At 46.0% G+C, this 218,593-nt stretch overlaps 5 protein-coding genes and 2 pseudogenes across 7 annotated transcripts; 5 read left to right on the forward strand and 2 right to left on the reverse strand.

Annotated features, from left to right (window-relative positions):
- Window positions 1-27,457: 27,457 nt before the first annotated feature.
- On the reverse strand, window positions 27,458-34,440 carry LOC141582173 (uncharacterized). The gene is made up of 6 exons (XM_074389752.1): window positions 34,371-34,440; window positions 33,432-33,518; window positions 30,684-30,980; window positions 28,967-29,113; window positions 28,680-28,771; window positions 27,458-28,397 (listed from the first exon to the last, which is right to left on the reverse strand). Exons 1-6 carry the CDS (start codon window positions 34,438-34,440, stop codon window positions 28,305-28,307), a joined length of 786 nt encoding a protein of 261 aa, XP_074245853.1. The 3' UTR covers window positions 27,458-28,304.
- A 228-nt stretch (window positions 34,441-34,668) lies between these two features.
- On the reverse strand, window positions 34,669-169,534 carry LOC104652870 (SLAM family member 9-like). 2 transcript variants are annotated; one of them, XM_074389745.1, is made up of 14 exons: window positions 169,394-169,534; window positions 143,893-160,432; window positions 72,104-72,492; window positions 70,084-70,419; window positions 69,613-69,790; window positions 69,326-69,417; window positions 68,633-69,042; window positions 48,677-57,177; window positions 48,261-48,358; window positions 40,696-41,088; window positions 37,954-38,250; window positions 36,207-36,353; window positions 35,919-36,010; window positions 34,669-35,636 (listed from the first exon to the last, which is right to left on the reverse strand). In XM_074389745.1, exons 9-14 carry the CDS (start codon window positions 48,331-48,333, stop codon window positions 35,544-35,546), a joined length of 1,095 nt encoding a protein of 364 aa, XP_074245846.1. In that variant the 5' UTR covers window positions 48,334-48,358; window positions 48,677-57,177; window positions 68,633-69,042; window positions 69,326-69,417; window positions 69,613-69,790; window positions 70,084-70,419; window positions 72,104-72,492; window positions 143,893-160,432; window positions 169,394-169,534; the 3' UTR covers window positions 34,669-35,543. The 2 variants fall into 2 exon arrangements, with proteins under 2 accessions (XP_074245846.1, XP_010346804.3); XM_010348502.3 differs by lacking the exons at window positions 68,633-69,042; window positions 69,326-69,417; window positions 69,613-69,790; ... (2 more) ...; window positions 143,893-160,432; window positions 169,394-169,534 and having other exon boundaries at window positions 48,261-64,963.
- Window positions 88,000-88,675, forward strand: LOC141582167 (large ribosomal subunit protein eL21-like; annotated as a pseudogene).
- LOC141582166 (SLAM family member 8-like) lies at window positions 105,516-110,082 on the forward strand. The gene is made up of 4 exons (XM_074389746.1): window positions 105,516-105,888; window positions 106,424-106,720; window positions 108,651-108,742; window positions 109,000-110,082. Exons 1-4 carry the CDS (start codon window positions 105,729-105,731, stop codon window positions 109,144-109,146), a joined length of 696 nt encoding a protein of 231 aa, XP_074245847.1. The 5' UTR covers window positions 105,516-105,728; the 3' UTR covers window positions 109,147-110,082.
- On the forward strand, window positions 135,651-138,026 carry LOC141582174 (large ribosomal subunit protein eL15-like; annotated as a pseudogene).
- Window positions 169,535-169,629: 95 nt separating the features above from the next.
- On the forward strand, window positions 169,630-186,524 carry LOC101040934 (ETS translocation variant 3). Of its 2 annotated transcripts, none has more exons than XM_010348501.2 (5): window positions 169,630-169,857; window positions 172,006-172,061; window positions 172,663-172,900; window positions 174,161-174,276; window positions 181,646-186,524. In XM_010348501.2, the coding sequence occupies exons 2-5, from the start codon at window positions 172,016-172,018 to the stop codon at window positions 182,782-182,784; spliced, it is 1,539 nt and encodes a 512-aa protein (XP_010346803.1). In that variant the 5' UTR covers window positions 169,630-169,857; window positions 172,006-172,015; the 3' UTR covers window positions 182,785-186,524. The 2 variants fall into 2 exon arrangements, with proteins under 2 accessions (XP_010346803.1, XP_003937922.1); XM_003937873.3 differs by having other exon boundaries at window positions 169,809-169,857; window positions 172,003-172,061.
- A 21,543-nt stretch (window positions 186,525-208,067) lies between these two features.
- Window positions 208,068-214,721, forward strand: ETV3L (ETS variant transcription factor 3 like). The gene is made up of 5 exons (XM_003937870.4): window positions 208,068-208,154; window positions 208,242-208,479; window positions 208,716-208,905; window positions 209,628-209,748; window positions 213,929-214,721. The coding sequence occupies exons 1-5, from the start codon at window positions 208,097-208,099 to the stop codon at window positions 214,405-214,407; spliced, it is 1,086 nt and encodes a 361-aa protein (XP_003937919.1). The 5' UTR covers window positions 208,068-208,096; the 3' UTR covers window positions 214,408-214,721.
- Window positions 214,722-218,593: the final 3,872 nt, after the last annotated feature.

Raw genomic sequence — 218,593 nt, forward strand, 5'->3', positions numbered from 1 at the left:
AAGGTTGAGGCTAGACAGCAGAGAGCCACGTGGAGACAGTGGGGAGGGGACCAGTTAGGAGACCATTACATGATCCAGGTGAGGATTATGACAGTTGAGATGAGGGTGAAGGTGGTGGGGTCAGAAGTGGTGGAATACTGGGCATATCTTGAAGCTAGAGTACCCAGAGTTTTCTGATGGATGAACTGAAGATTCAAGAGAAAGAAAAGAATCAACGTGACACCAAAATATTTGGCCTGAGAGTCTAGAAGCATGGCAACTCCATCCTGAGGTGGAGAATGCTGTGAGTGGAACGAGTTGGCAGAGAAGATCAGGAGTTTGGGTTTGAGTAAGTTGCACTTGAGATGTGCATTGCACATGCACGTGGAGATGTCAAGGAGATAGTCAGCGATGGAAGACTGGATTCAGGAGGGAGCTCTGGAGACATACATGTCAGTCATTGGCATGGAGGATGGCACGAGGGCATCAAGGGTGTGCATAGTGACAAGGTGGGCCTTCTTGACTACTTCAGAAACATGTTTTGTCTGCCAATTCAGGATGGCCAAATGGGCACAGCCTTTTTACTTCTTCCCCTTGCAAAATCCACCAAAATGTTAGGCTTATCATTTATTGGTTATTGTCCTAACAGTACTACATGCATTGTGTCACCCCATCTCAAATTAACTTATGAGAGGGCTGTACTGTGCCCATTTTACAGATGAAGATCCCACAGTGCCGAGATCCAGTTATCCAAGACCACAGGATTAATATGAAGCAAGGTTTCAAGCTCAGGAGGTCAACTCTTAACCACTGTGTTATACGGATATAGCATGTGTTCCAGCAAATCTAAACGTTAGCAATAAAAATAAAATCCAAAAGAGAAAAATGTCACAGGATCCATGAGAATGTGGGAGTCCGGTGTGTAACAAAAAAAAAAAAAAAAATCCAAGCTGACAGCTACACAGCAGCCCTAGAAAGCAATGCATCCAAAGAAACTCAGAAGACTTGGTGAAGATTGTGCTATTCCCACCGGAGCAAGTCTCATTCACTACAGAAATTATACAAATAAGAACACAAAATAAAGATTCTAAGCAGGTCCTGGTCGGCTCTAAACAATCAAATGAGCTATGTTATTCTTCAGTAACAATTACAGCAAATAGAATGACAATTAGAAATCCAGGGAAAACAAGACAGTCTAAAAAAGTCGTGATTCAAATTTGATGCAACTGAAGTGTGTGTGGGTAACTGTGGATAATAAATGGAGTGGAAAAAGAGACCTTCATTCATAGAACATTCTCCTTTGAGTGCCCAAGGTTTAATTACATAGTATTTTATTTCTTTTTATGTGAGCCTAATCACAGTACTTGGTTTTACAGTAAATCGTGTTTATATAATCATAATGCCTTAACTACTGTTTAAGGGTTTTCAATTTTTAGAATCAACTCCAAAAACAGAACACTTAATTATGGCTACTTCAGCATTTAAATTCTATAAACATAATCAACAAAAGTGATATTATGGCTCACAGAAATCTGGAGGTGGAGAGCAAAGGAAAGTCTACATGCACTAATTTCCTTTTTTCATGTAGTGGAGAATCAATATAGAATCTTTCTAATATTAATACATCAAAAGGCTGGGCATGGTGGCTCATGGCTGTAATCCCAGCACTTTGGAAGGCCAAGGCAGGTGTATCACCTGAGGTCAGGAGTTTGAGACCAGCCTGGCCAAATGGTGAAACCCTGTCTCTACTAAATTACAAAATTAGCTGGGTGTGGTGGTGTGCCTGTAATCCCAGCTGCTTGGGAGGCTGAGGCACGAGAATTGCTTGAGCGCGGAAGGCAGAGGTTGCAGTAAGCCGAGATTGTGCCATTGCACTCCAGCCTGGGTGACAAAGCAAAACTCCATCTCAAAAAAAAAAACAAAAAAAAAAAAAATCAAGAAATTCAGATTTACATACTTCTTTTTTAGCACAAATCAAACTACTAAAAAACTAGTAATATTATAGATTAAAAAGATGAAGTAAAGGAGACAGCAGAAAGAAAAGCCATATAATGCCCTAAATTCTTGATCTTTTGTACAATGTAGTTAATAGATACCATCTCATATAATTTGGATGTGTGTTTCTGCCCAAATCGCATTTTAAAATGTAACCCCCAGTGTTGCAGTCAGGGCCCAGTGGGGAGGTGATTGGATCTCTGGGGCAGATTTCTCATGAATGGTTTAGCACCATCCCCCTTGGTGCTGTCCTCACAATAGTGAGTTATTGTGAGATCTGGTTGTTTACAAGTGTGTGGTACCTCCCCCTCGCACTCTCCCTCTCTACCTTGCTCTTGCTGTGGCCATGTGATGTGCCTGCTCCCACTTTGCCATAGGTCATGATGGTAAGTTTCCGGAGGCCTCCCCAGAAGCTGAGCAGATGCCAGCATCATGCCTCCTGTGCAGCCTGCGGAACCGTAAGCCAATTAAACCTCTTTTCTTTATAAATTACCCAGTCTCAGGTACGTCACTGTAGCAAGAGAAAATGGACTAATACACTATCTAAAGTGGATAAATCAAGAATTTACATGTATCATCAAGTTACTTACATTCATGTGCTGACCAGATAACTAAAAGCAGACAATGTTAATCACAGGAGTAAATGCAAGCTATTGGGAGGAGAAACTTTACCTTGTATTGCATGTCTGTGCCAGCTGTCTGAATTTTTATACATGGGTAAAGAATAGGTGCTCACGTTTTTAATACGGAGCTGCATCAGAGCCTTCTTGCTGTACACTCAAGTGCAGCTGCAGTTCTAACTGATGGCCAGTAGGTGTCACTAGGTCCCCTGGCTGTGCCAGGCAGGGAGCAGAGCAGGCAGGAGAGCTAAATGCTCTGTCTCTTTGGGGCCCTGACAGGGAACGGGGCAACGGTAGGCAGCAGCTGGAGGCCGGTGGCTTGCCAGCAGCAGAGCTGACATTCTGCACACAGCTGCTGTTCTTAGTGCAAGGGAGGCCCCAGATGGCACCACCATGGGGAAAATGTCCTGATGGAGGAGGTGCACAGAGAGGCTGGGCAGCACCAACCTGCATTAGGAGGGCAGAGACTATGCAAAAGCAAAGGAAGCCAGTGATGAGAAAACAGAACCTGAAGCAGAGAGCAGTGCTTGCATCAAGCGAGAGTGCCTGAGCCCACATTCCCTAGATCCACCATGTGCCAACTTTGTTCCTGCTGCAAGCTGCTTAGCCCAGGTGAGCTGACATCCTCACCTGAGAATGGGAGGATAGCAGTACCCACCCCAAGCAGCTGTGAGGACTGAAATATCCATAAGCATTTTAGAAACTGCTTTGCAGTTGGTCAGTTTCTTACAAAGTTAAGCATACGCTTACTGTACAACCCAGAAATTCCCCACTAGGTTTTACCCAAATGAAATGTGATCTGAGATTTACAGAAAAACCTATACATGTATATTTTTAGCAGTTTTGTTTACAGTCACCCAGAACCAGAGACACACAAAATATCCCTTAATAGGGAAATGGATAAACAAATTAGAAAATTCTATGCAATGGTATCCTATTCAGCAATTTTAAAAAGGAGCACACTCCAGAAACACACAACAACATAGATAACTCTCAAATGCACTATGCCAAGCCAAAGAAGCTCCTCTCAAAAGACTGCAAACTGCGTGATTCCATTTTGATGACACTCTCCCAAGGCAAAACTATGGGGACAGCAAACACATCAGTGGCTGCCAGAGACTGGGATAGGGTAAGAGGTTCACAACCAAGGGACACAGAAGAAGGAGATGTTGTCAGAAATCACTCTGACTTCCTGGTTGTCACTCCTGCCTCCCACACAGGGCGTACCTCTTCTCAGCTCCCCAGGGCTGAAGGTGCCATCCTGGGAAGCAGTGAGTTTCTCTTTCCCTGGAAGTAACCAAGCAGAGGCTGGAGGAACTCTTAGCGGAGAAGTGACACAAGTCCTGAAAGATTTTACCGCGGACAGACAATAAATACATATTTCACTCCTGACCCTATGACATGTGATAACTCCAGCCATTTCTTTTCTCTTCGCTTCTCCCTTCTCATCCTATCCGCTCCTCCCCTCCTCTCTGTTATCTTCTTTTCTATGGTTGGGGCCCAGGAATCTGGTTTTTCAACAGGTCTTCCAGGTGATTCTGATGCAGCCTAGAGTTTGAGAGTCATTGCCCTAGAGAAAAGAGCAGATATGCTCTAAATTGCAAACAGGGAAAGAATTGCATCTTTGTGACAATGAAGGACAAAAGGTGGCCTTGTACTTAACATATGTGTACTTAGCAATATGTGCAGTTGGAGGCTCGGGAGTTCAAGCCATAGATTTACAGAGCAAACTCAATGAGAACACAGGTGCGACACCCAAAACGCCCTCACAAGGGCGAAGCCCTTCAACTATGATGCCTTCAGGAAACAGCCACAGAGTCCAGGAAGAAGTGTGATGGCGACATAAAGTTGTTTCAAACAGTGTGATAAAATTAGCAAGGTCATGGGCAACATGCAGCTGCAGGTTATGAGATACTCATCACAAGTGGGACTATGACTAAGGTCCTGTTTACAAAGCGGAGATTTATGGGGATCCTGAGATAAGAACCTGTGTTCAAAAGAGACATTTAAAAACGACCGTCATGGTTCTACAGACCTGAGAATGGGGTTAACAAAACAGATCTCATTCAATGAAGGAGGCAGCCTAATAAATTAAGAGAACCATGAGGCTTCCAGGTTTCAGGTTTTCCAGAATTGGAAAAGATCAGATGCAAATGGTTTCTACATTAGGCTTTTCAGCCATAATTTGAGGCCTTTCCTCAGAATCAGGTACCTGGCCTCATGGTCTCCACGCTGCAAGCCCTGGACCTGAGCTGTCTGTGGCAGGTGCTGTCCGCCTGGACATGTTGTGCTGGGGGACCTGACCATCCTCTTCATGTTTGATTTCCTGCCTGTGTGTGACCTGCTAACCTTGACAAGAGCCTTCCTTGGAATCAAGCGACACTGTATTCTTTTTCCCGTGAGCATGCTCACGTTTGGGTCCATTCGAGGAGCCTCTGGCAACATGGCAGCACAACTGAATGAAATCCCAGGCATTCCGTTTGGAGGCAGGGATGGTCCCTCTGGATACACAGGTGGGTCCGATGGCCTGCAAGGACTGGGTAGGGTTTTGTGTGGCCTGGGGATAATGACAGGTTTGTGGGTCCCAACTGTGACCACCACCTAGAGACACACTCTAAGAACAGAAGTTGAGTGTGCAGGCTGTGCAGACAGATACCCAGCTCTGTCACTTTCTAGCTGGGTGAGTCTGGACAAGTTATGAAACCTAGTTTCACATCTTCCTAAAATGGGAATATGAATATGTGAATGGTACCTACTCTTGTAGGACCAGTAGGTTCCTATGCCTGCTGTGCAGTAACAGACCAATTATAGTAGGTCAGCAGGGTTTGCAGCCCAGAAAGAGTTTCATGACCACAGCGGCACTAAGTGAGGAGATAGAAGACCCTGAAATCCGTCTCCCAGAAACTTTCTGGGCTGAGGTTTCAAGGGGATTGTGGAGGGTGAGGGGATGGAAAATTGGGGATGTTGATTGGTCAGGGGAAGGTGGAAAATCATCAACATTTGGAAAATGCATATTTTGGTGAGTCCGCTATTCATAAAGTCCTTCAGGCCTGCCAAGTCAGTAGCTTTAACAATATGCAGGACCTTAGGGATTATCTCAAAGGGAGAACTTAAAGTTTTAAGTTGTTATTTATAGAACAGTTCAGGGGAACTATAATCTGATAAGAGGGTCTACATGATTCTGAGGCAACGGTCACCAAACAGCTGTGGGGAAGCGGTCAGAGAGCAAGCTGATCGCATGGTTAGTGCCATAGGTGCTGCAAGCTCAGTCTTTGGCCTCTTTCCCTCCCTTTTTCCTTCTTCCCTGATCACTTTCATAAAATTAATAGAGAAGTTTTCACTACCCCATTGAACTGAATGGAATAATGGAGTGATGTCTCTGGTTCAGGTCCAGGCGCGTGTTGGGACCTCCGCACCGGTGAGCTACGGTGACTGTGACTCCTGTGGGTGAGACAGACAAGGGTGAGTGGACCACTTGACTGTACAGGGATTTCGTGGGAGGGGCTTACGCTGTAAACGTTGATAAATGGTTTGGGTTATAAAAATTGCTCAGATTTGTAAAATACAGGAAGGCAATGGAGACCACTCCTTGCTTTTCCCTGTCCCCAATCCCAGGCTGCAGAAAGACAATTATGATAATCTAGAGGTGTTGGTGCCTTTGTGATGCTATAAGCAACTTTTTCAGGATGGCCTTGAACTTGGGTGGGAAAGCTGGCATGGTAATGGGAAGGGGTCGGGCACTGGCTGCTGAGGAGAGAGCATTGTAAAGACCGTGATGATCTTTAGAATTCTGTAATCAGTGGATTTGACCATTCATGGATGGCCTGAAGTTCTCTAGCATGTAGCAATTCATAAATTTACAAATACAAAATATTGAATCGTTCCCTGAGGTAGGTGTCTTGTAAATGACTTAGCTAGTGAGTGAGACTAGCAGACTGCCAAGTGACCCTAAAACCATGGCTTAGTGGCTCTCGAGTGGGGCACAGTGTTGAACCACTCTAATTGTTAGAAATGTCTTTCTGAAAACTTTCTCACTCTAAAAGTCATCATTTATGTCTGTATTCTGTTCCTGGTATGGGAAATCTTATTCCCTCCTCCAAACAGTTGTTTCAAATAGCTGAAGAGCCACAGTGTGGAATCAGGCCAATATGGGAGACACCAGGGACTGGTAGTCCCTCGTTTCAACACCTCATTAGAGGAATCCAGAGGCTTACCTAAGGGAGAATCTGTTTTTCATTGAAATCGGCCACCACTCAATGAAGTTGCAGTTCTGCCTTGAACCACTAGGTGGCACTGACACTATGCGTGGCAGACTCTAGTGTGCGGGCTGACAATGAGACCCCTTTTAAAAGTGAAACATGCACACTTTGAACCCCAATTTCGACTTAAATTGTTTTACTACCACATTACTCAAAGGCATACAAACACAAAATCTATACGCTGTATGCTTATCTCAAAACAACAAAATTAAAAGTACAGAAATAGAAACAAAGCAATAAAATTCAAGTTAATGTGGGAGGTAATATTACTCTACTGGAACTAAATGGGTGATGTGGAGTTTTTAAGGTCACGAACGAGCATTCACTTTTTTTGCTGAATTGGACTTACACCTATTTACTGTACACATGATGGACTTAATGCCTATTTACTGTACATATAATGGACCATCATTTAAGTCATTTTTTTAAACTCCTACTTAAAAATTCACTAATTTTTTTAACTATCAACCCATCCTTTGCATGGGCCAATAAACTGAAGAATACAATTCCAATCATTCAATTCACTTACCCCATTTTACACCATCCCTTGCTGTATTGATTCATAATAATGCTAATTATCTTTGAATTATTTCCCTAAAAGAGTTATATATAAATACAAACTATTACTGTAGCTATTAATATTTTCTTTGTGTCCTTCAGTGAATGAGAGCTAGCCAGACCTTGTGGAACAGAAACTACCAGGTTTACTTCATCCTTCCTGACACCACCACCAGACGCAACTTGGGTCAAAAGGTGCAGCTGCTTCACCCCTATCCTGGAGGTCCTTGTGGGAAGGCCCCAGCACACCTGCCTCCACCAGCTTTGTCATTAGAGGCAACATACCCCAGAACTATGAGCTACTGACACTGGGTCTCCACTATGAGGCCACATACGTGGGTTACCCTCCCTTCCCTGCTCAGCTCAGCTCAGCTCAGCTCAGCTCAGCCATCACAGTTCTGGGCCTTTGGGTGCAAGCTCTGAATGGAGTCTCTTTTTTTTATTGCATTTTAGGTTTTGGGGTACATGTGAAGAACATGCAAGATTGTTGCATAGGTACACACATAGCGGTGTGATTTGCTGCCTTCCTCCCCTTCACCTATATCTGGCATTTCTCCCCATGCTATCTCTCCCCAACTCCCCATCCCTCGCTGTCCCTCCCCTATTTCCCCCCAACAGACCCCAGTGTGTAGTGCTCCCCTCCCTGTGTCCATGTGTTCTCATTGTTCAACACCTGCCTATGAGTGAGAACATGCGGTGTTTGATTTTCTGTTCTTGTGTCAGTTTGCTGAGAATGATGGTTTCCAGATTCATCCATGTCCCTGCAAAGGACACCAACTCATTGTTTTTGATAGCTGCATAATTTCCATGATGTATATGTGCCCCATTTTCCCTGTCCAGTCTATCATCGATGGGCATTTGGGTTGGTTCCAGGTCTTTGCCATTGTAAACAGTGCTGCAATGAACATTGTGCACATGTCCTTATAGTAGAACAATTTATAATCCTTTGGATATATACCCAGTAATAGTATTGCTGGGTCATGGAGTCCTAAGCAGAGCAGCATTATATCCTGGGAGCACAACCAGGAAGCTGGGAATCCATGAGGATTCCATCCATCCCTGGCCTCTGCAAATTAACATATAAGGAGAAGAGTCCCATTAATTCACCCAAGCTACCAGCTCTTTCCCACAGGGTGCTGCACACAAAAAGAAATGTGAAGATACTGAAATCATTTTTAAAAGGAAGTGGAAAGATAACCCACAAATGGGAGGAAATATTTGCATTTGTATGTATGATGAGGTATTTTTACATCACACTGAACAATAAAATGAGAAATAACCTAATTTACAAGTGGGCAAATGATCTAATAGACATTTCTCCAAAGAAGATATACAAATGGCCAATAAACACATGAAAAGATGCTCAAGATCATTAGTCATCAGGAAAATGCAAACCCAAACCATAAGAAACACTTCATATCCATCAGGCTAGCTATAATCAAAAAGTACATAACAACAAGTGTTAGCAAAGGTGGGGAAATTGAAACCCTCATGCACTGATGGTGAGATGCGAAATGGTGCAGCTGTGTTAGAAGGCAGTCCGTCAGTTCCCCAAATGACTGAACATAGAGTTTTACCGCATAATCCAGCAATTCCACTTCTAGGTATATACCCAAGAGAAATGAAAACACATATTCACACAGCAACTCGCACATGGGTGTGGATAACGGCATTGTTCATAATAGCCAAATGGTGGAAACAACCCAGAAATCAGTGGATGAATGAATAGATAAATGAAATATCCATTCAATGGGATGTTAGTACTGATAATATGCCACAACACTGATGAACCTTGAAATGTACTGAATTAAAGAAGCCAGTCACAAAAGACAACATCCATTTGATTTCACTTCTATGAAGGTCCAGAATAGGGAACTCTATAGAGACAGAAATTAGATTCGTGGTTACTTCAGACTGGGGAAAGACGGGGAAAAGGAGAAAAAGGGTTGATGGCTGAAGGGGTCCACCTCCCCGGCTCTAATCATCCGTCCACCTCAGCCTCCCAAGCAACTAGGAACACAGGTGTGCACCACTACGCCCAGGTAATTTTTAGGTTTTTTGTAAAGACAAGGTCGCATTGTGTTGCCTGTGCTGGTTTCAGACTCGTAGGTTCAAGCCATCCTCCCGCCTCTGCCTCTCAAAGTTCTGGGATTACAGGTATGAACCATCGAGCTGGCCCAACAGTTTCATTTTAAGAGAAAAACTGGAAAATGCAGAGCCACAAGGGGGCTCCCTGGACTCTGGTCTGGTAGTAAGGCCAGCACCTTCATAATGGAGGAGAATCTCCTAGATGTGGGGTTCAGAATGAAACAGGAGCACTGGCTGAGCATCTGCAGGGGAGCTCACTGGGCACGCACAGTCCCAGTGACTTTGGACCGTAACCCAGGAAGCCAAACCATTGTGAGCATCACAACATTTTGGTTGCTTTAATATCAATATTGAAGCATTTTGATAATCAACTGGGCTGAACACTCCAATTAAAGACTTTATACTTTAAACATTGGTTCTTGTATTAAGAACAAAATACTGTTTGAGGTTTTTAAGCCTTAAAGGAAGGTTGTGGTATGAACTAAACTTTCACACCCCAGATGATGTCCTAAAACCTACACATATTTGTTTGCTTAGGTGATCTCATTTAATCCTGTCAACCACCCTTCAGATCACTGTTATTTATAACGGTCCAGGTTAGCCATTAGGTGGAGCCATGGGTGTCAGACATGCAAAAAAAAAAAAAAAAAAAAAACCTGGAAAGATATCTCGAAAGGTCAATTTACCATAGTGGTGTTATTTGCAGGAGTAATTGGGAAAGCTGCATATCTTATAACCTCTGGAATCATTTATGTCTGCACCTTACCAGGGCTCAGGGTCCTCTCCTTCCCTCAGCCTCATGGCCTCCCGTTAGCTTTACAAAAGCAGTTGAGTTTTGGATAAGGCCTATTATTCCAAGCTTGTCCAACCCTTGGCCCCCAAGATGTATTGAATGCAGCCCAACACAATTTTGTAAACTTTCTTAAAACATTATCAGTATGTATTTTTAGCTCATCAGCTATTGTTACTGTTATTTTGTGTGGGGCCCAAGATGATTCTTCCAATGTGGCCCAGGGAAGCCAAAAGATTAGAAACCCCTGACTATAGCCAAAACATCTCAAAAGTTATCTCAGCCTAATAGTTGAGAAATAGTTATGGGAAAGGCAAGTTTTGCAAGGGAGTAGAGGGGATAGTTAGTTCACCTTACTGTTATGATTTTCCTGGTGATACGATTTTTCCAAAGGCGGTTTCATGTTTTGATGAGTATAGGGAGAAGGGTGGGAGAATGTGAGAGGGAGTCGGCAGAATGATGAAAATGTGGACTCTGGATTCAAACTGCCTGGATTTAAATCCTGGTTTTGATAGTTCCCAGCTGTGTGAACTTGAACAACTGACTTACTGTTCTTATGTCTCTTGTTTCTATTTTCTAAATGGGGATAATGATACCTATTTCATAAAGTATTTATGAGGATTAAATGAGTTAAAACCTGCAGAATGATTAGAAGAGTCAAGGCACGTAGGAAGCATTCAATAAGCACATTATTAATTTATATTATCTTTCAATAGCTGTCATGCACATAACATTGCAGAGTAGTGCTAAAGTTTGATGGAGACTAGACTGTGTGACTGTGTAATGGTGTCACCTGAGAGGTTGATGACTGTGGCAGGCAGCATGGGGCTGTGCAGAGATGGACAGTTGGATCAACCCGAGATTTATAATTTGCCAAGGAGCTTCCAAACCCTTTAGAATGTCCTGAGGAACAGGAATGTCTTTAGTATTCACTCGAGCCCCTTTTGACCATAGCTGAGTGTATACTAATGCGTTGACTCTTGGCAGGTCCCTGCAGAGCTTCAGGATAGTGACTGGTTGCTTGAGGAACCGTGCGTGTGATTAGAGGGTTGGCAGTTTTAACTCTAACCCTCTGGGTGGAGTAGAGTTTAACTCTCCTCTTGGGGGAGAAAGGCACTAGAGATTGAGTTCTCCTTCTTAGCAGTGGCAAATCCAAACAGGTCTGCAACAACCTAAATTTCTGCCTCCTCAGAAGAAAGAATCTCACTGCGGCACGTAAAGCAGAGTGAGTGACCAAGGCAAGTTTTAGAGCAGGAGGTTACGTTTGTTAAAAACTTTAGAGCAGAATGAAAGGAAGTAAAGCACATTTGGAAGGGGCCAAGCAGGTGTTTTGAGAGGTCCAAGCACCCAGTTTGACCACTGACTTGGAGGGTTTCGGTTTTTGTTTGTTTGTTTGTTTGTTTGAGACCAAGTCTCGCTCTGTCACCCAGGCTGGAGTGCAATGGTGCTATCTCGGCTCCCTGCAATCTCCGCCTCCCAGGTTCAAGCGATTCTCCTGCCTCAGTCTCCCAAGTAGCTGGGACTACAGGCACATACCACTACGCCCAGCTAATTTTTTTTATTTTTAGTAGAGACAGGTTTTCACCATGTTAGCCAGGATGGTCTCAATCTCCTGACCTCGTGATCCACCTGCCTCAGCCTCCCAAAGGGATTACAGGCGTGAGCCACCGCATCCAGACTGACTTGGAGTTTTATACGTGGGCATGCTTCTGGGGTCTTGCCTTCCTTCTCCCCTGATTCTTCTTTTTTGCGGCAGTGGGGGAGGGCTCTCTACATGCCCAGTAGCCTGCCAGCAGTTGGGAGGGGCCGCATGTGCAGTGTGTTTATTGGAGCCTTACACATGCTCACTTGAGCTGTTCTTCCCTTCCAGTCTGAATGTTCCAATAAGGTCATATACCAGCTGAAATCATTTTGCCTTTTACTGCACAGGCTTGAGCCCACTCACCCAACCCCCGTGAACTTATTGGGCAGCTGCTTATCACCAATTATAGTTTTTTTCTAGCTATTGGGAGACTGCCTTTCTCTGGTGCCAGCTGTGACCAATTATTATTTTAGTGAGTCAATGTAACAGTGACCTCACCATCACCTGATGGTCACCTAACATTCCTGGTGTCCTATCCTGCTCTCTCCTGTCTGCCTGACTACCTACTGTAACACCATGCATGCTCATGTGCAGGTAGGTTCTTTTCCATAGAAGCCGCATTTAGAAACACATGAGGAGCTGCTGGAACCTATGACCACTCAGATCACATGGAAAAATGACATATGAACTCCTCTATCATTCAATAAAGAGCTGATTAAAATCCAGGCATGGTGGCTCACACCTCTAATGTCAGCACCTTGGGAGGCTAAGGAGAGCAGATTGTTTGAGCCCAAGAGTTCAAGACTAGCCTGGGAAATTTGGTAAAATCCCATCTCTACACAAAAATACAAAAGTTAGCTGAACATAATAGTTGATACCTATTAGTCCCAGCTACTCAGGAGGCTGAGACTGAAGGACCGTTTGAGTCCAGGAGGGAGAGGTTGCAGTGAGCTGAGACCGAAACACTTTACTCCAGCCTGAGTGACAGTGAGATACTGTCTCAAGGAAAGAAAAACAATCTGCTTGCTTAATAAATGGCCTGTTTAATGGTTCCAAGACGAGAAGGTGCCTCCCCTTTGGGAGGGTGCCGCTTTTATTGGAAGAAGGTAAAAACAAATCAGCTCAGTGGTGTCTGTAGTGTGTGGCATGTTGGATGGCATACGTGCCATTTGCCACTGTAAATCAGAAATGGTATTCTATGCTCCCCAATGGACTGAATGGACCCTTCCCACCCCCACTTGACCAAGAGGATTCCAAAGAAACTTGAAAAACAAAGTCAGGCCCTGAGGGGAAGGGAGGTTGGACATGCCTCACTATACATTCTCCCTATAGTGTTTTGACGCAACTGACCAGTAGTCACGTTAAAACTGACAAACCGACTTTTGAAGCAACAAGATACCAAATTCCAACCTGACTCTGGTATAGCCTCACATGACAGCAGGCCCTGAAGAAAATCAAAGTCTTTTCCCTCAATATATATTTCTTTGACATATTTTGAAGATGGCCCTGCAAATTCCTCTTTTAGGGGGATGATTTGCATTCGGTAGAGAATGCCCTTTTCTTTCTAGGTCTTTTCCTGATCCAGGAGATGCTAACCTAAAAGTCTGACACCATTTAAGGTGTCATTTCCCATTTACTTTCTCTGAAGCCTGATGTTCAGAGGCTTCATCTATATAACAAGAACCTCAGCTTCCACAACCCTCCCTTATCTTAACTCAAGCATTTCTTTCTGCTGATTTTAATTCTTTAGTCAAGGCTTAAGTTTTCTAATTGCCAATCAGAAAATCCACCTATGACCTGTAAGCTTCCCTGCTTCTAGATGTCCCATCTTTCTGGGCTGAACCAATATATACCTTACATGTATTGACTTATGTCTTTGTGACTTTTGTCTCCCTAAAATATATAGAGCAAAGCCGTAGCCCAACCCCCTCAGACACATGTTCTCAGGATCTCTTGAGGCTGAGCCCTGGGCCATGATCACTCACATTTGCTTCAGAATAAGCCATTTTAAATATTTTACAGAGTCTGGCTTTTTGCATCAACACCAACCTGAATCTCCCTGATCAGAGTTACTGTTTGGGCCCCATCATGCTGGCATAAGTAATTGCCTATATGGTTAAGCTCAGTCTCCAACCATTCTGGAGCTCACCTAATACCATGTGAACCAAAACTCCCACCCGAAATATCATTGTTGGTATTTTTGGCATGGCCAGCTTCCCTAAGACTGTCTGGTGTGGCTGGTATCCAACCCATATCATATGGTTAAGCGGTCCAGTGATCCAAAACCTCTAGTGAATCAAAAAAACTCATACCAGGCATGACATTCCAAGGAATGAAAGGTTATGTCCCAGCCACGTGCAAAGCCAGACCTCACTTTAGGCAAGGTTAAACCCTTTACTACACACACCTGCAACCAATTATTATCCCAGTGTAAACCAAAAATAAAATTCGAAACTCCTGATCCCAAACCGTCTGAATGGACTTCCTCCTCTAGGCCAGAGCACTCCAAAGTTGACCTCAAAGACGGGTTCAGGCCACAACAGAAAGTAGTAGGGGTCAGACATGCCTAATTAGGCTATCCTGTTTTGAAATTCAGGAAAATGTCACCAGCATTTAATATCAACACAGACCTTAAGTCTGATAAGAAATATTTACAGGCCGGGCGCGGTGGCTCACACCTGCAATCCCAGCACTTTGGGAGGCCAAGACAGGTGGATCACGAGGTCAAGAGATCGAGACCATCCTGGCTAACATGGTGAAACCCCGTCTCTACTAAAAATACAAAAATTACCTGGACAAGGTGGCGCGTGCCTGTAATCCCAGCTACTCAGGAGGCTGAGGCAGGAGAATTTCCTGAACCGAGGAGGTGGAGGTTGCGGTGAGCCGAGATTGCACCATTGCACTCCAGCCTGGGTAACAAGAGTGAAACTCCATCTCAAAAAAAAAAAGAAAAAAGAAAGAAATATTTACAATCTATTCCTTCTGAAGCCTGTTTCCTGGAAGCTTCATCTGCATGATAAAACTTTGGCCTCCACAACCTCTTATCATAACCCAGACATTCCCTTCTATTGACAATAACTCTTTCAACCAACTGCCAATTAGAAAATTGTTAAATCTATCTACAACCTGGAAGCCCCAGCTTTAATTTGTGCCACCTTTCTGGACGCAACCAATGTATATCTTAAGAGTATTTGATTGATGTCTCATGTCTCCCTAAAATGTATAAAACCAAGCTGCTCCCTGACCACGTTGGGCAAAGGTTCTCAGGGGCTCCTGAGGGCTGTCACAGGCCATGGTCGCTCCTATTTGGCTCAGAATAAATCTCCTATTTTACAGAGTTTGACTCTTTTCATTGACACCAGTCATTGCTGAGAGACACCAAGTGCATGTTGGGGCAGATTTTCAATACTCAGCTGAGTAGTTGACAGATCTTCCTTACTCTGCATCCCCTGCCTGCACAGAGCCCCAGGGTCAGCCCGGGTGAGAGTGTAGGGCTTTCTCAAGCCTTTATTAAGCATCAGCACAGTGCCTGCAATGCACACAGCCCAGGAATGTGTGTGGTCCTGCAGATTCTGAGAAATATGTCAGAGCTTTCAAAGCCCCAGTGAACATCTCATTCAAAGCTTTTCCTATTAAACTTTTTGGCTGCTCTGTTGTTTGCATTTACTGTTATCCACTGCTGTACACAGCCACAAAGTTAAACAATTACTAATAGTTGTTTTCAACGAATGTCTTCTAATTAAAGGGCTTTTTGCACTGGGAGAGCTTCAAGATACATCAAATACTGACATTTCAAGTAGGGTCTTCCTGGGAATAACTGAGAGGTCAAATAATGATGTTTCTTTGACAATGAACATTTAAATAAGCTTCAACTCTTTTCTGCTCCCAAGTGGCTACTAGACTGCTGTTTTTCAACATGAATGCACACTGATATATTTCAAGGCTAAAATGGAACTGGAGAGTGGCAGGTGGGATGGAAGAAAGTTATAAAACACAAAGCTTTTGGTTCTTATTAGAGAACTGAAAAAGATTAGATGTTTTTCTTGAATTGCTGCAAGTTGTTGAATACTTTTCAGAATTCTGAAAAGGTTCTCTACAAAGTTCTCTACAAAGTTAGCAAGTTTCCTTATTGTTTTATGGAAGAGGGGATTTTTTTTTTTTTTTTTAGTGGGAGCCAACTTTATTGGAAAACAGTCAAAGGTCTCAGGCAGCTAAAAGTGATGGCCCAATCAAGAAAAAGCCACATTCAAAGTAGTAGATTGCACTAGAATTCCATTGCATTCCTGTTTGACCTCACTCCAGCCTTTCCCTGATATGGTATGCTCTTGGTCTTGGGAAAGAGGCATCCAAATTCTCAATTCTCTCTCCCAAACTGAACTCAAGGGATCAGAGCACAGCTTATTTACACTGTCATGACCTGTCCAGGTGCTGCCTAGTGGAGAAATCTCAGGTAGGCAGAAGGGAGACGTACCTGCAGATTTCTGGAGCAACAGATTACAGGTGGAGAAAACCACAGAATTTCTAAAGCAGCATCCCGGTTCCCAGCTCATTTCTTCCGGGAGACCTTATTCACAAGATTCTAACTGGACAGAGGCTGCCTGAAGGAGTAGTTTTTGTTTTGACTAAGATCTTAGGTAGGAAAACCCCTCAGAAGATAAATTTTTGGAGCTGTTTACTCCATCATTTCTATATACATGTTGAATGATAAACTTTTTATATTAAAGCTAAAGTTAGTATTTGTATACTCTTCCCTTAATAATCCATTGCAACCAATTATTCTGTTATTATTTTCTGAAATTTTGCTCTAACATATTTCAATTTAAACATCAGTATTAGTATTAGTATTTATTTACCAGCATACAGGCAGTTGGGTCTAGAGGCGGAGAGAGAGAAGAACAGATATTCAGAAACCGTCCTGTTATCTATCCGTCTGCTCCTACGGCTGCAGCTCCTGTTCCCAGCACAGCCTGGGGCTCCCAGCTCTCTACTACAAACCCCACAAGGCTAGGCAGGTGGCTCTTTTCCACCTACGGCACTTTGGTCATGGAAAGGACCCTAACTCCGGGCTTCTACTCCAGACTTTATCCACCCACAGAAGCAGCAGTTATCTTCTTAGGCTGCAATTCCCTCCTCACATCAAGAAAGCCATTCTTTCTTTTCTTAAGGTATCTTCCAATTCTGTCGTAAGTTCCTCCTTTCCTCCTGGGGCCTGTCCATGGCTGTGCTGATGCTGATGTGACTGTAATAGTTCTGTTGCCCCAGGTGCAGCAAGTCACTACAGGACACTGAAGGTACAGCCAGAAAGTTTTAATTGTAAGGCTGCCAAATGAGGAGATAGGAGCAAACCTCCAATACACCTCCCTGAGGAATTTGGGGGTAGAAATGTTAAGGGGATTGGAAAGGACCGAAGCAAGGGGATCACTGATCGCTCTAAGAATGCAAGATGAAGTCATGGTATGGGAAGATGAAGAAACCGCATTCTCATGCTGATTTACTGTCTATGAGGGACTCATAAAACTGGTTTGTGTCGGCTGGAATTCAGGATCTGGAAAACATCTGAAGCAATTTTCAAAGGAAAGCCCCTTATGAGTCTCACAACAGTGATTCTATCTGTAGGGATGAGGATACAAATGTTCATTATCTAGGGCTATGTGACTTCCAGTTACAAGGAAGTGGGATAGAGTACACCTGATTAATGTCATTCTTATTAACGCTGTGAGAATGCTTTTATTGACAGCTGTGCACCCTGCCACTTACCATAGGTGTGTACTTGAGTGCGTTATTTAATCTCTCTGGATAGCTAGGATGCCGTATCACCTAGAAGGTGCAAGTAATGCTTAGACAACAGGGTTATTGTGCAAAATGATTTAACGCACGTTGTGGATTAATCTAAGTATGCACATGCATTAAATAATTACATTCTTCATGCAACCCAGCACTCTTCTGGCATTTGTCTCGGTTTTGGTTTCAAAAAGAAAAGACATGACCACCCATCCCATATCACAGAGACATCCAGAGCCTTTCCCAGCCATTTCTGTGAATTCCAGGGATTTAGGTTCTCAGGGTCACTAAGTCCTGCAGACTTCCTGTTCTTCCCAGACTCTATCGCATCTGGATCAACACTTCTCTCCTACGTGGCACTCCCCGCTGCTGCACACAGTCTGCTGCTGCAGATCCAGACCTGTCTGCCTTTAATTCCCCAAAACATCACCAGCAAGCACTGCTCGTGGTGGCAGAGATCCCAGTTACCCAGAGTTAGCAGTGGTAGCAACTTCAGTCCCTGCCTCCTCGGAAGAAAGAATTGGACTGCGGGGCATAAAGCAGGAAAAGGGACTGAGGCAAGTTTCAGAGTCTGAGCGGAAGTTTATTGAAAAAGGCTCTAGAACAGGAAAGAAAGGAAAATTCACTCGGAAGAGACCCGGGTGGGCACCTGAAGGTCCGAGAGAGAGAAAGGGAGCGCAAAAGGGGCCTTTCACTTCGATGCTGGGACTTTATAGGCTCGGCTCTTTCCCATGACTGCTCCCCTAAGGTGGGCTTGCTGTAGAAGCGGGGCTCTCCTTACCCGTTGGAACTGAGCTCACGCAGTGTGTTTAGGGAGTTATATGCATGCACGTCTGAGGCTTTCTTCCCTTTTCTGGTGCAGTGGACCTGGAATATTATTTATCCTTCCCTCATTTTTGTCTCTTAACAAGCATGCCCAGAAAGTTGCTTCTCCCTGGGGCCTGCATTCAATGAACACTTTTAATGTTAACAGGTATGGACCATCAGGAGATTTTCTCTCCCTGGCTGCTGAAATATTGTTTTTAGAAAGGCAGTGTGATAATTGTGGAACCGTCACCTGACACTCCTAGCTGGTGGAGCAAGAGCCCTCTCCTGCCCTGCTCATGTCTCTCTAACCACCTGTTAACAGCACCAGGAAGTTATGGAAGTAAACTCTTACACAGGCCATGTGGTGGGTGTGTGTGAAAGTGCATTTGATATGCCTGAGAAAGGAAAAAACCTGTTATCTGAGGAATGCAAGTCCTCTTACCTTATCAGGCTCGGAGAAACATTAAAATAAGATGCCATTCACATCCCACTCCCCACCTTAAGCTATGTATTCATCTTTGAAAGTGCTTGTTATTGGCACAAGTAGCTATAAATTAACCTAACAATGCCACACCAGACACTGTAACTCATACCTTATAGGTAAACGGTGCATAAGCAATCACTGAACAACGTTACTTCTGTAAACCAAGGAGAATTCAAGTAACTTTGGACCAGCCCATCCCTGTCGACCCTTTTGCCTTTAAAGAGCTGCTTGTGACAAAGGCTGAACAGAGCACACGTCCAGGGTTACTTGGGTCTGAGTCTCTCAGGCCGCTGTCCTCACTTTGTCTTAGGTAAAGGCTTCCGATGACAGGTTGTGCCTCAGCCTCCTCCCTTTAGGTTGACGTGCCGCAGCACAGAATGGAAGGGGTGCTGGAAAACAGATCAGTCTTCTGGATGTTTTCTGTCAGTTCCTGGTGTTTTGCCAGCTTGGAGTGTATATTGTCTGACTCTCTCTTCCTGTCTCCAGACTCTGCTACGTGGCCAGTTCCCTCTCTTCATGCTTTTCCTCCCTACTCTCACGAAATGATTTCCATTGCAAAGAGTTCCCCATAAAAGAGACCTCTCAGGAGAGGTGCAGTGGCATGTGTTGCAATGGGTCACATAACACTTGAAGGTGACCAACGGATGAGCTACTCACTGTTTGCTCCAGTAGAAAGAGTTTGTGGCCATGAGGCACATAATAGCCTTTGGAAGATCTTTACCTATCAGTAGGTAGGACAGAAGGGAAATGAATCCAATAAGAAGTGTTGCCTTGTCTGACATATTGCAGAGCAGTTTGGGGGAGAGCACAGTCTGGACTCCAGGTGACCTACATGAAGCCACACAGTGAGACAAGCTAGCAGCTGTGAGACGTGGAGTTGGGTGGAGGGGGGGTGAGTCTTGAGCTTGTTGTTCCAAGCCAGATCCTGCCCCTTAATTAGCTGGGTGACCTTTTACACATTTCATAATCCATCTGTATCTCAAGCCTCATATCCCTAAAATGGGTTCATAAGTAGTACCCTGAGTACCTTGAGTGTGTGGGAGTGGAGCTAAACCTGCAGGCTATAGGACTTTGGTTACTGGTTCCCTGCAAAAGTTAAACACCAATATTTGCCCTGGGTATATGGGGAGTTAACACTTCCCACAAAAAGCTTTGTTCCTTGGCCCACAGCTTATGACGTAGACAACTGACTGTTGAAGTTTATGGAAAACCAGAAAAGAAATTCAACTCATTAGTTGGGGCAGGTGTCAGAAGCATCTGAACAAGAGCAACTCCCTCTTGAATAGGGGCTGGGTAAAATACGGCTGAGACCTGCTGGGCTGCATTCCCAGTAGGTTAGGCATTCTAAATCACAGGATGACACTGGAGGTCAGCACCAGATACAAGTCATAAAGACCTTGCTGACAAAACAGACTGCAGTAAAGAAGCCAGATAAAACACACCAAAACCAAGATGGTGATAAGAGTGGGCTCTGTTCTTCCTCACTGCTACACTCCCACAAGTGCCATGACAGTTTACAAATGCCATGGCAACATCGGGAGGTTATCTTATATCGTCTAAAAATGGGAGGCATCAGTAATCTACCCTTGCTTAGCGTATAATAAATAAATAATTATAAAAATGGGCAACCATCAGCACTTGTGGCTGCTCTGCTATTCTTATGCCTCTACTTTAATGAACATGCTTTCATTTTACTCTATGGATTTGCCTCAAACTCTTTCTCATGCGATGTCCAAGAACCCTCTCTTGGGGTCCGGATATGGAATCCCTTATGGTAACATAGAGACAAAGGAAAACAATAAATAAATAAATAGGCCTAGCCCAGCCTTGCCGTAAGAATGTAACTTTTGTGCCTGACCACAGGCTGACATTGGTGACCAGGGCTGCTTTGGGCAGAGTTGTGAACCCAGGTATATTAGTCCATTTTCACACTGCTATAAAGAACTTCCTGTGACCGGATAATTTATAAAGGAAAAAGGTTTAATTGACTCACAGTTCCACATGGCTAGGGAAGCCTTAGGAAACTTAAAACTATGGCAGAAGACAAAGGGGAAGTGAGGCACCTTCTTCGCAAGGTGGAGAAGGATTAAAGGTAGAACTTGTCAAACAGTTATAAGAGCATCAGATCTCGTGAGAACTCATTCCATATCAAGAGAACAGCAAAGAGGAAACCACCCCACCCCAATGATTCAATCACCTCCACCTGGTTTCTCCCTTGATACATAAATAGTATAGGATTTATGGGGATTAGAGTTCTAGATTATATTTTGGGTGGGGAAACAGCTGGACTATATCACTGGGAAAGCTGGCAAATGGGGGGAGTGTGCTGGAGAATACCACCTGGCTGCCCAGAAAGAGGGGGCTGTTCACTGCAGTGCCCGGAACATCATAGAGTGAGATTATTTCCACATTTATTCTATAGTTACCTACTGAGTGTGTATGTAGGTGCTGGGATAAGCAGAAAGAGCTTTCTTTAAAGCGGTGGGCTGTCACCACAGAACTAACTTACTAAGTAGAGGTCAAACAAGAATTAACCTGTGTAAGCCAAATTAAAATTCTAAGCCCCCAAAGGAGCGAGTAGACACCCCCCTTTCAGCCAAGAGGATTCAAAAAAAAAAAAAAAACCCTAAAAATGTAGGTTAGGCCATGATGGGAAGCAGGGGTTAGATACGCTGTTATACTTCTTTCCCTTGGGAATTCAGGCACAACCAACAGGGATCAGCATTAAAACAGAGGTCTTAAGCATGACAAAGCAAACTCGTCGCAGCAATAAAAAACATCAAAAAATGACAGATGGCAGGGCTTGAAAGAAATAAAAATATTTTACCCCAAAATACATTTTCATTTCTTTTATATATTTTGAAATGGCCCTACAAAGCTGTCCCTTGTGAGGAAAAGTTAAATTATGTAGAGAATCCCCTTCCTTTTCTGGGTGTTTTGCTGGTCCTGATGAGATTAGCTGAGAGTCTATCACCTTTTAAAGGTCTGAATGGGAATATTTGCCATCTCTTGCCCCTAAGCATAGCCACCTATGAGACTTGCTCAACATAATAAGAACCTTGGTCTCCACAACGTCTTTTCTTAAAAAGCATCTACTCCCTTATTGTTTTCAGGTTTTCAGATAATAATTCTTTCAACCAATTGTCAATCAGAAAATCTTTGAACCCACCTATGACCTGTAAGCTCCTGCTTTGAGTTGTCCCATCGTTCTGGACCAAACCAATGTCTACCTCACATGTATTGATTGATGTCTGCCTGTAACGTCTGTTCCCCCTACAAGGTATAAAATCAAGCTATAATCCAAACACCTTGGACATTGTTTCCAGGACTGCCTGAGGCCATGCCATGGGTCATGATCTTCACATTTGGCTTAAAGTTTTTCAAATATTCTACAGAGTCTGGCTTTTTTGGTCAACAACTGCTGGTTTCACCCTGGAAGAACGTGTAAGGACTCCGACGTTCAAGGTTTTCTTTTTTTCTTACCTGTCCCCCTCTGCTGTTTCCTCTGCAGGTGAGCAGGTGGCAGGCAGCCTGCCTTGGGGCCTTGCTTTGAGGACTGACCCCTCTGCTGGACCTCCCAGTGCTAGAGATTTATCCGTCTCCTCTTCGGTGAGTGGTGGGGTTTCTGGGAAGGGAGGTCAACTGGGTGGGGCTGGGCTAGTTGGGTCCTGACTACCAGGTGTGGAGTAGGCCAGGTGTCACTAATGCAGGCCTCCCTAACAACCGTTTCAGCACTGACTGAGTGGTTAAGTTAAATATTTAAAGCTGAAAGAATCAATGCCCTTACGCAAAGGCTGAAATAGAACAGAAGCCCATGAAGCGTTTTGCCTAGGCCTTTCCTGGGCCTTGAAGCATGACAAAATAATAAAATAATTCTTAACAGGACCTGTTTAGAATTAAACAAGTTTCACTGAGGGTCTGAAGAAACTTCCAGGTCTCCACAAACAAGTTTATTGCGGGTCTGAAGACTCGAAATAGTTTGGTCTGAAAACTCCCCAAACTTCCTTGATTTAGCAGAAGACAAAGTAAGAGTAATCACTCCAGCACCTGGACCCATTTTGATTAAGTAAATTTACTGAATCACCAGAGAAAGGTCTTTAGGACTCAGATCTTAGTAACAGATTAGAAGAAGTTAATCACTTATGTCTTTAGATAACTGCAATTTTCATATGGACATATAGCTGAGAAGGTATATAACCTTTAGAAAACGTAATTTTGAGCTGGTCTGGGGATAATTTCCAGGCCTTCTCCTTGTACCCAGTTACAGAAACAAACACCATCCTTTCCCAATTTATCTTCATCTCATTACTAAGCCTCAAGATTAAGCAGATGGACCGTTTGTTTGGTCTGGGAACAAATTTGGTGAGGCAGCCAGTAGCGACTGAGATGGTCCTATATTCAGGGCTAAGCAGCTTGTGATGAGACAGTCTTCAGAAGCATCCCAGCAGCTGCCAGGTACGATTTTTCCGGGGACTCTCCTGAGGGCTCCTTTGTGCATGAAATTGCACGTCCCTTTCGCTACTAGAGAACGGAGATCAGGAGTGCTCAAAGGTTGACTTAACTGGATTGTATGCTGGGAACCTATTGTTTTTCTAGCCGGACTTGTTAAGCCATTTGTCTGGTACCACTAGGGAAGAAATAGGGCTCACTCATACACCCATAACTTGCATTTTGGTTAAAATCAGGTTTTAAGTTTGTTTTGAGTCTGCTGTGCCTGAGCACATCCAACCTTGTGTTTGTTCGAAATCTGTCTTCACTCGTTTGTGCATGTCTCTTGTCCTTTTTGGTATCAGGTAAGCTTAAAAATGGAAGATATTGGGTCTATTCCCGCTGGGAGCCCTCTGGGAAGAAAAAAGATGTTTCCAGGAGCTCAATGGTTAAGAGTCAGCTTAATTAAAAGCTGTCACCCAAAACGTGTGCGCGTATGTGTGCTTATATTTTAAAAACCTTTATGCTTTTTTTCCTCCTCTCCTAGGACCTTGTCTTTTTTTGAGCAAAAGTTTTTTTCATCTCAGTTGACTCAATTCTGTTTTCTTCATTAATAGCTATCGCAACACAGCGTCCTCCTGGATCTTTAAGAAAAGGTGTAGTTTAGACGCTTAGAAGTGTCTTTGGGAATTTTTTTAAGTGGACTGTAGAAGTATCACATGTTCTAGCCTCATAATAATTCTCCCTTTTTTGAAAACCCAGAATTTTGCTTTGATTTTTCACCTAAGAGGTGGTTTTTTTTCCTTCAATATGCCGATTTAGGGCTACTTAGCTGACAACTGCCAGGGTAATAAACCAGGTTATCAAGTCTAAGATAGAAATAAAGGAGATTTTATGAATCTTTAAGTTGTTCTATTATTGACATGCTTAATACATCTATGTATTTATGTCTTGTGTACACAATGTTTTACTACAGAAAATATATTTAAAAAGCTCTAATTAATGGCTTAAGAAAAATTAAAAGTTCTTAAATGTTTTAACAGAAAAAAGGAGACTGTTCAAATGCTTTTTTCATGTTTATGTGACTTAAACAAAAACTTTAATAAATAAGCAAGCCTTCAAATTATTGGTAAAGTATCATTAGAAATGTCTGAAGAATTGCCAGGATTAATTTTTCTTTGCATTTATTGATCAAGCAATTTCATACTTATCCCTGACAGATACTATAAGGTGTCAAAATTCAGCATAGAGGATACAAAGCTATAAACTCGGTTCAAAAAGGAATGATCTTTGCTTGTGTAATTTTTAATAAATAAAACATCAATAGTAGTTTACTGAAGATAGCTATGTCTTGAATTATTTAGTAAAATACCATAACTTCTAATCTTGTGGCTTTAGGCAGCCTAGTTCACAGATGTGAAGGAGGTTTGTTTTGTTATCATCTTTGTTTCAAAGTTAAACTATAAACTACATTAATGAACAAGAATAGCTTGGAGGTCAGAAGCAAGATGAAACCTTTTTCACTGTCTCAGTGATAGTTTTGCAATGGCAGTTTTATAACATTAAGTAACAACTATCACAGTTCTCCTGAATAGTCTAGGTAAACAATTACAATAAATAATTAGGTAAATGTAATGGGATATTTATAGACAAAGTTGTCATAATCTAAAATCTAAAGTTGTATGAAATTAAACAATAGATATTTTATTATTTATTTTCCAATAAAAACATATCGTAGGAAAACATTCTTTCTAAAAATTGTGTCCTTATAGAGGGTAAATACTTTTTTGTTGAATTCAAAGCTTATTTAAAGGTTATATATAAAACAAGGTAAAAGGAACCAGAAAATAAAAGAAAGTTATAAAAAAGGAGGTATTTTTAATAAAAAGCTTAAAGAAAAATGGTTTTACATAAAAGAGAATCTTGTATGAAAAATTTAGTCCTAGAATAAAATGACTGGTTGTTTTAGAAAGAGGGATGTTTAGAAGAAGGCCGAAAGTCCTGAAAGAATTTATGAAAGGGAATTTATACAAAACATTGTACAATTTAAAGGTAATTAGGCTTCCTAAATGCTTCATAAAATGTAACTATGACTCTTAACTGTACAATTTGTCTGCTTTAAAGCTAAGTGAGGCCTGGGACACATAATGTTAGATGCTAGAAAAAGTCAAACCTTATCTGCACTTCTGTCTAGGTCCCAGGGCCCACACCTGTGACATAATTAAAATCCCAAACTTACCAAGGTTTTCACTAAAAGTAAAATTTGCTGAGAGTTAACAATGTAGCATGTATTTGAGAATACAACCAATTGAAATTTTCCACTCCAATGCTGCTCTCAGCAGAGAGCAGCCAGAAAGATTATGATGCCCTATCTCCCTATGATTCTTATGATAAGTAAATATACAAGAATGATAGAAATCATGCACAAATTGACAGAGGGGAGTGTGGCAGGCCAGGTCTCACTAATGCAGGCCTTCATGACAGCTGTTTCAGTACCGGCTGGTTAAGTTAATTATTAAAAGCTGAAAGAGCCAGTGCCCTTAGACAAAGGCTGGAATATAACAAAAGGCCACCAAGAGTTTTGCTTGGTCCTTTCCTGGTCTTTGAAGCATGGCAAGATAATGAAGGAATTCTTAACAGGACTCGCTTAGGATTAAACAAGTTTCACTGGTATCTGAAGAAACTCCCCAGACCTCTACAAACAAGCTTGTTGGGGGTATGAAGAAATTCCTCAAAACTCCATATTTTAGCAGGAGACAAGATAAGGGTAATCACTCGAGCACCTGCTAGAGTTTTATAGTTGATTATAAAACCGCCTTTTAAGGAGGACCAAAACAAGACAATTGTTTCTGGATGACAAAATGTTTTAGGGTAGCCAGAGTTACAGACACAATTGACAAGGGTATTTGTTACTTCTGTGGCACACAATAATTTTAACATAATAATTATTACTGATAATGTACACTAAGATACAGTTGAATTATAGGAGTTTTCCATAACTTTGGAACACATACCAATAACATATTTATGCAAATATAGCTCAAAGAAAGCCAAAAACATTTTATATTTGACAATGCTTCCTGTTTGATTTTATACCAAATAAGCCAAATTTTACCTTTATATTAGTGTGCTATTAATGTTAAACCTAATTTTTAATAAAACCTTGTAGTCACACTTACTCAATTTTAATGTTTGACCATAAGGTAAGATTTTTACAGACCCTTTTTAAACCTTCATAATTTTTGTTAAAGAGCAGGTTAGTGCTTTAAGAGAAATCCATTGTGATTTTATTTTAATGCTTATTTTACAGAAAAACTGGACGATACCCCTTCAACTTTAGCCAATATGTTTATACACAGAATTTATTTTACAATTAAATTGTACAACATTTCTTGCATAAATTTTCTTTTACAAAATTTTTATGACTTTTGCAGACAATTTTTGACATGCTTCAACTTTCTAACTTATAAACCTTCTTTTTTAAAAAATCAGTTAATTAGTTTTAGGATAAAAATTTACCATATACAACTCTTTTTACTATAAATTATTCTTTAATATTTTTTTTCCAAAACAAACTTCCTTCATGTGGGTAGACTAGACTGCCTAAGGCCATAAGATTAGAGGTTATTTTGTTTGTGTCCATGTTCAACTGAGTTTAAATTTAATATTTAACTTTTCCTCCACATTTGGCTTCAATTTGATACTCAATTATAAGGAAAACACCTTACAGATATACAGGGAAGATATAGTTGATATAAGTTACACATACAGGATAAGCACAGGAAAATTAAAAGCATAATTAATAAAATCCACACCTACCTTGGCCAGTGCCAATGCCAGTTGGAGAGTCAGTCCACGATGAGGTGCTGATGGTTAGATTCTGACTGTTTTACTTGTTTTTGCATGTCTTGGGCAAGGAGAGCAATATTGTGAGAATTGTCAAGGATATACACACAATATTCAGTATACAGTAAGGTGCAAAGCCCTCCTTGGGCTGCAGTAAGCATATATAATTCCATTCAATTTTGCAGTGCAACAGTATGCAGCTAAGCAAATTCATCCAATGACAACACAAGTTTAGTGCTACTATCATTAAGAGCCTTTATTACATATAAGCTTAATATTTTAATTTGTTGCTGAAACAGGATTGTACCAGTGGCAGGGAAAGAATACGGCGATAGGGTCCCACCGCAAGAGAGTCTGGCACATTCATAACCAGCGAGGTTTGCAAGCATCTAGATTACTGGGGAGGGGAATATTATCCTGGACCATGAATAAAATTAATGGCCACCCTAAGTACATGTCCCTTTCCAATGTGGGGGCAGGTATCACCACCCATAGGATCTGTATACCCAGAGGGCCCTCAGGGGACAGCAATTATTTTACTATAATTATAGTGTATACGGTGTTATTAAAGTAGAAAAGAGATTGTGTTTCATTGGGGGTAGTGTTACTGATTTGGAGTGCATGTTGACAATTGCCTGGTGGGAGAAACCCCAGAGTGGCATCAGAGGAGCCATTTAAAGCCTCCAAACAAATGGGAGCTATATAGAGACCAGCTACCAGCACAGTAGTCTCCCAGTATATGCCGTTTCAGGCATACTGGGCAGGATGCCAAGGCTTTTGATGCAAGGCAAGGTTGGAGTTGACATTTCATCTGATTTTGGCAAAGACAGATTGGTTGGTTTGGTCAAAGGAAGTCCAGGCTGGATTGCAAGTATTGTTGTTGTGGCCCCACTGGTAGTGTCATAGCCTTTCAGAAATGTTGGCAGTGATGCCTCTCCAAGGGAGTACATTTACTGCAGCCTCTGGCAATTCAACACATGCAAGGCGAAGCTGGAACTGAACCAGAGCTGGGAAAGGCAGGGGTCTGCAGGATTTAGGCTCAGAATGCAGGTGTTCTGGGAGTGCCAGATCCTCCTGCTTCCTCCAATCAAATGATCTCCATGGTCTGGTCTGGATAACAGACCTTACTGTAAGTAGTAGTGAGAGATTCCTTTTTTCCCAGATATTGTTCACCGATGCTCTGAAATACAACACAGAGGGTTGTTGGATCAGCTGAGGGATAGAATGAATCTGCAGGGACCCCCAGAGCCAGTACCCACTGCCATGCACTGCTTATGAATTCCTCTAAAGTGCCCAGCACTACATCCCACCCAGATATACATTTTCTTAGTCAATACTGTTGATTGTCCAGATATAGATAAATAGGCAGTTGGACCAGAAATGGCAGGTCCTGGAATTGGAAGCCCAAGGCTGGGCAGAGACACCTGGGAGTTCCCAGGGTGGCCAGTGCCCCGGCACTCACCTTGTCCTTGCCCTTCTGAGACACTTGCTGGCTGAGCGTCTCAAAGGGGATGCCACCATCATTAACCCCATGGTTCTTCTGCAATCCTCCACCTGACAAAATCAAAGCTAGAATCTGTGTCTTAGAAACATGTAGCCCTTCCCACTACCATGGACCCCAAGGCTAAGACCATGCCCATCATTCCCTCTGCAAAGTCCACTCCCTGGGAACAAAATTCAGAAAAAGGAAGCTGAAGTTCTAGTGAGGGAAGGGAGGTGTCTGGGCATGTCAGGAGAAATGCAACTTACCCCTTTTTATTTCCATCTTCATCATCTTCTTCTTCTGACATGTCTTCAAAACATACAGCCCAGTTCCCAGGACCAACAGCACACCCACAACAGCCCCTAGGATGCCTGGCAGCAGTGTAGTTACATCCTGTTTGTGTGAACCTGTTCCTGTCACATGGGGAGAGTGGAAAATGTTAAGACAGGAGATAATTTGAGACACCAATTGCCAAAGGAAAGACAAGCGGGGAGAGCAGTGGACAAGTGGGAAGGAGCCTGGTGCAGAAGCTGCAGAGGGAGGAGCATGGCAGGTCCATTCATTCAACCGGTTAGGAGCTGCTGCTTCATGCCAGGGATGCTGAGATGCACAAGACGATGTCCTCAGCAGCCCAGGACACAGGAGGGAAGACAGAAAATACCAACTGCCAGACAGAGGGATTCCAGCTGCAATAGAGGTTTCCACCTTGTGCAAGATCTTCAGAGCAGGCCTTCAGAGGCGATGGTGGCTAAACTGAGGCTTGAAGGGGGACTATGAGATTTTCAGATATTAAGGATGGGGCATTCCAGGAAATAGGAGCACCCAGGTTGGGAAATGGCTGTGTCAAGACACCAGCTCTGGGAGTTGCCAGCACCCCACTGCGGCATTAGAGGGACAGGGCAGGGAGGAACCATGACAAGGAGAATCAGAGGGAGGAAGGAGTCTGTGCCCAGAGGGCCCTGTGGTCACACTAAGTGCTTAACATTTCTGGATGGGGGTCACGGTGATTTAAAGACATGTTGATACATCAGGTATCACAGCAGCACCTGGAAGAAGAATTGGAGAGGACGAGGCTGTACACAGGGTATCAGGACATTCATTCATTCAGTGAACACTGATTGTGAGCAAGTGTTACCAGGAGCTGTGCTTGGCACAGGGATTCAGAGGGAAACATCAAGGTGTTGCAGTCTACAGGGCAGACAGTGACATAAACACATCATTACTGCTCAGAGTTGGGGGCCATGGACAGCTCCCTCAGGAGGTGGGCCTGACTGCAGAAACAGATACATCATTTTCAGGGTGCTGTGTAATGCAAATTTAAATTCCTTTGATTAAAAATTTCCAAGCAGCAATGGCAGTAATTTAACCAACTATAGAATACTGCTAGTTGAGGGACCCTGTGTGGCCGCATCTGTCTCATGCCTATAAAATGGCCATGGCCGAAAGGAATGCTTGGAAAAAAAAATAAAAAGGGAAGTCTTGGCCACGAGGTGTGGGAGGGCTGATGGAGTAAAATATCATCTTCAGAAGCTGAGAAGCTTACAAGAAGCAGGATATATTTTGGGAAATATAAGCAAGCAGTTTGATGTGAAGTGCAGAGGTGAGGCCAGAAATGTGGGCAGAGGAGCATCTGAGCCCTGAATAACATGGGGGAGTAACGGGAGGCCAGATCCCACATATAACACAGAAACACCTAACCTGGCTCCCTTTTCTCAAAGCCTACTCTGGATGTTTGGTGGAATATGGATGGGGTGGGAGAGCTCCTGGAAGGCTGCCATGGGAGTGTGGCAAGGAGGGTATAAATGGGAGGGATGATTACAGGCAAAGTAAGGTGGAGGTGACTCCCACAGTGCTGTCCGTGGTGAGCAGGTAGAAGGTGGTGCTAATGCTCATGGTGGGGAAGAGATCCCAGAACTGTCAGACCCCGGTGCCACATGAGCTTGGGCAGCCCCTCCTATCTTGCAGGCTACACTCACCACTCACCTTGGGCACAGACTTTCCCAAGGTCTAAGGTTGCAGCTTTCTGATCCACCTGGTTGCTGACCACACAGGTGAGATTGCCGATCTGCTGGTTCAGCGGCGGGCTGACAGCCAGGGTCCACGGATTGGGGGCTGGTCCTGGTGTGTCTCTCTGCTCCAGCTCTCTGAAGAGGCCCTTGCTCTCCCAAGTCACATTCGGGTCCTGGGTGGCCCCTGGAGCCCTGCATTCCAGAGTGATGTTACACAGGCCTGGTGTGATAGACAGTGACTTGGCCAGGATCTCAGGGTGAGGCACAGGATCTGTGGCAGAAGCAGACAAAAGAGGGGACTCTCACATGCGTGGAGAACATCGCACGTCTCGCTTCCTCATTATTTTCTCATTGCAGCCACGGCATGCAAGTGTGTGTATTCTACAGATAAAACACTATTTGCCCAAAGCTAAATACAGAGCAAATGAAACAAGGAGGGAAACCACAGAGTTCAGCTCCATGTTGGTCTCTAGATTCAACAGGTCTTAAAACTGTCCTAAAGAAAGCAAAGAAGAAAGTCCCCCTTCCCAAAGCACAGTATTTTCAGAAAACTGAGGTCTTTTCAGGAAGGGGAAGAAGTCTCGGGAAGACGGGCTTATGCCGGCCCAGTGTTCTTCTCCCGCATCTCCAGCTGAGGCCATGCCTGGGACTGCACAGCCTTTATGGGCCAGGACATTAGGCCAGCTCTGGAAGGACAGGGAAAGGCCCCAGATCAGAAAAGTAGACACGTCTGTGAGAGATGCAGTGATAGGACCTGGGAACAACGATTCTGAGCGTGCTTAGAGAGTACACTGAACCTGTGCTACAGACAGAAGAGTCGAACTCATAGGCCAGCCTGAGAAATCACGTGGGACCTAAAACTGCAAAAGGCACTCTCTCCGTGGCAGGACATTTCCCTGTACAGAGAGGAACTTTAGGGAAAGAACGAGATGGTAAACGAGTTTCCCAAGATGTGTTCTGCTGTAAACTTTCCCCTACATCTATAAAGCCTGTGAGATGTGGATTTGTGGTGGCTTATGTGACAGGCTGGCCTCAGGCTGGGGCTGAGTGAGAGGAGAGCGAACTGGGAGGACTCCATTCACAGGGATTCCCAACTGTGCTAGGCAGAACAGTGGCCTCCAACATGTCTAGGACCCAGTCCTGGGAACCCGGGAATAGGCGAGGCTGCGAGCCAAGGGGAATTAAGGTCACAGATAGAATTAAGGTTGCTAATCAGCTGACCTAAAAGAGGGAGATTATCCCGACACTCCTAGTAGAACGCTAGCATCAGTGTTCTGTTAGATGATACAGGATGATGGCCACAAGCCATGGGATGCCGGCAGCCACTAGCAGGTGAAGAAGGCAAAAAAACAGGCTCTTCCCTGGAGCCCCCGGAAAGAACACAGCCCTGCCACCATCTTCATTTTAGTTCACAGAGACTGTGTCAGACCTCTGGCCTACAGCACAGTGAGACAATAAATTTGTCTTGCTTTCAGCCAGTAGTTTTTGGAAATGTGTTACATTGGAAATAAAATACTGCTGTACAAATCATCCTACATATGATTAATGTTACTGGAAAAATGGCTATTTAGCTGAATTTCCATTTCCTCTCCCAAAACACTGAAAGAGCTTCATTCTCTGGTGTGAATCTCAGCTCTCCTGTCTATTCTGGGGACCTCGTGTGCCTTACTTTTGGTGGAGAAAATCGAGTCTGAAGGCTAGTGTTTGAATGGGGCCTAAGTGACCCTCTAGAGACAAAAAAGGCAGGGAAGCCAGAAGACAGGGAGAAGGGTGTCACTCAGCACTCACACCCTGACACCTCCCGTTAGGCTCCTCCCACTGTTACAGTGGGAATTAAGTTTCTAACACATGAACTTTGAGGGACACATTCAAACCATAGTGTATATTACCTATAAGGTTAATGTAATGATTAGTCAATAGGGTTATTTTGGGGCTTCAATTTAACATACTTTGGGGATTCACTGAAACAATGCATGTAAACCCATGAGGTAGTAAATATTCAGTAAATACATTCCTTTTGTAACCCAACTCGCACCTTGAGTGTCCTGTAATTTGGGATTCAAATAAGGCAGATGTCATGATGCATCCCGTGTTTTATAGAGGTCCGGAGCCTTTCCTACAAATGCATGAATTCCTAAGAGCTTACATTCTCACCATCACGTCTCAGATCTCTGCTCTCTCTCGACTCTCCACCACACAGAACTCTACACTGCTTTCTTATCTGGTACATACACACACACACACACACACACACACACACACACACACACGCATACACACATGCATACACGCAAACACATACACTTATTCTATGCTGCTTCCCATCAGATCAAGATCTGCTTTCCAATATGTCCCCAACACATTACTAGGACCAGGATCCTGAGTATAATAAACTCTAACAAAAGGCTTGGCAGTTGATGTGTGAGTATATATATATATATATATATGTCTTAGGACAGGATAAATGAACATGGTGAGACTTTTTCAATGTTTCTGTCATTTCGTCAGTACGGAAGGTCTACTGGCTGACTGCCCAGTGTCACTGGCCTCCAGTCACATGGCTTATTCTCTCTCCACGTTCCTCCCAAAACCTCTTACTTACATGGTTTTCCTAATCAAACAGTTCCCAAACAAGAACTGCCTCCTGGACTGGACAAGAAGAAGGAATGGCATAAAGGCAGAAAGGGATTCAGAGGGAATTTGAATTTGAGAGAACTCTGACTTGCATGGCCAAAGGTAGAAATAGGCACTGCACTGACCACAGTGATGTGGGTTCTTAAGATGACTCCTTCAGTTACCTCTAAGACAGCTGAAGGAACAAAGATGCTTAAGCATGAAGAAGGAGCCCATATGACACCTCCTCCATGAAGCCTTTCCTTATTCCACCTGTGAGAAGTAGCCTCTCCCTCCTTTTAACTGCTTTGCATCATTTATTCTATGTATAGCTTTTGTGAGATTCAACCTTGTGGTGGAGGATGCTCCTATTGAGTCTTTCCTGACCAATGTGAATGTGATTCCCCATGGTATGGATCACATCTGACTCCCGGACATGTCCCAGGGCCTTGCTCCCAGTAGAGTCTTGGTTGAGTGCATTAATTAATAAGAAGAACCTATTTGACAGGGTGCTGCCCTTAAAGTCATGCTATTCTCTGTCCCAGTGAGGATAAGGCATTGTTCAATTTAAATTAAGCAGGAAGGAGACAGGTCAGGTACAAAAAAGAACTTCGTGACTCAGTAAGTGGGTTACTTTAACAGGCAGTGGTAAACCAAGCAAATCTCACACCTCTGAATGGAGAGAGGAGGTACCCTCTGTGGTGCCTTCCCCTGGTCCAGCACTGATCTGAGAGATGAACAGAATGAGGATGGAGACATCACCAAGCTCCCTGGGGCTGATCAGAGGCTTAGGGTAGTGGCCATGGAGCAGATCAGAGATGAGACGAGGCCCTGAGGCAGTTCGTTTCAAGGTAGAGCCACACCAGAGAGTCCGTCAGCAGCTCCTGGGCTGCATCTCCGTCTGCTCAGCAGAGGGATAGGAGATCGAAGAAAGGTGGCCCAGGCCCTTGGCATCAAGAGGTGCCTGTCTTCTTGATCCTTTCCCCCCTCAGCCCCACGCCCTCTTGAGAGAGCCCAGGTTAGTACCATAGGAGGACCCATGACCAACCCAAGGCAAACTGTAGCAGGGACCATACCTCGTGTCCAAGGTATTCAGAAAAGTCAGATATGGGAGACATCATTCTTAAACTTTTAAGACTCATAAAGCTCAGAGAACAAGCATCTTGGAAGAGCTTTGAGCAGCACACTAGGGTTGCAACAGGCAGGGGTGAGGGCGAGGAACACACAGAGGAAACTTTCATTTCAGGCAGAGGGCTGCAGGTGAGCCAAGCAGTGGCTGACCAAAGGTTTGGGGCCAGCATGGCTGTGGGGCACTGAGGGTCAGAATCAGAAGCAGCTCCAGAGGGCTGAGTCAGATCTTCTCAATAGCTTCACCCATCAGAGCCCAGATAGCCCTCATCAAGGGGCTGTGGAACAATACCACACATCTATTCTTAAAACCAAGTGTGTTATACTTAGAAGACGAGAAGAGCTGAGGCTGTTTGCCTAAGACATCCCCAAACTGTGGCCCCTTAATGTCATTCCTTGAGACACCGGGGTGGAGGAGGTTTTGAGATGACACACATTTCTATTTCCACTGTACAAAAAGTTGACTTTGAATCCACAGGCTGAGGCTGAAAATTAGGGTCAGAATAGCACAGGTGATAAGAAAGGGGGCTTTGGTTCAGTTGGATAATGTGCACTAGACAATCCCCCCAACATGCATGCACACACAAACTGCCTGATATCCCCAAGACACCCCTACACAAATTTGCCTTGGCCTTTTCCTTTATTGGTTTCTATCCATCCACGCTGTCCTCCAACTCAGCATCCAGAAGCCAGGTCCCACCACCCTCCTCTGCAGCACAGTCAGCACCTCTGCACAGTCCCTGTGTCTGGGCTTGTGTCGTCAGAAGTACACACACCAGTGACGGCAGAGGTGGTGGGGACTTGACACCTGCTCAATCAGACAGGCTCCTCTTGGGAAGGCTTATGAAGAACAGGGGTCAGGAGCCATCTCAATGATGGAGAATAGTCCTTGCCCGAGTGTAAGGGCAGCTTGGGAAGTGTCACAGAGTACAACCAGGCCATGTGTACCCTCTAGAAATGTAGCTATGAGGTCAGAGTAACACACACAAGGGGAAGCTGGAACTGAACCAGAGCTGGGAAAGGCAGGGGTCTGCAGGACTTAGGCTCAGAATGCAGGTGTCCTGGGAGTGCCAGATCCTCCTGCTTCCTCCAATCAAATGATCTCCATGGTCTGGTCTGGATAACAGACCTCACTGTAGATAGTAGTGAGAGATTCCTTTTTTCCAAGATATTGTTCACCGATGCTCTGAAATACAACACAGAGGGTTGTTGGATCAGCTGAGGGATAGAATGAATCTGCAGGGACCCCCAGAGCCAGTACCCACTGCCATGCACTGCTTATGAATTCCTCTAAAGTGCCCAGCACTACATCCCACCCAGATGTGCATTTTCTTAGTCAATACTGTTGATTGTCCAGATATAGATAAATAGGCAGTTGGACCAGAAATGGCAGGCCCTGGAATTGGAAGCCCAATGCTGGGCAGAGAGACCTGGGAGTTCCCAGGGTGGCCAGTGCCCCGGCACTCACCTTGTCCTTGCCCTTCTGAGACACTTGCTGGCTGAGCGTCTCAAAGGGGATGCCACCATCATCAACCCCATGGTTCTTCTGCAATCCTCCACCTGAGACAAAATCAAAGCTTGAATCTATGTCTTAGAAACCTGTAGCCCTCCCCATTGCCATGAACCCCAAGGCCAAGACTATGCCCATCACCCCTCAGCAGAGTCCACTCCCTGGGAGCAAAATTCAGAAAAAGGAAGCTGAGGTTCTAGGGAGGGAGGGGAGGTGTCGGGGCACATCAGGAGATAAGGAACTTGCCATTTTTTATTTCCATCGTTGTCTTCTTCTTCTTCTGACATGTCTTCAAAAGCAACAACCCAGTTCCCAGGACCAACAGGACACCCACAGCAGCTGCTAGGATGCCTGGCAGCAGTATAACCATGTACTGTTTCTGTGTACCTGTTCCTGTCACATGGGGAGAATGGAAAATGTTAAGACAGGAGATAATATGAAACGCCAATTGCCAAAGGAGAGACAGCGGGAGAAAGCAGGGGGAGCAGCAGAAAGGGGCCTGGTGCTGAAGCTGCAGAGGGAGGAGCATGGCAGGTCCATTCATTCAACCAGTTAGGAGCTGCTGCTTGGTGCCAGGGATGCTGAGATGCACAAGACGATGTCCTCAGCAGCCCAGGACATAGGAGGGAAAATGGAAAATACCAACTGCCAGACAGAGGGATCAGAGCTACAACAGAGGTTTCCACCTTGTACAAGGTCTTCAGGGAGGGCCTCCCAGAGGAGGTGATGGCTAAACTGAGGCTTGAGGCTAGAGCAGGAATTTCTCAGATATTCAGGGTAGGGCATTCCTGGAAGGAAGAGCTCCAAGGTCCCGAAATGGCTGTGTCAAGACACCAGCTCTGGGAGTTGCCGGCACCCCACTGCAGCATGAGATAGACAGTGCAGGAAGGAGCTGTGGAAAGGAGAGTCAGCGGGAGTCAGGAGTCTGTCCCCAGAGGGCCTGTAGTCAAGATAATGCTTAACACTTTCGGATGGGGGTCAGAGTGGTTTGAAGTGATGCTGACGCATCAGATGCACCCAGCAGCTCTTGGAGGAAGATTTGGAGAGAACCAGGCTGCACAGAGCATATCGGGTCATTCATTCATTTAGTGGACACTGATCGTGGGCATATGCTGCCAGGAGCTGTGCTTGGCACAGGGATTCAGAGGAAAACATCAAGGTGTTGCAGTCTACAGGGCAGACAGTGACATAAACACATCATTACTGCTCAGTGTTGGGGGCCATGGACAGCTCCCTCAGGAGGTGGACCTGACTGCAGAAACAGATACATCATTTTCAGGGCACTGTGTAATGCAAATTTAAATTCCCTCAATTAAAAACTAAAAAATTCCAGCCAGCAATGGCAGTATTTTAACCAATTGTAGAATGCTGCTACATGACAGACCCTGTGTGGCTGCATCTGTCTTGTGCCCGTGAAATGGCCATGGACGAAAGGAATGCTTAGAAAAAAAATAAAAAGGGAAGAGCTGGACACTAGGAGTGGGAGGACTTATGGAGTAAGAAATATCATGTTCCGAAGCTGAGAAGCTTGCAAGGAACGGGACATATGTTGGAAAATATAAGCAAGCAGTTTGGTGTGAAGTGCAGAGGTGAGGCCAGACACCTGGGCAGAGGAGCATCTGAGCTCTGAATTCCATGGGGAAGTAACTGGAGGCCAGATCCCACAGATGACACACAAAACCACCCAACCCGATCTGCTTTTCCCAAAGCCACTCTGGATGTTCAGTGGAGGATGGATGGGGTGGGAGAGCTCCTGGAAGGCTGCTGTCTGCATCGGCAGGAACATGGTGGGGGTGTGGCAAGGAGGGTATAAATGGAAGAGATGATTCCAGCAAAGTAAGGTGGAGGTGACTCCCACAGTGCTGTCCGTGGTGAGCAGGTAGAAGGTGGTGCTAATGCTCATGGTGGGGAAGGGATCCCAGAACTGTCAGATCCCGGTGCCACCTGAGCTCGGGCAACCCCTCCTATCTTGCAGGCTACACTCACCACTCACCTTGGGCACAGACTTTCCCAAGGTCTAAGGTTGCAGCTTTCTGATCCACCTGGTTGCTGACCACACAGGTGAGATTGCCGATCCGCTGGTTCAGGGGCAGGCTCACAGCCAGGGTCCAAAGCTTGGCGGTTGGTCCTGATGTGTCTCTCTGCTCCAGCTCTCTGAAGAGGCCCTTGCTCTCCCAAGTCACATTCAGGTCCTGGGTGGCCCCTGGAGCCCTGCATTCCAGAGTGATGTTACACAGGCCTGGTATGATAGACAGTGACTTGGCCAGGATCTCAGGGTGAGGCACAGGATCTGTGGCAGAAGGAGACAAAAGAGGGGACTCTCACATGCGTGGAGAACATCGCACGTCTCGCTTCCTCATTATTTTCTCATTGCAGCCACGGCATGCAAGTGTGTGTATTCTACAGATAAAACACTGTTTGCCCAAAGCTAAATACAGAGCAAATGAAACAAGGAGGGAAACCACAAAGTTCAGCTCCATGTTGGTCTCTAGATTCAACGGGTTTTTAAACTGTCCTAAAGAAAACAAAGAAGAAAGTCCCCCTTCCCAAAGCACAGTATTTTCAGAAAACTGAGGTCTTTTCAGGAAGGGGAAGAAGTCTCGGGAAGACGGGCTTGTGCCGGCCCAGTGTTCTTCTCCCACATCTCCAGCTGAGGCCATGCCTGGGACTGCACAGCCTTTATGGGCCAGGACATTAGGCCAGCTCTGGAAGGACAGAGAAAGGCCCCTGATCGGAAAAGTAGACACGTCTGTGAGAGATGCAGTGATAGGGCCTGGGAACAACGACTCTGAACGTGCTTAGAGAGTACACTGAACCTGTGCTACAGACAGAAGAGTCGAACTCATAGGCCGCCTGAGAAATCACGTGGGACCTAAAGCTGCAAAAGGCACTCTCTCCATGGCAGGATATTTGCCTGTGCAGGGAGGAACTTTTTTTTAATTGCATTTTAGGTTTTGGGGTACATGTGAAGAACATGCAAGATTGTCGCATAGGTACACACATGGCAGTGTGATTTGCTGCCTTCCACCCTGTCACCTATATCCAGCATTTCTCCCCATGCTATCTCTCCCCAACTCCCCACCACCCGCTGTTGCTCCCCTATTTCCCCCCGACAGACCCCAGTGTGTGATGCTCCCCTCCCTGTGTCCACATGTTCTCATTGTTCAACACCCACCTATGAGTGAGAACATGCAGTGTTTGGTTTTCTGTTCTTGTGTCAGTTTGCTGAAAATGATGGTTTCCAGGTTCATCCATGTCCCTACAAAGGACACGAACTCATCGTTTTTTATGGCTGCATAGTATTCTGTGGTTTATATGTGCCACATTTTCCCTCTCCAGTCTATCATCGATGGGCATTTGGGTTGGTTCCAAGTCTTTGCTATTGTAAACAGTGCTGCAATGAACATTCGTGTGCATGTGTCCTTATAGTAGAATGATGTATAATTCTTTGGATGTATACCCAGTAATGGGATTGCTGGGTCAAATGGAATTTCTATTTCTAGATCCTTGAGGAATCGCCACACTGTCTTCCACAATGGTTGAACTAAATTACACTCGCACCAACAGTGTAAAAGTGTTCCTATTTCTCCACATCCTCTCCAACATCTGTTGTCTACAGATTTGTTAATGATCACCATTCTAACTGGCGTGAGATGGTATCTCAATGTAGTTTTGATTTGCATTTCTCTAATGACGAGTGATGATGAGTATTTTTTCATATGTTTCTTGACCTCATGTATATCTTCTTTTGTAAAGTGTCTGTTCATACCCTTCACCCACTTTGAATGGGCTCATCTGTTTTTTTCTTGTAAATCTATTTTAGTTCTTTGTAGATTCTGGATATTAGCCCCTTGTCAGAGAGGAACTTTAGGGAAAGAACGAGCTGGTAAATGACTTTCCTAAGATGTGCCAAGGTGTAAACTTTCCCCTACACCTATAAAGCCTGTGAGATGTGGATTTGTGGTGGCCTATGTGACAGGCTGGCCTCAGGCTGGGGCTGAGTGAGAGGAGAGCGAACTGGGAGGACTCCATTCACAGGGATTCCCAACTGTGCTAGGCAGAACAGTGGCCTCCAACATGTCTAGGACCCAGTCCTGGGAACCCGGGAATAGGCGAGGCTGCGAGCCAAGGGGAATTAAGGTCACAGATAGAATTAAGGTTGCTAATCAGCTGACCTAAAAGAGGGAGATTATCCCGACACTCCTAGTAGAACACTAGCATCAGTGTTCTGTTAGATGATACAGGATGATGGCCACAAGCCGTGGGATGCCGGCAGCCACTAGCGGGTGAAGAAGGCGAAAGAACGGGCTCTTCCCTGGAGCCCCCGGAAAGAACACAGCCCTGCCACCATCTTCATTTTAGCTCACAGAGACTGTGTCAGACCTCTGGCCTACAGCACAGTGAGACAATAAATTTGTCTTGCTTTCCACCAATAATTTTTGGAAATTTGTTATATCAGAAATAAAATACTGCTGTACAAATCATCCTACATATGATTAACGTTACTGGAAAAATGGCTATTTAGCTGAATTTCCATTTCCTCTCCCAAAACACTGAAAGAACTTCATTCTCTGGTGTGAATCTCAGCTCTCCTGTCTATTCTGGGGACCTCGTGTGTCTTATTTTTGGTGGAGAAAATCGAGTCTGAAGGCTAGTGTTTGAATGGGGCCTAAGTGACCCTCTAGAGACAAAAAAGGCAGGGAAGCCAGAAGACAGGGAGAAGAGTGTCACTCACCATAGACAGTCAGGTAGAAAACCTGGCCAAGCATTTTTCCCTGAGTTAAGCGGATCATGGCCACGTACTGCCCACTGTCTTCAGGGGCCAGGTTCTCAATCCTCAGAGACCACATGCTGGGCACATGGACCCTCTGCTTGAACTTGTCCTGGAGGCTCAACCAGATGGGAGAGTCGGCTCCCCTACGGACTTGCAGCACCTGTGTGTGATTTAACGGAGTGCCCAAACCCCATGCAACCTCCTGCACTTCGGCTCCTGCATCTGCCCTGTGCTTCTCGGTCACATTAAACAAGACAAAACCTCCTCGGATGCACTTCAGATGAATGTGGTTCCCAGAATCCTTCACTGCAGAGCCATGTGCTCCAGAAGTGTTGGCTGCAGAGCTGCAGACACCTAGGGCATGGAGACAAAAACCAGCAGTATCTTCTCATCAAGAACAAATGAGAAAAACACAGACCTTTGGTTCAGAGTCATAGAAATGCATCCCAAATCCTTTCTTGATTCTGGGAGGGCTTCGAAGTGTAATAAATTTGAAGCAATTCTGGCTCAAGTTCTGGTTCTGGTGGAGTGTGATCTTGAACAGGTTCCCGAATCCCCCTGATCTTCAGTTTTCTTACCTGCTCCATAGTGACAGTAAGGATCAAATGAGATTCTAGATCAAAAGCACGTAGCACATTTTCTGACATATGCTAAGTGCATAACTGCACGTGGCTCCCAAGGATGCCTCCCCACTGTGTGCACAGCCCTGTGTGATGCCCTCCCCTGGAGTATGGGCTGCACTGATGACTTGCAAATGCAGCAAAAGTGATGGAGTGTCCCTTCTGTCTGGCTCACACCCTTTGTCTCCATCATTCTCTCCTGATGAAGCCAGCTACCACGTTGTGAGCTGCTCTGTGGAGAGGCTCACATGGCAGGGAGCTGGGGGCAGCCTCAGCCAACACCTCCATTCCAGTCTCTGCGAACCTGAGTGACAGGACCCCGCTGAACCACACCTGGATGCTCATCTCCGTAAACTGTGAGACCAGATCCCGTGTTGCGTTAGCACACTAAGTTCTAGAGTAACAGCTCGCACAACAATACATAACTAAAGCAAAGAGGAAGATTGTCTTTCTTTGCCTTGCCTTCTCAGAAGGGAACGAATTAGGATAGAATAGGACAGGATAGGACGGGAAGTGAATTAGACAGGTCATCCTGTGGCAACAACCAACCAAACTGAGGGACTTAGAATAAAGGGAGTTTGGAACCCACCGCCTCCTCACAGCCTCCTCAGCCCGCATGGTAGTGAAGGGAGGAGTCAAGAGAAGCACCCGTGGGGCTTTCACTGCACAGCCTGGAAGTGATGTAATCTCTGCCCATATTTTCTAGACAGAACTAGTCAGGAGACCCTGCTCACCAGGAGGGACTGAAAGTGTGGGGGACTTTGACACTTGCCACAGACCAGATGGACTGTGTGTTGGCCCTGTGTTTCTGCCACCGGGAGAGCACTTCCCTCCGCAGTGCCCCGGGGCCCTGGTCAGTCTCCCTCAGTCACTGTCTCCCACAGAACCCTCACCAGTGGGCACAGCCACCTCAGCTCCGCCTCCTCCTGAGCCCTTCCTTGTTCAACAGGCACAGCCCCAGTGAACTCAGAGATCTCTCTCTTTCTGGGGACCGGAGTGGGACCAGTGTGGACTGGGGGAAACTGCCACAGGAGACCCTTGTCCTTTGAAGAAAGAACTGTCTCCTCTCTTCGGCTCAGGTCCATCTGGGTTTGCCGCTGGGTGGCAGGACACCCAGGGCTCTCCCTAGTGAATCAAGTTCTCCTGATTTCCAGCCTGCACCCTCCTGCTGCCCTTATCCCTAACGCTGGCTCTCAGCGGGACACTACCCTGCTTCTTCAGCACCTGTTTTTAACAGGATATCAGGTGTCCCCTTCTAAGGCCCAAATTTCTTCCACGTCTGTCACCTATCTGGGCATCCTCCTCACCCGCGCTCTCCCTAGCGATGGGGTCCAGCTAAGCTCTGACAACCCAACCCCCTCTACCAGACAACAGCTTCTCTCCTTCCTGGGTGTAGTCGGCTACTTTCGCCTCTGGATACCAAGTTTTGCTATTCTAACTAAGCCGTTATATGAACTCACTAGAGGAAACAAATCCTTTCCTCACTCCTCCTTTTGCTCCTTAAAGGCAGCTCTAAAAACTGCTCCCATCCTAGCTCTCCCCAGCTTGTCTCTACCCTTTTCTTTACATACTGCTAAAATCCAGGGCTGTGTGGTTGGATTTCTTACACAAGAGCCAGGTCCGTGTCCTGTTGCTTTTCTCTCCAGAGAACTGGACCTCACTGTCCTAGGCTGGCCCCAGTGTTTGCGGGCCACCGCGGCGGCCGCTCTAGTTCTTCTGGAAGCTTTCAAAATCACAGGCTACGCTTCACCTACTTTATCCACTTCTCACCATCTCCAGGCTTTAATATCCTCTTCTCGTCTTCCACATCTGTTATCTGCTCCACGTCTGATTCAACTCTATTTGCTCTTTATTGAAACTCCCACTGTGACTTTGCACATGGCCCCAGTTTTAATCCAGCCTCTCTCCTAATACCAAACGTGAACACTACTCCTGGCCCGCATAGCTGCATCTCCCTAATAGATACTGCTGTTTCCCCTTCTCCCCACATCTCTCTTTCCCCTCTTCCAGACTCTGATCACACACGGTTTATTGATGGCAGCTCTTCCAAACCTATCCAGTCCTCTTCAGGAAAGGCTGGCTATGCTGTTGTTTCCCATACTTCTATCATTAAAGCTGCCACTCCCCCTTCATCTACTGCTTCTCAACCGGCTGAATTAATAGCACTCCCATGCGCTCTTACCCTGGCCAAAGGGCTCAGAATAAATATCTATACTGATTCCAAATATGCTTTCCACATCCTCCATCACCACACTGTCATTTGGGCAGAAAGAGGTTTTTTCACTACACAAGGATCTTCCATTATCAATGCTGCTTTAATAATGGCCCTCCTTAAAGCTGCCCTTCTCCCAGCTAAGGCTGGGGTCGTCCATCCTAAAGGGCACCGAAATACTTTAGATACCATTGCTCAAGGAAACACATTAGCAGATGAGACAGCCAGGAAAGCAGCCAACGCACTGCTATCCCCACCTAGTGGACAGTATTTTTCTTTTTCATCAACCAATCTTTATTCAACCTCAGAGTCATTGAAGTATCAGTCACTTCCCACTCAAGGTAATTGGTTTTTAGATCATGGAAAATCCCTTCTTCCTGCCTCACAAGCTCGTTCTATCCTCTCTTCCTTTCATTACCACTTTCACGTAGGATATAAGCCTTCAGCCCGTCTCTGAGAGCCTCTCATGTCTTTCCCCTCATGGAAGTCCATCCTTAAAACAATCAGTCTCAGTGCTCTATCTGTCACTCTGCCAACCCCCAAGGATTTTTAAGACCTTCTTTTCCTACCAATCAAATTCGAGGATTTACTCCCATGCAAGACTGGCAAATTGACTTTACTCATATGCCCTGTGTCAAAAAATTTAAATACCTTCTTGTATGGGTGGGAATCTTCACAGGGTGGATTGAAGCCATCCCTACTGGAACAGAAAAGGCTACTGCTGTTACTTCCTGTCTATTAAATGGTATCATCCCCCGGTTTGGCCTGCCTACTTCCATACAACCAGATAATGACCCTGCTTTCATTAGCCAAATCACCCAAGCAGTCTTGCAGGCAAGCCCTCAGCATTCAACGGAATCTCCATGCCCCTTGCCACCCTGTCATCAGGGAAGGTAGAAAAAGCTAATGGTCTTCTAAAAACATGTCTTACTAAACCCACGCTTCAACTAGAAAAGGACTGGGGATCTCTTCTGCCTATCGCTCTTCTCTGAATTCATGCCACTCCCCTGGAACCCACCGAGTATAGCCCCTTTGAACTTTTGCATGGCTGTGCCTTTCTACTCGGGCCCAACCTTCTTCCACACCCCAGCCCTCTTGGAGACTATCTTTCAGTTCTCCAACAAATGAGGCAGGAAGTTCGCCAAGCTGCTAATCTCCTCTTAGCCACTCCAGACACCCAGTTGTACAAGGACATCTTAGCTGGACAATCAATTAGTACTGATCAAGGACTTAACCCATCCAGCTCTACAGCCTCAGTGGAGAGGTCCTTACCTGGTTGTCTACAGTACCCCAACTGCTATCCGCCTGCAAGACCCTCCCCACTGAGTTCACCACTCCAGGATTAAACTGTGCCCACCAGACGATCAGCCTAGCCCATCCACCTCCTCTTAGAAGTCGCAAGTACTCTCCCCTACTTCCCTTAAGCTCACTGTAATCCCTGAAGGCCAATCCTAGACCCTAAATGCCCCACACGTGTTTGCACTGTGGGTTCTCCCTCTTCCTGCAAGCCCTCCTAGCTTGCACTCTGTCTGATTTCTCTGCCAGCATTACAGATGTAGATAATACCTTGTCTGCCCCTCAGGCTCAGATTGACTCTCTGGCTCAGTGGTCCTTCAAAACCGTCATGGCATCGACTTACTGCAGAAAAAAGAGGATCCTGTATATTTCTAAATGAATAATGTTTTTTACTTAAACCAATCTGGCCTAGTGTATAATAATATCAAAACACTCAGACAGGGCCCAGAAGTTTGCTAACCAGGCAAGTACCTATGCCGAACCTGCCTTGCCATTTTCTAACTGGATGTCATGGCTCCTCCAATCCTTACTCCTTTAAAACCCATCTTTCTTCTTCTCCTATTCGGACTCTGTATTTTCCGCTTAGTCTCCCAGTTCACACAACACCGCACCCAGGCTATCACAAATCCACAAATGTGGACAACCCCACAATATTGCATTGCCTTAAAGTCCCCCAGCAGCTTAAACATGTGTAAGGCAAAACATTGTCCAGACCTTCCTTATTTGCCTGCCTGTCCTATTTCCACTTCTACCCTGTCTCCTCTGCTCAAAAAAATTTTTAAGTGTCCATGCAGTCCCCTGTCACATACAAAGTAGCCTTGAGAGACTTCGCCCCCACCCTCCGAAAGCTGTCATCGCCCCCTCTTCTCTAATTTTTTCTCTCTATATATAAAAAAGACAGGAATGTGAGGTCTGCATGTGCCAGCCTGAACCCAGAAAGTCTAAAGTCCTGCCTGCCTGGGCTGATTGTCCCCTATCTCCCTAGAGGAGGAGGCTAGAGGAGGAGGCGACTAGGGGAAGCCGAGTGACCCAGCCTCCCTCCCCCACCCTCGCCCCATTCATCTCGGCGACCATCTAGCGCCGGGAGCGGGATCCTGGGACGCCGAAGCCTGGACGGGATTCTCGGCGCCGGGGTGGGCTGCGAAGAAAATGGTGCAATCTGAGAGCAGCTGAGCAGATTCTCCCCACTGCAGGACGCTGCCCATGTGCTCTTCCAGCCTCACCTGCTCTTCCATCCCCACCTGCTTTCCCCGGAGCTCACCTGCACTATTGTGTAAGCCCACCAGGACCTGAGCAGCTGCCAGGATCTCCACCTCAACTATCTTCTCCTGAGCAGATACTTTCAGTGGCTGAGCAAAGCAGGGACTTGTGGCTAGCGGAGGGTTAAACAGGCAGCCCAAACAGACCTCATTTCCTGGATCAGAGGAGGCTCAGCCCTCAGGCCTCCAGGGAGGATCTGCCCCAGAAGGTGAATGGTGAGCACAGAAGGAAGAAGAAGGAAGACTGAGAGCAAGAAGAAAGACAGCAGGAGCTCTCTGACCTATAGAGATGCTAATCCTGAAGAAAGAAAAGCAAGTCAGGTAGTGGCTGTTCATTTACAAGATGGAGCTAAACATTCATTTAAATTGTATAAAATTTCAAGCTCTGTAAACAACATAAAATATTGCACATTTGTTTTATAGCCCCGTCCCCACACTCACAAACCAGCAACCCATATGTCTGCCCGAACTGCACTTCTTGGTGCCATCTCCATTGTCTCGTGTCTCTGGATCTCCACTGTCTCGTGTCTCTGGAGTCCCGAATGCAGAGACCCTTTCTCCTCCAGATCCATGCTTGCAACATGGGTTCAGCACTTAGTAAATCTTGTTATTGTAATGTCTGGGGGGACCCCAAAAGTCGAAGACCACCCTCATCTGCAGCTGCCTGTGTCCCTGGGGAAATTAGATGTGAACTGAGCCCCCCTCAGGCTCCCTATTTCCCTTCCACATTTTCCCATTGAAACACATGTTTAGGAAGGGGCAAGAGTTTAAGAATGATGAAGACAAATTCCTCATCCCCATTTTCATTATCACCGCTGCACCACACATTCCTTTCCCTGAATCAAGGATCAACTGGAAGACAGAGAATCCAGAGACCAGAGAAAAAAAAAATCCCTTCACTCCGTGTGGAGCTTCCACGTTCCTAAATACAGCCTAGATTAAAGCCTGGCAGACAGCCTAGATTAGGATCATCCTTTTTTCAGCTTCTTTTTTTGCTTAACATTCTGTATTCTGTACTTTTTCCTCTTTCGTATTTTTCTCCACAATTTTATGCCCTCCTGTAGCCCATGTTGACAATCTACTGATTCTTCCACATTTTTGGCATAGTCTTAGAAACAGGTGGGTGTAAAAACACTTAAATTTTGGTGGCTGCGTTTCCTTTTATAAAATAAAGATTCTATTGGGTTTAGTTTCCTGAATCTTGCTAATGGGAATCTAGGCACCTTACTTCATGGAAGTTGAACATTCCTTCCAGATAACTAGAACATTTGTTTTTGAAAGTTTCCATAACGTGCCATGGTACAGATACTCTTCAGCTTGTCCAATTGTTCCTGAACTAATGGACACCTCGTGTTTGTTTCCGAGATTTTTCCTAGAACGGTACCGTGATAAAAATTTCATCTGAGGGTCGGAGCAGCATTTCCGAGTGGAGGAAAAGGAAACTCACAGGGATGTGAAGGGCGCCTGGTATAGACACATGTTACCCAAAGAAAAATTCTTTTTAACTTTTAAAGTGAACATGAATGCAAATTACAAACAATATTTTAAGATTGAGACTCCTAAGGGCTTTCTCCTTTGTGATGATTTGCGTGGAGATCCACCCTAGGCCCAGGGTGCAATGTCACAATCTTGGCTCACCACAACCTCCGCCTCCCAGGTTCAAGCAATTCTCCTGCCTCAGCCTCCCTAGTAGCTAGGATTACAGGTACCTGTGACCATGCCCAGCTAATTTTGTATTTTTAGTAGAGATGGGGCTTTCTCCATGTTGGTCGGGTTGGTCTTGAACTCCAGACCTCAGGTGATCTGCCCGCCTCAGCCTCCCAAAGTGCTGGGATTACAGTCATGAGCCACCTCTTCTGGCTGGGATGAATGGTCTTAAGGGAAGGGGTGTGATGGTTCTTTCAGTGCAGCCAAGACAGCCCTGGCTCAGGTTTCCCAGCCTCCTCACCACCAAAAGGACTTTCCATTCCTTCCAGCTCATGACTCCAACCAAATCCGCTGCATTTGTAATCACAGCAGAGTGTTTTTCTCTTTTTGTTGCCCAAAGACATTTGAACCTAAACAGGTCACTTAGTGGTCATGGCACAGCTAGCCCAGATGACCCCATTGGCCTCCATTCCCATAGACCCCATCACTCACTGAGGAGCAGGCTGATGAATACCAGGAGCCCGTGGGTCCAGCAGAACGACCGGTTCTTGGAGCACGATCTCATGGCAGGCTGCCTGGGGCCTGTTCAGCTGCAGAGGAAACCACAGAGGGGGAAGAGGTAAGAAAAGAGAACAAGCTTGAGCAAGTAGCCCTTCACACTCTTTTTCACTTCAGGGGCAGGGTCAGCAAGTTACTACCGGGGAGACAGGCCACCATTCTAGAGAAAGCCATTCAGCTCTTTTATCCCCTCCCAGCCCCTACAGTACCGTGCACACTCAATAAGTAATTGCAAAAGAAATAAAGGTACAACCTCACTCTGCGATGTTCCTAACAATGTATTAGAAAGTCCCCTCCCTGTGGGCACAGCCAGCTTGGTGTTCTCACACGCACCCTTCCCTGACACTTACCTGCTTCCCTGGGTATACAGCTCAGCCCCAGGTGTCCTTGGTCATCAGCGTCAGCCTATGGTCTGGTGCATAAATCACCCTCTTACAGCAAGTCTGGGCTACGCCCTTTCTAGTACAGTGGCTTTCTTCTGTCATTACTCAATATAATAAGTATTTAAAGCAGCCCTCTTCGTTCTTGGGCTCTTCTAAGGTTACCTACCTCTGACCTGAATTCCAGCGCACTCACAACTGTACTTTTTTTCTGTGAAAGGCTGCCAAATGCTTGTTTCTTTGGAAGGAGATGAGTGGGATATCCCCAACTCCATATTCTTGCTCTCAAATTTCATTTTAAAGAGAAATACTAAATCACACAATCAAAAAGTTCAATGAACTCCAAGTACAATTATCTGAAAAACATCCAAATGTAGGCTAATCAAAATCGGATGACCAAAGCCAGAGTCAAACAGAGAATCTTCAAAGCTTAAATAGAAAGGTGATACTGCATGTTCAAGTGATCCCCAGTGAGATCAACAGTGGATTCTATGAATGCCAGCAGGCTCTGCAATGACATGTGCAAAGTATTCAGAAAAAAAATCTTGCAACTACGAATTTGTTGCCCTGCAAAACTGTTCTTCACACATAGCAGACCTGCAGTGTTACAAATACAAAAGGAGTCATTTAGTCTGAAGCGAAAGGCACTAGAGAGTCAGCGAAATCGATATGAACAAATAAAGAGCACAAGGAAGGCTAATTAACCAGATAAATATAAGCAATAATATTAATGTTTTTATTTATTAAAATTTTTCCCCTTAGATTACCTAAAACAAGCTTACCTGACACAAAAATTGTGTTAATGATACACATGGTAAAAGATGTAATTTATATGACATTAACAGTACAAGGAGAAACACAACTGTGTAGAATCAATGTTTTGTATTAATTGAAATTAAATGGATATTAAACCAATAAGGAATGTATAAATAAAGGTATTAATTATCTTCCCCCAAAATAAATCATATTATGAAGGGGTACTAAAAACAATGGCATGATAAAAATTAGATAACTAGTTAGTAGAAAAATTTCTAAGCTGGGTACAATGGCTCACACCTGTAATTCCAGCACTTTGGGAGGCCGAGGAAGGTGGATAACCTGAGATCAGGTGTTTGAGAGCAGCCTGGCCAATAAGGCAAAATCCTGTCTCTACTAAAGATACAAAAATTAGCCAGGGATGCTGGCACACACCTGTAATCCTAGCTACTCAGGAAGCTGAGGCAGGAGAATCACTTGAACCTGGGAGGCAGACTGCAGTGAGCCGGGATTGAGCCACTGCACTCCAGCCTGGGCCACAGAGCAAGACTGTATCTCAAAAAAAAAAAAAAAAAAAAAAAAAAAAGATTAAATAAATAAATAGAAAAATTTCTAGAAAGACACAAACTATAAAAACTGACTCAAGAAGAAATAAAAAAATTTAGATAAACCTGTAACAATTAAGAGAATGAATTAGTAATCAAAACACTCCAAAGAAGTAAAAACAGAATGGCTTCTCTGTGGTACTAAACCAAATGTCTAATTAAAAACTCAGACAGATCCTTCACAAATTCTTCTAGAAAATAAAATAAAAGTTGATATTGGCAACTCATTCTATAAGGCTAAAATTACACTGACGCCAAAATCAGACAAAGATATCAAAAGTAAACTACAGGTCAATATCCCTTATGACTATACACGCAAAAATCCTCAACAAAATACTGCCAAACTACATCCACCATCACATAAAAAAATTGTACAACACAACCAAGTGGGATTTATCCCAAGAACACAGGATGGTTCAATATAGAAAAATCACTTAATATAATAAAAGGTATTAACAGATATAAAGGGGGGTTGAAATAGATAATCACTTCAGTAGAGCAAAGTAGTATTTGACAAAATCCAACACTTTTTCATGAAGAAAAACCACTGAATATGCAGGAACTGAGGAGAATTTCCTCGACTTGATAAAGGACATTTATAAAAAATAGGCAACTAACATATGTAATCGTGAATAGTAGAAAGCTTTCCCCCTAAATTTAGTAACAAGACAAGGGTGTCTGCTTGCAGCATTTGCATTTCACATTGTACTGTGGTTTCTAGCCAGAACAATTAAGTAAAAAAAAAAAAAAAAAAAAAAATTGCCCAGATTTAAAAGGAAAATTAAGACTATTTCTATTTAAAATGACATTATCTCACACACAGAAAATTCAAAGGAATTCACAAGAAACTATTAGAGCTAACAAACACGTTCAGCATGGTTGCAAAATGAAAGATCAATATGCAAAAAATACTTACAGTTTTATATGCTACCAATGAGCAATCAAAAAATAAGAAACAATTTTATTACGATAGGATTAAAAAGAAAAAGTGCTTAAGAATAAAGTAATAAGAGAAGTGCAAGACAAGTACACCAAAAAATGCAAAACATTGTTGAAATAAGTGAAAGAGGACTGAAATAAATGGAAAAATATACCATACTTAAGAATGAGAAGATTTCATATTGCTAAGATGGCAATATTTTCCAAATTATTCTACCAACTCCATGCAATTCCTACCAAAGTCTAGCTGGATTTTTTGCAGGAATTGACAAACTAGTCCTGAAATTACTATGGAAATGCCACAGGACAGCAACAAAACATAAAATAAATCTACGGGCTCACACTCCTTCCAGTACTGTCTTGTAGCAAATATTTTTCAAAATAATTATATTTTCTGGTTCCAACCCCCTCCTCTCCTCTATCTCTTTTATAAATTGAAATCTAATTCACATACCATAAAATTCATGATGATAAAGGGTACAATTCAGTCCTTTTCAGTATATTTGCAAGGTTGTGCAATCATTGCCGCTTTTTAATTTCAGAACATTTTCGTCTCCCCAAAAAGAATCCCGTACCCATTAGTGGTCACTTCCATTTTCTTCTCCTAAACCACCTGGCAACCATTAATCTGCTCTTTGTGTCTATGGATTTGCCTTTTGTAGACACTTCACAAAAACAGAATCATACAATATGTGACCTTTTGTGTCTGGCTTCTCTCACTTATCCTAATATTCTTGAGATTTATTCATGTTGTAGCATGTATCAGTATGTCATTCTTTTTGTGGCTTAATAATATTCCATTGTATAAATGTACCACAACTTGTTTGCTAAGTTTTATTTTATTTTTATTATAGAGATGAGGTCTCACTAGGTTACCCAGTCTGGTGTCAAACTCCTGGGCTCCACTGAAATTCTCACATTGGCCTTCCAAAATGATGGGATTACAGGCATGAGCCACCGCATCCAGCCAACAACTTGTTTATTAATTGATTAGTTGGTGGAATTTGTGTTGTATCTGATTTTAGGCTATTATAGATGACTCTGCTATGAACATTCATGTACACATATATTTTGCATAGATATATGTTTGATTCGTTTTCATCTCTCTTATATATACCTGGGAATAGAACTGCTGGGTCATATAGTCATCATCACTCTCTTGCATGATTGGAGTAACCTCACAGTCTTGCTTCTGATTTTAGCACCTTAAGTTTGTTCTTAAAATAGCAATCAGAGTAATTCTTTGAAATATGTAGATTATATTGTATTACTTACTCCTTAGCCCGTGGCTATAACCTCCATGTAGATTATATCCTATTACTTACTCCTTAGCCCATAGCTGTAACCTACATGACTCCTACCGCGGGTCCCTTTACCTGCAAGGCCCTGCATTATCTAACCAGATCCCCCACATTCTCCTCTGCCCTTATTCTACTCTGCTATTCTTTCAACAGACAAGGTAGGTTCCTGCCTCAAGGCCATTGCTTTTACCTGGAATTCTCTTCCTCCAGGTATCTGCTTGTCTTATTTCCTGACTTTCAGGGTTTTGCGCAAATGTTATCTTTCATAGAGTCTACCCTGACCACTCTATTTAAAACTGCAACCTCCTCCTGGTGCCCTTTCCCTCCTGCTTGATCTACGTTCATTCACAGCACTTACTATAGGAACGTAAAGCAGGGTGCATCTAGTCTGGGTTGCAGGGACATGGATGAAGCTGGAAACCATCATTCTCAGCAAACTAACACAAGAACAGAAAACCAAACACCGCATGTTCTCGCTTGTAAGTGGGAGTTGAACAATGAGAACATGTGGACATAGGGAGGGGAACATCACACACTAGGGCCTGTTAGCAGGTGGAGGGATAGGGAAGGAATAGCATTAGGAGAAATACCTAATGTAAATGATGAGTTGATGGATGCAACCAGCCACCATGGCACGTGTATACCTATGTAACAAACCTGCACATTCTGCACATGGATCCCAGACCTTAAAGTATAATCATAAACAAACAAAGGAACAACAAAAAAAAAATAGGCCAATGAGGACTGAAAGAGTAAGTACATGCTAGCACATAGATGCCTTTGGTATTCTCAGGAAACTGCAGCCGTGATGAGTCAATTAATTCATCCAAGACTCATAGCTAATTAAGAGACAGAACTGGGATACAAACTAAAACTTTGGCCCTTCACCACTACATTTTACTGGTTAGATCAATTATACTCTCTCCACATGATGGAGTACTGTTTAATCATAAGGATAAATTACATCTTTACATATGTAAATGGGAAGCTGTCTGTGAAATATTCCATACTATACATGGAACAGCATGTATAGTATTATCCAGATATTATAAATATATATTCACATCTGTTTTTGTTGGCGTAAAGGAAATCTGAACGTTGTAAAACAGTTCAAACTGGTTATCTTCTGAGATCTCTCACTTTCTCCGTATTGTTGTATTCTCTGTAACACTTAGAAAAAAAGATCATTGTTAAAACTTTTGGGCAAGGCAAATGACAGGATCAGAGCTGTGCTTCAAAAAGATTAAGTCACAGGTAAGACGACAGGAATATTATCATCTTGGAAACCACTGAAAGCATTTATTCTGGCTTTCACTTTCTATTGTGTTGAAATGACCTGTTCAAAGTCTTTACTGAAATCACCCCTAAACATCTCTGGATCTTTCTAAACAGTATCAGCCAAGTGGAAAATGTGGTTTATCTAATCCAAGTGTGAAATTTTTGTGAATTTCTCACAACCTTGGCTGTTTATCAGACCATGTGCAGAGCTCTTAAAAACAAATGCCTGGACCCTATCCCAAAAGTAGGTATCACCTGTAATTTTTTTAAATGTTAAAAGGTAATTCTGACACACGGTCAGGATTGAAAAGTAAAAACTTCAGTGTGTTGGAGTATTTGTAAAATTCAAATGGTCACCTTCATGGCAAGGAGAGGCTGTGAAGTTCGTCTTCTGAGGTGGTCCTTAGAGAGTTCTCCGTGCATAGCATAGCAAATATTGGTTGAGTGAAGGGCAGAATGAATGAGGAGAGCCCACAGGTTGGCATTTCTGTGATGTACTCACCAGGATTGAGAGTCTGAGCCTGATCCCCAAAAGCTGTATCTCCTCTATTTTCCAGAACTGACATAACTTGGGAAACAAAGTCTTGCTAACAAGTGCCATGAGACGCTAATAGAGAAAACCACATTGCTTATTTATTAATTGACAGTAAGAAGTACACTTGTCAACTGGACAGAAGGGTATTCTTTTTACCCTGACCAGTCATCTTTCCAAAGACAGGCCAGATGGGAAACTAAGGCATCCTCCAGTTACTTGCAGAGCTACAAGTCAGGGCAGGTGAGAAAGTGCAGGTGGTGTTGATTCCATCAGCTTTCTAGAGTGTGAGTTCTTCATCCCATAGGAGGATTTACCTGCCTGGAGCCTGGAATTCTCCTTCCTCTCTCTCTATCACTTATATTTCTTTATGCTCTATTTCTTACTAACACCACCCATACCCCCAAGTTGACATATTGTTTCTTTGGTCATGTTCATCTATGAGACTAAGTCTTGTCTTGGTATGTGAGCTGCAATCTCTATACCTATCCTGTGATCTAAGTAGGTGGCTTTACATTTACTTTCCAGAAACAAAAAAACACAGTCACTTCATCTCCCTCATTTTTAAGTTCTAGCTGAGGGTGTACAGGGAGAGAACATCCCTTAATACAGCGCATACTGCCAGCTGAAACACCAAACTACACTGGTAAACAGACCCAACAAGAAAAACTGGACTGGTGAATGGAATTCTGTAGCTCACAAGGTTAGAATCTTCACCTAGTTTAACATTTAGCCTTTCAGCAAGATTCTTTCATATTTAAGACAGAAAAACAAAACAAAAACTCTAAGAGAATGTAATATATAAGATCTATTAAAGTTAAGAGTCATTATGAAATAACAAATTTATGGAAAAATATACATCAGTAAAGTTAATTTACTTCAAAAAACAACACAGAAAATGTATTACATTAAAAAAAAAGCTTACATAAGTATCATTATTGGTGGACTGCATCAAACTTTTAAATAATTGCTAGTTCCTGTGCTAACAAATATGTTTCAAAGATTAGCAGAAGTTAGAAAGGTTTATTTGTGACTTGGAACACCTGACAAATCACAGAAAGATGAAATAAAGTCCTATCAAATTTTCTGGATCATTGTGCCCAGATTTACGGTCAAACATTACTCTGGATGTTTCTGGGTGGATGTCTGGGGACGAGATTATCATTTAAATCTGTGGATTTTTGAATAGAGCAGACTGTTATGTTTGGAGGCTTCATTCAGTCAACTGAAGCCTTTGATAGAACAAAAGGCTGACCATCCTTAGCAATAAAACTTATCTAGGAAATTGCCTTCAGACTTCATCTGCAACATCCTGGTTTTCTAGCAGACTGAATTTAGACTCAAACTACAAGTATTTCCTGATTCTCCAGCCTCATGGACTCTTGTAACATATTTTGAACTCACTGAGCCTCCACAATCACATGAGCCAATATGTAAAATGTGTGTGTGTGTGTGTGTGTGTGTGTGTGTGTGTGTGTGTACTATTGGTTTTGTTTCTCTAGAGAACCAGTCAAATACAACGATTTCTTAAAATCTAAGACTGTGTCGTTGGAAGGAAATTCACCAGGAGTCCTGCGCTCTCCTATACTTCTAGCACCCTACCAGTGTCAGGGCCTATACACGCTTCACCAGTGACAGAAACCTCACTGTGTCCCAAAGCTTCTAACCTTTTTCAGGGATGACCTGAGCTATGGAAAACTCTTTTAATATAACGAGTCAAGACCTGCCCCACTCTATCTTCTTCCTCTAATACTAGTTTCCATCTGGAGGTCAGTTCTTATGAATATGACTCCTCGTTCACTCAGTGATTCTTTAAGTGCTGTTCAGAGAAAGCAGAGCTAAGTGCCTGGTATAGCTGTTCTTTTCTTTCCTAAAAATCCTGATTTATCTTCTTCAGCATAGTTTCCTAGAATATGCACCAACAGTGGTGTCTATGGATTTTTTCCCCTGGTATGGTCCTAGGGGTTGAGAAGGTTGACTATTTCCTGGACATGATAAGCAACAACACACTGCACCCTCGAACTCCTGGGAAAGAAGCATCCCCAGAGCTGAGCACACTCACATTTCTTGCACTTTGTAAAGACCAGCAGACTCCTTCAAGATCTAAGGTGACAGTTTTCTTATCCCTGAAGTTTCTGACCACACACAGAAGGCTGGCATTGCACTGGCTCAGGCTCAGACAAGCTCATAGCCAAGGTCCAGGGGTTGGTGCCTGATCCTGGTATTCCACCCTGTTCCAGCTTCTTCCAGAGGCCATTGCTCTCCCAGGTCACATTCAGATCCTCTGTGGTCCCTAGAGAATTGGCCTCCACTGCTATGTTGCACCAGCCAGCTGTGAGGGACAGTGACTCAGCCAGGTTCTAAGAAGGAAGGGAACATCAGATTTATTATTGCATTTGAAGAGCGTATTCTTTGTCTATGATTTCAATACTTTCAAAGCATCCTTCTAGCCAGACAGGGTATTTTGCAGCCAATGAAGCTGAGGCTTGAAAAACTAAAATAGTTTACTCCAAATCATATACTGAGAAGACCCAAGATTTAGGGAAGAAAACCTAGCTGAGCCTTTCAGCTCTCTCCCTCATCTATACACCTGCCCACACCACACAGATGAATTCATATTTGTTTTTTCTCTACGCATATCCTCAGATCCTTCACAAACCCTAAAGCACTTGGAAGGTACAATGAAGCCTCTTAGGAAATAAATTCTCTTTGCAAAATCTGCAAAGCAGTTTCTGGAAATGAGTTGTAACACTCTTAAGCTCTCATTTATACTGGTAACATAAAAAGTTAAGATTTGAAAATAAGAGGAAGAGAATTCATCTGGAGAAAGCCATGCCATGAATCCCCTCCCACCACCAGTGTCTGCCCCTCACCTCAAGCCTGGTGACAGGAGCATCAATGAGACCATTCAGAGAGTTTGGTGCATGTGCATTTGGCTCCTCAATGGGGCCACACTTTCCCCACTGGCAGTGGTGACTCTGCGGCCATAGGCTGTTTCAGCAGCATCTCCCTCTGAGTTTCTCAGGTGTGGGTCAGGCACCTGTGCAGTGCATCTCCACGCTGCATCAAAGAACCAGGGGCCAAAGAGAAAGAACAAATGTCCACCCTGAGAGTGCATTATCTGTGAGAAGGTAAGTGACAGATCCTCAGCATAGGGAAGGAGGGAGCTCCAGGAAACCTCTGAAAATGCTACATGACAGAAAGGGTAAACCTAAACATTATCAAGCCTAGCGCACCAACTACGTAGTGACCACAATAGGAGTAGTCAAGGAAAGGCTTTCCCGTTATCTCCTCCAAGAGTTGCAACCACTTCACATGAGGTCTTATTAAACATGCTGATTTTCATTGACAGTGATGCATCCCGTGTTTTATAGAGGTCCGGAGCCTTTCCTACAAATGCATGAATTCCTAAGAGCTTACATTCTCACCATCATCTCTCAGATCTCTGCTCTCTCTGGACTCTCCACCACACAGAACTCTACACTGCTTTCTTATCTGGTACATACACACACACACAAACACACACACACACGCATACACACATGCATACACACAAACATATTCTATGCTGCTTCCCATCAGATCAAGATCTGCTTTCCAATGTGTCCCCAAAACATTACTGGCACCAGGATCCTGAGTATAATAAACTCTTTTTTTTTTTTTTTTTTTTGAGACGGAGTTTCACTCTTGTTACCCAAGCTGGAGTGCAATGGTGTGATTCCAGCTCACCGCAACCTCCACATCCTGGGTTCAAGCAATTCTCCTGCCTCAGCCTCCCAAGTAGCTGGGACTACAGGTGTGCACCACCATGCCCAGCTCATTTTTTTGTATTTTTAGTAGAGATGGGGTTTCACCATGTTGACCAGGATGGTCTCGATCTCTTGATCTCATGATTCACCTGCCTCAGCCTCCCAAAGTGCTGGGATTATATGCATGAGCCACTCCACCTGGACAATGTATAATAAACTCTTACAAAAGGCTTGGCAGTTGGTGTGTGTGTTTGTTTATTTATTTATTTATTTATTTATTTATTTATTTATGTCTTGGGACAGGATAAATGAACATGGAGACCATTGAGACTTTTTCAATGTTTCTGTCATTTTGTCAGTATGGAAGGTCTACCGGCTGACTGCCCAGTGTCACTGGCCTCCAGTCACATGGCTTATTCTCTCTCCACGTTCCTCCCAAAACCTCTTACTTACATAATTTTCCTAATCAGTTCCCAAACAAGAACTGCCTCCTGGACTGGACAAGAAGAAGGAATGGCATAAAGGCAGAAAGGGATTCAGAGGGAATTTGAATTTGAGAGAACTCTGACTTGCATGGCCAAAGGTAGAAATAGGCACTGCACTGACCACAGTGATGTGGGTTCTTAAGATGACTCCTTCAGTTACCTCTAAGACAGCTGAAGGAACAAAGATGCTTAAGCATGAAGAAGGAGCCCATATGACACCTCCTCCATGAAGCCTTTCCTTATTCCACCAGTGAGAAGTAGCCTCTCCCTCCTTTGAACTGCTTTGCATCATTTATTCTATGTATAGCTTTTGTAAGATTCAACCTTGTGATGAGAATGCTCCAACTGACTCTTTCCTGACCAATGTGAACGTGATTCTCCATGGTATAGATCACATCTGACTCCCGGACATGTCCCAGGGCCTTGCTCCCAGTAGAGTCTTGGTTGAGTGCATTAATTATTAAGAAGAACCTATTTGACAGGGTGCTGCCCTTGAAGCCATGGCATAAGCTATTCTCTGTCCCCAGTAAGGATAAGGCATTATTCAATTTAAATTAAGCAGGAAGGAGGCAGGTCAGGTACAAAAAAGAACTTCGTGACTCAGTAAGTGGATTACTTTAACAGGCAGTGGTAAACCAAGCAAACCTCACACCTTTGAATGGAGAGAGGAGGTACCCTCTGTGGTGCCTTCCCCTGGTCCAGCACTGATCTGACAGATGAACAGAATGAGGATGGAGACATCACCAAGCTCCCTGGGGCTGACCAGAGGCTTAGGGTAATGGCCGTGGAGCAGGTCAGAGCTGAGACGAGGCCCTGATGCAGTTCGTGGTCACAACCCTGCAGCAGGAGCAAGGGAGGGAGCCTGGATGGTACCCTGGGGCAGGGATTGTTTAGGACCCTACTCCCAAGAAAGAGAAACCATGGATCCAACATGTCCCTTCTTTTTTTTTTTTTTTTTGAGATCGAGCCTTACTCTGTTGTCCAGGCTAGAGTCCAGTGGTGCAATTTGGGCTCACTGCAACCTCTGCCTCTCGGGTTCAAGTCGTTCTCCTGACCCCAAGTAGCTGGGATTACAGGTGCCTTCAAGTGATTCTTCTGCCTCAGTCTCTTGAGTAGCTGAGATTACGGGCACCTGCCACCACACCCGGCTAATTTTTGGTATTTTGAGTAGAGACAGGTTTCACGATGCTGGCAGGCTGGTCCCAAACTCCTGACCTCGTGATCCAACTGCCTCAGCCTCCCAAAGTGCTGGGATTACAGGGGTGAGCCACAGAGCCCTGCCAGAGCCAGCACTTTCTATGTTCCAGACACGGCACTAGGTACTTGGGATCTTAGCACGTTTCACCAGTGCAGCAACACAGTGAGGGAAGTCTTGCCGGATGCATTTTGTAGAAGTGTAAACTGGGGCTTAAATTGGAAATTTGAACACAGGTCTACCTCAATTTTATTACACCAGTTACCTTCCTAAAATCAGTGGGATACAAGTGGTGGATTCCATTTCAATTGGAAAGTTTTGTGGTTCTCTCATTTGTTCTCAATGAACAAGCATTCCTGTTTACTGTTTCCATTGCCCTGGAACTGGAGCTCTGCTGCAGTGAAGGATTCTGAATCCCAGGTTCATCTGAAGGGAATCCAAGGAGGTTCTGTCTTGTTTCATGTGATCGAAAAGCCAGGCGTAGCTCCAGGATCCGAGCCGGAGGTCTTGTGTGGCGTTGGACCTGAGTCAGACTACAGAGTCATGCTGCAAGTCCCCAGGGGGACCAACTGTCCAACGTGGTTCAGCCTTCAGGATAATTTCAGGCAGAGGGTCCATGTGCCCAGCATGTCATCCATGAGGACTGAGAACCTGACCACTGAAGACAGTGGGCAGTACCAGGTTCAAGTCAACTTACCTGAGAGAGAGCACTTACCCATGCTTCCCACCTCATCTGCGGAAAGTGGCAGCCCACACTACTGTCAATTTCACAAACCTCTCACCCTGCCCTCCCCAGGCCAGACACAGGCTGCGTGCACCTCAGCTGGCTTCTACGACTGCTGCTGCCTCTTCCTTAGCTTCCTCATCGCACCAGGATGCGCTCAGCTCAACACAGATGTCTCTCTCTCTGTCTCTCTCTCTCTCTCTCTCTCTTTCTCTCTCTTTCTTTCTCTCTTCTTTCTCTCTTTCTTTCTCTCTCTCTCTCCTCTCTCTCCTTTCTCTCTTCTTTCTCTCTCTCTTTCTTTCTCTCTCTCTCTCTTCTCTCTCTCCTTTCTCTCTCTTTCTTTCCTCTTTCTCTCTGTCCTTTCTTTCTTTCCTCTTTCTTTCTTCATTCTTCCTTGTTCTTCTTCTTTCTCTGTTCTGGAAAATTTTACCTGGCAAGAAACCCAAGTGGGGGGATCGGAGGAACACACTTTATTACGCCGACAGGCCCAGGAGGGCTCACACCCAAAATTCTGGACCCCGGATAAGAAAAGTACACAGTTTTTATAGGTGAAGGGGAAGGGGAAGTAACTCAGGACTTTAGACAACGCAGCAGGTTTTAGACAACGAGGCAGTTTCTCTTAAGGTTTTCCAGTTAGTAAGCAATAAGTCGAGGCACAGAAGCAGAAAGAGGCAGTTACTAACAAAAATAGGGACAGTTTCAAAAATAGGGACGGTTGCTGACAACGTGCTGACAGAATCCTGGGCGAAATTTCCACTTCGTCTTACTCCCCATCTCACATTTTGGCTTGCTGCAACATCCTGTTTTTCTATTTTTCCTGACAGAAGCTGAACATTTCTGTTCTTCCTTCCATTTCTTCTGTGTCAAATCCTAGTCTCCCCAAGGCACATGTCTGACTCAAGCCTACTAGGGAAAGACCGTGGATTTTCAATAAATTGAGAAGAGCCAAAAAGAAAAATAGCTACCAATACTTTTTAAAATATTACTCCTCTTATGTTAAAAAAATTTACTTCCACCTTGAAAATAAATAGACTTTTACAAATTATATTAGAACTGGCTTTGGGGACATCGGCATTTATTGGTCCATTGAAGAAATAATCATAATAAACATTTTTAAATGCCCACTATAAACACTATATAAGGTATGTTATATTATTCCTAACTTTCAAAACAGAGAGGGAGAGACTCCACAATTCGAGTTAATTTTATAACTGAGGATACAGTCAACCTCAAGCAGCTTTTTTGTTAACTTTGACTTTAAAGAAGCAAAAAGGACACTGAATAGCTAACACAATCCTAAACAAAAAGAAGTAAGCTGGAGGCATCATGCTACCCTACTTCAAAATATACTACGACGTAGTATATTGGGGCTACAGTAACCAAAATAGCATGGTACTGGTACAAGAACAGGCAAATAGACCAGTGGAAGAGAATGGAGAACTCAGAAATAAGACTGCACACCTACGGCTATCTGATCTTCAACAACCCTGACAAAAACAAGCAATGGAGAAAGGACTCCATATTCAGTAAATGGTGCTGGGAAAACAGGCTAGCTCAAATGCAGAATATCAAAACAGGACCCCCTCCTTTTACCATATACAAAAATTAATTCAAGATCGATCAAAGACTTAAATGTAAAACCCAAAACTACAAAAACCCTAGAAGACAACCTAAACAATACCATCCAGGACATAGGCACGGACAAAGATTTTATGACAAAGACACCAAAAGCAATTGAAACAAAACAAAAATTGACAAATGGGATCTAATTATACTAAAGAGCTTCTGCACAGCAAAAGAAACTACTAACGGAATAAACAGACAACCTACAGAATGGGAGAAAAATTTTGCAAACGATGCACCTGACAAAGGTCTAATATCCAGCATCTATAAGGAACTTAAGCAAATTTACAAAGAAAGAAAGAAACAACCCTATTGAAAAGTGGGCAAAGAATGTGGGCATCATCCCATCTCAGGGACGTTTAACATGGGCCTCTAAGGCAGACATCCGGTTCCCTGGCCCACCAGAACTTCAAATTCTGTTCACCTCTTTAGCACAGAGTTCCCTCTTGTTTCTGTTATTAGAGCAGGCGTCCCCAAACTTTTTACACAGGGGGCCAGTTCACTGTCCCTCAGACCGTTGGAGAGCCGCCACATACTGTGCTCCTCTCACTGACCACCAATGAAAGATGTGCCCCTTCCTGAAGTGCGGCGGGGGGCTGGAAATTATGGAGAAGGGCTAGAAGGCAGAAATCAGGACTTTTAAGAAAGAAACAGAATCGGTATGTCAGGATTAATGTTTATTCCTGCTCTACTCTGAATCCCTCTTAAAGTACCTTTGAGTGGACATAAAATCCTGTTTGTAATGAGTGACCTCAAAAGGGAAGCCAGTATCAGCAGAGGAAGGCAGAGGGCTGAGCACTTTACTCATGACATTAGAGGACAGCTCTCTATAGTCAAGAGTCCTATAAACATGAAATGGAAGCTTTGTTACACAGAGACAGCCACTTGGTGGAGGTGTAGTAAGTGCAGGAGTTGGCAGGACTGCAGTGTGAATTCACTTCTGACACACATTCTTAGAGTCTAGGACACTCTTTGGCAAAATCACATAGGCTTATTCTCAGCCCCAAACTGTATCAGGTGGAGCAGAGTGCCTGGCACTGAGCCAGCCCCCTGCAGGGAGTGTGGCAGTGCCAGGACCCAGTCATTCAGCAGCCTCTCTCTCTGCTCCTTGTCTGACCTAACAGGGACTGGAACTCTGCTCTTATTCCCATTACTGTGGATGATGCAGGCAGAAGGCCTTCTGCTCCTTGGGATCCTGGGGAATCTGGGAGTTGAGCTCATCTGGAAAAATTTTCCAGCAGTGTTGGTATGCACTTAGGGTGGCTGGCAACATATTAGGGAAATATTAGGGAAAGTTAGAAGATTATAGTCTTAAACCATTTGGAAAGCCAAAAGGTTTTAATGGAATGGGCTGAAGGCAGCCAGTTCATTACGTTAGAACTTTAAGTCATAGGGTAAAAGATGGGGACAATAGAAGCTTCCCCAGTTAAGTCTGTTTACCTGCCATCCCTTTGTCTCTACTCTGTTTATTCATGTAAACTTTGGTCTGGACTGTCCTCTCAGGGGAAGGTCAAAGGGGAATTACCCATTAATGGTGTTTACTCTGGGCCCCCCCCCGCCCCCAATCAAGATCTTTTATCATTCATAAAACCATTCTTTAACCATGTTAATTATCCACAAACATGTTGACTTAAAACTTCTGTTAATAAATCTATACTGAATAAATGTGAGGACAGGGAGTTGTGTTAGCTGCAATCACAAAAAAAGCAGCTGACAACCATCCCTAGCCCAGTCAGATTCACTGTATTCTAGTGTGTGTGGGTGCATTTTATTCATCTGTCATTAAGTCACAGTCTGCAGGACCAACCTCCAAAGGTGGTGATCAGTGTCTCAGCTGGTGATCCTGACGTGATCAAGGTCTCAGGTGGTGACCCCAATGTGATCGAGGTCTCACAGCAGAAGAGAAGTGAGAACTGCTCACGCAGCCTTGACCATGGGATGGGACTTTATTCAACTTTTCATGCTCTGTCAAGATTCCTAAATCACAAATAGAAGTTTTCTATCTTCTGCCAAGTTTTAAAATATATTTGTTAGCACAAAAACTCTCTACTCATGAATAGTTTGAAGGAATCCACTGCAATAAGACTTGGTCCTTAAGCCCTTGAGGGAGAAAATACATCCATTTCACAGTATCTTCTGGATGTTTTTTGAGGTTTGTACACATACATAAATCAATTTTGTAATGTATGTTTTTTTCAGAAATTGTTTCATGATGATTTTTCACTTGAATAGACATTAACTATATATTACATCCCCTTAGAGATTTGTTGTTTTTGTTGTTTTGCACCCGGTTTGTATGGTATAGCCTATTGCTCCTGGGCTACCAACCTGTAGGGCACGCTACTGTACTGAATGCAATAGGCAACTGTAACACTATCGCAAACATTTGTGTATCTAAACGTGTCTACATATGGAACAGGTCCAATAAAAATACGGTATAAAAATGAAATATGGTACACCTGTGTAAAGCACTTACGATGAACGGAGCTTGCAGGACTGGAAGTTGTTCTGGGAAGTGGGCGAGTGATGAGCGCATGTGAAGTCCTACCTAGAGCATTACTGTACACTATTGTAGGCTTTATAAACATTGTATACTAAGGCTGCACTCAATTTATTTTAAAGTACTTTTCTTTCTTCAGTAATAAATTAGCATTAGCTTACTGTAAGTTTTTTATTTATAAACTTTTAATTGCTTATTCTTCTATAATAACACAGCTTAAAATGAAAAAATCATGCAGTTATATAAAACGTTTTTCTGGGCCGGGCACGGTGGCTCAAGCCTGTAATCCCAGCACTTTGGGAGGCCGAGGCGGGTGGATAACAAGGTCAAGAGATCGAGACCGACCTGATCAACATGGTGAAACCCCGTCTCTACTAAAAATACAAAAAATTGGCTGGGCATGGTGGCACGCGCCTGTAATCCCAGCTACTCAGGAGGCTGAGGCAGGAGAATTGCCTGAACCCAGGAGGCAGAGGTTGCGGTGAGCCGAGATCGTGCCATTGCACTCCAGCCTGGGTAACAAGAGCGAAACTCGGTCTCACAAAAAAAAAAAAAAAAAAAAAAAAAAAAAAAAAAAAGTTTTTCCTTCTTTATATCCTTTTCTATAAGCTATTTTCTATTTTTAACTTTTTTGTTAAAAAACTAAGATGCGAGAGAGATCCAAGATGGCTGATCACTAGCAGCTCGGGATTGTAGCTCCCACTGAAAACGCAAAGAACGAGAGGACGCCACACCTTCACATGAATTCTTGTTGCTCACGCACCAGGAGATTCCCAGCGGAGGAGCCCCACGGGTCGTCAGCCCGACTCTTGTGACCGGCGAGGCAGTTTTGCCGGCGCCTCGGAGCGTCGGTTCTTGGTGCAGAGTCAGAAAGGCACCATCAATCTTAACACCACTGATTAGGTCGGCGCAGTGGGTTGCTCAGATTTCGGCGCTGAGAATCAATAAGTTGGACGTCCACTCAGAAACCCAATTACAAAGACGGTAATTACAAAGACCACAGATGGATAAATCTACAACGAAGGGAAGAAAACAGCCAAAAAAGGCTGAGAATACCCAAGATCAGAACGCCTCTCCCTCAGCAGGGGATCCCAGTTCCTCATCAGCAACGAAACAAGGCTTGATGGAGAACGAGTGTGTTCCAATTACAGAAGCAGGCTTCAAAACGTGGATAATAAGAAACTCCTGTGAATTAAAAGAACTTATGCTAACACAATCTAAAGAAACTAAGAACTTTGAAAAAAGGATTGACGAAATGTCAACAAGAATACAAAATTTAGAGAGGAAAATAAGTGAATTGATGGAACTGAAAAACACAATACGAGAACTACGTGAAGTATGCACAAGCTTTAACAGCCGAATTGATCAAGCAGAAGAAAGGATATCAGAGGTCGAAGACCAACTCAATGAAATAAAACAAGAAGACAAGAATAGAGAAAAAAGGATAAAAAGGAATGAGCAAAGTCTCCAAGAAATATGGGACTATGTGAAAGACCTAATCTACGCTTGATAGGTGTACCTGAATGTGACGAAGAGAATGAATCCAAGCTGGAAAATATGTTTCAGGACATTATTCAGGAAAATTTTCCCAACTTAGTAAGGCAGGATAATATTCAGCTCCAGGTAATACAGAGAACACCACAAAGATATTCCTCAAGAAGAGCAACTCCAAGGCACATAATCGTCAGATTCACCAGGGTTGAAATGAAGGAGAAAATACTAAGGGCAGCCAGAGAGAAAGGTCAGGTTACCCACAAAGGGAAGCCTATCAGACTCACAGCAGATCTCTCAGCAGAAACCCTACAAGCCAGAAGAGAGTGGGGACCAATATTCAACATCCTTAAAGAAAAGAACTTTCAACCAAGAATTTTACATCCAGCCAAACTAAGCTTCATAAGTGAAGGAAAAATAAAGTTTTTTGTGAACAAGCAAGCACTCAGAGAATTCATCACCACCAGGCCTGCTTTACAAGAGCTTCTGAAAGAACCACTACACATAGAAAGGAACAAACAGTATCAGCCTTTCTAAAAAATACCAAAAAGTAAAAAACATCAATATAATGAAGAATTTACATCAACTAATGGGCAAAATAGCCAGCTAATATTAAATGATAGTATTAAACTCACATATATCATTATTAATTCTAAATTTAAATTGACTAAATTCCTCAATTCAAAGACAGGCAATTTGGACAAAAAACTAAAACTGTATGCTGCATCCAGACCCATCTCACATTCAAGGATACACAAAGACTCAAAACAAAGGATGGAGAGAGACTTACCAACCAACCAGAGAGCAAAAATAAATAAATAAAAAGCAGAAGTTACAATTTTTGCCTCTGATAAAATAGTATTTAAAGCAACAAAGATCAAAAGAAGCAAAGAAGGACATTATATAATGATAAAAGAATCAATGCAACAACAAGAAGAGTTAAAGGTCCTAAATATACATGCACCCAATACAGGAATACCCAGACATACAAGACTTATAAAGAGACTTAGACTCCCACACAATAATAGTGGGAGACTTCAACATTAATATTAGACAGATCAATGAGACAGAAAATTAACAACGATATCCAGGACTTGAACTCAGATCTGGAACAAGTAAACGTAATTAACATTTATAGAACTCTCCACTTTACACAAAATATACACTCTTATCAGTACCACATCATATCAACTTAGAAGTTTAAACGAAATGTTGGTTGGCTCCTTGTTTGTTACTCTCTTCCCTCATTTTCTTTCATGTCTCCATTATTAAGGACAGTTATAGGCATGCCCATATTTAGACTGCATTCTAGCCTGGGCAGCAAAGCAATACCCCCATTCTCTCTCCCTCTTCTTCTTTCTCTTTCTTCCTCTTCTTTATTCTTTTTCTTATTATTCTTTTTCTAAAAAAAAAAAAAAAAAAAAAAAAACTAAGATGCAAACACCACATGACACAGAGACAGGATCATCAATAAAACTCACTAAGGCTGAAAATTAGGTTCAGATTAGCACAGGTGTTAAGAAAGGGGGCTTTGGTTCAGTTGTATAATGTGCACTAGACAATCCCCCCAACCTGCATGCACACACACACTGCCTGATACCCCCGAAGGAGCCCTACACAAAACCTGCACAGGAAGCCTCAACCTTTTCCTTTGTGGGTTTCTATCCACCAATGATATATGGGCCCAGATGACAAGGGGCAGACATATGCTGTCTCTACTATTGCTGATTAAACAAATATAAGTTTGATTTGCATATTAGCTTATAGAGTTCGTGGTACACTGAAGTTTATACCCTGAAATAAACAACAGTGAATGAAAAGCCCAGCACAAGAAGAGAACAGCTTGTAGCTTGTCAAAGCACGAGCAAAAGTGGTAATGGGAGGGCCTAAAGTTAGACCATCTGAGAGCGCCCCATTAACCGTGGCACATCCATGCTGTGGTTGCAAGGCAGGAAAACACTGCCTTGGTCCCGTGAACTCCTTTTCAAGATGGGGTCTGCACAGGGGTCTGCTCTGGTGTAAGCACCCGGGAAAGGTTGGCAATCTCTGCTCACAAGATCCGGGAGGGGCTGTGAAGATGGCAGCTGACAAGGCAGGAAGGCCTTGCAGACAGAGATGGTGGAACGCCTCCTGCTCTGCCTATATTCTTAGAATATGAGGTAATCTCACTTGCCCTATGTCCACAGTGATCGAAAGATAAAAGCCCCCTGATGCACTGTGTGTGGTCAGAGCTGGTGGCTCCCTACCTGCTGTGTTCTGGTGCAGCTGCATATCGATAATGATCAGCGGTAAAACTGGTGTACTAGATTAGCTTCTCTTAGAAGAATCACCTGTTTCATTGTATTCTAATGATGCATGCTTCTCCCCATGGCTATCTTGTCCCCACAATAGTTTCAAGGCCTCACCCGATAACACCCCTCTGCTTTCCACTCCTCAAATAATGAGTGCGGGCACCTAATAAAAACCTGTGGAAACCAGAACTTGGGGCCAACATGGTCCTTGCACCTTACATAGGTCCCCTGGGCCCACTCTTTGAACTCTTTCTGTGTCTTGTCTTTATTTCCTTTCTCAATCCCTCATCACCTCCAGGGCTCGGGGCACCCACAAACGGGGTTGGAGCTGGTACCCAACAATGATATCCTCCAACTCAGCATCCAGAAGCCAGATCCTACCACCCTCTTCTGCAGCATAGTGAACAGCTCTGCACAGTCCCCGTGTCTGGGCTTGTGTCCTCAGAAGTACACACACCAGTGACAGCAGACGTGGTGGGAACTTGACACCTGCTCAATCAGACAGGCTCCTCTTGGGAAGGCTTATGAAGAACAGGGGTCAGCAGCCATCTCAGTGATGGAGAACAGCCCTTGGCCAAGTGTAAGGGCAGCTTGGGAAGTGTCACGGAGTACAACCAGGCCATGTGTACCCTCTAGAAATGTAGCTACGAGGTCAGAGTAACACACACAAGGGGAAGCTGGAACTGAACCAGAGCTGGGAAAGGCAGGGGTCTGCAGGACTTAGGCTCAGAATGCAGGTGTCCTGGGAGTGCCAGATCCTCCTGCTTCCTCCAATCAAATGATCTCCATGGTCTGGTCTGGATAACAGACCTCACTGTAGATAGTAGTGAGAGATTCCTTTTCTCCCAGATATTGTTCACCGATGCTCTGAAATACAACACAGAGGGTTGTTGGATCAGCTGAGGGATAGAATGAATCTGCAGGGACCCCCCAGAGCCAGTACCCACTGCCATGCACTGCTTACGAATTCCTCTAAAGTGCCCAGCACTACATCACACCCAGATGTGCATTTTCTTAGTCAATACTGTTGATTGTCCAGATATAGATAAATAGGCAGTTGGACCAGAAATGGCAGGTCCTGGAATTGGAAGCCCAAGGCTGGGCAGAGAGGCCTGGGAGTTCCCAGGGTGGCCAGTGCCCCGGTACTCACCTTGTCCTTGCCCTTCTGAGACACTTGCTGGCTGAGCATCTCAAAGGGGATGCCACCATCATTAACCCCATGGTTCTTCTGCAATCCTCCACCTGACAAAATCAAAGCTTGAATCTATGTCTTAGAAACCTGTAGTCCTCCCCACTGCCATGAACCCCAAGGCCAAGACCATGCCCATCATCCCCTCAGCAGAGTCCACTCCCTGGGAGCAAAATTCAGAAAAAAGAAGCTGAGGTTCTAGGGAGGGAGGGGAGGTGTCTGGGCATGTCAGGAGAAATGCAACTTACCCCTTTTTATTTCCTCCTTCTTTTCCTCCTCCTCCTCCTCTTCTTCCTCCTCCTCCTTCTTCTTCCTCTTCCTCTTCCTCTTCTTCTAGCATGTCTTCAAAACATACAGCTCAGTTCCCAGGACCAGCTAGGATGCCTGGCAGCAGGCTAGCCATGTCCTGTTTGTGTGAACTTGTTCCTGTCACATGGGGAGAGTGGAAAGTGTTTAGTCAGGAGATAATTTGAGACACCAATTGCCAAAGGAGAGACAGAGGGAGAAAACAGGAGGATAAGTGGGAAGGAGCCTGGCGTAAAAGCTGGAGAGGGAGGAGCATGGCAGGTCCATTCATTCAACTGGTGAGGAGCTGCTGCTTGGTGCCAGGGGTGCTGAGATGAACAAGACAATATCCACAGAAGCCCAGTACACAGAAAGGAAGACAGAAAATACCAACTGCCAGACAGAGTGATCAGAGTTGCAATAGAGGTTTCCACCTTGTACAAGGTCTTCAGGGAGGGTGTCCCAGAGGAGGTGCTGGCTAAAGTGAGGCTTGAGAGTGGAGCAGGTATTTCTCAGATCTTCAGGGTGGGGCATTCCAGGAACGAAATGGCTGTGTCAAGACATCAGCGCTGGGAGTTGCCAGCACCCCACTGCAGCAGAAGTGGGACAAGGCAGGCAGAAGTTGTGGCAAAGGGAGTCAGACTGAGGCAGGTGTCTGTGCCCAGAGGGCCTTGTGGTCACACTAAGTGCTTAACACTCCAGGATCAGGTTCACAGGAGGAAGTGACAGGTGGGTTAAAGTGATGCTGACACCAGATCCCCCCGCAGCTCCTGGAGGAAGAGTTAGAGAGGACAAGGCTGTACACAGGGTATCAGGTCATTCATTCATTCAGTGAACACTGATTGTGAGCAAGTGTTGCCAGGAGCTGTGCTTGGCACAGGGATCAAAGGAAAACATCAAGGTGTTGCAGTCTACAGGGCAGACAGTGACATAAACACATCATTACTGTTCAGTGTTGGGTGCCATGGACAGCTCCCTAAGGAGGTGGGGCCTGAGGGCAGAACCAGATACATCATTTGCAGGGCACTTTGCAATGCAAATTTAAATTCCCTTGATTAAAAACTTCCAGGCAGCAATGGCGGTGTTTTAACCAATTTTGGAACGCTAGTAAGTGAGGGACCCTGTATGGCTGCATCCGTCCTGTGCCCATAAAGCGGCCATGAACGAATGAAATAAGTAGGAAATTCACTGTGTTCGGCTTCATTTGGGTTTCCTAGATTCAACAAGCCTTAAAACCTTCCCAAAGAAAATAAAGGCTAGACTCCCCATTCCTAGGTCACAGTATATTCAGGAAATTGAGGTATTTTCCAGAAGAAGAAGAAGTCTTGGGAAGATGGACTTGTACTGGCCCAATGTCCTTCCCCCACATCTTCAGCTGAGGCCATGCCTGGGACTGCACTGGAAACAATGACTGAGCGTGCTCAGAAAGTGCCACTGAACCTGTGGTGCAGACAGAAAAAAAGAGTCGGACTCATAGGCCAGCCTGAGAAATCACGTGGACCTAAAGCTGCATAAGCCACTCTCTCCGTGGCAGGACATTTCCCTGTGCAGAGAGGAACTTTAGGGAAAGAACGAGCTGGTAAATGACTTTCCTAAGATGTACCGAGGTGTAAACTTTCCCCTACGCCTATAAAGCCTGTGAGATGTGGATTTGTGGTGGCTTATGTGACAGGCTGGCCTCAGGCTGGGGCTGAGTGAGAGGAGAGCGAACTGGGAGGACTCCATTCACAGGGATTCCCAACTGTGCTAGGCAGAACAGTGGCCTCCAACATGTCTAGGACCCAGTCCTGGGAACCCGGGAATAGGCGAGGCTGCGAGCCAAGGGGAATTAAGGTCACAGATAGAATTAAGGTTGCTAATCAGCTGACCTAAAAGAGGGAGATTATCCCGACACTCCTAGTAGAACGCTAGCATCAGTGTTCTGTTAGATGATACAGGATGATGGCCACAAGCCGTGGGATGCCGGCAGCCACTAGCGGGTGAAGAAGGCAAAAGAACGGGCTCTTCCCTGGAGCCCCCGGAAAGAACACAGCCCTGCCACCATCTTCATTTTAGCTCACAGAGACCGTGTCAGACCTCTGGCCTACAGCACAGTGAGATAAAAAAAAAATCTGTCTTGCTTTCAGTCAATAATTTTTCGGAATTTACATCAGTGATTTAAAAAACTACTATACAAATAAAGTAACATTAATCATATATATAGTCAATGTTATTGAAAAAACTGTTGTTTTGTCAAATTTCCATTTCCTCTCCCAAAACAGTGAAAGAGCTTCATTCTCTGGTGTGACTCTCAGCTCTGCTGTCTATCTCTGGGGACTTCATGTGCCTTATTTTTGGTGAAGAAATTTGACTCTGAAGGCTGGTGTCTGAATGGAATCCTGCATGAGGCCTATGTGACGCTCCAGGGACAAAAAAATCAGGGAAGCCAGAGGATGGGGGAGGGGTGTCACTCACCACAGTCAGGTAGAAAACCTGGCCAGATAGCTGTCCCTCAGTTAAGTAGATCATGGCCACATACTGCCCACTGTCTTCAGGGGTCAGGTTCTCGATCCTCAGAGACAACATGCTGGGCACACGGACCCTCTGCTTGAACTTGTCCTGGAGGCTCAACCAGGTTGGAGAGTCGGCCCTTCTGTGGACTTCCAGCATCAGTGCATGAGTTGACGGAGTGCCCAAACCCCATGCAACCTCCATGGGCTTGGCTCCTACATCTACTCTGAGTTTCTCAGTCACACTAAACAAGACAGAACCTCCTTGGGTCCCCTTCAGATGAATGTAGTTCCCAGAATCCTTCAAGGCAGAGCCATGTGCTCCAGAAGCACTGGCTGCAGAGCTGCAGGCACCTAGGGCATGGAGACAGGAAACGTGAGCATTTTCTCATCGGGAACAAATGAGAGAAACACAGAACTTTGGTTCAGAGTGACAGAAATCCATCCAAATCCTCCCTTGATTCTGGGAGGGCTGCCTAGTATAGTGGATTTGAAGCAATTCTGGAATCAAGTTCTGGTTCTGGTGGAGTGTGAGCTTGAACAGGTTCCTGAACTCCCCTGATCTTCAGTTTTCTCACCTGCCCCATAGTGACAGTAAGGATCAAATAAGATCCTAGATCAAAAGCACCTAGCACATTTTCTGACATATGCTAAGTTCATGACTGCAGGAGGCAGCTTCTAACGTGGCTCCCAAGGATGCCTCCCCACTGTGTGCACAGCCCTGTGTGATGCCCTCCCCTGGAGTATGGGCTGCACTGATGACTTGCAAATGCAGCAAAAGTGATGGAGTGTCCCTTCAGTCTGGCTCACACCCTCTGCCTCCATCAATCTCTCCTGCTCAGGCTGATGAAGCCAGCTACCACGTTGTGAGCTGCTCTGTGGAGAGGGCCACATGGCAGGGAGCTGGGGGCAGCCTCAGCCAACACCTTCATTCCAGTCTCTGCGAACCTGAGTGACAGGACCCCGCTGAAGCTTACGTGGATCCTGAACTTTATAAACTGTGAGACAATGCCCCATGTTGTGTTAAGGAACTGAGTTCTAGGTTCACAGCTCACACAACAATACATTACTAAGGCAAAGATAAAGGTTGCTTTCCTTCGCCTTTCCTTCTAGGAAGGAAACTATTCAGTATAGTATAGGGCAGGATAGGATGGGAAGTGAATTAGACAGGTCGTCCTGTGGCAACAATTACAAAAATCAGGGACTTAGAACAAGTGGAGTTAGTGTATTACTTACACTACATGTCCCCCTATCTCTTGCCACACACTTTTAAACAATCAGCTCTCCCTTGAACTAACTGAGCAAGAATCCACCTAGCACCAAGGGAATGATGCTGAACCATTTGTGAGGGACCTGTCCCCATGATCCAATCACCTTTCACCAGTTCCTCCATCAGCAATGGGAATCACATTTCCACATGAAATTTGGAGGGGACAAACATCCAAACCATGTCAGTGGGCCAGTGCCCTGTCCAGTTCTGCCTAGGGTCATACAGGAGAGGCAGCAAGTGTGCAGCCACCAGCCTCCTCCTATCACCTCCAGCTCCTCCACATTTCCTCCTCCCACATCTCACACTCTTCCGACACCCAGTTAAAGAGGAGGCCTATGCTCTCCCACAGAGCATCCTGGGCACAGCACAGACACCTGAACCAGTCCACAAAAGGTTGCTGAGGAGAGCCAGATGAGGCTGTGCTGCCAGAGCCCTCTAAACAAGCCAGGGCACAAAGGCCACATCCCAGCAGGTCCCCAGACATGGTGACCACTTGTCAGTAGCAGAAAGGGTAGAAGTACACTCTCTCCTTTTCCTAGCTCCACCCCCTTCCTTTATGTACCCACGGGATGCTGATGTTTCAGGGTTATTTGAGTCTCAACCAGGAAGAGTCCAGTCTAGCCTGTCCTGGAGTAATGTACTGGCTGGGGAATGGAGACCAGTGATACCCACTAAGTAGAGGCTGCTCCTGGTGGATCTTGCCACTTGGACAGAAACCAGACAAATTTCCACCTTCCTAATTGCAGTGAGTGCTAGGACACTGCTGTGATTGGCAGTTGCAGCTTCTCTGAGCCAGGCTCCCTGTTCACAAATCCACACTAAGTGAGGGTGATTGTCAACCAAAGTGGCCTACCCTATCTAAGTTAAAGCCATTCACAGGGCTCAAGACTGCCCCTAGGAGGAAGGGATGAGAGAGAGAGTGGGGTGAGACAGTCAAGGTTTGGGGCAGTCATTGCCACTAGATACAGAACCCCCATTATGGGGGTAGATGCACCTCTGTGGCCAGGTGCAGGCAGAGGGCTGGAGGGCACGCAGGTGAACTGAACTTGCTCGGGACCTTCACTAACTCCCCCTTGGGTAAGGTGACCATCCAAGGATCAAATATTTCTGAAGTGGGGTGTTGGTCATGGTGTTGAGGCTTCTGGGAAAAGGCCATGGGACTGTCCATGTTCCAAAGTCTTCCCTGGATAGCGGGCAGTGGCCCAAAGAGGCCGAAGGTGCAGGGCCCATGGGAGAGAGCCACTTTCAATTCACACACATGGCCTCTTCCTGAGAGGTGGGTCCCACCACCATGGAAGTCTGACCTGCAGACCCTGACTTAACAACAGATGGATTAATGCACTCTTACACCATCACAGTGTTTCAAGTGGCCCTGGCCACTATTATCATTATTAAATCTATTTAAAAATAAATAGATTACTATTATTATTAAACCAGCTGATTATTAAATATTATAATCAGCTGCTTTCAGAGGGCAAAATGGAACCAATCGACCCAGACCCTCTGTATGTCCACACTTTTATTCATAACAGAGGTCTAAGTTAACACACTTGTGAATGATTAACATGGTTAAGAGAATGGTTTTACAGCTGACAAAAGCTTTAGGTTTCAGGACCCATAGTAAATGCTACTAACTTGATCTTCCCTGGAGAGGCCACCCAGCACAAAATTAACATGAATAAACGGAGTGGAGACAAATGGGTGTGAGGTAAGGCCTTCGATCATCTCTATCTCTCCCTAACTTAATGGACTGGCCCCCTTGGGCCTGCTCCAATAAAACCTTTTGGTCTTCCAAAAGGTTTGAGACTAACTTTCCATAATATATCCTTAATATTTTCTGTAATATTTTGCCAACCACCCCAAGTGAATCTCAACATCTTCCCAGGGCAGCCACCTCACAGACCCAGAACGTGGGGCCACCTGCCCTCCCCAACAATGAGCTCCCACACTGCACCCAACATCTATATGGTGACATCCCCACACCCATACTCCCCCAAAGGAAAGTACCCCACAGGAAGTATCTTAAAATCCAAAAGGTCTTGTTTCTCTTTCCACAAAATATGACCTGCTCATGCTGTACTTTCATAACCAAGGAAGAACACCTGGGGAAATGTTTCGAAAGGCACCACTTCCTAACCCCAAGGCACTGCCTCCTTCTCCTCAAGTCTTCCCTGGTGGCTGCCCAAGCAGAATACCCCAAGGCTGGAGCTGCAGGCCTGACCTATGACCACCTCAAGGTAGTCAGGTTTCTGGGTATTAAACCCATTTAATGGCTGTGAAACCCAAACCCCAGAGGGGTTATGTGGCCTGTGAAAGGTCACACAGCTAATCAAGGGGCAGGGTCTGGACTCCTGACCATAAGCTCATGACTCGTCACTGCCATCACAGCCACTCTTCCATCCCACGGTGTGGCCCCAAGCACGTCAACTCGAGTGCACTCTGTTCTCACCCAGAACTGCTCTGCAAATTTCCGGGAGAAAGAATATTCAGGATTGGCTTGAGTCTCACTACCCTATGTGGTAATGAGGAAGTTAATGCAAAAGGCAGTCCACGAGTTCTAGAGTTACACACTCCTTCTGATGTGGCATCTAAATCTGGGCAGCTCATCTCAGGGCAATGGGGATGAAGCCTCATATGCACCCCGCCCCATGTCTACAGCTCTCCACAATCAACTTCTTTGAGAAGTGCTTGGCCATGAACACTATTTGTAAGGAAGGGGAATGCAAAAGCCAAGCCTTCAGAGAGGAAACCAGCCCTATGGCTGGAAGCCAGGAACCCTGGAGAGAAGCAGCAAATGAATATTCCATGCTGGCGAAACATCAGGGACGTTTTGAAAATCCAGACCTCTAACCTCATTTTTGACATCCCAGCCAGCCTGTGCTAAGGTGTAAACACGTACGTGGGCACAAACCGCAACCACAGGAATTTCGGTAAGTTAATTACACACAACTGCCTAATGCTGGTAATGTTTTGGTGAATTAAAGGAAGGCAAGAGCCGAATGTGTGTGTCACCAAGTGCCAGATAGGAGATAAGTGGAGACTTCTGGGTAGTCTGATACACTATTGTCCACGTCCCTGGCATTTGTGTTGGTGCACTGGAAGAAGCAAATACATCTTCCATTCTTTACAAACTGGTTTTGGAAGATAAAGACCTTCTCCCCTTGGGTCCCCAGGCTTATAGGATTGCTTCTGGGGTCTAAACTCTCTGGGATTAAAGGCAAGTTATGTGGCTTCGACTGGGTCCAAATATGGTCCATCTTTGGTGGGACTATTTTACCAGGGGCTCAAGTGGGTATGGATTCTGTCTGACCCTTGGGTTCCTCAAAATGATAATAATAGAGGTACCATGTAACCCAGAAATTCCACACCATGTTAAACAGCCAACAAAATTGTAAACATGTTCATAGAAACACACAGCATTATTTATAATAGTCAAGAAGAGAAAACAACAGAAAGTTTTATCAACCAATAAATGGATAAACAAAACATGGTATAATCATAGAATTGAATACTTGATCTTTCTTATTTTTTTCTTCTATTTACTTTGGATTGGATTTTCTGTTCTTTTTTTAGTTTCTTAAGTCTCCAAGTTATGTTACTGATTTGAGATCTTTCTATTTTAATATGGCTATTTATAGCTATAAATTTGCCTCTATTTAATGCTTTCAACATACTACATTAAGTTTTGGTGTGCTGTGTTTTTAGAACTTTTATCTTGAGCTATTTTCTAATTCCATTGTGATATATTCTTTGATAATTTGGTTGTTGGAGAGTGCATTTCTGTATTTCCCAGATTAGTGATTTTTCCAAATCTTCTGCTGCTATTGATTTCTAATTTCATTCTTTTGGCTTCAGAAAACATACTCTGTGTAACTTCATGCTTATTAAGTTAATTGAAGCTTGTTTATGACCTAATATATTGTCTTTTCCAAAGTATGTTTCATAAACACTTGAGAAGAATTTGTAATCTGCTCAACAGTTAGAAGACGTTCAATAGATGTGTGTCAGGTCTAATTAGGATTTTAGTGTTCTATTGTCTTCTATTTACTTGACGAATGACTGTCTAGATTTTCTGTCCATTATTGAAATTTTAATATTAGAGTCTCCAACTAATATTGTTGAATTGTCTATTTGTAATTTCCATTATATCCATTTTTGCCTCATACTTTTAAGCCTCTGTTGCTAGCTGCATATATGTCTATAATTATTATATCTTCTTAATGGATTGACTCTATTATTATTATCATTATTATTTGAGATGAAGTCTCACTCTGTTGAGTGCAGTGGCACGATCTTGGCTCACTGCAATCTCCACCTTCCAGATTCAAGCAATTCTCCTGCCTCAGCCTCCCGAGTAGCTGAGAATACAGGCACATACCACCACGCCTGGCTAATTTTTGTATTTTCAGTACAGACAGGGTTTCACTATGTTTGCCAGGCTAGTCTTGAACTCCTGGCCTCGTGATCTGCCTGCCTCAGCCTCCCAAAGTGCTGGGATTACAGGCGTGAGCCACTGCACCCTGCCTGATGTTATTATTATTATTATACAATATACTTATTTGACTCTAATAACCATTTTTAATCATGTTCTTTTTTGAATAATATTATTAAAGTCACTCCAGCTGTCTTGATCATTGCTTAATGGTGTATCTTTTTCCATCCTTTTGTTGCCAGCTATCTGTATCTTAGTAGGCATCATATAAGTTCATCTCTTCATTTTATCTGTTCTAACAATCTATCAGTCTTTATTGGAATGTTTAATTCATTTACCTTTTATGTAACTATTGATAGATTTACATCTACCATTTTCCTATATGTTATCTGTATATTTTACATGGTTTTTGTTTATTTCCCCCATTGCTACCTTCTTCGTGTTTAACAATTATTTTCCATGTTACCATTTTAATCTCCTTGTCTTCTTTGAAATATTTTGCCGTTATTTTCTACAAGGTTGTCATGGTGATTCAACTGACAATTAATAAACATCTAGATTGTACTAATTCCAACTTAATATAAACATTAATAGTGTTGTAGTATATAACATTTATATAGAAGAATTTAATTAAATGTGCAGAATTTAAGAACAATATATCAAATGCATAATACTTTAATTACAATCAAATAGAATGTAATTGAAGGAAAAATACACATAATTCACAAGAATGGAATGATTTCTTTGTAAATATCATAAAAGTTAACCTTAACTGAAACCCATCTCTCACTCTGCCTCCCCTGAACCACTCTAGAGGCTGACAATCATTTAATCATATTCACATAGTTTAGGATAGACAGGTTTTCACGACTTATTTACTTTTCTCTTGTATCCAGGTCACAATTTCTCCATACACACAAAAAAATAGCCAGGCATGTTGGCAAGAGTCTCTGCCTGGTAATCTGGAGAATTCTTCCAGATGTTATCCAGTATCACGAAGGCAGTACTTTTACAAACTACAGGATTACTAAGCTTGGGGTCCCCCCTAATGCAGATATGGTTACAGTAACCAAAAATTTATATTGCAAAAACCCATGTCTTTTTGAAATCCTGGAAATCCATCCCAAGAAGAATGGGTATAAAGAAGCCCAGACTTGAGAACACAATAAATACCTAACTCTAGAATGGCCAAACACTGACGAACATCCACAAGCATCAAGACCATTCAGGAAAACATGACCTCACCAAATGAACTAAATAATGCACCAAGGGCAAATCCCAGAGAGACAGATATGTGACCTGACAGAGAATTCCAAATAGTTATTTAGAGGAAACTGAAAGAAATTCAAGATAACATAGAAGGAATTCAGATTCCTGTGAGATAAATTTAACAAAGAGATTGAAATAATTATAAAGAATCAAGCATAAATTCTAGAGTTGAAAAATGCAATTGGCATATTGAGAATGCATCAAAGACTCTTAATAGCAGAATTGATTAAACAAAAGAATTAATGCACTCAATGACAGACTATTTAAAAATGCACAGTCACAGGAGACAAAAGAAAAAAAAAGAACAAAAAAGAATGAAGCATGCCTGGGTCTAGAAAATAGCCTCAAAAGGGCAAATCTAAGAGTTATTGACCTTAAAGAGGAGGTAGAGACAAAGATGGGGTAGAAAGTTTATTCAAAGGGGCAATAACAGAGACTTTTTCAAACCTAGAAAAAGATACCAATATTCAAGTACAAGAATACAATATTCAAATAAAGAACACCAAGCAGATTTTACACAAAAAAGAAGTCCTTCAAAGAACTCCTTCAAACATGAAGAAGATATAAAGGTTTTCCCAGAGGAATAAAAGCTGAAGGATTTCATCAACACCAGACCTGTCTTACAAGAAATGCTAAAGTGAGGTCTTCAATCTGAAAGAAAAGGACATTAGGGAGCAATGAAAAATGATCTACAGGGACAAAACCCATGCATGGTAGCACGTACATAGAAAAACACAATATAACACTGTAATTGTGGTATGTAAACTACACATATGTTAAAAGACAAAAAGATGAACTGATAAAAAATAATAACTATAACTTTTCAAGACATAGACATTACAATAAGATAGAAACGACGAAAGTTAAAAAGCAAAGAGATGAAGTTAAAATTTATTAGTTTTCTTTTTGCTTTTTTGTTTATGTAATTAGTGTTGTCACCAGTTTAAAATAATGGGTTATAAAATAGTATTTGCAGGCCTCATAGTACCTTAAATCTAAAAACATACTATGCTACACACAAAAAAAGCAAAAAAATTAAAATATATCACTAGAGAAAATCACCTTTACTAAAAGAAAGAGAGAAGGGAGGGAAAAAAACACCAGAAAACAAATAACAGAAAGGCAGAAGTACACCCTTACTTATTGTATAATAACATTGAATGAAAATAAACTAAACCTCCAATCAAAAGACATAGAGTGGCTGAATGGGTATTTTTTTAGAAAGAGCCAATGATCTGTTGCCTACAAGAAAAATACTTCAGCTGTAAAGACACACACAGACTGAAAATAAAGAGACGGGCCAGGTGCTGTGGTGGTTCACACCTATAATTCCAGCACTTTGGGAGGCCAAGGCAGACAGATAACTTGAGGCCAGGAGCTGGAGATTACCTGGCCAACTTGGAAAAACCTCATCTCTATTAAAACTATAAAAATTAGCAAGGAGTGGTGGCACATGTCTGTAATTCCAGCTACTCTAGAGGGTGAGGGATGAGAACTGATTGAAACCAGGAGGCAAAGATTTCAATGAACTGAGATCCTGCCTGGAACACAGAAATCAATTCTGTCTTAAAAAAAAAAAAAAAAAAAAAAAAAAAGGGTAAATAGGGTCATTATATAATGATTAAGGAATCAATTCAAAAAAGAGCACATAACAATTGCAAATATATACAACCAATACTAGGGCACCCAGATATACAAACCAAATATATTACACTTAAAGAAAGTCCATGGGAGATGCTTTTTTAATGTTCTTCACTCCCTCTTATCACACTGTATTGCAGTGTGCCATGTTTCCTTTCTGTTTGTGCACTTGGCACAAAAAAACGATGGACTATTCTTCTCTCATAGGTAATGGAAGCAGAAGCAATTATCATGTATACTACCTGGTAATAAATGTGTGCTTTATTTCATGGGAAATGTTAGAGTCATATCAACTCGTTTACTTGGGCTTAAGAAAAATTACTGAAATACGCATTTTTGTTATCACTTTTTCAGTTCTTTTTCCCTCCATCTCTGATCCTCCCGTGCTCACGGAGGTAGAAAAGTTTCACTGATACGGTTTGGTTCTGTGTCTCTATCCAAAACCTACCTTGAATTGTAATCCCCATACTCCCCTTGTGTCAATGACATGAACAGGTGGAGTTAATTGAATCATAGAGGCAGTTTCCTCAATGTTTTTCTTGTAATAGTAAGTGAGTCTCATGAGATCTGATGGTTTTATAAGCATCTGGCATTTGCCCTGCTTGCACTCACTCCATTCTGTCACCCTGTGAAGAAGGTGCCTGCTTCTCCTTTGATTTCTGCTGTGATTTTAAGTTTCCTGAGGCCTTCTCAGCAATGTGGCGCTCTGAGTCAATTAAACCTATTTCTGTTATAGATCGCCCAGTCTCGGGTATTTCTTCGTAGCAGTGTGAGGACAGACTAATAATAAACTCATTCACCAGAGTTCCAAGGGGAAAGCTGGAGGAGCTGAAAAGTCTGGCCAGGCTGCTCACTTAGAGAACTAATTAGTGAAGGTGGACTAAATCACCAAGCCCAGACAGCATCGCAGACAGGAGGGTAGTCCCCTGTCAGGCAGAACTCAGGTTGTGGAAAGAGGCAAATCGGAAAGTGACAGCTAAGAGGGGAAGCTTGTGTGTGGCCAACGAGATATGATGCCTCCTTGAGATAGACCCAGATTTGCAGCAAAGCCAATGACTGAGCACCTTCTAGAATCCTCAGGGTTTTTTCCTGAAAACCACGGCAGAACAGAGCCCAGACAGCAGGTGTGGGTGCAGGTGAGAATGGTTAGTATGGGAGGGAAAGGAAGTAGATGGCAGTGAGACAGTAAAGATGGACATTTACAGAAGAATGGTGTACTTCATTGTGTAAAACTCTGGAGAGGGGTCAACCCAAGCTCAGGTATATTTCTGAGGACAAATTGGCAGATGTTCTGAACCGGCTCATCCAACACCCGTTACGCTCGTGGCCTAGGATGCTGTATTAGTCCATTCTCACACTCCTACAAAGAAATACCTGAGACTGAGTAATTAACAAGGCAGAGAGGTTTAATTAGCTCACAGTTTCACAGGCTCTGCAGGAAGTATGGCTTGGGGAGACCTCAGGAAACTTATAGTGAACACAGAAGGTGAAGGGGAAGCAGGCACACACTACATAGCCGGAGCAAAAGGAAGAGGGAGAGCGGACAGCTAGCTCCTACACGCTTTTAAAAAACCAGATCTCGCAGTAACTCACGCACAATACCCAGAACAGCAAGAAAGGTAATATCTTCTCCCAGGATTCAACTGCCTGTCAGCAGGCCCCACCGCCAACATTGGAGAATACAATTTGACCTGAGATTTGAGCAAGGACACAGACTCAAACTGTATCAGATGCCTTCCTGTACTGCAGGGGATGAAAAGCTTGAAACTACATTTTCCAGATGCATTTCAAGTGAGTCATTTCCCATGCGCAAGATTTTTATTAAAACTGAGTAGCATGGGGGTTGAGGCCATGTGCGGGGTATGTCTTTTCGGGCACAGAGGGCAAGGAGCAATGGCACAGTCGTGACCAGCGGCTCCCGGCCTTGCAGTTTCCGGTCACTGGCACAGGCAGCAGCTCTCCCCACCGCCCAGTTCTGCAGCGTGGCTGTGGAAGGCATTTCTGGGATCTCTGGCTTGAGTTTGTTTTTTCAGCCCTACCAAATATTCCGTGGTGAGCAGTTATGGTAAACCTACCCCCAAAGGCCCAGGGAGCTCAGAGGTTTAAGAAAGAGGCTGACAAATCTGCTTTCTTAAAGAAAAAACAACAAAAAATGAAAGAAAAAAAAAAGAACATTGAATAGGGAGTTACAAATAGAAGTGATGTCTCAAGCAGCTGCAAGATGAATTCCTGCACCTTCCTCAAACTAATATACTTTCTATAGCAAGCTTTTTGGTTAGATAGACATCTTCATGAGGGTCTGTAGGCACTGTTTATTTATGAGGGGTTATCTCTGCTGTGGACAGTGTTTAAAGACCTTGCTGCAGATGCAGGAGTCAAACATCAGTCATCCTAACGGTTTTGCTTCAAGATGGCATCATTCTTGCCATGTAACAGGCTAGTTTTCTACAACAAAAAATACATATAAATAATGTATCCTTTAGTACACCTTTTTGTTTGTAGAGTAGCTAAGGACAATGTGGTTGTCCTAACAAAAAACTTTGACTAATGCAAAGCGATATAAAATTAGTTGCTGGCAATAGACTGTAAAGAAAAATGTAATATGAAATTCTCTCTGACCTGGGTGGATCTTATTTTTATTTAATTTACTTAAAAGTTATCTTTTGTAATAAAAGGAATCTGAGGCCGTTACAAACGTTCCTATTGTATTATGAGACCGTGGTAGTTTATGGCACTCAATTGTAAACATGTACTTAAATTCTCACCTGTAGTCACTTGGAACAAAATACCTGTTAAAGATAAGATGCTTCCAGATTGAAGTGGTTACTGTGATTAAAAATTAGGGGGGAGGAAGCATAGTGAATATGAGATTTATATGGTATTGTGTTCTGCTGAAGACAAGTTCAAGGTTAAAATTTTTCAGTTTAAGAAACGTTTTAAAAACCAGGGACTTTCTATGCTTATCATAAAATAATTTCTTATTTCCTATAGTCAAAAATTAGATATTATGGTCCTATGGGTTGTTAGATTTCAAAGCAGGTTGAATTCTCAGCTTTCTGAATTTTATTGTGTTAAAAGGCAGCACATTGATTAGGAAAAAATAAGACCCTGAGACCAGCCAAAATGGCCAAATAGAAACAGCTCTGTTCTGTGGCTCCCACTGAGAATGATGAAAATGGTGAGGGAATCCTGCATCTTCAATGGAGGTACCACGGTTCTATCATTGGGACTGACTGGGTAGTTGGCATGACCCACAAAGAGTGAGGAAAATCAGAGTAGAGTGATGGCCAACCTGGGAGCTGCAAGGGGAAAGGAAACTCCCTACCCCAGCCAAGAGAGGCGGTGAGGGATTGTACCACACCTCCCTGAAAACCATGCTTTTCCCATGGATCCTGGCAAGGGGATCAGGAGGTGCCCTCATGTGCCCACTCTACTAGGGCCTTGGGTCCCAAGCACAGAGCTGTGCAGATTCCTGGTGGCTGCTCAGGTAGGTGGCCACTCGAGCCGGCACTGAGACAGGAGTATTTGTGTACTCCAGCTCTGGGAACTCTGGGGAGGTAGGAGATCCATTCACTTCCGTTGGAAGGGGACTAATGTTAGGGAGCCAAGCAGTCTTGCTCCTGCAACACCCTACAAACTAAAACCCACTGGCTTGGAATCCCTGCTGGCCAGTGCAACAGGCTGAAGACTGCCTAAGACCGGGTTCCCAGAAGGAAGGAGTGGCTGCCGTCACTGCAGCTCCAGTAGTTTTTTTTTTTTTTTTTTTAATGTTTTCCCCTGCCACTGATGCCGGTGAGATTGGGTGGTTTAGAATGGAAGCATAGCATAGTGAGCATCTACTGCAGTGTTGCTAATGAACTATTGCAAGTTGTTACCACAAAAACAGAATCCATAGTTTGGCTTAAAAGTCAGATATCGGGCCGGGCGCGGTGGCTCACGCCTGTAATCCCAGCACTTTGGGAGGCCGAGGCGGGTGGATCACGAGGTCAAGAGATCGAGACCATCCTGGTCAACATGGTGAAACCCCATCTCTGCTAAAAATACAAAAAGTTAGCTGGGCATGGTGGCGCGTGCCTGTAGTCCCAGCTACTCAGGAGGCTGAGGCAGGAGAATTGCCTGAACCCAGGAGGCAGAGGTTGAGGTAAGCCAAGATCGCGCCATTGCACTCCAGCCTGGGTAACAAGAGCCAAACTCCGTCGCAAAAAAAAAAAAAAAAAAAAAAAAAAAAAAAAAAAAAAAAAAAATTTGTAATATTATCTACTAGTATATTTTATTTGATATAATACCAAAAGAGAAAGCCTCACTGTTTTGCATGAGACAACTGGAGACTTTCTTCACTTTGTGGGTCTGAGTAACCTGAGACTATTCTGAAGGGGAGGGGATCTCAAAGGTGGGTGATGGAAGGTCCTGTTCCCAGGTCACTCAACTGGGCCCCTGTGCCCACAGCAATGAGACAGGAGCCTGCCCTGGCCCAAGCTCCATGGGGTAAGAATGGGAGGGATCTGACCCATGGACACATGGGGGCACGTCACCTGTGAGGGGGATGGGGTATCATTATTATCACCTTCTCATTTGACAGATAAGGAAACTGAGGTTGCAGAGAGATGAAGTAGTAAACCCAAGGTGCAGAAAGTCAGTAACTGGCAGAGCCAGGCCTAGGACCAGGTCCCTGGCCTCCCAAACCAGGGAAGTCTTTCCAAATCCAAGTCCCCTCTCAGTGAAGTGGGTCTCCCACACTATGATGGCTTCAGACCTTGAGATCAAGGGAGAGGGAGGCCAGGCCTGTCCCGGGCAGCATCTCACCTCCCTCACACCACCGCCAGGCAGAGGACCAAGGCCTGTGGCTGCATCTCCAGAGCCTCTGGGCCCCCAGGCGGCCCAGGACCCACTGCAGCCACCTCCCTCTGCACCTTGTGAGTCACAAACAGACTTGCGCTACCTCATGCCCAGCCCAGCCCTGCACAGGTGCTGGCCTGAGAAACTTCTGCTGTTTTCACAGCCTGGGAGACAAGGCTCAGGCCAGTGCTGGGGCCCAGCTCCCACCCAGGTCTGCTATCCTGCCTCAGTGTGTTGGTGACATTCACACCCACCCACAGCAGACAGGCGCCTTTCTTTACTACAAGATAGAAGCCTTCCTTTATCATGAGAGTTAACTTTCAGTTCCTGGTTCCTCATTTCCCAGCATCTGTCTTATACAGCAGGAGAAGACGGACCATGTCATCCAACACAACCTTCAACCCACTAGACACTCAGGACTTAGGTTCCCCACCCACCTAGGGATGCATGTGGTCTTGGGAGATTCCACTTGCAGCCCCCAGAATGAGCCCACACCTTTACACCCTTCCTAATGTGGCACAGAGGGGAGGGAAAGCCCAGCAGGAGCTATTCATTGGGGTAACAACTCCCCGTTTATGGGGGTCAGCCCATCCTTTATGGGCCACAGAAGGGTGCTCCATCAGCCTCCAGCCTGCCCACCTGCACCCAGTCTCTAAGACCCTTCCCTGCCATCCCCTATCAAATGTCTGCTGCCCCTTCCACATGCAGATCACGTGGCCCTGGGTAGCCGGCCCTGACCTGCCCCAGATGAATTAGGGGCTCTGGGCTCTTCAGCTCTCCCAGCGCTCATTGCAAGTTGTCAATCATCTGTGATGTAACCAGGTGCCCTGGCTCTGCCCTCCCCGTGCTGATGCAGGACCAGACCCCATGAACAGGTGAGGTGGGGAGGCCCTCACGCTCAGTATATTAGTCAGCTCAGCTCAGGCTGCCATGGCAAAGAACACACACTGGGAAGCTTCACAACATACGTTAATTTTCTCACATTCTGGAGTCTAGAAGAACAAGGGTAAAGTGCTGGCAGACTGGGTTCTTTGGAGGCCTCTGTCTTCTCCTTGTACCTTAGCCTGGTCTTCACGTGCACCTGCCCAACTCCCAATCGCTTGTTCTTATAAGGACACCAGGTGTGTTGGATTAGAACCTCAGTTTACCTTCATCACATCTTTAAAGGCCCCATCTCAAATAGAGTCACATTTGGAGGTACTGGTGCTTAGGACTTCCATCCCCAGTTGAATTCTGCAGGGACACAATTCAGCCCGTAACCCTGAGGCTCACGCTGGTGCAGGGCAGGCACCCAAGAGAGGGGGTCGTGCTGCCCACCCCAGTCCCAACCCTGCCTGTGAATATCCTGGGGGTGTCAGGAACACACAGGGACAAGACAAGCAGCTTCCATCTAAGCTCCAGGAGGCAGCCTGGATGGCTTGTCATGCAGCACGTATTTGCTGAGCACACCTGAGCCCCTGGCACTGGAGGAGACTTCACTTCCTGTCCAGTCACCATCTGCTGCTGTCACTGAGCCCCTAGGTGGCTTCACAGAGAGCACAACCTCACCCAGCTCCTCCCGTTCTGACAGACACCTCAGCCCACAAGAGCCCAAGCCACATGTTCTGTCGAAAAATAAAGGAGAGCTCCTCTCCTTCAAACGTCCTCAGGCGGCCCTGAGCAGTCAGGTGTGTGCTGTTGTTCCAGAAGCGCCCACCTCCTTAGCAGCCAGCAGGGCTCCAGCTCAGGGCTGGGCCCCAAGACACACTCCAGCATCCGCCATCTTGCTTTTCAGGGCAGTTGCCTCAGGTGCAGGTTAAACTTCTGAAATGCAGTTTTTTACCCTCAGCAAAGAAAAATGAGAGAAAAGTAACCGTTTAAATTGTACAGCAGGCTGGGCGCAGTGGCTCACGCCTGTAATCCCAGCACTTTGGGAGGCCAAGGTGGGCAGATCATGAGGTCAAGAGATCGAGACCATCCTGGCCGACATGGCGAAACCCCGTCTCTACTAAAAAGGAAAAAATAAATTAGCTGGATGTGGTGGGGCGCGCCTGTAGTCCCAGCTACTCATGAGGCTGAGGCAGAAGAATTGCTTGAACCCGGGAGGTGGAGGTTACAGTGAGCTGAGGTCACACCACTGCACTCCAGCCTGGCACCTGGTGACAGAGTGAGATTCTGTCTCAAAAAAAAAAAAAAAATTGTATATCAATTCTACCCCAGTAGAATTGACTTCATTCAAACACCTAAAGCCTTGGAGTGAAATGATTTGGGATTTGTAAATCCATGACTCCCTTGGTCCATCTCTCTTTTCCCACCCACATTTCTGGGTGCCCATGGTATGCTGGTATCTGCTTAATCGCCAGCTCTCAAGGAGCAAAGAGCCCTGGTTTCAAGCATTTGCCAATTTCTGTGGTGTAAATACCCCACTTTGGCTGATTTCCAGCTACCCACATGATGATTGTGAATATAGAGTTGGGAGGAGGTGCACAAAACCAGCTCACAAGTGGGTTCCAGCTGGCTCCAGCACACACTGTCTGTGGGTGGATCTAACTTTTAAATGTGAAGGACGCTTTCGGCCGGAACTGCCATCTTCCAGTAATTGCCAAAATGACGAACACAAAGGGAAAGAGGAGAGGCACTTGATACACGTTCTCTAGGCCTTTTAGAAAACATGGAGTTGTTCCTTTGGCCACATATATGCGAATCTATAAGAAAGGTGATATTGCAGACATCAAGGGAATGGGTACTGTTCAAAAAGGAATGCCCCACAAATGTTATCATGGCAAAACTGGAAGGGTCTACAACATTCCCCAGCATGCTGTTGGCATTGTTGTAAACAAACAAGTTAAGGGCAAGATTCTTGCCAAGAGAATTAATGTGCATACTGAGCACATCAAGCACTCTAAGAGCCAAGATCGCTTCCTAAAACATGTGAAGGAAAATGATCAGAAAAAGAAAGAAGCCAAAGAGAAAGGTACCTGGATCCAACTGAAGCGCCAGCCTGCTCCACCCAGAGAAGCGCATTGTGTGAGAACCAGTGGGAAGGAGCCTGAGCAGCTGGAACCTACTCCCTATGAATTCATGGCATAATAGGTGTTAAAAAAAAAAATAAAAGACCTCTGGACTGTTAAAAAATAAACAAATAAAAATAAAAAATAAAAAATAAATGTGAAGGACACATTTTTCACATAGCATGGCCCTCAACACCAGACAGCCATTTCATCAGGAAGAAAATGCAGTCTCTTCTAAAGCAGGAGAAACTCTAAGGGTTTCACAAGAGTTACTTATTTTTCTATTTTTAAAATGTTTTTTAATTTAACTGACAAACTTATGTATAAATATTGTATACAACATGTTTGTAAATACATGGACATTGTAGACAGCTACATCTAATTAACATATACGTTACCTCACATACTCATCTTTTTTTGTATGATGAGAACACTTAAAATCTACTTTCTTGTAAATTTCCAAGAAGGCAGTGTGTTACTATTAGCTATCGTCACCATGTTTTACAGAAGATGTCTTGGGCTTATTCTTCTGATCTAACTGAAATTGTGTATGCTTTGCCCAGCCCCTCCTCCCACTCCCCTGCCTCTGGGAATCACGATTCTACTGTCTACGTCTATGACTTCGACTTTTTAAGAGTTCATAAATAAGTGAGGTCATGAGGTATTTTTCTTTCTATGCTGGCTTATCTCACTTAACATCAAGTCCTCCAAGTTCATCCATGCTGTGATAAATGACAGAACTTCCTTCTTTCTAGTGGCTAAATAGTATTCCACAGTGTTTATAGCAGGCGTCCCCAAACGTTTTACAAAGGGGGTCAGTTCACTGTCCCTCAGACTGTTGGAGGGCCGCCACATACTGTGCTCCTCTCGCTGACCACCAGTGAAAGAGGTGCCCCTTCCTGAAGTGCAGTGGGGGCCGGATAAATGGCCTCAGGGCCTGTGGGCCGTAGTTTGGGGACGCCTGGTTTATAGACTACATTTTCTTTTCTTTTTTTTTTTTTTTTTTTTTTTTTTGAGACAGAGTTTCGCTCTTGTTACCCAGGCTGGAGTGCAATGGCGCGATCTTGGCTCACCGCAACCTCCTGCCTCCTGGGTTCAGGCAATTCTCCTGCCTTAGCCTCCTGAGTAGCTGGGATTACAGGCACGCGCCACCATGCCCAGCTAATTTTTTGTATTTTTAGTAGAGACGGGGTTTCACTATGTTGACAAGGATGGTCTCGATCTCTTGACCTCGTGATCCACCCGCCTCGGCCTCCCGAAGTGCTGGGATTACAGGCTTGAGCCATAGACCGCATTTTCTACATCTGTTCATCAGCTGACGCACACTTAGATTGATTCCCTGCAATAAGCAGGGAAGTGCAGATATCTTATGAACGTGCTAATTTCATTTCCTTTGGACATACACCCAGAAGTGGGATTGCTGGATCATATGATAGTTCTGTTTTTAATTTTTCGAGGAACCTCCGTGCTGTTTTCCGTAATGGCTGTACTAATTTACATCCCCACCAAGAGAGTACTCGGGTTCTGTTTTTCCACATCTCATCAACACTTGCTATCTTGCATCTTTTTGATAACAGTCATTCTAATAGCTGTGGGGTGATATCTCACTGGTGTTGATTTGCATTTCCCCGCTGATTAGGGACTTTGAGCATTTTTTCATGTATTCGTTGGCCATTCGTATGTTTTCCTCTGAAAAATGTCTGTTCGGATCCTTTGCCTATTTTTTAATCAGATTCTTTGTTTTCTTATTATTGGGTTGTTTGAGTTCCTTATATATTTTGGATAATCCCTTATCAGATGCATGGTTTCCGTAGATTGTGTCTTCATTCACTCTGTCAATTGTTTCCATGGCTGAGCAGAGGCCTTTTAGTTTCATATAATCCTATTTATTTCTTTTTGCTTTTGTTTTCTTCTAGTAATTTTATAATTTCATTTCTTAATTAAGTCTTTAATTGATTTTGAGTTGGTTTTTGCACGTGGTGTGAGACAAAGGTCCATTTTCATTCTTCTGCATGTCAAAACCCAGTTGTTCCAACACCAGAATAATTTTTAACGGTATTTAACTTCTACCTTAAAACTTAATTCTTCCCTCCAGTAACCAAAGGGAAGGCATGGTTACTCCTCACCCACCCATCTTCTTCACTAGGCTGTACACACCCAGGCTTAAGGGAATTCCCCCTTCTACCTCCCTACCAGACTAAAATTTGAGGGCATAAAATAACTTTATCTTTGGGAGCCCAGCATGCTTGGGACGTGGGATCCAGCAGGACGTTGATTTCATTCCTGCTTCTGCTATTAAGTTCTGTCATCCAGCGGCTCCTCAATGGCCTCATCTGGGAAATGGGATAATACCTCCTCTGCAGGGTTGCTGGGAGGATCTAAATAGATACAAGAGAGCCTTACACACACAGCCTAACACACAACAGGGCAACTCCTACTCCCTCCCTCCCCCGTTCTTCCCAGGAGAGACAGAGCTGAGCCATAATCGGGCAATGTCGCCACTTAGTGGCTGCGCTCAGAATTGCCCAAAAGACCAGCAGTTCCTGAATTTGAGGAAAACAGGGAAGCACTTAGAGGTGTTGGGTTTCTGAGAGGCCATTTGGCATTAGGGAAAGTGACTGGACACTGGCACCCGGAAAAGCAGGTTCAGGTCCCAGCCTTGCAAAATATTAGCTGTTTGACCCTAATCAAGACATGTAACTTCTCTAAGCCTCAGTTTCTTCACCTGTAAAATGGGGACAGTAATTTCAACCTCATTAGATAAATGCTTAGAAAGTACTTGTTGCCCTTGCTCCTGACTCTCTTCCAGCCCCTCTCCCCTCCCTGATAAACATCGGCTTCCTGATTCCTGACCCCTTGGTAGTTCCCTTGGCCACATCTTTTGAACTTCATTTTTCAGATATGTAACCTAATTTCCCCCCAAACCCTTTACCCCTCATAGGAAGAACCTCAAAGTCTACAGTCTTATCCTCAGTACTTAAAACTCTGGGTTCTTACGCTATTTAGTAACAGACCCCCGGTGATACATTTATGGTTACAAAATTATGTTGACCATGATCTATAAAGCAGTAAACCAAGATACTCCCCATTAATAAGAGAGTATCTTCCAAATAACAAGGGCTCTTCTGGACACAGACTCTGAGACCATTAGGGTGAGGGACTGTTTCCCCCACATTCAGGAACACCCCGAGACTCCGTGACCCGGGCTGCAAACACCTCCCTGGTGGGAGGATGCCTGTGACCCTCGTCCCGAGGACACGTGCCCACCAGCCTCGCTTCCATGCTGACCAGTGCCTTCCGAGTATCAAGCCCTCCCCAGATAGGCCGAAGCCTTAGTCGGCTGGCCTGGGAAAGCCTGGGCTTTAGAACCGCACAGAATTGGGTCTGAATCTCATTTTCCATTTATTATCTAAGTAACACTAGACAGATTGCTGAACTTGCCTGAGCTGGGAGCTCATCACAATGTGGCACAAGCACCCACTTCAGAGAGTGTCTGTGTTTAGTAAGTGAGGCCCTGTGCATGCCCAGTGAGCTCCCCTGCAGATGCTCAGCCTATGCTCCTATTTCATTCTGAACCCAGCATCTAGGAGACCCTTCCTCCATTATGAAGGTACTGACTTTACCACCAGACCGCAGTCTAGGGCGTCCCCTTGTGGCTCTGCATTTTCCAATTTTTCTTTCAAAATAGAACTATTGGACTGGCTCAGGGCTCACACCTGCATTCCCAGCACTTTGGGAGACAGAGGCAGGAGGATGGCTTGAGTCCAGGAGTTTGAAACCAGCGTAGGCAACACAATGAGACCTCATCTCTACCAGAAAACAATCTAAACATTATCTGGGCGTGGTGGTGCACACCTTGTGGTCCTAGTTACTTGGTAGGCTGAGGTGGGAGGATCGCTTGAGCCAGGGAGGTTGAGGCATTGGTAAGCCCTGATAGCACCACTGCACTCCAGTGCCAACAGAGGGAGACACTGTCTCAAAAAAAAAAAAAAAAAAAAATGTCCTTGAGGATAGGAAATGCCCAAGGATAGATAACATGCTAATTCTTTTTGTCAACTTATTTCTGCATTTTAAAGCATGAACCACTGAAACCCATGTACAATGAAAGAACCTTTTAAAAGTGTATATTTAGAACACTTCCCTCCACACCCCCAGTGGATCCTTCACTCATCAGAAAGAAATGTCATTAAACCTAGGCAAATTGGTAAGCTGAATAAATTATATATTTGTGTCCAAATGACTAGAAAAAACAGGTTATGAAAAAGGCAATTTTTTCAAACAAGTGTTAGAAAACTGTGGGGTAACTGAACAAACGTTTGCCCAGGGTCGCAGTACTGGGTAGAGTTGAGTGTGTGGCACGATCCCAAGCGCCTCACCAACCAAAATACCAGTCAGAGATAAGACCGTGCTAGTAATGACACAGAGGGCCTCACTCCTGTCTGGGATTTGGTAAGAACGTCCTGTTCTTGCCAGGACCCCCACTTGGTGCCAGCTCCCTCAAGGAGTGGGTGCTTTCTCCCCCACTGGCCTCCAGAGACCTTCAGACCCCAAAAATGATGTTGGCTGCTATTGTCAAAGTCCTCAAAAACTCCTTACATGTCGAGGGACTCAGAAAGAGCTACTCTCATCGTGTTCATGAAAACAGAACCACCATCTGCAGACCCAGCTGTGAATTCTTGACCCCGTGTAGCCCTATTGAACAAGATTTTAGATGAAGTCCAGTCCACCCAAGGATCAGACAGAATCTACAGACAACTGAGCCCCTGATAACAGTTCCATCAACCATGGACCATATTAGGACCCAGTCGAAGCCACATAACCTGTCTCCAACCCCACTGAACTTAGACCCCAGAAGCAATGCTATAAGCCTGGGGATCAAAGAAGAGATGGTCTTTAGCTTCCAAAAACAGTCTGTAAAAGCTGAAAGATGTATTTGCTTCTTCCAGTGCACCAACACAAATGCCAGGGACGTGGACGATAGTGTATCAGACTACCCAGAAGTCTCCACTTATCTCCTATCTGGCACTTGGTGACACACACATTCTGCTCTTGCCTTCCTTTAATTCACCAAAACATTACCAGCATTAGGCAGTTGTGTGTAATTAACTTACCGAAATTCCTGTGGTTGCGGTTTGTGCCCACGTACGTGTTTACGCCTTAGCACAGGCTGGCTGGGATGTCAAAAATGAGGTTAGAGGTCTGGATTTTCAAAACGTCCCTGATGTTTTGCCAGCATGGAATATTCATTTGCTGCCTCTCTCCAGGGTTCCTGGCTTCCAGCCACAGGGCCGGTTCTCTCTGAAGGCTTGGCTTTTGCATTCCCCTTCCTTACAAATAGTGTTCATGGCCAAGCACTTCTCAAAGAAGTTGATTGTGGAGAGCTGTAGACATGGGGCGGGGTGCATATGAGGCTTCATCCCCATTGCCCTGAGATGAGCTGCCCAGATTTAGATGCCACATCAGAAGGAGTGTGTAACTCTAGAACTCGTGGACTGCCTTTTGCAGTAACTTCCTCATTACCACATAGGGTAGTGAGACTCAAGCCAATCCTGAATATTCTTTCTCCCAGAAATTTGCAGAGCAGTTCTGGGTGAGAGCAGAGTGCACTCGAGTTGACGTGCTTGGGGCCACATCGTGGGATGGGAGAGTGGCTGTGATAGCAGTGATGAGTCATGAGCTTATGGTCAGGAGTCCAGACCCTGCCCCTTGATTAGCTGTGTGACCTTTCACAGGTCACATTTCACAGGGGTTTGGGTTTCACAGCCATTAAATGGGTTTAATACTCAGAAACCTGACTACCTTGAGGTGGTCATAGATCAGGCCTGCAGCTCCAGCCTTGGGGTATTCTGCTTGGGCAGCCACCAGGGAAGACTGCTTGAGGAGAAGGAGGCAGTGCCTTGGGGTTAGGAAGATGGGGCTGCTCCCTCAGAGTAATGGGAGGGGGAGTTCTTGAATGTCCTGGGGTATCCAGGTCAGGAGAGAAGAGGACATGACCTGAGCCTCCGCAGATGCTGGTGAGTTTCAGGCTGCTGAGGCTGTGGCAGAGGGAGTGTTCCGTTCTCTGCCCCACCCCTTTGAAATACCAGGAGCAGAGCTGACACAGGCTGAAAGGGAAACTTCTAGTTGTGATACAGCCAAGAGCCTGTCAGCTTCTGTAGGGGATTTCCCTTACCCTGAGTGTAGAGAGGTGATGAGCACCAGCAGCTGAGAAACCATAGAGCCGCCTGCACAGGTAAATGCTGATATTTGCATTGGAGACGGGGGGCATTAACGCTCTCCAAAGGAGATTTGTTGTTTTGCTTATAGTTTCTTACCCAGGCAGCTGTGAGTTGAAGTTTTTGAAAAATCAAAAAAGAAATTTAACTTATTATATGGGGTAGGGACAAAGGAAAGTCACCAAGTTTAGGAAGGACATAGCCCAGCCTTGCTGTAAGTGGTTGACTTCTGTGCCTGACCGTAGGCTGACACTGGTGACCAGGGCCACCTGGGGCACAGCTGTGAACCCAGGGAAGCAGGTAAGTGTCAGGGGAGGGTGTGTGAGAGAACACCAAGCTGGCTGTGCCCGAGAGAAAGGGGTCTGTCTAATGCACTGCAAGGAACATCACAGAATGAGGTCGTACCTTTATTTCTTCTGCAATTACGTATCCACTGAATGCGATACTGTAGGGACTGGGAGGGGATGAAAGAGCTGAATGGCTTTCTCTAGACTTGTGGGCCGTCTCCCCAGTATCCCCAGTAGTAACTTGCTGGCCCTGCCCTTGAAGCGGGGAAGAGTGTGAAGGGCTCTCGTGCTGAAGCCTGTCCTCATTTCTCACCTCGTCCTCTCTTCTGTTTCTGCTGCAGCTGAACAGGCCAGCGGGCAGCGTGCCATGGGGTCCCACTCCAAGAACCGGGTCTTCTGCTGGGCCTCTGGGCTCCTGGTATTCATCAGTCTCTTCCTCAGTGAGTGGCATGGTCCCTGGGAAGGGAGGGCAATGGATGGCGGGGCTGGGCTAGCTGGGCCCTGACCACCAGGTGGGCTGTTTAGCTTCTGATGTCTTTGGGCAACAAAAGAGAAAAACACTCTGTTGTGATTACAAATGCAGCAAATTTGGTTGGAGTCATGAGGTGGAAGATATGGAAAGTCCTTTTGGTGGTGAGGAGGCTGGGAACTCTGAGCCAGGGCTGTCTTGGCTGCACTGAAAGAACCGTCATCCACTGCCTGGGCCTAGGGTGGATCTCCACGCAAATCATCACAAAGGAGAAAGCCCTTAGGAGTCTCAATCTTTTTTTTTTTTCAAGACGGAGTTTAACTCGTTACCCAGGCTGGAGTGCAATGGCGCAATCTTGGCTCACCGCAACCTCCGCCTCCTGGGTTCAGGCAATTCTCCTGCCTCAGCCTCCTGAGTAACTTGGACTACAGGCATGCGCCACCATGCCCAGCTAATTTTTTGTATTTTTAGTAGAGACGGGGTTTCACCATGTTGACCAGGATGGTCTCGATCTCTTGACCTCATGATTCACCCGCCTCAGCCTCCCAAAGTGCTGGGATTACAGGCGTGAGCCACCGCACCCGGCCAGGAGTCTCAATCTTAAAATTGTGTTTGTAGTTTGCATTCGTGTTCATTTTAAAAATTCAAAAGAACGTATCTTTGTGTAAAATGTGTCTATCGCAGGCGCCCTTCACAGCCCTGTGAGTTGCCTTTTCCTCCACTAGGAAATGCTGCTCAGATCCTCAGATGAAACCCTGTTAATCACATCACTGTTCTAGGAAAAACCCTGGAAAGAGACAGGAGGGGCCTATCGATTCAGGAACAATTGGACAAGCTGAGAAATATCATATCGTGGCATATATAGAGGCTGACAAAAACAAATGTTCTAGTTATCTGGAAGGAATGTTCAACTTCCGTGAAGTCAGGTGCCTAGATTCCCATCGGCAAGACTCAGGAAACTGAATACAATACAATCTTCACTTTATACAAGGAAAGGCAGCCACCATAATTTAAGTATTTATGCATCTACATGTTTCTAAGACTACGTTAAAAATGTGGAAGGAATCAGTAGATTGCCAACATGGGCTACAGGAGGGTATAACATTGAGGAGGACACAGAGGGAGAAAGTAGAGAACAAAGAAAGTTAAGTGAAAAGCGAACTGAAAGAAAAACTGTCCTAATCTAGGCTGTATATCACATTCATTATTTTATGAACAATTATATGGTTGCATGTATAGTAAAATTACATTTTAAAATGAGAAAATAAGATCTAGTGCATATGAATTTTGATGGAAGCTGTTCTTGTTATAATTTTTGGATTTTATATCCACTAATTGAACTTGCAGGGAATTATATGAAATCTAATGGATTAGAGAGCACTTGCAACACAGGAGGTCTTGAAGGAACAATGAGCTTTGCAATAGAAAGGGGTTAGAACCCCTTTTTATCAACAGCAAAATACAGGCTTTCTCCACTTCTATAATGTTGTTTACCTGGAAATATGTCTAACTGTGTAGAGTTTTCTCTATAGGCACTGGAGTTGGAGGAGTCCTAAAGAAAGAAAAAGAAGGAGGGAAGGGAGGGAGAGAGGGAGGGAGGTGTTCCTGTGTTAGTTTGCTGAGAATAATAGTTTCCAGCTTCATGCATGTCCCTGCAAAGGACATGAACTCATCCTTATAGCTGCAGGGTCTTCCATAGTGTATATGTGCCACATTTTTTTTTTTTTTTTTTTTTTTTGTCCAGTCTATCATTGACAGACATTTGGGCTGGTTCCAAGTCCTTGCTATTGTGAACAGTGCTACAATACATATGTGTGCATGTGTCTTTATAGTAGAATGATTTATAATCCTTTGGGTATATACCCAATAATAAGATTGCTGGGTCAAATGGTATTTCTGGTTCTAGATCCTTGAGGAATTGTCACACTGTCTTCCACAATCGTTGAACTAATTTACACTCCCACCAACAATGTAAAAGCCTTCCTATTTGTCCACATTCTCTCCAGCATCTGTTGTTTCCTGACTTTTTAATGATCGCCATTCTAACTAGCGTGAGATGGTATCTCACCGTGGTTTCGATTGGCATTTCAAAACCACATTTTTCCAAACCACATTCTCACTGTTTTTCTGATGACCAGTAACTAGCTTTTTTTTTTCATGTTTGCGGGCAGCATAAATGTCTTCTTTTGAGAAGTGTCTGTTCATATCCTTCGCCAACTTTTTGATGGAATTGTTTTTTTCTTGTAAATTTGTTTAAGTTCTTTGTAGATTTTGGATCTTAACCCTTTTCCAGATGGGTAGATTGCAAAAATTTTCTCCCATTCTGTAGGTTGTCTGTTCACTCTGATCTCTGATGATCATTTCTTTTGCTGTGCAGAAGCTCTTTGGTTGAATTAGATCAGATTTGTGAATTTTGGCTTTTGTTGCCATTTCTTTTGGTGTTTTAATCATGAAGTCTTTGCCTGCGCCTATGTCCTGAATGTTATGGTCTAGGTCTTCTTCTGGGTTTTTATGGTTTTAGGTCTTACATTTGAGTCTTCAATCCATCTTGAGTTAATTTTTGTATAAGGTGTAAGGAAGGGGTCCAGTCTCAGTTTTCTGCGTATGGCTAGCCAGTTTTCCTAACACCATTATTGAATAGGAAATCCTTTTCCCATTGCTTGTTTTTGTCAGGTTTGTTGAAGATCAGATGGTTGTGGATGTATGGTGTCATTTAAAGTAGTTTTTTCTAATTCTGTTAAAAAAAAACGATTGTAAAGCCGGGCGCGGTGGCTCAAGCCTGTAATCCCAGCACTTTGGGAGGCCGAGGCGGGTGGATGACGAGGTCGAGAGATCAAGACCATCCTGGTCAACATGGTGAAACCCCGTCTCTACTAAAAAATACAAAAAAATTACCTGGGCATGGTGGCGCGTGCCTGTAATCCCAGCTACTCAGGAGGCTGAGGCAGGAGAATTGCCTGAACCCAGGAGGCGGAGGTTGCGGTGAGCCGAGATCGCGCCATTGCACTCCAGCCTGGGTAACAAGAGTGAAACTCCGTCTCAAAATAAAAAAAAAAAAAAAAAAAAAAAAAAAACCGATTGTAGCTTGATGAGGATAGCGTTGAATCTATAAATTACTTTGGACAGTATGGCCATTTTCACAATATTGATTCTTTCTATCCATGAGAATGGAGTGTTTTTCTATTTGTTTGTGTCCTCTCTTATTTCCTTGAGCAGTGGTTTGTAGTTCTCCTTGAAGAGGTCATTCATGTCCCTTGTGAGTTGTATTCTTAGGTATTTTATTCTCTTTATAGCAGTTGTGAATGGGAGTTCACTCATGATTGGGCTCTCTGTCTATTACTGGTGTACAGGAATGCTTGTGATTTTTGCACATTAATTATGTATCCTGAGACTTTGCTGAAGTTTATCAGCTTAAAGATTTTTTGGCTGAGATGATGGGGTCTTATAAATATACAATCACGTCATGACTATTTGACTTCCTCTTTTCCTATTTGAATACCCTTTATTTCTTTTTCTTGCCTGATTGCCCTGTCCAGAACTTCCAATACTATCTTGAATAGGAATGGTGAGAGAGGACATTTTTGTCTTGTGCTGATTTTCAAAGGGAATGCTTCCAGCTTATGCTAATTCAGTATGATATTAGCTGTGGGTTTGTCATAAATAGCTCTTATTATTTTGAAATACGTTCCATCAATACCTAGTTTATTGAGAGTTTTTAGCATGAAGGGGTGTTGAATTTTATTGAAGGTCTTTTCTGCATCTATTGAAATAACCACGTGTTTTTTGTCATTGGTTCTGTTTGTGTGATAGAGTACGTTTATTGATTTGCATATGTTGAATCACCCTTGTCTCCCAGGGATAAAGCTGACTTGATTGTGGTGGATAAGCTTTTGGATGTGTTGCTGTATCTGGTTTGCCAATATTTTATTGAGGGTTTTCTCATTGATGTTCATCAGGGATATTGGCCTAAAATTTTATTTTATTTTTGTTATGTCTCTGCCAAGTTTTGGTATCAGGATGATGCTGGCCTCATAAAATGAGTTAGGGAGGAGTCCCTCCTTTTCTATTATTTGGTATAGTTTCAGAAAGAATGGTACCAACTCCTCTTTGTACCTCTGTAGAATTCAGCTGTGAATCTGTCTGATCCTGGGCTTTTTATTACTATTACTATTATTATTATTATTATTATTTTGGTTGGTAGGCTATTAATTACTGCCTCCATTTCAGATCTTGTTATTGGTCTATTCGGGGATTCAACTTCTTACTGATTTAGTCTTGGGAGGGTGTATATGTCCAGGAATTTATCTATTTATTCTAGATTTTCTAGTTTATTTGCACAGAGGTGTTTATAGTATTCTCTGACGGCAGTTTGTACTTCTGTGGACTCAGAGGTGATATCCTCTTTATCATTTTTATTGTGTCTATTTGATTCTTTTTTCTTTTATTCTTTATTAGTCTGGCTAGTGGTCTATCTATTTGGTTAACCTTTTCAAAGAACCACCTCCTGCATTAACTGATTTTTTTGAAGTTTTTTTTTTGTTTTGTTTTGTTTTGTTTTGTTTTGTTTTGTTTTTTGGTGTATCTTTCTCCTTCAGTTCTGCTTTGATGTTAGTCATTTCTTTTCTTTAACCAGCTTTTGAATTTGTTTGCTCTTGCTTCTCTAGTTCTTTTAACTGTGATGTTAGGGTGTTGATTTTAGATCTTTTCTGCTCTCTCCTGTGGGCATTTACTGCTATAAATTTCCCTCTAAACACTGCTTTAGCTGTGTCCCAGAGTTTCTGGTACATTGTGTCTTTGTTCTCATTGGTTTCAAAAGACGTATTTATTTCTGCCTTAATTTTGTTCTTTATCCAGTAGTCATTCAGGAGCAGGTTGCTCAGTTTCCATGTAGTTGTGCAGTTTTGAGTGAGTTTCTTAATCCTGAGTTCTAATTTGATTGAACTGTGATCTGAGAGACTGTTTGTTTCAATTTCCATTCTTTTGCATTTGCTGAGGAGTGTTTTATTTCCAATTATGTCGTCGATTTTAGAATAAGTTTGATGTGGTAATGAGAAGAATGTATATTCTGTTGATTTGGGGTGGAGAGCTCTGTAGATGTCTGTCAGGACCGCGTGGTCCAGAGCTGAGTTCAAATCCTGAAAATCCTTGTTAATTTTCTGTCTAATATTGACAGTGGGGTGTTACAGTCTCCCACTATTATTGTGTGGGAGTCTAAGTCTCTTTGTAGGTCTCTAAGAATTTGCTTTATGAATCGGGATGTTCTTGTACTGGATGCATATATATTTAGGATAGTTAGCTCTTCTTGTTGCATTGATCTTGTTACCATTATGTAATGCCCTTCTTTGTCTCTTTTGATCTTCATTGGTTTAAAGTGTGTTTTATCAGAGGCTAGGATTGCAACCCTTCCTTTTTTTTTTCTTTCCATTTGCTTGGTAAATCTTCCTCCATCCTTTTATTTTGAGCCCATGTGTGTTTTTGCACATGAGATGTGTCTCCGAATACAGCACACCAATGGGTCTTGACTCTTTATCCAATTTGCCAGTCTATGTCTTTTAATTGGGCCATTTATTTAAGGTTAATATTATTATGTGTTAATTTGATCCTGTCATTATGATGCTAGCTGGTTATTTTGCACATGAGTTCACGCAGTTTCTTCACAATGTTGACGGTCTTTAAAGTTTGGTATGTTTTTGGAGTGGCTGGTACTGGTTTTTCCTTTCCCTATTTAGTGCTTCCTTCAGGAGCTCTTGTAAGGCAGGCCAGGTGGTAACAAAGTCTCTCAGCTTTTGCTTGTCTGTAAAGGATTTTATTTTTCCTTCACTTTTAAAGCTTAGTTTGGCAGGATATGCTGTTCTAGGTTGAAAACTCTTTCCTTTAATAATGTTAAATATTGGCCTCCACTCTCTTCTGCCTTGTAGGCTTTCTGCAGAGAGATCCACTATTAGTCTGATGGGCTTCCCTTTGTGGGTAACCCAACCTTCCTCTCTAGCTGCCCTTAACATTTTTTCCTTCATTTCAACCTTGGTGAATCTGATGATTATGTATCTTGAGGTTGTTCTTCTCAAGGAGTATTTTTATGGTGTTCTCTGTATTTCCTGAATTTGAATGTTGGCCCGTCTTGCTTGGTAGGGGAAGTTCTTCTGCATAATATCCTGAGGAGTGTTTTCCAACTTGGTTCCATTCTCCCTGCCACTTTCAGGTACACCGATCAAACACAGGTTTCATCTTTTCACATAGATCCATATTACCTGGAGGCTTTGTTCATTCCTTTTCACTCTTTTTGTCTAATCTTGTCTTCATGCTTTATTTCATTCAGTTGATCTTCAGTCTCTAATATCCTTTCTTCTGCTTGATCAACTCAGCCATTGATACTTATCAATGCTTCACAAAGTTCTCGTGCTGTGTTTTCAACTCCATCAGGTAATTAAATTCTTCTCTAAATGCTATTCTAGTCACCAATTCCTCTAACATTTTCTCCAGGTTCTTAGCTTCCACACATTGGGTTAGAACATGCTCCTTTAGCTTGCAGGAATTTATTATTACTCACCTTCTGAAGGCCACTTCTGTCAATTTGTCAAACTCATTCTCCATCCAGTTTTATTCTCTTGCTGGTGAGGAGTTATGATCACTTGGAGGAGAAGAGGCATTCTGGTTCTTGGAATTTTCAGACTTTTGTCCTGTTTTTTCTTTATTTTCGTGGATTTATCTACCTTTCATCTTTGATATTGGTGACCTTCAGATGAGGATTCTGTATGGATGTCCTTTTTCTTGAGGTTAATGCTATCTTTTTCTGTTTGTTAGTTTTTCTTCTAACAGTCAGGCTCTTCTGCTGCAGGTCTGATGGAGTTTGCTGGAGATTTCTTTGCCTGGGTATCACCAATGGAGGTTCCAAATTCTCTTTGCCTGGGTCCCACCAATGGAGGTTGCAGAACAGTAATAGCAAAGATTGCTTCCTGTTCCTTCCTCTGTAAGCTTCATCTCAGAGGGGCACCCACCAGATGCTAGCTGGAGCTCTCCTGTATGAGGTGTCTGTCAATCCCTGCTGCAAGGTGTCTCTCAGCCAGGAGGCATGGTGGTCAGGGACCAACTTGAGGAGACAATCTGTCCCTTAGCAGAGCTCAAGCACTGTGCTGGGAGATCCACTGCTGTCTTCAGAGGTGGCAGGCAGGAACATTTAAGCCTGCTCAAGCTGTGCCCACAGCTGCCCATTCCTTCAGGTGCTGTGCCCCAGGGAGATGGGCATTTTATCTGAAAGCCTCTGACTGGGACTGCTGTCTTTCTTTCAGAGATGCCTAGCCTAAAGAGGAGGAATCTAGAGAGGCAGTCTGGCTATAGCAGCTTTGTCAAGCTGCAGTGGGATCTGCCTAGTTTGACCTTTCCAGTGGCTTTGTTTACACTGTGAGGGAAAAAACATCTACTCAAGCCTCAGTAATGGCAGGCACTCCTCCCCACACCAAGCTTGAGTGTCCCAGGTCAACTTCAGATTGCTGTGCTGGCAGCAAGAATTTCAAACCAGTAGATCTTAGCTTGCTGGGCTCTGTGGAGGTGGGATCCTCCGAGCTAGATCACTTGGCTCCCTGGCTTTCATCCCTTTTCCAGGAGAGTGAACCATTTTGTCTTGCTGATGTTCCAGGTGTCACTAGGATATGAAAAAAAAAAAAAAAAAACTCCTGCAGCTAGCTCAGTGTCTGCCCAAATGGGCGCCCAGTTTTGTGCTTGAAACGCTGGGCTCTGGTGGCATAGGAACCCAAGGGAATCTCCTGGGCTGGGGTTGCAACAACGATGGGAAAAGCATAGTACCTGGACCGGAAACACCATCCTGCATAGCAGGGTCCTTCATGGCTTCCCTTGGCTAGGGGAGGGAGTTTCCCAAACCCTTGTGCTTGCAGATCACCCTCCAAGGGCTGCAATCATTGTCTAACCACTGTCAGTGAGATGAGCTGGGTGCCTCAGTTAGAAATGCAGAAATCACCTGCCTTCTGCATTAATCTCACTGGGAGCTGCAGACCAGAGCTGTTCCTGTTTGGCCATATTTCTCCCTGTCTCTCTTGCTCTTGCTCTGACCATGTAATACGCTGGCTCTCCTTTGCCTTCCAGTATGACTGTGAGCTTCCTGAGGCCCCCACCAGGAGCAGATGCGGGCTCTACACTTCTGTACAGCCTGCAGAACTGTGAGCCAATTAGATATCTTTTCTTTATAAATTACCTAGTGTTAGGTATTTCTTTATAGCAATGCAAAAATGGACTGACAAACCCATTAACCCACTAATGTGGATCCTAAAGGCCTGTGGCCCTGGTGCTAAGGGGTGCTGAGCCTCAGGTGGGGTCTAGTCCCTTGAGGGAGCTGAAGGGAGGGGGTGAGGCCTAGCCCAAAGGAGGGGCCTGGTGAACTGAGCTAGTGTATAACTGGAAACAAATATTTGAAACGCTTCTACATCTAAGGATTGGCATGAGCTATTTGCTTTCAGTGAGAGCCAGGGATGGGTATAAGGACAGCAGAATGGCACAGGCTTGAAATGGGGAGGAATTCACTCATTAGAGAGAACACTGGGTACCCTGCCACCCAGAAACAAACCCAGATGGACCTGGTCCAGATTGGTCCCATCCTGGTCCCCAGGAAGGACAGAGGTCTCTGGGTTCATTGTGGCTGTTCCTGGTGGGCAATAAAGGGCTCAGAGGGAGGCAGAGCTGAGGCAGCTGTGCCCACTGGTCAGGGCTCTGTGGGAGATGGCAACTGAGGGAGACTAATCAGGGACCTGACGGGCATTGCATAGGGAGGTGCTTTCTTGGTGGCAGGGACACCGTGCCACTAAACAGTCCATCTGCTCCCCCACACTTTCAGCCCCTGGCAGTTAGCAGGGTCTCCTGACTAGTTCTGTCCAGAAAATGTGGGCAGAGATTACCCCACTTCTGCAGTGCAGTGAACACCCTGCAGGTGCCTCTCTGGTCTCCTCCTTTCCCTGCCGTGGAGGCTGAGGAGGCTGTGGGTTCCATATAGAGCTTCTACAAGGTATAGAGCCCTCACCCATGAGTGACATGACCCTTCCTTCCCTATCTCTTGTGGGACATGTAGTGTGAGTAATATACAAACTTCTCTTGTTCTTAGGCTCTGACTTTTGTAATTGTTTGTTGCCACAGGACAACCTGTCTAATTCACTTCCCGTCCTATCCTGCCCCTATCCTATCCTGACTAGTTCCCCTTCTAGAAGAAAAGGCAAAGGAAAGCAACCTTCATTTTTGCCTTAGTTATGTCTTGTTGTGTGAGCTGTTACCCTAGAACTCAGGGCCTTAACACAATAAGGGATCTTGTCTCACAGTTTATGAAGATCAGAATCCAGATGTGGTTCAGCTGGGTCCTGTGGCTTAGGTATGCAGAGACTGGAATGAAGGTGTTGGCTGAGGCTGCCCCCAGCTCCCTGCCATGTGGGCCTCTCCACAGAGCAGCTCACAACGTGGTAGCTGGCTTCATCATCAGCCTGAGCAGGAGAGAGTGATGGAGACAGAGGGTGTGAGCCAGACAGAAGGGACACTCCATCACTTTTGCTGCATTTACAAGTAATCAGTGCAGCCCATACTCCAGGGAGGGCATCACACAGGGCTGTGCACACAGTGGGGAGGCATCCTTGGGAGCCACGTGCAGTTATGCACTTAGCATATGTCAGAAAATCTGCTAGGTGCTTTTGATCTAGGATCTTATTTGATCCTTACTGTCACTATGGGGAAGGTGAGAAAACTGAAGATCAGGGGAGTTCGGGACCCTGTTCAAGATCACGCTCCACCAGAACCAGAACTTGATTCCAGAATTACTTCAAATCCATTATATTAGGCAGCCCTCTTAGAATCAAGGGAGGATTTGGATGGATTTCTGTCACTCTGAACCAAAGTTCTGTGTTTCTCTCATTTGTTCCTGATGAGAAAATACTCACATTTCCTGTCTTCATGCCCTAGGTGTCTGCAGCACTGAAGCCTACACTTCTGAAGCACATGGTTCTGCTTTGGAGAATTCTAGAAAACCCATTCATCTGAAGGGGATCCGAGGCGGTTCTGTCTTGTTTAATGTGATCGAGAAGCTCAGAGTAGTTGTAGGAGCCGAGCTGAAGGAGGTTTTATGGGCTTTAGGCACTGTAACAAATTACACACAGGTGCTGCAAGTCCATAGGGGAGCCGACTCTCCAATCTGGATGAGCCTCCAGGACAAGTTCAAGCAGAGGGTCCATGTGCCCAGCATGTGGTCTCTGAGGATTGAGAACCTGGCCCCTGAAGACAGTGGGCAGTACATGGCCATGATCCACTCAACTCGGGGAAAAATGCTTGGCCAGGTTTTCTACCTGACTGTCTATGGTGAGTGACACCCCTCTCCCATCCTCTGACTTCTCTGGGCTTTTTGTCCCTAGAGTGTCACTTAGGCCCCATGCAGGGTTTCATTCAGACACCAGCCTTCAGAGTCGATTTTCTCCACCAAAAATAAGACACATGAGGTCCCCAGAGATAGCAGAGCTAAGATTCACACCAGGGAATGAAACTCTTTTCGTGTTTTGGGAGAGGAAATGGAAATTTGGGAAAATAGCAATTTTTCCAGTAACATTAATCGTCCTATATATGATTAATGTTACTTAATTTGTATAGTAGTTTTTTATCACTGATGTAACAAATTGCCAAAAATTATTGGCTGAAAGCAAGAAAAATTTATTATCTCACTGCGCTGTAGGCCAGAGGTCTGACACAGTCTCCATGAGCTAAAATGAAGGTGGTGGCAGGGCTGTGTTCTTTCCGGGGGCTCCAGAAGAGAACTTGTTATTTTACCTTTTTCACATGTTAGTGGCTTTTGGCATTCCATACATGTGAGATTCCACTCATTCGTCCCCTTCTTCTCCAGAGCCTGTGCCTCATCCTGGAATCCTGGCCAAGTTACTCTCTATCACACCAGGCTTGTGTAACGTAACCCTGCAGTGCAGGGCTCCAGGGGCCACCGAGGACCTGAAAGTGACCTGGAAGAGCAAGGGCCTCCTCAGAGAGCTGGAACAGAGCGAAACACCAGGACCAGCCCTGAACCCCTGGACCCTGACTGTGAGCCTGCCCCTGTGCCAGTGCAATACCCACCTCACCTGTGTGGTCAGCAACCAGGTGGATAAGAAAGCTGCAATCTTAGATCTTAGGAAAGTATGTGTCCAAGGTGAGTGGTGAGTGTAGCTTGCAGGATAAGAGGAGCTGCTGAGCTCAGCTAGCACTAGGGTCTGAGGGTTCTGGGCTCTCTTCTCCGCCATGTGCGTTAGCACCACCTTCCACCTGCTCACCACACACAGCAGTGTGGGAGTCACATCCACCTTAGTTCTACCTTTAAACATCCCTCCTATCCATACCTTCCTCACTGCACCCCCACCATGTTCCTGCCGATGCAGACAGCAGCCTTTCAGGAGCTGTCCCACCCCATCCATCCTCCACTGAACATCCAGAGTGAGCTTTGGGGAAAGTGGGTCAAATTAGGTTGTTTCCTGTGTCATCTGTGGGATCCGGCCTTCAGTTACTTCCCCATGGAATTCAGAGCTCAGATGCTCCTCTGCCCATGTGTCTGGCCTCACCTATGCACTTCACACCAAACTACTTGCTTTTATTTCCCCAAATATGTCCTGCTTTTTGTAAGCTTCTGGGCTTCTGATGATCAGCCCTCCCACACCCAATGGCCGACACTTCCTCTTTTATTCCTTTTCAAGTATTCCTCTAAGCTACGACCGGCTTTGTGGGCACAAGACAGATGCCGTCACACAGGGTCCCACACTTCACAGGATTCCACGGTTGGTTAAAACTCTGCCATTTCTTCCTTGAAGGTTTTAGTTTTTAATCAAGGGAATTTAAATCTGCATTGCACAGTGCCCTGAAAATGATGTATCTGGTCCTGCCCTCAGGCCCCACCTCCTTAGGGAGCTCTCCATGGCACCCAACACTGAGCAGTAATGGGGTGTTTATGCCACTGTCTGCCCTGTAGACTGCAACACCTTGATGTTTTGCTTTGATCCCTGTGCCAAGCACAGCTCCTACCAGTGTCTGCTCACACTCAGTGTTCACTGAACAAATGAATGACCTGATACCCTATGTGCAGTCTGATCCTCTCCAATCCTTCCTCCCGGAGTTGCTGGGGGATCTGATGTGTCAGCATCACTTTAAATGAGCTGCCACCTCCTCCACTGACCCCCATCCTGGAGTGTTCAGCATTTAGCATGATCACAGGGCCCTCTGGGCACAGACTCCTGCCTCCCTCTGACTCTCCTTGACACAGCTTCTCCCTGCCCTGCCCCTCTTCTGCTGCAGTAGGGGGCCAGTAACTCCCAGCGCTGGTGTCTTGACACCCGTTTCCTGACCTTGGTGCTCCTATTTCCTGGAATGCCCCACCCTAAATATCTGATAATCTCACGCTCCCACCTCAAACCTCGGTTTAGCCATCACCTCCTCTGAGAGGCCCTCCCTGAAGACCTCGTACAAGGTGGAAACCTCTGTGGCAGCTGCGATCCCTCTGTCTGGCAGTTGGTATTTTCTGTCTTCCCTACTGTGTGCTGGGCTGCTGAGGACATCGTCTAGTGCATCTCAGCATCCCTGGCATCAAGCAGCAGCTCCTAACCGGTTGAATGAATGGACCTGCCATGCTCCTCCCTCTGCAGCTTCTGCACCAGGCCCCTTTCCACTTCTCCCCCTGCTTTCTCCCTGTTTCTTCTTGGCAATGCGTGTGTCAAGTTATGTCCTGCTTTAATGTTTTCTACTCTCCCCATGTGACAGAAACAGGTCCACACAAACAGGACACGGTTAGACTGCTGCCAGGCCTCCTAGGGGATGTTGTGGGTGTGCTGTTGGTCCTGGGAACTGGGCTGTATCTTTTGAAGATATGTAGGAAGAAAAAGAAGATGAAGATAAGAAGAGGCAAGTTGCATTTCTCCTTCCATATCCAGACACCTCCCCTCGCTCACTAGAACCTCAGCTTCCTTTCTCCTGAATTTTTCTCCCAGGGAGTGGACTCTGCAGAGGGATGATGCACGTGTTCTTGGCCTCAGGGTTCAAGGCAGTGGGGAGAGTTACAGGTTTCTAAGGACAGATTCAAGCTTTGATTTCCTCAGGTGGAGATCTGCAGGAGAACCATGTGTTTGATGATGATGTCAACCACTATGAAGATCTCAGGCTGCCAGTGTCTCAGAAGGACAAGGACAAGGTGAGTGCCAGGGCAAGGGCCATCCTGGGAAGTCCCAGGTCTCTCTACCCAGCATTGGGCTTCCAGTTCCAGGACCTGCCATTTCTGACCCCACCGCCTATTTATCTATGTCTGGACAATCACCAGCATTTACTAAGAAAATTTACACTTTAGAGAAATTCATAAGCAGTGCATGGCAGTGGGTACTGGCTCTGTGGGTCCCTCCAGATTCATTCTATACCTCAGCTGATCCAACAACCCTCTGTCTTTTATTCCAGGGCATTGGTGAACAATATCTAGAAAAAGAGGAGCCGCTCACTGCTGTCTACAGTGAGGTTCATTATCATTGCCCAGGCAGGGCCATTAAGATCATTCGACTGGAGGAAGCAAAAAAATCTGGCACTCCCAGGACATCTACACTCTGAGCCTGAAGCCTGCAGACCTCTGCCTTTCTTAGTGCTGGTCCAGTTTCAGCTGCCCCTTGTCTGTGTACTCTGATCTCATAGCCACTACAATTCAAGATGAGAGTTGAGAGGGGACACAGCCAAACCATATCACAGCCCCTAGGAAGATACAAGGTTAGGAACTCCAGAGACACCACAGTTGGCACATGGGCCAGGAAACTACATAGAGGGGGAGAAATCAGGGTTTTCAAACAAGGAAAGAACAGTGATACCAGGCACTTGAAGAGCCATTCAGTGAATGAGGAATCCTATTAAGAAGTGACCTTCAGTTGGAAGTATATGTATATGTATAAGTTTACTAGTATCAGAAGAAGAAACAGAACCAATAATACACACACACACACACACACACACACACACAGAGGAGAGAGAGGGAGAGAGAGAGAGAAAGAGAGAGAGAGAGAGAGAGAGAGAGAGAGAGAGGCAGGCTTGGTGAATTCAAAATATGTTATGGGAGGCCATGAGGCTGGAGAGTCAGGAAATACTTGATGATTGAGGGTAAAGGCAGTGGCTAGAATGCCAGAAGAGGCGGTGCTGCAGATGAGTCTGACGGCTGTCTCCTAGAGAAGTTTTCTTGCTCAGGGTGGTCAGCCTTGTTTTATCAAGGGCTTTAGTTGACTGAATGAGGCCTCCCAACAATGCGGAAGACAATCTGTTCTATTCAATGTCCACTGATTTAAATGCTAATCTCATCCCCAACATCCACACAGAAACATCCAGAATAATGTTTGACCATAAATCTGGGCACAATGACCCAGAAAATTCGATGGGACTTTATTCCTTTTGTGTGTGTGTGATTTCTCAGGTTTTCCAAGATACAAATAAACCTTTCTATCTTCTGACAAGCTTTAAAACATTGTTAGCAAAAACTACCAACTCTTCAAAGATTTGAAGCAATGCACCAGTAATAGGATACTTACATAAGTTTTATAATTTCTGTGTTGTTTTGGTGTGATAAATCAATTTTAGTAATTTTTCTAGAAATTTGTCATTTCATGATGATTCTTAACTTGAATAGACATTATATATTACATTTTTCTAGAGTTTTCTTGTTTTTGTTTTTCTGTTTTAAATATGAGAGGATCTTGCTGAAAGGCTAAATGATAAATTATGTGAAGATTCCAGCATCGTGAGCTATAGAACCCCATTCAACAGTCCAGTTTTTCTCAGAGTCTGTCTACCAGTTCAGTTTGTGGTTCAGCTGGTGAGACGCCATATGTTGAGGGATGTCCTCTCCCTCCACACCCTCTGCTAGAACTTGGAAATGAGGGAGATAAAATGAGTGGGTTTTTTTGTTTCTGGGAAGTGAATATAAAGCCACATACTTAGATCACAGAAGAGGTATAGAGATTCCAGCTCACACACCAGGGCACAACTCAGTCTCACAGAGGAACATGACCAAAGAAACAATATATCGATCTCAGGGTCAGGGTCGGTGGTTAGTAAGAAATAGAGCATAAAGAAAGGTGAATAGTAGAGATAGCTGACGGAGAATTCCAGGCCCCAGGCAGGTAAATCCTACAAGGAATTGAGAGCTCAGACTCTAAAAAGCTAGATGGAATCAACACCACCTGCATCTTCTCACCTGCCCTGATTCGCAGCTCCCCAAGTAGCCGATCAATGTCTTGGTTTCCCATATGGCTTGCCTTTGGGAACAGGACATTCTGGTCAGACTAACGAGAATTTCTTCCTGCCCAGTTGACAAGTATACTTCTTACTGTAAATTAATAAATAAGCAATGTGATTTCATTAATCAGGGTCTATGACACTTATTAGCAAGATTTTGTTTCTCCAAGTTACATTAGTTCTGAAAAATAGATGAGATACAGCTTCTGGGGATCAGACTCAACAGTTGGAGGCTCCGACTCTCAATCATGGTAAATTTATTATAGAAATGCCAATCTGTGGGCTCTCATCATTCACTCTGTCCTTGACTCATCCAACATTTACTGTTCTATGCACGGCAGACACACCAAGGGCGACCTTGGAAGACAAACTTCTCCTTGCCAAGAATGTGGCCATTTGAATTTCACAAATACTTCCAATAGGCCAGTGCTTTCACTTCTCAATCTTGACTGTGTGTCAGAATTATCTTCTGACATTTAAAAAAATTGCAGATGATACCTAGTTTGGGGATAGGGCCCAGGCATTTTTTAAAGAGTTCTGCAGGTGGTCTAATGAACAGCCAGTCTTGTGAGCCATTCATGGGAATTTCCCATCTGGAGCATTTAGATCACATTTTCCACTCTGCTGGTACTGTTTAGACAGATCCAGAGATGTTTTGCAGTGATTTCAGTAAAGACTGCGAATGGGTCATTTCAACACAATAAAAAGTGAAAGTCAGAATAAATGCTTTCACTGGTTTCCAAGATGATAGTCTTCCTGTTGTCATGCATGTGACTTAATCTTTCTGTGGCATAACTGTGATACTGTCACCGCCTTTCCCAAAAATTTCAATAGATTTTTTTCTAACGGTTACAGACAATCTAATGATACAGAGAAAGAGGCAGATCCCAGAAGATAACCACTGTGGACTGTTTTACAACTTTTAGGCTTCCTTTATGCCCACAAAAACAGATGTGAACCTATGTTTATAATACCAGGATATTATACATGCTGTTTTATAACACACAATATTTCATGGACACCTTCCCATTTACACATGTTAAGATGTAATTTATCCTTTTTATTACCTAAACAGTCCACCAACATGTGGAAAGACTATATAATGTAGTAGTGAGGAGCCAGGGTTTTAGTCTGAATCCCAGCTCTGTCACTGAATTACAAGTCTTGGATGAGTTCATTGACTCATCACTATTGCACTTTCCTGAGAATAACAATGGTATCTACATACTAGAACTTAGAGTCCTCATTGGCCCATTTATTTTTGTTTTTTTGTGTGTGAATTATTTTGTTTTCCATAAGTTATCGGGGTACAAGTGATATTTGGTTATATGAGTCAGTCTTCAGTGGTGATTTGTGAGATTTTGATGCACCCATCATCCAAGCAGTATACACTGCGCCGTATTTATGGTCTTTTATCCCTCACTCCCCTCCCACTCTTCTTCCTAAGTCCCCAAAGTCCATCGTATGATTCTTATGCTTTTGCGTCCTCATAGCTTAGCTCCCACGTATCAGTGAGAACACACAACATTTGGTTTTCCATTCCTGAGTTGCTTCACTTAGAATAATAGTCTCCAATCTCATCCAGGTCACTGCAAATACTGTTGATTCATTCCTTTTTATGGCTGTGTACTAGTCCATCATTTACATATTTATCACAGTTTTTTTATCCACTCATTGACGACATTTGGGTTGGTTTCATGATTTTGCAATTGTGAATTGTGCTGCTACAAAACATGAGTGCGCAAGTATCTTTTTCTAATAAGGACTTCTTTTCTTCTGGGCAGATACTACCCAGTAGTGGGATTGCTGGATCCAATGGTAATTCTACTTTTAGATTTTTAGAGAATCTCCACACTGTTTGCCATAGTGACGTAGTAGTTCCCACCAGCAGTGTAGAAGTGTTCCCTGTTCAGCATATCCATGCCAAAATCTACCATTTTTTGATTTTTGTTTGTTTGTTTGTTTAATGATGGCCATTCTTGCAGGAGTAAGGTGGTATTGCACTGTGGTTTTGACTTGCATTTCACTGATCATTAGTGATGCTGAGCATTTTTTCATATATTTGTTGGCCATTTGTGTATCTTCTTTTGAGAATTGTTCATTCATGTCCTTTATCCACTTTTCAATGTGTTTGTTTATTTTCTTACTGATTTGTTTGAGTTCATTGTAGATGTTGGATAGTAGTACTTTGTCAGATGTATAGATTGTGAAGATTTTTCTCCCACTCTGTGGGTTGTCTGTTTATTTTGCTGACTGTTCCTTTTGCCATGCAAAAGCTCTTCAGTTTAATTAGGTTCCAGTTATTTAACTTTCTTTCTATTGCATTTGCTTTTGGGTTCTTGGTCATTAAATCCTTGCCTGAGCCAATGTCTAGAACAGTTTTTTTCAATGTTATCTTTTAGAATTTTTATAGTTTCAGGTCGTAGGTGAACAACCCAGACTAAGTATACTTGGCTTCACCTTCCTGTAATAAGTGCCGTGAATGAACGTAGATCAAGGAGGAGGGAGAAAGGCGCCAGGAGGAGGTTGCAATTTTAAATACGGTGGTCAGGGTAGACTACACTAAGATAACATTTGTGCAAAAACCTGAAGAAAGGAAATGAGACAAGCAAACACCTGGAGAAAGAAAGTTCCAGATAGAAGCAAAGGCCCTAAGGCAGGAACATGCCTTGTCTGTTGAAATAATAGCAGAGTGTAATCAGGGCAGAAAAGAATGTGGGGGATCTGGTGAGATGGTGCAGGGCCTTGCAGGTAAAACGGAAGCCATAGAAGGAATCATGTAGATTATAGCCAGGAGCGAAGAAGTAAGTAATATGATATAACCTACATGAAGGTTACAGCCATGAGCTAAGGAGTAATATGATATAACCTACATGAAGCTTATAGCCATGGGCTACGGAGTAAGTAATATGTTATAACCTATATTTTTCTAAGAATTACTCTAGATTCTGTTTTGAGAATAAATTTAAGAGGCTAAAAACAGAAGCAAGCAAACTGTGAGGCTACTGCAATACTGTGAGAGTGATGATGGCTATATGACCCAGTAATTCCATTCCTGGGTCTATATCTAAGAAAAATGAAAACAAATAACACATATATCTATGCAAAATGTACATGTACATGAATGTTCATAGCAGAGTTATCTATAATAGCCTAAAATTAGATACAATCCAGATTTCACCAACTGATCCCTGAATAAACAGTTGTAGACTGGGGACGGTGGCTCATTCATGTAATCCCAGCACTTTGGGAGGCCAAGGTGGGAAGTTCACTTGAGCCCAGGAGTTCACAACCAACCTGGGGCACCTTAGTGAGACCTCATCTTTATTCAAAACAATAATTTTAAAAATTCAAAAAACAAGTTGTGGTATATCTATACAATAGAATATTATTCATCCACAAAAAGGAATGAAGTACTGATACGTGCTGCAACATGAATAAATCTTAAGAATATTATGATACATGAGAGAAGTCAGACACAAGAGGTCACATATTGTATGATTCTGTTTATACGAAGTGTCCACCAAAGGCAAAGCCATAGACACAAAAAGGAGATGAATAGTTGCCAGGTGATGTAGGAGAGTGAAAATGACTACTAATGGATGTGGGGCTCTTTCTGGGATGATGAAAACGTTCTGAAATTAAATCGTGATAATGATTGTACAGCCTTGCAAATATACTGAAAAGAACTGCATCATACCCTTTATACTCATGAATTTTATGGTATGTGAATTCGATCTCAATTTATAAAAGAAATAAAGACAGGAAAGGAGGGGGTTGGAACCAGGAAATACAGAGAATTGCTTCAAGAAAAATTGCTATCAAATGGTGCAAAAAAATGGTACAGTACTGGAGAAAATGTGAGTTTGAAGGATTATTTTATGTTTTTATGCTAATGAAAATAATTCAGTAAAGATTGGAAAAAAAAAGAATACTGGAAAAAAGAATTTGTAGGGAGATGTCACTGAAGTAGCCATGTGGAGAGAAAATCTGGTCCAAGAGGAGCCACAGACACAACAGGAACAAGTCACCTTGTTCATAGTCACAAGGCAAAAGCAGAAGGTGTGAGATCAGATGCAGGGCGCTGGGGAGGCTTGGCCTTCTCCTGGGAAGGAGAAGCAGCCACCTCGCGTGGCTGAGCAGAGCAGGGACTTCCGGTTAGCTGAGGGTTGAACAGGCAGCCCGGAAAGACTCCACTTCCTGAAAGAGGAAACAAGTCTCAGCCCTCAGGCTGCCAGGGAGGATCTGTCCCAGAAACTGGACGGTGAGCACAGCTGGGAGGAAGATGAGAAAAGACTCAGAGAGAGAAGGAAGGCAGCAAGAGCTCTCTGATCTACAGAGATGCTCATCTTGAAGAAGAGAAAACAAGCCAGGCAGGATCTGGTTGTAATCCAGGTGGAATTAAAAATGTATTTAAATAATATAAAATGTAACTCTCACACATAACGAAGTTGTGTCCACTTTTCTGACACTTCCTTCCTATCATCACAAGGGAAAACCAACAGTAGTTTCCTCTCAACTCATGTATGACACTGAAACTTCTCCCTGGTGCTGTCTTCGCTGTCCCCAGCAGCGAAGCCCATAATGGAGCCCATAGTGGCAGGAACTTTCTTCTCCGGCTCCCCGTGGCAGATGCAGGAACACTCCAGGCTCTCTTACCTTCCCTGCTAATGAAGCAGATGTGGCACCTCCCTAGTAATGTACCCTTAATGCAGCCAAGCCCGCCCTGGCTCAGGGTTCCCAGGCTCCTCAACACCAAAAGGCCATTTCCAACCAAATACACTGTATTTGTAAATCATAACAGAGCGCTCTTTTCCTTTTGTTCCCCACAGACATCAGAACCTGAACAGCCCACCCAGTGGTCAGGACCCAGCTAGCCCAGCCCCACCCAATGCCCTCCCTTCCCAGAGACCCCACCAGTCACTGAAGAGGAGGCAGATGAATCCCAGGAGCTGGGGGACCCAGCAAGAGGCTGGTCCCCAGAGCAGGACCACATGGCAGGCTGCCCCCAACCTGTTCAGCTGCAGAGGAAACAGCAGGAAGGGGCAAGGTAAGATAAGAAGAAAAGTTTGAGCCTAGGAGGCCTTCCACAGTATTCCAGGATGGAACTGGCAATATTTGACCCAAAAAAAAGTCAAACTTTGTAAAATATTTGAAGAGGTTTATTCTGAGCCAAATGTGAGGACCATGACCCATTACACAGCCACAGAAGGTCCTGAAAACAATGCCCAAAGTGGTTGGATTACAGCTGGATTTTATGCATTTTAGGGGAACGGAAGTTACAGGCAGACATCAATTAATACATGTGAGGTATATTGGTTCAGTAGGTTGGTTTGGTCCAGAAAGATGAAACAACTCAAAGCAAGGGCTTACAGGTCACAGGTGGATTCAAAGATTTTTTTTCTGATTGAAAATTGGTTGAAAGAGTTAGATTATTATCTGAAGACCTGGAAACAATAGAAAGGAGTATCTGGGTTAAGAAAAGGGGCTGTGGAGACCAAGGTTCTTACTATGTTGAGGAAATCTCATAGGTAGCCACCCTTAGAGATAACAGACAGCAAGTGTTTCCTGTTCGGACCTATAAAAGGTACTAGACTCTCAGCTAATCTCTTCAGGATCAGCAAAACACTTGGAAAGGGAAGGGGGTTCTCGAGAATGTAAGTTTCCCCCATAAGGAACAGCATTACAGGGCCATTTCAAAATGCGTGAAAGAAATATACTTTGGGATAAAATATTTTTATTTCTTTCAGGGCCTGCTATCTGTCATTTTGTTATGTTTCTTATTGCTACAAAGAGTCAGTTTTGTCACTCTTAAGATCTCTGTTTTAAGGTTAATGCTGGTTAATTGTGCCTCAATTCCCAATAGAGGAGAGTACAGTGAGGCATATCTGACCCCCACTTCCCATCATGGCCTAAGCTAGTTTTTCAGGATTTTCTGGAATCCCCTTGGCTGACGGGTGGGGTCCATTCAGTCATTTGGTGGCTTAGAATTTTATTTTTGGCTCGCACAAGTTAATTCTAGTTTGATCTCCTGAGAGGTCTCTTTTATGGGGAACTCTTTGCAATGGAAATCACTTCGTGAGAGTAGGGAGGAAAAGCATGAAGAGAGGGAACTGGCCACGTAGCAGAGTCTGGAGACAGGAAGAGAGAGTCAGACAATATACACTCCAAGCTGGCAAAACACCAGGAACTGACAGAAAACATCCAGAAGACTGATCTGTTTTCCAGCACCCCTTCCATTCTGTGCTGCGGCACGTCAACCTAAAGGGAGGAGGCTGAGGCACAACCTGTCATCGGAAGCCTTTACCTAAGACAAAGTGAGGACAGCGGCCTGAAAGACTCAGACCCAAGTAACCCTGGACGTGTGCTCTGTTCAGCCTTTGTCACAAGCAGCTCTTTAAAGGCAAAAGGGTCGACAGGGATGGGCTGGTCCAAAGTTACTTGAATTCTCCTTGGTTTACAGAAGTAACGTTGTTCAGTGATTATGCACCGTTTACCTATAAGGTATGAGTTACAGTGTCTGGTGTGGCATTGTTAGATTCATTTACAGCTACTTGTGCCAATAACAAGCAGTTTCAAAGATGACTACATAGCTTAAGGTGGGGAGTGGGATGTGAATGGCATCTTATTTTAATGTTTCTCCGAGCCTGATAAGGTAAGAGGACTTGCATTCCTCAGATAACAGGTTTTTTCCTTTCTCAGGCATATCAAATGCACTTTCACACACACCAACCACATGGCCTGTGTAAGAGTTTACTTCCATAACTTCCTGGTGCTGTTAACAGGTGGTTAGAGAGATATGAGCAGGGCAGGAGAGGGCTCTTGCTCCACCAGCCAGGAGTGTCAGGTGATGGTTCCACAATTATCACACTGCCTTTCTAAAAACAATATTTCGGCAGCCAGGGAGAGAAAATCTCCTGATGGTCCATACCTGTTAACATTAAAAGTGTTCATTGAATGCAGGCCCCAGGGAGAAGCAACTTTCTGGGCATGCTTGTTAAGAGACAAAAATGAGGGAAGGATAAATAATATTCCAGGTCCACTGCACCAGAAAAAGGAAGAAAGCCTCAGACGTGCATGCATATAACTCCCTAAACACACTGCGTGAGCTCAGTTCCAACGGGTAAGGAGAGCCCCGCCCCTGCAGCAAGCCCACCCTAGAGGAGCAGTCATGGGAAAGAGCCGAGCCTATAAAGTCCCAGCATCGAAGTGAAAGGCCCCTTTTGCGCTCCCTTTCTCTCTCTCGGACCTCCAGGTGCCCACCCGGGTCTCTTCCGAGTGAATTTTCCTTTCTTTCCTGTTCTAGAGCCTTTTTCAATAAACTTCCGCTCAGACTCAGAAACTTGCCTCAGTCCCTTTTCCTGCTTTATGCCCCGCGGTCCAATTCTTTCTTCCGAGGAGGCAGGGACTGAAGTTGCTACCACTGCTAACTCCAGGTAACTGGGATCTCTGCCACCACGAGCAGTGCTTGCTGGTGATGTTTTGGGGAATTAAAGGAAGACAGGTCTGGATCTGCAGCAGCAGACTGTGTGCAGCAGCGGGGAGTGCCACGTAGGAGAGAAGTGTTGATCCAGATGCGATAGAGTCTGGGAAGAACAGGAAGTCTGCAGGACTTAGTGACCCTGAGAACCTAAATCCCTGGAATTCACAGAAATGCTGGGAAAGGCTCTGGATGTCTCTGTGATATGGGATGGGTAGTCACATCTATTTTATTTGAAACTCAAACCATAAGAAGTGCCAGATGAGTACTAAGTTACACAAAGAATGTAACTACTGAATATTTGCTATATCCTATGGCTTTATATGAATTATTTAAATTAATCCACAATATTCATTAAATCAATTCTCAAAATAACCCTGTTGTCTAAGCCTTAGATGCACCTTCTAGGTGATACGGCATCCTAGATGTCCAGAGAGATTAAATAACTCACTCAAGTACATACCTATGGTAAGTGGCACTGTGCACACCTGTCAGTGAAACCACATCCTCACAGGGTTAATAAGAATGACGTACAGGGTTCTGGACAGAAATGTAGTCACAATGAAGCATTAATCAGGTGCACTTTGACTCCCTTCCTTGTAAGTGAAAGTCACGTAGCCCTAGATACTGACCATTTGCATTCTTTGTTCCTATAGATAGGATCGCTGTTGTTAGAATCATAAGGCTTTTAATAATAATTAAGACATTTTAAGATTCTGATATCCGGCAGGGCACGGTGGCTCAAGCCTGTAATCCCAGCACTTTGGGAGGCTGAGGCGGGTGGATCACAAGGTCGAGAGATCGAGACCATCCTGGTCAACATGGTGAAACCCCGTCTCTACTAAAGATACAAAAAATTAGCTGGGCATGGTGGCACGTGCCTGTAATCCCAGCTACTCAGGAGGCTGAGGCAGGAGAATTGCTTGAACCCAGGAGGCGGAGGTTGCGATGAGCTGAGATCGCGCCATTGCACTCCAGCCTGGGTAACAAGAGCGAAACTCCGTCTCAAAAAAAAAAAAAAAAAAAAAAAGATTCTGATATCCAGCCAACACCAACCAGTTTTAAGACTCCCAAAGAGGCTGGGCGCCATGGCTTACACCTGTAATCCCAGCACTTCGGGAGGCCGAGGCGGGCAAATCTCTTGAGCTCAGGAGTTTAACACCAGCCTGTCCATCATGGCAAAACCCCATCTCTAGTGAAAATACAAAAATTAGCCAGGAGTGTTGGAGGGCTCCTGTAATCCCAGCTACTCAGGAGGCTGAGACAGGAGAATCTCTTGAACCTGGGGAGCAGAAGTTGCAGTGAGTTGAGATCGAACCTCTACACTACAGCCTGGGCAAAGAGTGAAACTCTGCCTCAAAAAAAACAAAAAACAAAAAACAAAAACAAACAAACAAAAAAAAACCAGAGACAGTAAATCAGCATTACAATGCAGTTACTTCATCTCCCCATGCCATGACTTCACTCTGCACTCAGAGCAATCATTGATCCCCATGCCTCAGCCCATTCCAAACCCCTTAAAATCCCTACCCCCAAACTTTTCAGGGAGGTATATTTGAGGTTTGCTCCTGTCTCCTCATTCTGCAGGCTGACAATTAAAATTCTTTCTCAGGATGCTCCCTGAATATCAGTGCTTCCTTCTCTCTTCCTCTAGACCCAACTGCCTATTTGCTGGTAAATAATACTAACACTAATATTTAAATTAAAATATATTAGAAAATTTCAGAAAATAAACAAATAATGGGTGGTTGCAATGGATGATTCAGCTGTTTATTGAAAATATACCCCAACACGCACTTGGTTTGTCTCAGCAATGACTGATGTCAACAAAAAGAGTCAAACTCAGTAAAATATTTGAGAAGATTTACTTTGAGCCAAATATGACTGACACAGCCCTTAGGAGCCCCTGAGAACATGGGCCCGAAGTGCTCCGGGTGCAGCTTCATTTTATGCATTTTAGGGAGACATGAGACATCAATCAAATACATTTAAGATATACATTGATTTGATTTAAAAAGGCAGGACAACTGAAAGCAGGGACCTCCAGGTTCTAGGTAGATCCAACAAATTTCAGATTGGCAATGGGTTGAGAGTTATTGTCAATAGAAAGAAATGTCTGGGTTAGGATAACAGGTTGTGGAGATCAAAGTTTTATCATGCAGATGAAATTTCCAGGTAGCAGAATTTGGAGAGAAGAGATTGTAAATGTTTCTTATCAGACTTAAGGTCTACAAAAATGCTGATCGGCTTTTTCTGAATTCCAAAACAGAGGAGAGCATTCTGTGGCATATCTGACGCTCACTTCTTGTCATGGCCTGAACTAATCTTTGAGGTCAAATTTGGAGTGCTCTGGCCTACAGAAAGAAGTCCATTCAGATGGTTTGGGGTGGTGTAACCGCCCAGTGGGTTCATCTTGCCTGCTGCCTACACAGAGCCGATTTATCAAGACAGGGGAATTGCACTGGTGAAAGAGTACTTCATACAGAGCCAGCTGTGCAAGAGACCGCAATTTTATTATTATTCAAATCAGTCTCCCTGAGCATTCGGGGATCAGAGTTTTTAAGGATAATTTGGCGGGTATGGGCTCGGAAAGTGGGGAGTGCTGATTGGCTGGGTTGAAGATAAAATCATAAGGGGTCAAAGTGAGTTCTTGCTGACTTCTGTTCCTGGGTGGGATTGCAGAACTGGTTGAGCCAGATTATCAGTCTAGGTGGTGTCATCTGCTGCATGGAAATGCAGGGTCTGCAAAATATCTCAATCACTGATCTTAGGTTTTACAACAGTGACGTTATTCCCAGGAGCAATTTGGGGAGCTTCCAAGTCTTGCAGCCAGAGGCTGCCTGGCCCCTAAACCATGATAAATAAATCTTGCAGCTAATTTGCTAGTCCTACGAAGGCAGACTGGTCTCCAGGCAAAAAGGGGATTTTTGGGAAAGGGCTATTATCCATTTTGTTTCAGAGTTTAAACTATAAACTGAATTCCTTCTCAAAGCTAATTTGTTAGGCCTATGCCCAGGAATTAACAAAGACAGTTTACAGATTAGAAGGAAGATGGGGTAGGTTAGGTCTGTTCTCTTTCACTGACATAATTTACTCAGTGATGATTTTTGCAAAGGCAGTTTCAGTGGAGGGCTTTGTATTTTATTTTTGGTTTACACGGAGAGAATAATTGGTTCCAGGTGTGTATAGAAAAAGGATTTGTGGCCGGGCGCGGTGGCTCAAGCCTGTAATCCCAGCACTTTGGGAGGCCGAAGCGGGTGGATCACGAAGTCAAGAGATTGAGACCATCCTGGTCAACATGGCGATACCCCGTCTCTACTAAAAATACAAAAAATTAGCTGGGCATGGTGGTGCGTGCCTGTAATCCCAGCTACTCAGGAGGCTGAGGCAGGAGAATTGCTTGCACTCAGGAGGTGGAGGTTGCGGTGAGCCAAGATTGCGCCATTGCACTCCAGCCTGGGTAACAAGAGCTAAACTCCATCTCAAAAAAAAAAAAAAAAAAGAAAAGAAAAAGGATTTAACCTTGCCCAAAATGAAGTCTGGTTTTTTTGCACTTGGCTGGGAGGTAATCTTTCATTCCTTGCAATGTCATGCCTGACAGGAATTCACTGGAGGCCTTGGATCACTGGATCACTGGATCACCTAATAATATGATTTAGGGTGGGTGCTGGCCACACCAGATAGACAGGATAGCTGGCCATGCCAAAAAACCAATAATGTGATTTAGGGTGGAAACTCTGGTTCACCTGCTATCAGATGACTTCCAGAATGCCTGAAGTTAGCCATGTGGACAATTAATCATGCCTACATGATGGAGCCCAAATAATAACTCTGGTCATGGAGACTCAGGTTGCTGTTGTGAAAAAAAAGAAAAAAAAAAGCCAACCTTTGTAAAATATTTAGAGGGAGACAAGTTACAGGCAAAGACTCAAATCAATACATGTAAGGTGTATCTTGGTTTAGCCTGAATAGGTGGGACATCTGAAAGTGGGGAGCTTACAGGTCATAGGTGGATTTCTGATTGGCGATTGGTTGCAAAAGTTAAGCCTTGCCTAAAGAATTGAAGTCAGCAACAAAAAATGCTTGAGTTAAGGTAAGGGTGGGTTGTGGAAGCCAAGGGTCTTGCTATACAGATGAAACCTCTCAGTAGGCTTCAGAGATGGTAAATGCCACTTTTTGGACTTTAAAAGGTGTCAGACTCTTAGTTAAACCTTCCTGGATTGAGAAAAGATCTAGAAAGGAAAGGAGATTCTCTACAAAATGCAAATTTCCCTCACAAGAGAGGACTTTGCAGGGCCATTTCAAAGAATGTACTGGGGCAAAAGACTGATTTTCTTCACACACCCCGCTATCTGTCATGTGAGGCTATACCAGAGTCAGGTTGGAATTTGGTATCTTATTGCTACAAAAAGTCTGTTTTGTCATTTTCATGATCTCTGTTTTACTGAGAATGCTAGTCCGTTGTGTCAGAACACTAGAGGGAGGGTATATAATGAGACGTGTCCCACCTCCTTCCCCTCAGAGCCTGACCTGGTTTTGCAGGTTTTCTTGGTCAAGCAAGGGTGAGAAGGGTCCATTCAGTCAGTTGGAGGGCTTAGAATACTGTTTTTGAATTACAGTGGCAAACTGCACATACTATTTTAGGTTTTATATTATAAACCAAAAAATGTATATAATACAAATAAAAACAAAACAGTAAAACAAGGAACCAATGATTATTTAAACTAACATTCAAACCTACAAATGTAAGGTAATGTGATGGGTGCTTTTGTTTTCTGAAACTAAATAATTGATTTGAGATTAAGATGAAAAACAAGCTTCACATCAGGTTCTATAAGCTTTTTAAAAAAACTTTCATACTAAGAATGGTAATTTACATCCATTTACTGTACAGCACTCGAGTAAAGTCTTTGTTCACTGGTTCAAGACAGTTAACCTTATTCTTAATCAAAAGGTTGCCAGGTAACAACTAATAGATCTGTAAAATTGTTTTTTTTTAACCTCAAAAAAATTACCTTTCAGCATTATTGGTATCTCCAATCAACGCATATTATCTGCTTATTATTAAAATCATAGAACAAAAACGTTATTCCCTGGGTGTTTGCTACTACAGTGAGTATTTACTGAGTTCCTGCTAATGAACTATTTCAAGTGGATCCCACAAAAATATAATCCCATACCTCTGCTTGAAAGTCAGATATGTTTCTGACAGCTATGGAGCTGGGACTCTCGGGTTTGACATGCCTGTTTTAGAGGTGCTGTAGAACAGAAGTGAGCCAACTTGCCAGACACCAAGTCAGTAAAGGATCAAGTCATCAACATTATCAAAGCTATCCATTTACCAAAAAGTCTGTCTTTTAACTATGAATAAAGCTGAAAGCAACTCATATTGTATAGAATGGTTTTAACAGCTTTTAAATATTTGTGTCATTTTAGTTGACAGGTTTTCATTGTTTCTTTCTAAAATCACCTTAAGCACTTTGACTTTTCTCTACCCAGCTAGCTCCCTGCTAAGAGAAAGACAGACAAGTCATTTCATAAGAAGCTAGAGTTGCTGATTCCAGAAAGTGGGAAATTAAGGATCAGAGGGAGGAGGAGACTGACAGGTGGGATGAATGGCAGCCAGAGGAGAAGTCTGAAGCCAGAACCTTTTCTTCCCAAAGGTCTTATAATGTATCTGATTCAGGTCATTCCAAACTTTATCAATAATTGATAGAAATAAATATTTTATAAATTTAGCAAATTGGTCATTCAGTGATTTGCTCATTCGTGAAATGGATTCTCTGGCAAACTGTTTTTCGACGAACTGGTTTTAGATGAATTGACCTTTGGGCAGATTAATGTGAGGCTTACAGCTTAATGGTAAGATATTTGGCTTTGGGGTCAAGCTGTCTGTGTTAAAATCCTAACTCACTTTCTGACTGTGCAGGCTCCTGAACAGGGACTTAGCCTCTCAGTACCTCAGTGTCTTTATCCATGAAAATGGGAGGAACTAGAATGCCTTCCTGCATAGAGTTGTTGAACAAGACAATGAGTTAATACAGTGACAGCACTGAGAGTGGTGCTGGCATTTGCAAGTGCTCAAAGCAGCACTGAGTAAACTTTTTCTTACATATCATTAGCCAGACTAGTGCACACCTCAACCCTAATACCAGGTATCTCTTCTTGACACCTGAACCAGTCAGCGTTCTATCAGTAAGAAAAGCAATGGCACTGGGGGAAGAAATCGATGGTATTGATTGCTGTAGCTTCTCCTCTCCTTACTTTTGATCTCCTTTTTGGGGACACTAGTTACCCATATATTTGATCTCCCTCATCAGTCCATAGTGTTAAAAGCAACAGAAAATGAACTAAGACACCCTCCTTCCTCTTGTCAGGATGTTACTCTTAACAGAACACCTGAAACTAGGTAATTTATGGAGAATAGAAATGTATCTTCTTACAGATACGGAGGCTTGGAAGTCCAAGGTCAACGGGTTGCATGGAGTGAGAGCCTTCTTGCTGGTGGGGATCCTGTGTCACGTCCTGAGGTGGCACAGGCTATCACATGGCAATTCTTGTTACAGCAGCATCACTTGGTGAAGGACTTGCTATGAGAGTAAAGGCAGGAAGGACATCCAGCTATGAAGCTGGGAGGACGGGGGCTTTAGATACCCTAGGGAGAAAGGGGAGTCTTAGTCTAAGGGGCCTGAGTGAGCACGCTAGTGTACTTGCTCAGCTCTCTCTTTCTCTTACAAAGCAATCAGTTCCACTCCCATAATCATCCATTAATCCATTAACCCATGGTAAAAGAAAACTGTAGACAAATTACACGTAATAGAATTTAACTGAGCAAGGAACCATTGACAATTAAAGAGCTCCCAGAACCAGAATACGTACAGAGCTACTCTGGGGCTGTCGGATGGTCAGATAATATTTATGGACCAAAAAAGGAAAGTGACAGACAGAGAATGTAAGTGAGGTACAGAAACAGCTGGATTGTTTATGCCGTTCAGCTATCCTGTTCAAAGAAGTAGCTTAATGCCTACTTGTTTGAACATAGTTTGAGCAGTTGACCGTCTGTGATAGACCAAAACTCTGATCCACTAATGCATGAATGAACTAATCCATTCATCATGAGGGCAGAATTCTTATGACCCAATCACCTATTAAAGATTCCAACATAAAACATGATTTTCAAAGGCTTAGGCAAGCAGGGGTTTATTTTTCTCCCACAAGAAGCTGAGAGAGAGCGCATCTGCTGGCTTTGGCTGAGCTGCTCAGCCTTGCGGTCAGGGGACGCAGGCTCGCTCCATCTTGCTGCTCTGCTGTCCGTCCTGGGCACACAGACACTTATCCTCACACCTGTGGCCTCGGAGTCCCAAAATGGCCGTTCCCCTTATTTCATTGGTCAGAACTCCAGATTCAAGAAAGGCTGAGCATTTAACCTTCCAGACTCCACCATAGATAAATGCAAGGACACAGCAAGGACTAGGAATGAGTGTGGAGTGAGCGACCTAGCAGATGGGCCACCTGGTCATTAGTGTCCGTTTATACTTATATTACGGCCTCCCCTATCATCTTTATAGGTCTCTCCAACATAGTAAAATAATTCACAGAGTAGCAGCAGATTTGGTAATTTATCGTTGAATTTCCAGTAGCTTTTTGTCTGTTTCTGTTTTGTTTTGCTTTGTGGCGTTTATATTAAATACATTTTCAAACCACGTTGTTAGGTACATATTAAGCTAAGATATTTCTCTTTGGCCCACTTAATGTTTTTTTAATCCCAAATTTTGTTTCGTCTGTAATGACTAGCGCCACACCTAACAATCTTTGCTGACATTTTTCTAGTCTGTCATTTTCTCTCTTTTTCATAGTTCTTTGTCATCAGATAATGCATGTGGCACACACTGGGTTTATCTAATCCAAGAGTCTTGGCCTTTTAGTAGGGGAATATAATGCATTCAAATGTATTTCAATTGACCTACTCCTGGCAGCTTATTTAATGTTTTCTATTTAATATACTTTTTTTTTCGTTTTGCCTTTTGTTGGATTAATAGAGTTTTCTTCTATCTAAACTTCACCAGCAGTTTGGAAGTTCAACAATCTTGTACTCTTATCCTGCTGGTTACTAAACTTAAATTTTTACTTTATCATTCACAGGTAATCAGGTTTTTTCCTTTATCTGAACAAAACAAGAACTTTGACATGTTTTTAGCCTGTGTTCTCAACCCATCCATATTGTAGTTATTGCATATATAGGTATAGGTAAACATGTAGATATAATCATATATATTAATTATCTACATTGAGCCATAAGTTGCACTTATTCTTTGATCATTGCTATGTCTTGTTTCTTCCTTGTTCTAGGACATATCCAGAGGAAATGAAATCAGTATGTTGAAGAGATACCTGCTCTCCATGTTTACAGCAGCCCTTTTCACAACAGCCAGGATTTAGAATCAACCCTTCATTCTGACATTTACTGGATCCCCAGCGTAATAGCCAGCTCTCTCCCCTGCCCGCTAAAGTGGAGACTGACCGAACAACCTGGCATTATTTAGATATAAGAGGATGACCAAAGATCACCACGCAGGTGAGAAAAACTGGCAGATTCAGGAACAATTCCACTTCCAGAGCTGAGTAGAAGGGCCGTGGGGTATGAAATTGAGCTAAGTGCCTCCTGGAATAGCAGGAGGGCATTGGATGATATTCCAGATTGAAAACTCCAGAAATAGCCTTAAAAGCATTACCTAGAAACAGAGCAGTAACCATGGAAAAACTGAAGGCAGAAATAATAACAGAAGTGGTTGCCTCTGGGGAGAGAAACTGGGACCAGCAGGGGACCAAGAATTTTCAGTATGTTTTTTAAAACCACATACACGTATAACTTTGAATATATCTATGTAATATATTTAATATCTCTGATTACATATGTACATATTTAAAAAGAAGAAATCAGACTGTAAGGCAGTAGCAAGGCTGTAAATGATGCTAAATGCCAGACTCAGACATCTAGAATACATTCTGTGGATAACCAGAAATCACTGACTTTGTTTGAACAGGGGTGAGGCAGGATCAGAGGATGCCTTAAGTGGCTTGATCACTGCAGCCTGGCTTTTTGGGAGATACTCGAGCCATAGGACCAGACAGGAGACACTGTAACAATCCAGGCAAGAGATGAGGGACTGAGTGAGGGCGGTGATGGAGGCAGAAGTAACGGGATAGAGAAAGAGATGTTGCTGCACCAGGATCAACGGGCAGTGGATTGGTTACGAGGGTAAAGGCAAGAAGGACATTCAGCTCTCAAGATGGGAGGGTGTGGGGCCTTTAGCAATTCTAGGGAGAAAGGGGAGGGTTAGTCTGAGGGGGCTGAGTGTGAGGGGCCTTCACAACCATCAATAGTTGGTAATGCAGCACAAGAGTTCAGAAGAGATGGAAATCAGTGGGGAAGTGACCCAAAGGCGGGAACTGTTCATGATTAACAAACACTGAAGAATGTTTCCTGCTAGGAGCACACCCAGGGCCTGCGTCTGTTATGGGCTCCAGCCGTGGGGTCACACTGAGTCCATTTGGGCAGGCTCTTTCCTCCCCGACCCCATGCTCTCTGTCTCCATTCTCCAATCCTAACACCACATGTCCAAGCCCACGGCCTGAGGTTGACCAGAAGAGCCAGGACAACTCTGGGCTCTTCAGAGAAGGGCTCCAGGACCTTAGAACAGAACTCATTCCCAAGTAGGAGGTGATCGTCTTCTGTGGCCAGGACTCAGAGCTGCACCACCACAAAGAATTGAGATGAGGCTGAGCAGCAGGGGAGATGGGAACACTCCATCAGGTGACCTTCGTCTCAACTCAACAGTACTGACTGAGCAGAGATAAAAAGTACTCCATAGATGCACAATCTCAGGAGAGTCATAGATGACCCATGAATGGATCACACTTCATTGAACTTTTTATGTCTGTTGCTTGTAGGGTTTCAAAAAAATTATAACATGATCGGCTAGTGTGTCTTATTTATTTGATATAATATCAAAAGAGAAAGCCTCACTGTTTTGCATGAGACAATTGGAGACTTTCTTCACTTTGTGAGTCTGGGTAACCTGAGACTAACTATTCTGATGGGGAGGGGATCTCAAAGGTGGGTGATGGAAGGTCCTGTTCCCAGGTCACTCAGCTGGGCCCCTGTGCCCACGGCAATGAGACAGGAGCCTGCCCTGGCCCAAGCTCCATGGGGTAAGAATGGGAGGGATCTGACCCATGGACACATGGGGGCACATCACCTGTGAGGGGCATGGGGTATCATTATGATCACCTTCTCATTCGACAGATGAGGAAACTGAGGTTACAAAGAGATGAAGTGGTAAGCCCAAGGTGCAGAAAGTCAGTAACTGGCAGAGCCAGGCCCAGGACCAGGTCCCTGGCTTCCCAAACCAGGGAAGTCTTTCCAAATCCAAGTCCCCTCTCAGTGAAGTGGGTCTCCCACACTATGATGGCTTCAGACCTTGAGAAGCTAAACCAAGGGAGACGGAGGCCAGGCCTGTCCTGGGCAGCATCTCACCTCCCTCACACCACCCCCAGGCACTGAGGCTTGTGGCTGCATCTCCAGAGCCTCTGCGCCCCCAGGCAGCTCTGGACCAACCACAGCCACCTCCCTCTGCACCCTGTGAGTCACAAGCAGGCCTGTGCTGCCTTGAACCCAGCCCAGCCTTACACATAAGCTGGCCTGAGAAGACTCAGCTGTTCTCACAGCCTGAGAAACAAGGCTCAGGCCTCCGCCAAGGCCCAGCTCCCAGCCATGGCTCCTGCCTGGCCTCAGTGTGTTGGTGACATTCACACTCAACCACAGCAGACAGGCGCCTTTCCTCGGGCCTTCCTTTATTATGAGAGTTCCCTCGGGGTCCTTGGTTCCCAGCATCTTTCTTTTGTCCAGCAGGGAAGGACATGCCACATCATCCAGCACAACTTCCAAACGACCAGGGACTCAGGCCGCAGCTGCTCCACCCCCCAGGGAAGCGTATGGTCTCTGCAGACCCCACCTGCAGCCCCCAGAATGTGCCCACAGACCTTTGAGTCCCCTCCCGATGGGGCACAGAGGGGAGTGAGAGCCCAGCAGAAGCTGTGCATTGGGGGAACAACTCCCCATTTGTGGGGGTCAGCCCATCCCTGACTGACTTCAGAAAGACACCGGTCAGCCTCCAGCCTGCCCACCTGCACCCGGTCCCTGCATAAGACCCATCCCTGCCATCCTATGTCAAATGTCTGCTGCCCCTTCCACATGCAGATCACGTGGCCCTGGGGAGCCAGGCCTGGCCTGCCCCAGGCGAATTAGATGCTCTGGATTCTCCCAGCACTCCCAGCAAGTTGTCAATCATCTGTGATGTAACCATGTGTTCTGATTCCGCCCTCCCTGTGCTGATCTAATACTAGGCCCCGTGAACAGGTGAGGTGGGGAAGCCCTCACAGTATATTAGTCAGCTCAGATCAGGCTGTCATGGCAAAGAACACACAACCGGAAAGCTTCAACAGCATAAATTTATTTTCTCATACTTCTAGAAGCTTGAAGGACAAAGTTAAGGGGCTGGCAGTGTGCGTTCTTCCAGAGCTCCTCTCCTCGGCTAGCACACAGCTGTCCTCCTGCTGCGTCTTTGCCTGGTCTTTGTGTGCATCTGTCTAAACTCCCAGTCTCCTGGTCTTAGAAGGACACCAGGTGTATTGGATTAGAACTCACTCATTTGACCTCAGTTTACCTTCATCATATCTTTAAAGACCTCATTTCAAATACATTCAGAGGTATTGTGCTTAGGACTTCCATCCGCATTTGAATTCTGCGGGGACACAATTCAGCCTGTAACCCTGAGGCTCACACTGATGCAGGGTGGGCACCTGAGAGAGGGGGTTGTGCTGCCTACCCCGGTCCCAACCCTGCCTGTGAATATCCTGGGGGTGTCAGGAACACACAGGAACAAGACAAGCAGCTTCCATCTAAGCTCCAGGAGGCAGCCTGGATGGCTTGTCATGCAGCACGTATTTGCTGAGCACACCTGAGCCCCTGGCACTGGAGGAGACTTCACTTCCTGTCCAGTCACCATCTGCTACTGTCACTGAGCCCTTAGGTGGCTTCACAGAGAGGACAATCTCAGCCATCTCACTTTCCAGGAGAAGCACGTCAGATGCAGATTGAACTTCTCAAATGCAGTTATTTGCCCTCAGCAACAAAAAATGTGAGAGAGGGAAAAACATATCCATTTAAATGTGCAGCAATTCTACTCAGATCCCAAAGTGATGATGACATGTGAACTGCAAACCCATCGGCGCCTGCCTCTCAGGGGTGCACCTTCTGCTGCCTGATGGGCAGTGGTGAGCAGGTAGCAGTTTAACCACTGGCTCTACAGGTGGAGCAATCCCTGGTTTCTAGTGTTTCCAATTTCTATGGTGTAAAATATTCACACTCTAATTTCAACTACCCACATCATGGCTGCAAACACGGAGTTGGGAGGAGGTGCACAAAACCAGCTCACAAGCCGGCTCCAGCTGGCTCCAGCACACACTGTCTGCAGGTGGATCTAACGTTTAAACATTCAGGACACATTTTTCACATAGCGTGGCTCCTCAACGCCAGCCAACCGTTTCATCAGGAAGAAAACACAGCCTCTTCCAAAGCAGAAGGAGAAACTGTGGAGGCTTGACGCACTGGTCTCCGACAGAGCAGCATTAGGGGATTCACATGAATGATTGTAACAGTAATTGATTTCTACCTGAGAACCCAGTTCTTCTCATCACCCACCAAAGCTCAGTCTGGGTTACTCCTCACCCAGCCTCCTCCTTCACGACGAGGCTCAGCCTAGACGCTCATGGGGTCCCCACTGTCCACTTCCCCACAAGACTGTGTAGTCTGAGGGCACAGAAAGGCTTTGCCTTTGGGAGGCCAGCATGCTTGGAGGCAGGGCTTGGAATCCAGCTGGACTTTGATTCATTCCTGCTTCTGCAGCTAAGCTCTGTCACCCAGCAGCTCCTCAATGGCATCATCTGGGAAATGGGATAATACCTCCTCTGCAGGGTTGCTGGGAGGATCTAAATAGATGAAGCCTCACACACAGCCTAACACACAACAGGGCAACTCCTACTCCCTCCCTCCCCCGCTCTTCCCAGGAGAGACAGAGCTGAGCCATAATTGGGCAATGTCGCCACTTAGTGGCTGCGCTCAGAATTGCCCAAAAGACCAGCAGTTCCTGAATTTGAGGAAAACAGGGAAAGCACTTAGAGGTGTTGGGTTTCTGAGAGGCCATTTGGCATTAGGGAAAGTGACTGGACACTGGCACCCGGAAAAGCAGGTTCAGGTCCCAGCCTTGCAAAATATTAGCTGTTTGACCCTAATCAAGACATGTAACTTCTCTAAGCCTCAGTTTCTTCACCTGTAAAATGGGGACAGTAATTTCAACCTCATTAGATAAATGCTTAGAAAGTACTTGTTGCCCTTGCTCCTGACTCTCTTCCAGCCCCTCTCCCCTTCCTGATAAACATCAGCTCCTTGGTTCCTGGACTCTCCAGGGACACAGCTTCTCATCCCTGTTTTCAGGAGCACTAATTCCCCCAAGACACTTTACCTCTCAGAGGGAGATTTTCAAAGCCCACCATCTTATTCTCATTACTTCAGGCTCAAAAACTTTACATTCTTACAAAATTCAATAATTCCTGATGACACACTCATGGTGACGAAATTAAGTCAAGACTATATATGAGGCGGAATGCCAAGTCCCTCATTTACAATAAAAGTCACCCCTCTCTGGGGACAGATACCACATCAGAGAATTAGGACACCTCTTCCCATTAACAAAGTATCTTCCCAACCACAAGGGCTCTTCTGGACACAGACTCCGAGATGGTCAGGGTGAGGGACTGTTTCCCCCACATTCAAGAACACCCCAAGACTCTGCGACCCTGGCTAGAAACACTTCCCTGGTGGGAGGATGCCTGTGACCCTCGTCCCGAGGACACGTGCCCACCAGCCTCGCTTCCATGCTGACCAGTGCCTTCCGAGTATCAAGCCCTCCCCAGATAGGCCGAAGCCTTAGTCGGCTGGCCTGGGAAAGCCTGGGCTTTAGAACTGCACAGAATTGGGTCTGAATCTCATTTTCCACTTATTATCTAAGTAACACTAGACAGATTGCTGAACTTGCCTGAGCTGGGAGCTCATCACAATGTGGCACAAGCACCCACTTCAGAGTGTCTGTGTTTAGTAAGTGAGGCCCTGTGCATGCCCAGTGAGCTCCCCTGCAGATGCTCAGCCTATGCTCCTATTTCATTCTGAACCCAGCATCTCTAGGAGACCCTTCCTCCATTATGAAGGTGCTGACTTTACCACCAGACCACAGTCTAGGGCGCCCCCTTGTGGCTCTGCATTTTCCAATTTTCTTTCAAAATAAAATTATTGGCCAGCTAGGGGCTCACACCTGTAATCCCAGCACTTTAGGAGGCAGAGGTGGGAGGATTGCTTGAGGCCAGGAGTTCAAGCCTGGGAAACATAGCAAGATCCTGCCCTTACTAATATTTTTAAATTAAAAAAAAAAATCTCTCCTTGAGGATAGGAGACACCTGAGGAGAGATACCCCCACTAATTCCTCAGCCAACCCACTTTGGTATTTTAAAATATAAGCCACTGAAATCCATTTACGATGAAAGAAAAATGTAAACGTGTATCTCTAAGGCATGTTTCCCTCTGAAAACATGGTGGATTCTTCACTCAGAATGAAATCACATTAAACCTAAGCAAATAGATAAGCAGAGTAAATTATATATTTGTATCTAAAAGACTAGAATAAACAGGTCATTAAAGGGTAACTACTTCAATGAACATTAGGAAATGATGGGGTAACTGAAGATATGTTTGCCCGGGGTTGCAGTCTCCGGGGTGGAGTTCAAGTGCATAGCATGATCCCACGAACCTCACCAGCCAAATTACCGATCAGAGATAAGACCAGGCTAATAATGAGGCAGAGGCCCCTCCCTCCTGTTTGCGACTTGTTTGGAGAGCACAGCCTTGTTGTTGCCAAGACCCTCACTCGGTGCCAGCTCCGTTGAGGAGTGGATGCTTTGTCTTCCACAGGCCTGCGGAGACCATCAGACCCCACAAATGATGCTGGCTATTATTGCCAAAGTCCTCAAAAACTCCCTATAGGGGACATGGAAGAATCTGTTATATGCAGAGATGGCTCTCCCTGGGCTGAACCCTTCCATCTACTGAGATCTGCCCTGAGCCTCCTCATGACCTGGAGGGAGAGCTGGCCTCTGCCCATCACACCCATGTAAACACTCTGCTTTCTGTCCACCCCTCCTTTCCTCTGGACCTTCTGCCCAGTGAATGTGCAGAGGAAAGAAGGGAAGTCCACTGGTCCCATTCTCTGTAGGGTGTGCAGATCCAGGAGGGCTCATTTATCAGAATCTAAGCAATCAAGCAGCAGTATCCCCACCCCAATCTGGGAAAAATATCTACCACTAATTTCTCTGCCTGGGTGTTCCTATATTTGGGCTTAAATTAGTTTTGACCTATCTTCTAAAGCAGTCGCCACCAAAAGCCAAAATCTGCTAACATAATATGTGTGGGTGTCCAACAGGCCTTAGGGGCCTCGGGCTTCTGCTTAGGTGTTTCCTGGCCTAGAGGTCCCCTGCCATGTATCAGAGAGTTGACTTTTATTCAGCACTCACTATGTGCCAGGGGCTGAGGCTACATACTTGATATGCACTCGTGAATCCTCAAACCACTGTATTAAGTAGAAATGATCATTACGTCCACCTTACAGGTGAAAGAGTGAGGCTTGGAGAAGCCGTGGTTTGTCCAAGGTCCCGGGCAGATAAGTAACAGTAAGGATTCAAACCCAGGTCAGTCTGGCCCCAAAGTACTTGTTCTTGTCCTGCGCTTCCAATGCAATCTTGATTGCTTTATCAACGGGCCTGTACAAGAACATCTGTGCTAGGACGACTATTACTGAGCTTGCCTAGTAGCAAACAACAGACTCTCACTGTGTTTTCTTTGCCGAATACATGAATTTTTTCGTATTTGGGGAGGACCAAATAACATTGCCTTCAGTGGCATTTACTTCACCCACTCTCATTCCCTTCTAAAGACGTTTGTGATTAATCTGTGACCCATCTGTGCCCTTAAAGTCTGCTCATGTCCAACAAAGCAGGCAAATGATAAGACCTTACAGACTTAGGTGGCATCTGTGTCTGTAGATGGGAAATCCCTCTCTCCATTCCTAATGCTTGAAAATAAGTATACTGTGTGTCTAGATCTTGGTTCTAAAGCCAACCCCGCCCCCAAAACAGAACTAGACCTCTTTGGAGAAATGGCTGATTGTTGATTCTAGGACTGAAACAAAATATGTAATGTGAGCTCAGAGTGCCAGAACCAGAACATAAGGAAGTGCTGACCACCACCACACTGGAGCCTGCTACAGAGCAGCCAATGGCCAAAATGGGAACTATTTGAGCCACAAATTAGAGCAGTATTGACTAATAACCCAGAGTATAAAATAAATGAGTTCCTACTAATGTCAACACGATTGAATGAATCCATTAATGAAAGAGAAGACACAATCTCCTGCGGAGAATTCCAAATCTACATGAAGATTGAAGGTCCCCTGAACACTTAGCGACCAGAGGGCAATAACAGACCTCCCTGCTGGACAGCCCACAGGACGGGATGGTCTGTTCAGAGAGAAGCCAGGGCTCTTTATAAAGAATTGTCCCAAAGGCATGAATAAGTGCACTGAGATGCTAATAGGCATGCAGAAGGCCACGGGTCCCATCTAACCTAGGAACAAAAGAAACTGTGGTGAGTGCTTCTGGGACCCTCCCAGTCCACTGAAGTCACAATAGGAGACAGATACTGCAGCACAGCGAAGAGGTGGAAAGAGCCCTGTTTGACTGTTTTGTTTTGTTTTTTGTTTTGTTTTGCCTTAAAAAAGGACAAGACCAGCCAGGCTTGGTGGCTCACGCCTGTAACCTTAGCACTTTGGGAGGCTGAGGCAGGCAGATCACAAGGTCAGGAGATCAAGACCATTCTGGCCAACATGGTGAAACCTCGTCTCTACTAAAAATACAAAAATGAGCCGGGCATGGTGGTGCTTGCCTGTAGTCCCAGCTACTCTGGAGGTTGAGGCAGGAGAATCGCTTGAACCCACGAGGCGGAGGTTGCAGTGAGTCGAGATCGCACCACTACACTCCAGCCTGGGCAACAGAGCAAGACTCTGTCTCGAAAAAAAAAAAAAAAGATAAGACCTCTCACACCAGGTCACTTAGAAGTCCCCAAGCTGCAGCCAAGCTCCTGCAGTTCCAGGCCTGCCTGCACACTTTGAGGCTTCCTGGGAGTCCAGCTCCAACCATGGCTCTCATCTTTTTACTTTCCGGAGGGCAATTCTTCCAGAGTATGTTTTAGGGTATTTGAAGTTATTGCCAATGGGGTTTCAATGATGCTGATCAATTTCCTGGGCATCTGCTCCATGCCACTGTCTGCTGGTGTCATACCAGAGAAAAGAACCTCAGCTCTAATGACTTGAAAAACCTCAGCTCTAATAAGGTTTTGCCAAGTCCTACTTGCCACTCACCTGTAGGAATTGGTGGTTAAAGTGGAATCTGGGCCACATCAGAGGCCTCTGTGTAGGAGTCTCTAATGCTAAATCCACATCAGTCAGCAGGTGCTTTCTGTGAGGTGGGATGCGTTCCATGGCCTTGTGTGGGGTATGTAATCATGTCTTCCAGGAGATTGCTTTCAAATGTAATTTCCCAGGGTGGTAGAGACGACGCTGACTGGTGTCTCCACTTATGCCCACTTGCCAAAGTCTAACAGCCCAGAAGAACAAGATCAGACACTTTGAAATGGAAGCAGTTCATGAAGTCCATCTTGAAGAGCCACTTAAAAGGTATCTGACAGTTTTCCTGTGAATGGAACCATTTCTGCTAGGAAGAAGCCCTGGTCCCCTTCATATCTGTGTTACCTGGGGCCAACTGGGGCTTCCCCGGATCCAGGCAGGCAAATATTTTACAATCAGAATCTGTGTGTTATATACACAGAGATACATAGATATGTACGGTATACACATACATATTGAAGGCTGCTGCTTATAGGAAAAAATTTGGTAGGGGATGTAGGATGTGTGGGAGGAACAGAGGCACGGGGATGGGGGATGAAGGGACCTGAAGGAAGTTGTCTTCTCTGCACACCGGTCTCTCCTGATTTGCTCTAAACCCCACCCAGGCTGAACACACCTGAGCGCGGTGAGCGCATCCACCCACAGGCTCGCTCCTGCCAGCACGGCCCACCCCAGCCAGGCTGAGGCCAAAGGGCATGAAACCCAGGGTCCACCCACAGTGTGTACTCTGGATCCAGTTACTCTGTCTTTCATTTTGTGGAAGCATTTTGCAACTTTCGGTTATGATGCCAGGATGGTCTCGATCTCTTGACCTTGTGATCTGCCCACGTTGGCCTCCCAAAGTGCTGGGATTACAGGCGTAAGCCACCATGCCCAGCCAACTCTTTCATTACTCTTAATAGAACTTTGTAGATGGTAATTGAACAGGAAAAAAATTTTTTTTTTAATTAAAGAATAAAAAAATTAATGGGCTTGCTAGCACAGTTTTAGATTTACAGAAAAACTGTGAAGTTTCTCAGTTAAGATCTTACATTACTATGGTACATTCACCAGAATTAATGAACCAATGTTGATACATTACTATTAACTAAAGTTGATACTTTATCCAGACGTCCTTCGTTTTAATCTAATGTCCTTTTCTGTTCTAGGATTCCATTCAGGATGCCACACTACATTTAGTCTCTTGAGGCTCCCTCAGCAGTGAGAGTTTCTGACTTTCCTTGTCTCTGACCACTTTGACAGTTTTGAGGAGAGGAGTCCTGGCCTGGTCTCTCAGAAGATGTTCCTCAGTTGGGATTTGCCTGATGCTTCTCTTCTGATTGGACTATGGTGTGGATTTTTTTAAGACAACAGAGATGTAGCGCCATTTTATCACATAATGTCAAGGGAACACACTAGGTTTGATCAAATGCAGCCGTTTCTACTAATTGTAAAAATAAATAAATAAATAAAAGAGGTGATCCTTGAGGAGAGGGGCCATGAGAACCAAGAGTGAAGGGACCGTCTGAAAGCAGCCATCAGGTACCTCCAGGGGCTATGGAGAAAGACGCAGTCTGACGTCATGTGCTTTCTTCTGAGGGTCCGCTGCTGGCGATACCGCCAGCTCTCTGCTCTCCACAGGGCTCCCTGCCCCACCCGGCATGATAAAGCTGCCAACTGGGCTACAAGACAAAGCAAGGTTACATCATATATAAGATTCGTGTTTGCCATAGTGGCTGAAAACGCCCAGTTCCTAAGGGTGCAATTATGGCAAGCCTGACCATCATGGTGTTAACCAGCTGGAGTTTGCTTGAAGCCTTCGGTCTGTTGCAGAGGAGTGAGCTGGATGCCACTGTGGGGCTCTAAGTGTCCTGAATTCTTAGTGGGTTGGTGAAGATTCCACATACACATTTTTTTAGGTTATTCTCATTGATCCATTCCAGAAAGCTATCAGAAGACATCCTGACACCCAGTGGATCACCAAACCAGTCCACAAGCATGGCCTGACATCTGCAGGCTGAAAGAGCCGTGGCCTTGGAAAGGGCTGTAACTTCCACCACACTATTGGCGCCTCTCGCAGGGCAGCTTGGAGAAGGCGCAATAGTCTCCAGCTTCACCATTACCGCTAATATGAGTAAAACGTGTAAAATTCATACCTAATAAATAATTTAGGAGAGTCAGAAAAAAAAGAAAGAGTGAAGGGAAAATTTTATTGCAGCGAGAGAACACGTGTCTGATTTTTTTTTTTTTTTTTTTAAGACAGGGTCTCGCTCTGTTGCCCAAACTGGAGTGTAGTGACACAATCTCAGCCCACTGCAGCCTGAACTTCTCAGGGTCAAGCGATCCTCCCACCTCAGCCCGCTAAGCAGCTGGGACCACAGGTGTGTGCCACTGTGCCTGGCTAATTTTTTTGTATTTTTGTAGAGGCAGGGTTTCACTGTGTTGCCCAGGCAGGTCTCAAACTCCTGAGTTCAAGCAGTCCACCTGTCTCTGCTTCCCAAATTGCTAGGATTACAGGCATGAGCCACCACACCTGGACCATGTCAGAATTTTATAATCATATGTGTATTACATGATTTTTGTCATTAGGAGTTATCAGCCAGATATACCTGACACAATTTGTTTTCTTTGTGTCATTAATTTTTTGAGAATTAAACTAATAAATGTTAGATTACTTTTTAAATGACTATTCTTTGTTGAGGTGTGTTCAGGTCCATGCTATTACTAAGCTCCTTGGGCTTGGAAGACATCCAACAAACAGAGAGATTAGCTGATTTACCCAAGGTCATACAGCCAGGGAGGGGAGGCCAAGATCCCAACCCCAGCAGGCAGCCGCCTGAGCTGTGAGTGTCCAGATGAGAACCAGGCAAGAAGTCCATCCAAGTTCAAAAGTGCTACATGTCCACCATCTCAGGCTGAGAGGCAGGGACCGCCATGCCCGCTTTACAGAAAAGAACACCAGCTCCGAGGGGTGCGGACATGAGGGTGGAAAGGGAGCCAGAGAGATAATTGAAGGAGCTGGCTTTGCTCTTGAATTGGGCATCCTTCAAAGTGGGCTCCACGTCCAGGGGCTGAAAATCCTCCCCAGGGCTGGGCATTTTCCCTGAATGAGCCTCCCAGACCCAAAAAAACACCCATCTTCCATCCTCCCTCCCCTAGCCAATCTGCCCCCACTTCTCAGAGTCGGTCTTGGGGGTGAGCAAGACTGCCCCCCTCTCCTCTTTGAGACTGTTTTACCTCAAGAACTCAACTGAGGCACAGACCCCTCAAGGGTACCCCATGCCCCTGGCCAGTGATAATCCACACACTCCCAATCCAAAATAATTCTCACCCAGCCCAACTCAGACATGAACCTCAGGAGCACCACCCTAGTCCTGAGCCTAGACCCCCCACCCCACATGGGGACCCCACCCATGGTTCCCACCTGAACTCATTCCGCCCTGGAAATTGGTTCCGAATCGCTGAACTCAGGGTCACGTGTTTACAGCGGGACCGCTGCCTCGGCCTTTCACCTGCCACCCCCTCCCAGTTTCCCTGGTTCTAACCACTCTTATCTGCCCTGTGGTCGCTCTAGAGAGAAAGAGAGAGACTCCACCACCCCTCAGCAATGCTCAAACCTCCCTCAAAGCCACCTCCAACCCCGTTTCTGGCAGTACCTGCTCACTAGTGCCACCTGGTGGCTCAAGACCAAACTGCCACTAGGAATTTCCTGCAAAAAGGCCTCCCACCCACCATCAGGTGAGCAAAGGACAACCGAGTGATGAGTCTCTACTGTGTGCCAGCACTGCTAGGATGCAAAGACCGAGATGCAGAGTCATTACCCTTGAAAAGACCCCGGGGCTACTGGGAAAGTGGAAGCAGAAATGCCAGTGCCAGGTGTGAGTGCTACAGTACAGAGGCCCTTAAGAAGCATTTTCTTTGGTCAGGGAGTGACAATAGCCCATGTGAAACTGAAATTAATAAAGCAGGAAGTCTTCTTGGAGGAGGAGAGCAGGATCACCTGCAGGGGGCAGTGCAGCCCACAGATCACCAGGAAGGGAAGGGGCTGCAGGAATGGGTAGGACTGTAGCTCAGGGACCTGAGGTCCAGGTTTCTGCCCCAGTGGAGGCTAAGGCACAGGTAAACTGGAGGGGCTGATCCCAAGGGTGTGGGTGAGCACTCCTGAGTCTGCGCCTGAGTGTCCTGAGGGCTGTTAGAGGCTGGCCAAAGCAATGACCTCGGAATTATTCTAAAAAGAAAAAGAGCAGGCCGGGCACAGTAGCTTATGCCTGTAATCCCCGAACTTTGGGAGGCCGAGACAGGTGGATTACCTAAGGTCAGGAGTTCAAGACCAGCCAGGCCAATATGGTGAAACCTCGTCTCTACTAAAAATACAAAAATTAGCCAGTCGTGGTGGCACATGCCTGTTACCCCAGCTACTTAGGGGACAGAGGAAGGAGAATCACTTGAGCCTGGGAACAGAGGTCGAAGTGAGCCGAGATCGCGCCACTGCACTCCAGCCTGGCCAACAGAGCAAGACTCTGTCTCAACAAAGGAAAAAAAAGAGCAGAATGAGCTCCTCATGCATAAAAATTTACCAGTAGCATGACAGTCTGAGGGGAAAGGACAAGAGGGAATTTGGTGAGCCCATGGCCTGAGGTTGTCCCCAGATCCACCTTCACGATGATGGGTGTCTCAGCACAGAAGACGGAAGCAAATGGGACTGAGGAGGGGAGAACTGACTCCCACCACTGCCCCCTTCCAGCTGCACAATTCAGTGTCTAGAGAGTTGCCATAGGTTGGGGAGGGCTGCTGGGCCCCGTGGCCATCCCTAGGAGGCTGGAGTTTGGCAGCAGGAGCCGGATGGCAAGGGGGAGAGCAGAACACAGTAGCAGCAGGTTTCTGGTAGAGCATCCACGCGGAAACCCAAAAATAAAACTCTAAGCCCTCCACCCAACTGATGGACTTCCCTCTCAGCCAAGGGCATTCCAAAGTAAACCTGAAAATCTAGTTCAGTCCATGATAGGAGGACGTGGGGGTCAGATATGCCTCATTATACCTTCCTCCCTTTGGAATTCAGGCAGAACTGACCAGTATTAACATTCAAACGGAGGTCTTAAGACTGACAAAACAGACTCTGTGTAGCAATAAGACACCAAATTCCAACCTGACTCTACTATAGCATCATGTGACAGACAGCAGGCCTTGACAGAAACTGAAGTATTTCACCCCAAAATATATTTCTTTGACATAATTTGAAATGGACCTGACAAGCTGTCTCTTGCAGGGAAAATTCACATTCTGTACGGAATCCTCTTCCCTCTCCAGGTCTTTTCCCTGATCCAGGAGAGAATTAACTAAGAGTCTGGCACCTTTTTAGGTCTGATAAGAGCTCTGAAGCCTGCTATGTGGAGGCTTCATCTGCATGATAAAATCTTGGTCTCCACAATCCTTAGTCTTAATCCAGGCATTCCTTTCTATTGATTCCAGGTCTTTAAATAATAACTCTTTCAACTAACTGCCAATCAGAAAATCTTTGACTCCACCTATGACCTGGAAGCCCCACTTCAAGTTGTTCCACCTTTCTGGACAGAACCAGTGTACAACTTACATGTATTGATCGATGTCTTATGTCTTCCTAAAACACATAAAACCAAGCTGTAGGCCGACTACCTTGGGCACGGGTCTCAAGATCTCCTGGGGCTGTCACAGGCCACGGTCCTCATATTTGGCTCAGAATAAATCTCTTCCAATATTCTGCAGTTTGATAATTTTCATTACAAGTCAGAGCAAGATGAAGCCAGGAAAGAGGGGCATGGAAAGGAATGGTACACCACGCAGGAGGCACAGCCACAGCCCAGCATACTGGGGTTAACGACAGCCAGGATCCAGGGATGGGGACAGAAGCCCAGTGTCACAGGTCAGATCAGCAGGAGGAAAACACAGAAGAGCACAAACACATCCCCTCCCACCGTGACTTTGGACACCATCGGGCTGGGGGCAGGAACTGTAGCCTCCATAGGAATTGAAGCCTCTGAGGCCAAGGACAATCTTTTCAACTTTGTGTCTTAGGCTTCCTACCAGCCCTTCGGGTAGCAGGTGCCAAATAAACATTTGCAGGGCATGATATGACACAGCCCCAAAGGCTTTAGGGGTGGAAGCCTGCAGAACCAAGACAATTCTCCTCTGGAAACCAAGTTCACCAGAGGGTGACACAGCCCCTCAAACAAGGAGAATTCCTCCCACAGGGCATCACTACAGACAAAAGGGCTGAATTTACTTTTCTCTCAGAAAGAATTCCAGACTCCGGTCTGTCTTCAGAGGCTCCTGCCAGCTTGGAACTCTGCTCCCGGCCTTCTGACCACCCAGGTCCCAGAGGTCCCAACTTCCGCTGGGCTCTCACAGAGAAGATTCCTCCCGCCACCCCAACCCAAGCTTGTCAGCACCTTCCCTGGCACCTGGCCCAACATGTGGAGACCAAGAACCTGGTGCAGGCCCAGGACTGAGAACAGGGACTTCAGACTGCATGTCCCACTGTTTCCCTCAAACCCGAGTGCACAGACTCATCCACAGATGCAGTGAACATGCTTGCCAGTCTCCAGCACTCCTAGGGAGCCAGGAGCAGAACTGGGCACAAATGGCTCTGGAGCTCAATCTGGATTTCATGGACACACCCAACTGGTATTAGGGCTTCTTCCTTCTCCTGGGATAGTCTGTACCCACAGACAACTTTCCATGAGATCATCAGCTCCATTCCCCAGGCTGGAGCATGTACAAATGCCCCCAGATCCCCAGGTCCCTTGTGCTGGGCAGCTGGTCTTTCTAGACACCTTATTAGTTGCTGGCACTGAACCCGAACTCTTGGAGTTAGTGATCTGTCTGTCCCTTTGCTGAGCAGTTATCTTCCTAAACATAACTGGATTTCTCCACTGGACAAAGAGTCAATGATATGTATAGAAAATTCACAAAATTGAAATACAGCTAGTTAAACTTTTGAGAAAATATTCTAGCTTACCAGTAGTCATAGAAATACAAATTACATTTGATGCAACATTGCCAATAATGTGTATCAAGAACTATAAGAATATGCAAACAGTGTGCCCCAGTTCCCCTCACTGTGAATAAATACTAAGAAAGAAAACAAAAATGTTGGAAACACAAGGCTCAAAAGTTATCACTGCACATTTAAAAGTGTAAGGCTTTTTAGGCTGACTGACTGCACCATGGACTATGCCATAGTAACTTCTGTGACCTGCACCTATGCTCCAGATGAGTTCCTGGAACTAGAAAGTCTGAAGTAACTGGAAAACCACAAAAAGGAGAAGAATGATTGGCCCCTGTGGCACCCAATTAACTTTGAGACATTCTTCTATTGTTCCTTATTCTCACCTTAATTGATAAGGCAACTGGGCTTTGTAACTGACCTTGGTCAACCTCATGACTCTAGACCAGGCGTCCCCAAACTACGGCCCATGGGCCGCATGCAGCCCCCTGAGGCCATTTATCCGGCCCCCTCCCCACTGCACTTCAGGAAGGGGCACCTCTTTCATTGGTGGTCAGTGAAAGGAGCACAGAATGTGGCGGCCCTCCAACGGTCTGAGGGACAGTGAACTGGCCCCCTGTGTAAAAAGTTTGGGGATGCCTGCTCTAGACCCTACAACCCCCTCCCAGCTTGCAAAAACCACCCTGAACTGTAACTTCTTTAACTCTACTGACTAACCCAAACCTATAAAACCAAATCCTATCCCACCACCCTCCACTGACTCTCTTTTCAGACTCAGCCCACCTGCACCCAGGTGAATAAACAGCCGTGTTGCTTATACAAAGTCTGTTTGGGCAGTCTCCTCATTCATAGCGAACAAAGCCCAGTTGCCTTTTAACATTTGGTGCCGAAACCCAGGACGAGCAAACTCTTGCGGGAGCCCAAACCCCCTGTTACTGTTCTCCTTGTGCTCCCTCCATGAAGAGACCTACCTGTGACCTAGGCTCATCAGACCAGCCCACAGATCCACTCACCATCGTCAGATCAGGTAAGCAGCTTGCTGCAACGCACTCCTTTAGCCCTTCTTGCTACCTGTCAACCTTCTTCTTTCAGTTTCATTTTCCTCTCCCTTTCAGTGGAGACAAGAAAGTCAGGACTTTCCATAAAGTTCATGACCGGAAAAATTCCTATGTAGGTCACAGAACCAGGAAGAGTCTTCCCTCAGTGACTGATCGTTGCGGAGACGTCTGCTCTGGTCACTCACTCACACTTACAGGTGAAGGATCAACATGGGGATTGCCCCCTTTAACTGACTCACCCCAGGTACAGACCAAGGTTTAGTCTGGGACGCCTGCTAAGCTGCTTGCTCATGCACTCACTTTCCTTGTCTCCGCTGCTGTTCTTAAGCTATGGGCAATCTCTCACCCTCCATTCCTCCCTCCTCCCCCTAGCCTGCAATCTGAAAAATCTCAAACCCCTCCAGCTATCACCTGACATAAAACCTAAGCATCTTATTCTCTTCTTCAATACTGCTTGACCACAATATAAATTGGACAATGGCTCTAAATGGCCAGAAAATGGTACCTTCTATTTTTCTATCCTGCAGGATCTAGACAACTTTTATTGTAAAATGGGCAAATGGTCTGAAATTCCCTACATCCAGGCATTTGTTTTTTTGTTTGTTTGTTTGTTTTTGAGACACAGTCTCACCCGTCACCAGGCACCAGGCTGGGGTGCAATGGTACAACCTCAGCTCACTGCAACCTCCGCCTCCTGGGTTTAAGCAATTCTCCTGCCTCAGCCTCCCGAGTAGCTGGTACTACAGGCAAGTGCCACCACGCCCAGCTAATTTGTTTGTATTTTTAGTAGAGACCGGGTTTCACCATGTTGGCCAGGATGGTCTCAATCCAGGCATTTGTTTTACGCTCCAATCCCTCCCTAATCTCTGCTCTCAGTGCAACCCATACCAAATTTTCTTTCTCTCCCTTCCATCTGCCGCTCCTGCCTTTGCCAGTAACCCAGAATCCTTGTCCATCAACCCTTCTGACCTTTCTCCACCCTGCTTGTCTGAAGCAGGCCCTAATCCAGGCCCTACCTACACCACCCCAAGCCTCTCTCCTCTTCCTCTGCCCACAACCCACCTCCTTATGCCCCTCCTGTCACCTCCCCATCTCATACCCAGTCCGGCTTACAGTTTAGTCTCACAGCTAACTCTTCCACCCCTGCCCAACAATTCCCCCTTCAAGAGGTGGCTGGAGCCAAAGGCACAGTTAGGGTGCACATTCCTTTGTCTTTATCCAACCTTTTCCAAATCAGCCAACGGTGAGGCTCCTTTTCATCAGATCCTACTAAATATACACAAAAGTTGCAATACTTAAGCCAGTCCTACAATCTCACCTGGAGTGACTTAAATGTCTTCCTTTCCTCTACTCTCAGCCCAGAAGAACACTTAATATGCATTTTATCACCCAGTCAGCCCCTGACATTAAAAAAGCTAAAGAAATTAAAATCTGGCCCTCAAATCCCACAACAGGAACAGATCGACCTCGTCTTTAAGGTGTTTAATAACTGAGAAGGAGCTGCCAATCAGCAGGATATATTTCAGAATTACAGTGTTTGCCTTGGCTGTAAGACAGACCCCAGCCACTCTTTCAGCTTGCAGAAGTTTCAGACTGCCAAACCCCCCGTGTCTAGACTTCTTCAGGACCTCCTCCTGCAAAACCTTACTTCTAATGCTGAAAACCTGGCCACTGGGCCAAGGAATGCCCGCAGCCTGGGATTCCTCTTAAGCCGTGTCCTGTCTGTGTGGGGCCCCACTGGAAGTTGGACTACCCAACTCAAACCCGGGTCTCTAAGGCTCCGACTCTGACCCCATATCTCTCAGGCTGACTCTTTCCCTGATCTTGGCTTAATGGCAGAAGATTGATGCTGCTCAATCACCTCAGAAGGCCCCTGGACCATCCCGGACGCCAAGCTTCAAGTAGCTCTTACATTGGAGGGTAAGTCTGTCCCCTTCTTGGTCGATATGGGGGCTACCCACTCCACATTGCCTTCTTTTCAAGGGCCTGTTTCCCTTGTCCCCATAACTGTTGTGGGTATTGATAGCCAAACCTCTAAACCTCTTAAAACTCCCCAACTCTGGTGCCAACTTGGACAGCATTCTTTTACACACTCCTTCTTAGTTATTCCTACCTGTCCAGTTCCCCTACTAGGCTGAGACATTTTAACTAAATTACCTGCCTCTCTGAATATTCCTGGACTACAGCCACATCTCATAGCTGCCCTTTGCCCGATTCAAAGCCTCCCTCACAACTTCTTCTCACATCTCCCTACCTCGACCCATGTATATGGGACTCCTTCCTTAGCAACTGATCATGTGCATCTTACCATCCATTAAAACCTAATCACCGTTACCCTGCTCAACACCAGTACCCCATCCCACAACAGGCTTTAAAGGGACTAAAGCCTATTATTACCCACCTATTACAACATGGCCTTTGAAAGCCTACAAATTCTCCTTACAATTCCCCCATCCAACCCATCCAAAAACCGGACGAGTCCTACAGGGTAGTGCAAGACCTTCACCTTATTCATCAGATAGTGCTCCCCATCCAGCCCGTAGTGCCTCCATATGCCCTACCACGACCCATTATTCCATCCTGGACCTCAAAAATGCCTATTTACTATCCTTATGCACCCCTCTTCCCAACCCTTTTTGCCTTTACTTGAACTGACCCCCACACCCACCAGTCCCAGCAGTTAACCTGGACCATTCCTCCCCTAGGTTTCTGAAATAGCCCTCATTACTTTAGCCAAGCCCTCACCCGCAACTTACTCTCCTTTCACCCTTCTGCTTCCTACCTCATACAATATATCAACAATCTCCTCCTTTGTAGCCCCTCTTAGAAATCCTCTCAACAGGACACCCTCCTACTCCTCAACTTCTAGATTCTAAAGGATACCTGGCATCTCCTTCTAAGGCACACATTTCCACCCCTTCCATTACCTATCTCGGCATACTCCTCCGTCAGCACGCATGCGCTCTTCCCGCTGATGGTGTCCAGTTAATCTCCCAAACCCCAGTCCCCTCCACTAAACAACAGCTTCTCTCCTTCCTAGGTGTTGTGGAGTACTTTCACCTCTGGACACCAGGTTTTGCCCCCCACTAATCAACCACTTTATAAACTTACAAAAGGAAACCTATCTGACCCCATAGACCCCAAATCCTTCCCCCATTCTTCCTTCCATTTTCTAAAAAACACTGCTCCTACTTTAGCACTCCCCAACTCCTTCTCTTTCTACACAGTGGAAGTAAAAGGATGTGCCATTGGAATTCTTATACAGGAGCCAGGCCCACGGCTGGCTCACCCCTTCTTGTTTGGGGGGGTCTCTTCATTCAGAGTACTCATTTAACAAAAAGACCTTTTTACATGTGAAATATAACACACAGAAAGGCTTAACACACTTAAAGGCTACTCTCACCATTGGCCCTGTAAGAAAGGAGAACAACCTGAGAACAGAGTCCCTCCTCTGGAACCCAGCCCACTGTCTGTGTGTCCAGCAAATCACCCAGGCCCAGCCAAGCCTTTCCATGGCACAATGACAGAAGCAGGGTCACAATCCTCTTTTCTCCTTGCCAACCTCTCTGGTAAGTTTCCCCAATAAAGCCTCTTCCTTAGACCATAAGAATTTTCAGCAATTCTTCCTGAACCTGGGACAAAACAGTGGTGATAACAAAAAGACCCATCCGGCAAAATGGCACAAGTCACTGAAAATTAGCATCAGCGCAAAAGGTGATTTTTTTAAAGGCCAGAGCATGAAAGACGCACCAAGGCTGTTTCTCAGGTACCCATCTGCCCACCATTGTCCCTGCCCAAGCCAGGCAGTTTCCATGCCCTTCACCCCTACATCTCACAGCTCCCATCCCTGGACAGCTCACCTGGGCTCATCTTTCTTTCCAAAATTTAAAAAAAAAAAAAAAACCTGAGTATTTACTTTCCTGTGAAGTACATATTAAACAGTTCCCATTTGTTTATACAGACAGGCTGACTGAAATTTGAAGTAGCCATTGTCTCTGCCTCAAAGGGCCTCAGTGCAGAATGAGGGGTGGCAGGCACCATGAGTGAGCATAGCCTGGGTCGGCTTTCCCTTTTCCTGAAAGCAAATCCTGAGGAGCCCTCACAGGAGTGGCTGAGCTGTGTGCACAGAGAAAGGATAAAACACTGACTGGATCCCTGTCCTCAGCAGCCCAGGAAGACAGGATCCGGATTCCAGGGTGGGGGAAAGAAGTGGTGGAAGCAGGAAGGGAAGCCAGCCAGTCCCGGGATGGGAGCAGGAGGAGCCTGCTCCAGGGACGGAGAGGGATGGGCCCTCCTCCACAGAGGAGAGGAAAGTATGAAATGTGTAGTAAGTGCCACCACTTACTGGGCACTGTGCTAGGTGCTTACACACACGATTGCTAGTAATCCCTGTGACTCAGTGATGCAACCCCATTCATCCACAGAATGCACCTGTACCCCAGGATTTCTGGGAAAGGCTCCTGTAATGTTGGGTGAAAAAAACTAGAGACAAAAGAACACAAACACTTGATTTCATGTAAGTGTGAACCCCAGACGCAGGCAAAGCCAAATCATCGTGTTCATGATGTGTGCCGAAGGGGTCAAACCCTAAACAAAAACAAGCAGTGTTTTTCTGAGGGCAGAGGCAGGGAGGCCTCGGGATCTGCAAGAGACACAGAGTGCCTTGAGGGGGCTGGTGGTGTCCACCTCGTGAGGTGGGGGTGCTTATGCTGGGCATTTGCTTTATGGGAATTTGTTAAGCTTTATGTTTGTTTTATGATGTACTTTTCTGTGTGTTATTTTTCACATTCAAAAAGGTCTTTTAAAAACGCTATAGATAACTTTTAAGCCTTGTGTTTTCAATATTTTTTTTCTTCCTTAGGATTTATTCACAGTGAGGGTTACTGAGGTGCATGGTATGCATATTCTAGTTCTCGATACACATTATTGACAATACTGCATCAAATGTAATTGTATGACTGCTGGTAAGTTAGAACATTTTCTCAAAAGTTTAGTTGTATTTCAGTTTTGTGAATTATCTATACATATCATTGACTATTTTGTCCATTGGGAAATCCAGTCCTGTTTAGGATGGCAGCTGCTCAGCACTTCAGAAGGGACAGAAGGATCCATGGACAGGAAGATATTAAAGACACCCAGAGGACAGCGCTAACAGAGGGATCAGCAAGGTCCCTCTTCTGGAGCGTGTGAGGCAGTGAGCTGGTGTTCCTTCCCTCTCTGCAGCCACAGAGCTGCATGGGTTCTGCATCCACTGAAGCCGCTCAAGGAGTGGGCCCTGGGAGGCAGAGTGAGCAGACCTCACCCCCGCCTGGGAAGAGCAGCGCCAGGAGGCAGCAAACCAAGGCGGAAAAAGAACAACTGGGACCCAGCAGGGGGATGGGAAAAGCACACTGAGGGGTGTAGACAATGCAGGGAGGCAGGGTTGGGAAAGCGGTACTTTGGCTGGGGCAGGAAGGAGTTTTGGAGAGGGGATGTGGGAGCTGCGGGGGGCGCTGAAAGAACCATGAACAAATAGGAACCGAGTGGGATGGGGGAAACATTGGGCACCTTTGAAACGAGTCTGGAGACACTGGAAGAACCACGACGGCTTTGAATGCCATACTAGGGAGTTAAGCCTCATCTTGTAAGTCAGCATTTCCCAAAGTATCTGATGAGTCAGAACACTAATTTAGCAGGAGCTCAGCTTAAAAATAAAAAGAAAAGAAAGGAAGGAATGTGGAAACATAGAATCCTGTGGACTTATATATTGCAAAACACCAGATTAAAGAACGTAAGCCAATTTTCCTACTGGAGTAGAGACTGAATATTTCAGAAGGAATCTGGTCTATATCATTTTCCAAATTTATCTGACCTTTCCCCTATCCTCCTTTCCCGAGAAATCTCTCTCAGAATGGATGGTGCATGGATCAGGCTGAGAATGTCTCGGTAAACTGGATGCCAGTCTGTCGATACAGCCAAGGATGGAAGCCAGCCATGTTGTGCTTTCCCCTGCACGCCCTTGCCTTCTTCTCACTCACCCGACCTCATCAGCAATGTGGTCACTTCCAATCACATCCCATTTTTGTCACAGTGGCATATCAAACCTGCACACTAACTGTGAGCTATTAGGGTGGGCCTGTCGGTCTCCAGCCCAGATCCTCTTCAATGGTATACTCATTCCCTCCACAAATAATTAATGAGCTCCTCCTATGTCAGCCACTGTCCCAGGTGCCTAGAATATATCCATAAACAAAGCCTACTAAACTCCCTGCCCTGGTCATCTTAGCAGAAGAGGAAAAGAACTTCACTGCAATCATGATAAATAAGGAAAGTAGGCATGTGGCTCACACCTGTAATCCCAGAACTTTAGGAGGCAGGATTCCAGGTTAGGGACAAGCCTTGAGGACTGCTTGAGCCCAGGTGTTTGAGACCAGCCTGCACAACACAGCAAGACCACATCCCTTAAAAAAAAATTGATAAATAAGGAAATGATGTTGTATGTTAGAAGGTGGCAAGGGCTCTGGAAAAGGTACAACGTGGTGAGGTTGTGGACCTGGAGACAAGGGTGACTTCAATTTTACATCAAACGGTGAGAACAGGCTCCATAAAGAAGGCGAGTAGAGAAAAAACTGGAAAGAGGTAAAAGAGGGTCCAAGCAGACGTCTGAGGACTAGCTTCCCAGGCAGAGACATCAGTCTATGTAAAGGCCCTTGGGCAGGACATGCTGGTGTGTTCCAGGAACAGGAGGCCAGTGTGGCTGAAGCAGATGTGAGCACAGGCAAGGCAGAAGGAAATCCGATACCAGAGAGGTCATGTAAACCATCAGCTGCTGCTTGATCTGGAACCTCGAGATGCCAGAGCCAGAAGGTGCCTTGGAGATGGCATGATAACCTACTACAAGCGCGACAGATAAGAAAATGAGATGGACAGGGTAGAGGAACTTCCCTAAGGGGCACCAGAATAGAAAAGGGCTCCTGGACAGTCCTTCTTAAATCTAACTCTTGCTAGAGCGGCTGTTGCCTGGTCTGTGCAGGGCTGTGCTTCTCCTCCCTCTAGATTCTACTAATACCACCCCCAAGTGTCCAGGAAAGACAGCCCACGTGACCACAACAGCCAGCCTGGGCGACCCAGCTTGGGGTGGCTGTCGCTACAACAGTTTCCACCAGGGGGCGCTGGCCCCTCGCACAGCTTCCCCCTCCTCCCCAGAAACTCCGGGTCCTTGGCTCCGGGGTGCTGTCCCCACCCAACTCGGACCCTGACTCCAGCCCATCCCATGCTTCCCAGCCATGCTTGCCCCCTTTTGCCTCAGTTGCTCTCTCTTCCTTCTGCCCTGGGTATACGGCGGGAGAGCCCAGACCCTAAGAAGAGCCCTGAAAAAGGGCCCCCAGCCTGAGTCGGAGGGACGAGGAGGGACGGGGAAGGTGGCCCCCGAGGCAGGGTGGGCGGGGTGTGGAATGTGCACAGTCACCAGTGTTGTCTGCCTGTCCTCCCCCGGGGGCTGGCTCTTGCTCGTTCCCTGTAGTGTTGGCTGCTGAGGGGTCCCCAGGGGCCCATTTGGAGCCCGTGAACAGGGCAACCAGGGGTAAGGACAGAGGAGAGACTCAGCCAGGAGATAGAGGAGCTGGTGCTGACTGTGAAGCCTTTGCTGGGCCAGAGCCCCCAGAAAAGGAGGCCATTCCTTCACCACCCCATTCATAGGGCTTATCACTTTTCCACAGTAGCAGCCCCAGAGAAGGGGAGACTGAGGCACCAACAAACACCAGCTTCCAGCCACCCTCCTTTCCTCACCCCTGTATGTCTGGAAATGAGACCACGGGTGCACTGTGCCCTCAAAAGCACTCTTCTCGAGTCACAATTGGGGTTCCCAAGAGGGCTGGGGAGGGTGGTGCTGCTGCAGGCCCCTTATCAGCCCTGAGGTTGCAGATACTGTGAACCCAGCCACACCCGCCTGCATGTATGCACAGCTCAGGACCGAGAGACAGTCCCAAGATCCCCCACCCCACCACTCAGCAGGGTTCAGGGACAGGAAAAGCCAAGCCTGGGGAAAGTGGGCAGGGGCCTTGGCACAACAGCTCCTTCACCACACTGCCCTCCAGCCCTCACCCTCCTCCTCCTTCCCCGGCCCCTGACCTGCACTCCAGGCTCAAGACCTAAACCCCGAATCCTGATAAGCAGAGGTCAGTGGGAGTCCCCAGCTGACCAGGGTAACCAACTCTGCCCCTGAACTTTGGTCTTGTCAGGAGCTGGACAGAGGCCAAGAGTAAGGTTTCCCCTCTCCAAGTCAGACTTCCTGCTGGCTGTCGGCTGGGGAAATCCCAGAAGCTGAGCTGCCCCACCCCCAAGGACAAAGTTGCCCAGGCCAGGGCAGGAGTGCTGCTGTGCCCTCCAGCAGAGAGAGGTGGGTAGGCATAGAGGGCAGGCCTGAAGGGCCTCAAGGAAAAAGCTGGGGTGGCCACCAAGGAGGAGGGGCTGAGAGGTAAGGGAGGGGGCTGGGGGATACTGGGGGATACCAGGGGATGGGACAGGAGAGCCAGAAGCCCAAGAGGGCAGGCACCCCCTCCATTCTTCCTATCAGGGTTTTATTGCTATCAGTCAGCTCAGGGGAGAGGGTGAGGGCTGGGACAGGACAGAAGGAGGGGGTGGTGGGAGACAGGAGGGCTGCTGATTCCCCTGTCAGGAGCAGAGTGGGCCCTGCCAGCCCAGGAGGAAGGAACCATGATGGGGCTGAGGTGAAGGAGGAGACAGGTGGCCAGGCCCACTGTCCCCACACACAGCTGGGAGATGGCAGTGCTCTCCTCCCACAGCCTGAGGGCGTGGGAAGGAGGGGAATGGAGGAACCAGGGGCTGGGAGCGCGAGGTGCCCACATGGCACAGAGATAAGAAGGCAGCTGAGCTATGGAGCCATCCTGGGCATTAGAATGGTTATTCTTGTCCTCGTTTCCCTAGCGATCTCATTGCAGGCCCCTCGCAGCAGCTGTGATCTACTCCTCTTCCAGCACTCCTGCTGATGGATTAGGGGACCATGCCCAGAATCCCAACCAAGGGCAGGAAGCCCCATCTTCCCTGCAGTGAGCAAGCCCCACCCTCATTCTCATCCCTTCCTGGCCAAAGTCAAGCCTGCTTCTCTTCCTCCTCCAAGAAGCTCTCCTAGACTGACCCTCCCCGCAACCCACTCCAGGGCTCCTCCTCGTCACCGCCATAACCAAATACTCTTTGTGTTCTGGGCGTCGATAGGTGGCTGTGTAAGTGTTCTAAGCACTGTGGTTTCCTGGGTGTGGCTCAGGTCTCTCCCATTAGGAGCAACTCCAGGGCAGGTACCTGAATGTCAGGTCACAAGCCAGCACACAGGCCGGGGTGGAGAACTGCCAGGTGGATGTTTACAGTACAGAATCCTGATTACATGGCCCTCATCTCTCCATCAAAACCTGTCTGGATCTGAACTTTGCATGACCCCTCCCTCCACTGTCTTCTCAAACCCCGGCCATCTGCTTCTACCAGCTTCCCATTCTCTGCCAACAGTTCTACTGTTTTCCTGTCACCCAAACTTGAAACCTTGTAGACATCTTTGACTCTCCTCTGACACATCAGATACAGGCTCATATCAAGCCCTGCTTTTGCTGGGGCTCTGACCCCAATCACCTCATTTCATTTCAAGTCAACAAACATTTCCGAGCACCTTCCAGGGGATGGCTGATGTCAGATGCTGGTACACAAAGATGAGTAAGACACCAGCCTTGCCCTGGAGGGACTCACCAGAGGGTGAGTCCGGCTGTAATAAGCGCTATTCTAGAAGCACAGAGGGCTCTGGCAACCAGAGGGATGAATTTCCATTTGGAGGCTGAGGAAGGCAGGCTGGATTGTTTCTGTTTCTCCTTCGTGGAAGGAATGAAGCTGTGGCTCTCTGGGGACTGGCTGGGTGGCCTTGGACAAGTTCCTCAACCTTTGAGCCTTTGTTTCTTCAACAACAATATGGGAATGATAAGAAAAATTCTTTGCAGTGTTTGGGGAGGATTGGCTATCAGAATATCTGACATTTATTAGCTCTCGTGATGTGCCAATGCCTGTCCTAAGTGTTTCATGTGTACAGTGTCATTTAGTCCTTTCAGCAACCCCCACAGCAACCCCCGTCCCTATTTTCAGATGAAAAACTGAGGCTCAGAAAGGTCAAATACATCATCCAAGCTAGCCCACCTAATAAGATTGGAGCCAGGATTTAATGCAAAATAGCAAGATAGTTGTTTTATAATCTGATCCTACTGACTGGTGGAATTTTATCTTCAAAATAATTATAAATAGCTAACTTTTTTTAGCATACTTTGTGCCTGCTCTATGTTAATTGCTTTACTTGCATTTAATCCTTAGAACAACCCTGAGTGGCAAATGCTGTTATATTTTGAGGAAATTGAGGATCAGGAAGGTTAAGTAACGTGAAAGTTTGGGCAGCTAGTTCCCTGCAGAGCCAGACTTAAACCTGACTCCGTCTGACTCCGGAGTTCTCTCTTTTGCCCAGTACCCTCCCTCAGCTCAGCCCATCTGGTCACCTCCCAGACTCATGCAGTCACCCTGTGTTCTGCCTTCTTGTTTTGTTAAAACTCCCACATACTCTACACACCACTTCTGAACTGCCCCATCCCCTTTTCCAATTCCTACCTGCTCAAGATCCAGCTGAAATACCACCTTTTCACAAAGGCCTGCCTGCATGCTGATCCATTCAAGCCAACCCTGGTTTCTGCTCTTTCAGACACCACTCAGCAAGTGACATTGGGCGACATATATTTTGGCACTTGGTCATATTTAATTTACAGTGTACTTATATATTATTTGGCTTTGTCTTCTAATTATTTAATGTTTAGAGATCTTGTGTCCCCAGTCAGAGTGTAAAAATTCTTTGAGGGCAAGAACCTTGACTTTCCCCTTACTTCTTCTGCCTCCTCCTCTCATCACTTAGCAGAGTGCTAGCAGTCAGTCACCTTAGATAAATAGAGACTTAAAGGGCATTGCAGAGCCAGGAATTCCCAGATTATTAATCATGCTCAGTTCTTACTATATGGATGCATATCTATACAATACATTACCCCAAATGCAGCATAAATGTGAGCTGATGGTGACTCCCCGCTGGGCTTCTGGGACTGGGAGTCCTTTGAAGACAGATCAGCCAAAGGGCTGCTGTACTCACCCCTCCCAACTGGCAGTACCCATTCCTTGGCCTTCCTTCCTCTCTATCCTCCCTAAAGGAGATTGCTGAGAGATTTACCAGAAGGAAGGAAAGGAGAGCCCGTAGTGGGGCTGGGGAATGAGGGGCTGCTGACAGCACTGAACCCAGTGTGACTGAGCCAGTGACCCACATGACAGGCCAAGCCTTATGTGCTGGCAACCCATACAGTCACACAAGGTCCTGCACCCAAACCTGCGCTTCCTGTCTTCATCTTGAAATTCTTAATAAGTTTTGAACAAGGGACACCAGATTTTTATTTTGCACTAGGCCCCACACATTACATAGCTGGCCCTGCATACATCCACAAAGCCAAAGCCCACACAGATTACAGAGAAAACACAGCCTGAAGTTGAACAGCCTGGGCTCCTTCCTGGCTCTCTGCCACTTATGAGTGATGAGGGATTCGTGGGACAAGTTACCAAACCTCTCTCAACCTGCTCCGAGCTCTGTCTCAGTCTCACCGATTCCTCATCTATAAAGTGCAGGCTCCCCTTTCGTGCTTCCAAGAGGATCAAAAGAGAAATGCAGGGAAAGAGCTTTGTGCAGTGCCTAGCACTCCAAAAATGGTGGCTACTATGAGTGCTACAGTGATCACTGCTGAGACAGGAGATACAGATGGGAGTTGGGAAGGTAAATGGAACTGGGAAGAGCTGGAGGCTTAGTCTGGTGACCAAAGGACTCATACTGGAGGTCCAGAGATCCAGATCCACAGAAACAAGCAGGACCTAAGAGCGCAGGCCTCCCTTCACTATTAACAACTCTTTCCCTCCTTCTAACTTCCTAATCATACCCCTCCTGCCTCGTCAGCGAGGGCCTGTGCTGTATCTCAGGCAATTTTCTTATCATGTCTTGAACATGAACATTGCTTGTCTTTGCTTCTGAAACTCTGCACAAAGCATTTGCTCCTAGAATATCATCCTTCACTCCTCCTTCCCAGCTCATGCCTAACACCTCCTCTGCAAGGTCACCTTTAGCTAGTGCCTTCTCTACCCCATCTCTCTTTGATTCTGGAGCAGCATTATATTGCAGTTGCTCGGGTCTTGCTGAGAGGGAGAGGATGCCATATCTCCATCTAGAAGGTAAATGCCTGAGGCCAGACACCTGAACCTTTTGAAATTCTGCCCACCACATCAGAATGCCTCTCTCCAAAGCATGAACTGTTTTCAAGCCTACGTCTCCATGCTCAACTTCCATCTTCTTCAAAGATAATGGAATATACCTGCTCTTTCTCACCTTCTCAAAATGAGAGAAGGTTACCACTCTGAGAAGAAGGTTGAAATTCTAAGAAATGGAGTTCCAGAGAACTGCAAGATAATCACTCCTCATAAATACTACTGTCCTCGGCAACGTGGGTAAAGGAAACACCACAATGCAGTAGAAAAATCCCTCAGTAAAAGAGCCAGGACAGCTAGCATCTGAATTCCAGCTCCTGAGCAAGGAACTTCTCCAAATTCAGTTTTGCTGAATTTGGTTCTGAGTTTTGAAGATAGTGCCTGCTTACCCCAGACTGTTTATGGCTGGCCCCTCCAAGATACCTGGGGCAGAGATTTTATTATTTTTCCATTTATGAGTGAAGGAAATGGAGCTGGTTCTAAGCAAAACTGTCAAGTTCTGGAAACTGTTCAGCAGTCCTCTTTCCAATTCTTTTAGGCCAGATCCCTTCTACCCTTTTCCATTAATTCAGTGGGAGGAGAGGAGAGGGCCTCCCCTCTCAAATATTTTTCTAATTTTTTTCATTTAAACATGAAATAATTTGAATGGTAGACTCCATTTTTACAGGAGTGAGGTGACTTTTAGTCAACTGCCTTTCCCAGGTCAATTGAATATTGAGCATTTAATCAGTAACAATGATGGGTGATTCATTTTATTCCTCATTCTAATAATTATCTCTGAGAATATTTTGATGGAGATCATGGGGAGCCCTTTTTATCCCTGAAGTTCCCTTGTACCCACTCAAAAAAACTGTAAATAAACCTTACTTGGTCATTTTGCTCTGTTATCTATAGCTATATAATAAACTACCCCCAAATTTAGCCGCCTAAAACAGAAACCAGTTTATTGTAAATTACAATTTTGTAGGTCAGGAATTTGGACAGGGCTCAGATGGATGATTCTTTTGCTCTACAAGGCACTGACTGGACTACCCCAGTGGCATTCAGCTGGTGGCTCAGCTAGGCTGGACAGTCCAAGATGGCTTTGCTTATAAGTCTTCCACCTTGCCTAAAGTGGCAAGAAGGCTGAACTCATCTGGGTACTTCTCCTTTTTCATGTAGTCTCAGGGTCTGTTTCTGTAGTAGGGAGATCAAACTTCTTAGACAGCAGCTCAAGAGTTACAAAAGAGCAAGGTGGGAGCTGAAAATACTCTTAAAGACTAGGCCTAGAACTCAGACAATGTCACTTCTGCTGTATTCTACTGGACAAAGCAGTCAGAGGCCAGCCAAAATTCAGGAAAGGGGATATATATCCCACCTCTCAAGGGAGGCATGTCGAATAATTTATGGCCCTCTTTTAACCCACCACATACGGTAACTTGATGGGGACTCAGGAGGAAAGACGTGAGAGAAAAAGGAAGATGCCTGGGATAATGAAGAGTTTCTTGATGTGATGGTTGAACTTTCAGACTTGGCTGAGGTCCCTAAAAGAAGGTATTAAACACCTCAGTCTCCCAGCTATCTCCCCTTTCTACATCCCAGATCTAGCTTGGCCTGGTCAGAACTCAGAAATTGTCCTCAATGGATAATCCAAAATCCAGCCCACTGTCTGGAACCCATTCTACCCAAACACCTAACCCTCTTCTGAGATCCTCTACTCCCCATCTTCAAACAACTTCTGTCTTCTCCTTTTGCCCAAAGGAATCCAGATCCTTCTCCTGCAAGCCTAACTGTCTCCCATGACTGGTTTCTCTAACAATATGGTCACCTTCCATTTAAGGGGCACTTACTTTGTACCAGGGTCCGTGCTAAGTGCTTTATATGTGTTAATACATTTTCTCCTTGCCAGAAAATATTACTCTTATTTTACAAAAGAGGAACCTGAGACCCAGAGAGATATGCAACACATCCAAGCTCAAGTGGTCCAATTCAAAAGTCCAGGCTTTAAGCCTGATGCTATACATCTTCTCATGTAATTTTCTACTATGATTTAAATGAACTACTCACGTGCTTATGCCTGGACCTTATATCCTAGGCCCCCTACAAACAGTGTTCGGGGGTTAGAAGCCCCTCAAAATGCTGTCAAGGACTTCTTTAGATTGCAGGGGAAGGAAGGAGGAAACTCAAGGACCCTAAATCCTTAAAAGAGGGAATGCGAGAAATCTCTGTTGAAAACTTATCGTCAAGATTTTTGTCTTAATTTATGTCACAGTGCGTGGGTGGTGGTGAGGATAGATGTGTCCATGATATCACAGAAATCTGGTTACAGAGAGGTAAAAGAGAACTAATTCAGCAGGAAGAATGAAAACAGAACAGTTCATCTGGCAATAATAAAAGCACCGTAGTTACACCCGCTTAACTGTAAGTTAAGCTCTGACAACCTCAATTCTGTGGAATGCAGCACCAAATCCGGAAGTGAAAAAGGTCTTTAAGCACCAAAAATAACTGACATGAATTGAACCAAAGCCAGGTCCTTAGGCCTACACAGGGAGCCTTAGTGGGTTACATTGGAGAAAATATTTAAGATTTTTGACCTCTGGCTTCCTAGCCCATGACCCTTGAAGAGCAAGGTGGGGTGTGAGTGAAAGGCCCTCTAGAGAAGGAAGCATTTTGAGAGCAAAGGGATGCCAAACAACCTCAAAGATTTGCTTTCGAAGCAAAAGACAATAGGACTTAGAAGTAGACAAGCATTGTGTTACATGTCACTTCAGCTTAGAAAAAGTATCCTAACATTTCACTGGATGGTGCCTGGTGCCTTAGCAAGCCCTTTCCCACACAGAGAAACGGGCAGCCAGGGATGAAACAAATACTCAGAGAGGCTTAGTGACTTTTATGTGACTGTGCAGATTAGTGAGTGGCGGAGCTGGAACTAAACCCAGACTGCATGATGTCTAACACAAAATCTTTTCCTCTATACCATGATTTTGCCCTTTGCTTTATACCATCATGCCTCCTTTTTTCATAATGATGACCATGAGTCATCAAGAAAAGGTTAGTTTATGTCTGGTAAACTCTGCGGAAGAAAACAGGGAAGTGGATAGTATATTTTTTAATAAAGTTTTCATTAAAAATTATAAAAATGGTTTAGCATTCAGGATAAAGTTCAACTTTCTGTTCTCAGCTACATTATAAATTATAGTCCTTTACCTTTTATACCTAATTTGCCATACAGCACAATAATGTTCATATGCAACATCTTCAAAATATGCCTTGTGAATTTTTTAGAATCAGTCATTCCTTTCTCTCTCCATTCTACTGCCTTGATTCTGTTTCCTCCTCTCTCTCCTAAATGCTCATAAAATTTCTGGTTGGAATCCTGCCTCCAATTTTGATCCCTTAAATTTATCTTCCATTCACATAATTCTGATCAAGCCAGTACAGAAAAAAGTCACAGCTCTTTAGCAGCAACCGAGGTCTCACTCCATTATCCAACTCCTGCCAACCTCCGCAGCCTGGTGTCTTGCCACTCTCAGCTCCACACTTGAGTTTCCTACAGCACCCAAAGGTTACAAAGGCTTGTAACTAAGTTTCTCTCACATATCTGGTATTCTCTGCTCTTGTTATTATCCTCTCCACCTGAAATGCCCTTTGTCCAGTCCTTTATTTGATTAATTCCTGCACATCTTTAAAGATCCAAGCTTAATTGTCATCTAGACGCCTCTTCTTGGTGTCCCTGCAATACCACAATGTCTGTATCCTTGCTTGTATCAATTAGGATGCTTGTGGTTGTGAGTAACAGAACTCCCACACCTAAAGCAACTGAAACAATAGTGACTTATTATCTCTTCACAAGAAGTCTGAAAGTAGATGATTCCAGGGTTGGCTTTGTGATATGACGGTTCTAAGCTTCTGTGCAATTCTCTCAGCCCTTCTGCAGAATGGCTGCAGCCGTTCCAAACTCACGTAACAACATTTAAAACCAGGAAAGATGTATTCACTTGTTAAAGCTACCATATCAAAGTACCATAGAGTGGATGACTTAAGCAACAGAAATTTTATTTTCTCACAGTTCTGGAGGTTAGAAGTCCAAGATCCAAGTGTTGGCAGGATTGGCTCCTTCAGACGTCTCTTTCCTTGGCTTATAGATGGCCTCTTGCTGTGTCCTCACGTGTCTTCCTCTGTTGAATGTCCATGTTCCAATGCCCTCTTCCTACAAGAATACATACCGGATTAGGTTCCACCCTAATGGCCTTATTTTAACCTAATTACCTCTTTAAAGACCATATCTCCAAATATAGTCACATTCTGAGGTAGTGGGAGTTAGGACTCGGATAAATGAATTCTAAGAGAACACAATTCAGCCCATAACAGGAGACTCAGGATTGGGAGTTCCTCTCTGTTTTCAGGTGAAAAATCTTTCCTAAAATCCTTCCAGCAGACTGACCAGAATTTGGTAACCTGCCCTTTTGCTGGTTACAAGGAAAGTTAGAAAAGCATTCTCACTTTTATAATGGGAAGAGGGCTGGGAATGACTACTGGGTGGGTTACTAAACCATTGAACTCTGCTTCCAAATTGGGTCATAGTTGTCTGCTTATGTGTCTATCCTTCCCATTAGCTCTTTGAAGCAGAGATCAGTGTTTCAATCATCTGTATACCCCCAGCAAAGCACTGTGCCTGGCTCATAGTAGCTTCTCAACCAGTATCTGTTGAAGGAATGCACAAATAGAATTTAATGAACTAGATGAACCTGTTTGTGTTATATTTGATTACATTAAACTTGGTTCGCGTGTTTACTTTGTTCATATGGTTTGGCTTTCATAACATATGAACACCTTTAATATTTAAGTTCATTTAAAACTATCATTCACAACTTTAAGAGACTGCAGGGAGTACTGCTAATAGAACTGCTATTACGATAAGAGGAGACCAAATTCTGTAAGCTTTGTCTTCCCAAAATCTGGCATAGTGAATGGCACACAGTAGCTTCTGTATGAATTTTTGTGGAATGAATAAATAATGGATGAATTAATCATTAAAATGTTTTTAAATGCTTTGAAAAATATTAGTATACAAATCTAAGGAGTTACTGCATTTTCTAGAAAAACATCTTCCAGAACTGGGCATCCCTTCTGTTCTGTTGGTACTTGCAAAGATGGTGTGTCAGCAAGTATTTATATCACCATTTATATTCTTTTTTTTTTCTTTTTTTGAGACAAAGTATCGCTCTTGTTACCCAGGCTGGAGTGCAATGGCGCGATCTCAGCTCACCGCAACCTCCGCCTCCTGGGTTCAGGCAATTCTCCTGCCTCAGCCTCCTGAGTAGCTGGGATTACAGGCACGCGCCACCATGCTCAGCTAATTTTTTTGTATTTTTAGTAGAGACGGAGTTTCACCATGTTGACCGGGATGGTCTTGATCTCTCGACCTCGTGATCCACCCGTCTCGGCCTCCCAAAGTGCTGGGTTTACAGGCTTGAGCCACCGAGCCCGGCCGCCATTTATATTCTAACAAAGAATAATCCTGGCTGGGCAAAGTGGCTCGCTCCTATAATCCCAAAACTTTAGGATGCCAAGGAGGGGGGACTGTTTGAGTCCAGAGGTTTAAGACCAGCCTGAGATCTCATTTATATATATATATACATATTATATATATATATATGTATATATATATACATATTATATATATATATATGATTGTATAATTTGATAGACTACTTGGAGCAAGCATGAAAACAACTTCTTCGGAATACATTAAAACACCAATGTTAAATTATCCTAAATGGAATATCCACATGAAGCACTGCTGGATTCTAGTATGAGTCACTTTTGCTCCACAAAACCCCACATATCTGACCTTCCATGTTCTACAGAATAGGGAAGAACCAAGAGCCTAACTAATGAGTGTCACTGGTTGTGAGGTCAAGTTAACTGATTTGGTTGTTCCCCAAATTCTGACTACCTTCCTAATGTTAGAGATTCTCATGATTTGCATTGAATTCCTACTTCTATCTCTTCTGTATCAAGTTGAGAGGACACAGGCAGGTAAGGTGTGAATTACATGGAGTAAATGAGAAGTTGGGGAGGCAAAAATCAGTTCCCGCAACTGGGTTTCCACTGGCAGTATATTTTGGCACCGTAAGACAAACTGTGTAACTGAGAGTTGAGTCTTCGCTAGCCCTGTTTCAGACCCAAGGGACCCATGCCTCCCACACACAGTTCAATTAATGAGGTTTAATTAAAACATTCAGGTTCAATTTGTGTTTCAGGGCTTCAGGGGCAGTCTCAGGGCAAAATACTTTCCACAAGGAACTTAAGAGAAACTAGCCCTGCTGTGGACCAGACTGGCATGCAGGGGCAGGAGAAGACTTGGTCTGCAACCAACATCTGCATAATGGAGAAGCTGGACAAGATGGCACTTGTGTGTGTCTGTGCTTCTGCAGGGCCTGTTCTCTGTGCCCCAGGTGCTTTCCTAAGTGCCAGGAGAAGGAGGTGCATGCTAGGGTGTTTTCCTCACAAGTTTTCAGTTTTTCTTCTTTCCTTAAAGTATTGGCACCCCAGATTTTTGCTATGAAATCAAGACCTGTTGCTATAATGATGGTGAGTTTCTAAGTATTGTGCCAATGAACCTGGTCCTCACACATTATTGCAAGCACCTTAGCCAAGCCCATTACAATAATCTATTGTTGAGAGAAATATATCCTGGCAATACATGTATCTAGAAGTTCCGCCTTCTGAACTGATGCCAAAATATGATAGATGCCCAGTTCCTTATGATTTCCAACTACTGTACATGAACTCCCACCTCCCGCTCCCCGCTGCCAACATAATGACTAGGTTACTTTGATGTTCTCTGCTTTCCACAGCGGCTTTAACTCTCTGCCAGAGTTTCACGCACTAAGCACTCTGCTATTTGGAATCTCATTACCTGCAACACTAGTGACTGGCATCCCACAGATCAAAGGCACAATAATTCATGAGACACTGCACGATCCTGCCGTGACTTCTGAACCATTCTGAAAATATTTGATTCCATTTAGGATAATTTAACATTGGTGTTTTAATGTATTCCGAAGAAGTTGTTTTCATGCTTGCTCCAAATAGTCTATCAAATTATACAATCATACATTCTAATAAATTCAGATGATATAGACAACTGGAATGAATAACAGATAAAACTAACAAAATAAAATTGACTGGAATTAATGTAATTGATGTAAAATGTCTGGCATTTAGGTTTATATACTACTTAACAGAAGAGGCCTGGGTTAACAGTCCTTATAAGAAAGCCATCAGGAGTCTGACTACAAACTCAGCAATGTACTATGATCTCCGAAACATTCAATCCTATCCAAGGCTATCTTTAAAAAAAAAAAAAAAAAAAAAAAGTATCCGGGTCAAGGAGGGAAGAGTTTCACTCTATACTTTGCTAGTCAGGCCAGGTCTGTGGAGGACTGTGTTTGGTTATGGAAGCCACATTGTAAGAGGAAAGGAACTAAGGATGAGGATGTTTCTTCTGGCAACTCTGTCATAATACTTGTCTTCAAATAGTTGATGGGTTGTCACATGGAAGAAACATTAAATGTAATTACACTAAATTTAATCACAGCACCACAGCAGGAGTCATGTGCAGAGTCCATGGAAGACGGTTCAGCTCTATATAAGAACTTTCTACAAATTAGGGTGATCTAAGCATTTAACTTGGATGAAATCCAGGAGAGGCAAAAGAAGACTTCTGGGCCATGGTAAATTTGATTATTTGCCTAGGTGGCAGGTACTTAAGTGTTTTATTATTTTCCTTCAACTGATCCATACCATTTTTATATACTCTTTGTAGGTATATTTTATGATGAAAAACATTGACTAGTTTGCTGAGCAAAGAAATGACATCATCATGTGGCTTCAAGGAGAGGCTGGTGGCAACTGCATGAGAGGATGAGATAGACGACCTGTGACATTGACTGCATCTCTAAGATTCTACAAGTCCATAGATGCATGGGTAATTACGAAAGCAAAGTTCATCTAAAATGTTCTTTAAGTGACAGTCTTTTAATTAACTTGATTTGAAGCCTCACTCCACTGTTCACTATAACCATTACTGGCAGTTGTTAGACTATGATCCCTATGTCTCTATTATAGTAAATACTTTTATTGGTCACTACATACTGATAGACACAGCCTCTGTCCTCTTAGGATGACAAATGATATGGACAGTCATAAAGAAAACACAATGAGAGCCAGATATGAACAGTAAATAAATACAAAAGAAAGCAAAAAGGTTTATGTGGTAAACAGGTCAAGGTTTCTGGTATTATAAGTGTGGGAAACAAATGCCAGACCTTGGAAAACACACCCTAGATAAGTTAAGACCAGAAGAAGCTAGCTCTCTGCTCCTATTATCTTAGCGAGCTTCCTGGAATAAGCAAGCCTTCAGAAATACAGATTCCAGCCGTCACATTTGGTCAGGGGAATCTTTCTCCTGGGCTGCCAGCAGGAAGGGGGGTGTCAGCAAAATAGTTTAAATGGTCATTTCCTCATGTTAATCCTGTCTCCCATTCTGTTCCTTCGTGATCTCTCACTACCCTCTCCCCTGCACTGATTTGAGAGAGGGGAACCAACACCTGAAAAAGGGAAATGAGAGGAAGGGGTATTTGTGGACTATGATGGACGTGGAATTGGGGAGAGTCCTTGAGTCCCCAAGTCACTGCTAAATAAACATTCAGGCTCTCTGCTCCTGGTTGAGCTGTAACTTCGGGCAAAGTTACTTCTGCTTTGGACTCATTTAACCTTTAGTCTGGGGATCCCCAATCATGTTACTGACATTAATTCCTCTATCCTCACAACAACCTTGAGTTGACGGGAAAAGTAAACCAAAACACAAGATCTTATGAGTTTGTGGAGTCCAATGTGGTAAAATGCAAATAATAAAGTTTTCTTTCCTATAAGAATTTATCTTCACTTTACTGAAGGGGAAACTGAGTCACAAAGGGTGCAAATAAATCAATTTCATATTTTCACTTCACTCTTTTACTTCATCAATAATGTTTTATACTGTTTTTCCTTCTGGAAATCCTTATTATGGATCTTCTGGATGGGGAAACTGAAGCACAAAGTGATTACAATGTATCGCCTCAAGCTAGGACTCATAAAACAGTTCCTAGATAAGAAACTCCAGAACCTAAGTTCTAAAAAAGAATTTTTGTCCTGAGAATTAGATTGCTATCCAAATCTGAAACATTAAATCCCCACTCAAAGTTTGTGAAATTAGGTGAAAACTGCTGTAAAGTTTGAGTTGCTGATACTAAGAACAGTGCGAGGTCTGGGATGGCAGCAAGAGTGACCATCCTTGAGCTTTGTAAAGGCTTTCAGGGTTTACAAGCCCTTCACAGCTGCTATTACATTCTGTCCTTCTCAGGGACATTAATAGCGTCTCTTTTTAGAGATGAGAGGCTGAATCTCAGACATCAGTGGCTTGTCAGAGAATAGAGTTAGCAAAGGACAGAACCGGGACTAAAACTCAGGTCTTCTGAATTCAAGTTTAGTGAAAACAAACTGGGGGAAAGGGCACCAGCCTTTTACCGGGAGACTTAGGTGGAGACTGAGGGAGGACTGAGGGAGAAGGCAGAAGCACATCAGCACATATGATAGCAGAGAAGGAAACTGTCATCATTAAACATCTCAAATGATAACATGGAACTGCTCTGGGCAGTGTGGGGACCTACTGACTGTGGCTGTAACCCCTGAGGGCCTACAATCTAAGACAAACACACTAGGAAGAACAAATACTTCTATGGCATACGGATGCTAGAATAACACAGTCTCTACTACAAGAATAGAGAAGAAAGCATTTACATCACATACGTGTTCAGTTTAGTTCAGGGTGTGGAGAACATAAATGAAAACGAGAGCAATAAAGAAGCACAAGCCAGGGAAGAAACACACACACTCATACACACCAATCCAGAAAGGTTTTTCCAAAGAAAAATAATTCTAGGAATTATTTGCTTTCTCTTTTTTTAAGAAGCAGTGAATGGCTGTGTTGTGGTGACAGTGGAATTGAGAACTTGAGGTCTGGAACAGAAACTTATCCTAGACATACGGAACAATTACCAAGATGGGTGGGAAGCAGGTAGGAAGGTAATGTCAGTGGACAAAGACAGCTTTGAGCAAGTGGAAATTCAAGAGTGATTACAACCTGTCTTGACTCTTACGAGCTAAGTGTCGAAGTGTTTCCACCCCCACGCTTTCAGAAAGCTCATGCTCTCCCTATTTCAGGAACATGAAGAATCTCCATGTTATGAAAACCTGTTTGCAGCAGATGGAGAAGGCAGCAGTGCCATGGTGAAGGAAACAGTGGATAGGGACCTTGGGTATGCTGGGCCAGAAGTCCCTAGCCATCTGAATGTCCCCAGATCCTACCACCACACGAGAGGATCCCAGCCACAACTCATTTATTCAGACCCACTAATTACTAGGGAATTTCCAGTTTGCTTCATCAAACCCAAATTCACCTTTTGAGTTTCAAGCCAGTAATTAGATTCTTAATGTAAAAACTATTGAGTTCTGCTGGAATATAAACATTTCTCAATATATCTATTTAGACTCCAGCCAGGTAAAGAGACTTGTTTATCTCTGCTAATTGTGTTTACTCGAGACATTCTTTGTGACCTTAATTAGTCAGAGAAGCAGCAGCAGAGAACCCTAGGAGTCTGGCTTGAGTGAAAATATGCAGAAAGGGTCCCTATACTCTGACTTCTGGCCCTTCGTAGAGCACAGGGTCCTTGGAGTCAACCTTGCTGGCTCTAACCATAGCCATTTGAGCTATGAGCCAAAAATGAGCAATTTCAGACTTTCAGAAAAAACTGCTCATTCTCGATCACCCTGGTTTCTGAGTTGTAACAATTACTAAGATTTGCATGGGTAGTATGAGAAATTGAGGATTCTCATAATTTTTTTTTTTTTTTTTAGACGGAGTTTCGCTCTTGTTACCCAGGCTGGAGTGCAATGGCGCGATCTCGGCTCACCGCAACCTCCGCCTCCTGGGTTCAGGCAATTCTCCTGCCTCAGCCTCCTGAGTAGCTGGGATTACAGGCACGTGCCACCATGCCCAGCTAATTTTTTGAATTTTTAGTAGAGACGGGGTTTCACCATGTTGACCGGGATGGTCTCGATCTCTTGACCTCGTGATCCACCTGCCTCGGCCTCCCAAAGTGCTGGGATTACAGGTTTGAGCCACCGCGCCTGGCTATAATTCTTATGATTATTATCTTTGCCAACATTTTTCATCTGCCATACTTAAAATATGCCATTCTCTGCTCTAACCACTCTACACATATTAACACAGCTAATAACAACACTCACGAGTAGATACTATAGGTATCATGTTCACATAGATGAGGAACTGACACAGAGAAGTCACTTAATTAAGGTCACAAAGCTAGTGCATGAAGGCACAAGGACTTCATTTAGCTAAACTCCAATATTTTAAAGGACTGTTCTAACAAACATCTGACATCTACATGTAAGATGCTGTTCTAGTTACTATACAGAAGATGCAAAGAATACATAGTTCCTACAAAGAGCAAACGGACTAGTTAGAGATATCGGTAACCGTCTCTGTGGTGTTTAAGTTTTGCTCCTTATTTTGTTCAACTACATGTAGGAATTTCTAAATTAGAAAAGATCTAACAATGTTAGTCCAGAGGGAGCCAATTTACTGGTAATTTATGAAGAGCTAGATAACGACTAGTAGCATATTCAAAACTGGAAGCAACTTTTATAACAACTAGTATTTCCGAGTTCCATGTGGCTGACGCGATGCAAAGGTCTTATCAAAGCAGTGGTACAAAGTTTTGTTTTGATCCATTTGATCAAAACTGATCTTCAATTCTCCTTCAACCCCATCTCTCTTCTTCACCTCCCCCACCCTAGTATTTATTCTAAATTCCTTAACCTTTATTGATCCCCACTCCTCCCTTTCTTCTGCCTCTGGAGTGAAACCATGCCTGGACACCACTCATTACAGGGGTGGGACTGGAAATAAAGCTTAACTGCTTGAGATTCTTTATCCTTAATGAGCCTTTAAAGAAGAAAAAGAGGCCAGGAGCGGAGGCTCACTCCTATAACCTGATCACTTTGGAAGGCCGAGGCGGGCGGATCACGAAGTTAAGATCGAGACCATCCTGGCTAACACGGTGAAACCCCGTCTCTACTAAAAATACAAAAAATTAGCCAGGCGTGGTGGAGGGCGCCTGTAGTCTCAGCTACTCGGGAGGCTGAGGCAGCCTTGAACCCGGGAGGCGGAGGCTGCAGAGAGCCGAGATAGCGCCACTTGCTCTCCAGCCTGGGCGACACAGTGAGACTCCGTTAAAAAAAAAAAAAAGGCCGGGCGCGGTGGCTCAAGCCTGTAATCCCAGCACTTTGGGAGGCCGAGGCGGGTGGATCACGAGGTCAAGAGATCGAGACCATCCTGGTCAACATGGTGAAACCCTGTCTCTAGTAAAAATACAAAAAAAAAAAAAAAAAAGCTGGGCATGGTGGCGCGTGCCTGTAATCCCAGCTACTCAGGAGGCTGAGGCAGGAGAATTGCCTGAACCCAGGAGGCGGAGGTTGCGGTGAGCCGAGATCGCGCCATTGCACTCCAGCCTGGGTAACAAGAGCGAAACTCCGTCTCAAAAAAAAAGAAAGAAAGAAAAAGAAAAAGAAAACATGCTTTGGGCATGTATTTGTAATTGCCCGAGCAAGAACAAAAGGTAAAAGAAAAAGGGGACATGGGCGTTAATGACTTTGGGAGAGGACTCGCACGCTGCTTAGACTGGGACGAATGGAGACTAAACGCAGTGGGCTGGGAACTAGCGGGGAAGCGGTCATACTCCCCAGCCTCCCCGGGGAGAAAATGCCAAAGCGAGGTGCTTCAGAGAAAGCTCTGCGGTTTCTTTCTTACGTATATGAAAGGGCCCTTTCTTAGAGGGTAGGGAAGTGCGTCTGAAGTCTGCGGGTCCCGTCTTCCCATTGTGAGGGATCCCCTCTCTGGGAGGTCGCACGGCCCTCTTCTGGAGAAAGAGGGGCCGCCTCTCTGTGGTATGGGCGAGACCGTTCCCCGGCGTCTGGGCCTTCCTGCGGGGTCTGCGAACTCCCTTCCCCCGGCAGGTGGGACCCCGGGGCAGCGCCTCACCCCGTAAAGTCCTTTCGGCCTCACGACGGGGGTTGGGCTGGGGAAGCGTGTTGCAGCCCAGCGCCCCCTCGCGCCGCGTCACCCCTCCGCGTGAGGAGGACCCTGGCCCAGCCGCGGGCAGGGCCGGCGGCCAGCCACGAGCGTGCGTAACGTGCCCCCGCAGCGTGACGCACGGGCCGTGACGGGGCGGATGCGCGGGATGCGCGGCGGGAGGAGTGCGCAGGGGGCGGAGTGCGGGCGGAAGTCGGCGTCTGCTGAAAGGAGAAAGGAAAGGGAGACGCGGCTGGGTGCGGTGAGGTGAGGCTGGGAGCCGGCTGTAGGGCGCCTCCTCCTCCCCCGCCCTCTCTGCTGAGGATGGAAGTGACGAAAGCAGCCGAGGAGGTCACTTCCTGCTGGGGTGGATGAGGAGGAGCCGGAGACGCCGCGGAGGAGACCGGAGCGAAGACGGACCGTGCCGGGGAGAGGTGAGTCCGGCCTCGCGGCGGCTGCTGGGCCCTCTGGGTCGGATCCGGGACCCCGGCGGGGACGGAGTCCCTGGAATCGGGGCCGGCCGCCGGGCTGCGTACCCTGCCGGGCCTCACCTAGTGCGGGGGGCGGGGGAGGGTGGGAGCCCGTGTCTGTCTGAGGGGCGACAGAGACCCAGGGCAGCGTTCATGCCGTGGCCCCGCGCAGCCCTGAGGCCACGGGTTAAGGGAAGCCCGGCCCAGGAGGTGAATGGCAAGAAGGTTCTGGGAGCTGTGGAATCCAGGACCCTGAGCTGCTACGGGCAATCCGCAGCGCCAGACTATGCATGCCTCACTCTTCGGGGAGTGGTCGCGATCGGAAGAAGGGGGTTTGCAGAGTTGAGACGAGTGGCCCTACTCGGATGAAGTGTCCTTGCAAAGAATATGCGAAAGGCGTGCAGAGGCGCCTCGGGGCTCCTGGGAAAGGGACTTTTATGGGGAACATTGGAGAGTGGAGTGTCCAGAGAGGGCTTCCTTGTCAGATCATCGTTGCAACGGGATTTGATCCCCATAGTCATGATGGTTGGAGGGAATTTTATGGCAGTATAAAAGACCTCGCAATCCGACAGCGCATTAGAATGGAGTTAAGAGTTCAGGGTAGCTTCCTGGAGCAGTGGGTGAAATTCATGTTTTTCCTCCCTCATTGTCACTAAAATGGGAGAGGAAGCTCCTGCCTCAGCCCCGGTGCCTTGTTATTGTATATATCGTGTGTGTGTGTGTGTGTGTGTGTCTGCCTCAGCCCCGGTGCCTTGTTATTGTATATCTCGTGTGTGTGTGTGTGTGTGTGTGTGTGTGTGTGTGTGTGTCTGCCTCAGCCCCGGTGCCTTGTTATTGTATATCTCGTGTGTGTGTGTTCCGTGTCTGTCTTCTCCTTCCTTTGGGGTATTTGCCTCGGTGCCGTGTTATTGTATATCTCCCGTGCGTGTGTGTGTGTATGTTCTGTGTCTGTCTTCTCCTTCCTTTGGGGTACTTATCTTGTCCTCGACTGCTAGTAGTTTTGTCGACTGACACTTGCTGGTCTCCTTAATGTAATTGGTGAGAAAAAAAATATTCAAAAGATCTAGAGGAATCCTAGGTTAGGTGAAAATTCCAAGATAAGGAATTTATCCCTACCCCGGGGGCCACTTAGGCATCTGCATTCCCTCCAGACTGCTGCTAATGTGGATGCTAAGGTCCTGTCATCCACCCTGGAGAAGAGCAAGGGTAGATCTGCCCTCTCCTGCCTCTTTGTCCCTCTGGCAGTTTCACCCCTGACTCCTTTTTGCTAAATGATTGACACAAAGCTGCTTGCTGGGAGGAACAGGAAATTTATTGAGGAACTGTAAATCTGGATGGAATGAATTCAAATCGCAGCAAGACTCCCTCCACTCACTGGCCAGAAGGGCTTCAGAAATGCCTGCTTTTCACCCTTCCTGTTCAATGGAGAAAATGTAGAATTTTTCTCAAAAAAATGTTTGGGTGTTTGTGTGTGTTTCTTGTGTAGAGTAAGTGTACATATGGTGTGTTTACTTCCTGTATCCCAGGGTATTTTTCAAGGGGTTGGGGACAGTTTCTGACTGGGAAGAGTCTTCCTTCTCCCATCTCACATAATTCAGTAAAATAAATCAAAATCAGATGTTCATTCTTGAGTGGGAATCAGATGGATTTGGGTTTTTTTCACACTTTAAACTGGTACATCTGGGTGAACTCAGACTTGTGTATCTTGGCATGTGGGCTTGACTAGTAATGGAAGACAAACTGTTTGACTTGTTTTGGCTGCGTTTTTGGACCTATTTCACTGTACCTTCCTTTTTTATTTTTTATTTTTTTTTTTTTTTACATTTGAAGGGTTGGTCAGGAGGAGGAAAGCAAATATTGAAGACAGTATTTACACTTTGTGGTTTAAAGTCAGGTGAAAGATAATTATGGCTTTTGAAGCTGATGACCTGAGGCCCATCATTTGATAACTTGGGAGTAGCAGTTTGGAGGTGACATGTTTGAAAGAGAGAGAGTTGCATAAGGAAGGAAGAATAGGGAAAGGAAGTTTGGGGAAAGACTGCCAGAAAACTTTGGGAGGATACTAAATAAATAGCAACTTAAAGTAATTGTGTGGCTTGTGTCTCTCAGCAGGAGGGCGAAAATGAAAGCCGGCTGTAGCATGGTGGAAAAGCCAGAAGGAGGTGGAGGTGAGCAGAAGTTAATCATCTCTGATGTACCTGGAAGGTCCCTCAGTGGTTCCTGTTCTCTCCACTTGGGCTCTGTTCACAAATGTCAGACCATGACTGACAGCCTCTTGGCTGGATGAATACTGCCAGAACAGTTGTAGGCTTGTTTCCTATGGATGTATATTTAACATGTCTGGTCACCACACCCATATCCCAAGCTTTAAAGTCTCTTTGCTGTTAGAGACACAGTTCCAACCTTAGGGAAAAGGAGTTTCAGCTATATTTTCGTGAAACATTAGTTTGTCTTTCCTGTTTGTTCCCTTTAGCACTTTCATGTCCTCATAGAAAGTAGGTGTGAAATTTAGTAATGTATGAAAAGGTAAGATGAGGACATCTGGTTGCTGCTGCCCAGCTCTTATCAGATTTAATGATTGCCACAAGGATAGGTGACTTCTCTGTGCTTTCCTCTCCCTATTGTGGTTAGGCCCAGCTGACTGAAAGGGTACTTACAACATGTTTGCAAAGCACTCTAGATTCTTAACAGTGGAATGTGCAGTTGGGGGTGCTGGTATGTATGTACCTAGCTCTTAACTAGCTTAATCTTGCCCTTCTCACCTTAAAGGGTATCAGTTTCCTGACTGGGCCTACAAAACAGAGTCGTCCCCAGGCTCCCGGCAGATCCAGCTGTGGCACTTCATCCTGGAGCTGCTGCAGAAGGAAGAGTTCCGCCATGTCATCGCCTGGCAGCAGGGAGAGTACGGGGAATTTGTCATCAAGGATCCAGATGAGGTGGCCCGCCTCTGGGGCCGCAGGAAATGCAAACCACAGATGAATTATGACAAGCTCAGCCGGGCCCTCAGGTGAGGGAAAGGATTCCCAAATCTGTGTTAACAGATTGGAAGGAGACTAAGCTGGTTGGTGAATGCTAGATAAAAAGGGTATCAGGTAATAAAAGACTACACTATCTTAGTGAATAATGTGTCACTTTAAAGTGGGAGTAGAAGAGCTGTTGAATCTGAGTAGCACAGGCACAGGAGGAGAAAAGGCATATCTTTGGTTATACGTAGGAGGGAATTCCAATGTGGCTGGCACTGGTTGCTGACAGACAGCCGATTCTGCTCTATAGTGGGCGAGAGTATATGGTGAAACATGGATTGAAGCTCATTTATAATCCAAAGGATTAGTTTAGACTTCTCTATTAGAATCTGTTAGAATTTCTTTCTTTGGGATCCCCTGGAAGAAACTTAGAAAAGGGTAAAGAAAGTCACAGGAGGAAGACTCAGTGATGTTGACCTATCTTTATCAGGAACTGTGTCTGTAAACTCAGGTTGTCAGTCCATAGCCTGCTGCAACGTGTCTAAAGATTGATCACTATAAGTTTTCTCAGGTTCTTTTTTCTCCTTGTCAGTCTTAAATTTCATAGCCTGTTAGCCCTCAAGGGGCTAGAAGATAGTTTATGACCTGTGCTACTACATAGATGTAAGACTAAAGGTTCCAGATACATTGAGGTTCTCTTGCCTTTCTTTATTCTTAGTGACCTTACATGTAAAATCTGTGCAGTGGCTTTGCTGTGTTCTTTCACATCCCTTTGAGTCTTTGAAGGTGAGGCAGGCCACACTAGCTGCTGTTTTCCAGATCAGGGAATGCCATTGTTCGACCTGCCACCATAAAACAGTTCTACATTCCTTTGTGTATCTTTTGAGCTTAGCCCTCCAGACTAACCACATCAGGCTAGTGACTTGTGTGCCCCCACCAGGGCAAGACGGAAAAGAGAAGCCAAGCAGTTAGTGGCGTGCAGTACAACCGGAAGGAAATGGACTGTAGAATTGAAATTGTGGAGAGATGGAGAAGAAAGTGTTTGGGGCTAGTTGTTCAGAATCTTAAAGCAAAGTTGTCTTTGTAAAGCTCTAGGCAAAAACTAGAGCTGAGTTGAAAATCGAGTGAGAAAATTAAGCTCTTCGGTTTCCTAGATCGACCTGGAGGGTCAGGCTACAAAAAATTGGTAGTTATTTTTGTAAGTAATACTTAGAGCAAGAATTGTTGGCCTCAGTGGCTGCGTAAGTGTATCAAAAGCTTTCAGTAGCTGCAAGACAAATTGACATGCATTCCTGTTTTTACAGATACTATTACAACAAGAGGATCCTTCATAAAACAAAAGGGAAAAGATTTACCTATAAATTTAACTTCAACAAGCTGGTGATGCCCAACTACCCATTCATCAATATTCGGTCAAGTGGTAAGATACAGACTCCCTTGGTAGGGAATTAATTTTGAGTGAAAAGAATTTTTAAAAATCCAAATCTAAGACATGGCATGTTATGGGAGATTTTAGAAACACTAAAATAATGTGATCCTTTGGATTGCCTCATTGTTCTTGCTCAAGTCTTCTCATTCATCTCACTCATAAAGAGAGTAATAGGCTATGCATTATCAAGATAGATTCCTTTGGTTTATTTGGTTGGTTACCTTTTCTGCATATTATTTGTAATCTAGATACTATTACACTATCTTGTTTGGGAATGATGTTTCATGGGTTTGTGATGATCTTTAAGTTCAGGACTCAGTTTTAACACCCAGCCCAATGGTTCTTTCATAGATGGGAACCTGTTTCTACAAACATTTCCGATTTTCTGTGAAACTACCAAACTCTCCCTTATCAAGTGAATATCATCAAAACCACAGCATCCTTGATCAGAGAAGGGGGAGGTTCACATGTTTGCAGTGAAAAGCTGTATCTTTGATCTGCACCAGCAAATCCTCAGAGAACAATTTTCTGGGGTTACTTGACCTTCTCTCCTGTTAAGTGCAGTAGGGCTTCCCCTCTTGACTCTCCTGGTTATAGCTTTCCATCACAGCTCACCACTTTCTCTCTTGATATTTAAAGCAGTCTCTCAAAAGGCTTTGTTGTTGTGTTTTTTTGTTTGTGATTTTTTTCTATATGCAAATCATACTCCTGCCCAGGAAAATACAGTAGTTCCCCCGTATCTGAGGAGTATATGTTCTAAGACCCCTAGTGGATTCCCAAACCATAGACAGCACCAAACTCCATTCATATATTTGATGTTTTTTCCTCCCTTAACCCCACTCATATATCTGTGATAAGGTTTAATTTATAAATTATGTACAGTAAGAGATTAACAACAATAATAAAATAGAAAAATTATAACTATGCTCTAATAAAATTATGTGAATGTGGTCTTTCTTAAAATACCTTTGTGTACTGTACTCACCTATTTTCAGACCTCTGTGGTTAACTAAAACAGTGGGAAGCAAAACCTCAGATAAGAGAGGACTACTGTAGATTGTATTTAACTGTTTTCTGACCAGTCCATCAATAAGTACTCTGTCATTGTGGCTTTGTATGCTAAGGCAAAGAATGCTGATCATGCAGTAATACAGCTTCTCAGAAAAGTTGGAAGAAACCTGAAAAATTAGTGGGGGTGTGGCTGAGAGAATATAATGTTGAGATCCATTGCAGATATGTAATTACTACACACAACAAGTTAGGGCAGTTTTAGCTTGACTGCTATCATTACAGTTTCATCTCTCCTTCTGTAACTAATCCCTCCTGTCCCTGGGGCATGCATTTAAAAAAAAAAAAAAAGTGGTATTGGAATGCATCTCTCTAATTACAACCTGTTTTCTTTCCTTGTGCCTGAGGGAGAGGCGTTAGGAAATCAGACCTGTTCTAGCCACTCGAATCTTGCTTCCTCTGTTTCTCACTCTTACCCCTTGTGTGCCTGGAGGAATTGGGAATCTAGATGTATACACCAACAATTTAAAATAATTTACTGGTTTTCATACCCCTTCACCCCACTCCCAAAAAGTGTTTCATTGGTCTTGTTCTTCTGTCTTTGATCCATTTTTTATCTATTGAAAACCCAGAACTTCAGCCACTTGGATAACCTAGAATTGGGCATTCATCAGCCCTGGGAAGTAATGTGGTTTTCCAGGGCAAAGAAACCTGGATCCTGACTCTGTCAAGACTCTGATCTAGAAACCTAACAATAGTGGCACAGCACACCTGTTCTGCCTGAGGCAATTGAACCAACATTGATCTTTAACTGAGGTCAAGATCCTAATCAAAAAGCCACAGGGGGCTGGGTGAGATGGCTCATGCCTGTAATCCCAGCACTTTGGGAGGCCGGATCACTTGAGGTTGGGAGTTCGAGACCAGCCTGGCCAACATGGTGAAACCCCGTCTCTACTAAAAATTCAAGAATTAACTGTCTGTAGTGGCAGACACCTGTAGTCCCAGCTACTCAACAGGCTGAAGTAAGAGAATCGCTTGATCCCAGGAGGCAGACGTTTCAGTGGGCCAAGATCACACCACTGCACTCCAGCCTGGGCAACAGTGAGACTCGGTCTCGAAAAATTTAAAAGTGCCACAAGAAAAGCAAAACTGTACATTTATTTTAGTACATCTATCTCTACTACCTCCTTGCTCACATCCTAGATATAGACAGCTCTAAAGAACTAGTGTCATTAGTTTATAAAGAACTTTTGACCAGAAAGGCAAAGTGTTTATGGTTAACTTTATGATGACAAAGGAATGTAGCATTTATTGAATATCACTTTATGGAGGTATGTTTGCTTAGTAATTTTGTAAATTATCTCATTCAGCTCTTCAGCCCAATAAAGTGAATGTCTTGATATCCACATCCACAAAAGATAAAATTAGGAAAATAACAGCAGAGTTAAACACTGATCAGGGTAGGTTGAATAGTTATCTATTGAATAGTTTCTTGGGAAACAATTCCTGAGAGATTGAGCTATTGAAATCTAGCTCTTATTTAATAGATCATACACTCCTCTAGATTGGGATTCATTTGTTCAGCAGATAATGAGAGTTCTTTACGTTAAGGATCTTACAATTTGGCAGGAGAGATAAGATATTCCAGGTTTAATACAATGTGAAATGTGATAAGTATTCTAAATAGAGCTGTGTGGATTTAGATCCTGGAGGCCAGTGAGATCATGTCTACAGGGTAGGTTGACACAGTTGGGGTGTTCTGGTTTGTGTATTTTATCATGAAAATCATCATATGTAATTATTAAGATATTTCCTTGTATTTGCATAAGAAACATTGGAAAGATACGGAAGATACTGTTAGGATGAGGGCAGGACAGAGTAGTTCAGGGATGAACTTGCTACCTTTCAGTCTATACCTCTCTTCCCCCCACCAACCCCGGTGTTTTATTTTTATTTTGGAAAACTCCAAATCTACAGGAATATTGGATAAAGGACAGTAAACACTCATATATCCTTTATCTAGATTCACTGATGGTTAATATTGTAGCCACATTTGCTTTATCTCTTTCTATTTATATATACTTTTTAAATCTTTTGAGATTAAGTTGCAGACATCATGACATTTCGCCCCTGTGTACTTCAGCTTGTATTTCCCAGGAACAAGGGCATTCTCCTTCATGACCACAGTAACATAATGACACCCAAGATGTTTAACATTGAGATAATGCTATTATCTAATACATGGTTCATATTTGAATGATAGGTGTCTTTTTAAGGTTTAATTTTTATAACATGATTATCTAATTAAAAAGTTATTTTAACAGTGACATGCAATTTGCTATGCTTGGTACTATTCTAAGGCCTTTATAAATATTAATTCTTAATCCTCATAACAATAGGCCCATTCTGACCTATTTTACAGGTAAGGAAACTGAGGTGCAGAGAGGTAAGTTGTCCAGAGGCACATAACTAGTAAGTGGCAGGACTAAGATTTGAACTAGGCAAAGACCTCATGAATTCCATTTTGCCAGAGGGAGTCAAAGATTCCAGTGTGCTACTTGTACTAGGCTACAAGGTAAAAGGTGCTAGAACAGAGATATAGACCCCGTTTTTTCAACCCCACCACTTGAATTTCATGGTGACTTCATGGAGGTGGTCTTCTAAAGCAGTGGTATTCAGACTTTCTTTTTTAGCAGCAAACTTTTTTCCTAAGCAAAATCTTAGGTTTAATATCTCAGCATGTAAAAGTAGGGCTACTCCTGTTAATCAGAGGTAAGGGTTCCAGAATGCTGCTTTCCCAATATTGCTTCTAGTCTCACCTCCCTTACTCCACCTAAATGCATTTGGAAATACTGCTCAATATATTGTCTTTACAGTATCCCTTAACATATGTAAAGACTGAGATATCCTCCAGTTTTTTTTTAAAAGTAATAAAGAACTAGATTTAATCAATCATTTCTAAATTGCTTAGGAGGCAGGACCTTTCCCTGCACATTATGCTTCATTCTTCTGAACACATAGAAGTGGCTTTTTGCTTTTAAGTAGATGTGCTCTTAATTAAAAGTCAAGATCCAAAAGAATCAAAAAGGGTAGAATTGTTGTCACTATAATAAACTAGTAGAAGAATACATTTGGCCTGGGAGCCTCTTGGCTCTACTCAAGTCATTTGCAAGGTCATCCATCTGTTCTTCCTAATTTTAAGATTAAATCAGTGGCTTTTTTTTTTTTTTTCAATCTGTGGTTTTGTTTTTAATTATCTTAAATCTTATGATAACACATAATTTTTAAATTTATGTATATTTTCTGTTGTCCTTTTAGGTTGGCAGAAGCACCATTTCCAGTCACAAATACACAGCAGTTCCACAGTTTTATGTCTGAATGGCTGTTTAAAGACAATCCCAAATTGTAACTTAGTCTGAATTAGATAGTAAAGAATTCAAGAGTGAAGTTTAACTTGCTACTGTTTTTAAAGCATCTGATCCTATAGATCACTTATAAAATGTGAGAAGTGTTAAATCTTTATTTGATGTTACACATAAACCACACTAAAATGCCTTTCAGTAAGTAAAAGAAACCATTTTAGATACAGGGAATTCCAATAGATTGGCTATTGTTAAGGCCAAACTATAAAGTAGACATTGCCACCTTATCTTTAGCCCTTGTCTTTAAGAGGCAAATGAACATAAAACACAGGTGAATCTTACTTGGTTCTGAGACAGTAAAGCAATTTCCCCAGTATTTAAATATGTTCACATAACCACTTATATAAATCTAGATATAAAACCAATTTCTAGTAAGTTTTAAGATGGCATTCATCATCTTTGTGAAAAGTTGAACATTACTAATGAAGTCCAGTCATATATTTGAAGGAATAAACAGTGATATATAGCATTTACTAAGTCAGAATTACTGTTAAAATTCCAAAAGCCAAACATACTCATCTAACCACAAGCCAGTCTTAATTAAATCAAGACTGCCCAACAAAAACATCTGTCAGTCATTCATGATCTGAATTCTGGTTTATGAGGTCTGTTAAATCGTGGTACACATAAAGAAGTCATGAGGCATTTCTGTTTTGTAACAAATAAGTCAGTGTCCAATTATTACCCATTAGTAGCTTTTTTCAGATGAGGTATAAAGTCTACCCTTCCTGTCTTCTTAATGTTGGCAAAGATCTTTTTTTTTTCCCAGAGATGTACTTCTTGGGATTTTCCAAATACTCCATCAGTATCCTCTCCCCAGGTGATGCCTTTGTTTTTATTGGCATCTGTGTAAGAGAATCCAGTGGACTGACCTGTCTTCCGCCCAAAGAGACATGGAGATTAGGCCCATCCTCGTGCTTGACTTCCTTTTCCACAGTGTGGCACTGAGCACACTTCTGAACACAAATATTCTTGCCTTTCTCAACATTACCCATATTTTAATGTTCTCTTTCATTACTGGCACTTAGAAGGTGCCTGCTCAGAAGCCAGACATCCTGTTCTCTAAATCAGTGGCTTAAAAAAAAAGTCGTGCAGGACAGTTTTCTGTGGAACATTAGTTTGGGAAATGAGGCTCTGGCACCATGTTACTCAGTCACATGTACCTAGAAAGCTACCAGTTTACAAATACCAGCAGACTCCAGAATCTGTTAGACCAAGAGGAGAAGCACCAGCTGATTGGGAGCAGTTCATAACCATACCATATCTATGTACTTTTTTGTTTCCACTCCTAGATCACTATACTTTCACTTAAAATTTGGGGTTTTTTCTATTTTTTTCTTCTCCCTTTTTCCTTCTTCCTTATTCATCTTTGCCTCAGAACCCTGCTAACATTATAATAGAAGCTGTTGATACCTCCCAGGACCCTACAGGTCCATGAGGCCACAGATGGCATACCTTTTTCATGTCTTATCAGGAGGCCCACTGGGGGAAGTTGAGAACTGTGAGCCTCTAAGGTTGACATGGGCTGGGTGCAGTGGCCCACACCTGTAATCCTAGCACTTTGGGAGGCCGAGGCAGGTGGATCATTTGAGGCCAGGAGTTCGAGACTGGCCTGGCCAACATGGTGAAACCCCATCTCTTCTAAAAATAACAAAAATTAGCCAGGCATGGTGGCGCACACCTGTAATCCCAGCTACTCCAGAGGCTAAGGCATGAGAATCACTTGAAGCCAGGAGGCAGAGGTTGCACTGAGCCAAGATGGTGCCACTGCACTCCAGCAGCCTGGGCAACAGAGTGAGACCCTATCTCAAAAAAAAAAAAAAAGAAGTTGAAATAATTAGCACAGTGTATGTTATCACTTAGAGCTTTAAATTTTAGCAAGCAAACTTGGAAGAAGAAATAGTAGGTCCTGGATTTTCTCCCAGCCTCCTTAATGTTTGAAAGCAGGTTGGAATTGGAGATCATTCAGTAGTATTTGTTAGAGGAATATAGATTTGGAGTGATTTAAAAATACGGTCTGTGTATCTTAGGTACAGGGTCTTTGAGTTTTTACTGCATTGCTTTACATTGATGTCATTTTCAGTTTCGTCGATTTGATTTTTGGTTTGGTTTGGTTTGCTTGCTTCCTTTTTAAATATAGCCAAGCGAGTGCATCCAGGAATGGGGCGTTGGCCCAAGCAGAGCTTCTCCGAAGGTGCAGTTAGCCAGAGTAGCTGTCCCCTACCCGTTTCCCATCTTGAAATGTATATGTATTCCAACAAGAAAAAATGTGGTAGCACATGGATAGCCTAGGCAATGAGTAAACATCAGACCTCCTCTTGTAGCAAGTATCTATGTGTTGTTATTTTCTATCTTACGTGTTCTGGAATGTTTGTATTTCAGTAAGCTTCTACCTCCTCCCTCCCTCCCTCTCTCTCTCTCGCGCGCGTGCGTGTGCACACACACACACAAATATTAGATACATATGGCCAAAATTACAGAAATAAGAAAAGACTTTGCAGAGCTAAAAATTGAAGCAGGTAATATACACAATATTTAGAGTTGTAGAGGAGAAGGCTCTTTTACCCATTTATTCATTACACTTAATATTTATTGTACACTTACTAATTGTTAAGTCCTGAACTACGAGGAGTAGTTTCAATAGGAAGTCCCTGCCCTGTGGAATTTGGGTTTTAGAATATGGATAAGCAATTAGGATGTTTTCAACAGTAAGTAGTACTGTGAAGACAGTAAAGAGCCTAGAGAAGGATGACAAATTGAGTAGAAGCAGCTGAGTAGTAGTTACCAGGAAGTTGGAGAACTATGGGATTCAGTCCAGTTGGAATGATTGTTTTCTGTTACTACTAAACCTTCTGCACTTAGTTAGCCTAAGTGATGATAACGAATGAGCAGTCCTCTGATGCAGCCTTTTGTGTTTTCCACTATCACAGGTGTGGTTCCTCAGAGTGCGCCACCAGTGCCCACAGCCTCTTCCCGGTTCCATTTCCCACCTCTGGACACCCATTCTCCAACCAGTGATGTGCAGCCGGGGCGGTTCTCTGCTAGCTCCCTAACTGCTTCTGGCCAGGAGTCCAGTAATGGTACTGATAGAAAGGCTGAGCTTTCAGAGCTAGAGGATGGCTCGGCTGCTGACTGGCGCCGAGGCGTGGATCTCATGTCCTCCAGGAATGCCATTGGTGGAGGAGGGATTAGCCATCAGAAACGCAAGCCTGACATAATGCTTCCTCTGTTTGCTAGGCCAGGGATGTACCCTGACCCCCACAGTCCCTTCGCTGTCTCTCCAATCCCTGGCCGTGGAGGAGTCCTTAATGTCCCCATTTCACCAGCTCTCTCCCTGACTCCCACCATCTTCTCCTATAGCCCATCACCAGGCCTGAGCCCTTTCACCAGCAGCAGCTGTTTCTCCTTCAACCCTGAGGAAATGAAACACTACCTTCATTCTCAAGCTTGTTCTGTGTTCAACTACCATCTGAGTCCTCGGACCTTTCCCCGCTACCCGGGGCTCATGGTTCCGCCATTGCAGTGCCAAATGCATCCTGAAGAGTCAACTCAGTTCTCCATCAAGCTGCAGCCCCCACCAGTTGGGCGGAAGAACCGGGAGAGGGTTGAGAGCAGCGAGGAGTCAGCACCAGTTACTGCGCCCACCATGGCCCCTATTCCCCCAAGAATCAAGGTGGAACCTGCCTCTGAAAAGGATTCTGAGAGCCTCAGGCAGTCTGCACGGGAGAAAGAGGAGCACACTCCAGAAGAGGGCTCTGTGCCAAGCAGGACCATTGAAGAGGAAAAAGGCACCATCTTTGCCCGCCCTGCTGCACCACCCATCTGGCCCTCTGTGCCTATTAGCACCCCAAGTGAAGAACCTCTGGAGGTGACTGACGACAGTGAGGACAGGCCTGGCAAAGAGCCCAGTGCACCTGAGAAGAAAGAAGATGCCCTGATGCCCCCCAAGCTTCGGTTGAAGCGACGCTGGAATGATGACCCTGAAGCCCGAGAGCTGAGCAAGAGCGGCAAGTTCCTCTGGAATGGGTCAGGACCCCAGGGCTTGGCAACAGCAGCTGCTGATGCTTAAACTGGAAGTGGATTAGGAGCTGTTTATACTATAATCAAATTCATACATGTATTTATGTAGCAAGATTTCAGGGTAGGGGGGAGGGAGTTAAACTGGTTTGATCATTCTAGGGGCATAGACTTGTATTTTTATGTTTTGGGGATGGGATGGGGTTATCTTCTGTTGTAAATTAGGTGGGATATGATATGAACACACTTATTTCCTGGTGAGTAGGACACAGGGAGGGTATTGAACTCAAAGGAGAGGAAGCCTCTATTTCCTGTTGAGGCTTATGCTTTCTGACAAGGAAACTCTCAAAGGGCCAAGATACTTTTTGGTCCCATGATAGTTCAGGTTCCAGACTGCTTTCTTTTCTATTGTATTTATATGTGGAAAGCCATTAATGAATTTATTTTGCTCCAAGAGATATATGTAAAAGGGGAAAGGGCATGATTGGGAGGTTGAGCAGTAAGAGACCATTAATACTAAGTATTTTGCCTGAAATGCTTCTCTATAATTATTGCAGGGAAGGAATAAGATAATCTCAGACTTGCTGGGGTAGGGCATGGGGAATGTTCGGATGTTGCTCTTTTCTCTCCCTTTTTTTTTTTTGGTGGTTGTTGTTTGGCATTTTTCTTTTTTCCTTTTTAAAGAAAATGTTTTCAGGAAACATGAACAAACATATTGCCAATTATAGTGGGGCTGGGAAGGCACAGGAGCTGGTGACCTCTCAGCTGCATAGTTGAGACACCAAACCCTGCTGTGAGTTTCTCAGACATTTCACCTACTTCACCTATTAAGAAGCCATGAGGAGTTGTAAACTCTTGTTCAGGGAAGAAAAGAGGGCAGGAGGAAGTAACCCAATGCCTTTAAAAACAAAACAAATTTTTAAAAACTTCATTTTTTTCTTTCTATTGTGGGTTTGGGGAGCCAAACCAAAGTGTGACTGTGAGCAGGTTCACTGAGAGGCATGGCAACATTGCTGAAGAGGTCTTTCCATTATGTCTGGTTCTCTTATTTTCTTAAGTCAAGCCTTAACTATGAACATACTTTAAGATGATACGGGTCTGTCACCATAAACCTGTAAAAGGGCATGGACAGCTTTTCAGATAATCCAGGAATGTTGAGACATGGTTTAGTGTCTAGCTGACATTTAGTGATTCCCTCTTGATGATGTTGGGATGGGTAGCCAAAAGGCAGGATTGTGGGAGTTAAGAGCCGATGATACCTGGAAACACGGAACGTAGCTGGGGGTACAAGTGAATGTTTGTTGAGACTGAAGGAAGAGGTGGAAAGAAGACACAGAGGCAACCAAATGCCAAAAGGCCTGGCATGAATGAAAGAGTTGGCGTCTGTCCTGTTGTGATGTTGCCATTCTTGCCGTACCCATTTGCCCAGATTGTTCTGATTCTCATGTTCAATTGACTGCCCCACATGAGACTCCAGTTTATTTGCAGTGAGGAATTGTTTCTTCCTGGGAAATTCCCTTCCAGCAACTTCAGAGGAATGGGAAAGTATTAATCTTCTGTGAAGCAGAGGGGCCTGGACTAGGGGCAGAGAGAAAGAAGCAGCAGCCCACCTTCTGTGTGTGCACATGTGCCTACATAGTGTACATTAGTACCTGACTGGCTCAGATCTGCATAGCAGCAGGGAGAGAAGAAATCACTTCATACCTGATGAGAGGAAGGGGGGCACAGGGATGGTGTCTAGGAATTAAAAACATTCCTGACTCCACCTTAGCCTAAGCAAACTTTATATACTTAGTAACAATTGAGGATTGTCTTTTAATGGTGGGGGTGTTTTTTCCTTTTTAAACTACAGTGCTTACATAAAAGAGGGAGGGACTCAGAAAAGGTTAGAGCAGGTGAGGGAGACGGTAGATGGCCTTGGATTGAGTCCATCATAATTTTGCCTGGCAAGTGTCCTCCCTCTTGCTTGATTCAAGTTCCATGAGTGACCTGCCTTTCCCTAGGAACAGGACTAGGAGGGTGGTCCCCAGCAACTCAGGCTGCATAGGGCTCCCCATTCAGGCTGCCTTTGGGGGTTGTGCTTTTGTAAGTTTCTTTCTCTGCACTTCGACTTACCTCTGAATCAGAAAGTAAGCCCAGCAGGTGGATGAGGGATCTCTGCTTGGCATTGCCCGATCTAACCAGGGAGGCTGGCTGGCCACCCACTGTCTGCTAATGGGGAGAGCCAGCAGGTGTTGGTATGAACTCAGGAATAGAAACATGATGCCTTTTTTAAATAAGAGGGAGAAGAATCCATGATGCATACCTGTAACCCCCTAGAACCCAAGTGCCAGAATTAATTCCTAGATGCTGCTTCTGTTTGAACAAAACGTCACTGCTTTTACACTTGAAAAAACACACTCGAAAAATGTTCAACTCCATGAAAAATATTTTTTGGCTTAAGAAATTGTCTGGTGTTTTACCTGTTTCCTTTGATTGCCATTCCACCAGTAAATTGTTGGTTGATTTGCACTGCACATCGGGGTTGGGGCTGGGGGGGGAGGGTCCTTATACAGAGCCGAACTTGGGGTTGCTCAGGAAGTGGACCAGGGAATGTGGAGGTCATTGACATTGCCTGGGACAAAAGAGTGGGAGATAGTTTCTCTCCCCTCAGCCCACTCCTGGCAGCACCTGTTACCAGCCTGGTACAAAGCCAGGTTTTTGTCTTCTGTGAGCATCTCATCACTGTCCAGCAGCAAGTGGAAAAAGGGGGACAAAAACCAGACCTATGTTCTCTCCCCCATTTTTCCCAAATTTTGCTGTGCCAAATGTTCAAAATTTTGCAAATATAAATCTATTGAAATTTCATTAATCAAGAGCTTCTTCATGTAAACAGTTTGCTTTTTTAGCTATAGAAAAAGACAACAGTAAATATCTCTTAAGGGCATCCAGCCTTGCTGAGCTCACCTTTTTTCCTGAAGAATAGGTAGGAGTGAAATATTTAATATAAACATTTCACTAAGTCCCTTCACCTTGAGTTTGAAGCTGCACCGCATTAAACCCAATTCACTCACACAGGGAATGATTGCAACCTAGTCCTCTATGGGCCAAGCAGCTTTCAGAAGCATTAAAAAAATAGTTGAAGTATATCACTTCTCACCAAATGGGTAGACTCAGTTGGCTGTTTGTCCCTTGTTTTTTTATTTATTCCATAATTATGTTTGTGCTTTTCATTTTGTAAACAGTAATGAAATATACATTTTTATGTTGTTTAGAAGACAACTTTGATTCAATCTTTCAAGAACTGTTCCATTCTTGGTTTCTTCTTAGGTGGGAAAAAAAGTTACCAGTTAATTTGTTTTGAAATATTTAGGCATTCTTTGAGTTACAGAATTGTGATGCAGGGATTTGTGAATGAGACATTTACAGGTGAAAGGTGACTTCACTAGTTACCTGCTTACACAGAGTAAAGTGTGTATATGTACATAAAGTGTAAGTAATCTTAACTCCTTTGTGCAGTGCCTTTTAGATGTTTCGCTTTCTATAAAGTCTTCAAATTTTTGCATATATATTATATATATGATGTAATGTTATAGAAATATATGTATAATATACATATTTTTTCCAGGGGTATCTGATAGCTCTGTATTTTGTTATGGAAGTTGAAAGAAAAAAAAGTATTTTACCTCAGAAATTAAAGTTAAATAAAAAAAATACTTTTAAGTAATGTTTGCTGAGAGTTGGTTTTGTTGTTCATCATACACTGTGTCATGCCAGAGAATTTGCCAAGTCCGTCCTCGCTCACCCGACTTCATGGTTTTTTATTCCTATTGTACAGGTACCAACATAGTGAGGAAATAGCTCTCTTTTTTTTTTTTTTTTTTTTTTTTTTGAGACGGAGTTTCACTCTTGTTACCCAGGCTGGAGTGCAATGACGCGATCTCGGCTCACCGCAACCTCCGCCTCCTGGGTTCAGGCAATTCTCCTGCCTCAGCCTCCTGTGTAGCTGGGATTATAGGCACGCGCCACCACGCCCAGCTATTTTTTTTTTGTATTTTTACTAGAGACGGGGTTTCACCATGTTGACCGGGTTGGTCTCGATCTCTCGACCGTGATCCACCCACCTCGGCCTCCCAAAGTGCTGGGATTACAGGCTTGAGCCACCGCGCCCGGCCTCTTTAAGAGTACATGTCAAAGCCGGACACAAAAGACCACACATGAGGGGCCGGGCGCGGTGGCTCAAGCTTGTAATCCCAGCACTTTGGGAGGCCGAGGCGGGTGGATCACGAGGTCGAGAGATCGAGACCATCCCGGTCAACATGGTGAAACCCCGTCTCTACTAAAAATACAAAAAATTAGCTGGGTGTGGTGGCACGTGCCTGTAATCCCAGCTACTCAGGAGGCTGAGGCAGGAGAATTGCCTGAACCCAGGAGGCGGAGGTTGCGGTGAGCCGAGATCGCGCCATTGCACTCCAGCCTGGGTAACAAGAGCGAAACTCCGTCTCAAAAAAAAAAAAAAGACTGCACATGACCTGATTTCATTTACATGAAATGTCCAGAATAGGCAAATCTGTAGAGACTCAACACGGGTTAGTGGCTGCCAGGGAAGAGTGGAGAGTGACACAGGTCAGATTACCCTTTTAGGGTGATGAAAACGTTCAGGACTTACTGATGATAGTCGGACAACTATTTGAATCTAACAAAAACCACTGAATGACAATCACTCTGAAAGGGTAAGTTTTATGGCATGTAAATTATATCTCAGTCAAGGTGGTTTTGTTGGGTGTGTGGGAGTTTTTTTAAAGTACAAAACACCTTTTTTAAGGGCAAACCAGTACGAGGGAAACATCATATTTCCCAGTAGATGACAAAAATCCGGAGGGTTAGGAGGGGATAATGGCGGAGTACTGAATATCATATAACACACCTTCAAAAAAATGGTGCCAGACAGTAATCTCATTTCATCCACGGGAGATAGGCAAAGTGACTTTCTGAAGGTCCCAATATGCCAGGTGTTTAGTTTGACCTCTATTAAAGGGCCCTGTGAGTAGTTGGGAAGGCTGGAATTAATGTGAGGGATGTGGCGGAAGAGGCAGACTGGGGTGGATTACAAAGGATTGCATTTTATTCTAGCAGTGGCCATCCCTGGTATTTCACAAAAGAGCGAGCTGAGCCGGGGAGGACCATTGAAGGCCATCGCCCTAAAAAACTGCAACTACCTTGTCAATATCTCTGCCCAAAAAGACATTTCATTTAAGTGTGAAAAAGGAAAAGTGACGGGCTGGCTGGTCGACGCCCTGAAGTAACCAAGTCAAGAAGCTGTGGGTATGGGTTTGGATGAGACCCTTCACTGGGAGAGCCTCCTGCTTCCTTCCCCTCCTCGTTGCTGAAAGCAGAAGGAGACCTGTTTTAGGAATGAACTTGCACATGGTTTTGAGACCAGAATCCCGAGCAACTGGTTCTGCCAGTCTAAGTTGATCACCCAGTGCTTAGAAGTGGATGGTGATTATTTGAAATCTGAGCACAAAAGGAAGAGAGTAACAGCATGTGGAAGAGAAGTAAGGAGAGATTGCCTGGAGGGTGAGGACAGGGGGGAAAGGTAAGTCTCAGAGCCCTTCATGGTGAGTTAGGGAAAAACCAACTCATCATTATTTCCCTGTTACAGTCTTTTTTTTTTTTTTTTTTTTTTTTGACGGAGTTTCGCTCTTGTTACCCAGGCTGGAGTGCAATGGCGCAATCTCGGCTCACCGCAACCTCCGCCTCCTGGGTTCAGGCAATTCTCCTGCCTCAGCCTCCTGAGTAGCTGGGATTACAGGCACGCGCCACCACGCCCAGCTAATTTTTTGTATTTTTAGTAGAGACGGGGTTTCACCATGTTGACCAGGATGGTCTCGATCTCTTGACCTCGTGATCCACCCGCCTCGGCCTCCCAAAGTACTGGGATTACAGGCTTGAGCCACCGCGCCCGGCCCCTGTTACAGTCTTTAGCAGCTTGGCAGGCTCTTCATAACCTGGCCCCCGATTTTCCTTCCAGCCTCATCCTTCACCACACACCCATGCAGACACACTGTCTCCCACACTACACAAAGCCTAAGCTGCACCCATAACAGCCAGTGCGAATACAGCAGTTGCCCTGTGCCAGGACTGACTTGTATCAACTCATTTAAGCCTCATGACAACCCTCCGAGGTAGGAGCTGTGTTTATTGCCATTTTATTTTGGGGAACACTGAGTATCAGAGGAGCTCACTGGCTTGTCCAGGATTCACGCGCCAGTTCCTGTGCTCATAAGCACTCTGCTGCAGGGCCTCTCTGCCATGCTGACAAGCTGCTCCACGGGCCTGCCCCACGCCGCCTGGAACACCCTTCTTTCCCCCACTTCACCAGACAATTACATCTTACCGGGTAGCATTCAGCTCAGATGTCATCGCCTCCACGGCCTTTCCTGGCAGGTCAGGGGGCACTCCTGTGTCCTGTCACAGCCCTCACCTCCCCATCTTGTCATTGCCTGCTTGTCTGGCTTTTCACAGGATAGTCAAGAAGCCCCAGGCCAGCTCAGGGTTCAATTCAGCGGCCCTTCTCCCATGCCTAGCACACTGCCTGGAGCCTGAGGATGCTTGATAAATGTTTAACAAGTGAATAACAAGACACATATGGAGGAGGTGTGACTGTTGGAATGGAAGATGCAGTTTTGAATAAGGACAGGCAAAGGGATGAGTGACGGTGACACAGGCATAGCGTCCAGCTTCCAGCCCAGCGTAGGGGCCACCTGCCTGACGAGCTGCACCCTGAGGCCCCTGTTTGACACGGCCTTCTCCCACCCTCCTGGTCCCTGTGTCTATTATGCCTCCCCGCCGCTCCTTGATCTTCAGCCTCTCTCCTTCCCTCTGTCTGCAACTGTACTCCCTTCCTCCTTCCTAAAACCCTGCCTCCCCTCAGGATACACACAGGACATATTTGTGGGGTATTTACTCAAGCAGAATGTGCAAGAGAAAAATGAACTGAAATCATAGAGAACCCTGGTGCTAAGGGTCCCCAGGCCTCCCAGGTTCCAAGACACCTCTAATCCTGAAGAGCCCCACCTGGGCTTTCCCTTCCTGCCCGCTCCCTAGGATTCAGGCAGACTCAATTCCAGCTTCACTCACCCACCTCTTGTTCCTACCCCCCCCCAAAAAAGCAAAAGAAAAAGAATGAGCAAGAGGACAGCAGGAAACCCCAAGGAGGCCTGCTGTCCCTTCACCTCTCCTCTCCTAGGAGCTGGCTGTGCTGCCTCCCTGGGGAACGGAGGTGCTCTAGGACCAGCTCTAATCCCATAGTCCCACCCTGCCACTTACTGCCTGCGAGGCCTCAGGCAGGCTATGGAAACCGCTCCGTGCCTCAGTTTCCCTTTATTTTAGGGCAGTTTCAAGGATTCGGTGAAGCACATAAAGCATTTAATGACGTGACCACTATGTGTGAGTGAGGTCCCACCCTATCCTCATGGTTATTTTACTCTCTGGAGTTTTGTGCCTTCACATCAGCTTTTTTAGTACCACCACCCGTGTGTGACAGAGGAGACAAGTGAGGCCCAGAGCGGGTGGCCTAGCCTAATGGTTCAAACCGAGGTCTCCTGAATTCAGGTGGCATGCGCTTCCCACCGCCTTGGATCTCTGAGGCGAGGGTGAAGACAATGCTAAGCAGCGTCTAAGAATCAGACATGCAGAATAGGAAGAGGAGGGGGAAGCCCCAACCTTAAGTGTTTCTCCAGGTGTCAGGCCACATGCGGCCATCTGGCATGTTGAGACCCTGGCAAAAACCCAGCAGGAGGGGGGACAAGCACCTGTGAACAGGCCCAGGGAGGGGCCCCTCAGCTCTGGTCAAACAGGCTCCGGGGGACTGACAGAGGAAGGAGAAAGACAGAAGATCAAAGCTTTCCCGGAATGCAGGGGAGCCCACCTGGCTCCCCCATGACTGACAGTGGAGGCTGGGCCAGGGTTGATACAGAGATGGGGCAGAATTGGGGGTGGGGGCATCCCCCTCACTGGTCTAGAGATAACAGAGAGTGGGCCATAAACCCTGCAGAGGCAGGGAAAACAAGAAGCGAGACCCAGCAGCAGCAGGCCTTTCTAGCTTGCCTCAGTTCCATCGGGTCGTTGACTTCACCTCATCTTCAGCCCAAAGCCCCATCTAGGAGACAGTCCAAACCTTACAACCTGACTCCCAGAGAGCTATGAACCAGTGAGGGGCGAAGCCACCGGCCTCTCACCTGACGTCCTGCAGGGCCCCACCAGGGAGGGGAGGTTGGTCAGCACCAGGAGGCAGGGGTCAGCACCAGATTCTGGCTGCAGGGGAGGGACCCTCTGTTACAGAGAGTCACTAAGCCTACCTTCTGTTCTTTCCCAGGATCCCTCAAACAGCGGCATAAAAGATGATGGCAGGGAGGGCGGTCAATCTGGTTAGCGTTCTGGGATTTAATTGTCTTCTTAGTGTCACTTCTGCCCCCTCCGTAGCTAACTGGAAGGAAGCGAAGGGGAAACTCAGGTATGTAGGCGTCAATCTATCTTCCGAATAAAACAGGTATAGAAAGTTGTTTTTATTTTCCCACTTGTGGCCCAGCTGGAAAAACTCTTTATCTGCACATGTTGAAAAATGTTGCCTCTCTGCTAACCAACCCCTCCTGCCTTCATGTTGAAAGTAACAATGGGAGGCTGAGGCAGGAGAATTGCTTGAACCCAGGGGGTGGAGGTTGCAGTGAGCCGAGATCACGCCATTGTACTCCAGCCAGGACAACAAGGGCAAAACTTTGTCTAAAAAGAAAAAAAGAGAAAAAAAGTAACTAACAATGAACATCTACTTGTTCTCACTTGTTAACACTTGTGTTAACTAACTTGATCCACAAAATCACCTTCTTCCGAGAGTACTATTATTATGCCCATTTTGCAGATGAGGAAAACAAAGGTCAGTGAGGTTAAGCAAAATGCCCCAGATCAACATAGCTAGTGAGTACCCCGGCCAGGACTCACCCAGTGTTTCTGACTCCAAAGTCCGTGTCTTTTCTTAAATACCTCTCTGCCTCTCAGTGGTGATACAGACAGCTGTAAGGAGGGGTCAGGGACTGAGCTGCTTTAAAGAGGCCCTTTATTTCTCTAAGGAACTTTGAGGAATCATTACCGGTTTGAGCTCCCCTGGAGCAACCTCAAGGTCCAGAGACGGAGACTCATACATATGTTCATTCAGTCATTCGTTTCATGAAACAAACATTTGCCGAAGGGCTGCTGGATACCCGGCTGGGCTGCGGCTGGGAGACGTGGGGAAGGTCCCCGCTCCCTGCAGGCAAGCGAGCCAACATCTTGAACTGAAATACAAGGCAGACTGCAGCCAGGTGACAATGGTTATTCATTCATTCATCCAACATTTCTGAGTGCCTGCTGGATGCCAGGCCCAGTCCTGCGCTCATAAAGTCAAATCAACACACTCTCGACCAGCCAAGAGCTTTCAGTCCAGCAGTGACAGAGACAGGAGTAAATCGGGGCTGTGATCCTACTTTGTGCTTTTTCCACATACCTCAGCCTTGCTTTTCATCCTGGAGCAAGCTTTCACTTTTCTGGTTGTGGAAGAATTTTCAGTACTCACTTAGGCTAGCAGGAACCCAGGTGTTCCCACAATACTGGGGATGTTCTCCTTCTCCCCCAATCCCCTTCTGAAAACACCACAGCCCCAAGATCCCGTTCTAAACCCCAGCAGTCCCCAGATGGACAAGTGCCCTTCACTGTGGGGCACTGTTGCCTTTGCATCAGCAGAAACCAGGGTCTTCCTCCCAGCTCCTGCCCGCAGAGCCCAACTCAGCCCGTGCCTAGCATGTCACCAACGCTTCATAAATGGAGTAATAGGTTGTATCACCAATGACAGGGTGAGATAAAGAGATGCTGCTGTCTCTCCAGCCAGGTCTGGCTGATGAGGGAAGACTTAGTCCCTGCAAACCTAGTTCTTTTCCTGGAGTAGGGGATGAGACCACCTCCCCACACCTGCCCCCAGGACACAGACTCGGACAGCTGGCACTGAGCTGCAGCCCCAGTGGGATGGAGCAGGAGCAGGAGGCATCAATTCATAGGGGCTGTTGAGAGAATGGGATCAGTTTGGGAAGGAAGAAGAGGGATGTGAGTGAGGGTGGTTGAGGCGGGGGTTGAATAGGGGTGCCAGTCTGAGCACAGATTGGGGGCTGGGAGGAGCAGGGGGGGCCTGGGGCATTGGAGTGCAGTCCCAAAGGACGGGGCTGGAGCAAGCGGAGGAGGGACGGCAGCCGGGGTGGGCAGGGGAGCAGGGCTGAGAGCAGAGAGCACCCACCCCCCAGCCTCTTGCCCACGGTATTGATCTGCTAGATTACTCAATTTCACCCGTATTGATCAGGTAATTGCTTTATCTCGGTTCTCATTTGAGTTCTGCATTCTCCTGGCTTCCCCTTCTCTCTCTCTTGTTTTTCCTATCAACCTGACATAGGGCTCCTTAACTCAGAATATATATAAAGTTTGGTTAGCCTGCCCTCGGTTGGTGTTTGGGGAAGGGAAAGGGGGTGGGATGGAGGGAGGGGGAGACCTGCCTCCCATTGGAGTCCCTGAGTTACCCTTTTCCAAGAAATCCCCTGGCTCCAGATAGTGGGGATGTCTGCCCATCTCAACTTCTCAGAGGTCCGGAAAAGAGGAGAGGAAATAGAATCCAGGGGTGACCCCAAATCCAAGAGGCCTAGAGCCTCAGCCTCTATGTGCCTCTTCTTACCATGACCCCGTCCTGTGCCCCCGGCTCCCGTGCCTGGCTGTTGGCCGGCCCTCGCAAAGCCTGCAGAGCCTCCATCCCCCTTGCTGCTCTTTCGGGGCCCCTGGAACTAAGCACCAGGCCTGTTGGCTTCTGCCTCTGCAGCCCTGCATGTGTGTCCTTCCCACTCTGCCATCCCTTACCACTCTTCAAGAACTCCCACCCCCTAGTGCTCAGGCCACACACCCGGCCTCCACCTGGAGGAAGGAGGACTAGGGAATGGGACTCAGCACCTCTCCCAGGGCCCCCCCAGTCCAAGGAAGGAGACACAGTTCCTCCAGGAAGCTCATCATCTGAGAAGCAACAGCTCCTAGCTCCCTGAAGCCTCCAGTCTGAGGGAAGAGACAAGACCCCATCTGAGGACCAGCCAAGAGCACTGCACAAAGGATAAAGCGGGAAGGCCCCAAGGGAGCGTGACCAGGGTGGGTCTTGGACAAGATTCAGTTCTCTCACCGTCTTCCAGAGTGCAGCCCTGGACCAGCTCACAGACCAGCAGCACAGAGAGGCAGAGAGTGGATACTGAAATTGTAATTCTTGAAGGGTATCACACTGAGACCAGGGCAGCCAGTGCCCAGCCCAGGTGAGGCTCTTCAAGGCCAAGGGGGTGGGCCCATCTGGAGCCACGTTCCTCCTTCCAGCACACGCTCTGGGTCCCTGGCACCCTAAAATTCCCTGTCCAAATGACGGGAGCCGGTCCGGAAGTGCATGAGCCTCCAACCTGGGCACATCTCCGGGAGCGGGGCTGCGGGAGCAGCGTTCCGTTTCCACTCCCGCACAGGCGCCCACCAGTGTCAGGCACAGGCCAGGCTGCACACATCTCTAGTACTGCAGCTCTGTCTTCAGAAATTCCAGAGAGCCCAGTTTACAAAACAGATTTTAAAACCTTGTGTGACCTCCGAAGGTGGACTCTTCATGCCTATGCCAACCCCTCAAACTCCTCCGAGGCTCCAAAGGGCAACGGCGGGGCAATTTGAAAGACGCTGCCTTGAGACAAAACAGCAGAGGCCGGAGGCCCCTCCGCAGGAGCCAGCTTGTGTCTGACTTGCTGGAGGCTTCTGCAGCAATGAAAGTCGCAGGTGCTCACCCGGGTGCCGGAGACCCTGGGGAAGACAGGAGCAGGACGGAGTAGAGGGATGTGGCCGGGAGATGTCACAGCCAGAGACTAAAAGGGCCCCTTTGTCATTCACTCCCTGAGAGGAGGCTGACTAAAGCGCTCAGGAGCAGGGACAAAACTATGAGTTTAGTCAAAAACCACATTACCTGAGGGGCCATTATGTGCCAGGCGCTGAGATGGGATTGGGAATCCCACGGTGAACATGATGGAGAAGGCTGCCGCCCTCCTGCTGGAGTTCACAGACTCTGGGAGATCATAAGCCAGCTCTCCCTCCCCGAAGCCTGCTGACCTCATGCCCATCACCCAGGGCCATCCAGTCCCCGCTCTGCCGTCTTTGAGGAAGGTGGCCCACCAAGCAGAGAGAGGGAAGGACGCAAAGCCAGACACCCTCACACTGTGCACTGACGGAGTCCCATCTCTGAGCTGTGCTCTCGTCTCCATCCAGTGAGGCGGCAGAGAGAGCAGCGTGGGGTGTGCAGGACGGGGGGAGCCCCACAGGGTGCACCCCAGCAGCCACAGGCAGGCAGGCACGAGCCATGAGCAGCTATGAGCGAGCAAGCGCCCTCTCTGCTGCGGTCCCCCGCACAGCCCAGCACAACTTCTCTCTGGAGTTTTCCAGGGCAGGGGACTGTCCATCTCTTTTCCTTCCTGTGTGAGTTTCCAGAGTTCCCCCTCTGTGCCCTGGGGAAGTTCCCCCTTTGATCTAACTATCATTCCTCCTAATGCTCTCTCAGCCTTTTTTTTTTTTTTTCTGGTTCCTCCTCCATTCAAATGAGTCAACCTTTCCATCTACTCCTTTGACTCTCCTCATGCCCCTGGTCTCCCATCCTTCCTTCCCTGACGCCTGCACTGCCATTCACTTTGGCCTTCTCCCATGTACGCCTGGAAGTCGGGGGGCCAATTGCCCTGCTTTGCTAGGACAGTTCCAGTTTTAGCACTGAAAGCACTGCATCTGGGGAACCTGTCAGTCCCAGGTAAAGCAGGACCGCGGAGCACCCTACCTGGAAAGGACATTGCCTCAAGAGGTCAGGTCGGGGCAGGGTTTTGGTGCCAGTACTGAGAGGCCAGCAGCATTTTCCCACGAGTACAGGGAACGAAGACAGTCACAACCTCCCCCGCACACACACACACACACAGAGAGACACCCCCATAGTCTCCAAAACAAAGACAGCCCACGCACCCAGAGCAGACACCCCTAGAAACATGGGCTCACACACTCGGATTCACACACACCAAGCCCAGGTTCACACACCCACATTCTCAGAGATAGGTGTGCATGGACACAGGTCACATGACACAAACACCTACACACAAAAATACACGGTTGCCGAGACAGCCAGCCACAGAGCACACGAATCCTGAGGCACACAGCCGCACACCTACTAACAGAGACAGACAGACTCGCATTCAGACTCCCACACGGAGGCGCACATGGAGAGACGTTTTCTTATAGACCTAGGAGTACAAAGACACCTTCACCTGCGCCCACAGGGTGAGCTGATCAACACATTCCAGAGCTTTTCCCTGTTCTGCCTTCGAAATAGCCCCAGGGTTTGGGAGGTGGCCCCAGTTACTCCTCACCCCTAGAAAGAAGGAAGGAGGTGGCCCGGGCTGAATATTTCCGAGGGCAGGCAGCGGACCCTGGGCCTGGGTCTCACAGAGCCGGGTAGCAAGAACCCCCACCCTGCCTGGGGCCAGGGCTGGGTACAGTTCTGAGCACAGCCTCCCTGGAGTTAGGGTTGGGGTGGGAAGCCCTCACTCCCTCTCGCAGGGTCGGGCCGGCGGGGGTGGAGAAGTGTGAGTGAAATGGGTTTATTACTGGGAGTCTGTTGCCTCGATTGGTATCGATCCCCACATGTCACCTTCCATTGCCGCTAATGGGACATGAAGAGTCTCCACCGACACCACAGCCACCGACTCCGCACACGCACGCGGTCTCCTCCCCTGCCCTCCCCCAGCCCCTGTGTCCCTCCGCCCCTCCCTCCGATGCAGTATTCCAGGGCTGCCTCTGCTGGCCTCCTCCCTCCTCTCCAGTCCTTCTCCTCTTCCCTCGGCTTCATCACTGCCTTCTAATTTCCCCCCTCTCCTTTTCCTTCTTCTTTGTCTCCTTAGATCAGATCCTTCCTCCTTCCCAATGCTTACCAGCGCCTCCTTTCCTGTCCTCTTTCTGGCCACCCGGGGCCTGGTCCCTCCCTGCAGGAGCGCCCCTGTTCCCTCCCCTCCCTCTGAGTTCAGTCTCAGCCACCACTTTGGCCCCTGCCTCTGGCCCCTGCCCCTCGGATGAGGGTGCACTGGACCCCAGCAGGATGCCAGGGAATGAGCCCTCCTTCTCCAACAGCTGGCAAGGAGTGCTTATGAGTGGGTATTCTTTCTTCCGACACGATTGGCTGGCCAGACAGACCTTCCTGGAACCAGCCAGGCCCCCTGGTCTTTACTCCACTGGCTGCCATGACCCTAGGCCAGATCCCAGGCAGAAGGGCGAGGAGCCGGTGGAGGAGAAGAGATGAGCCTGTTTCCCTGGCTTTTCCTATTCCTCAGGAGGGCAATGCCACCATCTTGTCATCTCCAGCCCTCCACCCTAGGCAGCTCCTTGAGAAACCCTCCCCAAGGTCTCCTCCTGACCCCGTGTCCTCTGGTCCTGCCCATTTTAATGTCAGAGGGTAACAAAGGCACAGTGAGGCCTCAGACGACCCATTCGGGGCGGTGAGGTCTTGATACAAAGTCAGTAGACTCTGAATTTAGTCTCTTGTGCTGATTGTTACTCAAATATGGAAAAAACGTCACTAACCAGAGCAGGAAAAGTCCACTCGAAGCTCCAATAGTGTATCTTTTGGCTTCCTCCTATGAGAGGACCCTTCCCGCCTGAGTCAGTGCTGTTAATCTCTAGGGCCTGGGAGGGGAGCGCAGGAGAGGAGGCTGTTCCCACTCCCTCCCTAGCCTCCCTCGGCCCAAGCACCAAAGCAAAAGGGCCGCCTCCTGCCATGTTCCTGTCCCCAGAAAGAGACAGCTCCACCCCTACCCACTACAACCCCACTATTGTTCATTGTGTCAGGGAAGTTTAGGGAGCTGGACAGTTTAATGGAAATGAAGCTTGGGGCTCGTGCCTGTAATCCCAGCACTTTGGGAGGCCGAGGCGGGTGGATCACTTGACCTGCGGAGTTTGAGACCAGCCTGGGCAACATGGTGAATAATCTACCATTATTGACTGTACAATCAAATCTAGCCCACATGGATATTGATCCATGCTATAAATCCTTGATATTACAAAAATACAAACATTAGCTGGGCATGGTGTACGCCTGTAGTCCCAGCTACTTGGCACACTGAGATAGGAGGATCACTTAAGCCCTGGAGGTGGAGGTTACAGTGAGCTGAGATTGCACCACTGCACTCCAGCCTGGGTGTCAGAGTGAGAACCCACCTCAAAAAACTAAACTAAACTAAAATGTGTTGAGGCTGCCTGTTGTGAGTCCAGGTAATTGGGCTGGCTAGAGCGCGGGGTGCTGATTGAGGCATGGGGTATTCTTTCGTTCATTCACTGACCAGTCATGAAACGGCAGCCCCCGCATCCAGGCACTGAGCTACACACTAGGATGTTGGCAGAAAGGCTCATAATCTAGAAGGGGCTTGGTTGGGTCAGGAGATCCTCCCGCCACTGCCATTTGCCATTTCTTCCACCCGCTGCCAGGGAGCTGGCCATCTGCTTATACTTGGGGAAGAAGCAGAGGAGGCTCAGCTCGCCATTCTAGCAGCCTAGGTCTGAGCCGAGGGCCCAGCCTCCACGCCCAGCCCTATCCACAGGCCCAACCACCGAAGTGTGAGTTGGACAGAAAGTGGGGAGCAGGCAGGAAGAACTGCCTTTATTCAGCTCCCCGGAAGATGAGAGGAAGCAGGTAGGGACTGTGGATGGTGCAGCAGAAAAGAAGAGTGAAAACCCCACTCAGGGCGGGGCGTGGTGGCTCCCAAGCACTTTGGAGGCCAAGGCGGGTGGATCACCTGAGGTCAGGAGTTCAAGACCAACCTGACCAACATGGTGAAACTCCGTCTTAAAAAAAAACAAAACCCACTCAGAAGCAGCTCCTGAGGCTGGGGGGTGGTGGCACACACCTGTAATCTTAGCCACTCAGAGGGCCGAAGGTAGGGGGATCACTTGAGGCCAGAAGTTTGAGACCCCATCTCTATAAAAAAAAAAAAAAAAAAAAAAAAAAAAAAAAAAAGGACTTGAAGTTAGCCTCATGAGGGACTATGAGGGACTAGGCTGGGAGCTGGGATGGGGGTAGGAAGTGAGACCCCCACAATAGCTTAGAGCCTCCTTATCTGGGGCTCTTTGAGATATTACCCCTAGGAAAGCCTAGAGCGGCAGGAGGTGATCTGAATGATCCCGGGAGGCCTGTGTTCTCCCACTTCAGCTCTGCTCTGACCTCCTCGTTGGCAGGGCCTTCATGAAGTGGGGGCAGAGCCGTTCTTCCTAATGGAGTCCTCCTTGACCTTGGCACCCTCCTGCAGCCAACTCAAATGATCCCGAGACTCTTAAATGAAGGAGAGAGGATGGGGTGGCGGTGAGCAAGCGGCAGGATAAGCTTTCCAGATGACACCTAAGAGAAAGGCCCAGGGGCCCGCATGTTGGCTCTAACTTCAGTCTTTCTTGCCACAGATCTCTGGCCTCTGTGGAGTTCACATCTGCCTAGTCCTTGCTAATATCCCCCCACCCACCCATCCAACTCCCTGGAACAGTGTCCTGTGCCATTCCTCCCTGTAGCCCCTTCCTCTTTGCCCGAGTGGGCCCGGAGCGCCGTCCACGATGCCTCCCCCCCACCAGGACCTCCTCTTCGTGACCCCCCCAGCTCCTGTCTCCTCCATCAATCAGCCTCTCTCTCACCTTTCCATCATGTTAGCTTCGGTTGATTTAACCAGAAAACAACCCCCAGAATTTAATTCCATAGCCCTCCGTTCCCATCTCGATCAGCTCGGGGTTGGGAGGGGCTGTGTAATGACCGGGATGGAGGGTGAGGAGAAACTTGGCATCTCAGAGTCAGGCGAAAAAAAAAAGAAAATCTCATTGATTCCCCCAATGACATCCATCAATCTTCTCTCCGATAGTGAGTGGGGAGATTGGACACAGGCCCGACAGGCTCCGGGGTCACTTGGTCCCCAGGACTTTAATGACAGAGGCCCTGGTCTTCAGGATCTTCCCTCCTCCAGTTTCCCTGGAAAAGCCTCTCCTGAGGTCTCTTACCCACGGCCTTTGTCCCCTCCCAGGACATTCTGGATTCCTACCCCTTCTCTTGTTTCTAGTATTTCTTTAGCAGGCTATCTGATGCCCCTGTTGTCACGTCCTCCTGGCTGGTTTATCCCTTAGTGGGAAGTTCTTCCTGCTGTCTAACTGCAAGTCATATTAATTAAAAAAAGGAAAAATCATTTTCTACAACTCTAAGAGGAAAGAGACATAATAAGTGCTTAAAAATCCTTAGCGAAAAGAGATTAGGTAAATGATTAGTAATATTTTACTGGAGACTACTAAGAAAAGTCGCTAATTGCAAAGATCCAGCACCACCCTGGTGAGCAGAGCAGGGGCCTGGGGCTCCAAGGAGAAAGGAAGAAGTGAGATGGTGTCAAGAATCAGAGGTTGGGAAGGGGTTCCTTCTGCGGGTCTGGATTCCATCTCCACAGAAAGCTGCATCAAAGAAGGGCTGACAAAGTGGGAAGGCTGGACAGCGGAAGGCCTTCCCAAAAAGTCAGTGTTAAAGAAGGGGTACCCCTCTCCCTAGTCTCCCTGTGGGTCAGACGCTTCATGTCCGATCTGCCCCAGAGGCAGGCTCTGGATGCAAAGGACCCAGTAAGAGATACTCCTTCCCACCTCACCCCCAAAGGGGTGGGAGCGCAAGGGAGGGGGCTCCAGGCCATGGTGTCACCAGCCCCCAAAGGGTTAATGCTATTGTCTGAAAACCACATCAGCTCTCCTGGGAGCTTGGAGATCCCACTCTCATTTTAAGTAACCCTAACGCGCGTGATGAGCGAGGGGTCGTTGCTGGGCGAGGAGAGCGCCAGAGGGAGCCAGTCGGAGGAGCGCGGAGACTTGGCTGCAGCTCTGAGGTAAGGGACTCCCATGGCAGGTCTGCAGCTGGGGCCAGCAGGCAGGCACGGGCCCTTCTCTGTCCCCCACCACCCCAATGGTGGAGCCGATCGTGGGGCAATTAGGAAGGGGAGAAATAAGGAGAGCTAGGTACAGTGCAGAGAGGGGAACCCAACGGTCACACCAAAGCTGCCTGGGAGGTGGCAGGGCTCGTCCATGCATGTATGGGACAGCCACAGAGCCAGATGTTGGGCACTTAGGCCAGAGAGAACCCTGGCACCTGCAGAAGGACATCATAATGACAGCAGGTCCAGCCTGGCACTAGGCTCTCCTCCCCCAAGATGGGGCACAGCTGAGGTCAGCTATTGGCAGGTAGGACTCCTGGGATGAATGGATCGAGTCGGACCCAGGGGCTGACTGAATGCTGGTCTCAGCTATCTCCCTGCCCCAGGGTTCTGTGTCTCAGGGAGATCTGCTGTCATCCCTGTTGCTGAGGTTGAAGAGCAGTGGATGAGGACTGATGATCTGCTGGTGGCTACTACTGGGCAGAAGAAGGCAGGTGACAGTGTGGACCTCACAGCATGGGGGGAAGAAGCAGGGGCGGACAGAGCGCCACCAGGATTGAGCTCCCACCTGAGCCGGGCCGGGGTGTTCTGACTTGAAAACTCTGATGGGATGAGAGGATTCTGCCCCACTCGCCTCCCTCCCTCCCTTCCTCAGACTCCTGGGATTCTTCTCAAGGAAGTAGACGAAGCTTAAAGTCTGAGAACAGGGGTTCCCCCCGCTTATAGCAAGAGCCCCTGTGATCGTGAGGGCTGGTGCAGGCTTGTGAAGCTGGAGAGACGCAGAGATGGTGCTCCTGTGGCAGAGGGAAGTCCTGCTCACCTCCCCAATTCCCTCCCAATGGAGACCAGAGGAGAAGAGCTGGGGAGAGTGGTGCCGCTGTCTCTCCACCTCCAAGCCCCCTCCTGGTCCTGCCCAAGGGCAATGGGGCTCCAGTGGGCACAGGGACCAGGGCGCATGGGTGCAGCCTTCGGCTGGGCTTGGGGCTTAGTGGCAGTTGAAGGGTTCTTGTTAAGATTGCGGTTGGGGTTGAGGCTGGAAGTGGACATGGGGTTTGAGGGTTGGGGATTGAGTCAGAAGGTGTCAGAGGCCCCCAGCTGGGGACAATGACCTCAGATGCCTGCTTCTGATGCTGTTGCCCTGGTCCCAGTCACTCAGCCCCGTGCCAGCAATGCCAACTCATCCAGCTCAGCTGTTTGCTAGGAGCTTTCACTTCCTCTCCCTCTGGCCCACTCCTCTGCCACGTCATCACCTGCTGGAGGGGATTTCTTGTCTCTGGGTTGGGGGACAAAGGGAAGGATCAGGGAGTGTCCAGGCAGGGGGCTCTCCCAGGCACAGCTGATGGGAATGAGATGAAAGGAACCCACGGTGAGGTTCCACTGGGGGAAGGTCAAGGGGTGCTGGGGGGATCTGAGGAGGAAGTAGGGGAGTGGGGAGGTGGTGCTGTAACGGCAGGGCCGGCAAGCTGGGAGGCCTGTGGTCAGTTTCCTTCTCCAAAGCATGGAGATGGGGGGCGGGAGAGGAAAGACAGACAAGGAAACAGATAGTAACGAGGAGACGGTGACAGGGACAGCAAAACAGACTGCCAGGTGGGGAGAGAAGTGGTGAGACAGGCAACATTCCAGAGGAGGGAAATGGGCGTCCCAGGAGGGCAGGATGGGCAGGGCGACACAGAGAGAGGTCATAGGATCAACAGACACAGTAAGTAAAGGCAGAAACGGAGAGACCGAGAGAAACTGGCGGAAGAGAGAAAAGAGATAAAAGGGTGGGAAAAGACCTATCAGTAACGATGGGGAAGTAAGACTGAGGGAAGGTTCCTGGGTGAGAAGGGGAAAGAGGGAAAAAGAATTGGAGTGGGAGGGAAGAGGAGAGAACAGCGAAGGAGCAAATGAGCTAAAGAAAGATAAAGGGTCAAACAGAGAAGCGGAGACCAGCAGGGGCCCGCCGGGCAGAGGGGTGGGTGCGGAGCTGGAAGCTGGTCTCCAGACGCCCTGCGGCCCTTCCCCCAGCCCCTGGGTCCCTGAAGGTGTATGAGGGGATGACCTTCCCCCTGACCTTCAGCTGCCCATCTTGACAGGTCTGGGGGTGGGGAATGGGAGTGTCTGGGTTTGGATTTCTGTTCCATGGAGTTACACAAACCTTTTAAATCCCACGGCCCCCAGGGACCTAAGAGACAAGGGTTGGTGGCGTCTGCAAGGGGGAGGGGGGACTAAGAGGAGGGGTTGGGTGGAGGTCTGAGGCTGGATGAGGGGACTGGACAGTGACCGCAGTCGAGAGGGAGCCTGGAGGGGGGCTGAGGATGGAGGAGCGAGAATGAGAAGCAGGACGGCTGCTGGACCCCACTGGGGGAGCCTCTCCCAGCTGCGGAGATGGAAGGAAGAGCTGAGGCTGCAGGAGGGAGACAGGTTCCTCTGGATGATTCCCAGCATCAGAATGGGGTCCTCGCTATTGACTGGGCAGGGAGAGACAAGAGGCTCTTGGGGTCATTGCCAGCAAGGCAAGAGGGGAAGGAAAGAGAGGCTGAGGGGACATGAAGGAAGGGCATGTAGCCCTCTCCCTCCCCCAAATTCCCCAAGGAAAAAGGTGACTGGCCCCTAGCCCCTCTTGCTGTCCTACCTAAGCAGCTTTAACTAATAGCATTAAAGCAAGTCTCAGGACTAACCACTCTCCACTTGGAGCTGAGATCAAGAGGAGAGACCAGAGCTTCTAATCAGATTGGGGATTTGGCGGAGGGGTGGGGGATGCAGTTTGTTCAAGGCTAACAAGCACAAAATATCCCCCTGGAGACCACCATCGCGCTGTGTCTCCGAGGGGCTTCTCTCCTCACTCTTGCCCCTCTAAGCTGGTTTCTCTCCTCTGATGGTTCCATCCCCTGGGCCATCATCGGGGCCTCACCTGTGTCCACGACTGATTTCTGCATCACTCTTTCTCTGATACTCTCTGATTCACTCTCTTTCTCGCTGACTCACACAGCCTGTCTCTTTCCGCTGCCTTTGTATGTACAAACAGTCCCATTTTCCCACTGAATCAATCAAGCAGTCACTGAAAACACTTGTTTTTGTCCAATCAATCTGATTATGCAGTCAATCCACTTCAGCCCCTTAAAAGGCTCCAAACAACAGAGTGACTTTAGATGCAAGTTTCCACTTTGTATACATGCAGCCTTGGTCTTGAACACTCTGACTTTTTAAATACATATTGTGTGTGTTCCTGTCTTTCTCATCCCTTCTGCATCGCTCTCTGTCCATCTGGCTGGCTCACCTCCAGCTTTCTGGGGACTTTGAGGATAATTTTTCTGGCAAAGGGCCCACATGGAGGGTTTAGACTGGAGGTGTCTCCTTCAGGACCCAGGGCCTCCCACCAGCCTCACGTCTCTGCTCTGAAGTTTCATCCTCAACTTTCCTGCCCTGATTGACTGATTACAGCTCAGAGCCTGGAGTCAGACAGACCTGTTCCCATCCGGCTCCACCACTTGGCCAGGATCTTAGGCAAGTCTCTTAATCTTTCTGAGCCTCAATTTCCTTAGCATACAAAACAGATAATACCTATCTCGAAGGGTTATTGTGAAGAGTCAATGGAGTAACATAGGAACACGTGTTAAACCCAATACTGGGAGCATGGTAAGGGCCCCATTCATATGAACTAAAATCTTCCAAAGGTGAACTCTGCTGTGGACATTTCCTTTGGCTCCAAGCCCTAGTTTAAGGCTTACTCTCTGTTGTTATCTTCAGTATCTGTATTGCTTTTACTAAGTAACTACCTAAAACCTACATGTGTGGTAATAAATGCTTACATTGGCCAAGGGGGTTAATCATATTATTAGTAATCAGAACGATGATGATGATGGCCATACTAATTGCTTGCTGCTACAACCCTTCAAGAAACACAAAGTGCTTAAGAGAAGCCACTTGGATCACAGAACAGAACTACCACCCCCAGCCTTGGGAGCATCCCCACCAGAGTGCGGATTAAAGTGAAGCACAAGGAATTAAGGTTCAGTGCCAAGAACGACTCTTGGACATGAAGGCAGAACTGAGATGTGGTGTCTCTGAGTGCTCCCCAGTCAGCTCAGAGGCTCGAGAAGGAAAGGAAGGATGCGGGGCAGGCGTTTGGGCAGGACTTGTCAGCAACAAGGATTTCCACATCCAGAACTGGCAAGGTCCTCAGAGTCTTAAGGATCCATCAGGGACTCTCACAGACACGGGAGAGGCTGGGGAGGAGGCTGCTGGCATCAGGAAGCTGGGAGGCTTGACCTTGCCTCCTGATGCCCCTTGATTTTGTATTCTGAGGTTTCGCTCTTTTGGGCGGTAGGAACGGGGGTGTTGGGAGCCTACCTACATGGCCGCACATTATAAATCTTGACTCAAAGTCTTGCTTTCCACTCTTCGATTTAAGAGCTGTATGGTCTTAGGGAAGTTATGCAACCCCTCTGCTACCTCCTGTGAGGTTTCAGTATATGTCGGTTTCAATCCCTAAATGTAGTGTGGACCACACCAAGTGTCTGGTCAGTGACGGGGTTCATCATTCTCTTCTTGCCAGATCCTAAGTCCACCCTAAGGTCTCACATCCTTCAGACCAGAAAACACCATCAGATTCAGCAGGTGCCAGGCCAAGCCATAGGAAATTCTATCAGCTTCCTCCAGGGAACAGTCGTGCCTCGGACTCTCTCAAAACTCACCTCTGCACCCTGCCCCATTTCCCAGCCCGTTTTCCTAAGGGGAAGCAGAAAAGATCCCAATCAGAGTGAGGTTGAACCAAGGAGGAATTTCCTAGTGGACAGGACAGGAAAGGAGGCTGGAAGAGGAGTCGGGGCATCTGCTTTGGGGGAGGAAAGAATAGAAGTCTCCAGAATGTCAGCCTCCAGTTTAGAGACAGAGAGATGAGTCGGATAACCTATTCAACCAGATTCCGGGTGGGCTTGGATCTACTCACTGCCCTGTTCACCTTAATTTCCAGAGACAGCTCAGGCCAGGCTTGGTGCCTTCAAGCTCCTGCCCTTAACTGCCTGTCAGTTTGTCAGTTCACATCCCTGGCACTGAGCATTCCCAGGGAAAGGGAGAGTGGGACACCAGATGATTTCTTGGTGTCAGGAGTCGGGGAAGCCAGGGTTCTTAAAACCTGAAGTGTCTGGGGTTCCTGACTTTCTAACACGTACAGTCTCTTTTTGCTGCATTCCATGGATTCTATAGGTTCTCGCTGCTTAAAGTACGGTCTGTGGACCAGCAGCAGCAGCATCACCTAGAGGCTTGTTAGAAGTGCAGAGTCTTGGTCAGGTGCAGTGGTTCACACCTGTAATCCCTGGGAGACCAAGGCGGGTGGCTCCCTTAACGTCAGGAGTTGGAGACCAGTCTGGCCACAGATGAAACCCCGTCTCTACTAAAAATACAAAAATTAGCCAGCGTGGTGGCAGGTGCCTGTAATCCTAGCCACTTGGGAGGCTGAGGTGGGAGAATTGCTTGTACCCAGGAGGCGGAGCTTGCCGTAAGCTGAGATTGCACCACTGCACTTCAGTCTGGGTGACAGAGCAAGACTCTGTCTCAAAAAAAAAAAAAAAGAAGTGCACAGTCTTAAGTCCCCCAAGTACTGCTGAATCAAAATCTGTATTTTAAAGAGATCTTTAGGTCGTTCCTATTCACATTAGAGTCTGAAAAGCATCAGCATAGATTATTTTTTAAAGTCTTAAGGCAACTCAGTAGACGAGAAAGTGCTATGGATTAGGAGGCAGGGGGCAGGGCAGCTAACTCACCGTCTGTCTTTGGTCAGGTCACTTTCCCTGCCTGCGCTTCCTCTGGAAAATGAGAAAGCAACTCCAGACAAACCCTCTCGTGCCCTCCAGACCTGCCAGCCTACCAAGTTCTAGCTGCACCCTATCTCCATCAGAGGTGGAGAGCCAGGCCCGGGTCACGTTACGCATTCACATTCTCACGTTACAGGTCACATTCTCTTTCACAGGCAGTGCTAAGGGCCCAGGAACATCCCAGTACCCTGGCCCACCAGGAGCAGGTCCCATGGCTTCGTCCCCACGGCAGCCCCTCCCGTCCCTCCTCAGCCCCCTTGCATATCATTTTATCTTCCATTAGTTATAGTGGAGACCAGCCTTTTGCTCCGTCCGGAAGGCTTTAGGGCTTACACATTTTCTTTCCTCTCTCCCTGTATCAGGCAAGTCTATCTCACGAGGGCTTATTCCATAAACTCCCCACACTTCTCAGCTGAGAACCACAAGATTCCCGGTTCCTGCCCATGGTTCATCAATTCAACAAACATCTATAAAGCGCCTTTGAGTATGAAGTCCTAGGATCTGAGGAGCCAGTAAAGAACAAGACAGCTAGGGTTCCTGACCTCGAAGCTGGCACTCAGTGGGGGACAGATGTTCAACAAAGAACGACACTATCTATAAGTCCATTGCCATTCATTCTATCCGAAGTCATTTATAGAACACCTACTGTGTGCCAGGCCCTTAGGACTCGTTGGCAAAAAGAACCAAAAAATCCTGCTTGGCCAGGCGCAGTGGCTCACGCCTGTAATCCCAGCAATTTGGGAGGCTGAGGCAGGTGGATCATCTGCGGTCAGGAGTTCGAGACCAGCCTGATCAACAGGGCAAAACCTTGTCTCTACTAAAAATACAAAAATTAACCAAGTGTGGTGGCATACACCTGTAATCCCAACTACTTGAGAGGCGGAGGCAGAAGAATTGCTCGAACCCAGGAGGTGAAGTTTGCAGTGAGCCAAGATCGCACTGCTGCGCTTCAGCCTGGGTGACACAGCAAGACTCTGTCACACACACACACACACACACACACACACACACACACACACACATCTGCTCTTCTCAAATGTGAAAGTGTTTGAAATACTGTAAAGGCACAGGTATGTGTATATGCCACCTCCTTCCCACTCAAGGTTTAGAATGAGCCCACGATTAATTACATCTTCTTTTGTCTTCTCTTGGGAAAACCTCCAATCCTGCTAAGCCTTAAGAAGAGCTCTCATTCTCTGTCTAAATCCCCCAGCAGGGGCAGGATACAGGAACGTTTGCATTTCTCTCCATCTGTGTAAGTGGCGCAGCCCCAAGCCCTGAGTCCGACAGTCCTGGGCTCCCCATAGGAGGCTGGGCCTTGTCTGGGGATGGGGAAGCTTCCTGCCTCAGATTCCCTTTTCTCACCTTCACTGGCAACCTCTTGTCCCTTCCCTTTTCTCTCTCTCCCGACCCTCTCCCTTCCCTCCTTCTTTCCCTCCCTTGTTCCTTCCTCTTTCACTGTCCTCCCCTCCGCCTCCTGCCGTCCCTTCCTCTTAAGTGGTGGCCGTATTTCCCCAAGGCTGAGACACAGCACCTCTCACCGGAGTGTACCATGCACTGCAGCTGCTTGGCTGAGGGCGTCCGGGCCACCCCTGGCAGCTGGATCTCAGGTGAGCCTCTTGGCCAGGTCTACCCCCTGTTCCAGCAGCGGCCCAGGGCAGGGCCTCCAGAGCCCTCACTCTCCCCTCCCCACCCAGGCTTGGCCTTCCCTGACTGGGCCTACAAAGCCGAGTCGTCCCCAGGCTCCCGGCAGATCCAGCTGTGGCACTTCATCCTGGAGCTGCTGCAGAAGGAAGAGTTCCGCCATGTCATCGCCTGGCAGCAGGGAGAGTACGGGGAATTTGTCATCAAGGATCCAGATGAGGTGGCCCGCCTCTGGGGCCGCAGGAAATGCAAACCACAGATGAATTATGACAAGCTCAGCCGGGCCCTCAGGTGAGAGGAGGTGGCCGGCACGGCCTAAGAAGGGAGAGTTCAAGGGAAAGGGCCGTGGTTTCTGGCCCCCCTGCTGCTTCCCACCCCTTCACGCTTGGCGAGTGTCCTGGCCTGTGGGGAGCTGCTTTGGGCTTCTCTGAGAGCAGCTTAGGGTCAGCCCGGCTGGGGAGGAGAATGTGACTGACTCTATTCCCTAACCACCGGGCCAACTCGATTCTCCACTTCGAATTCTCCAGATATTACTACAATAAGAGGATCCTGCATAAGACCAAAGGCAAAAGGTTCACGTACAAGTTCAACTTCAGCAAGCTCATCGTAGTCAACTATCCTCTGTGGGGAGTGCGGGCGCCGCCTTCCCCCCACTTGCTGCTGGGGGTCCCTGCCCTGTGTCGGCCAGCGCTGGTGCCCGTGGGTGTGCAGAGCGAGGTAAGCGAGAAGGTGGTTCCTGTCTCAGGGCTCCACCGGGTCCGGCCCCTCTGCCCGGGAGGCTCCCACCCTCCTCTCTGCCCCTGGGGCCCATCAGCCTCCAGTGTTCTTCTCCTCCTGCATCCTAGTCCCTGAGTACCCCAAGGGCAGGTGTCTTAACAATCTAAGTGGTACAGGGCCCACCTGTGAGAAAGGGTGGCTCCTTCTGTGCTAGGCGCCACTGCTTTAGTGGTGGATTAGAGGGAAGAGCCCAAGGCATCTGACACTGTAGGCAGCCGTGGCAGTGGGCTTTTAACAATCGGTATGAGAGGCCAGGCATGATGGCTCATACTTGTAATCCCAGCAATTTAGAAGGACAAGGTGGGCGGATCAGCTGAGGTCAGGAGTTTGAGACCAACCTGGCCAACATGGCAAAATCCATCTCTACTAAAAATACAAAATTAATTGGGCATGGTGGTGCATGTCTGTAATCCCAGCTACTGGGGAGGCTGAGGCAGGAGGATCGCTTGAACCCAGGAGGCAGACGTTGCGGTGAGCCAACATGGCGCCACTGCACTCCAGCCTGGGCAACAGAGCAAGACACCATCTCAAAACAAAACAAAACAAAACAAAACAAAAACAATCGGTATGAGAATATTTTATTGTTTTAGCAACTGGTTGTGTACTGGAGAATACATGCCAGGGAGAGCCCATCCCACCCCATACCTACTTCTCACCCTCAGCTCCTGCACAGCATGCTGTTCACCCATCGGGCCATGGTGGAGCAGCTGGTGCAACAGCAGACCCCCTGGGGGCCACCAGAGTCCTCTGGGGTTAAGAAGGGGAGCAGCAGCAGCGTCCACCGTGAGTGCTCAGGGCTGGGAGGGCCCAGGGAATCTTTGCCAGAGGGAGGCAGGGCCTTCCTGGCTGAGTACATGGCTGACGGGGGCATGAGACAAGGGATACTATGTAACTCATTCATTCATTCAACCTATTGAGCACGAGCTATCTACTAGGTGTGGGGGTTCAGAGCTGAAATACAGCCCTCAAGAGGCTCAGAACCTAGTGGGGAGCAGAGATGGGATGACTGCCAGCGACTGCTGCTGGCATTCAGGTAAGCACTAGGTGCTAAACATTCAGGCCCAGAGAAGGAACTGGAGCTTCCCAGACGACGCAGCACTGGGGCGGGTGAAGGAGATGGAAAAAGATGCCTGAGCAGAGGAAATAGCATTTATTTATTTATTTATTTATTTATTTATTTTTTGAGACAGAGTCTCACTCTGTTGCCCAGTCTGGAGCACAGTGGCGTGATCTCTGCTCACTGCAACCTCTGCCTCCCAGGTTCAAGCGATTCTCATGCCTCAGCCTCCCAAGCCGCTGGGATTACAGGCGTGCACCACCATGCCTGGCTAAGTTTTGTATTTTTAGTAGAGACGGGGTTTCACCATGTTGACCAGGCGAATCTCAAACTCCTGACTTCACGTGGTCCACCTGCCTCGGCCTCCCAAAGTGCTGGGATTACAGGTGTGAGTCACCACACCCGGCCAGGAATAGCATTTATAAAGCAAAAAGCTGTGAACAGGTGTAGCAAATCTCGAGAACTGCCGGTAGCTTGCTGTTGGAGAGCTGATCTGGCGATGGGGTGGGAACAAGTGGAACGGAGGAGAGATGGAGCCGACAAGGCAAACAAGGTGTCGGGCCACAGAGGCCTCGCGAGCCATGCTAAGGGAGCAGGACTTTCTCATGCAGGCCGGGAGGACAGGGAGGAAGAGTCGCGGTCAGACTTTCGTTTTATGCAGATGACCGGTGTCGTGCGTGGAGTTTGAGTTGAAGGAGGCACACTGGAGTTGGGGGGCTTTGAAGATCATCTAGGCAGGCGACGACAGGGCAGGAACCAAGACCAGGGCCATGGGATGAAGGAGGCTCAGCTGGAGAGAGACTGGGAAGAGAGAGTTCTTTCACTCATTTACTCACTCATTCGTTTCTTCTTTCATCAGATGCTTAATGACTTCCTGTTTAATGTGCCAGGCACTGTCCTAGGGGCTGGGAGCCAAAGTGAGCAGCACTGCCTTTATAGGACTTACAGGCAAGGGGGGCGCAGACATCCAACTGATGATCGATAAGTGGTTTTAACTGTGCTAACTGCTGCAGAGGAGAAGGGCAGGGTGCCGACGGCATCAGGGAAGACTTCCTTGACAAAGTGACATTTGAGATGACACCCAAACTGTACACGGGTGCTAGCTTACCTCAGAGGGAGTAGAGAGAGTGTAGCGAGCAAGAGAATAGTGTGTGCAATGGCCCTGGGACAGGACAGAGGGACTGGGAGGAGGCCAGCGCAGAGGCACATGGTCATTTCGTGGGAGAAGGTGAAAATGAAGGCGGACATCAGCTCTTACAGAGGCTGTGAGCTGGGAACTGACAATAGCAGATTTTCTGTGAAAAAGATCACAGAGACACTTGACCAACCTGAGGCTCTTGTGCAGGGGGGCCCAAGCATTGCCCCTTCGCTCCAGGCAATTTCACGGAAGAAGGATTCATGGCCTTCACCCCACCCCTGAGCTGCTGGGGGCCCCAAGCTCTGCACCTCGGGAGTGCAGCTGAGGCCATGGGTGTGGGGTGGCCCAGGGCCTGCTGGGACTCGCTGGGTCTGGTCTGGCAGCCCAGAGCTAAACAGCACCTGGACAGCCTCCCTGTTCCTCCACCCCCACCCACCTGCTCCCAGCTCTGGGAATGCCTTTGGGCACAGAGCTGCTCTCTTTGGGAAACTATGAAGGAAAGAAAAAAGTGTTCCCTCTCCAGGTGGAAAGAAAGAAAGAGAAATAAGAAAAGAAAGAGGCAGGAGGGGAAGGGAAGGGAAGGGAGGGGAGGGGAGGGGAGGGGAGGGGAGGGGAGGGGAGGGGGATTCCCTCCCAGGCCCTATTTGGAGTGGGCTATTTTGCACCTCCCTCCCCTCTGCACTCAAGCACACAAGCCCTGCCTATGCTGGGCCCTAAGGGAGGCTAAGCCGCGGTAGGTCGCCAGAAGGTTGGGAGCAGCCACATGCCTCACTTCTGGATTGAGATTCCAGAAGCCTGTGCCAGCCCTTCGCCTCCATCCTTACTCAGAGCATTTTGTGCCAGGAAAGGAAGCTGCTTCCAGGAGTGTCGGGACTATGGCGCTGGAACCAGGGGACTGTGGGGCTGGTGCTGGGAAAGGTCAGGACCCGCTGGTGGAATGAGAGGAGGACTCTTCGAAATAAAACCTCTCTTCCCCATGCCTTGACCTCAGGAGCCTGGGGAACACAGCCCTCCTGTGCGACAGCAGTCCCACCTCATCTCGGGACACAGGGAAAAGGACAATGACCCAGAGAGCGGCTGCTCTGGCCGGGGTCTCCACCCACGCTGCTTCTCCTGGAGGATCATTGTCTCTGCTTTCTCCCTACACAGATCTGACTTCAGAAATCTTGCACCTATCAAATACATTGGACGTCGTCAATAATAACTAATTTGCTTTTCCAGTTTTTACTCACTGTAGCCCGACCAACGTGGCTCCGCTGGGCCGATGCTTGTTCTTTGAGTTGAATGACGTGGTCTTGCTAAGAAAAATGTGGAACTGCAGTCAGGCTTGTGGACATACAGAAAGTGATGTGGAGCTCGGTACAGTCATCTCCAAGGCCGCCGGCTGGGAAGTCCTATTGTAGGGCCCCGGCAGGGTCGGAGAGGGAGAGGGTGTGGATTAGAAGGAGCAAGAAGGAAGCCCTTTTGCAGGAGGAGAGTATGGACCAGAGTGAGACAGAGAAGAGGGAAGCTGGGGCGCCCCACGCCTGCCCTGGGCCTCCCAGTCATGAACTCCACAGGCCCCTTCTGCTCCATGACGCAGCTTACTCTAAGCTAGGAGAGGGGATTTTATGGATGAAGAAGCAGAGGACTGCAAATGGAAATGACAAGCCCAAGGCCACACATCCAGTCCTTGCCCGGCTAGACTGCAGGCACGTGCGGCAGGCGCAGGGAGTGACGAACGGATCCGCTGAGATAAAGCGGACACCGTCCTTCCCTTACGCGCAGACATGTTTTTCTGCAGCACTCAGTGTGTCCAGACTGGGTAGATTCTGGGGAAAATAAAACAAAGACAGCTCCTGCCTTCGCAGAGTTGGGCTCACAGACATTAAATCAATAAGCACACAAATGACTACATGAGCCTAACTCAGCTGAGTGCGCTGGAGGAGAGGTTCAGGGAGGCACGAGAGCAGGCAGCAGGCACCCTCACCTAGGCTGGGGGTCTCGGAAGGCTTCTCCAAAGAGTGGAGTTTATGATGAGGCCTAAAGAAAAGCAGAAAAGGGGCTGGGCATGGTGGCTCACGCTTGTCATGCCAGCACTCTGGGAGGCCGAAGTAGGTGGATCACCTGAGGTCGGGAGTTCAAGACCAGCTTGACCAATATGGTGAAACCTCGTCTCCACTAAAAATGTAAAAAAAATTTTTTTTTGTATTTTACAAATACAATTTGACAAACACGAAATACAGGCGCCTACCACCACACCTGTATTTTGAGACTATAGGCATGGTGGTGGGTGCCTCTAGTCTCAGCTACTCAGGAGGCTAAGGCAGAATTGCCTGAACCTGGGAGGTGGAGGTTGCAGTGAGCCAAGATCGCGCCACTGCACTCTAGCCTGGGTGACAGAGGGAGATTCTGTCTCACAAGAGAAAAGAAAAGCAGAAAAGGAAGGGCAAAGCCGGCAACGTGGCGAGACTCCATCTCTACAAAAAACACAAAAATCAGCCAGGCGTAGTGGCACGCGCCTGTCATCCCAGCTACTCAGGAAGCTGAAGTGGGAGGATCACTTGAACCCCTGAGGGGTTCAAGCCTGCACTGCAGCCTGGGTGACAGAAAGACACTCTCTTTCAAAAAAAAAAAAAAAAAAAAAAAGACAGAAAGAAAAGGGAGAGCAGTGGGGCAAGGAAGAGAGGCTTCCAAGCAAGAAACAAGAAGGCCTGGGAAATGGGAGGAGCAAGAGGCATCTGAGAGAGGCTGGGCTCCCTTGACCCTTTCTCTCTTTCTTTCTCTAGGACTTGGCTCTGCCCCAGGCCCCTGCCAGCTGGGCCCTTGCTGCCATTTGGGGAGCGTCCAAGGCGAGCTGCCTGGAGTTGCCTCCTTCACCCCTCCCCTCCTGCCCCCTCTCACCTCCGACTGGACCTGCCTCTCGGGGCCCTTCTTGCCTCCTGTTCCATCAGAGCAGCAGCTCCCAGGGGTCTTCAAGCCAGGCACCCTGCTCCCAGGACCTAGGAGCCTCCCAGGGACCTGGCATTTCCCAGGGCATCCTCTCTTGGCCGGGCTGGGACAGGGTGCGGGTGAGAGGCTTCAGCCCTTGTCCCTCAGGCCCGAGGGGCTGGAGGTAAAGCCTGCTCCCATGATGGGGGCAAAGGAGTGCCTGGATCCCAGGGAGGGCTTCTGCCCAGAGACCCGCAGACTCAAAAGCAGGGAGGAAAACCTCCCCTCCCCCAACCTGGAGAACCTCAAAGCAGTGTGGCCCTTGGATCCTCCTTAATTGGAGAGGAAGGTGGGAAGTTGGGGAGTTCTCCAAAGTCAGTCTCTGGCTGGACATGGGCTGAAATTGCAGGATTCGAAGGGGCGGAGTTGGACCCAAGGTGGGGAGCATTGCAGGGAAGGTGTGAGGTGGCATCAGGGAAAACCCAGACAGGGTGCCCCTCCTCTCCCACCTCATTGCTAGTCAGACTAAGGGGACATGCCTAATCTTGACTTTTCTTCAGGGAGATGAGAATAAGGTTTCTATCATTTCCATCCTGCCCACTAAGGGGGAAAACTCAGTTCACGCCTGGGGAGAGGACAGGGGTGGCTGTGTTCCCCGAGTCTTCTCCAGGGCCCATCTCCCCAGTCCGGGCTCAGGTCTCCAGCCCTTTTCTCACCTGTCCTTGCCACTTCTCTCCCTTCCCTCTGATCTCTGAGACCCTGGGAAACCTCTGTCCCACACAGGCACTTCCTCCTCTCTCCATTTCCCCAGGACCCAGGCAGGTGGAGAAGGGAGACACCGGCCTTCCCTGCTCTGTAATTCTCCACCGCGACCATGAATAAAATGCCCCTGCAAACCGCCCGCCGGCTGACCACCTCCCTGCAGTGAGCGCCCGCCCTCCTGCTGTGCCCTTCCTGCGTTCTGGTCTGGTGTGATGGAAAGGGGCCTGAGCAGGAGGTTTGGGTGAGCCTGAGGTCTGGAGTGGAGCCACACAACCCACCAGCCAGTCTCTTCCCTCCCGCCATCATCTACTCGCAGAGAGAAAGGCTGGAAGGAGGCGAGGGCGTGAGGAGCTTCCTGGGCACAGTGGGAAACCTGCCTCAAGGGAGGAACTTCAGACCACAGCAGGTGTCCTTAAAGAACGGCCCTCAGACCCCTGCGGACCACCTTGGAGCAGAAGGGTTGGGTGAGGAGGAGTGAGCTGTCAGGGGCCCCTTTTCTCTGCTCCCCAGGCCCTAAGAATGCCAAGCAGAGCAGCAGTGAGGCATCAGGTGCCTGGGAAGTGGGGGACATGTGACAGAGAGGGTCTTTTGCCCAAACAAGGACATGCCAAAAGAGAGGGGTACTCCAGGAGCCAAGACTGTTGACCCCACTGCCTTACTGTCCCTAGGCTGCCAATTACAAGCCTAGGATTTGTCCCCCCTCCCTTTCTATGACATGGAGAGCTCAGCTGGCACAGAGCACCCCTTTGCGCAGTGTTTGGTTCCTCAGTCCCAGAAGTAGGTGCGTCCCTCCTGAGCACGTGCTGCTGCAGCCTCTCAGCCCTACTTAGTGACAGATCCATGACCACACGGCTGCACGTGGAACTGGGAAAGGAGAGCCCCGGCGTGGGCAGGACGGGCCCTCACTCCTCGGGAAGGTGGTGATGGACACAGCACACAGGCCCTGAGTTTCCAAGCTGGATCTAGGCCAGGGGAAATGATCTCTGAGAGTTCGTCTCAGTCTCCCTCCGTCAGCCCAGATGCCAAGAAGGTGGGACCACAGAGTTTCTCTCCCAAGAGTTCCCAGGGCTACAGTGAAAACTGCTTCTCACTTGCCCCCAAAGCCACAGGCCCATCCCTGGCCCTGCAGGAAGGACGGGCCCCCAGGGGCTTTCCCATCACCCTGCCCAGTTTGGGGAGACAAAGAGCCAGTGTTGTCTGTTCCAGCATAAGGAACTGGATGGTGCTGTCACGGGGTTTGGGCCCTGTTCAGAGAGACCAGCCCCTGGGACAGAATCATTCTCCTTCTTGGGATCCTCACATATCCCTCTGCCCGGCCCCACCGCCTCTTCAGTGACCCCCACGTCTCAGGCGATGGGAAATGCCTTGAGGTCGCTCTTCTAAAATTTCTTTTTGAAATAGGTAAACCCGGGAGACTAAAAGCTTAGCCCCAGAGGACTTAACATTTCCAGGAGGTGCACTCTGCGTTTAGGCAATAGATTTGTGTGGAGAAGACTTTTTCAACCTTGGCACCGTTGAGCTATTTGGCTGCGTGATTCTCTGTTGTGGGCAGCTGTCCTGCGCATTCCTGGGAGTTTAGCAGGATCTGGGACCCCTACTCAGTAGATTCCAGGAGCATCCTCCCCCACCCGCTTAGGACAACCACAACTGTCTCCAGAGGTTGGTAAATGTCTCCTGGGGAGAGGGGAGAAACTGCTCCCAGTGGAGAACCCCTTAAGTAGAAAATGGTTTCAGCAAATCCAGATGTTCTGGCGAAGATGGGAACCAGGTTCCTCGGACTCAGAAGACTGTTGGTCTCCACACGGCAAGGGTGCCCTCTGGTGGCCAGAGTCAGTACTGGCAGTCCAGAGGCGCTCAGCCCACAGTGGAAGGGGTGAAGGGGTTTTGCTCACCTTGGAGTCCTCTGAGAGGAGGAAAAGCGTTGCAGGATGAAAACATTTTATGATAACCTTCCCATTGCAAGCCCCCTTAGCAAATCATGGACTGTCCACCAAAAGCTCACAGGTCTAACGTAGCAACACTCTGCAGCCCGTTTGTTTCTGGTGAAGCCAGGTGACATCACGCCCTGTGGCTGTCAGCCTCATCTGCGGATAGAATGCTTTGGGTGCTCGGCCTTCCTCCGGGACAGTGGACACCGGGCTGAGACACAGCAGAGTCAGCTCACCTGCCAGCCCTGCTCCTGGGCACGCGGTTCCACTGTACCCAAGGCACGTGCAGACACACACTGGGCCTCAGGAGTTTCAGGGAGTCAGACTCCCAGGCTGCACGAACCTTATGCTGTTAGGAATCACAAGGGACCTTTGAGAGCATCAAGTTCAAGCCCCATAACTTCACAGGCCAGAGAGAAGGTACTTGTTCAAAACCAAATACAACAAGAATCAAATGCAGAACATAAATTCCCTAATTATCAGTCCATATTCTTTCCATCTCACCGTGACCACTCAGCTAGAGAGTCAAAAATCCCTTAGAAATCAGTACATATGTTAAGAAGAAAGTTTTAAAATGTAGTCATGTGTGATTTTAATTTAATTTTTTTAATTGATTGATTGATTGAGACAGAGTCTCACTTTGTCTCACAGGCTGGAGCGCATTGGTGCAATCTCGGCTCACTGCAACCTCCACCTCCCGAGTGCAAGTGATTCTACTGCCTCAGCCTCCGGAGTAGCTGGGACTAGAGGGGTGGGCCACCACACCAAGCTAATTTTTGTATTTTTAATAGAGATGGGGTTTCGCCATGTTGGCCAGGCTAATCTTGATCTCCTGACCTCAGGTGATTCCTATCCCCACCCCACTTCAGCCTCCCAAAGTACTGGAATTATAGGCATGAGCCACCGTGCTCCGAACTGTGTGATTTTTTTTTTTCAAGATGGGAGTCTTGCTCTGTTGTCCGGGCTGGAGTGCAGTGGTATAGTCTTGGCTTACTGCAACCTCGGCCTCCTTGATTCAAGCAATTCTACTGCCTCAGCCTCCTAATTTTTGTGTTTTTAGTAGAGATGGGATTTTTCCATGTTGGCCAGGCTGGTCTCGAACTCCTGACCTCATGATCCACCCACCTTGGGCTCCCAAAGTATTAGGGATACAGGCATGAGCCACCATGCCTGGCCCCTGTGTGATTTCTACTATGAGCATAGTTGTGAGCATTTTCCTTTCTGTGTGCATTGTGGCACTTGATGACATATTGTCTTGTGTCCTCCTCTAATTGCCTCATGTATATTAATAATGTGCTCCCATAAAGCTGGTATTCTCGGGGTAGTGCAGCACACTTGTTTGATGGAAGGTGGCTAGTCACTAGAACACTTGATTAGCATGTGGAAGAGGTCTTAGAGGTTTAGTTTGGTTTTTTGCTTGTTTTGAGATGTAGTTTTTTGTTTTTTGGTTTTTGGTTTTTTTTTTTTGAGACGGAGTTTCACTCTTGTTACCCAGGCTGGAGTGCAATGGCGTGATCTCCACTCAACGCAACCTCTGCCTCCTGGGTTCAGGCAATTCTCCTGCCTCAGCCTCCTGAGTAGCTGGGATTACAGGCACGTGCCACCACGCCCAGCTAATTTTTTGTATTTTTAGTAGAGACGGGGTTTCACCTCGTTGACCAGGATGGTCTCGATCTCTCAACCTCGTGATCCACCCGCCTCGGCCTCCCAAAGTGCTGGGATTACAGGCTTGAGCCACCGCACCCGGCCTGAGTTTTAAATTTTTAGGAGAGATGGGAGTTTGCCTTGTTGGCCAGGCTGGTCTCAAACTCCTGGCCTCAAGTGGTTAGCTCC

This window comes from Saimiri boliviensis, chromosome 19 (genome assembly GCF_048565385.1).
Source record: "Saimiri boliviensis isolate mSaiBol1 chromosome 19, mSaiBol1.pri, whole genome shotgun sequence".
NCBI classification, from domain to species: Eukaryota; Metazoa; Chordata; class Mammalia; order Primates; family Cebidae; genus Saimiri; species Saimiri boliviensis.

Bases quoted from the DNA above. Each gene is read 5' to 3' on its own strand.
- LOC141582173 (XM_074389752.1), bottom strand. From the start codon at position 34,440: ATGTCTCCCATATCTGACTTTTCTGAATACCTTGGACACGAGGTATGG. The intron at 29,114-30,683 runs GTGAGTGGTGAG...CCCATGTGACAG, and splicing joins TGGGAAAGTCTGTGCCCAAG to GAACAGGTTCACACAAACAG. The intron at 28,398-28,679 runs GTGAGTGCCGGG...GTTGTATTTCAG, and splicing joins CTCAGAAGGGCAAGGACAAG to AGCATCGGTGAACAATATCT.
- LOC101040934 (XM_010348501.2), top strand. From the start codon at position 172,016: ATGAAAGCCGGCTGTAGCATGGTGGAAAAGCCAGAAGGAGGTGGAG. The intron at 172,062-172,662 runs GTGAGCAGAAGT...CTCACCTTAAAG, and splicing joins AAAGCCAGAAGGAGGTGGAG to GGTATCAGTTTCCTGACTGG. The intron at 174,277-181,645 runs GTAAGATACAGA...CCACTATCACAG, and splicing joins CATCAATATTCGGTCAAGTG to GTGTGGTTCCTCAGAGTGCG.
- LOC104652870 (XM_074389745.1), bottom strand. From the start codon at position 48,333: ATGAGATCGTGCTCCAAGAACCGGTCGTTCTGCTGGACCCACGGGCTC. The intron at 38,251-40,695 runs GTGAGTGACACT...CTTCTGCCACAG, and splicing joins TTTCTACCTGACTGTCTATG to ATCCTGTGCCTCACCCTGAG. The intron at 36,354-37,953 runs GTGAGTGGTGAG...CCCATGTGACAG, and splicing joins TGGGAAAGTCTGTGCCCAAG to GAACAGGTACACAGAAACAG.
- ETV3L (XM_003937870.4), top strand. From the start codon at position 208,097: ATGCACTGCAGCTGCTTGGCTGAGGGCGTCCGGGCCACCCCTGGCAGC. The intron at 208,480-208,715 runs GTGAGAGGAGGT...CGAATTCTCCAG, and splicing joins AAGCTCAGCCGGGCCCTCAG to ATATTACTACAATAAGAGGA. The intron at 208,906-209,627 runs GTAAGCGAGAAG...TCTCACCCTCAG, and splicing joins CCGTGGGTGTGCAGAGCGAG to CTCCTGCACAGCATGCTGTT.
- LOC141582166 (XM_074389746.1), top strand. From the start codon at position 105,729: ATGAGCCTCCAGGACAAGTTCAAGCAGAGGGTCCATGTGCCCAGCATG. The intron at 106,721-108,650 runs GTGAGTGGTGAG...TGATTTCCTCAG, and splicing joins TAGGAAAGTATGTGTCCAAG to GTGGAGATCTGCAGGAGAAC. The intron at 108,743-108,999 runs GTGAGTGCCAGG...CTTTTATTCCAG, and splicing joins CTCAGAAGGACAAGGACAAG to GGCATTGGTGAACAATATCT.